The sequence below is a fragment of the Rattus norvegicus genome, chromosome 5 (genome assembly GCF_036323735.1).
Source record: "Rattus norvegicus strain BN/NHsdMcwi chromosome 5, GRCr8, whole genome shotgun sequence".
In the NCBI taxonomy this organism is placed as follows: domain Eukaryota; kingdom Metazoa; phylum Chordata; class Mammalia; order Rodentia; family Muridae; genus Rattus; species Rattus norvegicus.
The window spans coordinates 134,852,346-135,139,796 of record NC_086023.1 but is presented as its reverse complement, the minus strand read 5'-3'; the positions used below and the strand labels follow the sequence as shown (position 1 = coordinate 135,139,796).

The 287,451-nt window shown below is 42.8% G+C and overlaps 6 protein-coding genes, 1 long non-coding RNA gene and 2 other non-coding genes across 27 annotated transcripts in view; 6 read left to right on the top strand and 3 right to left on the bottom strand.

Moving 5' to 3' along the window:
• The window catches only part of Mast2 (microtubule associated serine/threonine kinase 2), a 139,190-nt gene extending 12,399 nt beyond the window's left edge, over positions 1-126,791 (top strand). Inside the window, exons 2-30 of one of the 11 annotated variants that reach the window (XM_006238674.5) lie at positions 10,741-10,888; positions 19,348-19,490; positions 42,034-42,065; positions 81,471-81,562; positions 95,774-95,849; positions 99,358-99,378; positions 102,530-102,608; positions 105,564-105,718; positions 107,252-107,327; positions 109,953-110,162; positions 112,327-112,428; positions 115,440-115,572; positions 116,295-116,356; positions 116,796-116,881; positions 117,313-117,521; positions 118,320-118,458; positions 119,594-119,726; positions 120,441-120,606; positions 121,059-121,160; positions 121,398-121,520; positions 121,653-121,762; positions 122,073-122,227; positions 122,446-122,717; positions 122,814-123,008; positions 123,564-123,790; positions 123,984-124,106; positions 124,526-124,662; positions 124,747-124,940; positions 125,231-126,791. In XM_006238674.5, the coding sequence (XP_006238736.2) occupies positions 10,741-10,888; positions 19,348-19,490; positions 42,034-42,065; positions 81,471-81,562; positions 95,774-95,849; positions 99,358-99,378; positions 102,530-102,608; positions 105,564-105,718; positions 107,252-107,327; positions 109,953-110,162; positions 112,327-112,428; positions 115,440-115,572; positions 116,295-116,356; positions 116,796-116,881; positions 117,313-117,521; positions 118,320-118,458; positions 119,594-119,726; positions 120,441-120,606; positions 121,059-121,160; positions 121,398-121,520; positions 121,653-121,762; positions 122,073-122,227; positions 122,446-122,717; positions 122,814-123,008; positions 123,564-123,790; positions 123,984-124,106; positions 124,526-124,662; positions 124,747-124,940; positions 125,231-126,738 (5,208 nt within the window). In that variant the 3' untranslated portion in view covers positions 126,739-126,791. Of the gene's footprint in view, positions 1-10,740; positions 10,889-19,347; positions 19,491-35,339; positions 36,175-42,033; positions 42,066-58,874; positions 59,247-61,864; positions 62,060-81,470; positions 81,563-91,084; positions 91,234-95,773; positions 95,850-99,357; positions 99,379-102,529; positions 102,609-105,563; positions 105,719-107,251; positions 107,328-109,952; positions 110,163-112,326; positions 112,429-115,439; positions 115,573-116,294; positions 116,357-116,795; positions 116,882-117,312; positions 117,522-118,319; positions 118,459-119,593; positions 119,727-120,440; positions 120,607-121,058; positions 121,161-121,397; positions 121,521-121,652; positions 121,763-122,072; positions 122,228-122,445; positions 122,718-122,813; positions 123,009-123,563; positions 123,791-123,983; positions 124,107-124,525; positions 124,663-124,746; positions 124,941-125,227 lie in introns of those variants that run through there. The other 10 variants (XM_017593439.3, XM_006238675.5, NM_001108005.3 and 7 more) reach the window with 10 other exon arrangements.
• On the top strand, positions 70,637-70,743 carry LOC120103379 (U6 spliceosomal RNA). Its single transcript, XR_005505422.1, has one exon. It is a non-coding gene; the product is annotated as a U6 spliceosomal RNA (small nuclear RNA).
• A 3,702-nt stretch (positions 126,792-130,493) lies between the features above and the next one.
• Positions 130,494-203,007, bottom strand: Pik3r3 (phosphoinositide-3-kinase regulatory subunit 3). Of its 4 annotated transcripts, none has more exons than XM_039110699.2 (11): positions 202,141-203,007; positions 201,082-201,191; positions 170,698-170,806; positions 167,606-167,704; positions 156,080-156,260; positions 154,470-154,595; positions 144,699-144,841; positions 143,774-143,950; positions 140,659-140,733; positions 140,139-140,309; positions 130,494-134,034 (listed from the first exon to the last, which is right to left on the bottom strand). In XM_039110699.2, the coding sequence occupies exons 2-11, from the start codon at positions 201,185-201,187 to the stop codon at positions 133,836-133,838; spliced, it is 1,386 nt and encodes a 461-aa protein (XP_038966627.1). In that variant the 5' UTR covers positions 201,188-201,191; positions 202,141-203,007; the 3' UTR covers positions 130,494-133,835. The 4 variants fall into 4 exon arrangements, with proteins under 4 accessions (XP_038966627.1, XP_006238776.1, XP_038966626.1 ...); XM_006238714.4 differs by lacking the exon at positions 202,141-203,007 and adding an exon at positions 202,004-202,074; XM_039110698.2 differs by lacking the exon at positions 202,141-203,007 and adding an exon at positions 201,425-201,998.
• On the top strand, positions 201,998-213,236 carry LOC120103122 (uncharacterized). Its single transcript, XR_005505199.2, has 3 exons — positions 201,998-202,345; positions 205,594-205,702; positions 211,767-213,236. It is a non-coding gene; the product is annotated as an uncharacterized LOC120103122 (long non-coding RNA).
• On the top strand, positions 212,446-212,520 carry Trnap-agg7 (transfer RNA proline (anticodon AGG) 7). The gene has a single exon. It is a non-coding gene; the product is annotated as a tRNA-Pro (tRNA).
• Positions 213,237-229,855: 16,619 nt separating the features above from the next.
• On the bottom strand, positions 229,856-246,794 carry P3r3urf (PIK3R3 upstream open reading frame). Of its 2 annotated transcripts, none has more exons than XM_008763983.4 (2): positions 245,968-246,794; positions 229,856-230,319 (listed from the first exon to the last, which is right to left on the bottom strand). In XM_008763983.4, exons 1-2 carry the CDS (start codon positions 246,344-246,346, stop codon positions 230,297-230,299), a joined length of 402 nt encoding a protein of 133 aa, XP_008762205.1. In that variant the 5' UTR covers positions 246,347-246,794; the 3' UTR covers positions 229,856-230,296. The 2 variants fall into 2 exon arrangements, with proteins under 2 accessions (XP_008762205.1, NP_001386284.1); NM_001399355.1 differs by lacking the exon at positions 229,856-230,319 and adding an exon at positions 245,257-245,393 and having other exon boundaries at positions 245,968-246,226.
• Positions 243,714-256,093, top strand: Tspan1 (tetraspanin 1). 3 transcript variants are annotated; one of them, XM_017593274.3, is made up of 10 exons: positions 243,714-243,843; positions 248,459-248,610; positions 250,245-250,319; positions 251,701-251,765; positions 254,187-254,393; positions 254,577-254,651; positions 254,768-254,866; positions 254,949-255,104; positions 255,362-255,445; positions 255,667-256,093. In XM_017593274.3, the coding sequence occupies exons 4-10, from the start codon at positions 251,709-251,711 to the stop codon at positions 255,712-255,714; spliced, it is 726 nt and encodes a 241-aa protein (XP_017448763.1). In that variant the 5' UTR covers positions 243,714-243,843; positions 248,459-248,610; positions 250,245-250,319; positions 251,701-251,708; the 3' UTR covers positions 255,715-256,093. The 3 variants fall into 3 exon arrangements, with proteins under 3 accessions (XP_017448763.1, XP_006238701.1, NP_001004236.1); XM_006238639.4 differs by lacking the exon at positions 243,714-243,843 and adding an exon at positions 246,916-247,191; NM_001004236.1 differs by lacking the exons at positions 243,714-243,843; positions 248,459-248,610; positions 250,245-250,319 and adding an exon at positions 251,067-251,186.
• Positions 256,094-258,932: 2,839 nt separating this feature from the next.
• On the bottom strand, positions 258,933-268,826 carry Pomgnt1 (protein O-linked mannose N-acetylglucosaminyltransferase 1 (beta 1,2-)). 3 transcript variants are annotated; one of them, XM_063287979.1, is made up of 22 exons: positions 268,716-268,826; positions 268,092-268,261; positions 267,398-267,512; positions 267,151-267,269; positions 266,560-266,625; positions 266,357-266,470; positions 265,362-265,479; positions 265,089-265,187; positions 264,812-264,939; positions 264,436-264,506; positions 264,137-264,212; positions 263,896-263,979; positions 263,773-263,814; positions 263,523-263,581; positions 263,180-263,252; positions 262,968-263,096; positions 262,765-262,890; positions 260,798-260,862; positions 260,559-260,603; positions 260,199-260,334; positions 259,685-259,794; positions 258,933-259,597 (listed from the first exon to the last, which is right to left on the bottom strand). In XM_063287979.1, the coding sequence occupies exons 2-22, from the start codon at positions 268,209-268,211 to the stop codon at positions 259,510-259,512; spliced, it is 1,983 nt and encodes a 660-aa protein (XP_063144049.1). In that variant the 5' UTR covers positions 268,212-268,261; positions 268,716-268,826; the 3' UTR covers positions 258,933-259,509. The 3 variants fall into 3 exon arrangements, with proteins under 3 accessions (XP_063144049.1, NP_001007748.1, XP_006238745.1); NM_001007747.1 differs by having other exon boundaries at positions 268,092-268,270; positions 268,716-268,808; XM_006238683.5 differs by lacking the exons at positions 268,092-268,261; positions 268,716-268,826 and adding an exon at positions 267,705-267,976.
• Positions 268,827-274,430: 5,604 nt separating this feature from the next.
• On the top strand, positions 274,431-284,154 carry Lurap1 (leucine rich adaptor protein 1). The gene is made up of 2 exons (NM_001109263.1): positions 274,431-274,734; positions 283,051-284,154. Exons 1-2 carry the CDS (start codon positions 274,537-274,539, stop codon positions 283,570-283,572), a joined length of 720 nt encoding a protein of 239 aa, NP_001102733.1. The 5' UTR covers positions 274,431-274,536; the 3' UTR covers positions 283,573-284,154.
• Positions 284,155-287,451: the final 3,297 nt, after the last annotated feature.

The window sequence follows — 287,451 nt, the reverse complement described above, 5'->3', positions numbered from 1 at the left end:
ATTATGTAGATGCTTAGGAAGGGGATCATGTTTTCTCAGCTTGTACCTCAAACCTCAGGATCGTTGGGAGAATTTTTAGTTTTCTTTTCTTTCTTTCAGAGCCCACAGAATTTTGAGTTGCCACCATTTTGGATTTAAGGAAATCTGAAAAAACTTGTTTCTCTTTGCTTACCCTATACCCATGAGGCATTGATTATAATCTAGTGTTGGATTGTGATAGTAACTGTGCAGATAAATTAGCTTATGGGGTGGGATGCAGCTTAGTGTACAGGGGGCTTGCCTAGCATATCTTGAAGCCCTGGGCTTAATCACAGCACTGTAAAGCAGATGTGATGGTGTATTAACTCATGAGGCAGACACAGCATCAGAAGTTCAGTCGTCCTTTGCTGTATAGAGAGATTGAGGCCAGCCTGGGAAAACCTGAGACCTTGTCTCCAAAAAAAAAAAAAAAAAAAACCAAAAAACAAAAAAAAACCCCTAAATGATCCAGTAAGCTACATAGTGCCCCTAAAGTTGGAATTTCATGTAATTTGTAATATTTTCATATTGATAATATTTCATGAAGTATTTGTTTTCCTACTTTCAAAACATAAAAAATAGGGCTAGAGAGATTGAGTTAGCTGTTACGAGCACTGACTGCTCCTCCAGAGGTCCTAAGTTCAATTCCCACACATGGTGGCTCACAACCATCTGTAATGGGATCTGATGCCCTCTTCTCATGTATCTGAAGACAGCTACAGTGTACTCATAAAAATAAAATAGATAAATCTTAAAAAAACTTTAAAAATACTTCTAGCTGCCTATCTGGGTCTGGCAGATATATAGGATTTGGTTTGCCAGTCTTGATCTATGTTATTATATTCAAATCAGTTTGTTTAATCTGTAGTAGTATTTTGATTTATTCATTCTACCTTTTTCCTTTTTTTCGAGACCATCTATATACACCTGGTATAATCTAACCTAGAATTCTCTGTATAGATCAGGCTTGCCTCGTAACATACAGAGATCTGTCTGTCAAGTGCTGGGTATATTGTGACTAAATATCAATTTATTCCTTAGGTTATTTCCATCCTCTTTATTGTAGTGCTGCAGTAAATAATCTTAAGCCTTTTTTATCTTTTTTGCACATGTTCAAGAGTTTCTCTTCTTGGATGTTATTTTCAAAGTGTTTTTGATGTGACTATACCAAATATGCATATGTTCATATTTATGTGTATTTATTTTGAGATAGTCCTGGCTGGCCAGGATGGAATATGTAGGCCAGGTTGGCCTTGAGCTCACAGAGATCCACCTTTCTCTCTGGTCCCTGAGTACTGTATCCCCCTGGAGCTGAAGTACAGGCTGTTATAAACAGCCCATATAGCATGGGTGCTGGGAGTGGACCTTGTGTCCTTTGCAAGAGCAGTAGAGGTTCTTAACCTGCTTCATCCCAGTGTTTTAAAAACATTTTTTCTGTTTTTTGTTTGTTTTTTTTCTAATTGATTGCTTGCAATTCTTCATATCATTTAGATATATTATGGAGAAAAAGCAGGCTTTGAAGTTAGATTTGAATTCTTTGTAGTATAATAGGGTTGAATTTGAAATAAAAATGACTGTCTTAGGACTGAAGAAATGGTTAAGGATTGGAGAGATGGCACTGTGGTTAAGAACACTAGCTCCTCTTTCCCAAGAACTGGGTTCAATTCCCAGTACCCACCTGGTGGATTATAACTTTTATTCCAGGGGATACAATGCTTTTCTTTGATATCTGGGGACACTAGGCATGCATGCATGTGGTACACATGGCAAAACACTCAAGCATATAAAATAACAACAAATCGTAAAAGAGTGAATTAGAAAATGATGGTCACCCTGAGCTGCTCCAAGGAGCCTGAGAGGCTCACAGAGGCTTTGATGGGGAGCTGCAGCAGTAGAGGACGAGGTTACAGAGTGTGCAGTATCTCCAGAACAAGTGAAACAAGTTCTTATGGGGAGATGCTTTTAAAAGTGCCTCCCACCCCTCATATGTGGACAGAGGGATATATACTGCACGTGGTTGATCAGGTTCTGCACCTGAACTTGCTGCCCAATCACACAACTTCCTTGGTTCTAAGTAACAAGGTATTTAAGACAAAGACTGAATGGTTCATTTTCTGGATCAAGCCTCCTCAGAAGATCTCCGTGCTGATGTCTTTGTTCTATGCTGCTGCCTGAGACCATGCTGATGTCTATGACAGGGCTATCGCAGAGACTATGATGTCGATGTCTGTTTTGAGTGCTGCCACCCGAGGTCATGTAGATGTCAATGATTCTGTGCTGCTGCCTGAGGTCACGTTGATGTCCGTGGTCCTTGCTGCTACCCGAAACCATGTGGGAAGCTCATGATCTGTGCTGCCGCAGGCTGTATGGCAAGGAGGCTTCTTTTGCAGTGTATGGACAGCTGCAGGCTCATAACTGAAAGAGAGACATTGAAGGCTGCTGTGACAACCCTCCTTGTCCCCTTAAAGAAACAGTCCAGACAGGAAGCTATCGAAGAGAGTCCATAAAAGTTGTGATAAAGATGCTGAAGTGTAGCTCTCCACAGTTGTGGCTTCTAGTGGGGGCTGGGGGTGAGGGTGAGAAAGGATCCATTTATCTTTAAGGGGCTGGCTTGGGAGTGTGACCATGCTCCAGTGAGAATAAGGGCAACACAGATTGGACTTGGTCTTGTTTTTTTGTGTCAGGGAGACCTCAAGGGTATGTGGGGGGTGGGCCTTGGAGGATTGTAAAGCAAGTGTGATCAGGGTGCATTGTATGAAATTCCTAAATAGTTTATAAAAATATTATGTGGTGATAAAAAGAGTGAGTTCACCCACAAAACTTAAAATGTAAAAAAAAATTAAAAAGTTTTCCATTATATAGGAAAGAAAATCTCATAAGGCTTTGTCTGTTTTATTAATTCTTTCATATTACTTAATTTCTTAGATTGTATTTTTCTCTGTTTTTCTTGAGCTTTCTTATCCTATAGTTCTGATTTGTGTTCTATATCATAAATATATTTAAATTTTTCATTTGGGGTATATTTGTTGTGTTGTGTTTGTATGGTTTATGTGCTGGTTAGTGTATTAATATGTACTGGGGGGTTGGGGATTTGGCTCAGTGGTAGAGCGCTTGCCTAGCAAGCGCAAGGCCCTGGGTTCGGTCCCCAGCTCCGAAAAATAGAAAAGAAAAAAAAAATATGTACTGGTAGGTGTATTGTGAGGTCAGAGATAGATGTTTGCTGCCTCTTCTCAGTGTTGGCCTTTATATTTTGAGACACTCATTGAACCCTAAGCTTGATTTGACCGAGTAGTAGATGGCCAGTGAACCTCCTGCCTCTCTGTCCCTGTCCATTCCTACCTAACTAATGTTGGGGTTGCAGTCTTGGAGCCTGGCTTTTTATTTGTTTGGTTTTTCAAGACAGTGTTTGTTTCTCTGTGTTGTCTTGGCTGTCCTGGAGCTTGCTTCATAGACCAGGCTGGTCTCTAACTCAGAAATTGACCTGTTTCTGCCTCCTGAGTGCTGGGAATACAGGCGTTCTACATATACCTGCCTGAAGCCTGGCTTTTTATATAGGTTTTGGGAATTGGAACTCTTTTTTTTTTTTCTTTTTTTTTCCGGAGCTGGGGACCGAACCCAGGGCCTTGTGTATGCTAGGCAATGGCTCTACTGCTGAGCTAAATCCCCAACCCCGGGAATTGGAACTCTTAACATTATGCTTGTGTAGCAGCACTTTGCCAATTAAGCCAGCTTTCCAGGCCATTTTAAAATAACCTTTAAAACCATAGATTACAGAAGAAATGGCTGATGTATTTATTTATCTACAGAATCTTTTTTTTCTGATTTTGTTGCGTTTTTTTTTTTCTTGGTTTCCCTTTTGTGCAGAGAAATTCCCTTAGTCATTCTACTAGACTAGGTATGCTATCAACAGATTCTGTTAGTTACCTTTTTTTTTTTTTTCTTTTTTTTTCGGAGCTGGGGACCGAACCCAGGGCCTTTGAGCTAAATCCCCAACCCCTAGTTACCTTTTTTTTTTTTTTTTTTTTTTTGGTTCTTTTTTTTTCGGAGCTGGGGACCGAACCCAGGGCCTTGCGCTTCTTAGGTAAGCGCTCTACCACTGAGCTAAATCCCCAGCCCCCCTAGTTACCTTTTTAAAGGATATTTTTATATCCATTGCTTCAGGGCTGACTTGTTTCTCTTCAACATTTGTAAGTGTACTACTTTTTCTGGACTAGTTTTTAAGATTTTGTTTATTTCATGTATATGAATACACTGTAGCTGTCTTCAGACACACCAGAAGAGGGCATCGGATCCCTGTTACAGATGGTTGTGAGCCACCATGTGGTTGCTGGGATTTGAACTCAGGACCTCTGGAAGAGCAGTCAGTGCTCTTAACCACTGAGCCATCTCTCCAGCCCCTGGACTAGTTTTTAATGAGAAATTTTTCTTTCAGATGATTTCTCCCTAGAGTGAGTTTCTCCCAACTGCTTCATACTTTTCTCTTTGTTTATGCTTTTTCAGAATTTGTATTTTTTAATGTATTTCTTTGAGTCTATCTGGTTGAAGTTTCCTTACCTCCTTGGACTGTAGGTTTATGGGTCTTTGGTACATTTGGAAAAAGTAACTGCTTACTCTAGCGCCATGTCTGCTCGTCTTGTTCTTTATGAAATGGGTACTGTGGACTTTACATCTTTTTGTTATAATAATTCTACAGGTTCTTGAGTCTCTTTTACAGTTTTCAATCTTATTTCTCTTGATTGATTATATTGAATGTTTTCTATTCTGTGTTCTAATTCAGTTTCTTTCCCTTTTTTCAGTTCTAAAAATCTCTATCCCTCATCTTCCATGGTCTCATTATGTTCTTTGTCTGTCTCGGAAGTCACTATGTCAGAGGTTCTCACCCTGTGGTTGAATGACCCATTCACAGATTGTCTAAGACCAACAGAAAACCTGTGTTTTTATACTACAATCTGCAACAGTACATTTACAAAGTAGCAATTGAAGTAATTTTATGGTTGAGGGTGACCACAACATGAAGAGCTAGCTGGGTTAGGAAGGTTGAGAATCTCTGCATGTATGTAGACCAGGCTGGCCTCAAATTCATTGCCTCTGCCTCCTGCCTGCCAGGATTAAAGGCATGTGCTGCTATACCTGGTTCCTTTTGATTTTTAAAAGATATTTCTATTTTTCTTTGCTGAGGGCTTAACATTTTTGTTTTAAGAATATTTGTAATTGTACATAAAAGTATTTTATCAAGTGTATTTAAAAGTTGCTTGTTTGTTTTGAGACAGAATCTCACAATCTGGCAGGCTTGGAACACACTGTGTAGACTAACTAGCCTAGCCTGAAACTCTCAGGGACCTGTCTGCTTCTGCTTCCTGAGCACTGGGATTAAAGGTCTATCATATTATGCCCTACCTTAAGACATTTTTTTCCCTTTGACTTTTTCTTTTGTGGTCTGATGATTAAAAAATATAATTTTGAGGTTTTATTTGTTTTTATTTTATGTGTAGGGGTGTTTTACCTGCTTGTATGCATTTGCACCATGTCCATACAATGCCTGCAGAAGGGCATTGGATCCTTCTGGAGCAGTTGTGATTCGCCATGTGGATGATAGATTTGAACCCAGGTCCTCTGGAAGATCAGCTAGAACTCTTAACCACTGAGCCATCATTCTTTTGCCCCTCCTTGCTGTTTTTGGAACGGATAGACTGGACTTTGTAGCTGAAGATAATTTTGAACTTCTAATTATCCTTTTACTTCCCTAATACTAAAAGTGTGTGCTACCACTACTCCCAGTTTATGAATCGTTGGGGTTAGAAGGCAGGGGTTTGTGCACGGCAGACAAGCATTTTATCAATTGAGCTAGATCCTTAGTACCCTGTTAGTTGATCGATTGATTGATTGAGAACTATTTGATTATTTTCTCATTTGCTTTTTATGTCATTTATTTTTAAGTTATTGTTTTTCTGGTCACTGTGGAGAATACACACACACACACACACACACACACACACACACACACGACCTAAATTTATTTGTTTTTATTTTTTACTGTGCTAGGGATCAAACCATGATCTTAGATATGCTAGGTAAATAAATACTCTACCACTGACCTAACATCCTCTAACCGTTAAATTTCTTACTAAGTTGAATTGTATCAATTTAACTTTAATTGGATGCAAAACTTTTCTTTCTTTCCTCCTCTTCCTCCTCCTTCCCTCTTCTTCTTCCTCCTCTTCTTTTTCTTCTCCCCTCCACCCCCCCCCCCCCCCATAACATTCCTCTGTGTAACAGCTCTGGCAGTCCAGGAAGCTTGCTGTGCCACCAGGTTGGCCTCAAACTGAGAGACCCACCTTCCTCTGATTCCTGACTGCTAAGATTAAAGGTGGACACCACCCCTGTGCAGCTACCTTCCCTCCCTCCCTCCCTCCCTCCCTCCCTCCCTCCTTCCCTCCCTCCCTCCTTCCCTACCTCCCTTCCTTCCTTCCTTCCCTTTCTTTTCGCTTTTTGAGATGGGGTTTCTGTGTGTAATAACTTTGGCTGTCCTGGGGCTCTGGCCTCCTGGTGTTTAAGGTACATCCCACCACGCCTGGCTTCAAAGCTTTTATTTGTATATAACTCCTTTACCCATGTATGTCGTTCTTTTTTTTTCTTCCAAATTACATTTTTATACATTGTTTATCCAGTAATATAAATTTTTAATCTTTGAGATGCTGTGGTCCTTTAAATCTTGTAGGTTAAAAACAGTTGTCTGGTGCAGTAAGTTTCATCTGGGGCTGAGGCAGGAAGATACTAAGTTTGAGATTAGTGTGGGCAATATAAGAAACCTTGTCTCATAAAGTAAAACAAAGTGGAGAGAGGGAGGGAGGGAGGGAGTGAGGGAGGGGGGAGGGAGAGGGAGAGAGAGGTGAGGGAGGGTAGGTAGGTATAGGTGTGATTATAAACCAGAAATACAGAAATATTGGCTTTCATATTTGCCCATGCAAGTTGTCTTCATTGAGTTTTTTGTTTATTTGCTTTTAAAGGAGAGCTAAGTTTCTGTTTACTGTCTTTATTTTAACATGAGGACCTGAATGTGGTGGCAGCAGATGATTGTACATAGTAGGAAGGCAGAGGCAGGGGGATCTCTAGGTTCAAGGCCAGCCTGGTCTACAGAACAAATTCCAGGATAGTTAAGGAGAAAAGAAAACTAATTTTAGCAGGAATAATTTTTATCTCGCATTTCTGACAGGGTGGGTGCAGTGGTGGCTTCTTCAGCTTTTGTTCACCTGAGCGTGTCTTCGTTTCCCTTATTTTTAAGGATAGGGTCTTTTTTTTTTTAAAGGTTTGTTTATTTATTTTATGTATATGAGTCTTCATGCACACCAGAAAAGGGAATCAGATCTCATTACAGATGGTTGCTGGGAATTGAACTTTGGACTTGGGGAAGAGCAGTCAGTGCTTTTAACTGCTGAGCCATCTCTCCAGCCCTTCAAGGATAGCTTTGATAGACTTATTTGATAGACTTATAAAATATTTAAAAAATATTTTAAAGTTACATTTATTGATGTATTTGTGAGTATGTGTGCCATGGCATTGCGTGTGAGTGCCAGGAGGTCAGAAGACAGTGAGGGAACTGAATGAAATGCACTGGAATTCTTTGTCCACAGCATGTCTCATGTCAACCTGTAAGCATGCTGAGTAAGTAGGAATAACTTCATTTAAAAATGACCATTTTAAAATCCCTTTTAGTACTGGAATTGGCTAAGATAAGAACTTTGAAAAAGGTTTTTTCTTTTTGTTTGTTTGCTTTTTGAGATAGGGCTTCTCTGTATAGTACTGACTGTTCTGGAACGCAGAGATCTGCCTGCTTCTGTCTCCCTCCCAGGTGCTGGGATTAATGGTGTGTGACACCACCGCTCAGTGCAAAGCTTTGTCTTTCTAGAGAGGCAGTAGCAGTTAAAAATCCTAAAATGGAAAAAAAAAATCCTAAAATGTGTGTATCCCCCCTCCCTCAGCTGTGTTTATTTTATGAAACAAGGTTACACACACACACACACACACACACACACACACCTCTCTTAAATTAATAAGGCATATCTAGAATGGGAATTCTAATATACAATAAGATGTTTTAAATTATGTTTAATTTTATATATGTGCATATGTGTATATACGTGTGAAAGCCAGCGGCATTGGATCTCTCTGGAGCTAGTTACAGGCAATTGAGAGTTATCTGATGGTGGTGCTGTGAACAAAGTTTAGGTCCCCTGCAAAAACTGTATAACTAACTTCTGAGTCATCTCTTTAGCTTTGTCCTAGAACTTGTGCTGTAGACCAGGCTTGCCTTAAACTCAGATTCATCTGCCTGAGAGAGAAAGGGCAGTGCTGGAATCATTATGTCTTGCTTCAGCCCTGTTAAGTTTTAAAACAGTGTAAAAGTATAATGACCATAGATTGCCTTACTTAGTTATTTTCAGGAAATTTGGTAGTAGATTAAATTTTGCCCTCATTGTTTTTAATTAATTAACTTTTATTTAAGGGTCAGTCATGGTCGGGGCAAACCTTTAATCTCAGCACTGGTAGGCAGAAACAGGCAGATCTCTGAATTCAAGGCTAGCCTGGACTACAGATGATGGAGTTCCAGGACAGCCAGTGCTATACAGAGAAACCCTGTCTTAATAAAATACAAAATAAATAAATGGGTATTTTGCCTGCCTGCATGTCTGTGCACCATGTGTGTGCCTTGTGCTCACAGAGGCCAGAAGAGGGCATCTGATGTCCTGGAACTGGAGTGACTGACGGTTGTAAATCACCATGTGAGTTCCTGGAATTTAACCCAGGTTCTCTGGAAGAACAGCCAGTGTTTTTACCTGCTGAGTTATCTAGACAGGCAGTCTGCTATTGACTTATCTTTCTAGTCTCTGCCCATGCTAATTTAGACTCACAAAGATACATTAAAAAAAAAAAAGCCAAAACTTCAAATACAAGAAAACAATGACATGAAATACGTGACAGGATTATATTAAATCAGTATTCAGTAAAAACAAAGTAGAAAGTTTTATCTCCTTTTGAGATGTGAGGAAGGGCCAGTAAAAGTGAGAGACAAACTGTATGTAGCATGTTATTCTGGCTTCAGTCTGTCCCAGTTATAGAACTACTTAGAAAAAGATGCTTTTACACTTGGACATTTTTTTTATTGGTTATTTTATTCATTTATATTTCATAAGTAATCCCCCTTCCAGATTTCCTCTCTGGAAACTCTCTATTCCACACTTCTAACTGCTGCCAAAGAGGTTCCTTCCATTCCTTGAACAGTGGGGTAGTTTTGTTGATTTTTGGGGTGAGGCAGTTATACCTTATGAAGGTGCTCCCCTACTTTCACACTGTTGTGATGAAGAGGGAAATGTCTCCTCAGCATCTTTATGATCAAGCACTCAAAATTTAAACTAAGAAACATTGTAGCAAGCAGAAGTCACAGGCAAAGCACAAAAGTAGATGCTGGAGCAGAGCAGAAGACAAAGACAGCCAATGACCAAACCAACAGTTCTGAAAGAAAACAGAAATAAACCAAATGCTGGGAAAACAAGACAACTGGAGTGGTTTATTTTAAAGCCAGCAGCCATGCTTGGGCTGACTCCGAGACTAAAGGTATTTGTCGCCAAGCCTGATGGCCTGGTTTTGGTTCCTGGAGCTCACATGGTAGAAGACTGCCTCTTCCACGTTTTCCTGTGACTTCATGTTCATCGGTGTGAGTGGGAGGGCCTCCATGTGAGTACTGGGAACTGAACGGCAGTCCTCTGCAAGAGCACAGCTGTTCCTCAAACAAAATACCGCAAAACAGTCAGTTTACGTATTTTTTGTATTTTTTAACAGTTCTCGAGACCAAGGCCAGGATGTCTGAGCTCAGAGTGTTGGCAGATTTGGAGTCTTCTGAGGACACTTCTTGCTGTGTTCTCAAGTGATAGAAGTGATGATGAGAGAGAGAGAGAGGGAGGGAGGGAGGGATGGAGAGAAGGAGAGAGAGAGAGAGAGAGAGAGAGAGAGAGAGAATTGCACTCATTATGAGTAAGTGTATTATATTGAAATGTACTAAGTCGTGGGCCAATCCTTTCAGTTTTCCTTTGGCGTTTGTTTCATGGTGACAGTTCATGTCCTTCAGTAGTATACTAAGCAGTATTTAGGAAACATGTTTCTGATCCAGGTTTATCACTCTTGGGTGTTTACTCAAAAGACTTGAAGTTCAACTATCAGAAGTATTTGTACAGCAGTGTTTTCTGCAGTGCTTTTTGGGTCAGTAAGATGGGTCTGCAGGTAAAGGACTTGCTGTCAATGCACGGAATGGGAAGAGAATGGATTCCTGAGTTGTGTTCTGACCCCTACACTTGTACTGTGCATTTGCTTACCCCCTCCAATGAATGAATGTTTTAAAAAGATTGGTACTTTAAACATTTATGTTTACTTTATGTTACGGGTATTTTGTTTGCATGTATGTCAAGTGCATGCAGTTCCTGTGGAGACCAGAAGAGGGCATTGGATCCTCTGGGACTGCAGTGAACAGATGTTCTGAGCTGCCATTTGAATGCTGGGAATTGAACCCTGGCTTTCTGGAATTGGAGCTAATGTTCTTAACTGCTGAGTCATCTCTGTATCTAGTTCTAATGATACCTTTTAATTGCAATGACTGTTGTATGGATGTTTAATATAAAGTTTGTTAGAAAAGTTACTAAAGATTCATGTTTCACCTCTTTTTCATTGAAGGATATGGTTTCTGGACTTAGTCCCCTGCTCTTCAGAAAGCTTAGTAATCCTGACATATTTTCACCTACTGGAAAAGCTAAACTCCAGCGACAACTTAGTCAGGATGACTGTAAGTTACGGAGAGGAAGCCTGGCCAGTTCTCTGTCAGGTAAATATCGGACTTGTTTTTTTTTTTTTTTTTAAAATGGAATGTGGGAAATGGACACAATGTGCTTAGCATGCATACAACCTGGGTTCAACCTCCAGAACCAAAGTGGGGGGATGGGGATAATTGTGGGGCTGTGTCATTAATATATAGAGATATATCAATTAACTTGTCATCTTGATAGCCTCCTCTTTGATATGTTCCCACAGAATACTGTAGGAAAACCTGTTTTCTTTCCACTACTTATTCATAGATTCTCTGAATGCTTGCCGTCTGAGCAGCATAGATAGCTGCTAGCGGACTAGTACTCCTGGCTACTCCAGGACTAATTCTGTCCTTTTACAGCTTTGTAGATGTCACATCCTTTTCTTATCACCCCACCTCCCCACTCCCCACCTCCACTCCTACTCCCACCCCCTCTTTTCATGACGGAAAAACCCAGGATCTTGTATATGCTAGCCATGTGCTCTGCTACTGTGCAGAATCCCATAACTTCCTGACTCCTGTAAAGAAGAGACAGTTATAAAATCTGATAGACAAAGTTAGAAAAGAAGTCTTAGTCCAGGTCAAAAACAGTTGAGCTAGAGTAATTTTAATCCATTAATAGCCTGGAGTGTGGCCATAGAGAAGAGAGCAGAGAAAAGAACTCCTGCTGTGCTGCTTCCCCAGTAGTGCCCAGTTCTCATTTCTTTTCTTTCAGTTCCTTCTTGGTCATATTCTTCTTGGCTTTGTCTTTATCTGGTGTGCTGTCATTTTCATTTTGCTATTTCTGCTCTTATTATTTTTTTTTATAGAATTCTGTTCATCTTTTAGGAACAGGATCATCTGTTGATTATCCATGACAAATTGAACTTTACAAAAAGTCCTGATTTGTGTAAATGTATGGGTGTGGGTGTATACCATGGTGTGTGTGCATGTGGGGACCAGAGGACAATTTTTAGGAGTTGCTTCTCTCTATCATGCTGATCTGGGGGGATCATTGAAATTATCAGGCTTGGCTACAAGTACCTTTACCCATGAGCCATTGCAGTAGTCCTGTAAATAGAGTTTTGAATTAAGGATTAAAAGGAAAAAACTAGCAGTGTGGTGGGGAGGCAGAGGCAAGCAGATCTTTGAGTTTGAGGCTAGTCTTGTCTGCAGAGCAAGTTCCAACATAGCCAGAGCCACACAGAGAAATTTTGTCTCAAAAAACCAAAAATATACAAAGAAAGAAACAAAGAAATATAAAACGAAAAACAAAAGGAAATAAATCTGGTGTTGTGTAGACAGTGTAGCAGTTAAGAGCACTTGTTCTTGCTTCTATTTGATTGCTAGCAAGCTGCCTGGTGACCATCTGTATCTCCAGTTTGAGGGGAACCTGACTCTTCAGACTTTTGCAGGCACCAGGCATGCATACACACACACACATTTAGGCTAAACATACATATAAATTTTAAAATATTAAAAAAAAAACTGTAGGTGCTGGAATGATAATTTAGTTGGTTAGGCCATGTGTGGTAGAATCACTTAGAATCCCAGTGCTGTGGAAGTTTCTGGAATTTACTGAACTGTCAGGCACACAGCCCAGCCTACTTGGTGAATTCCAGGTCACTGAGAAACCTTGTCTTTGTCACTCACAGAAACAAGTGGATGGTACCTGAGAAAGGACATCCAGTGTTGTCCTCTGGTTTCCACATGTGTGTACCTTCATACACACATGCATTTGTGCACACATAGAATTTTTAGATCAGGCTGGCCTCAAACTCACAGATCCTCCCCTTCTGGATGCTAAGTTTAAAGGTATGTGTGTGCTACCGTGCCTTGGCTTTTAATTTTATTTTTACAGTTAGGTGGTTAAATTTCCCACCCCAAGGGAATCAAATTCTGGTCCTTTGGAAGGGCAGCAAGTAGTCTTAGCCACTGAGAAATCTCTCCAACCTCTTTTATTTTGCTTTTATTTTTTGCGTCAGGGTCTCTATGCAGTCCTGGCCAGCCTGGAACCAGCTATGTAGACCAGGCAGCAGACTCACCTTCTTTGTTCCTCAAGTGCTAGGATTAAAGGTGTTCACCACCACACTGAGAGTTTTTTCCTCTTTAGATTAAAATTTTTATTTTATATGTATGGATATTTCCCTTGTTTGTGATGGGGGTTGGGTCCCCGAGAACTGAACTTAGTTGTGAGCAAGCGCCCTGAACTGTTGAGCCATCTCTTTAACTTTTTCTGTTAGTTACCTAGCACCATTAGCCCCTGTGCGATGCTTTGCGATGCTAAATCTGTTCTATTCTGTGTGGAAGTTTTAGTGTTCTAAATTGTGGAAATTAAATGTTTGACTATCTGTATTTCCACTTGACTTCAGCCTTTTATCTTTTTTTTTTAAACAAATTACTTAATTTTTTTTTTTTTTTTAATGTTTGAGTGTTTTGACTGTGTGTATGTCTGTCCACCAGAATTGGAACTGGATTTCAGACATTAGTCACCATGTGAGTTCTGGGACTCAAACCATGTTCTGAACCATTTCCCCATTGCCCCAGCTTTGTATCTTGCTTCATGCCTTAGGTGTTTTAATTTTTTTTTTTTTTCTTTTTGTTCCTTTTTGAGAGAGGTTCTTACTGAGTATCCCTGGCTAGCTTGGAACTTGCTCTGTAGGCCAGGATTATCTCCTCAGCAGTCATGGAGATAGATCAGTCTGCATCTGCCTTCCAAGTGTTGAATAAAATTCGTGTCCCCATGCCCAGCAGCTGTTTTCATTAGTCAGTACTGCACCTATCTTAGATTTTTTCTGGGAAAACTGATTTTTGCTTAACTTGATTTCAGGTAGATTTCTTTATTCTTGTATAGCTTGTACCTTTCTTTTCCTGGTTTTGTTAGTTATGTTCTACCTGTCTGCTTTCAATATTTCTCCCTCTCTATCTCTCTATCTATCTATTTTGTTGTTTAGTTTTATATTTATTTTTTCTTTTTAAATATAATTTAAAACAAATTATGTGCATTGTTGTTTTGCCTGCATGTATGTCTGTGTGAGGGGGTCTGTACAGCCCTGGGACTGTAGTTATAGACAGCTGTGAGCTGCCATGTGGGTGCTGGAAATTGAACCTTGGTCAGTGCTCTTTTTTTTTTTTTTTTTTGATCCAAGATATAATTGCCCACTTAAACATACAAAGTCTGGTACTAGCCGTCCCTTGAGAACATTAATAACAACCTGTAAATACACAGAGCAGAATTTTAACATCACCTGCCATCTTGTCCTGCCACGGCTTCTCCCCTCTCTCTCCCTCCTCTTCCTTTCTCCTCGCCTCCTCCTCTTCCTTTCTCCTCGCCTCCTCCTCTTCCTTCAAACTTCTCTCCCGCCCATCCTTCCTTCTCCTCCAATGACAGACCTCCTTCTATCTTGTACCTGCCCCTCACCTGTACTTTACAAATTCAATGGGGAGAAGTTTCTGGTGAAGTCACCTGATTCCTGAGTATGTGACTAGGCAGCTGTCCTTGGGGCAGTGGAATTAGCATCAAAATACAGATAACTCCAGGGCAAACCACAACATTTCCCCCTTTTTGTCCAGTTAAAAAGCCTTTTCACTTATATATAAATTGAGTACAATTATTACCATTCTACAATTTATAAAGCATATGATATTCTCAATACCCAGTCCATCACTATATCAGTTAAACAGAACATTTAGTTATCCATTCCAGCTTAAGAAAGGCTTAAAATCTATATTATATCTTGGCTAGCTTGTATAACTATCTGATAACTATCCAATAAAATATGTATATTCAAAGTTAAAGAGCCAGATAAGCTCTGAGACTATAATCAGTCTTCAACCCCGTCAGAAATCTGGGAATGACCAAATATCTATACACAAAGGAAGCCTAACACGGCTTCCAGAACTGAGAGGTTGTAGAGACAAATCTCCACTATCACAGTCCCCAGTTAGCAATATGTGAGTGCAAGTCTTCAGCCTTCTGGCCCAAAATCAACTGACAGACTCTTGAAATGCAGATTTTGAAGGGCTGATCACCCTGTCTTGGCAGAGTTTATCAGTCAACTATTCTGCATAGTTTGTCCTTTTCTGGACAGTACTAGTCTGCAGATGAAACAGGCGGTTTTGTCCAGTGGCTGCCTAGTCACACAGTATTGCCTCACCTGGAGGTAGAGATGTTCACATTCTTCATTAACTCCACCAAAGGGGAACTGTTAGGAGCAGATATGTCTCAACAAAAGATAAATAACTTTAAATCTCAAATTTTGTGGATTTCTGATGTTTTTGAAAACCATCTACCTATAAAGACAATCTTGTCTTTATATCTTAATATCTTGAAAGCACTCTCACAAACTCAGAGCCATGACTTTGCTATTTGGCCCTTAACTCACATGTGTAATCAACTCAGAAGTTTGTAATGACATCAATAGAAGGACTGGCTCTAAACCTTGTACTTTTAATCTCTTTTAACAAATAAATTCTATATCAAAACAAAGATATGAATTTAGCTTAGTTAACAAATAAGATTATGACTGTATAACTCAATCTACCTAATTCCTCCCCGTTAAATTACAACCAATTTTAAATTCCTCATAAAAACAACTTTAGAATAATCGCTTTCAGCCCCCCAAAGTCCAGGGAATTGGGGCGACGACTCCTCTATAACTTCTTCAAGCTGTACATGGGCGTTGAGATATCCTTAGGGGTAGGGGGTAGGAAGAATGAAGCAAATGCTGTAGCTGATGTGTCCTGACTGGACCCAGCTGAAAGTCCTTGAGACCAGGATTCCAAGTAGGCACACTCTGTAAAATACAACTCTCAAGACAAAAGTTTAGAATCGAGATATCTTTTTGTTTGATTCTCCTGAATAAATTTTTCAGGTGGTCTACCTCTATCAAATCTGATCAGTATGACTCTGTGAGGTTTCCAGAGCCTAATCACACTTTTTAAAAACACAAAGACAAAATCTTTCTCCCAAAATACTGTGTTCCTTAGTCTGAAACTAGAAAAGCTTATATCTTGCACTCTCTCCCAGAGTAATAATATAACCATAAAACTCATAGTCACACCCATCATGAAGACTAAACAATTTTTTTAAAAAGGAAGTAAGCTAAACAATGAGCCTGATAGGCTTTTGTACTCTATGATATCAGGAAATTAACCCAAAATTCCCGTGGAGCCCACATTAAGAGAATTTGAGCTTCCTATTGTGGTAAATATAAAAAGTAACCACAAACCCTTGCTAGCTGGCATCAACGAGCCATATGACCTTTAGCGGGGTAATTCATAAAACAAACCAAATACCTTTTATCAATTCCAGTATCAGTAAGCAACATATCAAACCAGGACTTTAGCCCAAAATATCTCAATCTGTCAAACTCTCTACCCGGAGCCACAGATTTTTATTTAACCTTAATAACTTCTATAATATATGCCTGCATTCACTCTCACTGGTGTTACAGGCATTTATCACAACTCTCTACTTGGAGTTAGTGACCAATTTTTCCCTATCTAAGTTCCGAACCATAGATGAAAATCCCCAAATGATTCCACCACGTGATTTGGGTAATCTCTGTACTCTCCTTAAAACAAACTTAAACACCTTCTATCAATTCTAAAACCAACAAACAACTTAAAACTCAGGACTTTAGCCCCAAATATATCCATCTGTTAAGCTCTCTACCCGGAGCCACAGATTTTTCTTTAACCTTAATAACTTCTACAATATATGCCTGCAATCACTCTCCCAGGTGTTACAGACATTTCATCACAACTCTCTTACTTGGAGTTAGTGACTAATTTTTCTCTATCTAAGTTCTGAACTGTGGATGAAAATCCCCACCTGATTCAGGTAATCTCTTTACTCTCTTCTTTCTTTCTTTTCCTTTCTTTCCTTCTTTTCCTTCCTTCCTTCCTTCCTTCCTTCCTTCCTTCCTTCCTTCCTTCCTTCCTCTCTCTCTCTCTCTCTCTCTCTCTCTTTCTTTCTTTCTTATTTATTTATTTATTTTCGAAGCTGGGGACTGAATCCAGGGCCTTGTGCTTGCTAGGCAAGCGCTCTACCACTGAGCTAAATCCCCAACCCCTACTCTCTTCTTTCTAAAAACAAACTTAATCACTTTTTAATAATACCTATAATAAAGAAGTATCTTGTGTAACTAGGATTTCAACCCAAAATTCCTGTGGAGCCCACGTTAAAAAGAATATGAGTATCCTGAAAGACTTTCTAAACAACTTTCTTTAAAAAGCAGCTTTTAATCTCTAACTCTCTGATCTGCCATTGCTTCTCACACAGCAGGGGACCTACAGCCTGCCAGCCCAGTTGGCTTCCCCATTTCTTTGTTTGAATTCCCGCACTTAAGATATCACATGACTTAACATGGTGCTGGCCTCCTCTTACTTAGAAAATAAAAACTTTCTCTCAACTCTCAGGATTACTAGTGATTCTTGCCCATCACCTTAGCTTGCCATCTGTTGTTGTAAAAATATAAAAATAAAAAGTATTGTTGGTCTTTTACCCTGCTGGGTCTACACCATGGTGCCCCAAGATATCTGCTAGATATCATGGTGGAAACACATCCCAGCCGCACACTTTCCTACACTCAAACCGTCACATAAAAGAACACATAACACAATAATCTTGGATCCAATTGGTAAGATATAATTGCCCACATACAAAGCCCGGTACTGTCCATCCCTTGAGAACATTAATAACAACCTGTAAATACACAGAGCAGAATCTAACATCACCTGCCATCTTGTTCTGCCGCGGCTTCTCCCCTCTCTCTCTGGTCAGCGCTCTTAACTACTGAGCCATCTCTCAAGTCCCCAGAGTCATTCTTTTTTTTTTTTTTTTTTTTTTTTGGTTCTTTTTTTCGGAGCTGGGGACCAAACCCAGGGCCTTGTGCTTCCTAGGTAAGCGCTCTACCACTGAGCTAGATCCCCAGCCCCCCCAGAGTCATTCTTATTAAATTGTGTTGTTGTTTTGTTTGTGATGCTACAAGCAGCACAACTTGGTTGTAGGCCTTGGCGTGTAGCTTCTGTTGTCCTCAGAATGGGTGTGAAGCCTAAGCTCGGACAGCTCTGCCTTCTCATTCCGACTGTTGGGATTACATGTTGTTAGCATGCCAAGCAGATTGTAGCCATTCTCAATCTTTATTTTCTCCTCAATTTTAATTTTGTTTGGTTTTATGAGGTTGTTGTCCAAATGAATTGGATCTTATTTTGTTTGCAACAATAACAAGAAAACTCTCAATAATGAAGGTTTTGTCATGTACAGGAAGAGTTTTCAAGTGAACCGAGTCGTCAGGATAACGCCAGTGGGAAGTCTAGGGCACAACAGTGAAGTTGAGTGGGAGAATGTGAAGAGGAGGAGATGAAGCTACACAGATACTCTGAAGTTGGCCATATTCTTTAAAGAATTATTTGTTTTATTTGTATGACTACACTGTTGCTCTCTTCAGACACCAGGAGAGGGCATCAGATCCCATTACAGATGGTACCTCTAGAGGAATGGTCAGTGCTCTTGACCACTGAGCCATCTCTTCGGCCCAGAATTCTCTTTAGAATGATAAAAGGTTTGACTTAATTCCTTATAAACATTGGGAAAGCCCTCAGATGTCTCTCAAAGGAAATAGATGTCACAGTCACATTCATTTTGGTTAGTAGTAGTATGAAGGATGTGAAAAAATGGGGGGAATGGGACTGGTACATCCCTTGCAAAAACCACTGCAACTCTAGGCACTTAGTGTTCACAGGTGACTTTCATATAGTTCCCCTTCCCACCCCTGAGGGAGATAGGGTCTTACTGTATTATCCTGACTGCCTTGGTACATGCTATGTGGCCCAAGCTGGCCTTGAACTCTTGTTTGTACCCCTTTGTCTAACTTGACTTTCACTTATATTTCCGTGCAATAAAAGTAGTTGGTGAACCTGGACTGAACACATTGAATCTGGTGAAAACAATGCAGCTTCAGTGTTTGTCTGTGAAACCACAAGGCTCACACTTGTTTCGAATAATATTTCTCCACTTAGGTAGGCCTTAGAAAACTTTTAAAAAATTTTATTTTATGTATATGAGAACACTGTAGCTGTCTTCAGACACCAGGAGAGGGCATCAGATCCCATTACAGATGGTTGTGAGCCACCACGTGGTTGCTGGGAACTGAACTTTGGAAGAGCAGCCCATGCTCTTAACTACTGAGCCATCTGTTCAGCCCCTAGAAAACTCTTAAGACTGCAGTTTATGTGTTATGGTGAGAATTGAGCGCGGCTGTGAATGTTACTGAGACTGAATATCCTCAACTCTCCCTAGCGTCCCACGTGCAGGTCTCATCATCACGACATTTAATTTGGCCCCGTCACACATATTCTTAGTGGGTGGATGTGACATGCTCTTGCTTTGTGTCAGTATTATTTTGCCACCTGAGAGCATTGCGTTTGTATTTTTCTTTTCATCCACTTGTCAACATATAAGCACATGAGTGTTTTCTGCCTTTTCTTTGAAGGTAAGCAGCTGCTCCCTTTGTCCAGCAGTGTACACAGCAGTGTGGGACAGGTAACTTGGCAGTCTACAGGAGAAGCATCAAACTTGGTTCGAATGAGAAACCAATCTCTTGGACAGTCTGCACCTTCCCTTACTGCTGGCTTGGTAAGTGTAAAGAATTGGGGTTGCCATAGAAAACTTTGATCCTTATTTATCATTGATGTTTGTTCTATAATCATTTTTAAAATTTTAGTAATTCTTACAAGATTGAAATTTTAATTACATAGGTTCTGATCTCTTTATAACATTTTATAACTTGTATAACTGATTAATGATTATCAAGAGAATAACTGATTATGTTTTTTTTTTTGTTTTTGTTGTTGTTTATGTTTTTGTTTTTGTTTTTGGTTCTTTTTTTCGGAGCTGGGGACCGAACCCAGGGCCTTGCGCTTCCTAGGCAAGCACTCTACCGCTGAGCTAAATCCCCAACCCCTGTTTTTGTTTTTTGTTTTTGAAGACAGGGTTTCTGTGTGTATCCCTGGCTGTCTTAGAACTCACTTCGTAGACCAGGCTGACCTCTGCCTCCTAGAGCCAGTATAAAGTTGTATTGCTTCTGTGTACTGCTCTGGCAAATACTGGACATCTGAATATGTAGTAAAGGAAAGAATGGGCTCTGACCTTTCTAAATTTTACTTATTTCTGTGTGTGGGACTGGGGTACAGTGGAAGTCAGAGAGGGTGTCAGATGCCGTGAATCTGGGGTTAGAGGTGGTGGTGAGCTGCTGCAGTGGGTGCCAAGAACTGAATTCAGGTTCCCTGGGAAACAGTAACCGATCTTAACCACTGAGTCCTTTCCCCATCCTGCCTGCTCTTTATCTAGTCTTTGTATGATATGCAGGCCTTGATAAAGGTTAAGAATTTTACTCTCTGCCCTATTACCTCCCATGGCTTTGCCTGGACCAGAGATAACCATTGATACCCCACTAATCTCATAGTATTCTGTCTGTCCTTTAAGACAACTCATAGTCGTAATTTTGAAGATAGAATAACAGAAAACTTGCTCCTTCTAAATGTAATTCTATTCATCTATATCTTGGCATTAAGCCTTTTGGGTCGAGAAGCATTGAGTAGAAAGCTCGCTACATTGCTCGCCCCTGGGAAGTGTGGGCAGATGGAAGAAGAGTTCCTGTAGCAGGTAGAAAGACAACCTGTGTACCAAAGGATTTCCTGGTACCACTTGAGTTTTTCCTGGTATCGCTATGAATTCAGAACTCATAGAATTGGAGTGATGGCTATGTTTCTGAATTACGGTTTTTAAAAGTAGAATACATTTATACATCATTTACACTATACTGCTCATCCGTCTAAAGTATATTTCGTGACACGCTTGGCTACCACTGTATCCAGTGTTAGGACATTGTTATTGCTTTAGAAAGAACCACCTGCAGCCTCCTTATGTCACCTCTGTACATGCTGATTCCCTAGTTCTGGGCAGCCACAGATGTATTTTCTACCAACACAGGTTTGCCTATTCTGTGATTCAGTTTATGGTTTTGATTCTTCTCATATAAATTTAATCACATCATATGTGGTCTTTAGGATTGGCTTCAAATGTTTTTTAAGGTTCATTCAAGTTGGATGTGTCAGTATTTTTGCTTCTAAGTAATATTCTTTTATATAGACATATTTTCATATTTATTATTTGCTAGGTACTTGTTCTGCTTCCACCTTTTGACAATTATGAGTAATGTTTCTATGAAATAGATATATAGAGTTCTATGAGAACATGTTTATTTGTCTTGCATATGTGTATGTGTGTGTTTACACATGTATAAATATGGAATTACCCTTAATATGGTAACTACCTTTAATTATTTGAAGAATTTTGGTTTCTTTATATGTTTTGTCATTTTTAGCTATCATTTTGACTTTAGTCATCCAGATAAGAGTAAAGTAGTATGTTGTTACTTTGCTCATCTCCGTAATAACTAACAATGTTGATCATCTTTTCATGTGCTTATTGGACAATTTATATCTTCTTTGAAGAAATGTCTGCACTTTTTGTTCATTTTAAAACTGAGTACTCTTTATTTATTTTATATTGACTTGATTCTTGTTATAGGTGGCTTTCAAAATTCATGAATTCTGTATCCTGCCAATTGAATTTAGGAGAAAAAATATTTTAGAATATTCCAGTATAACAGGATGAGTTTCTTGGCACAGAAACCTTTTATTAATTATGAAAGCTTGGCTTTATCATAGGCTTGTTCCCAACTAGCTCTTATGCTTAAATTAACTGATTTATACTAATCTATGTCCAAATATCCATTCTCCTCAACACCTTCGTCTCTGCATGTCTAGCTGGTGAGTTCCTCAGCCTCTGACTGTTTCCCAGAGTTCCTATCTCTGCTGGAAGTCCTGCCTAGTCTCTCCTTTGCTACGGGCCATCAGCTTTTTATGAAACCAATCAGAAGGTGAAGGACGTGTATTTTATAAAATAAGATGCAGGAGCTGAGCAATTAGAATAACAAAAACAAAACAAAACAAAACAAAAAACCAAACCAAAATCTGGCCAGTAATCAGGTACAAAAATGAGCATTTGAATAATACAGGGACCATCTTTACACAGGGCACCACACAGGATCACCCCAGACTTTCAGGGTTTTACATTTTAAGTTGTTAAGCTTGAATTTCCTGCATACTAAGCACTACCCTAAACTCTATAAAGTCACTTGGATAAAGTGATTATTAGTTCTGGGTATACCTTGCTCTTATCTATTTGTATTATTGGCTTTGATTTTGTCTCTGCTTCACAGTGTAGACTTTTTTTTTTTTTTGTTTTGCTTTCATTCTACAAACAATACAATAATAAACGGTTATATAGCATTGATATTATTGTAGGTATAAGTGTTTGAGAGCTTATTTGAAGTATATGGTGGGATGTGGTTGGGTATATGTATATGGTATCTAAGAGTTTTTTTTTTCTTTTAGTTTTCTAAACTAGGTTTCTCTATGTAGCCCTGGCTGTCCTGGAACTCACTCTGTAGATGAGGCTGGCCTCGAACTTAGAGATCCACCTGTCTCTGCCTCCCAGTGCTGGGACCTAGGATTAAAGGTTGCACTACCATGCCAGGCTTTCTTTAGGTATTTTTATTTTATGTGTATAACGGTTTGCCTTTATCTATGTCTATGTCTATGTATAACCTATATATGAATGATACCAGATGTGTGCCTGGTACTTGGAGAGGTCAGAATAGAATTTTTGATGTCTTGGAGCTGGTGTTAGAGATGGTTGTGAACCACTATGTGAGTGCTGGGAATTGAACCCAGGTCCTCTGCAAACGCAACAAGTGCTGAGCCATCTCTTCAGCCCAGAATGTGGCATGTTACAGAAAGAAACTTAAGAAGCCTCTGATTGGTCCCTGGGAGATCTGTAATCAGTCCAGGCAGATGCCTCAAGGGAAAAGTGAATTTTCTCGGGTTCTCTCCTTAGTTGGTTACTTCTCCAGTACTTCAAGTTTTCCAGTTGGACATTTATGTTTGGTAGTACATCTGCTGGTTTGTATTAGGCTTCTTTCTGCTTTCCTATTGCATATTGAAATTTATTTCAATATTCCTCCTGCTCTGGCTCTTATACCTGAAAAAAAATCTAAGTGGGAATTTGTTAGAGTCATTATATATAGAACCCAGCTTCTAGATACCATTTAGGTTATAACTCTATATAGAGTAAACATCTAATTTCAAAGTAATACAATGTAACATTTATAGAATTATATGTTGATTATGAATTTAAAAGTGACTAAAAGATGGCTAGGGATCTAACTTGGTTAGTGGAGTCCTGGGGATCTAACTTGGTTAGTGGAGTCCTGGGGATCTAACTTGGTTAGTGGAGTCCTGGGGATCTAACTTGGTTAGTGGAGTCCTGGGGATCTAACTTGGTTAGTGGAGTCCTGGGGATCTAACTTGGTTAGTGGAGTCCTGGGGATCTAACTTGGTTAGTGGAGAACTAAGGATCTAACTTGGTTAGTGGAGTCCTGATCTTGTGGTAAATATTGTTTGGGAGGTTTCTACTTCACCTTAGATCATTTAGTTTCCAAATAAAAGACACAAAACCTTTAGATTTCTAATAAGCTTTAGAAGCATCAGAGCTGGGCAGAACCAGCCCTCTCTGCTATTTCATTTACTTCCCTGTCAGTAACCCCGAGATATCACTTGTCTTGTTCTACCTGGGCTGCTCCTATTCCAACAGCCTGGCTCTCATGGTCATGTGCTCAAGATCCACTTACCCAAGGGCTCCTTCCTTCCTTTGACTCCCCCTCCCCCCTTCCCTGCCTCTGCCCCTGCCTCTGCCTCAGACCACAAGCCCAGGACCCCCACCTATCTCTTTTCTTCCCAGCTATGGGCTGTAGGCATCTTTATTCAGCCAACAGTCCTAAATTAAGGAGCAAGGTTTGCATAACAAAAGCTCGCATCTGTGAAAATTCACTTTCTTGGGGCCAGTAGACCTTGGCGTATAGAATTTAGCATTACAATATATAGCAATAGACCAAACCTCAACATAATCTAGCGTGCACAAAGCCCTGTGTAGTCTCCTACATTACCATGATGTACTAGAACAGGTTTGTATCCTCCACTCAGGAGATGAAGGCAGAACCAGAACTTCAGGGTCATCCTCAGCCTTATTGTTTGAGGCCAGGCTGGGATGCATAGAACTTTGTTTCAAAACAAAATTACTGGGGTTGGGGATATAGCTCAGTGGTAGAGCGCTTGCCTAGGAAGTGCAAGGCCCTGGGTTCGGTCCCCAGCTCCGAAAAAAAGAACCAAAAAAAAACCAAAACAAAATTATTAGACTTAAAAAGTACCTAAAAGCAATTAAGAGTTGTTCTGGCTGTAATTATCTGGACAGTAACTTGTCAAAGGTTAGACTTATTTAGAGTCTAGAAAACAAGTAAGCAGAAGCCTTTAATGAAACAATACTTTAATTTTTAGGCAATCTATAATACAGTGGTTCTCAAGCTTTGGGTCTTAACCCCTTTGTGCGGGTCACATATAAGATATCCTGCTTTTTAGATATAAATATTTACATTATATTCATAACAGTAGCAGGGTCACAGTTACATATGAAGTAACAATAATTTTATGGTTGGAGGTTACTATAACATACGGAACTGTATTAAAGGGTTGAAGCATTAGGAGAGTTTAGAACCACTGACACAATGCGTTTGTGAAAGCATGCTTGGACTTCTCTCTCATCTACTATTTTAAGCATATACTGGAAGGGACTTGTTGAGGGTGTGTGTGCATCCGTGCATGTGTGTGAAATTTAGACCCTGTTTGGAAAAAAACAAACCAAACCAAAAAACATAGCGTTAGAATGTAGTATTAAAGATGCCCAGTAGGCAGGTCAGTTACTCTCTGGGAATCCAGTTCAGCTAGGGCTACAGAGTAGAATTATAATACGAAGACCTCTAGATGAGAAGTTAGAAGACAGAGTTTCTGTCTGAAACTGCTTTTTTGAATTGGAGTGAAGACTAAACTTATTTGAGCCTTTTTTTTTTTTTTTTGGTTCTTTTTTTTTTTTTTTTTTCGGAGCTGGGGACCGAACCCAGGGCCTTGTGCTTCCTAGGTAAGCGCTCTACCACTGAGCTAAATCCCCAGCCCCGAGCCTTCAATTTCTTAACTGTAAAATAAGGCTAATTTTTTTTTTTCTGTTTCTTCAAATACTGTATGAAAGCTAGTCCTCAGGACTGAGGCTACCACTTTAGTTCCAGTCTGACTCCTCCAGGGGCCACAGTTGTTAGTGGTGTCTTCAGCAGTACAATCTTACCTGTAAGTTCTGGGAAGCAGCCAAGGGCAAAGGCAGTAGCCTGTATTATTTTGTGGTCTCTTAGACTCTTATGACCAACAATTCTAAGGGAAGTTTTTCATGCCTGGCACTGGGTTTTTTTTTTTTTAAGCTTATGGCTTTGGGGTGAGGTGGGGAGTATTATTATTATTATTTTTTTTTTTTTTTTTCCGGAGCTGGGGACTGAACCCAGGGCCTTGCGGTTGCTAAGCAAGCGCTCTACCACTGAGCTAAATCCCCAACCCCAGTGGGGAGTATTATTACTCTGTCTGGTGTAAGCCAATTTAAACACATTCTCTCTCAATTCCACCCCTTTTTGTGTGAGGATACACACACACACACACACACACACACACACACACACACACACACACCTTCATCTGAAGGCTGTTAGCAGATAGCTAGGATGAGGGTCTTATAGCTGACACCCACAGTGACACACCTACTCCAAAAGGGCCACCTCCTAATAGTGCCATTCCCTGGGCTAAGCATATGTAAACCATCACAGCTACCTCTGCCACAGGACTGTTCTTTGTTGAGTTGCTTTGTGTCTCTATCAAAAAATGGATTCTCAGCCTATTTTTATATAACATTATTCTGTTTCTATTGATGATAGTATGAAATTATATATTGGAGCACTTAAGTCTGGATATTACATAGTATAAGAGATCTCACTTTGTTCTTTTGTTTTTTTTGTTTTTGTTTTTTTTTTGTTTTTGTTTTTTTTTTTTTTTTTTTTTGGTTCTTTTTTTTTCCCGGAGCTGGGGACCGAACCCAGGGCCTTGCGCTTCCTAGGCACTTTGTTCTTTTGAAAGTTGGTTTGGTTGTTCTGTTTCCTTTGTTTTCATGTGATTTTTACTTTTTTTGTTTTTCCCCCCTAGAATCTCATTTAGCTCAGGCTAGTGCCAGATTTGCTATGTAGCTGAGGATGACCCTGAACTCAGTAATACTACCTCCTCCTAAATACTTGTATTACATACAGATGTGTACCAGCATGTCTATTTTCACATTAATTTTCTAGTTAATTTGCTAATTTCTACCAGAATGAACCAAGTGAAGTCTGTGAGTTACCCCTGTTTTAGTGTGACAGTAAATACCATTCATGACAAAACATGAGTGGAGGAGAAGTTTATTTTGGCTCATGGATTCAGAGGAATTTGAGTCTGTCTTGGTGATTCTGAAGGCATGGCTGGAAGTGGCTCCGTCCTTGGTGGCAGAAGCTTGAGTTTGCCCCTTGTTTACGTAGTAGTGGACGGGGAGTCCAACTCCTCAGGTGGAACCAGTGGTTGATAGAACCTTAAAAGCTGCCCCTAGTCACCTACTTCTGCCATTCCAATCCTGGTAAGGCTTATTTTTAAGCCTGTGAGAGGGGCATTTTAGACCAAAACCCAAACAGGATCGCTGGGATTTGGTAGGGATTCCATTAAATCAACAAATCAATTAGGAGAAAAAGCACATTTTAGTAATGTTGAGTGTTATGATCCATGGTCTATAGCTGATATATGAATAATATATTTCTTACCAGATTCCTGTTTCATAAAAAACATAAGAATATGATTGATTTTTCCATCTGTGGTTGCTTGTAACTTTTGCTGATATTTTCAACAATTTACTCATTGTGTGTGACTACATATACATACATGGTGCACACTAGTGCATGTGCGTGTGCGTGCGTGTGTGTAGGTTGGAGGACTACTCTGTGGCATCGGTTCTCTCCTTTCATCTTTATATAGATTCTAGGGCTAAAAGTCAGGTAGGTAGCCAGGCTTGCAAGTTAATACCTTAGCCTACTGAGCAATTCCACTGGCTGAACAGTGTTTTAATGGCAGATTTTTTTTTTAGAATTGTATCACACTTTTTAAAAAAAAGATTTACTTATTTATTTATATTTCATCACACTTTTATTTTTTAATTTTTTCATTTGACTTTTCTTAATTTTCAGCCTCACTAAAAATGAACTACTTCAGCCAAGGACCTGAGATTGTTCTTGGTAACAGAATTAATGGATTTCCTTTCAAGAGGCTCAAAACTCAATAGTCTTTTAATGTTTTGATATCTTGAGAATAAAGTGCATTTCTAGGAAGACAATAAAACAAAAATTTAGTAATTTAGATTTCTTTGATTATTATTTTGTTTTATTTTATTTTTAAAGGTTTATTTATTTAATGTATTTGAGTACATTGTACATTGTAGCTGTCTTCAGACACCAGAAGAGGACATCAGATCTCATTACAGATGGTTGTGAGCCACCATGTGGTTGCTGGGAATTGAACTCAGGACCTCTGGAAGAGCAGTCAGTGCTCTTAACCACTGAGCTATCTCTCCAGCTCAACTTTTTATTTTAAATAATTACAGTTTCACAGGAAGTTGCAAAAATAGAATATTGAGAGACTGGAGAGCTGGCTCAGTAGTTAGAGCACTGGCTGCAGCAAAGGACCTGAACTCAGAACTCATTTTTAAAAAAAAAACCTATATAGATTTATAGTTTACATCTAAACCTTTGATCCAATTTGAAATAATTTGCATACAGTTCAAGAGATAGTCACTAGTCTATTTTTAGCCTATGGATATGTACTTGTGGCATAATTTATTGAGAAGTTGATATTGTAGTGAATACCATTTGTATGTTTGTAAAAAGTCGGTTTTTTGTGGTGGCCTATTTCTGGATTCTCTCTGTTCTGTTGTTATAATGGACTGTCCTGCCACTACCATACTTACTGCCTTCATTACTGATGTCAAATAGTAAATATTAATACTAGGTTGAGTAGTTCTTTATTTCTTTTCTTCTATTTCAAAAGTTTTTAGTATTCTAGTTCCTTTCCCATAGAAGTTTTAGGATGAGTATTTTTATATATAGAAAAGTTTTTAATGTAAATATATTGAAATTTATCAAGCAGATACAAAAATGCCTATAAACTGTCTTTTTCATACTCACCACAACATAGAACAGCTTTGGTACTTGATTTCAGGATTTTTTTTTCTACATACTAAGACACTCTCTAGCAGAAACTAGCTGAGTGAACTATAGTTCAGCTTCACCTCAAATGAAATATCACCTGAAGTTAGTCTTTGATCCCACAGGCTAACTCTTTATCTAATACTTCCCATTTTTCAAAAGCAAGTTTCAAGCCCCAGGTAAGCCTAGCTTTAATGGATGAGATGAGAGCTCCCAGGTTATTTTATGTGTGCGTCTGAGTCACTGGCTGTGGTTCTCCTGATCCCCTCTTTAGATTTGGTAATCTGCTAGCCTGACTCAGAGAACTCAGGGAAATATGTTAGCTCATCTATTATAAAAGAGTAGAGGTGGATAGAGATGCATAGACAAATACAGAGAGTGAGGGATGTGGGGATATGTCAGAAGTGCCTTTACAGTTTGCAATTTAAAGGCAAAGGGCACAGTGGTTATCTTTGCTAACTTCAGTTTGCCCCATTAATTTGTTCTCTTTGAATTCTTTCTCGTCTACAGCTTCCTGTAGGCAGTCATCTCATGCTTAGAATAGAAATGATTGTTTGTCAGGTAGTGGAGCAGAACACTGTAAAAGCAGACGTGCCCCAGAACCATGGTCTTACTCAGATCACTATGCATATGCATACTTTCTGGTTCACTGCTGCTGTCCTTTCCTGTAAAATCCTAAAGCCACTATCCTAATGGGCAAGATGCTATAGATGGCTGCCTTTCAGTCTAACCAAACCCAAAATAGAATCCTTTTCTGTCACGACTCTCAGAGCCAAGCCTCTTTAACAGAAACAACATAGAGTTCTCTCTCATGCCTTTTGGGGACACATCAACCTTCATTCACTGCCATATGTTTACCCCTAAAAGCTCTCTGAATCCTTAGTTCAAGGATTTATATGAAAACATTTGTAAAAGCGTGATTGATTAGCAATACAGTTGTAACCTGGGAAGTGGGGTGCAATGTTCTCAGTTTCTGGTCTTTGCATAGTCTTCATGGCACTTAATTTTCATTCAGAGTCTCAGTAGGAGTCTCATTAGAACAAAAGCAATCTACCACTTAGGAAACTTCCAATGGAGTACAACCCCCCCCTTTTTTTAAATCAAGAATTGAGATTAAAAACTAAAGTAGATAGGGCCAGAGAAATGGCTCAACAATCAAGGCTGCTCTTTCTGGGAGCCAGACTTTATTCCCATCACCCTTATAGAGGAGGCTCACAATTATCTGTAACTCCAGCCAGGGACCTGACGCCCTTTTCCGGTCTCTTTGGCCAGCAGACATTATTTGCAGTAAAACATTCATAGACATTTCTTACTCTGATTCATAAAATGATAGAGAGTTCGGTGCAAATTGCGTTTTACCTGCAAGGGCAGTGCACGTTTTTATTTGTTTAGATCTTTGACTCTATGTAATCCTGACCTGGAACTCACTGTGTAGACCAGGCTGGCCTCCAATTCACAGAATTCTTCTTGTCTCTGCTTTCTGAGTGTCCTGAGATTAAAGGTGTGTGCCACCAAGCCCAGCAGATAACCAGTTTTTAAAGTGTGTGTGTGTGTGTGTGTGTGTGTGTGTGTGTGTGTGTGTGTGTGTGTGTGTATTTTGTTTGCATGTATATCTGTGTATCACTTGTATGCCTGGTACCTACTGAAGACAAAGAGGGCATTCGATCCCCTGGAACAAAAGTTGTGAGCTGCCAAATGGATGTTGGAAATCAAACCCAGCTGAGCCATTCTCCATCTCTACAATGATCATTTTTTTCTTCTGAGACTGAGTGTCTTGAGAGAATTAGGACCTGGTACATAGAAAGGTTCTAATAAATACCGAATAGTTAAATGACTAAATGGTTCTTCTTGTAGGGAGTCTTGGGAAACATTTCCTGACAAGAGGAGCTGTAACCCATGATGAATACGTGAAACACTGTGCTTGCATGTGCAGTGCACAAACATTTTATTTATATTTTACTTACATTTTGTGGGCTTTGTGGTTTTGTTGTTCTTCTTTCTCTGGATTTATGCTTGATGGAAAAATTCTTGGCCCATGTGACTTAGTTTCTTTTGCTTCTGGATTTGTGAAATAATATCTCATTGTGTAGCCGAAAAATAGCCTTGACTTTCTGGCCTTTTTGTCTCCATTTCCTGAGCTTTGTAGGATTACAAATGTCTATCATCATGCTTAGTTTTCCTCATTTAATTGTCTAAAATATGGTACTTCCCAGGCTTGCCAGCACCTCTGTACATACTTTTACCTTTCCCCTGACCTTTGATCTTCACTTCCCTGAAAGTGTAAAGTTCATACTTGATTAACTCATTATACATTATAATAAATCTTTACCCTCATATTTTGGTCATTATATCTTGTAAATTTTTCTGGCAACACTTTTACCTTTGTCTTACCAAGTTCTGTGAAAACCAGAGGAATAGATTGGTGGTCCTATACTTTTTTTTTTTTTGAGATTAAAGTATAATTATGTCATTTACCCTTTCCCTTCTTCCCTCCAGTCCTTCCCATGTTCTTACTCTCAAGTTTATGACCTCTGTTTCTTTGTTAGCCCTTCCCCCCCTCTCTTTGTATCCCTAAATATATAAACACAACTCGCTCAGTCTGAGTAATGTTGCTCATGTGATTTAGGGCTGACACTTGGTATTGGGTAGCCCATTGGGACCACTTCTTCACTCCCACTCTCAGTATTCCTTAGCTGCCTGTAATTCTTCGTCTCTATGGGTGGGACCTAGTGAGATTCCTCCTTATACATTAGTGTGTCTATTGGTGTCATTCTTGTTTAGGCAGCATTCTAGATAATACTTCATGGGTTTAGCTCTTTTAACATATATCTGGGAGACAAAAATCTCACAGCAAACTTTTCTATGACTCTTTTTACCTGCTCTTTAGCAATGGTTCCTGATCCTTAAATGTAGGAGTTACACTGCAGCTCTATTAGTTGGGGCCAAAAAATAGCCTGGGCACCACATAGTCACTTGTACTCTGCCCTTTGATCAGATTTGATTTTCTCTTATGGGCTCCCTCTGCCCTAAGGAGATCCTGTTTTGATGAAGGGTGTGTTTTATAAACTCTTAGGTTTCAGTGGCTTTTTGTTGTTGTTTCATTTTGCTTTTGTTTCTTTTCTTTGAAGTTACACCTGCTGGTAACTTCAAAGTTACCAGCTCTCATGCCCTCATGGATTGCCAGCCTGTTTGGTTCACAAGGGCAGAGAAGTTGAAGGGGTTTTGGAAGCCCTGTGATACATATGGTGGAGGACCACACCTGATCTGTTTGTCAGTAGGCAGATCAACTCAGGGTGATTGAAGGCTTATAAAATTTCGGGGGACTAAGGATAGGGACATCCAGGATGGGCAAAGGTCACTGGCTGGGGTCTTAAGGTACGTGGAATGCCTCATTAGCATGTGGAAGCATTTGAGGAATCTCAAGTGCTGCCTGAAGAGGTTTTGTCAGGAGAAAGGAAATTTATCCTATAAACTAATTGTGACTAAGTGACATTCTTTAGAGAAAGGTGTATGTGTGGGCTTAGAACTCCCTGACAAGATCGGAGAAGGAGAAACTGGTAATGAAGGATGTCTTCCATTATGCACTGAGCCCCAGAAGGGCTTTGGTCAATGATAGACTTTGACCTTAATTAGCAGAGTTGTCCCCACACCTGTTCTTTTCCTATGTAGCCCAGGCTGGCCCTAAACTTTTCATCTTCCTTTCTCCATCTGGGTTTTAGATAGGTGCTACTACATCAAACCTGAGTCGTCTTATTTATATTTTCACTTTCCAGTTTTCTTAGTTCTCTAATATTCTTCCTGTCAAATAATTTTCTTATTTCGTAGGAGAAATTATGATTTGGAATCTTAGGCTTCTTCTCCTGTGAGGTTAAACTTGTATTTAAGTATTTCTCTCTTGTCTCTGTTCATGCTTTGGATCTAATTTTTTCTACTGTACCCAGAATCGTTTGTCTGTGAAGGTAGGAAAGAGTTCAGTTTGAGAGGCTAGAGAGATGGCTTAGCACCTGTCTCCTTTTCTAGAGGGCCAGGGCTCTGTTACAGAATCGACGTGGTCTGTAGCTGTCTGTAGCTCCAGATTTAGCTCGTCAGACATTGACTTTCAGCCTTCGCTAGCAAATGTACATGTAGGCAAAGTACTTGTGCATGTACAACAATAAACAAGGTGGTTCAATCTGCAGACCACTGATTCTGGACTTTGGCTCCTAACACCAACCTACCCTTAAACTACCATCGCAAAGACACTGGTGGCTTTGAAAACTAAAGTCAAGGGATCACCTTTGGCAACGGGATTCTATGCAGCTCGCTTTTACTGTCGAGTGTGTTTCTCTTTCATAGCATTCAGTCTTGGGCTTTTTCCTACTTCTTTGATAACTCATCTTCCGTTTCCTGTGATATAGTCAGTAATTACAAATGTTATTTCAATACTAATTATTTATTAGAAGGTTGCAAAGTTTAAAAAAACCTTTAACAAAATGTTATATTGTAAACAATTCAGATTCTAAGAGGAAATTTTGGGCAGAGTGACACACTGTCCTGTCAGATACTCAAAATTTTAAGAAGTACCAGTGAGAAGGCTCAGTGAGTAGAGGTTCTTCCTGCTAAGCTTACAGTCGTCTGAGTTTAATGTCTACAACCGATGAGGTAGAAGGAGGTAACCTGTCCAGCAGCTCTGTGTGTATGGTATGTGGTGTATGGTCTATGTGTATTCTATGTGGTAGAAGGAGGTAACCTGTCCAGGCAGCTTTGTGTGTACCCCTCCCTCATATAAAATAACCAAATATTAAAATATTAGGAGCTGGAGAGATGGCTCATTGGTTAAAAGTGCTTAACTGCTCTTAATGAAGATTTGGATCCCATTACCTATGCGACAGCTTACAAACACCTTTGACTGTAATTATAGGGCATTTGGCAACTCTGGCCCCTGAGGACACCTGCCTAAACATGGCACATATAAACTCATACAGGCACACACATAAATAAAAGATAAATCTCAAAAAAGTACTTTCCTTAAAAAAAGCATTGATATTTATTATTTCAAGGGCCCTTTTAGAACAACTTTATAAAGTTATATTCCTGCTTAATTAGAAGGTATATGAGGGAGGATAGGTTTAGAAACAACATTCTTTCCTGATTAGAAGGCTGAACTACAGTAAGGGATGGAGATAAAGTCTACTCTTGTATTATGGGGGCTCTGAACCTAGGAAAAAAGATGATTTGGGGGGGGGTTAGGTAGTACTGAAACTAGGTTTCTTTTGTTTTTTAAAACAAAACTAAAACAGGTTCTTACTGTGTAGCCCTGATTTGCTTGTAACTCTGTAGACCCTGCTGTTCTCAAACTCAAAAGGTTCTACCTGCCTTCACCTTCTGAGAGCTGGGATTAAAGATGTATGCCACCACTTCAGTTAGAAGACTTTAAATTTTGCACACTCTTTTAGGTATAAAGTCCTGTTATAAACACTGGTGTTTCTGTAACATTAACCATTCAGTAACCGGATGATATTTTCCTTGGAAGACTTTTTGTAGTTTTCCCAGTGTAATGAACTAACTCTTTTTTTTTTTTTTTTTTTTTTCCTTTTTTGGTTCTTTTTTTTTTCGGAGCTGGAGACCGAACCCAGGGCCTTGTGCTTCCTAGGCAAGCGCTCTACCACTGAGCTAAATCCCCAACCCCGAACTAACTCTTCTTAATCACGTAGCACTTTGTTTTATACCAGATGTCTACAGAACTTGTGTTAGTTCATTAGTTCTCTTCGGCTTACACTATGGATTTGAGCATTTCTCAAAAGCTTGTTAGTAATTGGTTGTTACAGTCTTTTCCATCCCTGTCTCAGGATTTAGCATAATAAATGATTCCTTAATAAAATGAAGAGGAGTTTTGAATCTTTGACCTGAACAACTTATTACATTGTACTTTAAAATATTTCTATAAATTGAATTTGACTGAATTAGATATTATTTCTCCTTGACTTCTGCTCATATATGTGTGTTCTAGTTAGTAAAGTTAGCTTTATAAACTCTGTGCCTTTAAAGTCTGTGACTCTGAGGCAGTAATATACCATGTAGCATACCTTGTGCAATCGGCTGTCCGTTCAGGTCTTACTTGCTTTCTCCATAGGACATACTCCATCTAGTTGTTTAAAAGCAGCAGATGGAAGAGTGGGATCAGATTTATTAGCTTTCACAATGAATGACTACAGTGGTTGTGTTAAAGCACTTAAAATTTTTTTTTTTTTTTTTTGGTTCTTTTTTTCGGAGCTGGGGACCGAACCCAGGGCCTTGCGCTTCCTAGGTAAGCGCTCTACCACTGAGCTAAATCCCCAGCCCCCACTTAAAATTTTTGATGAATGAAAGAGAGCTGCATCTTGCTTTCTGTACTATTTTTAGCAGTGAGGCTAACTCTTGTTCCTCTTGTAGTCTGTTATAAGAGGATCAGAAAAAGATCTTTTAAATAGAACTTCCTTTAAGCCCAAGACTTGGTTGCAGCTGGCAGAGCTATAGAAGGGCAGCTTTTCCTCCTCATGGGATGCATACTGAATCTGCCCTATAGCTATTGGTATGTTTACTCCTTAGGAGATATAAAAGGTGATTCGGGTGTTGGTTTTTTTTTTTTGGTTCATTTTTTCGGAGCTGGGGACCGAACCCAGGGCCTTGCGCTTGCTGGGCAAGCGCTCTACCACTGAGCTAAATCCCCAACCCCGGGTGTTTTGTATATACTCTTTTCTGTCACAATAGGAAATTTGGGTTAATTTGTGGAATTCTTTGTGGGGTTAATAATTTTTGCAGTACGTCCTATAGTTTGAAGAACAATGGTTGTAAATTAGAAGATAATCTTAATAATGTAGTCCTACTTTCACTAATTTCCATGTGATTTGTTAGAACAATTACCAACTTGTTTCAATTTTCTATTTTTTCCTGTGATTTTAACAATTTTTACAATGCTAGAAAATTTAAACACCTATGAATGACAGAATCCTGTCATAAGAGATAACCTTTCTAGTCTTGAAATCTAAAAAATGTGTTTGTTCCATGAATTAAGGAGTAGAAATCTTTAAACTTGGCTGAAGTCCTACTTCAAGTATGGCAGGCAGTGACCAAAGAAACAATCCTGAGCTTATTCTAGCTTGGGGAAGCTATGCTTTTGCTTGCGGAGTCCTTATAGACATCTGGTGGAATAGGGAGCGTTTCCTGTGGCAGCACTGTCAGCGATGAATAGATGAATGAATTCATCCATGCTCAGAACTCACAGCACGTGTACTTTTATCCTCCCAAGGACATAAAAGAGCCGAGAGACCAACCTTAGCAATGGTCTAGGCTTCTGGGTGGAGGGTGGCGGGAGAGGCTTTGGGACTGTCCAAGGAGGGACGATCTGCATATCTAGCGATACAGAAACAAAAGAGCCTGTGACAGTATCGAAAGAATCTGACATTTGCTTTGTCTGTACAAAGGATGAAAGGAATTTTGCCGACTTAGCCAAAACAATAACTGGTTTTGTCAGTTTGAGCCTGAAAACAGGCAGCAGAATAATATGTTGGGTTTTTTGTTGTTGTTTTTATATTTTTGAAGCATATTTACCTTAAGAAATGGATGTGGAATGGTTTTCTTTTTGGAAAGGAAAACGTGACACCGATTTTATGAGCTTAGTAGCTGTAGGTGGAGACTCTTGTTTTGTTTGCCAAACCTTTTTAATAAGCAGTGAAGTCTGGATAGCAAAGACTGCAATCGCTTTTCCTAGGACCTTTGTTCTTTCCTTGGTACTTAAGATAATTCCAGACAAAGGAAGCTATATATGGAAAAGAAAAGCAAATTTCAAGTATTTTCTCTGTTTCTGTTTTGATTCTAGTGAGAGCTTTCTATATTTTAGTATTAGGCAATAATCGTGTCCTGGGTTAGCTGTCTGCTGGGGTCCGGGGCACAGCCTGCTGTTCTGAATGGACTGGTTACCTCTTTATTCAGCAGTAAGTAGGTGCTAGTAGTTGGTGTGTGGGGAGTGGCGTTTTTTGTCTGGTATTTGCTATGGATGATTCCAGTATTCTGAGGAGGAGAGGTTTACAGGTGAGTAAAACAAAGCCTCTTTGAATACTATCAGCACCTTTTGAAGATGTATCAGATTGTCACAATTTCGTTCAATGCATGGGGGAGGGGGTGTCACTAAGTTCTTTATTCTTCATGTATACTTATGACTAGAGAATTTTATTAAGGTCTTACTACTTTTTTTCTTTTAATTCCTTTTGTTTTATCTTGGAATGTTTGTTACTCAGGTTGATCTTCAACTCCTGGGCTCAAGGGAGCCTCCTTTCTCAAGCCTCCTGAGTAGCTGGAGGACAGGGAGTGTTACCACACCTTTCTTAGCTATGATTCCACTTTTGATAGAAAGGTTCTGCTTGAATTTACTTACTTTGAATTAAATGAGCAGATCAATTAAATCAAACCTATGTAGGATAGAAACCTAATTTTGAACATTAAATATGCAAACATTCTCTTTCTGACCATTATGCTTGTCTTCATTCCACAATAAAGTCGTGCGCGCGCGCGCGCGTGTGTGTGTGTGTGTGTGTGTGTGTGTGTGTGTGACATTTGATTCTGTGTAAACTATTAAGTTTTCTAAACCTTTGCTTTGCAATATATGCCATCCATTTATGTCTGTCTGTCTATCTCTGTCCATCCATCCTCCATCTTTCTCAGTTCTTAAATTTTAGTACATAAAGGAGCAAATAAGGTATTTAAGAATGAGAGGAAATACAGAGAGTGACAGACAACTTGAACTGAATTTTAATGAATACCTTTGGCATTAAAATAATTCATCAAATTTCTTCTCAAATTTGGTGATGTTTATCATACGCTGTGAATCAGATTATCTTGCTCTATTTTATTCCTAAACAACAAACTAGGTAGCTCATCTCATCAGAATGTTTCTGAGAACTGACACAATGAAAGTTCCAGTATAAATTCTAGCTAATCGACCAACTTATGAGGGTCTATCTATGCAAAATAGATAGATTACTTGTTTGACATTTGTAAACATATTCCCCACCCCCCAAAAAGTACTCTGGTTCTCCAATTCCCATGAATTAATTTTATTTTTACTTCTTTTGTGTTCAGAAAGAATATGTGTAAGGTAGGATTTGGTAAACTTAAAGCAGGTTGAAACATGGTATTTGTAGCTTTGATTATATTTCTTTTTATTCAGCATTTTGTGTGTGTGTGTGTTGTGTGTTGTGTGTTTGTGTATAAGTGCATGGTGGGGCCTGGCATCAGAGATCCCTTGGAACTAAGAGTTATAGGCATTTGTCATCCACCAGGTGGTGCCAAGATCCAAACTCCAGTCCTCTAACTGGAGCAGTAACTGAGCCATGTTTCCAAGCTCATGATTGTGCCTCTTATTACTGTTTTCACATTGCAAACATTCAAATACTCACTGAGGAATTCTTACTGAGTTCTTCAGCAGTTGTCTAGTGTGGCTTGGAGTTTAGAAGCTATCACAAGCCCCATTGGGTTGTATTGTCTCCTTCTACTGCAGTCGGTTTAGTGATTTGTCAGTTGCTATTTCAGGGAAATTCTGAAATACAGTTAGAGTATTCGGGATGCTTCTTAAGTAGTGGTGTATGTGAAAGCATAGCTGCTAATTAAGGACTGTAATTCCTCTGCTGACTGTTTCAGGATCTGCTACTTTGTTTATTGATGCCCTTTCTTTTGAATCTATTTTTGCTTAGTGAGAGTACCAAACTGTCAGATTACAAAGCTGGAGGGTGGTTTTGTTTTCTTTTGTTATAAATAGCTGTATGCTTTGGTTTTTTATTTTCTACCGTAAGGTTTATTTTCTAGAACACAGCACATACACATTCTGAAATAGAAGCCACGTGTGCAAAGCAGTAGTTTAGATTATTCACTTGTCAAAGCCAGTGCGGTGGTGGCACCTGCCTTTGATCCAAGCAGAAACAGTAGGCGGGTCTCTAAGTTAGTTTGAGGCTAGCCTGGCCTATAGAGCGAGTTCCAGGTCAGCCAAGGCTACCCAGGAAAACCCTGTCTTGAAAAAAAAATAAATCAAATCACCCCCCTCCCAAAGAACTTTGAAAGCAATTTTTAGGTTTGTATGCATAAACATACAGAAGTTGATTGTGTACAATAGACTACCTAAATGCTTTCCAGAAAATCAACCGCTACACATGTTGCTTTCATCTTACCCACTTGCCTTACCAGGTTTCTTGGAGGAAGCAACATAGTAAATAGTTGCCCAAGATAGGGGATCTTGTCTAATTAGTTTGCCATTCAATATACAGTCACGAGAACTGGCCAAGTAAAAAGCTACATGTATGAATAAACACAACGAAGTAAATAATATCTGCTCTTACTATTATTACTGGTTTTTTTTTTTTTTCCCTTTTCTTTTTTTTCGGAGCTGGGGACTGAACCCAGGGCCTTGCGCTTGCTAGACAAGTGCTCTACCACTGAGCTAAATCCCCAACCCCAAGTTTTTTTTTTTTTTTAAAAAGTGCTAGATGGCTGGGGGCTGGGGGTGGTGGTACAGGCCTTTAATCCCAGCACTTGGAAGACAGAGGCAGGCAGATTTGAGTAGCTTTGAGTCCAGCTTCTTTTTAGAGTGAGTTCCAGGACACCCAGGGCTCTACAGAGTTTTGGGGTCTGGGGGTGGGGATTTAGACAATTTAATAAGTGAAAAAGCAATGCATAAATACTGAGTAACAAGAAAAAATACTGATAGTTAGCATTGAGGTGTCCTTGCTGGAAATGTCAGAGGAGTTTAAATAAAGTTTGGTCTTGGCTAACTATAGAGCTCAGTTGGCAGAGTTCCTTCCAGGCATCCATGTGGCTTAGGTCTGATTCCTGGTACGTATAAGCTGGGCATGATTTCTGTGCCTGTAAACAGGAGGTGATGTCCAATGTCCAGGTTATCCAAGCTATACAGTGTGTTTGAGATCAGTCTGGGTTGCGTGAGTTTTTTTCTCAGAAGATGGAGAGCTTAGAACAGGCGTGGTGGCACATGTCTATAATGCCTGCACTGGGGCGCTGGAGGCAGGAAGATCAAAAGTTTATGGACAGCCTCAGCTATAGAGTGAATTGGAGTCAGGCCTGAACTACAGGAGACTGTTTTCATAACAAACAGCTGAGGGAGATTACCAGGCATAAGATGAACATATAATATTCTAATATACTAGCAGTAGCCAGTTAGAAAATATTGGAAAAGTCACCATTATTAACACAGACTTCTCCAAATAGGGAAATAACCTTTACAAAAAAAATCTATTATAAGGCAACTATTAAATGCTTTGAGATACATAAAAGGAAAAAAGTATTGTATAGAATGGTTAAGAGCAGTACTGTAAAGATGCCAATGTGCAGTTGACGAGAATGGCCTGATGTCGTGGTGTCACATACACCTTTGGTTCTTGCAGTAGGAATTTCTGTGAGTTTGAGGTCAGTCAGGGCTATATAATTGAGGTTTGTCTCAAAACAAACAAACAAATCAACTAAATAACTAAATGGTCCCAACGTATGACATAAAATTACAATAACTTTAAAGAAGACTGTTTTAAAAAGCCAAGCACAGCAGTGCGTGCCTTTAATCCCAGCACTTTGGAGGTTGAGGCAGGCACATCTCTCTGAGTTGGACACCGGCCTCTACATAGAACTAGTGCCAGGATAGCCAGAGCTGTCCTGATACCCTATATCAACAAAATAAACCAATCAATCAACCAAACAAAACCCCTGAAACTAAGTATAGAGTCTAGAGAGATATGACTCCTCAATTGGCAGTATATGGCTCTCGTAGAAGACCCCAGCTCAACTTTTAACGCCCCTATGAGATGGTTCATAACTGCCTTTAACTCTAGCTTCAGGGCCTTGGGCCTTCTTGGACTTTGGCACTCATTGTCACACACTAAACACAGATACACATAATTAAAAATAATAAGAAGGGGCTGGAGAGATGGCTCAGTGTTAAGAGCACTGACTGCTCTTTCAAAGGTCCTGAGTTCAATTCCCAGCAACCACATGGTGGCTCACAACCATCTGTAATGAGATGCTCTCTGCTGGTGTGTCTGAGGACAGCTACAGTGTACTCCTTCCCTGCCCCCCCCCAAAAAAAATTTAAAAATGTTTTGAAAATTAAACAATAACAAATCAACCAACCAACCAAACAAACAAAAAACCAACCAAGTCAAGTTTGAGTGAAGGTGGCCTTTACCAGATCAACTGCTTTGAAAATAAAAGAACTAAACTACTATAATTTTGGTATACCATAGTGCTAATGAATACTAAAATAAGAGTACACTGGTTTATTTAATGGTTTATGTGAAAGAAGGCACAAGTTGGAAAAAGCTTATTATTGTGTGTTGGGCTCATTCTCAGTCTGGAATTTGTTCCTGGAGAAAAAAGGGGATGAAACAGCCATCCCCCGCACACTCACATCTCTTACCAGTGAAAAGGTGCCTGAGATTGTATCTGAGCGTCTTTCCTAGAGAAGCCCCCATCATGATAAGAATTGACTGTTTTTGCCTGGAAAGAAATTCAGATTTAGATCTTATGGTAAAACTTGACTTTCATCCTTTTTTTTTCTTTTTTCTTTTTTTGACTTTTCACTGTGTAGCTCTGCCTGTCCTGGAAACTCACTCTGTAGCCTAGGCTGACCTCGAACTCACACAGACCTGTCTCTGCCTCCTGAGTGCTGGGATTGAAGGTGTCCACCACCACTGCCATGATGAGAATCTATTTTCAATAAAAGAAAAAATATTAAAAAAAATAGAATGCTTGATATTTCTGTGCCTCTCGGTTTGGTTTTTAAGGACTGAAAACTGAACTGCCCTTCATATGATATCAATAACTTATTAAGGTCATAATATCTAAAGAAAAATCCCAAGTAAATATTAGCAGCAATAGTGCCTTCTAGTATTCCTTAAGTGTTAACTAAATACTTCTGAACAATGGTACTTTAAAGACTCTTGATTTCTGAGTAACACAGGGCAGAAAATGGGGAGAGAGGTGACACAAGTTAGTTTTTACTTGAGAATGATATATCCTGATTATAATTTCCCTTCCGTTGACTTCTCTGTCCCTCCTCATTTCCCCTCCTCTTCAGGTTCACCCCCTTTCTGTCTCTCATAGAAAGGAATAGGCTTCTAAGAGATAACAACCAAACATGGCAAAATAAAATTATAACGTGAAGGAAAACCGTTATATTGAAGTTGAACACACAAAAATCAAAGAAAATTAGTAATAGTAATTACGACAAAATTAAGAATTGTGATTTTTTTTTCTTTTATTTTTTTCGGAGCTGGGGACCGAACCCAGGGCCTTGCGCTTCCTAGGCAAGCGCTCTACCACTGAGCTAAATCCCCAACCCCAGAATTGTGATGTTTTTAATAATGTAATGCATATGAAATGATTAATTAAAATGAAGAAAGCTAGGGTATTTTATCTAATAAAATTAGATTTTAAAAGTTGAATGAGTGCTTACAAAGCAACATATTTAAGTCAGCAATTCATTTGAAATAGAGAATCTTAGAAATCCTTAAGTTCCTGTTTCTGTTTTATGTTGTCATTTTATTGCTATATGCATCTTAGCAAAACAGTAAATTCTCTTCTGAATTGAAAACATGACTGGATATTGGTGTAATGGAGGGATATTTATGAAATACTATGAACATGTAAATGGTGAGAACCTTGTACATCTCTGGCTGTCCTGGAAGTAACTATAGATCAGGCCGGCTTGGTATTCAAAGGTGTGCATGTCTCTGTCTCTTCAGTACTGTGGTTGAAGGCTTGCACCACCATGCCTGCCTTTCATACAATTTTAGAGGCAAAAGAAGAGACTACGGCATAGAAACATTTACGTGTGTTAATTTCTTACAGGATTCAAATGGACCCTTATTTAACTTATTTATGTGTTTTGTTTTTCAGAAGGAATTGAGCCTTCCGAGGAGAGGCAGCTTGTAAGTAGATCGTCCTTACCATTATGATTTTATCTGATGATCTCTTGATTGGGAACTGTCTTAATATTGTTAATACTCATTATAGAAATCTCATTCAAGGGTCTTCTGGGTGGTGGAAAGATAGATTGGAAGCAGAGGACCTGTGTTCAATTCTCAGTACCTACATGGTGACTCCCTGTTCCAAAGGATCTGATGCCCTCTTCTGACCTCCACAGGCAACAGGCACGCTTGTGATACATAGACATACACTGACATAACATTCATATTCATTAAAAAACTGTTTCCTGTTTATGTTTCTCATTAGGTCAGAGACTTCTTCAGTAAGCTCATTGCCCCAGGTCCCCTTCTCTCATTAAGCTAAGTATGTTAGGGTATTAAATCTAAAGTTCTTTGTATCTGTATCCCACAGCATGGCTATGATGAAAAGAATGATTCTTCTGACAAGTTGGAGCAGGGGCAGCCACATTTAGGAAGTAGACTGAAGCAGGTCCCCATTCTCTCTATTTTATTCTGGATTGAGGGTTAGTGGAGATTAGAAAGTAATTTTTGTCCTTGGACTTTAATTTTAAGAAGTTAAAACAGCTTAAAAAATATCTTCTTTGGCTGTCTTTGTCCTAAGAATTCTTGGGGATTCATTGCTGATTTAACTAAGTAGACTCTGGAATGTATGTTTAAAAGCATATTGTTGTGTTAGAGAAGTAACTCAGTGGTAGCACAATATGTGCTTATCTTGGACGTACAAAGTTCCATCTCTGTCAGTACAGAGGAAGAAAAGATAGAGTGTAAATTTACTGAATTAAAGTTTCCATGCTAAGGCCCATCAATTTTTTTTTTTTCTTTTTCTTTTTTTTCGGAGCTGGGGACCAAACCCAGGGCCTTGCACTTGCTAGGCAAGCGCTCTACCACTGAGCTAAATCCCCAACCCCATCAATTGTTATTTGATTCACCTTTACCAAACTTACACTCATACCAACATCTTGGTTAACTAGGGTCAAAATTTGGAAAACTCAAGGCTGAGGATACCTCTGTGGACAGTGTGCTTGCTACACAAGCATGAGAACCTGAGTCAGATCCCTGTAAACCTACCTAGAGCTGAGCTCGGCCCCTTGTGTATGTAACCCGGCTTTCATGGGAGATGGGAGATGAAGGCAAGAGAGTCCCTAGGACCAGGGACTGGTGAGCCGAGCATGTACAGTGGTGAACAGTGAAGAGGCTCTGTCCACATATGTGTTGTGACATATGTCTTCACAGTTATACAAACATGCATGCCCATACAAACACACCTGTGAGAATACACACATGCACATATAAACAATTTTGGGAACTATTATAGAAACAGAACTGTGATTAAACAATGTTTTTGAAACTTTTTTATGAAATCCTGAACTATTTTCTGTGAAGTAGAAACAGTGTTGTTGTTTGTTCTTAAGTGTACTAAAGAGATTTACTTAGTGTACATTTGGATGGGTATACTTATGCCATGACGTGCAGATCAGAGGACAGCTGGCAGGAGCCCATTCTCTCCATCTTGTAGGTTTTGAGACTTGAACTCAGGTTCTCAGGGTTGATTGCAGGTGCCCTCACCTGTTGAACCATTTGCTAGTCCTTAAATGTCTATAAACATGAAGTATATCATATATATTTCTCACCCCCCCGTCTTACCCCCGCCTTTCAAATGAATTGGTTTAATTCAAGGTGATACAGAAGTCAGAATACAACAAAGATGAATCGGTAGGGTCTGACAGGATTCTATATTGGACTTGCTTTGAAATCTCAACTGAGGTAGGAGTTGCTGAATGAGAACTATAGACAATAGCTACCTTTTGATTTTTTTTTAAACAAGTGTTTATTAAAGTGTTCAACACACTCCTTACCAATACTTCATTCTACCTGAGTTGGTAAAATGTCTTAAAATAGAGGACCCAGGTGTTTAAATAGGAATGGAAAAGGGTCACTCTCACTAGGAACAGTTTTTTTTTTTTTTTTTTTTTTTGCAAGATTTCTTAATTCTACTTGTGGCTTGGCGGTCTTTCCCATGACTTTAGCTTTTAGCTTCTCAGATTCCCTCTGCTCCTCCTTCTCTGTCTACCTGAAAGCCTTCTCTTCCTAGCCCACCTTCTCGGGCTGTTTCATGGATGACGTGAACATGCTTGCATGTCCCTGATTACCCAACTGTCCCCCATTCACTTGTCTCCTGGTCCCCAAAGTGGTTCATACGTGTTTTTTGTTTTTTTTGTTTTTTATTAACTTGAGTATTTCTTATATACATTTCGAGTGTTATAACCTTTCCCAGTTTCCGGGCAAACATCCCCCTAATCCCTCCCCCTCCCCTTCTTTATGGGTGTTCCCCTCCCCATCCTCCCCCCATTGCCGCCCTCCCCCCAACAATCACGTTCACTGGGGGTTCAGTCTTAGCAGGATCAAGGGCTTCCCCTTCCACTGGTGATCTTACTAGAATATTCATTGCTACCTATGAGGTCAGAGTCCAGAGTCAGTCCATGTATAGTCCTTAGGTAGTGGCTTAGTCCCTGGAAGCTCTGGTTGCTTGGCATTGTTGTTCATATGGGGTCTTCATACGTGTTTTTTAATGTATGAAACAGGTAAGTCTGTTACTATTGTTTGAACAGTTTGCTTTATATTAAGACTCCAGTGATTAAATTGTTCCCTGAATTTTTTTTTTTTTTACTATTTTTATAAAGATCATTACAGTTTCATATAAAGGAACTCTGGCTGAGTCACAACTGGAATTCAGTCTTGACTCTATCACAGAATAGACTTTAAATTCACTTCATTTTAAATTCAGTTTTAGTTCCCTAATCTTTGAAATATAGATCATGACACCTGTTTTTCCTTTCTGTTAAAACTATTAGATGGCTCACTTAATAGTAAGTAATGTTGCTTCAGTAATTTTGGTTTGCTCTAAGATACATTATATTTTTAAAAGACTATTTTGTGTTTGTGTTTTCCCTGCATGTTTGTACACATACCGCATTATGAACAGCCCATGGAGGCCAGAAGAGGGTGTCAGATCCCCCTGAAAACTGGAAGTGGGTCCTCTGAAAGAACAGCCAGTACTTTTAACCATTGATCATCTCTCTTGCCCCTCTGATTCAGTTTTACAGTAGGTTTCATTTCTAGTTTCAAAGTGTCCAAAATCATCTGAAAGCTGGTCAAGGCAAGGGTCCCCAATGGAGTGCTGTCCTCAGTGAGTGCATGTTAATGGGTTTGGCGGGTTTTTCAGCTTTGTACTTAGCATGCATTTGTAATTGGTCGTTTTCTACTGTCTTCCACCCCATCCCACTCCCTTATTTTTTTTCTATTTGGAGACTGTCTGGGATTTTCTATTTAAGATTAAAGGAAACTGAGCTTGCAAGATGGCTCAGTAGGTAAAGGCTCTTATCTCCAAGCTTGGTGACCCAAACATGATCCCTAGGACCTACGTAGTGGAAGAATTACACTCCCTAATAGCTGTCTTATGACCTCCATAGGCATGAAAAGGCATGTATGCACCCATGTACACATAAAGAAAAATTTAAAAAGAAATGAAATAAAATTAAAACCCAAGGCAGAGGGGTTGGGGATTTGGCTCAGTGGTAGAGCGCTTGTAGCAAGTGCAAGGCCCTGGGTTCGGTCCCCAGCTCCGAAAAAAACAAAACAAAACAAAACAAAACCCCAAGGCAGGTAGCTTCTAATATATGCTTGCAGTGACTCAAGTTTTAGGGAAGGAAGGAACAGAGAGATATGTTTTTAATTTGGTACTGGAAGAATATTTTGGTCATACAAATTCTGAAGTAACCATAGAACCAACCAAAGTTAGTTCTAGCTGATCATGAAAATGCCTCTTCTAGCATTCAGGAAGCTAAAGCAAGAGGATTGTTGTGGTTTTGAAGTTAATTTTGCTCATGGGGAGAAAATTATCTTTATAACAAAAAATATTTTAAACATTAGTTAAGAAAGTTAAGCCTACTCCAGTCCTTAAAATTTTATGCTAATAATTATCACAAATAGTATTTTTGTCTCTTTTTCTTTCTCTTTCTGGTTTGTTTTGTTTGAGGCAGAGTTTCTCTGTGTAACCCTGGCTTTCCTGGAACTTGCTTTGCAGACCAGACTGGCTTTGAACTCAGAGATTCATCTGCCTCTGCCTCCCGAGTGCCAGATTAAAGGTGTGCACCATCATGCCTGGCTTTTTTTTTTTTTTTTTTAAATATAGTAACTGACATTGAAACAACTGATTATTCAGCAAATGTTCACTGATACTATGCTCTATGCTGGAAACAAACTGAAATTATCAGGTCAGAACTTTGAATTGGATACATTTTTTTTTCCTTTTTTCTTTTTTTTTTTCTTTTTTTCCGGAACCCAGGGCCTTGCGCTAGCTAGGCAAGCGCTCTACCACTGAGCTAAATCCCCAACCCCGGATACATTTTTTTTGAAGGGTTTACAAGGTTTACTAAGTCAGACGTTCTTCATTTCCTCACCGTAAACAATATATCATGTGTTTATCAACATGGACACATGTATGGGTGAGTATTTTTGTATGTGTGCAGATTTGTATGAGCAGTTTATGTGTGCAAGTTTTGTATGCATTTGGAGGCCAGCAGTCAACTTTGGGTATCATACAGACTTTTAGGATTCTCTGAAGAACTAGGATTACCAATTAGACAAGACTGTTTGCCAGTGAACCCCTTGAAATCTGCCCTTTCCCCTTGCTGTGTCAATATGTGCAGAATATCACACCTTGGAAACCACATTTCATAATTGGTATTGTAGGGGATAAACCATATTTAGGCTGTAGCAGACATAATAATCTAGGCTTTGGCAATTAACAAGTTCTCTGTTGCTTTAGATAGGAACTGTAATTTCTGCACTTTAATTGCCTTAAACTGAAGTGAACGGCTAACTGATCTCTGTTCCCAGTCATCTCCTCAGACATTTGAAGCTTCATGGAACCTTTTTATGTAGAACTAGATAAAGCCTTTTAGGCAGTGTATTGTCAGAGCAAAAGTGCTGCTTAGCGTTTTCAGTAAAAAGACAGAAAAGTAAGAACCTTAAGACATATACTCTGATTCAGTTGAATTAGTACTCACGAATTTATGACAAGTTTATAGAGACCACTGATGTTAATGAAATGAGTGATTTACAAATTGCTCATTGTTCTGTATTCTTATAGCCTCATAAGGACAGGTTTGAAAGGATTTTATTATCGTCCTCAAGATTTGTCAGAAGTGGTATACTTGTGTCCTTGACTCTTCCTTGTGTGGGCACTGCTGTCCCACTGTGTGAGGGAGCTGTCAGGCACTGCTGTCCCACTGTGTGAGGGAGCTGTCAGTCTGGATTCAGGCCCTCACCTTGCAGAGTAGTCACTTTACTTGCTGAGCCGTCCCTTCAGTCCCTCCTTCCCCCATGTATCCCTGGGTAGTTTTATATTTTTCCACATCTCAGCTTAAATATTTTATTGTATTATGAAAAGCTTTCTGACCGCATCACACTTAGACCATAGACAATTTAGACTAAGTTGGACTTCCTAGTATATATCTTTAATGGGTCCTTTTTTGTTCTTGTTTAAACAGGTTTTTCTGTGTAGCCCTGGAACTTGCTTTGTAGACCAAGCTGATCTGTCTGTCTCTGTCTGTCTGTCTGTCTGTCTGTCTGTCTGTCTGTCTCTCTCTCTCTCTCCTTTATGGCAAGCTCTTCCTAGCTGGTCTGGAACTCACTATATAGACCAAGCTGACCTCATATTTCTTAAGCCACATGCCAGAAGAAAATTATACTGCATTAGTCTGTGTGGCTAATAGTAACAAAATCTTATAATCTAGATGGCTTAAGTGATAATGTTAGATCATATTTTTGGAGGCTAGCAGTATAAGATTAAAGTACCATCAGGGAGGGCTTCTAGAGCTCTTTCTGACACCATAGGCTCACTTAGCCTTTTTAAAGTATAGCTGCTTGGGAGGGGGAGGGGGAGATCTTTTTCCTTTGTGTGATTAGATTTTAAGTAAAGCAGCTGGAGAAATAATTCAGCAATTAAAAGCACTGAGTTTCTAGCACTCTGAGGACAGCTCCTAACCACCTATAACTCCAGGCTCAAAGGACCCAACATTTTTGGGACTCTATTGTCTCTATCTATGGGACACCAAGCATGCATACTACACACATACATACATGCAGACACCTTTTTCCATATTAGCAGGCCATTTTTATTTCCCATTTACCTTTATATGAATATGATTTTTAATAAAATTGGATATTGTATTTATTTGCATTTCAGATGTAATCCCCTTTCCTTGTTTCCTCTCTACAAACCTCCTATACTGTTCCCCTTACCTTGCTTCTATAAGGGTGCTCCCCCACCTACCTACCCACTCCCTCCTTACTGCCCTAGCATTCCTCTACATTGGGGCATCAAGTCTACACAGGCCTCCCCTCCCATTAAAGCCAGATAAGGCCTCTTCAGCTCTTTCAGTCCTTCCCCTAACTCCTCTATTGGGGTCCCTGTGATCAGTCCATGGTTGGCTTTGAGTATCTGCATCTGTATTTGTCAGGATTTGGTAGAGCCTCTCAGAAGACAGCTGTATCAGGCTTCTGTCAGCAAGCATTTCTTGGCATCAGCAATAATGTCTGAGTTTGCTGACATGCAGACACTTTCATATAAAGATAAATAAATCTTTTTTTCCTTAAATAAAAAAATTTGGGGGGCTGGGGATTTAGCTCAGTGGTAGAGCGTTTACCTAGGAAGCACAAGGCCCTGGGTTCGGTCCCCAGCTCCGAAAAAAAGAACCAAAAAAAAAAAAAAAATTTGGGCTAGAGAGATGGCTCAGTGGCTAAGAGCACTGACTGCTCTTCCAGAGGTCCTGAGTTCAATTCCCAGCAACCACATGGTGGCTCACAACCATCTGTAATGGGTTCTGATGCCCTCTTCTGGTGAAGACAGGCACAGTGTACTCATAAAGTAAACAAATCTTTAAAAAAAATGTGTTTAAGACAAATATTGTATAAGGGAGTTTCTTGCTTGCATGTGTTATCTGTGCCGCACATGTGTCCCCGAGGCCAGTGTTAGAACCTGGGATTGGAGTTATAGATAGCTTTGTGCTGCCATGTGAATGTTGAAACTTGAACTGGGTCTTCTGATAGAGTAATTATTTGGGTATTTTTAATACATTGAAAACAGATTTTTTTCATACAATATATTTTGATCATGGCTTCTTCTTCCCCAACTCTTCCCAGCTCATACCCACCCACCCATACCCATAACTTTTCTTTCTCTTACTAGAAAACAAAAGGTATCTAAAAAATAAAATTAAAATAGCCCAAAACAGGACAAAACAAACAAACAAACAAAAAGTCCCAAAGGAAAAACACAAGAAACAATCACACCACACAGAAATTTCATTAAAAACACAAAATCAGAAACCATAATTGTCTTACTTAGGGTTTCTATTACTGTGAAGACCAAGACCATGGCATCTCTTAAAAAGGAAAACATTTAATTGAGGCTGGATCTGTTTTACAGAGGGATTACAATTTAGAGATTGCACAAGTTTCAGAAGAAACCTGATCTTTGGACTTTTCAACAGTGTTGAGACTGTTAGAGATGGTGCATTTCTGCGTTATAATATGGCCAGGGAGTGGGCTGTGGTGGTTTGAATAGGGATTTCCCCATAAGCTAATAGATTTGAATGGTTGGTCATCAAGAAGTGGCACAATTAGGGGTTGTGGCCTGTTGGAGGAAGTGAGTCACTGGGCTTTGAGTTTTCAGAAGCTCAAGCTAGACCCAATGGCTCACTGTCTCCTCCTCCAACCTGTGGATACAGATAGAGAACTCATGGCTCCTTCTCCAACACCACATCTACTCCAACAGCATGTCTGCCTGAATGCCACCATGCTCCCCACCATGATAATGATGGACTAAATCTCTGAAGCTGTAAGCCTGTCCCAATTAGATGTTCTCTTTTATAAGAGTAGCTGTGGTCATGATATCTCCTCACAGCAACCAAAACCCTAACCAGGACAGATTTGTCCCACGGTCTGTTATCTGCTCTCCTTGGTAGATACCCCACAGCTATGGCTTCTCCTCCACCTTTAGGTTTCCAAGGCAATCCAGGCAGGCTTCACTTTTACAGCTTCACCCAGTGGCCTCTCTGTTTCTGCTGCCACACACCTTGTCTCAGTGGCTTTCCTTAGTCATGGAGGGAGGTTTTATAACCCCCTTCTTATATCTTTGCCTCTAAATGCAGAGCCACACAATCTGCCAAGTTCCTTTGCTTCCTGGCTGGAACATGGCCCCCTCATTTCAATACATTTTTACCATCTTTATGTTTTCGATGGTTTCCTTCACTGCCTGAGCATGTGATGGCAAAAGAAAAAGAAAAACAAAAAACAAAACAAAACAAAAACCCTCAAGCTATACTACAGAGCAATAGTGATAAAAACCACATGGTATTAGTACAGAGAAGACGGAATTGAAGACCCTGAAATAAGCCCACACATTTAATCTTCAACAGAGAAGCCACAAACATCCAATAGAAAAAAGAAAGCATCTTCAATAAATGGTGCTGGTCCAACTGGCCGTCTGTATGTAGAAAAATGAAAATAGTCCATTTAATCACCTTGCACAAAGCTCAAGTTCAAGTGGATCAAGGACCTCAACATAAAACCAGATACACTGAATCTAATAGAAGAGAGAGTGGGATAGAGTCTTGAACTCATTGGTACAGGGGAAATTTCCTAAGAGAACTCTTAATAGCTCAGGCTCTAAGGTCAACAATCGATAAATGGGGCCTTATGAAACTGAAAAGCTTCTGTAAGGCAAACGTCACAGTCAAAAGGACAAAACAGCAATCTACAGAGTGGGGAAAAAACCTTCACTAACCCCACATCCAGTAGAGGGCTAATATACAAAATATATAGAGAACTCAAGGAGCTGGCCTTCAAAAGACCAAATAACCCAATTTAAAAATGAGGTACAGAGCTGAGCAAAGAGTCCTCAACTGGGGACTCTTGAATGGCTGAGAAGCACCTAAAGAAATGTTCAATATCCTTAGTCATCAGGAAAATGCAAATCAAAACGACCCTGAGAATTCTACTTATACTAATCAGAATTGCTAAGATCAAAAACTCAGGCGACAGTAGATACTGGCAAAGATGTGGAGAGAGAGGAGCACTCCTCCATTGCTGGTGGACTACAAGCTGGTGCAAGCACTCTGGAAATCAGTCTGGCATTTCCTCAGAAAACTGGAGATAGCTCTAGCTAAAGACCCACCTATGCCACTCCTGGGCATAACCCACAAGAAGCCCCGACAGATAACAAGGACATGTGCTCCACTGTGTTCATAGCAGCCTTATTTATAATAACCAGAAGCTGGAAACAACCCAGTTGTCCCTCAACAGAGGAGTGGATACAGAAAATGTGGTACATTTACACAATGGAATTTACTCAGCTATTAAAAATGATAATTTCACAAATTTTGCCAGCACATGGATGGAACAAGTGAGGGAACCCAGGCCCAAAAGGACATACCTGGAAAAGTAGGGCCAAAAAAAATGGAGCAGAGACTGAGGTAAAGGCCACCCAGAGACCACCCTACCTTGGGATCTATCTCATCCAAAGACTTCAAACCCTGACATTATTTCTAATGCCAAGAACTGCTTGCAGACAGGCGCAGTAGGTCTGATCTCTGAGAGGCTCGGCCAGCACCTACTAATACAGGTGTAAATACTCACAGGCAACCATTGCACTGAGCCCAGGGACCGCAATGGAAGACATAGGGAAGTACCAAAGGAGCTGAAGAGGGTGGCAACCCACAGGAAGAATAGTCTCAACTCCCCAGACGCCCCAGAGCTCCCAGGGACTAAACCACCCACTAAAGTGTATACTGGGTGGGTCAATGGCTCCAGCTACATATGTAGCAAAGGATTGCCTTATCTGGCCTCAGTAGGAAGGGAGGCACTTGGTCCTGTGGAGGCTTGTTGCCTGATCGAAGTGGGAGGATGCTAGAGGGGTGAGGTGGGAGTGGGTGGTTGGGTGGGTGTGTGAGTACCCTCTTAGAGGCATGGGGTGGGAGAGATGGGAGGGCAGGTTTGTGGAGGGGAGACTGGGAAAGGGGACAACATTTGAAATGTAAAATAAAATAATCAAAAAAAGAAAAAACAGCAAAGTCCAAACAAACAATGAAAGACAAAACCTTTCAAAAATACCACTAAATACATTTTGTGTTGGCCATCAACTGCTAAGGATGAGGCCTGTTCTTGAGTGTGATTGGTAGATCTTAAGTATGTTTAGTCCCTGGGAGCTCTGGGGCGTCTGGGGAGTTGAGACTATTCTTCCTGTGGGTTGCCACCCTCTTCAGCTCCTTTGGTACTCCCCTTTGTCTTCCACTGGGGTCCCCCGGCTCAGTCCAGTTGTTGGCTGAGAGTGTTGGAGGAAACAAATTTCTTCGTGAGAGGTTATCAGTCAGCCTTGGCTTCATGGTTAGGGATAGGGACTAGGGTCCATTTACCCTATCAGGGACCCCATCTTAGCCAGTATCTCCAGCTCCCATATAAATCTCTAAAAACAAAAAAGTTTTAAATTAATCTAATGGACTCTAAAGTACGATGGTCTATGTCTGTACCATGAGAAATATCTCAATTCTTTAAAGATCCAGCTATTTCCCCTTTCCCATAGAAAAATACAACTTTGTAAAAATCTTATAACACAGTAACAAACATAAATAAAATATATGTAGAAGTACTATTTTAAAAAGACATGTTATTTATTTTAACCTGCCAGTAAGGGAGACAGATGTAACACTTGAAAGAACTTAAGTATGATTTATATTGATTAAAGAAAGGTTAAAATAAGTATACAAGTGTTTACAAAATTCGCTTTTTCTATAATTTATATAATTACAGAATTTATTTGAATGTACAAAGACAAAATGCTTTTTATTGCCATCAGTTATAAGTAGCTTATGAGTTATAAAAAATAGCGTAAATGCAACAAAAGACTAGAATCAAATAAGGGAATGTTTTCTCAACAATATATAGCCTTCCTTTGGTGGAAATACCTAGTAATCTAATTTGATCTATTTCCTTTCCTCCCCTCCCTTCTTATGCTATTTATTTCCTCCTTTTACAAAATCTAAAGTTTTGATTCTTAAACACACACACACACACACACACACACACACACACCCCACACCCCACTAACATGAGTCTTGGTAAATTGTTGTAGGTTAGCAAGGGCATTAATTTACTATAGTCTTTATTTTAACTCAGAACAAATCTAAGATTGTTTAACTGAAGTGCTTAGTGATTAAGAGCAGTTGCTGCTCTGGCAGAAGACTTAAATTTCCAGCACCCACATCAGGTGGCTCACTGCCACCTGCAGCTAAACTTCGGAGGGTGAGACACCCTTCTAGCCTCCAGGGCCATGTGCATGCACCTGGTGCATAGATAGACAGGCACACATAAAATAAATAAAATTTTTATTTAAAAAAATTCATGAATATCTGAAAGCTTCTGCGTTTTATAATTTGAGGCCAGGAAACCACATCTAAGAAATTCTCCATCAGATTGGTGAATTGATTTTTTTCAGGGTGTCAGATATCTTACAAGCTCTGGCCATTCCAGGAAGAGAGCTTTCTTAGTTTATGTAAGATTTGACCCTATATGTCAAGTACTAGGTCAGTTTTACTGGGAGGATTTTATTTGAACTGGCCATACAAAATTGTTTGTAGTTCCTTAAAAGTGTCTTGTTAAACTAGAATGAATGAATAAGATTCTCAAATGTTACATTTGAGGCAAGTCCTTGGTTGCATAAGTGTTTTTTTTTATAGTTATATTCTAGTGTTCACACACACACACACACACACACACACACACACACACACACACACACACACACGGAGCGGGGGGGGGGGAGACTGACTGATTTTATTACGTCTTTTCGGATAACTACATTGCTTTGAAAAGTGAGGAGACTTAGTAAGCCTTTCTCAATTCTGGCTGGAGGTGGGCCAAAGAGAATGAGAAATGATTTGTCAGTGTTTCATTACACAAGAGTTGAGCCTACCAATTTAAGTGTTATAAATAGCCTAAGGAGGAAGATAATGGGCTTATTTTGCATATTAGAGATTAACTAGTAGAAGACTATCAAGTAACTATAGTCATTCCTTTTCAGTATTCAGCCCTGTATATTAATTTTCATTTTAGTAGTTCAGATGTTAGCAGTCTTCTTCTCTACTAAAAAGAGTTTTGGAAATTCTGACTCAGTCCACTGGAATGATCTGGAAGTTGTCCAATTGTCGTAGTGTTACCACCGGAAGCCTGTGCCCGAGAGTGTATTCTTTGACCTGTTAATAGTTCTAAATACTTGCCGACTTCTTTGCCTTGTAGCTCTGAGACAAGCTTTCTTTGCTAAAAACATAGACTCTGGCTACTAATTGATTGCATAGCTTTCAAACAAGCGTCAGTGTGAAAGAGGTTCTTTATAGCTAACAGAGATGTGAAATCATTATGGTTATTTTACTGATAATTTTTAAAAGTGAAAGTTCTGATTAAAAGCCATTAAGAGGATACAATCATCAGGTGAATTAAGTTGTTTAATACCATATAAGGACAAAGCAGCTGGGTGATGGTGGCACATGCACTAAATTCAGCACTAAGAAGGCAGAGGCAGGTGGACCTTTGAGTTCAAGGTCATCCTGACCTATAAAGTTCCAGGACAGACAGGATGGCACAAAGAAACATAAAGCCAACTCCAGACTTACAGAGTAGTTCTTTCAGAAGATGGTGAGTGATTATAAAACATAATGACTATAATTATAGAGGAAGCAAGCCTAATGTATGACATTATATATGTACTAACAGGAAGTAGAAGAATCATGAGAAAAGAGTCAGGGTGGAGTCTGGAGAGATGTCTCAGTGGTTCAGTGCGCTGACTCCTTTCAGAGGACCTGGGTTTGATCCCTGTTCACTACATCAGTCAGTTATTCTCAACCTTAGTAATGCTGCAGCCCTTTAATAATAGAGTTCGTCACATTGCAGTGATCCCCAACCATAAAATTATTTTTGTTGCTACTTTATAACTGTAATTTTGCTATTGTTAAGAATTGTAATGTAAACATCGGATAAACAGGATATCCAAGATGCGATCTTAATGAGCTTGAGACCCACTGTTTGAGAACCTCAGCCCTTCTTGATGAATAACAACCATTTGAAACTCCTGTTTCAAGATACCTGATATTTCTTCTTGGTCTCCAGGAGCACTGTATGCATGAGGTGCACAGACACACATGCAGGCAAAATACCTATATGCATGAAATAAAAAATCTTTAAAGAAGTGTTTGGAGAGTCTTATATAAATATTAGACGTCGGTATTTCTATAAGACATTGGTAACAAATTTTGATGCAGTGTCATTCATTACTGAGTATTGTAAACAACTGAGGTCATTATTGAAGATACTGTTCTGCTGTTTCCCAGTAAATAATGGTTAAGCACTTTCAGGATATTGGATGCCACTCATAACTATATTAATAGATAGGTAGGTAGGTAGGTAGATAGATAGATAGATAGATAGATAGATAGATAGATAGATAGATAGTTTTGTATGGCTGTTGACTTCATCATAGGCTGCCTGAACTGGTTTAATGAAGTAAGTTAAGTTTCTATGTTGGAAAAATTCTAGGTATGACAGTTAATGTAGATTGTAAAACTGACAGAATGTAGAATTTCCTAGGAGATAAGAAGCTTTTGGGCATTCCTGTGAGGGAATTTCTGGAATCCATTAGTCTAGGAAAATCCACTGTAAGTGTGGGTGGCACCATTTCCTGGGCTGAGTTAAAATGGGAGGAAGTAGGCGGAGCATTAGGATTCCTCTTTCTCTGATTGTGGATGCAACGTGACACATACTTCTCACTTCTGCTTTCCTAACTTCTCCGCCTTGCTGGACTGTACTCTTTCCTTCCTTAGTTTGCTCTTGTCTGGTGTTTGGTTATAACGATGAGCAACAGTAACTAATGCATAGACCAGGTAAAAAGGAGCTTAAGAGTGGCATCTTCTGGGCTATATAAGGGAAATATATATATATAGTTGATAGCTGGCAAATAGCTAGAATTGTCTTTTTTAAACCACAAAGAAATGAATTCAGTGACCTGAATTTAGAAGTGGGTTTTTTTTCTGAATCAAGAGTGCTTGAGAAAAAAAATAGCCAAGATAGCATGCTGAATTCAGGTTTTCGAAATACTACATGTAGAAAACCTAGTTAGGCTGCATTGGAATTTCTGATACAAAAACTGTGAGCTAATAAATATGTGCTGCTTTAAGTGGCCAAGTTAGTAGTTGTTGTTTCTTTTTAATGCAGTAGAAAAAAGGCATTGATTTTTATTCTTCCTTTCTTTATTCATATCTGTTTTTTTTTAAGTCCGTCTTTGAACTCTGTGTAATAGAGGATGGCTTAAACTTCTGATCATTTTGCCATCACCTTCTGAGTAGTTTTTGGCTTATAGGTGTGTGCTGATAAACCTGGCCAGCTTCAGCTTTTCTACTCCAATTGTCATTATTCTCAGTTCTCTTTCTGGAGTTTCCAGTTTTATAGTATTAATGGCATTCTGACAGTTTCCCCTCCGTAGCCTTTAAGGAGAAAAGAAAGATATAGTCATCTTCCTGGTTTCTCAACCGTAAGTTCTTGGGTGGAATTTTAGCATTCCATTTTGCCAGTATAGATGGCCAGGTCTTGTAACGGAGGCAACTCTGTTTCTTTAAGGAGCTTAGTTTTTGTTTGTAATGTTTACTGATCTCTAATGTGAGTGATGTACTCCACAGGCTCTTTCTCCCTTGTTCTGAGTAATAACATAGTCCACGAATGTTTCTGTGGATGAATAGGAAGAGCTGGATATCTCATTTTCCATACTACAATGTACTAAGCCCTGCTATTAATTCAGTAACGTGTTCGGCCTTCCCAGTGTTGGCAAAGGCACAGGGATATTGTATAGATTCCAGTGCTAGTAAACTTAGGGAAAGTACTCTGTCTGGAGATGTATAAACGCTGGAGGTAAAAGTACTATTCTTTTTTATGTTAGATAAAGGATATAAAATATTTTCTAAAGATCAAATATTTTCCATCTTCCGTATTATTGAAGAAATCCTCATGCTGTGTCAATTTTCCTGTGGTTGGTATTGTAAAGCAATCTAGAAAAAAATCAGTTTGCCATTGTCAGACACTTTTACTGAAAAGTATAGCTCAGAAGTTTCTAACATCGAGTCTAGAGACAAAGTGCTTTGGTTCAGTATTTTGGCTGAGGACAGTGATACTTTGAGCTAATAAAATTCATATGTAGGGTAATTAATATGAGGAGAGGTTGATTTTCAGCTTACCAATGTGGCTTATTGTTTTATTTTGTTTGGTTTTATATGGTTATTGTTTGAAATAATGGGAATAATAATAGCCTATATTGTATAGGGATCCTATGACTATAGGTATTGTGTGGGCAGTAACCTACTTAGTGCTTAATAAAATTCGATTTTTTTGTCCTTACTATACTTTATTAACCTTGGTTTCGATATTAAAGGACTGGAAAATATTGGGAAGAAACTTAAAGCCCTGTCATTTTAAGCTGGATCTAGGAGGGGTAGTCTGAGACTGCAGCTTTGGTGACACTGGGACCGACGTGGGCCAGGGCTTGCTGAGGTCTCTGAGAGCATTCAGTTCCCTTTAAGACCTGGAGAGAAAAGACTTGAAACAGGGAACAGTGAAGGCCAAGGAATTGAGAGTGGTGTTGGTATTTGAAGGACTCTAGCTTTAGCTCACTTCCTGTTGCATAGTAAGTCCTTCCGTATAGCAGGTAACAATCACTTCAGTTTGAATTTCATCGACAGGTGGTTCCTTTCTGAAACGCGCAGCAAGGGATGAGACGTCTTACTCCTGAGCTGCTGTGCAGCATTGGTTGCTTGGCTTTCTACATGGCAGGCTGTTTCCTCAGATGATTGCCTGTTACTCAGATGCATCTCCTTTTTAAAATAGAAAGAGAGATAATAGTGGCCGCCATTTCCATAGTGCGTTTCCTGCGCTGTGCATTTTTCTGTTTTGCATATTATTCATCTATATTGAGTGCCTTTATTCTCTTCATTTTACAGATGGGAAACTAAAGCATACTTAATTAGCTTACATTAAAATCATGTATGTCTTACATGTGAGTGCTTTCTGTAATAGTTATTGCATCAAATTACGTTAGTTTCTGGCTTGCAATCATTTATATTATGTTGAGAGGTTTTATGCATCTCAGGGTGGTCTCAATTTGCTAGGTAGGCAAAGATGACCTTGAGTCTGATCTTTTTGCCTCTACCTCCCAGGTCCAGATATTACTGTGCCTTGGTATTCTGGACTTATTTTCTTAGGTTTTCTCACCACAGGTTATTGGAGTGATAAGAGGTTAATAGAGAAAGAATAAAATTGATGCCAAAAATTTAAGGAATATAGATTAAATTGGTCAGTTTTAGAACTTGAATAATGACTGTGTTTGGAGTCTTAAATAAAATTAATGTCCTGTTATCTTCTACCAGGTCTGGGTTTGAGAATGAATAATGTTGCAGAAATACCTACTTATTCTTAGCTCATTAATTTACCAATTTGGGATCTGTAAGAGGCTTTCATCCAATCCCCTGCCTGCTGAACAGCTGTTTATATCCTGGCCCACAGCTCCTGGGCTAATAGTATTTCTGACACAGTGTGAGTTTTCAAGTTGGTATGTATAGTTTCTGCCAGAGCCTTTCCTGCTGCCAAGTCTGAGGGCGGGAGGGTACAGCTGATTTGTGGGGGAGGGTGCTTGTGACTAGAGGGAGCAAGGTGCACTCTGGGTTTCTGATTGGCTGTAGGCTGAGTGTGAATGATGTCAGGCAGATCAGAGGACAGCTCATTCAGTTAGCATCTGGAACTTTTTGCTCTCTTGGGCTTTTAGCTTTTGTGAGGGAATTCTGACTGCTGTAATCTGCTGTAATAGTCACTTTTTTTTTTTTTTTGAGAAAAATATCTTAATGTTACTCATGAGTTTTGGGAACCTTTCTAAGTTTTCACTGGCTGAAATGCCCCTTATGTGAAAGAAGTGTCTGCTGAGATTCCACTGTGAGAGGACAGATCTTGAGTAGTCAGGAGAATGATGAAACGGAGGAGAGAGAGACTGGGAGCACCGAGTCTACGGATTCAGTAAGGAGGCTGGGGTCTCTGACTGGAAACTGGCAGGTGTCAGAAAAGAACTAATGCCAAGTAACTCCTTCATTTGCTCGGATGAAGACTCTGCTTTGGAAATGTCTGTTAGGAAGAGGACAAAGCTAACTTTATTGATTCAAGGTCAAAGAGTGGTCTGTGGTAGGGACCTGTGGTGTTTCCAATTCTGGAAACTGAGAAGTAATTTTAAGGGTTCTCTGGGGCTTGTAAAAGCTTGGTTAACAATAAACATAGTTTTCCCCTTGCCTCGAAAGCAAGTTTTTAAAGTTATTGTCAGGGATGCAAATAAAAAAAGCCTCAAGAATATGAGGAAAAGAAAAATAAAAAGCATTCCTCCTTTGACTCTTGTTGTGGAGGATACATTTCTGCCCTTGGCCTGTCAGCTCCTAACCTCAGGTCTCCCTTGCAGATCCAAGTGGGTTCCTTTGCCTTTAATTCTGCTTCTCCTTTGGCTAAAACAAACTATTAGGTGAAGATTTCAAAGCTGGGAAATGGGAAAGAGGGTTCTATTTTCAGGGTGGTTTCCCAGGATCTACACAGATTTATTTAGTAAAGAAGTGTTAAGTAAATCACGAACAGTGGGAGAATCCTAGTGTCCGTGTCTCCTTAGTGTGCCTTGAGCTGTGCCTTGAATATCAGATCTGAGGGAGGGAGCACACTTTCTTCCTGGGTGTTCGTTCTCATGGTGGCTGTCTGTAGGTGGAGACCTTTAGCATGCTCATTGACTGTATATTATTCATCTGGAGTATAATTGACATATTGGGAAACTTAAAAAATGAAAAAAAAAAACTGAGACTAAAGTAAAAAGATCACAAAAGGAAACAGTCAACTGAAGTCGTATTGAAAGTAAATATGACCTAGCCAAGCATGAATTTTTAAATGGAGTTGGTAGACCTACAAAAATATAAATGGCCAACAAGTACTGTCCTTAAATATCGGTGTACTATATTGTGAGTCTTGTGTTTGTTTTAGAGATGAATTTGAAAAATAACCCAGATGGAGGAGCTAATAAGTAGTTTATTAATTTTTTTTCAGACAGAATTTTTTTGTGTGTAGCCTTGGCTATCCTGGAACTCATTCTGTAGACCAGGCTGGCCTCGAACTTAGAGAGTTCATTTGTTGGGATTAAATTAGGCACACCTGCCCTGCCACCTTCCTTTCTCTCTCTCTTTTTAAATCACACAGTCCCTTTTAGACCACAACTTACTGAATGAGTAAGTGTAGAGTAGTAATTAGGAGTAGCATGAAAATGAGATTAGTTGTCTTTTTCTTAAAGATTTTTATAGTCTTGATAACATAGTCATTCAAATGACCAAACCTCACATTTCGTGATAAGATTTAAGACTGCCAAGCATGCTGATGGTTGTTCATAATACTAGCTTTGTGGGAGGCTGAGGTAAGAACATAGTAAGTTAGATGGCTTGAGCAACTTAGTGAGATGCTGTCTCAGGAGAAAACATTTTAAAAATTAAGCATTATTTTACAGGATAACAAAAACAGAGTAGCTTACTGTAGATTCCAATGAATTCTAACTTATATATGCAAGGAAAAATGTGTTGCATTTGAGAAAATTTAGGTATACCTATAATTTACTTTTCTCTTTTGAGATAGAGCTTTGCTATGTAGACCAAGCTGGCTTTTAACTCATGATTTTTCTGTACCAGCCTCAGAAGTAATGAGATTATAGACATGAACCGTTTTGAGTCCCTCTTTGTCTTCCACTTTGTTATCCTACTGTATCTCCAAACTGTTTAGTTTATCCACCCAAGAAATCTATTGAATTCAGCTGGAGAGATAATGATAAGGAAAGTAAAAATTTCCTATATGCGTGTACATACATAAGTACATATATTTATATATATGTTGCATAATATAATATATTTAGATAGACTGTCAATGTACCTAAACAATAATAGTACAGAAAAGTGACATCTTGAAATAAGTTAGCTGCTTATATAATAGTTTTTAAACTTTAGAGTTAAAATACTATTCTTAGATAATGATATGTGTAAAGCCATGCTAATTATATAGCAAATTATAATATGATTTTAATATATAAAAAATAAAATATTTTACAAATATTTTAAGTTCTTTTCATCATCTTTTCTGTTTATGACACTGACAGCAAATTTGAAATCAGTATCACCTGTTTCAGACTTATTATCATCATAGCCTTTCAAAGCACCTAAGATACAAAATAGCTAGATTACTTTTAGGGAAAAAGGGAATGAGAAACTAAAGTCATTGTAGATGCTACAATTTGCAAACTTTTGAGGGCAATTTACCTTTTATTTATATACATATTTCTTTAGGAAGAAATATGTTTTTGTCATTAAATATAAAATATTTCCTGTTCCTTGCTGATGAGTAAATATTAGCAGAGAATACAGTGGTTTGTCTAAACCCAGTTCTAAATACTTTAAATAGACAAAGCTGACATATATACATTGTCTATGCTGTTTGCCCACAGTAGTACGGATGTAGAATATTTGAAAATGAATTTTGAGCACTTTTCTTAAGCCTCTTACTTAAACTGATTCACTGTGACTATGAAGAAGTTAACACTGACCCTGTTTTTTGCTATGATGCCTTGTCAGAATCTCTACTCTTTGCCGAGGAGCCGACCTAACTCAGCATATGTTCTCGCCCTCATCGGCTCCAGCCCTCTCCCTGGCTAGAGTCCCACTTAGTGCTGACTGTGTGCTGTCTACTTCTCCTCTTGTCTTTTTCTTGAACCCTCAAGCCCACAGCAGTCCCTGCAGTCCTTGTTCCAGCCGCACACTACAGTGGAGGTAAGGAAGCCTGCAATAAATCGATTTGTTATTGGCAATTGCTTCTAGTCTCATAGATAATAGTCTGTACGTTGCTCCTTAGTAATGGGAAAAATTGATAAGAGGCTGTGAAAGTGTCTCACAGATCTCTGTTATATTCAAATTTTCTGACGAAAGTAGGTAGTGTATTGGTACTAAGTTTTGTGGGCATCCTAACCCTGTAAGTGTGACAACCTCATAACACATCCATACTTTATGTAGCAGAAATATCTGAGTATTAGGTCTAGAGAGTTGGCTCAGCAGTTAAGAGCACTTGTTCTTTTGGGTGATCTGGCTTTGATTCTCAGCACCCACATAGTGGTTTGCAACTATCTGTAACCTTACTTCCAGGGGGTCAAGCAGGCATGTAGGCGAAAGATTCATATAGATAAGTAAATCAATCAATCAATCAATCTCTCTCTCTCTCTCTCTCTCTCTCTCTCTCTCTCTCACACACACACACACACACACACACACACACACACACACACACACACACACACACACACGTCTAAAAGCAGGCCTTTCAACTTGCCCCCAGAAGAAAACAAACAAAAATCCTCAACAACAACAACAAATACCTCATCCTGGAAGCTGCAGTGATGTCACAGTGTGTCATACCGTTTACCCTTTTGCCCAAACAGCTTTACTTGTAAATGTTTGTTGCGATGTCATTGATCTGGCTTGAGATGTTGGCTTCTTCTACACCATCAATACTGGACCCTCACTGGGATTCCTCTAGGAGATTCTGCATCTTTGGGTCTGTAGGACTAGCTTCTTCACATGCTTCAGCAGTTCATAGATGGGATAAATGTTGGGGTGGGCCAGCTCAAAGTCCTGGATCTGGTCTCTAAGCCACTGGGGCTAGCTCTCCCAAGTGCTGAGTGGGATAGTGTGCTGTCCTGGTTCATAACATCTGGGCCAGCTCTCCCACATTGCCCAGGAGAGGGCCAGGGGGGCTACCTCAGCTCAGCTTTCAAACATTAACAAGGCCCCGTGTAGTATCTGAGACCACAGATACCCTCATGGCCTTTGGTGGTAACATGGGCCATGACATCTACACAGGCCTGTCATGCCTCTAGGCCTTGGAGGCATTTTGTGCCTGGACATTGCCATGGCCTCAGATAGCACTGTAAGCTTCTCCTATCAGGCTTTTCCTGATTGACGTCACATCTCCAGTTCTGCCTCTCTTTATAGTATACAAACTATTCTGCTTCTCTTTCTTCTACCTTCTACCACATCCTTCTTCCACATGCATATGATAAGTAGGGCAGGCAGGTCTCTTGCTTGGGAATTTATTATTATTGTTATTGTTGTTTGTATTTGTGTAGTATACCTATGTATTTTTAAGAATCAATACACATGTGTGCAAATATATACGAATGAATCTGCATTTGCATGTGAAGGCCAGAGGTAGGTATTGGGTGTTTCCTTCAGTCATAGTCTATGCCTTAAGACATAAGCTTAAGCTCAAGCTCACAGATGCAGCTAAATAGTGACCAAGGGATATCCTGTTGTTACCCTGTATCATGGAGATCCTGCAGCTTTGGTTCTGCAGGACCGGCTCCTTCACATCCTGCAGTTCCAGGGATCTTCCTGCCTCCACTTTTACAGCATTGGGATTACAGGTACATGTAGCCACGCCTGGCCTTTGTATTGGTTGCTTGGAATCTGAACTCTGGTCCTCGTGCTCACATAGTAAGCACTTTACCCATTGAGCCCCAGCATGTTATTGGAAATATAGAATTGATGGAATTTGTTAAATGGAGTCAATATGGGGCTTGAGAAAAAGGTAAGTTAGGAATAGCTAAAAAGTTCAAATTCACTAGCCAGAAAATTGGAGTTAAGTAACAGATTGGACTATTGCAGGATAACTAATTGCATAGTTATAGAGAGAAGCACAATCTGGGGTACAGTTAATATTAGAAATTGAGAGCATATTAGTGATTTATGAAATTGTGAGTGTCTGTTGCTAGAAAACAAAAAAATGTCAAAGAACTGATTTGGCAAGCTGACTCTTACTGGGTAGTGAGATAAGAAGAACTAGCAGAATAAAGACAGGGAGTCACTTCTCAGAAAGAAGAACCACGAAGGTATCTTGGAAGCCAAATGGGGTAAAAGCTTGTAAAGAGAAGATCAAAATGTCTGTGCCAAACTTTCTATTAGAAAAACAGAAAACGGAGAGGTCAAAAGGTTAAGTAATTTTTACTTACAGGGTATTCAGATTTAAATGACATAATTTAATTTTGGAGATCAGAATGTGCAGGTCACTTGGGATAGTGTTAGATACTAGACAGTGTCAAGGGCTTGACCCTACTATCAGGTCAGTACAGCAAAGGTTTGGACAGTACATGCAGCCAAGTGTGGGTGTAGTCTTGGCACATGGCTTGGACTAGAAGCGCTCCTTAATTCTGTAGTTTTAGAACACACAGCCTTGAGTAACATCTTACACTGATAGGCATACAAATATAAAATTTGCTGTGTATTCTGATAAGCTTGCTTGCATGTTTGTTCACTATATGAGAAGATGGTTTTGTTTGTTTGCAGATCATTTTTTTTCTTTAGGCAGTCTTGAGATTCTAGGATATACTTATTAAACCATTGGATACTTTTGTGGATTACTTTTAATCTTTGTTTGGTGTGACCAGAACAGATTTTGGAACTCATTTCCCTTTTTTGGGGTAATATTTTTTTTGAATATTTGGCCTTATTTCTGTGCATTATGGGTTTTTGAAATCAAGCTGGTGGGAAAGTAGAGTGTTTTGGCCTTTGTGAGGTGGAGTAGCCACCCGCTTCATTTCTTGGGCAGCTTTCTTAGTCTCAGCCAGTAATTAGTATTCAGCTAAAATCCCAGGAGCTACCCAACTGTGCTCTGCAGATTTCCATAGTTCTTTCTGTAGTTCTCTTCCTTCTGGTACTCTGTCTTGAAATTTTTTAGCCAGCTTAGCCTCTCCAAATTCTGTCTCTTCAATACAGAGAAACTTTTGGGCTCAACAGATTCTTTTGTGTTTTATCATGCTTTACCAAAAAATTTGGGAAGCAGAACATAATGATGCATGCCTATAATTTCTAACATGTGGAAAGTTGGAGTTCAAGGCTAGCCTTAAGTAAATTCCAAGTTTAAAGTCAGTCCAGGCTATGTGATATATGAGTCCTTGTTACAAAAACAAATTTAAAAAGCAAGAAAAGGTTGAGAAACGATATTCCTAAAGAACATGAGTAGGCAGTATTTACTAAGATTTATTGTGTACTAAACCTTTTTTAGTGGTTTGTATGTATTGATTTAATTAATCCTTACTAGGGCAGATAACAGAAGTTGATATTAACAAAGCAGTAGTTATGTCTTTGCTTAGTCACCAGCCCAGCTAGTAATCTAAATAGGAGTTTGGTAATAGCAATTTTGTGGAACACAGTTTGTAGCTACTCTCTTTGGTTTGCAGCAAGAAATCTTCATGAGAGTGGTGTTGGTATTTGAAGGACTCTAGCTTTAGCTCACTTCCTGTTGCAGAGTAAGTCCTTCCGTATAGAAGGTAACACAATCGCTTCAGTTTGAATTTCATGAACAGGTAGTTCCTTTCTGAAACGCGCAGCTCTTGGTGCCATTTCAATCCACTGCTCTCTTCCTGTGTCACAGGTGAAAGAGACTTCCTGTAGACTTCAATGGCAAAAGGATAGGTGCTCTTGAGGCCCTCTTCCAATGAAACAATTTTTGAAGTCTTTGTTTTGATAATATCAAGATTATTTTCTGAAGTTATTCTTCAAAGAATTGGGGTATTACTTTGATACCCAAACTGAGTAAGAATACAAAAAAAAGAGCACAGACAAATTTCTTTAATGAACATAGATGCGAAAAATTGCAATAAAATTTTTTTTTTTTTTGTTTTTGAGACAGATTTTCACTATATAGCCTTGTCTGACCTGACACCAGAAGTCATATATAGACCAGGCTGGTCTCAACCTTATAGAGATTTGCCTGCCTCAGCCTCCTAAATATTGGATTGAAGATGTGTACCACCATTTTCAGCTCACAATAATTTTTTTGCAAATTAAATGCAAGATGAGGCACCATGACCCAACTACTTTGATCTCGGGAATTCAAGCTTGACTCAACATAGAAATTAACAAATGGAACACATATGTCAGGTCAAGGACTGAGAACACATGGCCATCTCAATAGAGGCAGAAAAAGGCCTTTAACAAAGTTTGATATTCCTTCATGATAAAATCCCTTAAGAGACTTTAAATAAACAGAACATAATGTCAACATTCTAAGGGCCACATGACGTACCAGTTGTTAGCATTATATTAAATTAGGAAAAACTGAAAGTGTTAACCTCTAATGAGTACAGCACAAGCATGTCCACGTTCTCTGATGTTAATGTACCATTTGAAGTTTTAGCTAGAGACAAGAGAACGGGATGACGGGATATATATAAAGAAGCACAGTTATCCTGGGTTACAGACATGATCCTGTTTTTCTTCACCATTCATTTGGGGGTGTCTCTCTCTCTCTCTCTCTCTCTCTCTCTCTCTCTCTCTCTCTCTGTGTGTGTGTGTGTTTGTGTGTGTGTGATATGTGCCGTTGCACATACATGTTTAAAACAAAACAAAATAAGGAACATGTAATGCAGACTATGTGAATAAGAAAATAATATAAAAAATATACAAGAGGAACTAGAGAGATGGATCAGAGTTAAGAGAACTGGCTTCTCTTTCAGAGGATCTGGGTTCAGTTCCCACCACCCATGTGACAGCTAAACCATTTATAAAACTACTTTCAGGGGATCCAGTGCCCTTTCCTGGCCTCACTGAGAACCAGGTATGCATATGGTATACACTCATACATATAAATTTAAGGTTTTAGTAAAAAAAAAAAAAAAAACTTATACAAGGAGTTCAAACTATCCCATGACCATAAAGTAACCTTGATTGTTGTTGTTGTTGTTAAGTTGGTAAAGGAAGTCTGGGTATGTGACCCAGTGATAAACTACTTGCTTAGCATGTGGGAAGTCCTAGGGTCACTCTCCAACATAAATGTATTGGTGAACCTAATTAAATAAGCTGAACAACATACTTGAGTAGATTTTTTTTTAACAGACATGGTCAATAGCTGTATTAAAAATGTTTTTTAAATGTTTAGAATCTCTATTAGAGAAATTCAAATAAAAACCACAATGAGCTCTTCTCTCACACTTGTTACATAGACTATGATCAAAAGGATGGAATTGTGGACAGATATGAAGACTAAGTGGTATCCACATTGCTAGCCCCCTCACCAGTCAGCTTAGTACCTAGGAGGAGTTCAGGATCTAATGTCTGCACTTTTAGCTTTGTGAGAAGTCTTATTAAAGACACTGGCTAGAAATGTCACGAAGAGGCTTACTGCATGAACTTGTGTGCATCTTCTGGGAATTCCACTGTTCTTGAAGTGTGATACAGAGGCAATTTTCTTGAACTATGGCAGAATTGTAGTTACTGTGTTCATAAGGCCTTGGCCTTCTTTAATGAGATAAATACCTCGGCTGATGGCCCAGGAAATAATGATAGAATGATTGCTAGGCAGTGTTAAATGATTATGTTTACTGAGGAACCGAAACTGGGAAGTGCTGTCCAGGAGAGATAGATGGTTCTCCATTTGACTTGACTCTGAATGGATTGTTAGGACGACAGGCTGTTCTGCTACCCAGCTCAGGTGTCTCCTTCTGTTTGCTCAGAGAGTGGTGCCCTTTAGACACCAGTGTACGCCGAGAAACCATGTGAAGGGCCAAGATAGCTTAATTTGTAAGTAGGGATCTTCCAAGTCTATAGGGTTTAAAGTAGATGACCTGTAGCCATTAAGAAGCTGACTCATAAAACTAAAAGTGGGAAAAAACCCTGGAAAACACTTGAAAAGAACTTACAAAGTAGATGGAGTGATAGCTCTGGGCTTAAGGACATTTGCTACTCTTGGAGAGGACCTGAATGGTGGCTCACAACTATCAGTAATTCCAGTCCCGGGTACTTGCTTTTTGACCTCCACAAGTTCCAGGCACATAGATGGTACACATTTACATATAGGAAAATACTTGCATGCACAAAGTCTAAATAAAATAAAATGCTTTTCAAAAGAACAAACAAGCCACAGTGTGAAGAGGGGTAGAGGAGCAGGGCAGCAGCTTCCTGGAGCAAGGTGTTGTTGCGATGGAGTCTGAGGCACATGCAGGTGACTGCTGAGGAGGTGATGGTGACAGTGTATGTCTACGATGGCCAGCTAGACATAACCAAGAACACGTAGAAGAGGCATAGGGAGTGGAGGGCAACTCTTAAACACAGAGAGAGTTTGGAAGTAGTGCCCCATTATTGTGGAGGCATTCCCTCCTCTCCCATAGTATCTTTATAGCCCATGCTATTCATTCTCCTTCTCCCTTGTCCTTCTTGTTTCTTGAGTTCTATTGTGCTGAGCTTGTCTCCTTGTTTATTCTTTTAAAAACTTCCCGTAAGTAGTTAAGTCTTACTCTGTAGTTTTGCATTTATTTTTTGATGACCTGTTATTACTTAACAATACAAAGATTTTTTACCTATTATAAAGCAATTTTATTTATTTAATTTACAATGCAGCCATTGTTCCCATCTCCAGTCCCCCCTTCCCACAGTTCCTCATCCTATCCTCTCTCACCCCTGTCCCTGAGAGGATGCTCCCCCACCACCAGAACTCCTCCCTCCCTGAGGCCTCCAGTTTCTCAAGGATTCAGCACACCTTCTCCTACTGAGGCCAGACCAGCTACTGTGTGCTGTCTGGTTGGTGGCTCAGTGTCTGGGTGCTCCCAGGGATCCCGGTTAGTTGAAACTGCTGGTCTTCCTATGGGGTTGCCCTCCTCTTCTGCTTCCTCTGTCCTTCCCTAATTCAATCACAGAAGTCCCTGACTTCAGTCCAATGGTTGGGTGTAAGTATCTGCATCTGTCTCAGTCAGCTCCTGGTTGGGCCTCTCAGAGGACAGCCATGCTAGGCTCCTGTCTGTAGGCACATCAGTAAGTGTCAGACCTTGGTGTCTCTCCATGAGGTGGATCCCAGTTTGGGCCGGTCACTGGACTACCTTTCCTTCATTCTCTACTCCATTTAAGACAGGAACACTTCTGGGTCAGAAATTTTAACTTTGGGTTGGTACATCTAAGGTCATTTAATTACCTACAAGATAATCTCTTGTCATGCAGAAAAAAGTTTTTTCCAATCATTTCAGTAGTTGCTTCCTTGGCTGCTAAGGCAGTCGCATTTAATTGTAGCTTAAAAGAGCAGCTCTGAGCGGTTAGAGCACTGACTATTTATTCTTCCAGAGGACCTGAGTTTGGTTCCAAGTAGTCACATGTTGGTTAATAACTGTCTGTTTTAAAGAAAATCAACAGCATATTTTTTTAGAGGAAAATGTTTGGTCCCTTAAGAAACTAATTAAAACGGGCTGGGGATTTAGCTCAGTGGTAGAGCGCTTACCTAGGAAGCGCAAGGCCCTGGGTTCGGTCCCCAGCTCCGAAAAAAAAAAAAGAACCAAAAAAAAAAAAAAAAAAAAGAAAGAAACTAATTAAAACAAACAAAACAAACCTATGAAAACTAAACATAGAGGCAAAGCTGTCATTTGGTACTAGCTAGTTGTCTGAGTTACCTTTTTTCTGCTGTGACAGAGAGTCATGACCAATGCAACTTGTAAAAGAAAGCATTTGTGGAGGTGGCTTACAGTTCCAGGTTGCTCCGAGTCCATGACCGTTAAGGTGGGGAGCATGGCAGCAGGTAGGACGGCACATCCCCAAGCAGGATACAGAGAGAGCGAGCTAACTGGGATGGCCTGAGCATTTTGAAATCTCAAAGCCCACCCTCAGCGATACACTTATTCCAAAAGGCACATCACCTAGTCTTTCCCAAACAGTTCCACTTACGGGGACCAAACATTCAGATGTATGAACCTTGATAGGCCAGTCTCATTAAAACATCTTGCTAGCATTGGACTGGGCTGCATAAAACAGGTATGGTGCAGGTCTGAAACTTACACAAGATATAGGCAAGGAGATCAGAAAAGAGTTTAAGGTCATCCTCTATTAGATAGCCAGTTTGATGTCAGGGCTACATGAGACCTTACCCCTCCTCCAATAAACAGTGGCATTATGAGGTTGGAGACTTAACCCAGTTTGGTGATAGAACAGTTGCCCAGCATGTATATAGGTTTTATTTTATCTCACTGTTTTATGCTTATATCAAAGTATCACATTGTACCCTAGACTGTGTGTACTGTGTTAAAAACCTGGTCCAGGAGCATGTGTTAGAGTTTATCATCTCTGTATTCCCTTACCTGGAGCAGTTTTGCTTTCTTGGTGTTGATGTCCTTGACACTCTAGAAAACCAACACCAGGCCAGACGGTGGTGCATGCTTTTGATTCAAGCATTTGGCAGTAGAGGCATGCAGGTATTTGTTATTCAAGACCAACCTGGTCTACAGAATGAGTTCCCCCTCAGCCAAGGCTACACACAGACACCCAGCCTCAAAAAAATCGAAAGGAAAGGGGGAAGGAGGAGAGAAAAGAAAAGAAAATCCTGTGCTCGCTTCGGCAGCACATATACTAAAATTGGAACGATACAGAGAAGATTAGCATGGCCCCTGCGCAAGGATGACACGCAAATTCGTGAAGCGTTCCATATTTTTTGAGCTAAACAAAGAATTCACAGCTGAGGAATGCCGAATGGCTGAGAAACACCTAAAGAAATGTTCAACATCTTTAGTCATAAGGGAAATGCAAATCAAAACAACCCTGAGATTTCACCTCACACCAGTGAGAATGGCTAAGATCAAAAACTCAGGTGACAGCGGATGCTGGCGAGGATGTGGAGAAAGAGGTACACTCCTCTATTGTTGGTGGGATTGCAGACTGGTACAACCATTCTGGAAATCAGTCTGGAGGATCCTCAGAAAATTGGACATTGAACTGCCTGAGGATCCAGCTATACCTCTCTTGGGCATATACCCAAAAGATGCCCCAACATATAAAAAAGACACGTGCTCCACTATGTTCATCGCAGCCTTATTTATAATAGCCAGAAGCTGGAAAGAACCCAGATGCCCTTCAACAGAGGAATGGATACAGAAAATGTGGTACATCTACACAATGGAATATTACTCAGCTATCAAAAACAACGAGTTTATGAAATTCGTAGGCAAATGGTTGGAACTGGAAAATATCATCCTGAGTGAGCTAACCCAATCACAGAAAGACATACATGGTATGCACTCATTGATAAGTGGCTATTAGCCCAAATGCTTGAATTACCCTAGATGCCTAGAACAAATGAAACTCAAGACGGATGATCAAAATGTGAATGCTTCACTCCTTCTTTAAAAGGGGAACAAGAATACCCTTGGCAGGGAAGAGAGAGGCAAAGATTAAAACAGAGACTGAGGGAACACCCATTCAGAGCCTGCCCCACATGTGGCCCATACATATACAGCCACCCAATTAGACAAGATGGATGAAGCAAAGAAGTGCAGACCGACAGGAGCCGGATGTAGATCGCTCCTGAGAGACACAGCCAGAATATAGCAAATACAGAGGCGAATGCCAGCAGCAAACCACTGAACTGAGAATAGGACCCCCGTTGAAGGAATCAGAGAAAGAACTGGAAGAGCTTGAAGGGGCTCGTGACCCCATATGTACAACACAACAATGCCAAGCAACCAGAGCTTCCAGGGACTAAGCCACTACCTAAAGACTATACATGGACTGACCCTGGACTCTGACCTCATAGGTAGCAATGAATATCCTAGTAAGAGCACCAGTGGAAGGGGAAGCCCTTGGTCCTGCTAAGACTGAACCCCCAGTGAACTAGACTGGTGGGGGGAGGGCGGCAATGGGGGGAGGGTTGGGAGGGGAACACCCATAAGGAAGGGGAGGGGGGAGGGGGATGTTTGCCCGGATACCGGGAAAGGGAATAACACTCGAAATGTATATAAGAAATACTCAAGTTAATAAAAAAAAAAAGTTTGCATAAAAAAAAAAAAGAAAATCCCGAACAGTTATTTGAAAGAACAATCAGGTAGCGCACACTTCATTTTTATGGCATTACTATGAAGCTAGCCTTGATTTGAATAAGGTGAAGGCAGTTTGTTTTCAGTGTAGTTATGTTTAAAAAGACTTTACATTTTTTTAAAAATTGCAGTTTATTTGTGTTGACCACTCATGCCACAACATATATGTGGAGTTCAGAGGTCAACTTGGAGAGGTTGGTTCTCGATTTCTTCGTCTTGCTGGTTCTAGAGATAAAATTCAGATCATTAGTCTGGGCAGCAAACCCCGTCCACAGAACTATCTTACCAGTGGTTTTAAATCTTTTCCTGGTTGACAAATATCTTGTGAGAATGTTTGTGCGAATCCCTATTCCTAATTAAATTTAAAAATTTTAAAATATCTTCATCAGGATTTGACACATTGTGTCACTCTGCAGACTGGCCTGCCGAGCGTGTTTGAGGTTCTGGGTTTGAGACCCAGAATCAGTGAAAGATAGATGATAGACAGACAGTCAGACAGACAAACAGACAGTTAGATAGATAGACATAGATAGTTATGTAGAATAAGAACTTTGCCCACTGATTTTTAGTATTCATTGATGATTGATGGCTTTAAATGTATTGATACACTACTTGGGTTGCTAAATATTTTTCCACTTTAGAAAAACTTTCCTTTTGTTAATTTTTTCACTTTCTGTATCACAGAAACATAATAGATTGCTACTTTACTTACTGTGGTATAATTTGTTCTTTAAAATACTTTTACATTTTATTTTACATCTATAGATTTCTTTGTCTGTATACCACATGAGTGCTGTAACCATAGAGGCCAGAAGAAAGTGTTAAATCCCCAGGAACTAGCTTTACAGACAGTTATTAACCACAATGTAGGGGCTGGAAATCTAACCTGAGTCCTGTTAGCTGCTAAACCATCTCTCAGCCCCATAACCTTTTATATCCTTATATGTGCTGGTGCTGAGTTATACTATTTGGTCCAGACACTTTCTTCATGTTGGCCTTTATGTTTTGTTTTTGTTTTTGTTTTTTTTTTTGATATATGATATATGTGTCATTCTTGTGAAAACTTTCTTTTTGGTCTCATAAAGTAGTTTGCGTGGCTTATCTTTTGACTTCCTGTCACTAGCCCTTGCTTTAGGCATTCTGTAGAATGCTTAGTTCCTATGAGTAGGGAATGTTACTTGTAATATGTGCAATCTTAAAACTCTTGGCTTACTTGATACCACTGCTTTTAATTCTAGTTCATTCCAATTTTATTTATTAGTGATTTCTGTTTTTGTGATTCCTTTTTTTTCTTTTGCTAATGAGAACTCTGCACCAATTGTCCTCAATATTGTTACTTAAATTCTTTTCAGTTTACAACTAATCTTTTGTACCCACCTGACCATGTGTGGCTACAAAACTTTCCTTATCTTGTTGGTTGCCCAGCACCTCAAGACACACCAACACTGTTTCCTCTAAGTAGATAACATCTCAACCTCTCTGTCAACTCATTCCAAGTACGACCTTCCCTCGTCCACACGGAGATCACAGTGTCTAATAGTCCTAAGCTGCATTGTTAAGGAAGGGAGGAGAGAGAATTCAGAAGTGCACTGAATGTATCACAAGTAAGTGAGAATGTGGCTTAGTGGTAGAAAGCTTGGGAAAATACGGCTTTTAAGATGTAATGCATGTTATAAAGCAGAACAATTATAAGTAACCTAGTAGTTTTTACTACATTTAGAAAAATACACACAATCAAAATGTAAGACATTTCCTTTTCTTGGGAAGTTCACTTTTACCCATTTGTATTTAATCTTTTATTGGATCTAGCCCTGGGCAACAGCTGGCCTGATTTTATTTTATTTTAAGACTGGATCACACTATGTAGTCTTGGCTGGCCTAGAGCTAGCTCACCCTGTAGACAAAGCTGGGCTTGAACCCATAGAGCTCTTTCTGCCTCTGGAATGCTGGATTGGAAGATCTGTACCACCACACTCAACTTGAACATTTCACATACATGTAATTGTTATAGTGCTTTGATTCAGGCTTCTTTCATTTGATGTAATGATTCCACAGTTTTATCATATTGAACATTATTCCCTTTTTGGGTAGATAGTATTGTGTTCAGTCATTAGTTGGTAGACATTTGGATTTTCAATTAGGAATATTACACATGATTACATATGTTCTTTCTGTGACTATCTGTATATACCCTTTTCTGTCTTCTCTTTGTCTAGTCTTTATAGACTAGATCCTACTTAAAAAAACCTTCTATCCTGTCATCATGTGTATTAGGGAGGGGCACTCAAGAGTGTGAGGATGCCAGCTGGGCAGATCCCCTAGAGCTGAAGACACCTGACATTGGTTCTGGAAACCAAACTGTTGTCCTCTTCAAGAGCAGCAAGTACTCCAATTGTTGAACCATTTTTTCCAGCCCCTTTCAGAAAGTGGATGAAGAGGCTGGTTTGTTAAGACAGGAATGCTTCCTAATAGGTAGCTCAATTCAAGGAGAGCTGCTACTAGCTTTGGAGAAAAGGAATTTGGGGCTTCCTTCTAGATTCTCTGATTGGTAGCCTGGAGAATGGAGAGGACTCTGGCTACCTGTTGCTATGGAAATACTTTAATTTGTTTTAAGATTAGAAAAATTGGCCATGCTGGAGCCACTATTTCTGAGTAACAGGGATATCTCTTGGGGGTTATTGTAGATGAAAAGAAATCGACATTATTCCTATCAAATTTGTTAGTATAATATGTCTGAAGAAGACAGTGCTCCTGGGAAGTAAAGATAAAGGAGAACAGGTCATATACAGAAATGGGAGGAGCATTTGAGTAGTTTTAAAGGAGTAAGGAGTTCTTACTACATAATGTTGAGAAAGGACATCCTAGATAAAGGGAAGATTCAGTACATTGTACCTACTAGCTACTTAGAATCAGTAGCCTTTGGAAGATTTTGAATGGCGGGAAGGTATTTAACTTAAAGAGGTCACTAGCAGGCTGCATGTGTTAGGAATAGAGAGGAAATAAGAAAAGAGGATAAATACGAGAGGGAGGAAGAAAGAATATTGAAATGATCTGTGTAAGAGAAACAGATGCACTGGTAGTGATTATTACTATATATGTTTAATAATACCTCCATTTATTGGCAAGAAGTGTTTTTTTTTTAACCCATGTTCCTATCTTGGTCTTAACAAGTACATCATCTTATTACTGCACTGTCTGAAACTGCTCCAGGTTCTCTATCTTGTTTACACTGACTGGAACAAAAGAGGTCTTTTCCCGACCATAAAGCTAAGTGCTCCAATAGGAAGTAGGCCACTGGGATTGGAAGTTCAGAGGTGCTTAAAATTGGAAGTTCAGTAGAGTGTGCTGTCCAAACTGTGTACTGCTTCATAATTTGGTGATGTTTCAGAGACTGTATGGGGTACCTGAGACCCTGTTCCTCTGTCCACTGAAGTAGTCATGGTGAAATGCATGTAAGCTGAAACGCTGGGCCTCACTCCTACTGACCAGATTTATGTAGTTAGCAGCAGAGCATCAGTTCAAAGAACTTTGAGGCTACTCGCCGTTGTCTGGGTTAGTATACCCACCTCTTGAGACACCAAGTCCTTTCTTCTCATTGAGATGAAAGGAAAAAGTCTTGATCCCCTCCTGATCATGGGGAAGTGGCTAGAGCCTGTTGAAGGGGAGAAGCCAGCCTTGTTTTGGATCTCAGCTGATCGTGGCATCTCTACCAGAGCATCTGACCTTTCTTCTCCCTCGGGGAGCTCACAGATTAGCCAAGTGAGATTATGTGTACCTCTGTTACGGGACATGTGGCCTAGAAATATGATCTTTAGTGTTCTATATTTTAAAGTTTAAAGAAACAAATATAGTTCAACTCAATTATTGATTCCTTAAGTTTCATAGGATTTTAACTTCAATAAAATAGTAAGTTTAGATATAATTTTATTTACATGTAACACAGGTAAACATTTATTGTCTTTATTTTAATTCTTATAGCAAATCATACAATATGCAGTGAGCAAAGCTAGCATGAAGTCACTGTCCTTGATGCTCAGTCTAATGAGAAAACAGACAGCAAGATGGATACGTAAAACATTTACTATTTAAAAACATTTACTATTTTCTGAATGCCCTTGCATATTTGTGCCTCAGCACACATGTGGAGGTCAAAGGACAACTTGTAAGAGTCAGTTCTTCCCTTTCACTATGAAACTCAGGCCATCCTGTCAGTCATAGCGGCAAGCACTGTCACCCTCTGAGTCACCTTGACAGCTCCCCTCTTCCTCTTCTTCCTCTTCCTCTACCACCTTTTCTTTTTGTAATATAATAATAATTCCTTTTAGAAATAGTCTTTTTTTATTGGATGTTTTAAATTTATATTTCAAATGTTATCCCCTTTCCTGGTTTCCCATCCACAAAACTCCCTCCCCTCCCCCCCCTTGCTTCTGTGAGGCTGTTCCCCCACATACCCACCCATTCCCACCTCCCCTCCCTGACATTCCCCTACACTAGGGGGTCCAGCTTTGGCAGGACCAAGGGCTTCTCCCATTGATGCCATCCTCTGCTACATATACAGCTGAAACTATTGGTCTGTCCATGTATACACTTTGGATGGTGGTTTAGTCCCTGGGAGCTCTGGTTCTGGTTCGTTGGTATTGTTGTTCTTATGGGGTTTCCAACCCCTTCAGCTGCTTCAGTCCTTTCTCTAGCTCCTCCAATGGGGACTCAGTTCAATGCTTGGCAGCAAGCATCCGTCTCTTTATTTGTCATCCTCTGGCAGAGCATCTTTGGAGATGGCTATATCAGGCTCCTGTCAGCATGCACTTCTTGGCATCAGCAATATTGACTGGGTTTGGTGGTTGTATATGGGCTGGATCTCCAAGTGGGGCAGGCTCTGGATGGCCTTTCCTTCATTCTCTGCTCCAAACTTTGTCTCTGTATTTCCTCCTATGAATATTTTTGTTCCCCCTTCTAAGAAGGACTGAAGCATCCCACTTTGGTCTTTCTTTATCTTGAGCTTCATGTGGTCTGTGGACTGTATCTTGGATAATCTGACCTTTTGGGCTAATATCCACTTATCAGTGAGTGCATACCATGTGTGGTGGGAGAGAGAGAGAGAGAGAGAGAGAGAGAGAGAGAGAGAGAGAGAGAGAGAGAGAGAGAGATTGGGTTACCTCACTCAGGATGATGTTTTCTAGTTCCATCCATTTACCTATGAATTTCATGAAGTCGTTGTTTTTAATAGCCGCGTAGTACTCCATTGTGTAAATGTACCACATTTGGTACATGTATTCTTTTTTCTATTGAGGGACATCTGGGTTCTTTCTAGCTTCTGGCTATTATAAATAAGGCTGCTATGAACATAGTGGAGCATGTGTCTTTGTTATATATTGGTGCTTTTGGATATATGCCCAGGAGTGATATGTTGCTCTATAATTATAAATAATAATGTCTTTTATCTCGCACTAGATCTGGCACTGTAGAGCCCCAAGATATCTGGTAGATATTTTCATCTCAGTTAGCAAAGCATCTCACCCGCTTTGCTCCAACCCATATCACACTGCCAATGGCTTCTCTCTGAGCCTGGCAACAATCTCTCTACCATCTAGTTCCCAAGGCAGGTTGCACCATGCCAGACATACACATCCCCATTCCTAGTGTCTCCAGCCACCACACACTCTCTTAAATTCAATTAAATCGCCACATGAAAGAACACAACACAGTAACCTCTGATCCAGTTGATAAGATATAATTGCCCACCTAGACATACAAAGCCCTGTACACATCCATCCCTTAAGAACATTCATAACAACCTGTGAATGTGCAGAGAGGAATCTTAACATCCGCCTCCGTGTTCACTCGGCTGCTTCTCTTCTTCGCTTCCTCCTCCTTTCTAAAACTTTTCTCCCACCCATCCTTCCTTCTAGTCCAATGACAAGCATTGTTCTATCTTGTACCTTCACCTGCATAATGCTATCATCCTGCAGTGGTATAGCTGGGTCCTCAGGTAGTGCAATGTCCAATTTTGTGAGGAACTTCCAGACTGATTTCCAGAAGGGTTGTACCAGTCTGCAATCCCACCAACAATGGAGGAGTGTTCCTCTTTCTCCACATCCTCGCCAGCATCTGCTATCACCTGATTTTTTTATCTTAGCCATTCTGACTGGTGTGAGGTGGAATCTCAGGGTTGTTTTAATTTGTATTTCCCTGATGACTAAGGATGTTGAACATTTCTTTAGGTGCTTCCCAGCCATTTGATTTTCCTCAGTTGAGAATTCTTTGTTTAGCTCTGTCCCCCGTTTTTTAATAGGGTTATTTGATTCTCTGGAGTCTTCTTGATTTCTTTGTATATTTTGGATATTAGCCCTCTATTGGATGTATGATTGGTAAAAATCTTTTCCCAACCTGTTGGTTACCATTTTGTCCTAATGACAGTGTCCTTTGCCTTACAGAAGCTTTGAAGTTTTATGACGTCCCATTTGTCAATTCTTGATCTTAGAGCTTAAACGTTCTATTCAGGAAATTTTCTCCAGTGCCCATGTGTTCAAGGCTCTTTCCTACTTTTTCTTCTATTAGTTTGAGTTTATCTAGTTTTATGTGGAGATCCTTGATCCACTTGGACTTGAGCTTTGTACAGGGTGATAAGCATGGATCGATCTGCATTCTTCTACATGCTGACTGCCAGTTGAACCAGCACCATTTGTTGAAAATGCTATCTTTCTTCCACTGGATGGTTTTAGCTCCTTTGTCAAGGATCAAGTGACCATAGGTTTGTAGATTCATTTCTGGGTCTTCAGTTCTATTCCATTGATCTACCTATCTCCATAACAATACCATACAGTTTTTATCACTATTGCTCTATAATACTGCTTGAGGTTAGGGTTGGTGATTCCCCTAGAAGTTCTTTTATTGTTGAGAATAGAATAATTCCTTTAAAAAATGTCCTTTTAGGGGCTGGGGATTTAGCTCAGTGGTAGAGCGCTTACCTAGGAAGCGCAAGGCCCTGGGTTCGGTCCCCAGCTCCGAAAAAAAGAACCAAAAATAAATAAATAAATAAAAAATGTCCTTTTAAAATATTCTAATAGTAACATGAGATTTGTATTTATAATCATGTGCATTTCTAGTGGTGTCTTTGTGTAGTCATCCGGATTTTCATCTGATATAACTTTCTTTTGGTCTAAGGGTCTTCATTTATATAATTCTGTATTTGGTTTATTTTTGAGAACGATTCCCCACACACAGATTTGCTTGTGTGTCTGTAATACCACAAGTGCACAGGTTCCTTCTCAGGCCTGACGAAGGCATTGGATTCCACTTGAAGCTGGGGTTGCAGGCAGTCATGAGTCACCTGATGTGGGTGCTGAGAACTGAACTCAGGACCTGCGGAAGGATAATGAAGTGCTTTTAACCACTTTCCCATCTCACCAGCCCAAGGAAGAGGCTTGTAATGCAGCTCAGGTTGCCTATAACTTGTGATCCTCCTACTTCTTCTGCCTGGTAGAAATTTTAGGTATTAAAGCAAAAGATCAGTCCACAAAAGCAAAAACAAAAAACAGGAGTCCACAAACCGAAGAGCTTCTGCACTGCAAAGCCAGTATTCAGGCATGCTGAGCTTTTCCACTAAGTCCACCATTTGTCCAATGAAAGTTAGGGTTGGCATTAAGTTGGTTTAAAGGCGATTGACTGTTTGAGCATAATATGTGAATTAGAATTTGGTTTTTCTTTAAGAGACATCTAGCAGTATTTAAGCAAAACACATATCTTCTTTTTCATACCTTTCCCATTCTCTGGGATCTTGTGTCTGTCATTGAGAACCCTGTTCTTCTCTCAGGACTTCAACCTTCCCTGGGGACAGCTGCTTCCACTCCCAGCAAAGACTCTTTCCTTTTTCTTTTTCTCCTCCTCACCACTTCTTCCCAATTTTTTTTTCTGTTTTTTTCTCTCTTTTTCCATAGCTCTGTTCATTCCAGTCACAGACGTTTTATTCCTTACTATGTTCCTGGCACCTGTTATAGGGCCTTAGCATGTCAGAGTTAGTCCATGCAGTGAACATAGATTTCTTTGAACAGCACACTTTCATAATGTCTTTTTTTATTAATTAGACAAACTCATTTGATCAGTAATGCCAACATCCTGCTCAGAAACTTTGCAGGCTTCAAACCTCACGAAGTCCAGCCCTTCTCTTGCTTCTCTATACTCATCAGCTTCTTCAGTCTCTCACTTTCTTTTTCTTTCTTTTTTTTTTTGGAGCTGGGGACCGAACCCAGGGCCTTGAGCTTGCTAGGCAAGTGCTCTACCACTGAGCTAAATCCCCAACCAGTCTCTCACTTTCTAGTATCTGCTGAGGTCTCCATGTGCAGTCTCTAACCTTTACTGGCACTTTGGGATCATCACCCAAAGTGACTCTTGTACAATCCCTACCTACTTGTAAATGACATAAATTTCACCATCTTCAGTTTTTATTTTATTTTTCAGTCTTTTTATCTTATTGTTTTGCCTCTTTTAATCTACTACTTTCTTGTTGACCAAGCTGGTCTTGATTGTGCTCTGCCTAACATGACGATCTTGTCAGTTATTGGGGGATTGTGAATATGGTGAGTGGTGGCAGAATATGGTGGGCTGGCTTGCCAGCAGGCTCGGCAGACTTCTTAATGCCTTTTTGCTTTGTTTTTCTTCAGAGTGTTTTAAATAAAAAATGAACTGGCTTTAAAATACATTTGTAAATGTTTTTAAATAAGAAATATGCCCTAAAATGCCTTTTCATCATGATTTAGTTTTCCTGATCATAGGAAAAATAAGTCCATTGTTAACCTGTAAGGAAATTCAGTTTTATTGAAACAACTCCAAAATAAAGATGTTAGATAATTTATCAATTAGTTATTTGTAAAAGTATCTTGACAGACTGTAAATTAGCTTCATTTTTTAAGAAAAAACATTGAATTTGTGAGATAAATGTGGGATCATTTTATGCATTTGCTTGTTTATTCATGTTCATAGTCAAACTCAAGGCCTTGTATGTGCTTGATGAATGCCCCATACCAGCCTAAATAAAACAATACTTTTACACATGCTAAGTTTCCACGTTAAGTTTACAATTTAGAACAAGATTGTTGGTCTAGATAGGTTCTTCGGTTTCTTCAGGAAGCAAACTTAGCTCTGGAAAAATGCAAGTCAAGACAAAAGTCAAGGCACTGGCAAAAGTTACTCCAAGGTAAAATGAGCTGAGTTACGAAGTCTTCAGTGGTTCGCACCGTAATTGGGGAACAGTGAGTTTAAAGTACTACATTGTTCAGTCAAGGAATCGTGCTACTCAGGTTCCTCTTCAGCCAACCTGGATGCCTGTAAGTGACATTTTGTCTTTATTGCAGCTGTCGGACGAGTAACCGCAAGAGCTTGATTGTAACCTCTAGCACATCACCCACACTACCAAGGCCACACTCGCCACTCCATGGCCACACGGGTAAGTGCTGCAGATTTTGAAAAGTTTAATAAAACATTTCCACAGGCACCAGGTTCTCTCCTACTTCTTACATTTTGAGTTTAATATTGTCTGACTAATGCCTGTTATTAAAATGGCAAACATTACCTTGGTTACCTTGACCAAGGAATGCCACAAAGTCACACCATGCAACAGTTCTATTGCAAGAGATTCATTGGGGAAGTGGGTGAAGGTGAAAGGCCATCTTGGATTGGGGACATGAGAGAGGGATAGAGACAGACAGACTGGGAAGAAAGAAGACAGAAAAGGGGGTAGAGGGAGAAAATGAGAGCTCATGCAGTGATGTCCAGAGGGGCCTTTAAAGGAGCGCTTGTGCTGCTAGCAGCTGAGCTGAAAGGCAGGCTGGAGGAACGCCAAGTTTACAACACAAAGAATTCATAGGCTCTTCCTGCGCGAGTATGTGTACATCCTTACGTATGTTACTTCTAGTCTTGTACATATTGTGAAGCCACTTGGTCGATGGCCCCTGTTCTAATGTTATCTATCACATATGGCTTGAGTTATCTTGGGTCATATGATAACCATCCACTAAAATTTTGTCCTACTGTGGACTGACGGGTCCTTGAGATACAACACACATGTCTATTCACTCCAGATAGGGATCCCATGATAGACCAAAGTACAGATACCACCAAAGTCCAACTTGGAGATGAGACAATGAGTTGTATTGGAGTTGCTTATAGAAACAGAAATGGCTCAAAGACAGGTGCATCTCCAAAGCCCACCCCAGCTCAAGTGACAGCTCACAAAAGCTGTAAACTCAGCACACATGGGACAGGCTGCAAGTAGCTCAACAGGTTGGAGAGTGTCCCTTCCAAGTAACCTAGTTAGTTTAAACCTCCTTTATACAGTGTCATTGGTTTTTTGTTTCTTTTAGGCAGCTGGTCAGGTCTCAGAGTTGTCCTTATAGCATGACTAGTTTGAGAGTCTTTTTATAGCTTTGTTTGATGAGGGGCTCTCAGTTTTTATTGTTTACTCTGGCAGGCAAGGCCCTAGTTAATCTGGTCAGTTTTAGGGACTTCCTGAAGGTATTTTGAGTTGTCCTGCTTAAGGAGCTTCCTTTAAGAATGGAATGTTTTTATCTTGGAGGAAACTGTTACACAAACACCTGCCATAAGGTCTCACAGAGGATTTTCCTATATTGTAAGACTTCCATTAATTTTTCCACTTGAGAAAACAAAATATAAGGGATATTTGCTTCATATTGACATTGATTTTTACCTATTATTTCTGTAGTCGGTCTCAGCTCTATATAGAACTTTATAGGTAGTGTAAGAGCTGATTTATTTGCTTCTGATTAAGGGAGATACATATTTGTAATGGAGTTTGCACTAACTCAGGCCTACACTACTTACTAGGAGAGGGACAGAGACCTTATTTAACTTAGCCAGGTGTTTTGTTCTAGACTTGTATCATGAGAGTCAGACTCACCTTTGCTGCAGGAATTGTTGTAGTATCCTGTTTAGAGCAGAACCTCTTAACATAGGGTTAATGATAATGGGCAGGTTGGAACAATAGGAAATTGTTCAAAGATTGCTTCCTAGATGTCTTAATTGCTGGGTACTATTAGCCTAAGCCTGACTTTTGTCTGTCTTTAATTAGTAAAAGGGGACATTAATTACTGAAACAAGTGGATATCATAGGCTTAAGCTTGGTCTAGTCTTGTGGACTTCTCTTTTTCTGATGGTTTACTGAGTCTTTGAGTAAATATCAATACTCTAAGAGGGATGCTAATTAAATTTCATCTTTGGAAAAGGGGATCATCTGAAAAACTTACTTTCGAAGACACTACCAACTGTAAAAGGAATTAAAAATATATTTGGCCTTTAAATAAAGCAAAGCTCTCTCTTTTTTCCTTACATAATTCCCTGGGGCTTTTTTGGTATGTTTGCTTGTGTGCATGCATGCATGCGTGTGTATTTAATGGGTTCTGGCTTCCCTTGAATTGCATTTCCACCCTAGAACTTTGTAAAGTTTCAGCATATGTCTGACCTAGATTTTCATTATATGGAAATAAATTTAACTCCTCTAGTTCCCATACAGAGCTGTAATGTAAGTACTTGGCTATAGTAATAACCAGTAAGTTATTTTCTGCTGGTGAAATGGGTCAATTCAAGCCAAATTACAGTCTATAAAGATAGGTTTATTGGGAAGCAAGTTCACTGGTCCCAAGGAACATGAGGCTGGGGGAAGTTGTTGCTGGGAGGAAGACAGAGGAGAGAGGCAAATGTCTGGTTTATATAGGAACGTGTATCTGGAGGATGGGAATCCCAGACCTTGGGCTCAAAAGTTCAGGGCAGAGGACAGAATATGCCCTGTAATGGGTAGGGACTAAGATGCTGGGATAACCTGGAGGCCAGATCCACCTTGTATGTAAAATGTGCACCTCAGCAGTTTGTCCTGGGTCTGAATCTCAACAATTCCTACTGGCTACTCCTCTCTGAGATGATTATCCCTAGATTTCTGACAGTTTAGGAATAAGGCTTCCTTACTCGAGTGATTCTGATACATGATCTTTTCTGCCTGCCTGGGTCTTTGAAATTTAACTCTATGAGTTAGTATTTATAACATGCCTTGTAATTCATAAATTTTTCATACTCACCTTTCAGCAAACCATGGCAGAAAATTCAGAGAGAATAGGCATGAAGCATATGCTTTGGTCGATTGTAGACTGTACTTAACCAGCTGTTCAGAAGCAGCACTGGTTGTTCTGTACAGATCACACTTGGTATCTACTAAGTTGTCAAACACTACACATCTGAAATTTCTAAGTCCTATTTGCTTTGCTAGTAAGACTTGAATCTCTTGAATAAAAAAGATCTGTTAATTTGAAAGTAACTAAATAAATTATGTACAGTTCAATTTAGTATTAAGTGTCTTTTTCATATTTAAGTTATTTATCTAAGTATGGGCATGGGTATGCAGGTGCACAGAGGGCCAGAGCTGTTGAGTCCCCGCTGTAGTTGGGTTTGCAGGTGCTCTCACCCAGAGTCTTCTGAAGTGAACTTAGGTTGTGGAAGAACAATACATGCTCTTAACTGCTCAGCCATGTCTCCAGCCTGGGGTGTTATATTTTCTATAAACAGGTACAGCTTAGTAAGACTAGTTCAGTAGGTACTTAGTTCTGTTTTTTTGGGGGGTTATTTATTTGATATCTTGGGGGGGGGAGAGCAGGTTAGGGATTTCATCCCAGGGGTCTCTGTAAACTAGTGTTTGGTTTTGTTTGTTTGTTTGGTTTTTTTTTTTTTTTTTTTTTTTGGTTCTTTTTTTCGGAGCTGGGGACCGAACCCAGGGCCTTGCGCTTCCTAGGTAAGCGCTCTACCACTGAGCTAAATCCCCAGCCCCTGGTTTTTTTTTTTTAATAATCCTTATTTTTACATTAGTTTTAGGCTAATAGCAAAACTCTACAAGATATATACTCTGTCCCTATACATGTAAAGGTTCTCTATTGTCAGAATGGAACGTTTGTTGCCCTTGGTAAACCTGCATTGATGGGTCATTATTACCCAAACAGCAGTTTTGTATTTGAATTTACTACGGATGATACATACTAGACATGGCTATGACGACACCTGCTGCCATTGTGGTTCCATACAGAGCATTTCTATTGCGGCACCTGTTCTGTTGATTGTCTTCAAATGTTGAGCTGGCTACATTCCTGAGACAAGCCCCACTTGGCCATGGCATGTAGTTCTTTTTAAGTAAACATTGCTAAATTCAACTTGCTAATAATGCATTGATAATCTTTGTATCTATTTATGGAAGGTAATAGTCTGTGGTTTTGTTTTTATGTTTGTCTGATTTGGGTAAGGTAAATGGTAGCTTGAGAATGAGCTGTGATTATTCCTTCCCCTTCTTTCCTTTGGAAGAACTTGTGTAGAATGGGGATCATTTTTTTTTTTTTTGAAATGTGCACTTGAAACTGGTGCTTTCTGCCTTGGAAGATTATTAATTATTGATTCAAGATCTGTGATAGATTGAGACCTGTCCATATTAACCTATTTTTAAATGAATAGTTTTATCAAATTGTATCTTTTATAAAATTAATCCATTCTAATTGCATTACGAAATTTGTGGGTATAGAATTATTCATAGTATTTCTTAACTAATGCTTTTAGTTCCTGAGACCCTTATGATACCCAGCACTTAATTTCTGTTATTAGTAATCTGTGTGTTGTTGACCCCTACTTTGACAAGAGGGTGATTGTTTTGTCTTTTCAAATAACCAGCTTTAGATCATATTGATTTTTCTCAATTTTCTTATTTCTAATTTTATTATATATCTACATTTTGTTTTCTTTTGCCTGAATAGTTAATAATTTAATTTGCTTTTTTCCTAGTTTGGAATGAGTTTAGATTATCTGTCCTGGTGTATGCATAATGCTCTCAGCTACTGACTGCTCTGCACTCACACATTTTGATAAATTGTGCTTTTGTCTTTATTTTGTTCAAAATATTTTCAAATGTTTTTGAGTATATAATATATTTGGAGATTTTTTCCATCTATCTTTCTTTTATTGATTTCTTTTTTTTTTTTCCTTTTCTTTTTTTCGGACCTGGGGACCGAACCCAGGGCCTTGTGCTTGCTAGGCAAGTGCTCTACCACTGAGCTAAATCCCCAACCCCTCTTTTATTGATTTCTAATTTCATTTTGCTCTAAGCAGATATGGAATGATTTCTGTTCTTTAACCTTGGTAAGATATATATTCTGGTCAAGACTGTAGTCTGTTTTGATGAATTTTTCATATGATATGGTATGGAGATGTAATAGTTGTATATCTGTTATATTCATATGATTGCTATGATAAACTTAACTACTCCTCTTTTCTGTCTTCTGGATATGCCATTCCTCTTTAAAGGACATTAAAAATTGTAACTATTATGTCATCTTCCCTCACCCCTGGTGGTGTTCATTTTTGCCTTATACATTTTGATGCTTAGTTATTTGGCAAATTCACTTTAAGACTTGGTACACTGAAGCTGGAGAGATGGCTTGGGGTTCAGAGCACTTGCTGTTCTAGCTGAGAATCCATATTTGGTTCCTAGCTATCTCTGGTTCTCGGAGATCTAGCATCCTCTTCTGGCTTCATTAAGTACTAGGCATTTATGTAGAACACATACATGCTTGCAGGCAAGCAGGTAAAAACACTTGTACACAAAATTTTTTATGAAATAATAATTGCCTGCAATGTGTTGTTTTTTTCAACAAGCAATGGGAATAGAACCACATGCTAAGCCAAATGCTTTTTTTAATGTAGAATTCGGTTTCTTACCTATATAATTTTTCTTTACGAACTGCTTTTTAACTATTTCTTTGAAGATAGATTTGCTGGTATTAAATTGCTAATATTTTTGAAAAGGTATCTTTCTACTTTTGAGGACTATTTTCATAGGTATAGAATTCTAAGATTATGCTTTTTCTCTCTTACCTCCCTCCCCTTACACTATTTCACCCTACTGTCACTTTTGTCTGTGAGGGTGTAATCTTGTCTGTGTTCTTTTGTGGGGAAGGCATGACTTCTTGCCTTCTTCCAAGACTTCAAAAAAAAAACTCTTTGTGATTTCTATAATGTGTACACAGTATACCTAAATAGAGTTTGGAGGGGCGGGGGTTATCCTGCATGTGTCTTCTGACCTTTCTTGCTCTATAGCTTTTATAAGACATTGGGGTTTTTAAGCATCTTTTCTATTTATTATTTATGTTTGTTAGTGGTTTGACTGCATCTGTGTTTGTGTGGTGGTGTTCAGACCCCCTCACCCAGTTGTGAGCTGCCATGTGGGTGCTGAGCTTGAACTTGGGTCCTCTGCAAGAACAGTCAGTGCTTCTAACCCCTAAGCTATGTCTGCAGCCCGCAGGGTTTTCATTCCTTACTGTTCCAAATGTTCTTCTGTTTCTGCTCTGTTCCTTCTCTTACTGGACTGCAGGTCTGCTACAGCTTTTGCTGATTGTCTCAGCTCCGGAATGCTTTCCTCCTTTCACCTCTCCTCCTCCCCATTTCTCCTTTGCTCTTCAGTTTTTGAAATGTGTTGACATCTCCTCAAGTTAGTGATGCTTCCCTGAGATGTCCTGTCTGTCAATATGGTATTCTTGACTTCCAGTGCAGTGTTTTTGGTCTTTAGCTTTCCCTTTGCTTCTTTAACACACATCTGCTATGTAATTTCCCATGTGCGCTTGAGTGAACATTTGGATATTTGTCTCCTCTTCCATCCAAGCATTTATCATAGGGAGATTTTCCCTTCCTCTTTTGCCTTTTAATATGCCTTATAGCTTGTTTTGTTTTGTTCTGAGACAAGGACTTAGCTATGCTACCCTGGATGCCTGGAACTCCCTACATGGGCCAGCCTGGCCCGAGGTCTGCCTGGTTCTACTGGAACTAAAGGTTGCACCACCACACCTAGTTCATATAATTATTTTTTTGTTGATAGATGGCTATAATGTACTACATAAATTAACCACAGTAAATTCGGGAGACGTATTCTCTAGTTGTATAATTGAGTCTACGTCTTTGGATGGTCTATGCTGCTGGGCTATAAATTAGTGTATCTTAGTTTAATTCTCCCGGCTTATGTGGGCAGGAGATTGTAAGAAGCAGGAGTTAAGTACTTCCAATAGATGAAGTACATTGTAGTAGTTTCTTCAGAAGTTGGGCCTAGTTAAGAACAGAGTGCCCTGACTTTTTCATAATGGTCCTTCTTCCTCTGCTTCTTCTGGAATCAAATGAAGTTTTTCACTGTGAGAATCTGGTCACTGTCCTGTGGATAAAATTTACCAGGCTGGAGATGGCTCAGCGGTTAGAAGCACCGACTGCTCTTCCAGAGGTCATGAGTTCAATTCCCAGCAACCACATGGTGGCTCACAACCATCTGTAAAGAGATCCAGTGCCCTCTTCTGGTGTGTCTGAAGACAACTACAGTGTACTCATATATAATAAATGAATAAATCTTTAAAAAAAAATGTACCGATACTTAGAGAGACGGTTAGAGAGATGATTCAGTGGTCCAGAGCGCTGGCTGCTCTGACAGAGGACCTAGCTTTGGTTCTCAGCACCCACATAGCGGCTCACAGTAACCAGTTCCAGAAGATCCTGTGTCCTCAGTCACCAGGAGCACACATGGTACATAGACATTTATGCACCCAAAACATACATGCATATTGAATAAAAAAAATACATTATCCAGTAATTCTTAACTCTTAGCCTAGCCCATACTGAGCCTTGGACAAGTCATCCATTGCAGTCAGGCCTTCTTACTCTTCCTACTTCTTCTACTGGTTCCCATGGAGGTTTTTGTTTATGAAAGTACAGTCTGTAAATTCAGATTTTCTGCATCTACGTCTTTATCGTCACTTTGGGAAGTAGTGTTTGTCCTGTAACTTCAACTTATCTGGCAACCTGAGATTGTCTTATTTTGTAAAACCAGGCAGTACTTAACTTTCTGTATTCTCTTCAGTTCTACTCCTTGTTACGGTTGTTTTGAAATACTCATAATTTTGAGCTGGAAAGTTTTGTGCCATTCAGATTTTTTTCTTCTTTCTTTCTTTCTTTCTTTCTTTCTTTCTTTCTTTCTTTCTTTCATTCATTCATTTATTTATTGCAGTCTGGGTCCTTTATTTCCTTTTGTCCATTAGGCTGTGGAATGGGCTCCAGCAGCTCAGGCCTCTTCCCGCTAGTCCTCACAAAGTGGGCTTCTCTGGGTGGCGCAGGCTGGCGCTTCAGCTGAACCCAGATGCCCTTCTCTTTGGCTTCCTTTTTTTTCTGATCATTCTCTTTCACCCGCTTCAGGAAGCTGTCTCTGCTCTTCACATTGATCCTCTTGGCCAGGATCTTGCCTTTAACTTGCTTGTTTACAATGATGCCCGCAGCATGCTGGGTGACATTGTAGACTCTTCCGGTTTTGGTGACACTTACGGGGCATTCCTTTTTGAACAGTGTCCATTCCCTTGATGTCTACAACGTCATCCCTTTTGTAGATTCTCATGTGTGTGGCCATGTTTCCTAACAGGTCTAGAGAACATATACCGAGTACCTTTCCTCTTTTCTTTTGTGTTCATCATTTTGGCGAGTTACTGGAAGATGGCTGCCTCAGCCGAAAGCCAGATTTTTTTTTCTACTTCTAACTTTGCAGTGAGTTACCCTTCTCTTGTCTCTAAGATTTGTTTCAACCTTTTCTCCATAGTTTCCGTTTTCTCCCTTGTGCTTTGTAGACACTACCTCTAATCATGCTACTTCTGTCTTCCTTAAACTCCACCTCTGATCCCAGCATCTCCGCATAGTGAGATGTCGTCTGTGCATTTATGTGAGCAATCGAGTATGTTTGTCTTGATTGCATGGAATAAGTGTGGAAGACATAAACATTGCCGATAAGAAGATTAAAAACCTGCGTGTGTAGATGAGCTTTAGGAGTAATGAGCAGAAACTGAAAGGCTAAGGTACATGACTACTAAGCTGAGGAACATTCTAGTTCTTAGATTAGAGGAGGGAGAGCACAAAAGGTAGAAGAGGAAGAATTCTGAGAAACACGAGTGTCTTGGAGCCAACAGCAATAAGAACAAGTTCAAGTGAAGCTATTAGTGACATCACTGCCATTTGGATGTAGCAGTGTGGAGTCAGTGTTGATGTTTGGTAGCTGTTTATTATGGAATATTAGTAGCCACAGCCTGATTGGACAGTCAAAAAGAAAGAAAAAGAAAACAGTAATAAGTGTAGAAGTATTACTATAAAAAGTAAGAAGCAATACAACTCAGAGGTATAAATCCCTGGCCTGGGGTGAACAAGACCCTAGGTTAGTTCCCATGCACAAGAGGAGAAAAAGTTAGAAATGAAATGTATTATGTGCTAATGGAAGTCATTCCATGTAGTAAAAACAATTGGCCATTCGTGAAAAAGGGTAATGTCTACCACAGTCTGTGTGGCTGAGATGGAATGAGATCCAGTGCCTAAGCAGAAGGTTGGCCTTAACCAGGAGCTCGTACAGTTACGTGTAGGGAGGGTGGCAATATAGCACAGCTATGTGAAGGCACAGTACGGAGAGCTTATTAGGGTGTTTTCTGATTACTTCTGCTCGATCTGTAAAGTGAGGTAATTCTCTGAGAACCTGAGGACAGAGAGTAAACTATAAAATAGTGTTAAACCAGTGTGAGAGTAAACAATGAAACTGTGGTCTGGTTTTTATGCAGAGTCAGTGGGATCAGTGGATCACAGGGTACTACTCCGCCTCATTGTGTGGCATTCTCTAGAAACTTCTCAAGGCTGAGATGTTGAAAGATTATGAAGACAGTGAGATCACTCTTGTCAAAAGTCATGATAAAGAGAATGTTGGGAATTCAGGAATAACAATTTTTACAGTGAAGGGTATGGAAAGGTAGGTATAGTATGTTTTGATAACTTTAGAAAGGAGTAGGTTCTGATGACATGATTTCAGACTTGGGTATTTCTATGTCAAAGGAGAGAGAATGCCTGAAAGAGAAGATGGAAAGCTAGCAAGGGATGCGGTCCCCACCCCACCCCCGGCCTTGTCAGAAGGAGTAATGAGGGGAGAATAGCAGAGGAAGCTGCCACAAGTGACAGCCATGCTCCAACTTGAAATCATAAGGACTGCATTAAACCCATGCTCATTTAATATGCTATCAGAAAGTAAGTTTATGCCTTCTACAATATTTGGATAATAAGCAAGGTGTTTTCAGAGATAAGTTCAAGCAGAGGCTACATGTCTATAAGTGTGGAATAGAATGTTACAGTTAGGAAATAAAAATGCAAGCCTTCACTGGTGTATGTTTCCAGATTATAAATTGAATTGCTAATTTGGTTAAGAGGGTAGACTAAGTTGTGGGACGGCTCTACGTTTTATAAAGAGTTAAGATATTAGTATCTTGTGTCATTCTTTTACCTCAGATCTGTGGACTGTAGATGTTCTTATGACGTTGTAAGTCTCCTAAGCTTGTATTGCCAGTTTTACACTCATACCTGTGTTCATTTTCCTGGAAGAAGAGTTTAAGAAATTTTCCAAAGTTGTTTCTTAATCTACAAAGTAGGTGTTCTTTAAGTGTTTTCAATCACAAAGTTGAAAGTTTACAATATAGAAAAAAAGGTTTAATAGGAATGCAAACAAAAGTCTAGAAAATCTAGAACTACGTAATCCTAAAAGTGAGCACTTAGCACATTAGCACAGAGATAAAGGAAACACTGTCGGGGCTTGGAGAGATGGGTTATACTAATTAAGAGCCATTGCAGTTCCATCCATAGACAGCACTGGAGTTCAGCTCCCACCACTCACAGTCACAAAGGAGTTGTTTTCAGTTGCAAAGGATCTAGTGCCCCCTTGTGGCCTCTGTAGTTGTACACACATGTACACATAAACTATTTTTAAAAAAAGAAAAAAAAATTGTCATGTCTTTAAAGCTTTCTACCTTTTTGCCACAAGTATATATTTACCTGATGAAAAATACCAGTTACTAAAAGGACTGCCACAGCTGGCAGTTGGAAGGTCAGTTAAAAGACCATTGCCGTTATCCAGGTATAAGAAGTTATTAGAAGTGGAGAAATACGTGAACACAAGAAAAACAGGAGTGACTAAAGCAACCAGAGTGCAGTGCCTCATTTCCTGCTTGTGCAGTAAGTGGGTAAGGGTGCCATTAATTGAGACAAGGACTACTAATAAGAACAATAGATTTCGGACTCCTCTTTCAGAGTCCACATGGACACTTAGAACAAAAGTCACTTGTAAAGCAATAAACACAAAGATCGTTTTCATTAAGCAGCATTGGGACAGTTGAATATCCGCATCAATAAACATTAAAACTCAGAACTGGGGAGATGGTTCACTCCCCAGTTGATAAGCCACTTGCCAGGCAAGCTTCCGGGTCTCCAGAACCCACATGAGCCCAGCAGGCATGGCCGCCTCCCTGTAGTCCCTGCACGCCCAGCCTCCTGAGAACCTGGCTAGCATAGTGTGCCTATGAGTGCCAGGCTCAGCAAGAGATCCTACTTGAGTAAGTGAACGAACTGGGAAGCAATTAAGGAAGACATGCACATCCACGTTGAGCCTACGTATACGATCAAGAGGCCCAGAGGAGGACCAAGAGAGTGTGTGGCCAAAATGACTATATTATGTAGGAACCAGAAGCTCAGCCCCTGTGCTGAAGAAGTTTAGGATAGGACCCAGGGTGAGAGGCTGGAGGAAGTCACAGGCACTGAGTGAGACTTGTCCCACCTTTCTTTGGGACCTGAATATAAAAAAGATTAATAATTTGACTACTTGAAAATTAAGAATTTTTAGTTATAAAAAGATACTCCAAAGACAGTCAAAAGGCAATGAAATAGAAGGTAATTGTGACGAATGTGACAAAGGGCTCTAGATTCAGAACACTTAAGGAACACTTGTAAATAATAATATGATTGAAAAATAGCTAAAGGCATGTGTAAAAAGATACAGTTTCGTACAACAATGCCAAGCAACCAGAGCTTCCAGGGACTAAGCCACTACCTAAAGACTATACATGGACTGACCCTGGACTCTGACCTCATAGGTAGCAATGAATATCCTAGTAAGAGCACCAGTGGAAGGGGAAGCCCTGGGTCCTGCTAAGACTGAACCCCCAGTGAACTAGACTGTTGGAGGGAGGGCGGCAATGGGGGGAGGGTGGGGAGGGGAACACCCATAAGGAAGGGGAGGGGGGAGGGGGATGTTTGCCCGGAAACCGGGAAAGGGAATAACACTTGAAATGTATATAAGAAATACTCAAGTTAATAATAAAAAAAAAAAGATACAGTTTCATTAGTAATTGCAAAATTAAAGTCACAAAAATATTCTCTTCTTTGACTACTAATGATGACTTGCTGTGGGGGGAGGGGACAGTGGCCCTGATGGTGAGAGTATAAGTTGGTAGAACCGTTTTGCAAAAAGATTGGCATTTGTTTTACATAAAGTTGCAAAATGGACTAACTTAAAACACAAAGGCTGTTCCTGCAATTCCACTTTTATGACCTGTCTAGGATAGGCATTCTGTAGGGACAGAAAGCCTAAGGTTGCCAGAGGTGAAGAGGGGATTAAAGAATGTCTACCATAAGCAGGCAGATTGTATTTTTTTTTAAAGATTTTTCTATTTATTTTCTATGAGCACACTGTAGCTGTCACAGAAGAGGGCATCAGATCTCATTACAGATGGTTGTGAGCCACCATGTGGTTGCTGGGATTTGAACTCAGGCCCTCTAGAAGAGCAGTCAGTGCTCTTTACCACTGAGCCATCTCTCCAGCCCAGCTGGTAAAAGAGTGACTTTTATAATAAGATGATTAGAATGCACTTTGGGGGGGGGGGGCAGGGTTGCTCTTTTGTTGTCCTGACTTGCTAGAACTTACTCTGTAGATGAGTGTTTAGTAAAGCTAATGTAAGGAATTATTTAAAATCAGGATAATGTTGACTTTTAGTGAGGAGAGAAAGGGAATTTATTGGGAATGAATACGTAGATGGCTAGGGAAGTAATATTGTTACTCTTGCTACTTCCTACACGGGTGCTTGGTACATAATTGTGTTCTTTTATAACCGAACTGTAAGGGAAGGAGCTGATTCAAGTTCAACTAAGTGCTTCTGTTTTGTATATGATATTCATTTGACTATAACTTCTTACAGTGAATTGTCTTTGAACCCTCTTCCCCCCCTTCTCTCTCTCTCTCTCTCTCTCTCTCTCTCTCTCTCTCTCTCTCTCTTTCTCTCTCTCTTTTTTCCGGAGCTGGGGACCCAACCCAGGGCCTTGTGCTTACTAGGCAAGCGCTCTACCACTGAGCTAATCCCTAGCCCCTGAACCCTCTCCATCCACTAAATTGCTTGGTAAAGTCCAAAAAGCCTGTTCTGTGTGGTGCTACATTTTCTTTTTTTCTTTAAAACATTAGTGTTCTGACATGTTAATCTTCCCCAAATAAGTTTAGATTATTAATGTATTTATTCTGTTGTAAACTTCAAAATATTGACCACCTTTGCATTGACCATCGAAAGGAAGTGCCCTCATTTGATTCCTGTTCTGTGACAGACCCCATCAGTGCTGTTTTGTTTCTGTTTACGCTTTCGGTTATTTGCAACTTCCTTGCCTTCTAACACTATGAAATGCTCCCTGCTCATCTGTATTTCTAATATCAGTCTTAGAGTCAGTCGTTTCTTCAAGAAGCTTGAAGGGTGTATTTGAGGGGAGGGTAGTGTTAGAAACCAAGGCCTGAGTAACAGCTTTGCTATTGGAGAGCCATCTTTCTTTGTTCCTTAGTCTTACAGTTGCCATTTCTAAAGTTTCTAATGTCAGCAGTCCTTCCTCCACTCCTTCAGTGGCATTGCTTCATGTGTGTATAATGTGCTTGGATTCTCTTGTCGGGCTGCATTATTTCTCAGGATCCTCTGACATGGGTACATTATTTGTTTGAAATTTGCATATCTCACCTGACTAGGTAACAACCCATAGTCCCAGCTACTTGGAAGGCTATGACAGGAGGAGCTCCAGGGTTTTAGGCCACCTCAGACATGTTCGTAAGACACACACTTCATTTCAAAAATCAAAGCATTAGGTTATGAGTGAATCCCAGTGTGAGGCAAGAGTAAGATTTCAAAAACAGCCTGGGCTTCTGTCTTAAAATACCAGTGACTAGCATACATGAAAACTAATTTAGAAAATGGTAATTGAGGAGGTTGACCCTGCTTTATAGACCCCAGAGTTTGTTAGATAAGCATCTTATGGTGTGCTTCTATCCTGAATCTCTCTGCCGAAGAACATTATCCTTAAAGTATGAACATTTCTGTTTAGCCCCTTGGATGCAGTGTGTGAAGACACTTGTACAAGTAACTTTTAGACTAGGTATTCTATTGTCTTTGGGAAAAATCTTTAAGTCTTTGAAATACTGTAATTCGTTATGTTCCTGAGGGGGCAGGAAGCATGTGAATCACTGCTATATCTAGAATGGGTGTCCATGAGGTATAGGTTGTCTCGGGTACCTTGAGAGCAAAAGAGAAAATTTTTGGGTTTGTCAAGCTTTTATAAAGACTCATAAACTGAGGGCTGGCCTGAGAAAATAATCAAATATACTAGATTAATGAGGAGAAAGGTTTCTTACCAGAAAGCCACAAGTTAACCCCACCCTCACCCCTCATTCCCAAAGCAAACCTCAAAGAGGGTTCTTTTCCTTTTTCCATCACAGGTAACAGTCCCTTGGACAGCCCTCGGAATTTCTCTCCAAATGCTCCTGCTCACTTTTCCTTTGTTCCTGCCCGTAGGTAAGTTGCTCGAGAGCCTCCTTTGTGCTGTTTTGTCTTGTCTTGTCTTGATTTGTTTCTCTATGTAGCCCTGGATGTCCTGGAACTCACTCTGTAGACAGGGCTGGTATTGAACTCAGAGGACAGAGAACTCAGTGCTGAGATTAAATGTGTGCAGCACTGCAGCCTAGCTGATCCGTGTGCTTGGTAGATGTCTGAGTTCTCCTTTCAAGTCATGTGGATTGGGTTGCCTTGGACTACCAGTTGTTAAAATGCATTCCTTTCTGTCCTCTCCCAGATTATACCTCTTGTTCAAGTTTTCCTTTGTAAGTGACTGTGCATATGCAGATGAACAGAAAGATAGAAGTAGATTCATTCTTTTAAAAATATAATCCTAAACACAAGACATTGGTGCCCTAAGAATATATTCCACAGCACTATGCGGTAACTGAGAATTATCCTCGGGTCATAGAAGGGACAGTGTTCCAGAAAGGATCCAGAGTAACACTCTTACCTTGTATCCCAAGTATTTCCAAGAAGCTTCCAAGACATAACTTTCTTCTCAGCTTTTGTTGGAGTTTTTTTTATGCTTGTTGTTTTTTCTTTTGTTTGTTTTTAAACAGGGTCTCATGTAGCCCTGGCTATGTAGGCTATACAGGCTGCCCTACATTAGTGTCTTTTTAATGTGTTTCTTGCAGTTTTCTGCTTCACCCAGCTAGCTCCCAAATTGAGACTGGACTGTACTATTTACAAGCTTTAAGGACACAACAACTGAGCAGTATTGCTCTATATTAATCCTCTAATCTGGCAGCCTCCCAGTCAGAATCCCAAAGATACTTCATTTTTTCTCTGGGCTCCAGGCCTTTTCTCATGGTATCTCCAAGGACTCTCTTCCTGCTGCAATTGCTACTTCTTCTCTCTTCTTCTTTCCCTCCCCTGGCGGAGAGGAAGTCCAGCCCTATTCTCTCTGTTGCTTAGTCATTGACTGATCATCTCTTTATTGACCAATCAGGGAATTAAGTAGCAATGTTCACACAACATTGAGACAGCCCTATTCAGAGATTCCTCCTTGGCTCCACCTCCCAAATGCTAGGAATACAAATTTCAGCTTTCAGCTGGGCATCCCAGGTATGAGTACAGAAAGACTATAGGATCTTCGCTTATAGTTAACTGAGCCTGGAAGGATTTGTTAAGTCCCATTTCTCTTGAGTCTGAACTTGATAGTGTTGTTTTTGTCCTCTCCTAGCGGACCTGACAATTCCACCCATGCCAGAGCATATTAGGAGGCCTCTGAAAAGTCCATTCTGACAGTGTCTTCAAACCTTTTGCTAAGGCTCCCTACACATAGTGGCTTCTTTTTACAACTCCAGAACGCTCTCTTAGCCAAACTCCAGAACTCTCTCTTAGCCAAAGTTCAAGCTTGTGGAGCTTTTGTTTTAATTTAGGGGGTTATTTGCTTGTTGTTTAGTTTTGAGGTAGAATTGTCTTTAGTTCTAAATGGGAAAGTTCATTTAAAATAATAGTAATAAGGTTCCAGCTTTGTAACTGTCAATGGCTAGAGGATATAATATATCTTGGAGTAAGAGCAATTCTGATATTAAGATACTTTCTTTGCTAAGTGATGGTGGTGTGCACGCCTTTAATCAATCCCAGCACTCAGGAGGCAGAGGCAGGTGGATCTCTTCAGTTTGAGGCCAGCCTGGTCTACAGAGCCAGCTCCAGGACCACCAGAGCTACACAGAGAAGGCCTGTCTAGGGGGTGAAAAGTGAAGGTGTTGGTTGGGAGGACTACTTTTTCGCAAGGTAGCAGAGGGCTAGGTCTGTAGTTCCGTCGGTAGAGGACTTGTCTAACATGCACAAAATACCAGATAAATGAGGTGTAATGACTCACACCTGTGATCCCAGTAAGGGGGGGGGGGAGCAAGAGGAGAAGAAGTTGAAGATCATCCTCTGCTACTTACTGAATTTGAAGTAACCTGTGCTAGCTACATGGGATTCTGTCTTAAAACAATTAAGATAAAATAATAATAAAAAACCAAAGCAGAAAGCGAAAGAGATTGCTGAAACAAGTGCTTACTATTTCCATTTCAATTGAGAAAAGACACATCCCATTCTTCCCTAGAGTTCTGTATGACTGAGAAGGAAAGGTGAGGAAGGGTTGATGGCTGACATTGGTGCTTCTCCTCACTTAGTAGGTGCCTTACTCTGAAGAAATCTCATATGGGTTTGTTCTGTGAACTCACATAAACTCATATAACTTCCATCTGGTTAATCAAGTGTTTTGGTAGGATCATATTGTAAGTTTGTGTTGACTTGATAATTGTGGCCTGTATGTGAGCTTAATATCAAAGTAAGTATGAGCTGGAACAATAAGATCTGTTATCAGCTCCACAGAGGTGGCATTGGGCCATTTCTTCATTTAATAAATATTTACTGAGAAATTTTGAGTCAGGCTCTTTGAGTGCTAAGTTATTCCATGGTAACACAGTGGAAATACACTGAACGTTCAGTCTTACTAAAGTCTTATGCACTTGTCCTGGAATAAGGAAATTGTCCTGCAGACTTTAACTCTGTGGACACATTCTATCTCATAGTAAATGTTACGACCTTTTCTAATCACATAGTCTGAACATTCTTCATCAGGACATCCCACTCCACCTGTCGCTACTCTCCAGGGTGTGGTGTTTGCTTTCGTGTTTTCTGTCTTGCCTGAACTAGAATCAAATCACGCTTTAATTAGAGATACCTTAAATGTGTTGAGAGCAGCAGCCTGGTAAATAATAAGCCCCCAGTGCTTATTAGTCCAATAAGTGGTTCGAGTAAGACAGTAAACGAAGGCACAAAGGAATCCATTGTTATAAACTGGAGGCTGGAAGTTTAGCTCAGTGAAGGACCTGGTTGCATCCTCAACTCTGAAAAAGAGGGCCAGGAAGACAAAGTTATAAACTAATAAATATGTTAAAGGGAAGGAACATGATTTTGTTTGGAAGAAAAGAATAGAAACAGGCTTCCCACTGGGTAGATGCCTTTGAAGACTGAGATGTAGCTATTGCATTGAACCCGTGGGTGAAAACATAGAGACTATTTTAAGCAGAGAATGACGGGCATTATTCTAATGGAATGGCAGGCATTGCTGATGCCCTTGTAATTGCTTCATTTATACTTGTAATAGGGATAGCCAAAGGGCTTTGAAGCTTGGTATTGACCAATGTGACCCAAACATGTCTGAACTATGGACTGACATTGAGTTGTAGTTGTGGAATGAGAGCCCTAGGCCATCCTTCTGCAGAACATATAGGGAAATGGCCAGGTGTGGAGTAAGGAGCCCTTCAGGATGAGATTTGTGTCATATCACAGAAAGGACATAACTGAATGGAGAGGGCAGACCATCTGTCATATAATTCTGCCTCAAACTGCCACACATTCTTGAACTAAAGGTTTGTCTCTGCCAAGCTACACACAGTACTGGGGGTGGAATTGCTCACATTGATTCACTTTGTTTCTCATGATATGTGTCTTTTCACTGCAGCCATGGCCACAGAGCAGACAGGTAATAACGGGTGTGATGGGGAGATGGGCTGGGCTACTGCTTTGCATGGTTCGTCAGTTTAGCATGTGATCTTTGTGTTTGGTGGAAGAACTGGTTGTTTTGACTTCTTTTCTGGATGTGGTTTTGAGAATTGAGCCTTTCTGATAAAGAGGGCACATGGGATCTCAATACGCCCCGTTAGAACGGAGACTCAGGGGGCTGGGGATTTAGCTCAGTGGTAGAGCGCTTACCTAGGAAGCGCAAGGCCCTGGGTTCGGTCCCCAGCTCCGAAAAAAAGAACAAAAAAAAAAAAAAAAAGAACGGAGACTCAGGGCTCATATGTTGGAGGCAGTATTTGCTGAGTAATTTCCAAGCTTTCAAGCCTAGGGACTTTAGTCTCTGCTTTTCAGTATATACCACGAAGTAGCTATCATACAAGTGGTTTCTTTTTTCATCTATATCAGTGGTTCTCAACTCTAATGCTGTGACCCTTTAATATACTTCCTCAGATTGTGGTAACCTCAAGCTATAAAATTATTATCATTGCTTCTTTATAACTGTAATTTTGCTGCTTTTATGAATACTGAAGTAAATATCACTGGTTTCCAGTGGGCTTAAATGAGCCTCCTGTGAAAACATCATTCAACCCTGAAAAGGGTCATAGCCCCACAGGTTGAGGATCACTGATCTAAAGATTGAAAATTACCCGTGAAAATACAGATTTGACAAGGTCATAGGAAATCCATCCCTGAGTTATACTTGACTAATCTTTGCCCAGCTTTTTTCCTGGACTTGAGTGGCTTTCTTGTAGATCACCCAGGACCCATCAAAGAGGTAAGGAAGAACATTATATTTTAGCATCCTTCTGGACACTGTTTTGCCTCAGAGACTGAGTTTCAGCAAAGCTCAACTGTCCATGAGCTGGCTGGCTGAGTAGCATGAAGTTGCATGTGGCATGGAACCTCCTGCTCTTTCCTTTACGAATCATGGTAGGAAAATGAAATAATATTGGTGAGAAGGGGAAGATGACTTGAAAATGAAGAGTCCTGCCAAGACTTCTTGTTGTTTTCTCTTTTTTATAATCTATCCCCTGCTATTAGTAAGACCTTGAACGAATAGGCAAATCTATGCAACTATAATTGGAACTTAACTTATAAAAATCCTCCACCGTTCATATTTTGAGATTCTTAAGTCAGGACTAGAGATCTGGCCTAGTGATCAGTAGCACTGGCTGCCCTTCTGGAAAAACAGGATTCAATTCCCAGCACCTATATGGCTTCTCTCAGTATCAGTGACTCCAGTCCCAGGAAAGCTGAGGTCCTCTTCTGACCTTCATGGGCGCTGCCCTCATAGGGTGCACAGACATGTGTGGGCAAAACACCCATACACATAAAAGTAAATTAAAAATCTAAAAAGTATTTCCATGAATAGTAGCAAATATGTTTTGATTCAAATTCCAATCAAAAAGGATATGCCACCAAGCTTCAAAGAAAGAATTCTTTAGGGCCAGCAGAATGGCTCAGAAAGTTATGGCACTTGCTGCCAAACCTGACAGCATGAGTTCAGTCTCCAGAACCCATGTGGCAGGAGGAGAGAACCAACTCCCACAAGACATTTTTTGATTTCCATATGTCATATGTACATCCTTATAAAGGCTCTTCCCCAGGCCAGTGGACTGACAAAGAAGGAGACACTGAGTCTGAAGTGAACATCAGTCGATAATCAATAGTAACAGGCTCCTTGGGATTTATTAGGACACATAAGTTGGCTTCAAGAATATTTGCCAGTGAACAGCAGTAACCTTGTGAAAGACTAGTGAACTAACTTGTCTGTTTATGACTTTGGAGAAGGCTTTCTGCTGTTTGCAAATATATTCTCCTAAAGCACAACAGAGAACCACAGTTCTTTGCTTTTCTGACCTAGAGAAAGTTTAAGCAGGTTTTTGAGCTGAAGCTTTTAGAACACGGACTTGTAATTATTTGTCTGGATGATGGGATGTGGCATAAAGTATTCTTTTTTATGTTGTTTACATTTATCTATCGGTGTATGTGTGTGTACATACACATGTTACAACATAAATGGAGGTCAGAGAACAGTCCAGAAGCCCATTCTCACAGAGCAGGCCCCACACAGTTAGCTGTCTCCTATCATATGAGTCCCTGGAATCAAACTCAGGTCATCAAGCTTGGTGACAATTACCTTTACCTGATGAGTCCTCTCACGAACCATAGAACATATGTTCCTTTAAAAAATTTTGTTGTTGAGCTGGTGAGATGGCTCAGTGGTTAAGAGAACTGACTGCTCTTCCAGAGGTCCTGAGTTCAAATCCCAGCAACCACATGGTGGCTCACAACCATCTGTAATGGGATCTGATGCCCTCTTCTGGTGTGTCTGAAGACAGCTACAGTGTACGCATATAAATAAAATAAATATTTAAAAAAAATTTGTTGTTGAAACAGGGCTTACTTTATAGCCCAGGTTGGCATGGAACTTGCTTTGTAGATGATGCTGTCTTCTGACTCACAGAAATCTTCCTACCTCTGCCTCCAAAGTGCTAGCATTAAAAGTGTGTACCACCATGCCCAGTTTTTGAAATAAAAAAGAATTTTTATGGGCTGTCAAGATGGTTCAGCATAGGTGCTTATTGCACACCCACCTGATGCCCTAAGTTTGATCTGAGTCCTACAGGATAGGAAGAGAAAACCTATTTGTGCACATTTCTCGTGTGTGTGTGTGTGTGTGTGTGTGTGTGTGTGTGTGTGTGTGTGTGTGTGTGCGCGCGTGTGTGCGCGCAACTGTGATGGTCAGAGGGCAACTTTAATAGGATCTTCTTCCAGTATTTGGGTACTTGGTTCAAACTTGGATTTTAGACTTTGTGGCAAGTACTTCTACCCACTGAGTCATCTGACTTATCCATAACCATTGCTCTTATTCAAGAGCATAGACTCTGCGGTGTTGGTAGCTATGTCTGAAATAAAAATCACACAGTAGGCCCCACACAGTAGATAGGTGTGAGAACTCATGCTAGATAGACAATGTCTTGTGTTGTGAGACAGTGAATCAACTGTCTACAAATATTAGTGGACATAAGCAGGCAGGCCCTGAAGCTCAGAGTGTGACCCTATAGGAATTTCATAATATTCTCTCTCTCTCTCTCTCTCTTTTAATGTAGGACTGATGGACGGCGCTGGTCTTTGGCCTCATTGCCTTCTTCAGGCTATGGAACCAACACTCCTAGCTCTACAGTCTCTGTAAGTAGCCAGAGTTGTAACCATAAGTGGTGCTTTGAATAGGGAGTGGCACTAGTAGGAGGTGTAGCCTTGTTGAAGTACCTGTGACCTTGCTGGAAGAAGTGTCACTAGGGGGTAGGCTTTGTGGTCTCAGTAGCTCAAGCTGGGTCTAGTGGCTCAGTCTTCCTTCTGTTGCCTGAGGATCAAGTTGTACAACTCTAAGCTTCTTCTCCAGTACCATGTGTAACTGCCATGCTTCCTGCCAGGATAACAATGGACTTAACCTTTGAACTGTAAGCCAGCGCCAGTTAAATGTTTTCCTTTATCAGAGTTGTCCTGGTTATGGTATCTCCTCACAGCACTAGAAACCCCAACTAAGACACCATATTTTCCTCACTTCGGAAGTATTTTCTTACAGATAATTGTTCTCTATCCTGTCCTGCATTTTCTTCCAAACTCAATGAGTTTTCTTGAGGTTAAGAGAGGTGTTTTTGTTTTTTTGGTTTTTTGTTTGTTTGTTTGTTTGTTTGTTTGTTTGTTTGTTTTTTGGGTGGGGAGGGGAAGAGGCTTGGTAACTTTAAATTCTTTTTTTTTTTTTTTTGAGCTGAGGACCGAACCCAGGGCCTTGTGCTGGCTTGGTAACTTTAACAGCCATAATTATAAGGCCTTCAGAAGGATTAGCCGGTTCTCCCCTTAGTTCCTCCCTGTGAATTCGGAAAAGGGCTTTCTCTGCCAGTGAGATCCGATGTGGGAGCTCCTAGCATGGCTCCTGCCTCCTTCAACTTTATTTCTAGGACTGCAATAAAGACTTTATCACTGTTTCCATGTTCCAAAGGCTGGGTAGCCTTCCTCACTGTTAAAAATCTGCCAAAAAGGAAGAGTAGTTATTTGCTGCTTGTTATGTCAACAAAAGGGTGGGCCTTTCTCTGAAACTTGTGTCTTAGGGAGAGTTTCAGTTTTTGGACAGTAGATCCATCTGATAAGCTTATTGTGAGTTTGTATAATTAATTCTGAAAGGCATCATCCAATGGGAGCAGCTATTCATCAAAGCTGGGATGATAAAGCTGACAGACATTTTTGGCAAAGAACGGAGTAACACATTTGTAAAGCATAAACTTGATGAGCCATCCCTGTTTCTTCTGTCACTCTTCAGGTCTTCTCTTCTCTATAGTCATGAATCACAAGCAAGAAAAAGTACTCTAGTTCCTCCATTGGCCTATAAGTCACTATTAGTCTAGAGGTCTTATTGGTCTTTGGCAGTTAAGCTTAAGGTTTTTCCCTAATAAACATACCCTTTCCCATAATCCTTTACTCACACAATCTCTAATGGAGAGTCGTATGTATGTGTCTTTCTGTGTCTATGTATATAACATGTAAGTATTACTGTACAGTTAATCTTAATAGACTCATCCTACATACTCTCCCCACCCACACTTTGAGACAGCTCACCATGTATTATTCTAGGCTGGCCTGAAAAGTTTTTAGCCTCCTAAGTACAACAATTGCCAACATACCACTACACCCAGCTATTAAAATACTGTAAAATAGCAGTTTTGCATGGTGTGACTTACATTGCCCACTAGTTTCATATTAGCTTCAGTTGAGTGAATATTCTATTTGCAACTTAGATACAAATAAATAAGAAGCCTATGAAAACCACACCAGCTGTTTTCAACTCCATTCATTAGGGGCTGGAGAGATGGCCAGGCATTGAGCACTCACTACTCTTGCAGAGGATCTGAATTCAGTTTTCAGAGCCCACATGGCAGTGCACAACTGCCTGGAATTCCAATTTCCAGGGGATCCAACACCCTCTTCTGACCTCTATTAACTCATGAACACATGTGGTGCGTGTACACACACACACACACACACACAAAATAAATTTTTTTTTTCGGAGCTGGGGACCGAACCCAGGGCTTTGCAGTTGCTAGGCAAGCGCTCTACCACTGAGCTAAATCCCCAATCCCCACAAAATAATTTTTTTAAGCTCCGTGCATTATAACATTCTATAAGATAGGCTTGTACTATTGGGCCAGACAGGGCTTCATTTCTCCCTGGAGGATCCTCCCACAGTGGTTTCCTCTGTTGGTACTTAGCTTTAGTGCTAAATAGATTTTAGTGAAAGTTGGGCCAGTGGTGTCAGACTTCCCTACTCTCTGGGGCAATCTTGCCAACTGAAGGAAGAACTTTGGAGTCCTGGGGTTTCGTGGTTTGCCACAGAGTGACTACATCTGTGAGATCTTCACCGTAGCGCCAGCTTGCTCCCTCGTATTGTCTGCTGTGGTGGTCCCTTGTCAGAAATTCTTGAGCCCTGTTGAGACGTTCAGATTGCTTTTTGAATCAGGCCTGACCTTTACATCCAGATCTCAAATCAGTTGCCTTTCCTCCTGGACCTTCTTGTCTTATCCATGGCATCCCACCATAGTCTTCCTGACCACAGCAAGACAGTCTCTTCTCTGCAAAACAAACTGAAAGAACACATTGCTGTGCTACCCCAGTGTAGTGCTCTCAGGGTTATAAAACTGAAAACAAGGGGCTGCACCTGATCATACCTGGAATAGTTATGAAACCAGAAAACATGGTTGATTGCTAGTCTAAGTAGCTAGAAACTTTATTAAGAAAAAGCAAAGAGTTTGTGTAGAAGAATCTGCTTTTTACTCATCCAGCTTGCTATATGGTTGCTGAGATTTGAACTCTGAACATTATGATGGTGTCACATCTGGTTTTTATGTGACACTAGCTGTCTTGAGACACACCAGAAGAGGGCACCAGATCCCATTACAGATGGCTGGGAACCACCATGTGGTTGCTGGGAATTGAACTCAGGACCTCTGGGAGAGCAGTCAGCGCTCTTAACCACTGAGCCATCTCTCCAGTCCCTGTAACAAGCACTCCTAACCACCAAACTGTTTCTCCATGTGTTTCTTTGCATGTATCTTTATTGCTGGTGGGTTTTGTTTGTTTATTTTCTAGTCATCGTGTTCCTCACAAGAAAAGCTTCATCAGTTACCTTTCCAGCCGACAGCTGATGAACTACACTTTCTGACGAAGCATTTTAGCACAGAGAATGTACCAGATGAGGAGGGACGTCAGTCCCCAGCCATGCGGCCCCGTTCCCGCAGCCTCAGGTAAGGAATACTCCTACCTACTGTCCTAGAACCTGTGGGCCCTAGCTTATTTGCATGGCTCAGGGCTCAGTACGTACATACGTCCTGCAAAGAGCCAAGGTGCCAAATGCTTTAGGTTGTACAGTCAACTCATTTCTGTCACAACTGTGTCACTTTACTGTTTCAGTACAGTTGACTTCCTTGGGAAACCTCCTTACAATCTTTCTTCTCACAAACAATCCACAAACTATAATTTGCTGACTCCTGGTCAAAAGAGGGGAAAAAAAAAAAAAAGAAAAAAAAAACAACCCAAAGCTTGAGCACAATAACACTCAACCGTTTTGGCTTCAAGTGCAAAGTAGCTGGCTCTTTTTTCCCTCCAGACCCCACTCAGTAAAAGAGAATCATGGTATTCTCAGTTCTGAAAACGTGTGGCTTTAATGACTAAGCCAGCTTTCCTGCCAGGAAGAACCCCTCCTGGTAATGTTGGCACTGGAGTGTCATTGCCCAGGTCTCAAAGACAGGATTCAGACTCACAGATGGCTGGAACTGTAACTGGGGTTTCAAAGTGAAGGATCAAAAATGCAGTGGGAGGGGTTGGGGATTTAGCTCAGTGGTAGAGCGCTTGCCCTGGGTTCGGTCCTCAGCTCCGGGGGTGGGGGGGTGGGGGGGTTGGGGGGGGGGAGAAGAATGCAGTGGGAGTACGGATCCCAGGCAGTTTCTTGATTTCATAAAGGAACACTCAACCGTGATGGTCTCACAGTTCTTGTGGACCATGGGTACCTTTTAAGCCAGTTGAAATTGTGAGGATTGTAGTAACATTGAGGGAAGTCCCTAAACAAAGACCCGAGTGCAGTGCTAAGCCTAACCTCGCTGACAGATGAGGTCTTGTGTCAGGTACTAAACTGGGCATTTAGCTGTTTGACTCAAGATTTCAAATGTTTAAGGAGATATGATCATGGTGTTCTAGATGAAAAGATATAGTTTACTATGAAAAATAATAAAAAAGACTGAAAAATAACTATTCAGTCTTCAGTTAAAACCTAGATTTAGAACTCATTATGGCTTTTGTATCCTCTAGGTGACAGTCAAGGTAGCCAATTGACTGTGACTTGTTGTAGAAATGAAAATAGGTATACAGTCTTTCTTTGGTTCCTTGTTTGATTTGATTCCTAGGACATGTTGGGGTAGACTGTCTTTCACTAACCAGAGCTATCAGGGCAAGGAATCATTTCCTGGGAGAAGTTATCCTAGGGAAGCCAGCCATACATTGACTGGCAAGTAGAATCCCCTCTTCTCAGCCAGGGCAGAAAGCTGTGGGAAGCTACACTTTTTGCAGGAAGGTAGCTTAGTTTAACATTGCACCATTGTAAAACTATAAACAAATATGCTTGGACCTCTAAGATTAAAGAAAGCCTGGAACCTGACTCCCATGAACGTAGGAATGTGTGAGATACTGAAGACAGTTGGGCTCAGGAGCTCTTAAGGATGGCCATATTTCTCCTTGAATTTTCCATGGTACTAAAATAACATGATTATTTCTTTCTTATTCAGTCCTGGACGGTCCCCAGTTTCCTTTGACAGTGAAATAATAATGATGAATCATGTGTACAAAGAAAGATTCCCCAAGGTAAGGATTTGTTGTAAAGGAGAAAATAATATCCCATAGCCAGGCCAGTCTGAAGACTCCAGAGTGAGGGAGTCAAGTGCAGAGGTAACCAGAAAGATCACCAGTTTTAAAAGCATCTAGGGATCTAGGGGGGCAGGACGACAGCAGCACAGGTCTGTGCGTGCAGAGCTTCTGTTCTCCACCCAAGATCAAGAGGTGAGTGGAAGACAATATATCACATCCTGAAGAAGAAGACAGGAGCTGGAGGGCTGGATTCTTACTGTGCACATTGCGTTCGCATTCAAGGTTGTCTCCAGCCTCTCACTCTTCCCTTTGACTGGATTTGTGCTCTGGTCACACCTTCTTCAGTACAGGTTTCTTAAGAAGCTCCCAGAGCATGCACAGCCTGAGGGACGCTCAGCTGGTAGAAGCCACCAAGAGAAAAAGTCCAGAGGCAGGAGTCCTAGAGCCACTTGCTAACATTTGTTTTCCTTTGCAAACTGTGAAGGGAGATCGGTGCTATCCCAAGATAGCTGGGAAATAGCATTCACACTTCTGCTATGAACCTCTTTGTCTCTGACGTCAGCACATCCCTTTGCCTGTCTCCCCCTGCCCTTGACCTCTCCTCCTTTATTTTTTGAAATTTGCTCGTTTGTGTTTCTTGTTGTTGAGGTTTTTGTTTGTCTGTTTTGTCTTTTGAGTCAGTCTTGATCCTGTCCCAGTCTTGTGAATGCTGAGATTATACACCCACAGCCAGGGGCGTGAATTTGCAGTTCTTACCAAGAGCAGTCCACTGTGCCCTCATGCTTGCTCTTCGGAGGATAGATTGTTCCTACAGAAAGCAGTCAGGGTTCTCTAGAGTAACAGAACTGACAGGATGAGTTCTCTGTGTAGCAATGGTATTTGTTAGAATGACTTACAAGGCTGTGGTCCTGCTAATCCAGTAATGGCTGCCTAGGATCAGCACGTCCAAAATGTGAGTAGTTGTTCAGTCTGTGAAGCTGGATGTTTCACCTAGTCTTCAGTATACACCCGAATCCCAAAGGAGGAGGATCTAGTGCCAGTGAAGGGATAGATTTGCTATCAAGGACAAGAACAAAGGAGATGGCTTTTATTTAGTATTCCAGTAGAAGGTATGGCCCAGATTAGAGGTAGGTCTTCACACCTCAAAAGATCTGGATTAAAGATGTCTTCCTACCTCAGAGGTCTAGTTTAGAAGTAGGTCTTCCCACTGCAAATGATTTAATTAAGCAAAAATTCCTCATAGGTGTGCCCAGCCATTTTGGGGATTTTAATTCATTGTAGATGTAGTCAAGATGACAACTGAAATAACGATGACAAGTCCTGAGAGACAACTGTGCACTCTTCTTGCAGACACATGACAGCTAAGGAAAATGACAAATGCTTGTGCTTTTCTTTCTTGGCATATACCAGTGACATATGCCTTGTAACAAGGACCTAGAATGCCTGCATCCATCTCTGCCCCCCTTCTCAGATGTACGATTCTGGACAAAGTATTTGACTTCCTGGAGCTTCATTTGCCTCATAGACAACTCATGGTTTTTTAAAAGTGCTCTGGACATGAGAAGCACAAGTAACTATTAGCTATTAATTTGTTTAATCTTTTTCTCTGTTGCACATTGTAGCCTTGATGTAGACACAATAATAAGAGCAAAGAAAGGGCAGGAAAACAGCTAGGAAGTCATGTTTTACTTTATAATGAAGTTCCATGGTGTGCAGTGTTGAGAAATATATCTTGCTTGGCTCATTCTCTATATGCAGAGATGTGTATTAACATCTAGCACTGTGTTGGTATTTATACATATTTCTGTGTCCTTCATCCTTAGATAGCTTTAGAGAATGTGTTACCTAGTGACAGAAGTCAAAGTCTGAGAGAGGCAGTTGTTAACTAGTTCATTTGTGTATGTTTGTCCATTTTCACATGGTTGTGCAATTAGAGGCCAAGAGAACCCTGAACCAGATCTCCATTCTGCTCTTCTGGGGATCTGGGCGGGGTCATGTTGCAATCCAAAGCCCTCCATTCCAACTTAGCTTCCAAAACCAGGCAAGTTCACACCTTTGATAAATGTTCTCTGAGTACGTCTTATATTCAGTGTGAACTTACATTAAATATGAGAACCCTGTGGTAATGAAACCTTCTGACTTGCCAGAATTTCTTGCACATAGAACGGTTCAGAAACCAATGTTATCTATGCACTGGCTTGTCCAGTCAGGAAACCAAGTCAGACCCCAGAGGAAAGAGAACCTTTGTTTCCAGGAAGCAAGAGACTTGCCTGGGCATTCATGACACTTAGGTGAGAGGAAGAGCAACAGGAGCTTGTAAGGAAGGCCACCCCTAGAGAATGTGTGACAGAAACATGGAATGTCCAGTCAGAGACCAGCCAGCCCTGTATGCCTCCAGAACCAAAATCTTACTGCATGGGCTATGGCAGCAAAAAGGTGACAGAAGGCCTTGAATCTGGTCCTGGGGCTGTCTGACCTTCCTGACGAGATCCCTTCTGCCTTCAGTCATTAGATTTCCCAGTGCAAGATGAGGAAGTTAGGCACACAGAGAGCTCATCCTTTGGAATTTGCTGCAGCTAAGCTGGGACTGAAAGGGAGTTAATAACTTTTCTTTACTCCCAGGCCACTGCACAAATGGAAGAGCGACTAGCTGAGTTCATTTCCTGTAACACCCCAGATAGTGTGCTGCCCTTGGCAGATGGAGCACTAAGTTTTATTCATCATCAAGTAATTGAGATGGCCCGAGACTGCCTGGATAAATCTCGGAGTGGCCTCATTACATCGCACTATTTCTATGAACTTCAAGAGAATTTGGAAAAGCTTCTACAAGATGTAAGTGTTTTGATGAGGAGACTAATGAAACTTCCACAAGGTAATCTCAGGAATTAGCAGTGAACTCACTCTTCCCAGCTGCTGGCCACGACCAGATCTCCTTGCCTGTGTAGGAGTTTCCGTATTTGATACTGATGAGCTGATATCCTTCCCACGGCCTCTCCATCACTGAGAAGCATGCTTGGTTTCAGAACAACTCAGTTTTGTGAATGGTTTTCTAAAGCCAAAGCTGAATTACTCTGTCTGAAACTCCAGCAGGTGTAGTGTTTAAGTCCAGCATTGGTACTATGAATGAATATTTGACTTTTTACCAAAAGCAAAAAGTCGGGCAGAGGTTCACCTGACATGATGACCCATACCTTGAATCCTAGTTCCTGGGCAGGTGAGACAGATCCCAGTGAACTAAACTAGTCTGTTCTATATAGCGAGCACCAAGCCATTTGTAGTGAGACCCTATTTCAAGACAACAACAACAACAACAACAACAACAACAACAATAATAATAATAATAATAATAATAATAATAATACAAAATACAGTAGTGGGTATATGAACTATCTTTACTGAAAGTCATTTATTTAAACACAGCTTCCTAACTGTCCCCTACCCAGATGAAGCAGGGCTAGACTTACCCTATGAGCATGTCCATTAACTGATATCTCATTAACACAGTGATACACTTGAAAATGTGATTCTCATGAAAAGTATGAAAAGTCTGGGAGGAAATGATGGCTCAGCTGCTTTTCCAGAGGACCCAGGTTCAATCCCTAGCACCTACATGGTGGCTAAATAATGATGTATAATGATCTCTGAGAAGGCTGGAGAGATTATTTGCTGATTAAGAGCATGTACTGCTTTTGCAGAGGACTTGTTTGGTTCCCAGTAACCACAACTGCCTATGACTCCATCTCCAGCTTGTCTGACACCCTCTTCTGAACTCTGCAGGCACCTACGTTCATGTCCACACACACACAGGCCAGTACACAGAAATAAAGAGAAAGAAAAAAACCAAGTCTCTGAGAAACAAAAGACAGAGTAATCTAGAGATACACCCAAGCATTCACTGAGTTCTGAAGCACTGCCTTCCTCAGTCTCGCTTTCACTTTGCTGTCTGTCAGTTCAGGTGAGCAGATGCTTCTCATTCAGCTGACACCATTGGCACATCTGAGAAAAGAGCACCTGATGCTGCTTAGCATAAAGTGGTCAAGCACCCCGTCTTCTCCAGACCCTCTCAGGAGTAGCAGTAATGGGACCGAGGGTTCAGAGCTAGTGCTCAAACAAGGGCTTTGGTGTGAGTCTAGAATTTCGAGACAGATGATTCAAACTGACCATGATTATTGCTTTCAAATAATAAAAGACTGGCAGCTCAGTCTCTGTACCCGTGAAGATACAACTCAGTAAGCAGCAGCTACAGTGAGAAAGGTTTTTACAGTTACATGGTAATTCTATCTGTACAAATTCTTCCTGTGATTTCAAAATGGATACTTAATCATAAATGCTCTATAAGGGCAACTGGAGAATGTCAAACTCATGCAAAGCAGCTTTTCATGACGTTCTGGAGTTGGCAAGATGAACCCATCAGGTAAAGGTACTTGCAACCAAGCCTGATGACGTATGTTTGATCCCCTCACTTACACAATAGAGAGAGAACCTTCACATGCATACCATTAATATTAGGGGGTGGTGGAGATTTCTAACCAAGAAATAAAACATGACTGGATATGGTGGCACATACCTAATAGTCCCAGAACTCAGGAGACTGAGGCCTGCTAAGCTACATAGTAAAACTCTTAAAAGAAGAGAAAATGTCAAGGGACTAAGGCGATGAGCCAGTCAATAAAGTGACTGCCACATATGCATGAAGACCTGAGTTTGGATCCCCAGTTCCTATAAACCAGATGTGGCAACATGTTTCTATAACCCTTTAGGGTAAGGAGGGGACCCCTGGAGGTCACTGGCTAGTCTCTCTAGCCAATCCGTGAATGACAGATGTAGTGAGTGAAGCTGTCATTCTCCGGAATGGGCACCGGAGAGCTGTTCCTGGGCTCTTGACTCTTCAACATAGACTTCCAAGTTCCTTTCTATAGTCAGCTCTGTACAGTATGGTCCTGTTTAACCAACCGCATTAGGATAGTTCTTTAAGCAACTTTCCTCTTCTGTGTAGGCTCATGAACGCTCAGAAAGCTCAGACGTAGCCTTTGTGATTCAGCTGGTGAAAAAGCTGATGATCATCATTGCCCGCCCAGCTCGTCTCCTGGAATGCCTGGTGAGTCAACATGGACGGTTGGGTGTGCAGGTGGGAGTTAGGGGATGTAGAGGAAGTAGCTTGCCATAAACTGGCAGTACAATTAACATTTCTATTGATAAGTTGTTTATTTGAATATGATTTGCAAACCCTTGGGGTACTAGTCGTAATAAATATTAGTCTAGCCTAGCCCCATGCTAAATCAGCCCCTGTCATGAGAATCCTGAGGGTTAAAGAACGTTTAAGAGAAGCCTGAGCCAATTGAGTTTGTATGAGTCCTTCCTCTAGTCTTTCAGTTATACATCATGTCCTATCTCATGTTGGACACTCAGGGCCCTAATCTTAAATCTTCCTGTGCCATAACCAAATACAGGGCATTCAGATGTGTGAATGGGGATTATATTATGATAAGGGTCACACAGCTATTTAGTACAGGGTGTAGTGGGAACCTGGTGAAGGGAACTTTTCCATTTTTGCAATGAACATAAGTGAAAGGTCCTTGGGAAACATGGAGTTTATTCAGTGACTTGGAGGTTAAGTGCAAATTGGCCAGTGGAGGGCCATGAACGCAGTAGTGTATTGGAAAAAGTAATGAGTAAAGCTGCACGGAGAACATTAGGCCATTTGGAGCTGCCAAGAAAAGGCTAGAACGTTAACACTGTCAGATGTATTTTGTTATTTGAAACAAGATCTTAGGTAACACCAGCGGACATCAGACTCCGTATGTAGCTGAGACTGGCTTTGAACTCATGATCTACCTTTCTCTAGCTTCCAAGTACTAGGATTATAAGCATGTTTCCACGCACAGCTTCTTAATTAATTGACAAAATTCACCATCCATTGAGTTTTAATAAATATTAAAATCCAGCTGTATAATCACTGCCATGGTTAATGTTTCTCTCAGAAAGGTCTTTGTGTCCCTTTGGTACAGTCCTCTCCTCTTCTTTCCCAGACATCGCTTCCCTGCTTTTGCTATTGCTGCGTTTCCCTTTCTACTGATGCAGTATTCTGCCTTCTTTCACCCCATAGAGTTTTGGGTTTTAGATTTATACATCAGTGCATTTATTTCTTAGGAAATACACCATCAGACTTATGCTTGCCTAGCAAGTACGAGGCCCTAAAGTAATTTAATTCCTACCACTGCAAAAAGAAAGGGGGGAAGGGGAAGAGGAGAAGGAAGAAAGGAAGCAGGAAGAGAAGGAGGAAGAGAAGACAGCGAGGAGAAGGAAGAGGAAAAGAAAAGGAAGGAAGGAAGGAAACTCCTTTGGTTCAGTGGGTGTTGAACTGAACAAGAGTGCAGGATGAACCAGGAGAATCAGTCAGCACAGGGATCTTAAAGCATTTCTAAGAAGGGCAGGCAGTGCCAGGCCGTAGTAGGAACAAAGACAGGTTAGAGAAGTGTTTATGAGGTGAGTGTTCTAGTAGCTGGAGACTGAGGAGGAAGAGGAAGTGTGATGGACTCTGGGTCTTAAGTTTATCCTGGTTGTTAATAGTGCAGTCCTCAGATACAGAGACCAGAGAGAATGGAGATGGATATAAAGCAAAGGCTGCAGATCTAATCCTCCTTTGTCAAGAGTATGACGTCTGATCAGGCAAGGTGGTATATACCTTTAATCTCAGCACTCAGGCGTAACCATGGGTTTTTCTGTACCTGCCACAGTCCCCAAGTATTGATGGGAGACCGCTTGTTATAGGCTTTGGTCTTAGAGCGAGGCATTATTTCCCACCAGCTCAGAACTCAGTTATCGGCCACATGCCTTGTTAGTTACCTTCTTTCCTTCCCTGCCTGTTTCTTCCTCCTTGTCCAACTGCACCTTTCTTTCCCAGAGTTCCTCTCTCAGTCTGAAGTCCTACCTTACAATTCTGCCTTTTGCTATAGGCCATAGGCTTTTTACTTTAACCAATCAGAAGCTGCCTTAGGCAGGCAAGTAAGGATAGAGACACATCTTCATACAGTATAGAAAAACATCACTCAGGAGGCAGAGGCAAAGGCAAGAGGATACCTTAGAGTTCAAGACAGGCCTGGGCTGGAGAGATGGCTCAGTGGTTAAGAGCACTAACTGCTCTTCCAGAAGTTCTGAGTTCAATTCCCAGCATGGTGGCTCACAACCATCTGTAATGGGATCTGATACCCTCTTCTGGTCTGAAGACAGCAACAGTGTACTTATATATAATAAATAAATCTTAAAAAAAAAAAAGTTGGGGATTTAGCTCAGTGGTAGAGCGCTTGCCTAGTATGCGCAAGGCCCTGGGTTCGGTCCCCAGCTGGAAGAAAAAAAAAAAAAAAAAAAAAGACAGGCCTGGACTACATAGTGGATTCCAGGACATCCAGGGCTATGTAGAAAGACCCTATCTTTAAAGAAGAGAAAAGAAAAGAAAAAGAATATGAAGTCTATAATAAGGTACAGAATTGTAGCCAGGAGGTTTGCATGTTGTTCTTCTTCCTACCTGTGGTCCTGAGGATCAGCATATCCCCGCACACTGTCATTTCCTCTGCAGTCAGAGAATCGATAGTGTAGCCCAGAGTGTGAGAAAGGGCAGGCACCCAGCAGTGAGTACCTGTTGTCATGGGTAAACCACGCTTTATCAACACTGGCACTCTAGGCCTTGCACATACAAAGTGTTCAGTAATATCTGAAGGTGTGCGCTCTGCTGAGGCGGGCCAAAGCACTGTGAACTGTGATTGCGTATGCACCAGCAGTGCTCAAGACTGATCACCTGAGCGTGCCTGACGATGCCACCTGCTAAAAGAGTCTGCAGTGGAAACAGGTGAATAGGCTAAAGCTCGTGAAGTCAAAAACTCTTCTGCTTATTACCAGGAGGTCTGTGCTATGTGTAGGAAGTCGTCTGGAGGCGAGCTACAGACCAGCTCTGTTCCGTGCTCTGGACATCCTGTTCTAGGTGTTTAGGGAACAGGGTATCATCACAACGAAGTTTGGTTTCTTTCCCTCTGGTATGTGCTTGAATGTCAAGAAAGGCAACAGCACTTGCTTATATCTCTCCCCACTGACCACCTCTTTTCTCTGGCACAGGAGTTTGACCCTGAAGAATTTTACCACCTCTTAGAAGCAGCTGAGGGTCATGCCAAAGAGGGACATGGAATTAAATGTGACATTCCCCGCTACATCGTTAGCCAGCTGGGCCTCACACGGGATCCCCTAGAGGGTGAGTGAACATGATGTCTAGTAGCTTTAAGGAAGGACATGACCTAACCTCAGAGTCTCAAGACCACAGCCAACACCCTGTGGTCTCCACTGTTTCATAGCCTCTTCTTCTGAATCAGTGTTCTCCACATTCATCTGCTCTGTCCTAGCCAGGCTTGCCTGGTCCCAGGTAGATTGGACTTAGAGCCTCAGATCAAACCAGGTCAGTAAGGAAAATGATCCCTCTTCTACATACTTCCCTCTCCTATTAGCCCCTTACAAGTCTTCCTGTTTGGGGTTTGTCCAGTTCTGCTGTAGAGTTTAGCTTTATTCTTCTGGAGTTCATGTTAGCCCCCACATGAATAGCGGGCTTACTTGTCTTGCTCTGTAGTTGTTCTCCTCCTGTCTGTTTGCTTCCCTGACCCAGTAAGTAGCATAGTCTTCGTCTGAAGGATGAGTACTGGAAGCCTCCAGAGCCCTGTTATCCAGGAAATACTGCAAGTCTGAGAGAAGCTTGTCTAGACTATGCTAGGACTTCAACTTGTACTGAGCTTGTAGACATACTAAAGTCCAAGCACGTGGTTCGTTTCCATGTGTGAGACCTGTGCCTTGCTAAGGACAGAGCCACAGGACTGGGTTTACTTGCAGGCTGACACGGGAAGTACCTGCTATATCATATGAGAATATGGCCAAAATGCCAACCACTGCTGTGAGGTTTTCTTTGATATCCTTGCATGTTTCTAGAAATGGTCCAGTTGAGCAGCTATGACAGCCCTGATACTCCGGAGACAGACGATTCAGTTGAGGTAAAGATCCTGAGTTCCTGCCTCAGTCTTGGAGATTGAGCTCTGGGAAGCCTTTAAGTTTGCTTTGAAAGAATATTTGGGGGCTAGAGAGAGAGCTTGGTGGTCAAGAGTATTGCTGTTCTTCCAGAGGACCTGGGTTCCATTTCTAGTACCCACACCAGTGACTCAAAACTACCTGTAGCTCTAGTTCCAAGACATCCAGCGCCCTCCTCTCAGCTCCATGGGCACCAGTCACACATGCATACATGTGGTACACATACATACATATGGGCAAATACTCATACACATTAAATAGCAGTAAATGTCTTGGGAGGGGAGCATCTAAAGGCAGTAAGAAGTGTGGCTCCTGGGAAAGCATGGGCAGACCTGGTGCTGTGGCCGCACAACTTCCCCAAGCTCTGAAAACCTACCTACTTCCTTCCTTCCCTTTGTCTTCCAGGGGCGTGGGGCATCTCAGCCATCTAAAAAGACCCCCTCTGAAGAGGACTTTGAGACCATTAAGCTCATCAGCAATGGCGCCTATGGGTAAAGGCATGGGGTCAGATTGGGGCCAGGAATAGAGCTGACTCAGCCCTTGGTCTCTTCCTTCTGAGAGTGTATGATTCCCAGTCCCCTGGGCAAAAAATACCCTAAGGTGGACCTGCTCCCTTCTTGAATTTCTCCTGGAGTGTCAAGAGGTCAGTTTCCTCTGGCATCTAAACATTGATTCTTTGCCCAGGCAAGATTCCCACCTGTCTTGGTAGTGCTCCCTGAGTTCTGGAAATACTGAGCTGGCTCCTCACAATCTGGTCTGCCAGGAAATTAAAAGAGTTAATTGGCACAGTAGCAGGCACACCCCAAGATCTTCACTGTTCTGTGTACATACATGGGATGAAGAGGCAGCTTGGGGTTATGGAATGTACAATTGAGGTGCTGAGAGCCCTTGGGGGCTGGGCTGGGCTGGCTGTCTTTCCCAGGGCTGTCTTTCTGGTGCGGCACAAGTCCACTCGGCAGCGCTTTGCTATGAAGAAGATTAATAAGCAAAACCTAATCCTACGGAACCAGATCCAGCAGGCATTTGTGGAACGCGACATACTGACTTTTGCTGAAAACCCCTTTGTAGTCAGCATGTTCTGCTCCTTTGAGACCAAGCGTCACTTATGCATGGTGATGGAATACGTTGAAGGTACTGGGGCAAAGGTTGCTGAGGGGAAGGAAGTCACAATGCAGTCTGAGACGTAAGCCTGAAAAGGGACCAATGTCTTTGTACTGAAGTTTCAGGCTGCAGCTTTCAAGACCATTTGGAGACTGATACGGCAACCCAGCATCTATAATATTCCCCAGAATCTGAGGCTCCCTCAGACAGGAGCAAAGCTTTTAGTTTAGTAACCACAAAGGCCCAATGTGGGGCTCTGAGAAGATTGCATCTGGCTGATGACTTGTGAAGGGGCCACCCCTAAACCAGACAAATACTCTAGGACTAGACTAGAAGAGCAGCAAGGGCAGAGCTCTGCAGGGGGCAGCCACTGTGCAGCACCCCCCCCCCACACACACACACACACACTCTATGTACAGCTCCAAACGTATTTTCCCTAAGACTTAAAGTTGAGCCTCAATGAAGCTGTGCTTTCCCTTTATTGGGCATTCATTACTGGAAAAAAGGAAGTGGAATAAACAAGTATTTTAGCATATGGAATCTTTGAATACAGTATTCCCATCCCAAAAACTTAGTCTTATCCTAGCAAGTCATGATGAATGTATAAAGGCCTGCATTCCTTCCTTCAGTCTTCTAAATGAGAGTCTTGAAAGCCACTGGCTAATTGATTTCCTGCTTCCTATTATCTGTCTCCCACCCTGGAATCCCGGGCTCAGTACCAAGCTGCTCTGTGAGGCTATTACCTTGGGTTCTATAAAGCCTAAGAACTGGCTAGAGCAGGGCTGGATCATGATAACTTTTTCTCATGGTAGCCTGGGCTCTTTATAGGGGGAGACTGTGCCACTCTGCTCAAGAACATCGGGGCCCTACCTGTGGACATGGTTCGTCTGTACTTCGCGGAAACGGTGCTGGCCTTGGAATACTTACACAACTACGGCATCGTACACCGTGACCTCAAGCCTGACAAGTATGCCCACGGTCTCTCCCTATTGTTAGGACTTCCTCAAGTCTTTTGATAAGTGGGAGAAATACTTGTTTAGATCATTGGATCATCTTAGAATGGCTACTAGGAAACAAAAGAAACCAAGCAGAATGAAAAAAAATCAGCACATCTAATAGTGACTACAGAAAATTAGCTTTGAAATGCAAACCTATGTTCAGATGGCCACTTACGCTTGTTAATTCTGAGTCAGTCTTTTAATTAAAGTTTTGAGCCTCAAATTCCTCCCTTCTGAAATGAAAACAGTGCATTTGCTCTGCTGAGCATTCTAGAAATAACTCCTCCCTTCCTTCCTGGGTGCTGTTAATCAAGAGCAAGGGCTTGTGCATGCTAGGGAAGTGCTCTACCTCTGAACTGCATCCTCAGTTCCAGAAGAGTTTGGAGATAATCACAGGACTTAGTAGATCACAGCACTTGTTTCTTGCTCAGATGATGAACCAGGTAGGAAACCTGACTTTGGGATAGTTTGAGTGCATGGCCAGGGCAGCTGGACAGACAGAGCCCATTAAGGAAATCAGGACCAGAGATAGAAATTTGGGAATCGGGGTTGGGGATTTAGCTCTTGCTAAAGCGCTTGCCTAGCAAGCACAAGGCCCTGAGTTCGGTCCCCAGCTCCGAAAAAAAAGAAAAAAGAAAAAAAGAAATTTGGGAATCACTAGAATAGAGGCCAGGCAGGTGAAGCCCTTAGCATCGAATAGAATGGCCCAGGCAGATAAAGAAGTCTCTGATTTCTAGTTTCTCCCTCCAAAGATATCCAAGGGCATGGAAAAAGATGTTACCAATTTCCCTTCTCTTTGAGATGGATATTTTTAAGTCCCTCCCTCAGCTTAGAGGAGGGATTGTTAGTGATCATGGCAGCTGCTCTAGGATGATTGATCTCTACCCTGGAGCAGTCTCCTCCTCTTCAGGTATGGACTGAAAGTGGACATCAAAGAGATGGAGTTGCAAGGGGGGCTGAAGTGTACTTACCGAGCCAGGGCTGCTACTTTAGAGCTGCACTCCCCATTTGTGTCCCTTGGTACCATGCAGAAACTAATACTAAATCAGTACTACGGGACAGCTGAGGGAGTACTCCATGATTTTATTTCTGTGGTCTCAACAGCCTTCTAATTACATCCATGGGGCACATCAAACTCACTGACTTTGGACTTTCTAAAATTGGCCTCATGAGTTTGACAACCAACTTGTATGAGGGCCATATTGAAAAGGATGCCCGGGAGTTCCTAGACAAGCAGGTAAGTAAGCCTGGGGAAAACCTTGGGGGTTGATTGCAGGCCTCAGAATAAGGCCTTGAAGTTACTTGCTTAATCTGCGCCTGAGTATTAGCATGGCAACTTCATGCTTTGCTTTTAGCTCCAGGGAAGCACTGAAACAGGTAGCACGTGTGGAGAGCAGATGATCCCTGAGACAGAGGGGATAAAAGGTTCCCTGGGGCTGGATGAAGTAGGCATTGAACTGCTGATCCCTGGGGTTGGATGAAGGAGGCATTGAACTGCTGATAGTTTCATGTGAGAGCAGCCTGAGGTACAGCTCTCCTGTGCCCTTCCCTATTGGAGCACAGCTCCACATTTACATCGGATGCTTTGCCATTTTCTGGAGAGCAGCCCCCTGATGCTCTCTGACTTGATATTTCAGGTTGGGATGTCCATAGGTGACTACTAAGTTCACCTCTGGGAGGAGGAGCCAGTTCTAAAACCAGATCCAGAAGAGAGTGAGAGCAGTGGGTTTGGGCTAGAATTCGACATTTTAGTTAGTTAGGAAATACAGAGACCCTCCTCACCAAGAGCTTTAACTCTAGTTCCCTGGGGTTGATGTTGTTGTTACTCATTAGTAAGGTAAGCTGCCTCTTCATTCAGAGACTTCTCTACTCCAGCAGTAGGAGCATCCCCTACTGCCGTGCCAGCAGGTCGCCTCAGGATTCTGAGGCAGCCTGGCTTCTCTGTACTCAGGTATGCGGGACCCCGGAATACATAGCACCTGAGGTGATCCTGCGTCAGGGATATGGGAAGCCAGTGGACTGGTGGGCCATGGGCATAATCCTGTATGAGTTCCTGGTGGGTTGCGTCCCTTTCTTTGGAGACACTCCGGAGGAGCTCTTTGGGCAAGTGATCAGCGGTAGGTACTTCCCTCTACATCACTGTGGAGTCGGGCTGTCCGCTAGAGCTCTCTTTTCTAATAAGTGGATGTTTCTGGTAGGCTTGCTTCTTTGGATGCATGTGTGTGTTTCTGCACACATACATGTGCACATGTCATGTCCTAGAGCTTTCTGTGTCGCTCTTGTGTCGATATGAGACATAAGTGAATGAGTTCTGTGTTTAGAGTAAAGTGGCAGGTGAGAGCTTCAGGAGCAGGAAGTCCCTGTTCCCAGTGCCCACACTGGATCAAGAAGCAGGCAGTGGAGGGACTATGACTCTTCCCTGGGAGTGGGGGAACCTATGGGACTTCAGGAACTGGGGTCCCAGACAAAGACTCTGAGGAGCTCCCAGCCAGGCTCTCCCTACCTATACTAACATCTTTTGCATCTCCACATTCTACAAGTTTTTTCTTTCTCACCCATGATACTTCAGATGAGATTGTGTGGCCTGAGGGTGATGATGCACTTCCCCCAGATGCCCAAGACCTCACTTCCAAACTGCTTCACCAGAACCCACTAGAAAGACTGGGCACAAGTAAGTTGGGCCTTTCTCCTGTCCTCACCTCAGGGGGGTAGAGAAGCTACATCTGTGGACCCTAAAGCGCAATGGCAACCACTCTTGATCCCGAAACTCCCCTGTCCCTTTAGGCAAAGAAGGAAGAGTACTTGAACTGAGACTTCCCCAGCCTGCCTTCTTGTAACCAGCTTCTCACATGACTGATGTCCCACAGTCCATGCAGCCAATCTTGTCCCCCGTCCACTGTGTCTGCAGGTAGTGCCTATGAAGTGAAGCAGCACCCGTTCTTCATGGGTCTGGACTGGACAGGACTTCTTCGCCAGAAGGCTGAATTCATACCTCAACTGGAGTCAGAGGATGATACCAGCTACTTTGATAGTAAGACCACTGGTGGGGTAAAGGGGAGCGTGAACTGTGAATGTCCAAAACTGCTATGGGGTCCTGCTGCTGCCACCAGGATGGCACCAACAATGACACTGAAGCTAACTGAACTAACTGTATTTGGTCCAGCCCGTTCAGAACGATACCACCATGTGGACTCCGAGGATGAGGAGGAAGTGAGTGAGGATGGCTGCCTTGAGATCCGCCAGTTTTCTTCCTGCTCTCCAAGGTTCAGCAAGGTGTGACTGAGGAAGCCCAGGCTGATGGGAGTTGAGAGAAGAGACCCTGTCAAGGGACATGCCTAGGACAGGCTCAAGAAGTTTTGATAGGACCTTTTCCAGAAAGGAGATCAAAAGGCTAGGGTTACATACAACAGGAGCTTCTAGAATCACCCATCCCTACCAGGGATGGCTCAGCAGAGCAGCTTCTGGAGCTATGTAGCTTGAATGGAGTGGGGCCAGAGGAGGGGTTGCCTCAAAGCCTTGACCGTCAGACCCCAAGAAGACCCTTTGCTCTCAGGGCCATGTCATGTGACTCCTGTGTCCATAGGTTTACAGTAGCATGGAGAGGCTTTCCCTGCTTGAGGGACACCGGACACCACCCCCAACCAAGCGCAGCCTGAGTGAGGAGAAGGAAGATCACTCAGATGGCTTGGCAGGACTGAAGGGCCGAGACCGCAGCTGGGTGATTGGGTCCCCTGAGATGTAAGCACCCGGGGCTCACCAGGCTCAGTTGTCACATTGTGGGGTGAATCCAGATGCTGGAGGAGGAGGGTGTTGCTAGTTAAATAACATTTGCCAGGGAAGTCTGGTAAAATGTCTGAAAAGGTCTGTGACTAAGTGTGCCTCTAAGGTAACCTCAGCAGAGGCAGCAAAGGGAGACCACCTGGGCCACCTCACCCCACCTGGGCCCTCTGTTTCAGATTGCGGAAGCGGTTATCTGTGTCTGAGTCATCCCACACAGAGAGTGATTCCAGCCCTCCAATGACAGTGCGGCACCGCTCAGGCCTCCCAGATGTGCCTCGTTGTGCTGAGGAGACCAGTAGCACCCCTCGGAAGCAACAACAGGAAGGTATTTGGGTCCTCACGCCCCCATCTGGAGAGGGGTCATCTAGGCCTGTTCCTGAACGACCACTGGAGAGGCAGCTGAAGCTGGACGAGGAGCCTCCTGGCCAAAGCAGTCGGTCTTGTCCAGGTGTGGCCCCGAGGACGGTGGGAGGCCTGGGCGGGAGTACAGTACAGGGAGAGGATGAGCTGAATCACAGGTCTCTTTGTTGACTTGGACCCACAGCCATGGAGACACGAGGCCGTGGGACCCCACAATTAGCTGAGGAAGCTACAGCCAAAGCCATCAGTGACCTAGCTGTGCGCAGGGCCCGGCACCGGCTGCTCTCTGGGGACTCTATAGAGAAGCGCACCACTCGCCCTGTCAACAAAGTGATTAAGTCAGCCTCAGCCACAGCCCTGTCCCTCCTCATTCCTTCAGGTAAGGCCAGCAGGGAACTAAGATAAAATCCGTAGGAAGGACATGGTCTGCCGGTGCATGTGTGTAAAGCAGGTAAGTATTTGAGAGACGCCTCCTTCCCATGCAGATAGAGGTCCCTGAAGATGGGTGTTGATATCTACAGTGTACATGTAAGGGGATCAGAGGGCAGGGCTGTAGATGCAGAAGTGCAGGCTTTGGAGCAGAGAGCTAATAATGTTCAAGTCAACAATGCTGAAAGGCTCTTCACCGTGACCACATTGTCCTGAGACTGTACATGGATGTGTTCATGTACAATCATGTAGAAGAATCGTAACTGGCTGTATATAATGAGTGCACAGGACGACTGCTGCGTGAATGCTCGTGGCTTTCAGAGTCTGTTACACATGTGCGTGCTGTCCCACCCAGCTCTTCCCATCCCCTGCATTCCAACCTAGAGCCCCTCAGCCCCAGCTCCGTCCATGACGGGGAGCTGGTTGGGATCAACAGCTTGGGCCATCCGGGATCATGGCCGTGTCAAGACCTCTGATCACTAAATCTTGGTTTCTGCTTCTCCAGAACACCATGCCTGTTCACCATTGGCCAGCCCCATGTCCCCACATTCTCAGTCATCCAACCCATCATCCAGGGACTCTTCTCCAAGCAGGGACTTCTTGCCTGCCCTCGGCAGCCTGAGGCCTCCCATCATCATCCACCGAGCTGGCAAGAAGTATGGCTTCACCCTGCGGGCCATTCGTGTCTACATGGGTGACTCAGATGTCTACACTGTACACCATATGGTGTGGGTATGTCTGGCCAGGAAGGGGTGTTGTCCTCTAGCTTTATATATATATTTTTTTTTTTCCCCACTTCCCCTTACCAGAGCCTGTTTGCCCTTCTCATAACTCACAGAAACTAGAGGGGGTGGGAGTGTGGAGGTCAAGGGTCACAGGAGCATAACCAGGCTCAGAATTGAAGACTCTTCTCTTCCTGAGGCAGCATGTGGAGGACGGTGGTCCAGCCAGTGAAGCGGGGCTTCGTCAGGGTGACCTCATCACCCACGTCAATGGTGAGCCCGTGCACGGGCTGGTCCATACAGAAGTGGTAGAGCTGGTTCTGAAGGTTAGTGTCTGTGGTGTCTGACTGGGCTCGCCATGAGGGGAGTGGGAGGTTGGGCACACGTACATGTTGCATTAAGGGTAGATATAAGGACATGCAGAATTTGAATGTGCAAACAGGAGATTTTTCTCCATGTGCTAATTAACCTTTGCTGGCCAAACCTCAAACCCTTCTAAACTGCAAGTAAGACTGATGGGACAGGACAGGAGAGGTACTGCTGTCTTCCCATTCCTAAACTACTCTGTAGTGCCCCTTGGAACCATTTTCTGTCCTGTGAGGGGAAATGGTGCTTGTTTACATGTGGGTGTGGAAGAACAAAGACTGACCTGTGGTTCAGGAAGAATACGGTTAAATGGAGAAAAGGAGAAAACAGCCACCGGCCCAGCCAAAGTTGCCTACCTTTTTTCTGCTTGGCGCCCTAGAGTGGAAACAAGGTATCAATTTCAACAACTCCCTTGGAGAACACATCCATCAAAGTGGGGCCGGCTAGGAAAGGCAGCTCTAAGGCCAAGATGGCCCGAAGGAGCAAAAGGAGCCGGGGCAAGGACGGGCAGGAAAGGTGAGACAGACTTGGTCCAGAGGTCTACCCCAGGATGCCCACGTTTGATCAGGCCTAGAGTATGATGTCCCCTTATCTCTACAGCCGAAAAAGAAACTCCCTATTCCGGAAAATCACAAAGCAGGCCTCCTTGCTACACACCAGCCGCAGCCTTTCTTCCCTTAACCGCTCTTTGTCATCGGGGGAGAGTGGGCCCTGCTCTCCCACACACAGCCACAGCCTCTCTCCCCGATCTCCTCCTCAGGGCTACCGGGTAGCCCCAGATACTGTGCACTCAGGTACAGGGGTTCCCCTGCAGATCAGAAACCATCCCTTGGGCAATTATGGTGAACGTTAGCCATCTGCTTCCCATGCGCCCAACTCTAAATCCAGGTGTCTTGGGGGGAATTGGTGGATAAGGCGGTGAGGGGTTGAGTAAATGGACTGTAGTCCACCAGTTAGTGTAATGGGAGCAACAGTCCTGGGCATTCCAAAGCGAAGTTCTGCCTTGCCATCCATCACTTCTAACAACTAACACTGATGTGTTGTTTTCTGTTTGTCCATCCACCCATGCAACTATCCAAAGTAGGAGGGAATTCATCACAGAGCAGCTCTCCCAGCTCCAGTGTGCCCAGCTCTCCTGCTGGCTCCGGACATACACGGCCCAGCTCCCTTCATGGATTGGCACCCAAGCTCCAACGCCAGTACCGCTCGCCAAGGCGCAAGTCAGCAGGCAGCATCCCACTGTCACCATTGGCCCATACCCCTTCTCCACCAGCAGCAGCAGCTTCCCCTCAGCGTTCCCCATCACCCTTGTCTGGCCATGGGTCTCAGTCCTTTCCTACCAAGCTTCACTTGTCTCCTCCACTAGGTAGGCAGCTCTCACGGCCCAAGAGTGCAGAGCCACCCCGCTCTCCGCTACTTAAGAGGGTGCAGTCTGCTGAGAAGCTTGCGGCTGCACTGGCAGCTGCTGAGAAGAAGTTAGCGCCTTCCCGAAAGCATAGTCTTGACCTGCCCCACGGAGAGCTGAAGAAGGAACTGACACCCAGGGAAGCCAACCCTCTGGAGGTAGTTGGAACCAGAAGTGTGCTTTCTGGGAAAGGACCACTTCCAGGAAAGGGGGTGCTGCAGCCTGCTCCTTCACGGGCCCTTGGGACCCTACGGCAGGACCGAGCTGAACGCCGAGAGTCATTGCAAAAACAAGAAGCTATCCGGGAAGTAGACTCCTCAGAAGATGACACTGATGAGGAGCCCGAGAACAGCCAGGCCACCCAGGAGCCAAGATTGTCCCCCCACCCAGAAGCAAGCCAGAATCTACTCCCTAAAGGTTCGGGAGAGGGTAGGGAAGAGGACACTTTCTTGCATAGGGATCTAAAGAACCGGGGTCCTGTACTCTCGGGCCTGTTGACAGGGAATAGAATAGAAGTTCCTGGGCTCTCCCAGAGGAAGCTTTGGAGGCCACAAGCCTTTGAGGAAGCTACCAACTCCTTACAGGCCCCTAGCCTGAGCAGGTCTGGACCCACAAGCCCCACCCCCTCTGAAGGCTGCTGGGAGGCGCGGCAGCTCCACACACAGGCACTAGCTACACTTCATCCCAGCTCTTCAGAACTCACCCCTACCAGTTGTTCTGCTGCCACCTCCACCTCTGGAAAGCCAGGGACATGGTCCTGGAAATTCCTTATTGAGGGTCCAGACCGAGCATCCACAAACAAGAAGATAACAAGGACAGGTGAACCAGCTAACTCCCAAGATTTGGAAACCACAGTTCCAACTCAGGTTCCTAAGAACCTGTCTCCTGAGGAAGAGAAGCCACAGCCACCAAGTGTCCGTGGGCTGACCCATCCGCTTCTTGAGGTCCCCAGCCAGAACTGGTTATGGGAGTCTGGATGTGAGCAAATGGAGAAAGAGGACCCATCCCTGAGCATCACCGAAGTGCCTGGTTCCTCAGGCAACAGGAGGCAGGACATTCCATGCAGAGCCCACCATCTGAGCCCAGAAACCCGGCCCAGTCTGCTCTGGAGAAGCCAAGAACTTGGGGGCCAGCAAGAGCATCAGGACTTAGCACTGACATCAGATGAGCTTTTAAAGCAAACATAGCAGTTGTTTGCTCTCCTTGCACTCACCTGTGTAATACACCCTCCTGGAAACCACTTGGCCTTTGTTTGCTTCTTTCCATTGGTCATATAGACAAGTCTCTCGGTCTGGGGCCTTTTGCTACAGGATTGTAATGACTGTGTTTCCACTCTTAGGAAAGGAGCCTAACCCAGCTGGATTTACTCAGATAGTGAAGTCTCTGAACTCAGGCATAAATGGGTGCCGGACAGTAAGCTTTCTGGGTATAAGCGTAGGGAGTAGCTCAGGAAAGAATGGCCATAAACCTTCTATGTTCAGAGGAACTAGGTCTGGCAGTTTGAGGGCAGAGTGTGGCTTACCATCCTTCTGCATAGCTCTAAGAGTACAAAAGGAGCAAGCAGGGGCCAGCCCAGAGACTATATGTAATGGAGCACGAAGTGAGGGCTTGTGGCCATTAATATTCCTGCTTGGTAGATTAAGGACATGAGCTTTCCTGCCCAAGCCAATGCAGTTTGGACAGAGCTGGGATTAGAACTTGGACCTCTGACTCTAGAACTTTTAGTTACCTAACTTTGTGTCTTAGCCAGTAAAACATACAAGGAAGTGACGAGTTTAACTTCAGGTGTATTTAGGAGATATATATGGGGTATCCAGAAGGTAATAAAATATATGGAAATGAGAGCTACGTTTTATCAACAATGACACCCCTGGGCACAACATTAAAGGCAAGGGGTTGGGAGGTATAGCGCAGTGGTAGAATTATCTAGCATGAAAAAGGCCCACACAGTAATACACACTCTAGAGCACAAGATCCAAGAGAGGAACGTTAGAGTGGCAAGAGGGCCAGATGAGAGGAAAATGGAATTGCCTACTTATTTAGTGACAGACTGTTCCTGGGATGTTATAGGTTGAGATTTCTTCTGCTAAATATTACAATGAGCAACCCTGAGTGATTAGAACTATATGTGTTGGTAGTGTTTGAGAGGGAAACTTACAGGGGACCCGCGGGTAGGTAAGAGGAGGTAACATCATGGCAGGAACCTGGAAGATTCTGTGTAGTAAAGTAAGGCCAGACTTGTAAATTCCTGAACTGATAGTTATGCTACCTGCCCCATAATCTAATGCCTGCCTCTGAGAAAGATACAGGGAGCCCTAGAAACAAAAGCCACTACTTCTGGGCTTCTGCAGCTTTGTCATTCTGTGTGGGGAAGGCAGTAACCTGCAAAAATTAGATTGACAGTAACAGGTCCCTGTGCAACATGAACTGGAGCTTTGCTGCATAAAAGCCATGGCTGACAGCTAGGGCTGTGTACGGTGTACTTCTGTTTTGGAACATTGGGTGCTATGATCAGAGTTAGCATCACAGGACAGGGAACCAAGCATTTCAAAGCTAGACTTGCTGGGTCCGAGAGCTCTGCTCCATCGGGAACACCTGCCTTACTCATTTCTGATAGTTCTGTAACTTCTTGTTTTGTATTTGCTGCAGTAGGTCCTGAAAACAGACCACAGGTTATTGCCTGGAATATCACAGGATGACTAAGGAGGCAGTGATTTTCTCACGTCGGGATCTGCTCAGAAGCACCAGAGCCTAGGTGAAGGGGGCAGATGGGAGGAAGGAAGCACTTGCAGTTCACTGGAAACAGTTCTAGGAGGTTGGAAGTGGGTACAACCTCTAAACATCTCCTAATGGAACTACAGAAATACTTGGGCATCAACCCAAGTTCAGCTCAACACTGATGGGTCTGAGCAGGTTCTCAAAGGCGGCTTTGAGCAAGTGGCACCAGGTTTTGCTTTAGATTGTCTCTTCTTTGCCTGTAGTACAGACAGGCTTTAGTAGTAGTTCACATAAGCCTGTGAATAGTGCACCAATCTGTCAACAATGAGAGACTATCAGAAGATAGACGGAAATTAAACCTGCATAAGATAAGGACCACACAGGGACCATACAGAATGAAGTGAGAAAGGAAAAAAGGAAAAATGAAGTAGGGAGTGAGATCCTCGATCAGAAAGAAGCTAGACCTGCCAGGGGTGGCCCACACTTGATCCTGGCACTTGGGTAGAGGAAGGAGAACTGCCAACCTGTTTACATAGTGAGCTCTTGGGCTGCCGGAGCTGCCAGGGCTGCATCAACCCTGTCTTAAAAGAAAAAAACATTTGGCCAGGGCAACTTCAAGTGTTTAATTGGGTTTATGGTTTCAGAAGGTTAAAGTCCATGGTGGTGGAGCAGTAAGAGTTAAGAGCTCACATGTTGGTCCTCAAGCAGGAGTCAGAAGGAATATCAGATATGGCAGGGCCGTGGAGCCTCAAAGCCCACCTCTATTGACACATCTCCAACAAGGACACACACACACACACACACACACCAACCACTGTACTTACCAAACAGTCCCAACACACACACACACACACACACACACACACACACACACACACACACCACTGTACTTACCAAACAGTCCCAACACACACACACACACACACACACACACACCACTGTACTTACCAAACAGTCCCAACAACTGGGGCCATTCTCATTCAGAGCACCACACTCTGCCTCCTGAATATGAGAGATCTTACAATAGAGATCTGCGCAAAAGAAATGGATTGCCCTACTCACAGGTGAATTTGGTGATAGAGGCAAAAGTTAGGTAAAGAGGCCCAAGGTGAGAAGACTAGAAAAGTCAGAAATGAAACCTGTCAGAAGAAAACTAGGTGGTGTGTGGAGAAGAGTGGTTGGTTTAATGAGGGAACAGAAGCAATGACTGCTTAGCATTTCAGAGGGTACAATTGCAAGCAATAGCGGGAAATTTCAGGTGAGGAAATTGACATTGATGTGGCCCCTGCTGTGGAAAAAAGGGATAAGGGGGTGGATACAGATGGAGTTCAAGAGTAGAATGAGGATGCCTGAATTTGCGAGAAGTACGGATATGGGTGTTTTGCTTGCGTGTATATCTGCACCACATGCATGCAGTGCCACAGACAAAGGCCAGAGAGTGGGTCAGAGCCTCTGGAATTGGGATTATAGATGTTGTGACCTGCCATGAGGGTGTGAACTGAACTTGGGTTCTCTAGAAAAGCAGCTATCTCTGTTAGAACTGTACAATAAAATGTGGATGATCAAACTGAGTGGAAAAAAGATTCCAGAGAGGAAATAGAATCCAAAATATATAAGGGATGTGGTGTGTGTGTTGGTTGGGGTACCTATTGTGATTTAACAGAAAAGAGGTGGGTTATATGGCTCTAGGCAGGTTTGAGGGTCTGGCGATAGGACACTCAGGGAGCCAGTTGATAGTCCACTTTTTCTCTAGTCCAGAATGCCTGTGGGATGCTGTCTGAGTAGAGATTTCCAAAGAGATAAATTTGTCTGTTTTGGGATTAAATCTCATTCACAATTCACGTTTTGTACTTACGACACAGCAGGGAATAAAGGTGTAACACAAGGTAAATACACAGGTATTCCTTGACCATGCATGTGGGTAAAGTGCCCTGAAGAGGGACAAGAGGATAAACTATAAAACTAAGTCCATTTCTCCTAGTCCCAGAGGAGAAAGAGAAAATGATTATTTCTGACCATGAGAACCAATAAAATGCATTTACGCAAATAGGAGTTAAAGGGAGGAAATGGCTTTCATTTAATTGGGGGCGGGGTAGATAGGTTTGTTGATATCCTCTGACAGGAGGGAGAATCTCTCCAGTATGGCCCCCAAGACTGCAGAACCTCTTACCTTCCTCCCGAACCTGCCTTAAGCCCACTGCCCTCTGCCAAGAAAACAAAGAGCTTCACTGCATTGTCTTTATTGCATCCGGAGCAAGTTGGCCAGACCATTCCACATTTGGAGAAGGTTTAAAAAAAAAGCCCAACAATCTTCTCATCTTACCTTCCCCCCCCCACCCCTTCCCCACAACTGCACAGCAATGTCTGAACACATTTGGTGACAAGAACAATTTGCAAAAGTGGTCTAGAAATTACATTATGAATTGTTCCAACACAAGACACAGTTGGCTTCCTTCTGAGTCAGTTATTTTTACATAAACTACATGGATTTTTTTTATTACATCAAAGACAACAGAATAGATTCTTCACAAGAAACAACAGGAGTACCAAGGTTACATGCGAGGATTTGTAAGGAAACAAGGGTGGTTGTCACAAATGGCTAGAGCTAAGTCAAGAGTGAGCAGTTGGCAGCAAAGGACCAAGAATGGACCCCCGGTCTATGATGCCATGGAAACCTCACAAAGATCTACCTGGCAGTAGAGATCATCCTAGAAATCAGAGCCTGCTCAGATACATTTCTTTTTAAGTTGAAGAGAATGGGTGGAGCTGGTACCTTGCAGAGAAGGCACACAAGGGAGACCCCACACTGGCTTAAGGAGTCTCAAGTGAATGTGGAGATTGTATGTCTTAGGAGTGGAGCTACAGGATGTCTTCTATCCTGGAGCAGCAATGAGAACGTAAATACCTACCTATGCTTGAACTGTGTCGGGTGCAAACAGCCTTGTTTTGTTTTTATTTTTTAAAAAAAAAAAATGTATCTCACCAAGCCCAAGCTGCTTCCCTGCTGGGGAGCTGGCTGGCGTGCCCTACGGTTTGCTCTGTCTCTACCCTCTGCTTTAGTCAGTGAGACTACAGCTAGGATGCCAAAGGAGACAGTCCCAGGACCTGGATCATGGGACAAAACTTTGAGCTCTGGGAAGAAGACCAAGATGTGCTTCCGAGCCATGATGGCTCCCTCAGACACCAAGGCCACGGTTAGGAAACTGGTCTTTATGCCACTTCCACAGCTCAGGGTCAGATAAATCATGAAGCAACTTGTCAGAAAAGGATAGCTTCCAATTAATTAAATGATCCCTAGTCTCAGATCTCAAAAAGCGTTCAAAGGAAAGGAATGTAGGACTGAAAAACAGCCGTTCTCCACAGTCCAGTCTGGGTATGGAGCTAAGATGCTTTCTCCTGAACGTCTTCCACGTCTGCCTGCAAAGTAAGGACATTGTTCAACACTAAAGCTGTGTATTCTTCCATTCTGACTTACTTGGAAGAGATTTAAAAAAAAAAAAAAACAGCATCAGGACATACTAAAATTTTAGTGCTGGACCAGAGGGATTCCTCCCACCTAATTTTGAGCATATAACCGCTTCAGCAAGTCCAACGTCAGTACAGCGCCACATAGGTATACCAATCAACAAGTAGCCTGGCATTACTTGGTAAACTGAGCAAGATTTCAAGCTGGCTATTTTGAAAAATACTGGGCCTTAAACAGCAGCTGAGGGTGGTCGATTTCCTCTCATTTCTTTTTTTTTTTTTTTCTTTTTTTTTTTTTTTCCGGAGCTGGGGACCGAACCCAGGGCCTTGCGCTTCCTAGGCAAGCGCTCTACCACTGAGCTAAATCCCCAACCCCCGATTTCCTCTCATTTCATACTGGAGCATGAACAAGAAAAGCAATAGCATACCCTACCCTCACCTGTGACAACCATTACCCAAAGCTTTTGACCTATCTCTATACGGTTGTTCATTCTAGACACTGTCACCAAAGGAAGTGCTCAGGGAAAGTCATATTCGTCTTTATTTTGGCCCCCAAACTCCAACTTCCCTGATTGTAAGCCTTATGAGCCAAGACCCAGGTACAGGCTGCATATCTAGAGTGCCTGACTGCAAATCTCTGGGCTCAAGCAACTGAGTCATACTGAGCCTGTTATGGCTCCAGGATTGACTCTGGCGCAGCTGGACTCTTAAATGACTATGAAGCCAGAAACAGATGCCTGCCCTCTCCTCTGTCTAACTTCACTTAGCTGGAAGGCTTAAACCACATGGAGCAGACTCATGGCCTAAAATCCCAGCCATGGAAGCCTGAGGGCAGGCTGGGCAGGCTATGCACACTGCCTTAACCGCAGGCTCACAAAAAGGGCAAATAGGAAAGCTTGTGGATTATTTTCCCAGATAGTCTGAACTCCACGCTAAGCGATCCCTTCTTCTGGCAAAAGCTTCACCCACAGTATGGAATAACATGTAATGTGACGGGCCCATGTGATTTACTGAGGTCTCTGACCACAAACGTGAGTCCTCCTTTAGCTAACTATAGCTCCCTAAACCCTATCCAGAGAAGGAAGGGAAATGAAGGCAAATTAACCCTTGAATAGTTTGGCAAGGCTTTAAACTTGAGGACGCACGCAACAATGCTGTTCTCGATCATTATTTGGTATATCAAGCCATCTAAAAGCACTGGATTGCACCTTTTCTTGACTCATAAAACAACTTACGAGGGTTTCAAACATCTTTAGTCTAAAGAAACACCACACGAGCACCAACTTTTCATGACTCACAGCTTACTATCTCCACAAAATATTCTATTCCTCATCTGAGAGAGGAGGCCAGGGCAGAGGGAAACACACTGACCAATTGTAGTGTTTGTTCAAACTCACATTTCTAGTTTCTTTCAAGTTTTGGTACAGTGTCCATTCAGCTACTACTGTCCTCCCATAGCCTTGGTCTGCAGTGCTGCCTTGTTGGCTTATAAACACAGTGCTTTAGAGGGAGGAGCTGGTTAAGATGCTGAAGCCTAAATTACGTTGGTGAAATTGAAGTAACATCAACTGAAGGGGTCTTTTGCCTCCTTGGTTTAGATTCTGTAAATGTAATCCCACACCTCCCTATTTTCCTTTGGTTGTTTTCCCTCCCAAACCAAATCCCATTTTACCACAGAGCCAAATCGGCTCCTTATTCGGGGGAAGGGGAGAGACTGTGGAAGCGAAACAACTGCCAGCAGAACTACAATCTGCTGCGTTCTCCAAGTTGAGGACAAGGAGACACGGACTCTTCAGAGGCTTCCACATAAACCCCACGCCGACCCACAAGTCTAACTTCTTTCAAAGGTGCCTGACAACAAAACCGAACCCCATGAAACCAATAACTGCTTCCAGCTTAGTCCATCAGTGCAGCAGCACGCCGAGGCCAGAGACCCGGGCCTCATTTCTCCCCAAATCCAAGCTACTGCTTGGCCTCTCCACTTCACATTCACAGAATCACTTGTGCAAAACAGGCAGTCTACGTCGAAAGAGTGCCCTCATCGTAGTCTAATAAAAACCATAGGAAAGAACTGCTGGAGAGCATGTCTCTTCCACTCTGCTTATCTGCAGAGAGAGGGCATCTGTGCGTGGACAGGGTAGGCGAGCGTGACGTTGAGGGAGTCGTTGTGCTGGACCAGGGATGTCTGCTGGTAGTGGAGCACCAGCTCCTTCAGCGAGCCGTACAGGTTGTAGGGTTCTGCAAAGCCATATCCTCGAGCAGTGCTGTAGATGACACAGTGCTTCACCTCCCCGTCTGCACTGAAAGACAACACAGGGAAATGCTTATGGCTGGTAAACAGGAAGTCCAGAACAAATGTTACACAGAGGACCCCATGAAGAAACACCCGTTAATCAAACACAACTGTGCCTCTCAAAGGCTTGACCTCAAATACTTACAACCACAACCACCACTCCACATGCAAGTCTGCTCTCTGTCAACTGCTGTAGCTTATACAGGTGGTAGCACTGTAATTTACTTTCTTCAGATTGTTTGCGTTATTTTGGGTCCCTTGCATTTCATAGGAATTTTAGAAAATTTTTTTTTCTTTCTGCAAATATTCAGCAAGGGCTGTTGATTTTGTTAGGATTGTGGTAACTATGTAGATCAACTTTATGAAAATATTCGGTAGAAAGAAAATCAAGTTCATTACATTTCAAGGAGCTGAGGAGGTGTGACAGTGACAGGAAAACTGCCTCTACATGAGCAGTTCTCAACCTGTGGGCCACAACCCCTTTGGGAGTCAAATGACCCTTTCACAGGGGTGTCACTTAAGACCACTGGAAAATACAGATATATATATTTATATTTACATATATAATATATATATGTATAAAATTACTGTTATAAAGTAGCAATGAAAATAATTTTATGTTTGGAGGTCACTACGACACGAACTGTAAAGGTCAAAGCACTTGGAGAGAGCACAACCACTGCTCCAGATATAAAATGTGGCTATCTTCACTGACTAAACTCTTAGCTACTTTTATTCGCATTTCTCAGATAATCACTATAGAACTCCTATTTGTTTAGTTCCTAGGCAATTCCTAGTTGTAAATGGCCATGTCAGCTCCCTTTTGGGTTACTCATCGCTAGACACAGAAACACTGCTGTGTAAATGGGGCACGGCAGCCCCCAACAGTAGGGAAGAAGAAGCCTGAGTGTCAGCAACACAACACTTCTGAGGCCTACCTGGGTACATGGAACCCTGTCCAAAGATACATACATAATGAGTAATTATATCTATGGAGATGTGTGTATCTATGTGTATATATATACACATTCATATTTTCACATGTGCACATATGTATAATACACACACATGCACACATGCACACAAACATACAGAGAAAGAGAGTGACGTAATCTGCAACCTCTGTAAACCCATTTTAACTCTTCCTTTCCAATTACGATGTCTTTTTATTTTTAAAACAAAGTGTCAACAGTAGGCAGGCCTGATACTCCCTACATAGACCAGGCTGGCCTGAACCTCAGAGATCCACTGCCTCTACTGCTGAGCGCTGGGAGGGATTAGAGGCGAGCACCCCACTCCTGGCCTAGTCACGATGCCTTTCAGAGTGGACGTACTGCTCTTAGAGGAAGACATTCAAATTTCTATAAGTATGAAACCTTTTATCCAGTAGTAGAAATTCCTCCATATTCCTAGTTTATCTTATTCTTTAAGAAATGAAAGCGCTGGGTTTGCAAATACTTTCTGTGACTATATTGGGAAATCACGCACTCTTTGGCTCCTCTCCTAGTGTTATCACATTACTTGACTCTTTCTGTTAAAGCGCCCTTGCTTTTCTGAAATGACGCCTATTTAGTCATGATGCATAATGCTTTTTCTGAGGTCGCCTTCTTGGCGTTTTGTTGAATTTTTGTTTTCCTTTTATTGAAAATAGAATTTTTTTTCTCACATAATATATGCTACTTACAGTTTCCCCTCCCTCTACTCCTTCCAGTTCCTTCCCATCTCCCCTCCATGTGGGTCCAATCCCTTTCTGTCTCTCATAATAAATGGGATTCTAAGGGATAATAATAAAACAAAACTAACACATTGGGATTGGAAAAAAACAAACAGAAGGAAAAGAGCCCAAGAGATGGCACAAGAAAAAGAGATCTAGTTTTTCACACACTCAGAAATCCCCTGCTGCCTCAGTTCCTCTGAGCTTTGATCAGGTTGACGAAGTGGGCTCTGTGTTCTAGAGTCCTCGTCCCCTCAGGCTCTTACACTCTCTGCCTCCTCTCTCCCGCATCCTGGGAGAGATCTGATGGAGGCCTCAGTGTTCCAGGGCCTCTCATTCTCTGAATCTGAATGGCGTCTGGATGTGGGTCTTTGTATTTGTTCCCATCTACTACAGAAGAAAGGTGTTTGTTGTTATTTTGTTTGGTTTTGGTTGGTTAGTTATGGTTTTGGTTTGGTTTAGTTTAGTTTAGTTTTTCCAGTCAAGGTTTTTCTTTGTAGCCTTGGATGTCCTGGAACTCACTTTATAGACCAGGCTAGCCTTAAACTCTGCTCGTCTCTGCTTCCGAATGCTGGGATTAAAGGCATGCACAGTATTAAAAACTAAAGCCAGGAAGATTCTTTATAATGGCTAAGCAAGGCACTTACGTGTAGGGCAGAATGTCTTTTTATTTCGCTCGCGCGCGCTCTCTCTCTCTCTCTCTCTCTCTCTCTCTCTCTCTCTCTCCCTCTCTCTCTCTCTCTCTGAACAGTAGTAGTTGGTTTTTACCCTAGATCCTCTGGTCCTTGGTTACCCAAGCAGTATTGGGTACAGTTCCATCTCATGGAGTGGCCTTCAGCCAAGTCACACACTGGTTGATCAGTTCTGTACGCTTTGTGCCACCACTGTCAATCCCACGCTGTGGCTGGGTTGGTGTTTACATTTCATTTAGTAGCACACAGAGGAAATGACTTGTGTGGGTGTTGTCTTCAGCCATAGCGCCTTGCTGTCAGTTGCTGGATTGCGCCTACAGTCTTGGCAACAGCCTGGGGTGTTTGGAGGTCCCCAGGGCGTCCCTTTGGTCAATAACTCAATTAGCATGAGCCAATATTGTGACTGGAAGCTCCATTTGGTAACAAGAGATGGCCAGTTGGGCTCTGTCTTCCCAATTATTTGGCAATTTCCATTACATCTCCTCTTATATATGTATGCACTTTAGGACGCGTCTACTGTGTTAGGGTTCCATATGACTCCTCAAATGACCATTAATTTAAGTTGTCTCTCTCCGTATTTCCTCCCTTGTCCCCGTCTCTCCTCTTGGTCCTCCTGTTCCCTCCTGTTCCAGCCCCACCATCCATCCATAACTATTGTATTCCCTTTCCTAATGAGACCTCTCTGTGCCACTGCGCCCCCCGCCCCCTACTCTACCCTACCCTCTGTGCTCCTATGGAATGCAGCTTGGCTATCACTGACCTAACAGCCAATGTCCACACACAAGTGAAAACATGCCATATTGTTCTTTCCAAGTCTGAGTTAGCTCATTCTGTATGATTTTTTAAAATTCCATTTACCTGCAACTTTTATTGTTTCATTTCCTTATCAGCTAAGAAATATTCCATCGTGTAAATGTACCACATTTTCTTTATCCATTTTCCTATTGAGGAACATCTAAGCTGTTCCCAATTTCTGGCTATTATAAAAAAAAAAAACCAAAAAACAAGGGGGCTGGAGAGATGGCTCAGGGGTTAAGAGCACTGACTGCTCCTCCAGAGGTCCTGAGTTCAAATCCCAGCAACCACATGGTGGCTCACAACCATCTGTAATGGGATCCGATGTCTTCTCTGGTCTGAAGACAGTGACAGTGTAGTAATATACATAAAATAAATAAATCTTTAAAAAACAAACAAACAAACAGCAAAGAACATGGTTGAGCAAGTGTCTCTATGTTAGGATGAATCTATGGACCTTTGGATCTATGCCCAAGAGTGGCTTACAGCTAGATCTTGAGAAAGATCAATTCCCATCTTACTGATTTCATGGTGGTTGTACAAATCTGCACCAACACCAGCATTGGACCAGTGTCCCCTTACTGCACTTCCTCACCAGTGCGAGCTGTCACTTGTGCTACTGACCTTAGCATTCGCACAGGTGTGAGACAACATCTTAACGTGGTTTGGATTTATATGTCCCTGATGACTACACTCGGGTTGTTGAACATCTGTTTGTTTCTTAGCCACTTGAGTTTTCTCTTTAGAGAGTTCTTATTTAGATCTATATCCCATTTTTAAATTGGGTTGTTTTCTGGATATCTAGTTTTTTGAGTTCTTTATATGCTTTGGCTATTAGCCTTCTACAGGATGTGGAGTTGATAAAATCTTTTTCCCATTCTCTAGGCTGTTGGTTTGTCCAAATGATGGTGTCCTTTGCCATGTAGAAACGTCTCGGTTTCATAAGGTCCCATTCATTAATTGCTAATCTTGGTGCCTGTGCTAGCAGTGTTCTGGTCAGAAGTCCTTTCCCGTGCTGATGACCTTCAATCCCATCGGCTTCAGTGTGTTATTGCTTTTACGTTGAGGCCTTTGATCCATTTGGAGGTGAATTTGGGGCAGGGCACAAAGTTGAATTTATTTGTATTCCTCTACATGCAACCATGCAGTTTGACTAGCATATTTGCTAAAGACAATTTTTTGTATTGTCTTTCTGGATTTTTTATTTTAAACTTCAGGGGTTTACATATCGGTCTTCAATTCAATTCCAATGATGGACATGTCTGCGTTTATGCCAATGTCATGCGATTTTTACTACTACAGCCTTTTATATGGCACAGCTTTAAACCAGGCAGGTGGTACTGCAGGAATAGGCTTACTGCTCTGCCTCATTTCAGCTTCCCTGGGCATCTCATGTTTCCACATGAAACTAAAACTGTCCTTTCAGGCTTTGTGAAGAACTGTGTGGAATCTTGACGGGAATCTCTCTAGGTTGCTTTTGGTAGAATGACTATTTATGGATCTTACTGATTCACAGTATGGGAGATCTTCTGATATCTTCTTCAATCTCTTTTTTAAATGACTTGAATGAAACTTTTATTATACAAGTCTCTCACTTGCTTGGCTAGGGCTACCCAAGTATTTTATATTGTTTGAGGCTCTGGTGAAAGTTGCCTCCCGGATTTCTCGGTCCACTTGTCTGTCGTTTGTGGAGAGCTACTGATTTTTGTGAGTTCATATTGTATCCAGCCACTTTGCTGAAAGTGTTTATCAGCTCTAGGAGACATGCTCCTGCCTCCTTTGCTTGTTCTTCTAAGATGTGAAACCTAGGGCGCACTGTCCCATCTGTCACTTCACTCTCACAACTTACGCAGAGTAAATCAAACAAAAGTGGGATGCTGTGTGTCACCCTCCTGTAGATGGCCGCAATACAGCAAAACATTGTACTTCTCAGCTCTGCCTTCATTTCCTTCCATTGATGGCATTCAGGCCTTAGGATCCAGTTCTAAGACCTCTTCCATAAACCTCTAACTCTTTTTCTATGAGCATTGCCACACTGGAAAAGCCTACCCCTGAGAGCTACTTCACAGTGCCTCTAATTATCTTACATACTGTAGGAATGAAGCCTAGGAGCTAAGGGTGAGAACTTCTGCCTCTGAGTGTAATCTCGTGGCTCTCTGCGTCCCTTTCCATGTGGCCCTCCTTTTTTTTTTTTTTTAAGGTACAATACAAAGTAACAGGTTTTCATGTGACACTTTAAAGGTTCTTAAATTACATTTAATTCTTTATGTTGAGACACACATATTATGTGTGCATGGTGTGCATGTGAAAACAACTTGAAGGGGTTGGTTTTCTCCTCTGCCATGTGAGTCTTCCGGTCATCAAGCTGGGTAGCAAGTACCTTTACCTGCTGAGCTACCTCGGGGCCCCAGGGTGACTTCTGAGGCGTATCTGTCATCGTACCGCAATCATATTATATTCCCCTGGCTACCATCTCTTCCTCTTGCTTCTCCCCAGTAGTGACAGGGTTTCACTATATAGCCTTGGCTGTCCATCTTCTTGCTTTTATGTTGTTTCTATTTACACTTATATTCTGTGTGAGAGAGAGAACAGCCATAATTGTCTGAGGCAACTGTGTGACAGCATCACTTGGTCATCTTTCTTTACTTCCTAAGAACTTTAGTAGGGACACTTTCCTCAGAGCAAGTATTAGACAAGGGACAGGTAAGTAATGTACCTATGTTACACAGCAAGTAAGCAGCAAGGCCATACATACCACACCCATTCCACCCTAAAACCATCTGATAAATTATATAACTTAATGATGACCCATACTTTATCACCATACTCCAATCCCATCTCGATTTTATGACAATGACTTTCATTAATTAATGCAGATTTGAAAAGGTCGTGTCCCCAGAGAAGACTTACACCACAGAACAAGCGTAACATCCTTTCTTGCTACTCTCACGAATTAAGAATGCACCGTCTGGCTTCCCATAAAGCAGGTCCTCTGCCTGTACTCGGTTCACATCCTCCACAAACCAGGTCTTCTCATCATAATGCGGCAGGCTCTCATCGTCCTCATTGATAAAATAGCCTCTAAAAGTTAAATATTCGAAAAGTTATTCTAGCAATCAGTTTTCTTATATCTAAAAGCTAATAAAATGTTGTTTTCGATCTTTATAAAATTAGGTGAATGTTCAGTTTTAAACAACTTTCCTATTTACTATGGTACGAAACCTATAGAACTCGTTCAGTAAGCTAGGACATTTGAATGGCACTGTATGCATCCGGGTTTCACGTGGGTCATTTCTACACTCAAGTGTGTACACTGCATTCTTCAGGCTACTAGTTCAAAAGAGGTGCAAAGGCCTCGATTCTGCTAGAGAGCCTGAGAGCCCACTTCCCTCCCACATGCACAATGGGAGGACCTCCCTGAGGGACTTACCCATCTGTGTCCTCACTCTTGATCCCCAGCCAGGCGTTCAGGCGCCTCTGCCTCACTCCCCTGTGATTGAGCCATCTGCGGAGAGGGAAGACCCATCAGAACTGAAATGCCGGGGCAAAGTCAGTATACTGAAACCAGCTAAGCTTTAACAGACCAGGAACCTCTGACTTCTAGTCTCTAGAAGAGTGGCCAGAGTTTCCCCTAAATTAGTCTCTCAATTACTTTTCCCTCAACTAATACCACAATTTCCCTGCAAAAAAAAAAAAAAAAGAAACAGAAGAGTTCTTGAAATTGGGTGTGTAATCTTATTTTCTTTCTTTTCTTTTCTTGAGGCACACGCATGCTTGCTTCCGCACACAGTGGAAACCCGTGGTCTGAAACAGGGATATGAGAGTGGGGTATAAAACACTTCCTGGGGCTGGAGAGACAGCTTAGTGCTTGAGAGCATACACTGCTCTCTTAGTTCAGTTCCCAGCACCCAAATGGTGGCTCACACTTACAACCCATCTCCAGGGGGATCCACTCTGGCCTCCACGTCCACCTGAAGTCATCTGCATTCATATATATGATTTTAAAATAATAAAAATAAATCTTTTTAAAAATACACTTGCTTACCAGCAGCCCAGGCTTCTTTCTTTAATACTCACTAGTATTGGAAACATCACCTCAAACATCTCTGCCCAAACTGCTTCAACTAAAGCCTGCTCTTTCCCATTTCACCATCTTCAGAACCCCTGGAGAAGTTCATTATTTTATACTTTTACTGTTTGTGCTTGCCCCACACCCACTAAACTATATTGAAGAGATTTCTCTTTTGCTTATGGCCATATTGCCAATGTCTTAAACAGTGCCAGCATATAGATAATCATTGCACAGTAAATATTTGCTGTTAAGAAAATCTTTACAACCCTGGGTTCATCCTAATGTCTGTCACTAACCCCGAGGACATTACATGGCCTGGCATCACCTCTGGCTGTTTAAAGAGACTGATCTGTGAGGACTCTCCCTTCAGTTAACATGGGTTTTGTTTCTGACAATTAGTGAAACTGGAAAAGAGATAGAATGTGACTTAGTCATGATCATCCCAACTGTAGAATTTGTTTTTAGTCTCTAGTGGACTGTATTTACTGTGTGTTTATAAATGTAACTGAGAAGCTGGTTCTTTCTTTCCACCATATGGGTCCTGGGGGTCAGACTCCGGTTACCATGCTCAGAAGTGGGTGCCTTTGTCCATTAAGCATCTCTTTTAACCTCCCCCCCCCTTTTAAGATAGGGTCTCAGCTTGTCCATGCTAGTGACTGGAGCAGGGCTTAGACTGCTGGATGTTCCTATCTCTACCTCTAAAGTGTTGGGATCACAAATATATGTCACCATGTCAGCAATGATCTAAATTCTACTCAAGGGCTGGAGAGATGGCTCAGCAGTTAAGAGCACTGACTGCTCTTCCAAAGGTCCTGAGTTCAATTCCCAGCAACCACATGGTGGCTCACAATCATCTATAATGAGATCTGGGGTTATCTTCTGGCCTGCAGGCACACATGCAGACAGAAAGCTGTATGATGTATACATAATAAATAAATATTTAAAAAAAGAAACTTAAATTCTACTCAAACTATAAACAGAATTCTCAAGGTTCGATGTCTGGACCATGCTACATCATAAATGGTCTGTATCCTCCTAAAGTTTACATGTTGAAATCTTAATCCCAATATATCACTATTAAAAAAGAGGCAGGATAGAGCCCTCGTTACCAGGACTACTGTCCAAGAGCACCACAATGCTCTTGGTGTACAACACAAATGCAGGCAAAACTCACGCACAGAATGAATAAATCTTTTAAAAAGGGAGAAAAAGAATCGGTTAGGGAACTGCAGAGAGAGCAGCTCAAAGCACAGGCTGCCCAGGTTCCATTCCAGCACCCATACCATGAAGACAAAATACATACACATGAAAACAAGGAAAAAATGTCAAACCATTGTTTTTCACTACTCAAAGGATCTCGAGTACCTACTAAACACACAATTTTTTATTTAAACACAAAATTTCATTTTTTGTAGGCATACATTTTTACATTTGGGAGAAGAGGCATGGCCCTAAATAAAGGTCAGAGTAGTGGGTTGGTGTGATATTGCTTGTATTATAATGCTAAACACTGGCTCTCAAGACCCGGTTACACCAGTGAACAGATCCTTCATGTACACCAAGTGATGCTATGGAAACCTTGCTTCCCAGTTTAACTGTCGCTAGACAGCGAGAGCCTGTGATTGGGCAGTAGAGAGAGAAAGGTGGGGTTTGAGGATCGAGTGGAAGGTTGCAGGTAGAAAGAAGGGAAAAAGAAGAAATGACACCAAGAACGGAGGAGGCCACCATGAGAGGAGATGGACCATAAGCACATGGCCAGGACAAACAGCAAGTAACAAGGGACAATGGCTAGGAGATAAATTACAATAGCTCTAAACTGCCCAATCCAGGATTATGGCTTATAAATAAAATACCCACACTGTGTGTCCTTTACAAAGGCTAAATAGAATGATTAATTCCACTTACAAGTCAAAGAACAATTTACAGAGGTTGGTTTTTTCTACCATGTAGGTTGCCTGAAGTCAGGTTATCAAGCTTGGTGGTCTTTACTTGCTGAACCATCTTGCCAGCACCCCCCCCCCGTCTCTCTCTCTCTCTGTCTCTGTCTCTGTCTCTCTCTGTCTCTGTCTCTCTCTCTCTCTCTCTCTCTCTGTCTCTCTGTCTCTGTCTCTGTCTCTCTCTCTCTCTCTGTCTCTCTCTCTCTCTCCCTCTCTCTCTCTCCATCTCTTTAAAACAGTGTTTTGTGTAGTCCAGGCTGGCCTCAAACTTGCTATGTAGTTGAAGCTGGCCTTGAACTCCTCCTGGGCACTGGGACCACAGACATGTATCATTTCTTAAGCATGAAACTCCGTTAAGGAACTGCCTGTTCTATTTATGCCATTCTGGGTTCTCTAACTACTAAAGGGCCCATTCCTAAATCCTTACATATTACCTTCTAGTTTCCAAATTCTCCTCCCATTGATGATATTTCTAGTCCCAGTAATGAACTATTACTGGTGTGTCCTCCCTCAGCATTCAGCCCCAGACTACTCACACGAGGTGCTGGTCTCGGATCTTACGCAGCTGGATCAGGTCAGGCTTGATGCTATTCATTTTTTTATCTATTTCCCGGTTGTCCAAAGCTTGTTTCTTCAAGTCCTGCTCAAGACGCACTTTGCTATCGTGAATCTCACCCAGACGGGATTTCAATTTATCGTAATTCATCATAATCCTGTGAAAATACATGACACATTAAGTCTAAAACATCGACAGAGGCAGGAAGATCATAAAGCACAGACAGGTCCTAACACCTTGTGGGGCTTGTTTGTTTGTGACTGCTTTACACAGGCCTCACTGTGCTATACAGGCTGGTCTTGAATTCTGCGGCTCAAGCAATCCTCTTGCCTCAGCCTCTAGAACAGCTGAGACTATACAGATGGATGCATGCCATTATTCCCAGCCAGGACTGTAGGAGCATGATTACGGTAGTCCAAGTCCTGGGGCTGTATCAGGGGAAAATAAGCCATGTGTCTCTGAGTGAGTTTGCAATTCAGTGGGCATGTTATATTGGGATCAGGACCAAACACTGTGGGAACACTGACAAACACTGCTAAGCAGTATGAAGTATTGAGGAAGACTTCCCATAAAAGGTTATGTCTAACCTAAGGCCTACAGATGGGTGAGAATTAAGACTTTACAGAAATAAAACACATAGACGAGATGGCATTTGGTACCATTAGTATGAATAGCCAGCAGTTCCATATAACATTTGCAACTTGACGGGGTAAAAACAAACAAGACAGAAATGTGTTAATAAAGAACAGTCTAGGGGCTGGGGATTTAGCTCAGTGGTAGAGCACTTACCTAGGAAGCGCAAGGCCCTGGGTTCGGTCCCCAGCTCCGAAAAAAAAAAACAAAAAAAAAAAAAAAAAAAAAGAACAGTCTATTTCAGTATTGTCTGAGGTATTAAGTACACTCACCGCTCAATCTCCTTCTCATTCCCCTCTCTGCGAAACCGCTCAATATAGTCTTTACTGTGTTGTTCTTGGGTATGACACTGCTCCTCAAATATTTTAATCGTTTCATTAAAGGCTTCAATGGCAGTTCTCTTCATTTGTATTTCCTACAGGAGAAAGAAGAAACAATATACAAATTTAAGGGCCTAACTCTGGTTCAGTGTACTTCTCAGAAAAGTAATGATTGTGTAAAAACTTCCAGAGGGAATAGTGCCAATTCCCATGGGCCAAGCATAATCAAACCACCACAGATGGCGATCCTGAGTACTTACAGTTCTAGGAATTTTCACTGGTAGGGTAGTTTTTCTATGTCTCATATTTACTAATTTCAATGAATGGTTATTAAGAACACACTACACTGGGAGTACTACCTGATAGATGATAAGAGAATTTATGAAACTGAGGCCTCTCACCCAGAACATGGATGACTCTGAATACCTGATCCTCCTGCCTCTGTCTTCCAAATACTGAGATACAGGCATTTATCACTATGCCTGGCCAATACATTCAACTTTTTAAACAAAGATGCCAACCAGGCCTTACTGAGATGATGGCATCTGTCTGGGCAGAGTAGGAGGAAGTAAGAGGCTTAGTCAGGTTCTTAAAAAGTTTTTGAGGCAAACAGAAAGCCAATGACGTAAACACTGCAAGGTGGAAAGCAGGTGTAGTAAATTCAAGAACCATAAAGCTAGGGGAGATGCAGTACAGTGAACTGTTCTAAGAAGTAACGTCAGACTGAGGAGACGGCTCAGTGAGAAGGAGCATCTGACACCAAGCTTGATGGCCTGAGTTTGGTCCCAGGACTCACATGATAAAAGAAGAGAACCAAGTCCTGAACGCTGTCCTCTGACTCCACAAACGCTGTGGTACACACACACACGCACTCACACACACACAAACGAAGAAATAAAAATGTAATAAAAAAACATTAAGCTGGGTGGTGGTGGCGCACACCTAGATCCCAGTGCTAGAGAGGCAGAGGCAGGTGGATCTCTAAGTTTGAGGCCAGCCTGGTCTACAGAGTGAATTCCAGGACAGCCAGAGATATACAGAGAGACCCAATCTTGGGAAAAAAGTTATTAATGAAATAAGGTTAGAGCTAGGCATAGTAACACATTTATAATATAATGGATGAGATGGAGGCAGGAGGATGAGGAATTCAGGCTTGCCTCAAGTACATAATGAGTTCAAGTATATAATGAGCCTAGGTTACAGTGGACTGTCTTTTAAAAAGAAGGGGCATATATGTAACCAAACTCCTTTTTTTTTCCATTTAGAGAATCCTGACTAATAATAGAGTTTGGGGAATGGTTTTTCTGTTTTGTTTTTTTTTTTTTTTTCTTTTTCGGAGCTGGGGACCAAACCCAGGGCCTTGCGCTTGCTAGGCAAGCGCTCTACCACGTTTTATTTGTTTTTTAATGCTACTTTTTTTTTTTTTTTGGTTCTTTTTTTTTTCGGAGCTGGGGACCGAACCCAGGGCCTTGTGCTTCCTAGGTAAGCGCTCTACCACTGAGCTAAATCCCCAGCCCCTTTTAATGCTACTTTTAAACAAAGGAGTAAGTCTGTGGCAATAGCTTGGTCAGTAAAGTACTCGACACACAGGCTGAAGACCTGAATTTGTTTCCCAGAATCCACAAATAAAAGACAGGCATAGGGTGGTGGAGGGATGCTTAGAAGTTAAGAGCACTGGCTGCTCTTCCAGAGGTCCTGAGTTCAATACTCAGCAACCACACGGTGGCTCACAACCATCTGTAAGAATCTGGTGCCCTCTTCTGGCCTTCAGCCATATATGCAGGCAGAATGCTGTATACATAATAAATCCATCTTAAAAAAAGAGACAGGCAGTGATGTGCTTGTGATCCTACTGCTGGAGAAGTAGAGACAAATGAACTCCTAAGGCTCACATGCCAGCCAGCCTTGTCGACTGGACCAACCTCACAACAAAGAGGACAGTGCCAGGTGACCAACACCAGAGGCTGACCTCTGTACGCCATTCACTCACTGAAATATAGACACAAAAAACCTGTGTTTTACAACCCTGGCTGATAAGTTGAAAGCTGGTTTAGGAGAGGAGAATGTGGAGGATACGGGTAAGAATATCAGTTAGGAGGCTTCCGCAGTGTTTAAGGCTTTATGGACAACTTCCTAGAAGGCACTGCTGGGAGGAGGTGAAATCTTTAGGAAGGAGAACCCACTGGAAGGAAGGAAGTTAGGTCACTGGAAGCATGCTGTTGAAGGAGTTATGGAAACCCTGGCCCTCTCCCGCTCTGATACTACCCTGAAACACCTAAAACTGTGAGCCAAAGGAGACGTCTCCTCCTCAAGGCTGATCCTCTCAAGCGTTTTGTGCTGTCTGTGTGATATGTCTCACTATGGAGCCCGAGATGGCCCTGGACTGGCAGGCCTGAAATTCAGACGTGCCTGTCCCAGCCTCCCTAGCGATGGGACTAAAGGTGTGCACACCACACCCAGCCGTCAAGTATTTTGTCACAGCAACATAAAAATCAAAAACACCAGACAAGAAAGTAGGCTAGCTTTAGACCAAGGTGTTAGTAGTAAAAGTAGTGAGAAACATGTAGATTCTGCACATACACTGAGATAAAATGAACAGGATTTATTTAACTGGTCACGAGCTGTAAGAGTCTACTATAACACTAAGGCTTTATCTGAGTAAGGAGAAAGATGTGACTTTTCTGAACTAATATAGGAAAGCCTACAGGTGAAACCTAACTTAAAATAATACCTGATTTCTGACTGAAAAAATATAGAACTCTAATGGCCAAAATGCTGTGCTGGTCCATTTTTTTATGTGAAAAATCTGATTCCATTTTATCTCTTTTAATTATTAAGAATGATTTTGATTTTTTTTTTTTTTTGCTACTTGATTGTTGTGTCAGGAGGTGATTGTTAACCCCAAAAGACCACCAAGGAGCTGATTCTGATGTAATCCCATTAGGGCTTCTTTATTTGAACTTGACCTTGGGTCCTCACACCGTCTCTGATGGTGGAATGGGAAGGGCCAGCCTGAGCCTGTTTCAGGCTCTTATAGAGGCAAGAAGGGTTGTCTATCTTGGCACACATCTGACTGGGGACCGTTATGGCCTTTAACATAATTGGCTGGTGCTGGGGGTCAAACCATAAACTTCTGTTTTCCTCCTGATGGTGGTTGTTAGGACGTGGAGTGCCAGGGGGAGGCTTGTAACCTGGAGGTGCAGATTTGTTGGGGAGTAACCTGGAAACTGGTGTTAGGTGCCAGTTTCTTAGTTAACTCAAGTTCAACCTTAAGTCAAGTTCTCTAAAATGAAGTCTGAACCCAAAAGATCTGGTCTCTCAGGTATTTGTGCTGCTCTGTCTTGTATGCCTTTATGCATATGTGTATTTAATATTAATGGGTTTCTCATACATTACATCCTATTCTCTGGTGGGATGAGACAAGTGAGATTTACCCTAAGTACTGCTTTTTAGATTCCATTTTGATCATAAAGTGAAATTAAGTTCAAGTTCCCAGGCTCTCAGGGAGTGGGGAACTTTCCAGATTAGTCAACTTCCTTCTCATTCTTCTTCTGTCCCCCAAAACATAATGATTGTTCTTAACCAGGACAAGAACAAATGATTCTGGTTGATGAAAAGTTGTAACTGTACCTTGGCATAGATACTGTCTTAGATCGGGTTTCAAATATGTGTAGAGACACCGTGACCAAGGCAACTCTTATAAAGGCAAACATTTAATTGGGGCTGGTTTAGTTTCAAAGGTTTAGTCCATTAGCACCATGTCAGAAAACATGGCACCGTGCAGGCAGACTTGGTGCTGGAGGAGCCAAGAGTTCCACACCTGACCCCAAGGAAGGCAGGAGGAGATTGTCTTCTGGACTGGACAGAACCCTGAGCATACATAGGAAGCCTTAGGGCCCATCACAGGGACACGGTTCCTCCAACAAGATCACACCTTCTAATAGTGCCACTCCCTATGACCTAGCATTCAAACACATCAATTTATGGTGGCCGGACATATTCCAACTACCACAGATGCCTATTGGACTTCATTATTTTTCTGCTTTACTAAGGTGAATGTTCAAAGACATAGTCAGCTCTCAAGTCTGTGCTGTTGTCCCTGGCTGGTCAGTTTTGCTGCCTAATTCAAATAAAGATCTTGCTTTCCTAGACTCTTGTGACTGGTTGGATTGTTTTGGATTTTTGGACCCCAATCCCTCCACTCTTCTAAGTTCCTCCCTCATATCTCCCCTCTCTCCAAGATCTTCTCCTCAGTTTCCCTTCAAAAAAGAGCAGGCCTCCTAGGGATATCAACTGGACATGGCATAACTTACAACAGGACAAGGCCTAAATGAAGCATAGTTTTTATACACTGTGTAAAGTTTACACTTGTGTTGTTCAAATGCTGAGTTCTCTGCCCTCGTATAGCTAGGCTCAACTCTGACTAGACTCATAACTTAAGATAACCCATTTATTTTAATCTACATTCTGCCATGTGGCTGGTTACCTGGTTACCTGTACTCAGGTGCCATGAGTCCATCTCCTCATCTGTCCCCTGGGCTCTCTCCCAGAATCCTTCCTCTCTCCCAATTATCTCACCTCTATGTTCAGCCTAAGACATAAGCCATAGGCTTTTTAATTGGCAGGTGATACAACCATACAATATAGAAGATATTCTCTCTATACCAAAACCCTCATATTAAGGCTGGACAAGACAACACAGTAGGAGGAAAAGGATCCCAAAAGCAGGCAAATGAGTCTACTCCCAACCTTTAGGAGTCCCACCGAATGCCAAGCTGTATAACCATAATGTATATGCAAAGGGCCTAGTTCAGAGCCATACATGATCCGTGTTACTGTTACTTCAGTCTCTATAACCCCTATGAGGCCTGCGTAGTTGATCTGTGATCTGTGTTCTCATGGTGTCTTCAACCCCTCTGGCACCTATGAGAGTGATCCTAGCAAAGACTCCTCCTAGTCGTGGGGGTACAGAGACTGAACTTGCCATCTTTAATTACCAAGCAAGGCTTCTAGCAGTGGGACTGGGACATCAACCCCGCTACAAAACTTTCAACCTGCAATTTGTCCAGCCTATAAGATGTACTGGGGTAATGGTGACACAGGTCTTGTGGGAATGCCCAACCAATCACTGGTCCAACTTGAGGCACACACCATGCGAGGGAGCCCATGCCTGATACTGCCCAGACAGCCAGGAACTAGAGATTGGACAGCCTAGAGACTCAGGATAGAACCAATCACACACTGGAAAAAAGTGTCAATGAAATGATTCCTAATAATATTCTGCTATCCTCACAGATTGGTGCCTAGCCCAACTGTCATCAGAGAGGCTTCATCCAGCAACTGAAAGGAGCAGATGCAAAGACCCACAGCCAAACACTAGGTGGAGCAAGGGGAACCCCACAGAAGAGGGGGAGGAAGGACTAAAGGAGCATTAAGGACGTGTTTCTTTTTATGTGTGTGCTTAGTGTCTAGACCTTTACTTCAAGTTTCAGTGTCTTCTGAAACCAGTGTCACTTTCAGATGACTAGACCTTTACTTCAAGTTTCAGTGTCTTCTGAAACCAGTGTCACTTTCAGATGAAATGGCTATGATGAGGTACTGAGAGATTTACAGACCGACTCCATTAAAGTGGTCAATATCACATGGACAGTGAAGTGGTCATTCATAATATAAGGCTTTATAATTAGTAAATTAGGGGATTTTTCTTCCAGGGCTTGAGATCAAAACCAGGAAGCAACAAATGCTGAACAAGGCTTCTATCGGCGAGCTAGACCTGCTCTTTTATTTTCTATGATGTGAAAGGAAAATGAAGAGAAGAGGCATTATAGGCATTAAACATAAGTAAATGTAATCTTGGACAATATATAACGAAACATAGGGTTAGGGCATGTTGGCATACACTTTTAGTATTATTAGCCCTTGCTAGAGGTAGAGACATATAGATCTCCATGAGTTCAAGGTTAGTCTGGTCTACACAGTGAGTTCTAGATATTCAGGGCTATATGATAGCCTGTCTCAAAAAGGAAGGGGGCAGGTTGGGACAGAGATGCATAGTAGTAGTGTTTATGTAATATTACAAATATTACAAAGATTTTAGCTGTAAATTAACCCAATTACATACCTAATAGACATAATAAGGAAAGGAACACTCCACACAGCAAGAATAGAATAAAGGTAATTCTTTTTTTTTTTTTCTTTTCTTTTTTTCGGAGCTGGGGACCGAACCCAGGGCCTTGCACTTGCTAGGCAAGCGCTCTACCACTGAGCCAAATCCCCAACCCCATAAAGGTAATTCTTAAATAAAACTATAATATTCCAAATATTATATCCAAAATATATCACATTAAGCCACAAAACAAGTTTTTTTAAAGTTTTAACTTAATGGAGTACTACTCAGCTATCAAAAACAATGACTTCATGAAATTCATAGGCAAATGGATGGAACTAGAAAATATCATCCTGAGCGAGGTAACCCAATCACAGAAAGACACACATGGTATGCACTCACTGATAAGTGGATATTAGTCCAAAACCTACAATTACCCAAGATACAATCCACAGAACACAGGAAGCTCAAGGAGAAGGATGACCAAAATGCGGATGCTTCCCTCCTTCTTAAAAGGGGGAACAAAAATATCCATAGCAGGGGATAGGGAGGCAAAGTGTGGAGCAGAGACTTCAGGAACAGCCACTCAGAGCCTGCCCCACATGTGGCCCGTACATACACAGCCACCAAACTAGATAGATGGACGAAGCTAAGAAGTGCAGGCTGACAGGAACTGGATATAGCTGTCTCCTGAGAGACACAGTCAGAGCATGTCAATACAGAGGCGAATGCTAGCAGCAAAACACTGAACTGAGAACGGGGTCCCCGCTGGAGGAATTAGAAAAAGGTCTGAAAGAGCTGAAGGGACTTGCAACCCCAGAAGAACAACAATGCCAACAACCAGAGTTTCCAGGGACTAAACCACTACCCAAAGACTATATGAGTGTTTGGCACACATGTACACACATGCACCACATTTGTGCCCAGTGCCAAACGCTCTAGCTCAGGAGAGGACATCAGACTCCCTGGCAGTATAGTGAAAAATGTTGTGAACCACCACTGAGCATTGGGAACCAAACCCAAATATTTTGCAAGAACCAGTATCCTTACCTGGCTGCAGTGGTGTATGCCTTTAATCCCAGCACTCTGGAGGCAGAGGCAGGCTAGCCTGATCTACAGAGCAACCTCCAGGACAGTCAGGGCTACATAGAGAAAAATGGTCTCAAAACAAAACAGAACAACAAAAACAAGTGCTCTTAAAAAATGCTGGGCCACCTCTCTTTATTAAAACCTCAGGTTTTCATAAAATGTAAGACTACAATCATACAGAGGACCTTCTCTGACCCACAAGGAAAAGAAAGTAGAAATCACAGAAGAAAAGTCAGAGGCACACAGTAATTAAATAGCACGCTCTGAAATAACTAACGGTTCAAAAGTGTTGAAGGCCAGGCATGATGGTGTATGTATCCCTTATCTCAGAAGCCTTGTGAATTAGCGGTACACAGATCTCTGTGAGCTCCAGGCTACCCTCATCACAGTGAGGTTCTGGGCTAGGGCTACCTAGTGATGTTCACCTCATAGAATAAGAATAATGTAAAATAAATAAAGAAATCACAGGCAAAATTAGAAAACGTGTTGAGAGACATGAGACCTAAGCACTGCATGAGAACACTCACTACAGGACATGACAAAAGCAAATGTTTACAGAGTGAGGCCCAGGACAAACGATGCTACACAGAGAAACCCTATCTCTAAAAATCAAAATCAAAAACAAAACAGAAGGTTGGTAGGGAGGGACAGTAGTGCAAAGGTTCACTGGGTGTGCTGGTGGGTTCTGTTATCGAGACACGGGTTAGGCGTTCTCAGAGGAGAAAACCTCGTTGAGAACAGCCTGCATCAGGCTGGCCTGTAGGAAGGTCTATGGGACATTTTTAGATTAATAGCTGATATGGGAGGGCCCAGCCCACTGTGAGAAGTACCACCTCAGAGCATGTGTTCCTGGCTAAGAAAGCAGGCTGAGCAAGCCACGGGGAACACGCCAGCAAGCTGCATCCTCCATGGTGTCTGCTTCACTTCCTGCTCTGACTTCCCCTCCTGATGGAATACATCTCTAAGATAAAAATGACCCAAAGAGGGTTGGGGATTTAGCTAGGCAAGCACAAGGCCCTGGGTTCGGTCCTCAGCTCCGGAAAAAAAGAAAAAAAAAAAAAATGACCCAAAGAAGGGTCTTTCCCATGTTGCTTTTGGTCATGTTCTTTTTCACACCAACAAGAAGTAAGCTGACAGTAGTACGGTAAAAAGGCCCTGGGCCTCAGAACTCAAGACTCCACAAAGCTGTCCTCTGACCTGCAGAAGTGTCCTCATACATACTAATAATCTGTGCTCTCGAATCAACTATATAATTGGATAACATAAGGAACTAAGAAAAAAGTAAAAAACAAACAAAATGCAAAGCTAGCAGGAGGAAGGAAGCAATAACGATGAGAGGAGAAAATCAACAGACAAAGGGGAGACCGCACACCTGTAGTAACAGCACCCAAGGTACAAGTAGAAGTCACAAAGAAACAACAACAAAAACACAAAGAAACAACAACAAAAGAAAGGAAAGAAGGAAGGAGGGACGAAAGGAAGGAAGGAGGGAAGAAGGAAAGGGAAGAAGAGTAAGAAAACGAGATAGAAGGGAGGGGAAATCAAGGAAAGTTTAGTTTAAAGTAAGTATTGTTAAAAGACCCAGAGGGGACTTTACCACCAACTTTATAAAACTAAATGGAAGCCGCTTTAAAGCAGAAGCCTCAGGCTACAAAGATGGCTCTGTGGGTAGAGCATTTATTGTTCTTGCAGATGACCTACTCGATGGCTCACAACCATCTGAACTCCAGTTCTGATGGCCTCTTCCAGCCTCATGAGCACCAGGCATGCATGGTATACCGACATGCACTCAAACACTCAAACACATTCAATAAATAAATAAATGCTTTTTATCTTAAAAAATCACAGAACCAGCTGGGTGAGGTGGCACATGCCTTTAATCCCAGCACTTGGGAGGTAGAGGCAGGCAGATTGCTGAGTTTAAGGCTAGCCTGGTCTACAGAGCAAGTTCCAGGATAGCCAGGGCTACACAGAGAAAGCCTGAGGGTAGGAGGGCTTCCTTTTCCCTTCCTATTCTTCCTTTCTTACTAGAAATATGGTGGTGATGGCTCATGTTTGATGAGGAGAGCACGGGACAGGAAAACCTGAGAATCATGCTGACAGTGGAGCTGCGGAAACAGCCCTGTACTGCCCCTATGGACAAAAATTAATTTCTATCTCAAGATTTTGTCATTTTACTAATTTTATCATTTATAATATTACCTAATTTTAAAAAAAGTTTTTTGGAGACAGATTCCCATGTATCCCAGATGAGCTTCCAACTAGCTACATAGCTGAGGATGACCCTGAATTTCTGATCCTCCTGCTTCCCAGTGGCAGGGATTAAAGACTTGCACCACCACACCCAGTTTTACCTGATGCAATGATAAACCTAGGGCTCTGTGAATGGCAGGAAACAACCCGCACTCCACCAGTCAAGCCACAGTCCTGACCCCATGGGCTAATGCTGACAGACAGCAGAAGATCCAGCCACTACTCAGAATCTAGCAGCACAATACTGCACCAAGACCACTGAACAACAGCCCCACCTGTGACGTCCTGGTGTACTCTTCATACAGCCTATCGTACTCTTTACTCTTCTCCTGGTACTGAGAGTGGAATTCTTGCAGGTTTTTACCTACCGCATCAATGTTATCTTCTTTTACCAACTGATCCTGCAAAGGCAGAAGAAAATAAAGTGAAGCAATGCTACAGACTATGACATGTTTCCCAGGTCTGTTTACACTTAAATTATATTAAACTTTAGAAGTCCTGTTTGATAGAAAGCACCAAAAAATGCTTTGAGTTTATAAAGATTTTGTTTTGTTTTGTTTCCTGAGCCAGGGTCTTAGAAGGTACACGAGGCTGCCCTGGAACTCATAGTGATCCTCTGCCTCTCTAGTGCGGGGACTGAAGGCATGTGCCATCCACCCGGCAGGAAAACACTTTTTAGTTAACGCTAAGATCAGATTTTTAAGTCAGATAAAAATAATATTATAAAAATTAAGAAATATGGGGCTAGAAGAGATGGCTCAGTGCTTAAGGGCACTGGCTGCTCTTCCAGAGGCCCTAGGTTTGATTTCCAGCACCCATGGGATAGTTAACAACCATCTGTAAATCCAATGCCCTCTTCTGGCCTCAATGGGCACCAGGCACATATATACATGCACAGACAGACACACCAGGCAGGCAAAACATTCATACACATTAAGTAAAATATAAAAAAACTTTAAAAAAGAGAAAGAAATGGGGCTGGAGGGGCTGGAGAGATGGCCCAGTGGTTGGGAGTCCTTGCTGCTCTATAAAAGGACTCGAGTTCATTCCCAGCACCCAGAGGCAGCAGTTCACAGCTGCCGGTAACTCCAGCGCCACCAAATGCCATGTCATGATATCTGACCTTTCAGACACTGCACATGCACATGCTGGAACACATACATACAACTTTAAATTTAAAAAGAAAAGAAGAGAGAGAAATAGGGCTGGAGAGAGAGCTCAGTCTTAAGCACTTGTTACATAAACGTGAAGATCTGAATCTGATCCTCAGCACCTAAGTATGAAGTGAGGTTTGGTGGCACATGCTTGAATTCCACTGCTAGGCAGGCAGAAATGGGTGAGCCCCTGGGTCATCCAGCCTAGGCTAATCAGTAAACCCAGGTTCCAATGAGAGACTAATTCAAAACACAAAAGTGAATTGTTCCGGAGGACTAAACACCTGAGGATGACCTCTGGGCTCACATATACCCTGACCCCCAACACCGCCCCCAAAAGGAGAGGTGTGATAACAAAAACCTAGAATCCCAAAACTCAGGAGACTGGGGCAGGAAGATCATAATTTCAAGGCCACTGTCAGCTATACAGTGATTTCAATGCCAGCCCACCTACATGAAACCCTGTTTCAAAAAACAAAAACAACAAACCTAAAGTAATACAGTTAAAATGTTATTTAAGAAATGTATCGTATTCTTTTCTCTTCCTTTCCCTTTGAGACAGGGTCTCACATAGCCCTGGCTAGCCTGAAACTCAGAGACCTACCTGCATCTGCTGGGATTAAAGGCATGCCCCACCACACTCAGGATTAACTAGGAAAATAAATATAAACCACTAAGCCTAGTAGAATAAAATTATATGAATAACCCTATGAGCAGTACTATGGTCATACCTGTTGGTATCTGGACACTGGGTACATCAGCTTCACATCAAGTTTGGGATTGTACTGAGCGAGAGATTCATGGTGATAGTGGTTAATGAGCTCCACCACAGAATTAAACGTCAGGGGCTCAGAAAAGCCATATTTACCATCCCGATGATAGATCTTTATTAATTTATTATTTCCTCCCTTCCTGTGAACAACAAAACAATAATTGCAGCATTTTCTCCAAAATTCTATTAAAACACTAATTTCATATGGAGATATAAAAACTTAGTTTACATCAAATAAATGTGTTATTTTGCTAACAGGCCAGAGGTGGTAAAACAGCATATATGATTATGTGTTTAAAACTATATATTATTTTCTTACCTTTCTTCCCTTTATTTTTTTTGTTTTGTTTTGTGTTTTTACAACAAGGTCTCTGCACAGCCGTGACTGCCCTAGAACTTGCTCTGTGGATCAGACTGGTCTTAAACAGCGGAGGGCCTGCCTCTGCCTCCAAGCATAAGGCCGTCACACCTGCCCTCCTTCTTTCTTTTGTTTTTTCTTCTCCTAATTATTTTGTCCATAAAAATGCCTTAGTTATTAAAAATCAGCACCCCTGAGATGGGTCTGACATGGGTGTGGTGGTGAACATCTTCATTCTCAGGCAGAGGCCTCTGTGTGCTCGAGGCTACCCTGGTCTCCACTGAGAGTTCCAGAAAAGCCAGGGCTACATAGAGAGAGACCTTGTCTCAAAACAAAACAAAATACCCAAATCGATATAACATTCAATATCGAGAAGCTTAGCTCAAAATATTATTTAAAAATAACTAAAACGTAAGTAACTTAATTATTTTTGATTATTTTATGATTTTTTTAATTTGTCATGGAGAATAGAGGCAATTTCTGTCTTTGAGCAGAAGCACAAGCCATCTCTATATAAAAGGAATTATAAACATTTGTTTCAGTATCACCAATACACTCAAGGTTCACATAACGGATATAATTCGATACTTCAGTACCTCAGATCACCTTTATTTACTGAGTCAAGTCCAGATAATCCCTTAAAGATCACTTATAGGACAAGTATGGTAGTACGTGCCTGTAAACCTGGTTCTCTGAAAGAGAATCAAGGCTGTGAGACCAGTGTATCTGGACTACAAGGCCCTTCCCCAGAAAAAAAAATCAAAGAGAAGAAAAGAGGGGGAAATAAGGAAGAAGAAACAAGGAATTTATAGCTAAAATCAAAATGGCAATATAAAGCATAATCTAAACCCACACCAGGTTGACTTATCATATAACAGCAAAATACAGTGCTATTCCAATTCAGTTTTTCTAATGGCACCCTGCTATGTGGAAAGGTTATATGCTTTATGCTATGCACTTATAATACATAACAAATGATCCATTGGGACTTGTGAAAGACTACATAAGATTGGTCTGATTTATAGACTGGTTAAAATTCAAATTATACAAGGCTTGGGCCGGTATCTACATGGATGATGAACTATTCCTATAAAATACACATTATAAGGATCAACTAATGGTATGTGTTTAGTATAGGTGTATACACACACATATATATATAGAGAGAAAGAAAACAAATCCAAGATGGTCTCAATTAAAACTCATTCAAATTACTGTGCTGAACATCTATAGAGGGCATGAAGTCCTTGTGCTCATAGATAAGCACTAGGAAAGTCAGGAAAGGAGAGGGGGTGTATATACCTGTTTTATACCCAGAAGGCTGGGAATGACCACAGTTAATAACCTGATGGTGGTTTGAACAAGAATGGTCCCCATAGAAAGGCTCATAAATTTGAATGCTTGGTCACCAGGGAGTGGCGCTATTTGAAAGGATTCAGAGATATGGCCTTGTTGGAGGAAGTGTTTCACTGTGGGCTGACTTTTGAGGTTTCAGACACCCATGCCAAGCCCAGCCTCTCTTCATGCTGCCTTCAGATCTAGATGTACTTCAACACCGTTTCTGCGAGCATGTTGCCATGCTCCCTGCCATGACGACAGTGGACTAAACCTCTGAACCTGTACGCCAGCTCCAATTAAATGTTTCCTTTATAAGAGTTGCCTTGATCATGGTGTCTCTTTACAGCAGTACAACACTGATGATCTCTGCTATCTGTAGGGCCAGTCTTTTTTTAAAAGATTTATTTACTTATGTATACGAGTGCTCTGTCTGCATGCTCTTCTGCACACCGTAAGAGAATCAAATTCCATCACAGAGGGTTGTGAGTCATTGTGTGGTTCCAGGACCTCTGGAAGAGTAGTCAGTGCTCTTAACCGCTGAGCCTTCTCAGTGAGCCCCCTGTAGGTCAGGGCATCTCTGTTTATCCCAGACTCTCCCTCCCTAGATCTTGAGCACTGCTTCTCAGTCAATAAACCCATCCTTATGGGAGACATCAGGTGTAGTATACAAAAGCCTGACTAACGTCCATGTTACCTTGGGGTCAGGCCAACCGTGTCTCCCACAGGCTATTATATTTACCTCAGTCATTCTCCCAAACCCTTACTTTGAGAATTGTTTCTGAGTCAACAGAACCCATCTTTATGGAAGAGGTCACACTTTATAAAGAGTGTCAATGTAAACATGTCTTAAACTTGGTTGTACATATAGAATTAATTTTCATCAAGAAACTTTTTCCCAAAATTGTGCTGTACTTAAATATGACTAAAATAAACTACCCAAGGTCAGATTCCACAAGTTTGAACCAACATTAGCTAAGTCCTGCCTCACTCAGGGTGTTACTCCTATGAACACAATGACAGACAGAAGCAGCCAGATACAGCCCATGCTCTCACAGAACTTAAGACAGCAAATGTGCATGCCACAGGTCTGAGTGTGGGGAGGGTGGAAGGGGTCTGCATTCTGATTTTTGGGTTGGGTTTTGACTTTTTGAGACAAGGTTTACACTATAGCCAAAGTTGGCCTGAAACTTGCTGTGTAGATCAAACTGGCCTCAAACTTGTCGCAATCTTCTTTAAAAAAAAAAAAAAAGAAGGAGAAGAAGATGTATTTATTATATATAAGCACACTATAGCTGCCTTCATGCACACCAGAAGAGGGTATCAGATCCCATTACAGATAGTTGTGAGCCACCATGTCTTTGCTGGGATTTGAACTTAGGACCTCTGGAAGAGCAGTCAGTGCCCTTAACTACTGAGCCATTTCTCCAGCCCTGTGGCAATCTTCTTGCCTCAGGCTAAAAATGGAAAATTAAAGAAGGGCCATAGAGATGGCTCCTCAGGTAAGAGCCCTTGCCACCAATCCTGACAATGTTTGCTCAATCCACAGAATACTCTCAGTGCCTGAAAAGGAAAAAAACAGTGCCTGTAAGTTGCTCTCTGACCTCCACAAACACACGATGACACACATGCAGACAAAGTAAATAAAGTAAAAATAAAACCAATAAAGGATAATGAGTGGTGGTGTACACCTTTAACCCCAGCATTCAGGAGGTAAAAACAGGCAGATTTTTGTGAGTTCAAGGCCAGCCTCTTCTACATAGAGAGTTCTAGGCCAGCCAGGGTTACAGAGTAACACCATCTTTTAAAAATTAAATTAAACCCAGCAAGGAGGTCAGTGATTTAAGGGCTGAATGACCAAAAGAGAGAACAGTCAGTGCTGTAAGAGGAAATACAAGATCACGAACACCTTGTAGACTATAGTAAGGTTTTCATTTTTTAAAAGACTTATTTTTAATTAAATATGTGTGTGCACTCACACTTACAGGTGTCTGATGAGGCCTCTGGAGCTCAACTTTTAGGAGATGCTGGCTTTAACTACTGAATCATCTCAGTTAAAACGCTGGCTACTACATGGGAAAGCATCTTCACCCCATTCTCTGCACTCTAGTTTTACGTTCATCTCTCCCATCCAAAAGCACCAGTAGTTTTATCAAAGCCAGGCTCTGTTCCTTTGGCCCAGTCCTTCCTTTTCTTCCTGCACTTTCTTTCTTTCTTTCTTTTTTTTTTTTTTTTTTTTTTTTTTTTGTGGGTTGTGGTGGCTGTGGTTTTGAGCTGGGCCTCAAGTGGCCAGGCTGCCAGTAAACTCTATTAGCCAAAGATAACCCTCAGCCTGCCCTGCTCCCACCTTCAGTTCTGGTCTTACATCGTTAACTGGTTTGTGTGGTTCTGGGGGGTTGGGGGCAATTAGAGATTTCTGTGTATAGGCAAGCACTTTACCATCTAGGCAGGAACACCAGCTTCTTTCTTCTTTAAAAAGAAAATGTATGGGGGCTGGAGAGATGGCTCAGCGGTTAAGAGCACCCGACTACTCTTCCAGAGGTTCTGAGTTCAATTCCCAGCAACCACATGGTGGCTCACAACCATCTGTAAAGAGATCCGATGCCCTCTTCTGGTGTGTCTGAAGTCAGCTACAGTGTACTTATATATAATAAATGAATAAAAAATATTAAAAAAAAAAAAGAAAATGTATGGGGGTTGGGGATTTAGCTCAGTGGTAGAGCGCTTACCTAGCAAGCACAAGGCCCTGGGTTCAGTCCCCAGCTCCCAAGGAAAGAGAGAGAGAGAGAGAGAGAGAGAGAGAGAGAGAGAGAGAGAGAGAGAAAGTTGTAAAAAAAAATGTATGGAGCTAGAGAGATGAGTCAGTGGTTAAGAGCACTGAGATTCAGAGTTCAATTCCCAGCAACCACATGGTGGCTCACAACCAACTGTAATGGGATCTGATGCCCTCTTCTGTATGTCTGAGGACAGCTACATTAAATACATAAATACATAAAATACTTAAATACATAAAATAATAAATAAATCTTTAGAAAGAAAAAAGAAAATGCAAAGGTGCTCATGTATTACACTGTTTATGGAGGTCAGGGACAACTTTCGGTTTATATCTTTCCTTCCATGATGGAGCCCAGGGCTGAACTCGGGTCATTAGGCTTGGCAGCAAACACCATCACCCCAGTGACCCATCTCCCCAGCCAGCTGCCCCCAGTACTCGTGATGCTGTTTCTCATTCTTTTTTTCAAGACACTGTCTCTCTGTGTAGCCCTAACTACCCTAAACTCACTATGTAGACCAGGCTGGTGTCTAACTCAGAAATGTGCCTGCTTCCCTCTGCCATCCAAGTGCTAGGACTGAAGGAGCGTGGACCACCAACTCCTGCTTCTGAACACACCGCTCCCCGCGCCTCCGATGCTCCCCGCGCCTCCGATGCTCCCCGCGCCTCCGATGGTGTTGCTCTTTGCTTCATTCCTCTCTTGTCTGTTTCCTGGCTATATAGTTACTCTCTTTAAAAAACTGTCTCAGCTTGTACCCTTGTCACTTTACACATTCTTTCATTGAAATTTTGTTGGCCACACCTAGTTCTATTTTTCGGGTGCTATATGGTCTCATAAGCATTAAACCACCATTTCTAGATATATTTTAAGATACATTTTTCCTAAAAGTTCTGGAGAGCTAAAAATCAATACTTATCTCAAAATAGGTTGCAGTAGATGGACTGAAGAAATGTCTCAGAGACTATTGTCAGGTGGTGGTTGCAAATGCCTTCAATCACAGCACTTGGGAGGCAGAGGCAGGCAGATCTTTGAGGCTATCCTGGTCTACAGAGCATGTTCCAGGACACTCAGGACTGTTACAGAGAAACCTTATCTAAGGGAGAAAAAAAAAGTGCCTACTTGCTATCTGTTCTTTCAGAGAACCTGAGTTCAGTTCCCAGAACCCACACTGGGAAGCTGCAGAGGATCTGATGGTCTGCTCTGATCTCCTCAGGCATACACACACACACACACACACACACACACACACACACACACACACCACACACACACACACACATACACACACATACACACATACCACACACACACACATACCATACCACACACACACACACACACCACACACACACACACATACACACACATACACACATACCACACACACACACACACATACCATACCACACACACACACACACACCACACACACACACATACACACACATACACACATACCACACACACACACATACCACACACACACACACATACCATACCACACACACACACACATACACACACATACACACACACATACACACATACCACACACACACACATACCACACACAGACACACCATACCACACACACACACACACACACACTACACACACACACATACACACACATACACACATACCACACACACACACATACCACACACACACACACACACACACACACATACCATACCACACACACACACACACATACCATACCACACACACACACACACACACACACACACACACACACACACACACACACACACACACCTGGGTGCTAAAGAGGTGGCTCAGTGGTTAAGAGCACTGGCTGTTTTTCCAGAAGACCCAGGTCCAATTACCACCACCCACATGGAGGCTCACAACTGTCTGTAACTCCAGTTCCAGAGGAGCCAACATCCTCACACACAGACATACATACAGGCAAAATACCAAGGCACATAAAATAAAAATTGTAATTAAAAATGAAAAAGAAAACAGCTGACCTGACTTCCCTATTCCTGCAAATGAAACACACCATCTTCAGCTCAGCAAGTTCAAACCATGATCACTTTCAACTTCTTCCAGGCCTGGTACCAAGCTCTTTTTGGTGTTAAGTCTCCATAACCTTTTATGTCACGTCTCTTCCCACGATTGCTGGAGTTTCTTAGCACAGTGTGCAATCATGACTGGATCATGTCATCCCTGCAAATAGTCATCTACCAATCTTTTTGCTCTTAGACATAAAATTCAAATTCCTTCTCAGGGCTCATTAAGTTTCTGCAAAGCTTGTTTCTATTCTATTTTGTTTTATTTTATTTATCTTTTTAAAGATCTATTTATTTTATACATTTGCTTTCATTTTAATTTCAACTTTTTCATATAATCTACTTGATAATTAATTCTTCCCCCGGAGTGCTTTTGTATTTTTTTGTTCTATCCCCTGGGTCTACCTTTCTGGCTGGAGATTTCTAATCAAACTTCCAGAGGTCACTGCCTCAGAAGCCCTTCCGAGCCTCCTTTCTACACTCCTGAGGGCACCGTGCTCCCTTGTGCAGCACTTCATGGGCTATGATGTTGTCCCAGCACCTCCCTGTCTTCATTCCTCCTCTCCCTACACAGGAGGTCTGTGCTCTGTCGTCCTTTTCTTTACTCAGAAGAGCATACACGCTCTTAGTATTCAGCAAATATTAAATGAGCAATAACTCTTAAATTCAATCATGACTACCTCTCACTGTGTAAAAGATTCCTAAGTATCTGTCTTTATTTCTTTAATTGTTTTGTTGTTTCAAGTCAGGGTCTCCTATGGCGCAGGTTGGCCTCATACTCATTATATTGCCAGGTATGACCTTGAATTTAGGATCCTCCTGGGATCCTGCTGAGATTGCAGGCATGCCTCAGCGCACCTGATCCAAGAATCAACTCAGGGTCTCTCAAATGCTAGGTAAGCACTCATCAACTGAACTGCATCTCCCACCCTGTTTTTCCTTTCTTTTAAGATATAGTCTGATCATAACCTCTCTACATGCACCTACAATATTAAATATAAACTCCACACTTTATAACTCAAACGTCTCACAGCCAGAATCCAAGCCAAATGGAACTGCATCACACAAGATGGCTCTGACTTCTCACTTCCACCTTCCTTGCCCCAGTGTTATCTCCCTTGGTAACGCAACCCCATCTCTACACATAAAATGTCATTTCTTCCATGAGGGTCAGCTTTCACTATACCCTTAAATATGTATCTCCTTAATTTCTATCATCCTCCAAAGCATATTTTTTTGAAACTCTATTATTTTAACCCCCTTGTTCAATATACCTTTCCTACTTCTTTTGATTTTATCTGCCTAAGTGGTTCTTTAGGCACATTTTTTTTCTTTTGTTGTATTGGCAGCACTGGAGATGGAACCAGGGTCCTTGCTCATGTTATACAAGCACTCGCCCACTAATCTGTGTGCCCTTCCTATTTTAACAGTTTCTAATGTGCATGGGTGTCTGCCTGTATGTACGTCTGTGCACCACGTGCTTCCCTGATACTCAAGGAGGTCAGAAGAGGACACTAGACACTCTGGAACTGCAGTTACAGATGGCTGTGAGTTGCCGTGTGGACAATGAGAACTGAACCTGGGCTCTCTAGAAAAACAGCCAGTGCTCTTAACTACTGAGACATCGCTCCAGACACTCCACCCTTCACTTCTTATTTTGAGATAATCTTAGTAAGTTACCCAGGTAAGCTTGAATTTACCAATCCTCCTGCCTCTGTCTCCTAAGTAGAGGTTATAGCAGACAAAGGTTTTAACTTGTTAAATGCCCTGTGTAATTAAATATTCCTGAGATTAACTGTTTATTAAACTGAATTAAGTCCATCGTTTATCTGCCTAGCAGAATCCAGGAAGGGACAGCTCACGTATCACTACCTCTGAGAAAGCTCTCTGTCCTTCTTTCATTTAATCTATGCTCCACTCAAATATTTACTGAAAATCAACTATTTGCAAATTTCATTTCTAGAAGGATGACAACCTTAAAGAATAGTTACAGACAATTCACACTCTAGAATCTAGGTTCACACAGAATGGTAAGTGGTAAGTGTATCAACAAAAGTAATACAATTTTTCCTTGCCAAAATCAATCGATGAATGGGAAACTAAAATATATTATATACGTGCAACAGAATATTATCTAGTCTCAAAGGAAATATAATTTGAGCCCAGGCTGTAACATATACTGGAGCTTAAAGATATTAAACTTAAGAATGATAAGCAAGGGGCTGGAGAGATGGCTCAGTAGTTATTACCAGCACGGGCTGCTCTTCCAGAGGTCCTGAGTTCAACCCCAGGGCAGCTCACAACCATCTGTAACGGGATCAGATACCCTCTTCTGGTGTCTGGAGACAGCTACACTGTGCTCACATATATAAAATAAATAAATAAATAAATAAATAAATAAATAAATAAATAAATAAAGATAAGGAAGACACAGAAGGATAAGTACTTGCATGATTCTATTTATATGAGGGTCCCAGAAAAATAAAATTCAAAGAGAGAAAGCAGAACAACAGTGACAACAGTTAAAGAGCAGGAGCTGAGTGAGGTGGCACACAGCTTTAGTTCTAGTACCTGAGAGGCAGAGCAGCAGGTCGCTGAGTTTGAAGCCAGCCTGGTTTACATAGCAAGTTCTAGGACAACCTGGGTGAGAAGGAGCAATTGAAAGAACTCTAATGAAACAATTAAGGTATTGGGTGGATTTGTTTCTCCTACTCCACTATCCACACTTGGATTATAAACTCCTCAGGGTAAAGCCATGTCTTAAGTATCTCAATATTCCCAATCCTAGGAATAATGCCTGATGTAAAGATAATCTTCTAAATCTATTACTATTCAACAATAAGATGGATTACCTCTGAAGGGAAGATCACGGGGTCCTTTATGGAGTACTGTTATTCAAGGAATTGACCCATGTAAACCAGTAAATATTGAAAATGTTTCTAAAAGCTATTTTATTATATGTGTACAAGTATTTTGTTTGCATATATGCATGTATTCCCTAAATATGACCTCTACCCACCAAGGTCAGAAGAGGGTGTCGGATCCCCAAGGACTGGGGTTGTAGATGGTTGGCTGTGAGCTGCCCATGCGGGTACTGAAAACTGAACCCAGTCCCCAGCAGACAGTGCCCTTAACCCTTGAGCCAACTCCCCACCCTAATTCCTTTCATCATCAACCCTAGGTGGTCCTAGACAAACACTGCTTGTCCTGGTTCCTGAAGAATATCACAACTTCAGCTAAGTTATATAACCTTAAAAACCTTTGCATTTATTTACTTATTTACTGTGCGAGCATGTGTGCGTGCATGTGTATGTGCACGTGTGCACACACACATGCTGAGTCTATGTGGAGGTGAGGGAACAATTTGTATCAATCAGTTCCCTCCTTCTACCATGTGTGTCCTGGAGATCAAACTCAAAATAGGAGGCATGGCAGCAACTGCCTACCTGCCGACCCATCAGCCTGCCCAGTTATATAACATTTACAGGCTTTCCTCTTGCACATAACATAAATAACTAATTTTTAGGAAGTTATACCTAAGAATTTGGGGATAAAATACCATCTCAGTGAGATTAAAAACATTTTCTAAGGGGTTGGGATTTGGCTCAGTGGTAGAGCACTTGCCTAGCAAGCGCAAGGCCCTGGGTTCGGTCCCCAGCTCCGAAAAAAAAGAAAAAAGAAAAAAACAAAACAAAACACTTTCTAGAGCCTGGCATGGTGGCACATGCCATTAAGTAAAGCATTCAGAAAGCAGAGGCAGGTGGATCTGAGTTGGAGGCCAGTCTGATCTACAGTGAGTTCAAGAATAGCCAGGACTACAGGGAGAAACTCTATCATGGAAAAAAAACTAGGGGTCCAGTGAGATGGCTTGGTGGATAAAGACATTTACTGCACAAGCCTGGTCACATGGTTTGCTTCACAGTACCCAATTAAAGGCAGAAAGAGAACTGAACCCACAAAGTTGTCCGATAATCTCCACATGTGTTCCATGGCTTATGTGCCCCCCCCCACACACACACACCTCATAGACATCCTTTCATTCCAGTACAAGGAGGCAGAGACGGGGGCAGGTGGGTGTATATCTCTTGAGGTCAAGGCCAGCCTGGTCTACGTAATGATTCTAGGTTAGCAAGAGTGAAACAGTAAGAACCTGTGTCAATAAATAACAGCTGGAGATGTGTTAGGAGAGTTCTTGCCCAGTACAATGAAGCTTTTAATGAATAAGTAAGTGAATGAACCAGTAATATTATAGAACCAAATCACAAAACTTTAGTACAACTAGGTGATTTTAATGATTTTATTTTATATTATGCATATATGATTATGAAGGTCAGAAGAGGGCATCAGATCTTCTGGAGCTGCAGATACAGGCCACCTGATGTTGCTTCAAAGAGCCACCAAAATCAGGTCCTCAAAGGCTCTACATATGCTCTTAAATACTGGGCCGTCTCTCCAGCCTGCCATTATACAATTCTAATGATTAAAATTAAATGTTCAAATAGCTAACGATATTGCTCTTGGCCTTTTTAAAATATATGTCCCATCCTTGTAAGTATCAAGTGTCACAGCTCTACCATTTATAAAATACCAATATGTCCTAATCTGTCAAAATAACGCTGAGCTCCACTTCCTAAAGCCCACATTAGGAAAAATAGAGCTTTTGGAGAATTAAGCTACACACAGAACTTACTTCATTAATGAAGGTAAGAGAATAAAATAATATATTCCTTATTCCCTAACATTTAGAAATTTTAGCCTTTTTATCTTATTGCTACATATATTTAAAATATAAAAATAAAATAGTCACCATTTTGTTTAAATATTTTATGTACAACAAACAGATTTTAAAGTTAAAATGTTAACAAAACTAAAAATTATATGCCTATATTAAATAAAAATGGAAAATACATAAAGATTTAAATAAAACACAGGACTCTTATATTCATGCTAGGAGGACACCAGGCAAGCAGAACAGCACTCACCTCAAAGTCAGTGTATAGTCTCCCTGCATTTTTGTTGAGGCATCTCGAACTAAGAAAGTACCGTCTGGCATGTCCCGCAATTTGTCATTTACCTCTTCCCTGAGAAGCAACATTAAAGGAAACATTTGAAAAAGAGAAAAATCTTAAACAGTGGTTGTCTTCACATATTACTATCCAGACCAGCTCAAGCCTCCAGCAGTCATGCAGGTCCTCCCCTTGGAAACAAAATTTGATTTTATTTCTGGTATTATGTAATCTAGGGAAAGACTACTTGATGTCTAACTCCTCCAGATTTCAATTGTCTGTGCAGATCATGTTTCTAATAAGCCATTAAGGGGCTCCCTTACGCAGGTCTGAACATGAAGAGCTTCAAGAAAACCCACAGCTGTTTAGGAAGAAGGTCACTGCTTTAAGTGGCAATGGTACTGTTCCTGAGAAGAGGGGAAAATTCACTGAAGTTCACAGACTATCAACACAGTGCTCTCTAATCTGAATTAATGTTAACAACAAATTCCTTCTGCAGCTTAGGAATTCCACAACATTATTCAGTGGAATCTAAAACATAAAAGATCCTTGAATTCCAATAAAACATGATTTTAAAGTATCGTTTAAATGGCTCTTAGATATTAAAAACACTCATTATATAATTGGCCTACTAAATTTAATATAAAATGTATCAAGTCATTTCCAAAAGTTAAACACAGAATTAACAAATCATCTAGCAATCCCACTTTTGGGGTAAATATCCAAAATCATCAAAAGCAAGAAGTCTAGCAGATATTTATTTATAAATAATATTTATAACAGCTTCATTCATATTGGCACAAAAGCTAAAAAGAAAAAATAACCCAAATGTCCACCAAATCCTCATTTTAGTTGAATAAACAAAATGTGATATTTACAAATATTAGGATATATTTAGCCTTAAAAAGAAATGAAATCCTGACACATGAAAGAACTATGAAGATGTCTGAAATACTTGAAAGGTCAGTCACAAATGTATAACATTATATAATCCCACTATGTACAGTATTTGGATTTATAAAGACAGAATATAGAAGCCTGGTCAGGAAGGAGACCTGTTTTAACAGGTAGAGTTTCAGTTAGAAAGATGAGCATGTTCTGAAGCCACATGGTAATTATGTATGTAACAGTATGAATGTACCCAATACCAGTGAAAAGATAGAATCGTGTGGGTAAAAGAAATGGGGTGGGCACCATTTGCAGGAGGGAAAGCTAAGGTTAAGAGAAGTACTGGTGGTGATACACCAAGGCACTACAGCATCAGCTGGAGCCGGCTTCCACAGAAACAGTTGGGGTTTCAAAAAAGAAAGAAAACACAGTGGAGAGCCAACCCAGTGGTGCAAGCCTGTAAACTGGCCAGTCAGGAGGCTAAGGCAGGGGGTTGAAGTCAAGGTCAATAGGTTCTACAGAACATGCTTCTAGCCAGACTGAACCATATACTGAAACTCTGTCTCAAAAAAGAAAACAACAAAACCATTAAAGACCCACTAAACTTTAATGAAAAAAATATAAATAAAAGATACAATATTTAAATTAGCAAACAATGTATGAGTAAACATATTTCCTCTTGGTGTTCAAAATTATCCAAATCTACATTTTACCCAAAAAACAGATCTCTCCTTGATGTCTATTTCTGATAATAAGCTATATAAAGAAATTACAAAAAAGAAGGCATGAATTTAAAAGAGAGCATGGAGGGAGGAAAGGGAAGGAGGAAATTATGTAGTCTTAAAAACTAAAGAAATGGGGTTGGGGATTTAGCTCAGTGGTAGAGCACTTGCCTAGCAAGCGCAAGGCCCTGGGTTCAGTCCCCAGCTCCGAAAAAAAAAAAACGAAAAAAAAAAAAAAAACTAAAGAAATTATGATATCAAACCAGGTGTAGTGTCGCACACCTCTAATCCCAGCACCTGGGAGGCAGAGGCAGGCAATCTCTGAGTTTGAGGCCAGCCTGGTCTACAGAGGTACTTCTAGGACAGCCAGGGCTACACAGAGAAGCCCTGTCTCAGAGAATGAAAACAGACCAACAGACCAGCAACAAAGTCACCTAGTAATGGACATGGTGAGCTTGTCTACAATCCTAGCACCAAAAAGGCTGAGGCACGAGATGTACAGTTTGAGATGGTGCAAGGTCAGTACTGAATACAAAGCAGAACCCTGCCTCAAAGGTTCTTGGGCTCCACCTCAGCTAACTCTTCTGCTTGCAAAGACCTTAGATCCACTGCCTTAGGGAGAAAAAGGCAAGGGAGCCACGCCAGGGTACAGGTCTGTAATCCCAGATACTTGGAAGGGTAAGAGAAGGATCCCAAACTCAAGACCTGACTGGGTTACAAAGAAAAGTAAAGGAAGGCCAGCAGGCATGGTGACAGATAAGAGGCAGGAGATTTCTGTTACATACTGAGTTTCAGGCTAGCCAAAACTGCAGCATGAGAGCCTATTTAGCCTATTTAAAAAACAAAACAAAACAAAACAAAAAAGGTAAAGGGAAACTCAGTTCCTTTATTCTAATCACAGATAAATATCTTAAATGTGTAAGGATTATATATTCAAAAGTTCATCCTTGACACAATATGGACAAGTACAATCACACTCATAACCCAAAGATCTTCCTGTGGTTTTGTCTTAAGAATGAAAGAATGATGCTTTTGTTTTAAACGAGGTTGTTGCTGCTGTTGTTGTACACAGGTGTTTTGCCTATATGTATGTCTATTCACCAAATGCATGCAGAGCTTGCAGAGACCAGAAAACGTTGGAATCTCTGGAACTGGAGCTGTACATAAAACCTCTGAGTGAGTGAGTGTGTGTGTGTGTGTGTGTGTGTGTGTGTGTGTGTGTGTGTGTGTGTGTGTGTGTTGACATGCCACAAGGCATGTGAGGTGGGTCATGGGACAACTGGGGATTGAACTCAGGTGATCAGACTTGGCACTTTAAACACTTTTGAAGGGTTCCCACACATACTTTTTAAAACGTAATCTTTAAAGAAAGCCAATAGAGCATTAAACTATTTAACTACTACTTCAAAATCAGTTAAAAACACTGCATTCAATCAATTATGGTAGCATTTTGGTTACCTGGAAATGTCTCCCCAGTACCACTCTGCATCTTGAAGAGAAACGAAACAGTCCTTCATTCCGTTTGTAACTGCTGACGTCACTGGCTTAGGTGGCTTTGGTGGAAGAGCTAGAAGAGAAATATATGTTATTTTGTATATGAAAATTATTCATTTTCTAATTCTTCACCCAGAAATAGCTCCTGTGTGAAGTAACTGATGTGAAATAGGAGTCAATCAAATCAGCTGTCAGGTTAGTGTTAGCCATGGGGACCCTTTTGAAATGTTACCAATAGGTGCCTGAAATATAAAGGATTTTCTCCTCAAAAAATACTTTCACTTCAGTAAAACTTCACATCTTTGAAACATAAGTAAAGTCTTAAACTGAGTGATTCATTCAAAAAACTATTAAGTGACTAATGCACAACAGGAAGAATCTAGCTGATAACTAATACTATATTGGATGTTGGAATGCACCACCATATTGGATTGAGATGGGCTCTCACTGTGTAATCCTGTTATGGAATGCACTATGTAGACCAGGTAGCCTGGTGTGTGACGAGCTAGCCTGGTGACCTAAATTCAAGTTGCTCCGGCCCGCAAAAAGATGGAGGGAACCATCTTTTGACTACCATATACACATTGTAGCTCACACATACACACACAATTTTTTTTAAAAAAGGATATATAAATGGCTAAAACAACAGGTATGGTGTCTCGCATCTTTAATCCCAGCACTTGGGAGGCAGAGGCAGATCTCTGTGAGTTGAACGCCAATCTGGTCAACAAATCAATCCAGGCCAGTCAGGACTAGTACATGGAGAAATCTTGTCTTGAAAAACAAACAAACAAACAAACAAAACAAAACACAGGCCAAATGGCTAAATCAAGCACATTAAAAGGTGCTCAACATCATAAGTCATCAAGGAAATGCAAAAATCAAAATCAGGGTATGATTGTGCATGTCTGTAATCCAAGCACACAGGAGGATGAAGAGAAGTTTGAGGTCAGCCTGGGATACATAGATATTACCAGGCTAGTTTGAAGTATACAGTTCTTAATAAACAAACTCCAAAAACGAAAACTGCCTAATGAGCCAATTGGTGGTGGTGCACACCTTTAAACTCTGGGGAGGCAGAGGCAGGCAGATCTCTAAGTTTGAAGCCAGCCTGGTGCACAGAGGAAGTTCCAGGACAACTAGAGCTATTTAGAGAAACTATCTTGAAAAACAAAAAACTTCCCTAATGAGACACTATTTTATACCCATTAAAGTAATTATAATTCCAAGGCAGAATAGCAAATGAGTAAAGAGGAAGGAAGACACTCCCTACACTAATGCTAGCAATTAAAAATTATGAACAGCCTGGTATCCTCAAAGGCGAACAGTCACCTGATAGCTCAACAATTTTACATATTCAAGAAAAATGAAATGCCCACAAAAAAACCTGCATATGATATTCATAGCTTAAAAACGTGTAATACCCCAAAGTGGGGTTTTTATAGGGAATACATAGCAGGAGATCAGACAAGTTGTGATTCATCTCTATGTAACACAATGTTATTCAACATTGAAAGTAATGAAGTACTGATACAGAGTAGAACATAAATGGGCTGAAAACATTATGATCAATCCCAAATGGCAATGAAACACACTTGAAGGTTTAAACAGGGCGAAGAGATTCAGAGGAGACAACAGAGAATAGCAACAAAATAATAAAGGGGAAAAAAGATAAAACTGAATTGATAGAGCCCCTAAAAGTAAACACGAGCCTAAGAAAGGAAATTCAGTCAAAAGCAAATAATTCATGTTATTGTAGCCTGCAGGAATTAAGAGGTACAATGTGGCTTTAAAGGAAAAATTCAAGAATGGGCCCCAAGAGCTAGAGAGTTAAGAGCACTGACTGCTCTTAAAGCTCGTTGAGTACAATTCCCAGGCTCACAACCATCTACAATGGAGTCAGATGCCCTCTTCTGACACGTAGGCATACATGTTGTGATGGATTGTATATGCTCAGCCCAAGGAATGGCACTATTAGAAGATGTGACCCTGTTGGAGTATGTGTGTCACTGTGGGTGTGGGCTAAAAGACCCTCATCCTAGCTGCCTGGAGGCCAGTATTCTGCTAGCAGCCTTCAGGTGAAGATGTGGAACTCTCAGCTCTGCCTGCGCCATTCCTGCCTGGATGCTGCCACGTTCCCACCTTGATGATAATGGACTGAACCGCTGAACCTGTAAGTCAGCCCCAACTAAATGTTGTCCTTATAAGAGTTGCCTTGGTCATGGTGTCTGTTCACAGCAGTAAAACCCTAACACATGTAGACAAACATAAACATAAAATGCATAAATAAATCTAAAACAGAATGTGCCCACAAACTCAAAAAAGTTAGACCTTCAGTTCTTTTCCCAGTTCTACCAAGTACCCAGGCAGTTACCTTCCTCTCTCCATATCCTACACAAGGTCTGTGGGATGGTTAGTGAGCTTTTGTTTAAGATTTATTTTATTGATGAAGCAGTGGAAGGAGGATCTCTGTGAGTTTGAGACCAACCGGGGAACTCTCTAAATAGAGAGTTCCAAAACAGCCAGGGCTACCTTTTGAGGAACCATGTCTCGAATTTTTTTTTTATTTTGTTTGTTAGTATATGTGTATTTGTATGTATGCAACACATGCACAGGGACCTCTGGAGGCCAGAATAATGGATGTAGGGAGACCCAGCTCAATGTGACTCCACTCCCTAGGCGGGGGTCCTGCACTGCACATGAACGGAGAAACCAAGCTGAGCAAAAGCAAGCAGCAGTGTGTGCACCCACTCGGTTCTTGCTCTCACTTGTGGATATACCATACTAACTGTCAAGCTCCTGTCTTGACTTCCAACAGTAATGAACTAGACCATGAAACTACCAAACTCTACCACAGTAAGCCTCTCTCTCCTAAGTGCTTTTTATCATCACAGCAATAGAAATGAAATAAGAGCAGACTGTCAATTCCCACTTCCAGGGAAAATAACTTAGAAGACTGTGGGCTCAGGGATGCCAAACACAGCTGAGAAAAGAAGTGAATCCTCTCCTGAAAACAGGCAGATGCCATGCTAAAGTTAAACCCATGAACTGGGTTCCAAGTGGGCGATCACAAGGCATACTTTGTTGAGACTATGGTTTATATGTAAATGACCACATAAGAAGCATTGCAAAAAGCATATCACATTAGGCTTTGATTCATCAATGTTACAGTAAGTTAAACTTATACTGTACTGTGCTGTGCCAAAAATACACTTCTGTATTTTAAAAAAAATACATCATTACTAAAAATGTTAATGATATCTAAGGCTTCTGCAAATCATAATCTCAGAAAAGAAGCTTGATGTTGATAGCCAATGACTGGTCAAAGCATTAGTATTGAGAGCTGGTTACAATTTCTTAAAATAGCAAAAGAGAAACATGAAAGTTTGCCATGCTGATTGACTCTCCCCTTCAGGGAAGATTCTCTGTAGCATGTGATGATGTTGAACTTTTTTAGAATAGAACTTTTACAAATGGAGCAAAAACCTGGCATGGTATTCCACGTCTGTAATCAAGGAAGTTAAAGCAGGAAGAAGAGCTATGCAGTGAGTGTGAGACAAGGCTGATTATGTAATATCCTAAATCCTTTGTATCACTTCATCAACATCACAGCATCTCTATGAACAAATTCCACCCCAGTAAACCAATTCTAATTCAGATTCTCTTGTCATTTCTACCACAGTTGCAGTTCTGAACCCCTCAATGCCATGTATGATTGAACCAAATCCCTCCCAGCTCTTGGTAATGTTGTTATTCTCATTCCCTTCCCTGACTAGCATTTCTGTTTCCTTTTTTAAGACAGGGTCTCATTAAGTAGCCCTGGCTGCCCTCAGATTTGCAATCTTCCTGTTTCAACCTCCTGTATGCTGGTATTATAGGGATGTTCCACTATGCCCAGCCACAATGTTTTGTTTTCTTTTTCTTCAGAGTATCTATAATAATAGATCCTTTCTGGAAGATTAATCATTTCCCTCACTCATTCATATCCATCAAAGGAATCACTATTTGTGGTTACTATAGCCATTAAAAATGAAATCACTGGATAAAGAGCTTACTGTACAAGCCTCGTGACCTGAGTGTAATCCACAGAACCTACGTAAAGGTGAAAGGAACAAAGAGATTCCACAAAAATAAATAAATAGATAGATAAACAAATAAATAAATGTAGTTACTTTTTGATCCATGAGCTATGAATGGATGTTACATTAGCAGGCAGGGATAAAAGCAATACTTATCTTGCTAGAAAATATCATCCTGAGTGAGATAATCCAATCATAAATGTTATGCACTCACTGATAAGTGGATATTAGCCCAAAAGCTTGAATTACCCAAGATACAATCCATAGACCACATGAAGCTCAAGAAGAAGGACGACCAAAGTGTGGGTGCTTCACTCCTTCTTAAAAAGAAGAACAAAAACATTCATAGGAGGAGATATGGACACAAAGTTTGGAGCAGAGATGAAGGAATGGCCATTCAGAGCCTGCCCACCTGGAGATCCAGCCCATTTACATACAGCCACCAAACCCAGACAACATTGCTGATGCCAAGAAGTGCATGCTGACAGGCACCTGATACAGCTGTCTCCTGAGAGGCTCTGCCAGAGCATGACAAATACAGAGGTGAATGCTAGCAGCCAACCATTGAACTGAGAACAGGGTCCCCATTGCAGGAGTTAGAGAAAGGACTGAAGGAGCTGAGGGGCTCAAAACCCCATAAGAACAACAATGCCAACCACCCAGAGCTACCAGGGACTAAACCACTACCCAAAGAGTACACATGGACAGACCCATGGCTCCAGCTGCATATGTAGCAGAAGATGGCCTTGTTAGGCACCAATGAAAGGAGCTCTTGGTCCTGCCAAGGCTAGACCACCCAGTGTAGGGGAATGTCAGAGTGGGGAGGCAGACACCCTCACAGAAGAAGGGGGAGGGAGTAGGATAGGGGGTTTATGGACAGGAAACTGGGAAAGGGGATTAACATTTGAAATGGAAATAAAAAAAATCCAATAAAAAAAGAAAATGTTAAAATTAAAAGAAAAGAAAATTTTCATTCAGTTCTCAACTGTATAGTACTGCAGTACTAAGGGTATTTAAATATAAACTAAAAGATTATCCAATCTAAATTTAATCAAAAGCAAATAAATTGTCAATAAAAGATCCACAACAAACCTGAAATACTTTGTCAAATGATAAATTCTAGTAGAAAGTTTTAGTCACAGTATTATAACTGACCATGTTAGTAGATCCATATCCTGAATTTCTGGAAAAATGATATAAATTTTACTAATCACTGTCCAGAAACAAACAAACAACAACAATAACAAAAAGCCCAGTGCATATATTTGTAAAGAACTAGGTATTATAAAAGGTTCAAAATATAAAACAAAATAAGCCTTTAAAATGCAGTCCCTAGACCAAAACTATTTTATTTTAAAGGCATAAGACAACGATTTACTGGGCTGGAGAGATGCGCAGTGGTTAAGAGCACTGACTGCTCTTCCAGAGGTCAACAACAAATCAGAAATGCTCAGAGCATTAGAACTGTTTATGGTCAAATATACTTAGAAAAATAACTGCTTAATCAAGCTACTCGGGGACATATTGAAGGAAAATGTGTTATTTTAATTAAATTTTCAACTTTTTGAAAGCCTTTTGTAGAAACAAAAGGAAGAAACAGAAACAGTCGTCTTTCTAAAATAAGGGGGGGAAAGGCTTTAATCAACTTTTTACAAAAGCAGTGATTAGACGCTATCTTCCTCAGCATCGTTGAGTTGCCACATTCAATCCAGACTTCACTGGATACTTGGCATGCAGCACTGAAGAACCGAACAATTTTGCTCATGCGTGGACAAATGAAGTCCTGCTCCCCACCTCCACAATGATGTTTGCTCCTTGGTAACATTAACCTTTTCCTACACCCCAACCACCAGTTGGTATGTCAAGTAAGTCCCAATCCCACATCAGATGTTGCTGGCAACACTCATCTCTGAATGAAAACATTAAAACAGCCAATTACCACACAAAATCTGTATATTAATTAGTGTCTTCAAGGAAGAAATCTGTAGTTTCCAGCAGGTAGTTTGGTCAAGCTTCTCGCTCAACAAAACTAAAGTACTATTTTATCATTGAGGACATATTTTTCTTTAAATTGTATTTTTTTTCTTTCTTTTCTCTTTAGACGCGGTCTCTTGTGTGTCCCAGACTGCCCTTGAGCATAGGTAACCAAGGATGATCTTTGTTTATGTTTCTTTTGTATACAGGGTCTCACTTTGTAATCCCAGCTAGCCTGGAATTTACTCTGTAGACGAGGATGGGTTTATACTCAGAGATCCAACTGCCTCTGCCTCCTGAGTGCTGAGATTAGGCAACAGGTGTCACCAAACACCCATATTTTTTTTCTTTCAAAATATGTCTTTTTTAAAGACTATTTTATGAGGCTGGAGAGGTGGTTAAGTAGTTTGGTACTTAAAAGTGCTTGATCCTGGCTGGCATGGTGGTGCATGCCTTTAATCCCAGCAGAGGCAGGAGCAGGGGCAGGTGGATCTCTGTAACCCTCAAAAAAAAAAAAAAAAAAACAAACAAACAAAAAACAAAACAAAACAAAACAAAAACCAGAGTACTCGCTTCTTTCACGTAAAACCCAGATTCAGTTCCCAGCACCCAAATGGTGGCTCAAAACAGCCTGCAACAAGTCCAGATTCAGGGGGATTCTATACCCTCTTCTGGCCTCCACAGGTTTGTATACACATGATGCACATAAACTCATGAAGGCACACACATACACATAAATAAACAAAATATTTAAATGTTTTAAAGACCACTTCACACTTAAAATGAGTGATTATTTAAACAGTTAGGAAGAAAATTTCAATTAGTTGAAAGTTTTAAAACAGGCTGGGAAATGTAGATCAAGAGAGGATCAGGCATGCTGGGGCCCTGGGTTGGGGAGAGTGCTTAGGCATGGAATTCTAATATTTAGGTTGAAGACAAACCCCACTCATGGTGTTTTGATCTGCATCTCCACGACTACTAGAAGTCTGAATACCTTTTCATATCTGCAGACACATGGTGCTTCCTGTTATGACTGTCCAGTCCCTTCCTGTTGTTATTATTAGCAGTCTATAATATGCTCCTCATATATGCTTATTAATAATCCCTTCCAATTCTGTGCTCTACAGATATCTTTGTATTTTGTCCCAAATGGTTCGGCATCTCTTCTGTTCCGTTGTCTTGCAATAACTGTGCATTTATTTATTTATTTATTTATTTATTTATTTATGCACTCATTCATTCATAGACAGGGTCTCACTCTGTAGCCCAGGCTGGCCTCAAATTTGCATCAATTCTCTGGCCACCGCCTCCTCAGTGCTAGGATTATAGGTATGGGTGTTTTGCCTGCAGAGACCAGAGAAGGATTCGATCACAGGAACCGATGTTATGAATGGTTGGGAGATACCATATGGGTACTGGGAATTGAACCCAAATCCTCTGGAAGAATAGCTAGTGCTCTTAACTACTAACTCATCTCTCCAGCCTATCATATATATTTATAATTTTTAAAATTTAATGACTTAGGCCAAGTGTAGTGCCCCACACCTCTAATCCCAGTACTCTAAAGGCAGAGATAGCTAGCTCTCTTAGTTCAAGACCAACCTGGTCTACATAATGAGTTCTAGGTTAGACGAGGATACTTAGCAAGACCCTGTCAAAAAAAATTTTTTTAATTAAAAAAATAAAACAATGACTCGGAAAGATGATCCAGCCAGTAAAGCATTTGCCGTTAAGCCTGGTGACCTAGGTTTGGTCAGCAAAACACACATAAAGGTAGAAGAAGAAAGCCAACTCCTGCAAGCTGCCTTCTAACCTGTATGCACATGCCACACTCACATACACATGGAAACAAATATAACTTTAAAAAGTAATTAGGGTGATTGAGAAGGTTCAGCATTTGCTGCTTGAGTTTAGTCACTAGAATCCATATGAAGTAACAAAAGAACCAACTCCTGCAAGTTTCCCTCTGACAAACACACACACACACACACACACACACACACACACACACACACACAAATAAATAATATTGATAAATTAGTTAATTCATTGTTTTATTAAATAATCAATTCATTATATTTAAATTTTTAATAGTTTTGATTGTGAGCATAACCTTTAACAGCTAAGCCATCTCTCCAGCCCTAAATTTTTTATTATTGTATTTATTTACATTTCAAATGTTCCACCCCTGCTTGGTCACTCCTCCCCTTCAACTCTAAGAGGGTACTCCCCACCCACCTACCCTCTCCCACCTTGTCCCTTCTAGCATCCCCTTCCTCTAGGGCATCAAATCTCCACAGGCCCAAGTGTATCCCTTCCCACTGAGAAGAGACAAGGCAGTTCTCTGCTACATATGTAGCGGGCCCATAGACTGGCTGCCCATGTATTCTCTTTGGTTGGTGGCTTAGTCCCTGGGAGCTCTGAGGGGTCTGGTTAGTTGATATTGTTGTTCTTCCTATTGGGTTGCAATCCCCTTCAGCTCCTTCAGTCCTTCCCCTGTCTCTTCCATTGGGGTCCCTGGGTCTAATGGTTGGCTGTAAGTATCTGCATCTGTCTCAGTTAAGTGCTGGCAGAGTCTCTCAGAGGACAGCCATGCCAGGTTTCTGTGTGCAAGCACATCTTGGCATCAGCAATAATGTCAGGGTTTGGTGTCTGTGCATGGGATGGATCCCCAGGTGGGGCAGTCTCTGGATGGCCCTTCCTTCAGTCTCTGCTCCATTTTTTGTCCCTGCATTTCCTCGCTCAGAACCCACATGAAATAACAAATGAACCAACTCCTACAAGTTTTCCACTGACTTGCACACATATAGGTAATAATAATATTAATAAATTAATAAACCAAAAGTTAAAGACCACACTGAGTGGACAGCATTGCATAAAACCTATAGTCATGGGCACCTGAAGGTATAGAATTGCTGGTCCAGCATAATGCTTTGATGAACATCACTGGCTATTATCAGAAAATCTCACCACTCCATCATATGACCAAGACATAACCAAGGTGTTACTGTCCTGTGCTGTCTTGAGGAATGCTGTCATATGCCAAGGCATAGAAGAAGGAAGGGTACCTGGGCATGATGCAGCTTGTCCTGTCTGTCCTGCATGTTCTCATTATAAATGGACAAAAGCTATAGTTTTAAAATGGTTTTAAAAGAAGAGGATTTTTTGATGAATCTTCTCAGAAACTGAGATGTTTGTGGCACTAAGGTTTGCAGAAACTGGTGCTAAGAGAACCACCAGTTTTGCTGTCAAAAGCCAACCACTGGGTAGGTCTGCCACAGCTCAGAACACCAGGAAGCCGTGAAGCCAGTCGTTTCAGATCCACTACTAAAAAGTTGGAGATTCTGATGATCATTTGAAAACATGCTTTTCATAAAGCCTCCCCTGACATACTACTATTTTTTTACATGTCAACAAGCATATTATGTGAACAAAATACTATCTCCTGATTCTGGCTTTATGGGGTGAATAGTTCTGGAAGTCTATAGCTCTTGCCTATGCTTCATTCAAATTACATTCTAAATCTGGTGGGGGGGGGTAACATCTGGATTAAGCCATATAAAATCTGTGGATTTTGACCAGGTGGTAGTGGTGCACACATCAATCCCAGCACTTGGGGAGGCAGAGGCTGGCAGATGAGTTGTGAGTTTGAGTCCAGCCTGGTCTACAGAACAAACACAAGGACTACACACAGAAAATCTAAGAAACAAACAACAACAACAACAACAACAAAATCTTGGGATTTTGGTTGTAATAGTTTTTTATTAATTTTATTTATTCTGACTCTTGGTTACTTTATGTTGCACCCTGGACGTCATGCCTGATCATGTTTGTGTCTCTTCCTTGCTGTGAACTCCTATACCTAAAAATGCCTTTGAGGGTTCTTGTCCATGTTCCATTCTCTTGCCTTGACCTCTCACTGTTTTTAACTTTTCCCTCTCAGCATTACTATTTCTGAATACTCTAAATGCTGAATTTTATGCAGTTGGTTTATGTAAGGCTTTTAACACAAGTTTTACTCCCTTCTATAGAAAGCTTGTAATTTTCATTTTTCCCTAATGGATCTAAACTTCACTCTTATTTACCATAAATCATCAAAATTATTTGTGCTTATAAAAAATTATATGGATCTGATTTACAAAACTCCATCAGCTAACTACTACCAAAAAGAAGAGAAAAAGGAAACCAACAAGTATATGAAAAAATATTCATTATCAATAATCATATGAAAATGCAAATCAAACCACAATGCAGTAACACTTAGAACAAGAAGAACGAACGGCTCAGTGGTTATGAACACGCACTGCTATTCTAGATGGCCTGAGTTTGGTTCCTAGCAGCCACATGGCAACCTCACATCTGTATGAATCTCTAGTTCCTTAGGATCTGACACCCTCTTCTGATTTCCTCAGGAATCAAACACATACATGAGGCATTTAGACACTCACTCGTACTCATAAAATAGATATAATGTTTTTTAAGATTAAGACCAGGAATCGTAGCTTACAGCTCTCTTTAGTCTCAGCACTTGAGAGGCAAAAATAGACAGATCTCTGAGACAACCAGGCCAGCCTGGTCTACATATCAAGCTCCAGGCCAGTCAAGGCTGCATGCTATTATAAAAAGACAAAACATAGGGATGAGATAGAGCCCAAAGCTACAACACTTGCCTAGTGTTTATTAAGCCTCAGGTCAATGGCCCACACCAAAGGTGGGCAAGCATTGACAAAGGGTAACAAGTGTTACAAGTGTTCCACGTGGCAACTAACAACTGTGTTACTCAATCCAGAGACTCCAACACCTCTTCTGGCCTCCATGAAAGCATGTGCAAAGCAAAGACAAATGTGTAAGCAAAGTACACACATAAAAGAAAAATCAATAAAGATAACAAATGTTTGCAAAGTTATGGTAGTTAAAAGAAAGAAAGACCATATGATCCAGCAGTCAAAAACCAAAGGTAGGGGCTGGAGAGATGGCTCAGCGGTTAGAAGCACCGACTGCTCTTCCAGAGGTCCTGAGTTCAATTCCCAGCAACCACATGGTGGCTCACAACCATCTGTAAAGAGATCCGATGCCCTCTTCTGGTATGTCTGAAGACAGCTACAGTGTACTTATATATAATAAATGAATAAACCTTTAAAAAAAAAAAACCAAAGGTATAGAATGATATAATCTAACAACTGAACTCTATTTTCATGAAATCAAATGTTAAGAAGAATACTGTACGCTTGTGTTTCTCATAACACTTATTCATAAGAAATACAATCTAAATATAAATCAGTTCACAAATAGATAAGGCATGGTATGTATGCACAATAAAATACTGTTTGGCCATTAAAAGGGGGTGGACACCAGGCATGGTAGTACATGCCTTTAATCCCAGCTTTAAGGAGACAGAGGTAGTCAGATCCCTCTAAGTTTGTTGCTAGACTGGCCTACAGAGTGAGTTGCAGGATGGTAAGATAGTGAGGGAGACACAGTGAGACCCTGTTTCAAATAAAAGTTGTGGGGGGAGATGGGGGAATAGGCCTGCAGTTGAGAGTGATGGTGCTCTTACAGAGGACTTGGTTCTCAATAACCACATCAGGTACCTCCAAGGTTATTTGGACATATACACACAACCATACACTCACACACATACACACACACAAACACACAATTTAAAACAAAATGAATATCTTGCTTTTAAGAGTTGGAGAGATGTTTCTAGCAGTTAAGAATACTTGCAACTCTTTCAGAGGACTCGGCACCCAGTTCAGTTCCCAGCACCCACATGGTGGCTCGTCACCATCTGTAACTCCAGCTGCAGAGAATGTAGTGCTCTCTCTAGCTACTCAGAGCACAAGGCAAAATACCATACACAGAAAACAGAAAAAATAAATCTAAACAAGTTTGTAATCTTTAAAATTGTGTAAAGGGTGCTGGCAGTGGTGGTACGCACCTTTAATCCCAGCACTCAGGAGGGAGAGGCAGGCAATCCCTGTGAGTTCAAAGTCAACCTGGTCTACAGAGCAAGTTCCAAGACCAAAGCTACACAGAGAAACATTGTCTGCTATTTGTGGCATGAAAATAGAAAAATGTGAAATAAGCAAGATGCAAAAAGACAAATGCAGCACGATTTTACGCACATGTAAAATATTAAGATGCTGATCTACAGTCTTTCCACTTGAGAGGCAAAGAAGCAGGATCTCAAATGCGAGGTCAGCCTGAGCTATGTAGACATTCTTTCTACAAAAAAATAAGTAAATAAAAAGCAGGGGATGGGGGATGGAGATGAAGCTCAATGTAGAGTACTTGCCTACCATGCTCAAGGTCGTGGGCTGGAAAAGGTATTAGCACTTCCATATCAATAACCAACTATTTACAACAGCTGAATGGAAGCAAACCAAGTGGTCTATACTTTGGCTGGACACGGTAGTGCACATCTTTAACCCAGAACTCTGGAGGCAGAGGCAACCTGATATATGAGTCTGAGGCCAGCTGGTTTACATAGTCAGTTTCCACGCCAGCTAGTACTACATAGTGAGACAGTGCCTGTGTGTTCAAATGTGGGTACATGTGAGTATACATACATACGTGTGTACGTATTTGGATGAAGGCTAACAGAGTTTGCTCCGATACTTTGTTTATTTATTTTGTTTTTGAGGCAGGGTTTCTCTGTGTAGCCCTGGCCATCCTGGAACTAGATCTGTACACCAGGCTGGCCTGGAACTCACTAGCAAGCTCCTTGTTCTTTGGTCATTCCACTGCAGGAAAATCCCAAAACCCTGTTTCTATGCCACCACTTCTGAATTCTCCTGAAGGAAATTACAACAGCTTGGAAATTCATGCAACTTCCAATTTACAGTTTCGAATGGTAACTGAGATTATCATTGTAATTTATCCAAATGCCTCTACACCTTTCCATCCCATAGAGTGACCAATGGTCACTCTAATCTGACCCATGGAGGACATACTCCAAGATCTCAAATGGATACCTAAAACCATAGATATACCTGACTCTAAAAGATGCTGTCTTCTCCTGCACATATATACCTATGACAAACTTAAAAGCTAAATGTAAGAGATTAAGAAAATATAAAAATTATAGAAAATTATAGAAAAAAATAGAAAGGGTTTTATGAATGTGGTTTCCCTTGAACTATCTTCCTCCAATGCTCTGAGATGGCAGCTCAATGCCTACATGTTGGGATACAGTGAGGTAACCGAGGAAGGCATTGCATTGCAGTGTTAAGCTATGATACAAGGGTTAACCGAACACAAGCCCTGAAATACTCCAACAGTAAATCTAACAATGAAAATGGCTACTAAGTGACTGACAGGGCCTGTGTGTGACAGAGGAGAAGATTCGTGTCCTATGCATGATGTAATGGGTCAGCAGGAGATTTCATCACACTACTCAAGACAATGTGCAGTCTAACCTTTATCAACTGTTTCTAGAATTTTTCATTTAATATTACCAGACTGCAGTTGACCACAAGCACCTAAAACCCTGAAAAGCAAAACCACAAGTGAGAACTGTTTCCCATGTCTCCCTTTTTGTGGCCTTTACCAGAAAAAGTCTGCTGCCATCCAACTGTATCATCCAACCTGCATTCTTCTTGAAACTCTGGTTCAGACTTCTACATGCTGGACAAAGGTGTCTCTCTTCCTTTGCTCAGCTAATAATCCCTTCCTATCTTCAAATCATCACTTTCCTGTCCATCTAATCACACAGACCCATTATTTTGAATTTTACCTATATAAAGCCCGAAAATATGAAACAAGTTCAACTCTAGTATTCTTTGCTTTAAATTTTTTTTCTTTTTCTTTTTTTTTTTTTTTCCAGAGCTGGGGACTGAACCCAGGGCCTTGCACTTGCTAGGCAGGCGCTCTACCACTGAGCTAAATCCCCAAACCCAACTCTAGTATTCTTAAATCTGTTTCTTGGGACAGGAATGTGGCTCAGATAGTAGAGTGCTTGCCTAGAATGTATGCATCCCTGGGTGTGAACGCCAGCCTCACAAACACCAGGCATGGTGGCACATGCTTATAATCCCAACAGGCAGGAGTTGGAGGCAGGAGAATCCTAAATTCAAGGTCATCATGACAACATAACAAGACCAAGGCTAGCCTGAGCTACCTAAACTGTTCTTCCTTCTCTTTAATTTTCATGTCTGCTTCATAAGTTTTCTAAAGGTGATATATATTTCCTGTTCTTTTCCTCACCTCATAGTTACTCTTAAATCTATTACTTTGATGTCTATTCCACTTCCTAAGTATGTCTTATTAAGCCCTCCCTACAGAAAAGTACAGTAGAATCTACCTTTATCTCACATAACCATCTTGGGTTTAATCCTGGTAGGAATTTATTTCCTTTTTGAAAATATATCCCTGGTTCTTTTCTTACCTTCATTGCTTCTTCTGAGTCTCAAAACTAACCACCCTAGTTTATCAAATCGTGTCAAGAGTTAGCTACTACACACAGGTTAACATCTGAACTCAACACAGCATAGATGGCCCTCCACAGCCTTTCTCTCTGACCACCCTCCCAGGCTCACCTTCCCAGTGCTTTCCCACAGGCACTCTTCATCCTAAATACAAGATGCCCATAGCTCTTCCAACACACAGCTCACTCACAGGACCGTCCTTACCTTCCCTCTTTTCAACTCAGTCCCACTCCCTCTTCAAAATACAGGTTTGCTTGTTTTGTCTCAAGACAAGGCTTCTCTGTGTAGCCCGGGCTGTCCTGGCAGTCACTCTGTAGACCAGGCTGGCCTCAAACTCAAGAGATCTGCCTGCCTCTGCCTCCGAAATACTGGGATTAAACACATGTATTACCAAGTCCAGTTTTGACTGGCAATATTTTATCTTCTTCAAATTTAGAGTTACTGACAGAATAACTACTCTCATAAAAAATGTCCATATGTCATCCTCTGAATATGTTACATCACTTGAGTAAGAGAGATCTGCAGAGGTGATTAAAATTACTAAGTTGAAGACTAGATATATTAACACGGCACATACTTTCAGTACTCAGGAAGCTGAGGAGGAAGATCACAAGTTTGAGAGCAGTCTTGACTTCATAGTAAGAAACCATCTCAAAAACCGAAGAAAAATTATTTAAAATGAGAAAATTATTTTCGATCCATGTAGACTAAGGTTATGACAAGAAGTCTTATAAAAAGGAAAATAGGGGCTGGGGATTTAGCTCAGTGGTAGAGAGCTTGCCTAGCAAGCAAATCATGAAGCACAAGGCCCTGGGTTCGGTCCCCAGCTCCGAAAAAAAGAAAAAAAAAGAAGAAGAAAAAAAGGAAAATAAAAGAATGGCAGTGGTGGTGCATGCCTTTAATCCCAGAAGGCAGAGGCAGAGGCAGATGGATCTCTGAGTTAGAGGCTAACCTGATCTACATAGGGAGTTCCAGGTTGGCCAAGGATACAGAGTGAGCACTTGGCTAAGAAAAAAGTAAAAATGAACTAATAAACAGCAAATACCTTATACTAACAAAAAAGAAACCACCATTACATGAAAACAGTATAGATAATACTGGATGAAAAGAAAAGAAAATACATTCTTCAAAATTCCATGTATAACAAACTCAAAAACAGACAGAAATAGTATGTATCATGTAGGGACATAACTATAAAGAAAAAAAGCAACTGCTATAAAAGTCAACTTAATAATTAAATGCCTGTTGAGATAAACAGTATAATTGGAACAGGAGTGCCTGGGGCTTCTGAGAGGCTGGCCATCTTCGTCTTTATGCACGTGGTTATAGGCTGGTTCACTTTACATCAACTCGTAAATTACACATTTATATTTTAGACATGTCTGTATATATTTTACACAGTTAAGTTAAGGTTAAGTCACTATGTTAGTGAGGCCTTCTCTGACTACTCAAAGTAAAAGAGCAGTTCCTTCTCTGCCCCCCACCCCACTAGCAACTTCAGTTTCCACACTACTTATCCCTGTCTAACCAACCATGTTCACTTATTTGCATCCTATTTTATCTCCACCCATACACCAACACAGAGATTGCTTTGTCTACCTGCTACATCCCACCAAATGAGTACATGAAAAACACTTTCATACCTTTCTTTATATTTATATGACCCTAAACAAAAAATACAGTTTGTATTTTATTTTAAATATTTCTTTATTATGTTTACAGTGTTGTCCCTGCATGTCTGCCTGCAGGCCAGAAGAGGGCACCAGATCCCATTACAGATGGTTGTGAGCCACCATGTGGTTGCTGGGAATTGAACTCAGGACCTCTGGAAGAGCAGTCAGTGCTCTTAACCTCTGAGCCATCTCTACAGCCCTGCATTTTATTTTAAAATGGGATCTTTCTGGTTCACCTTCTGTGGTAGAACCAACACCAAGATGCAGATTTCTGTAAAAACCCTCAAGGTTAGAACTGTCAGACACAGACTACACTACAGACACACACTACAGACACAGACATACACACAAATAAATAAAATGTAATTTAAAGGGTAATAAAATACTCAAAATGAAAGTGTGCATTCGATGACCACCAGATGAAAATGAAGGGTTACACAGAGAAGTACTGCACATATTTAACAATGTGGGGGGGTCTCCTTGATCATAGTCTCAGCTCTGTGGAGATAAGGCTTATGTCATTTTCAGATATCAGTGAGGAGGGTAAATAGAATGTTCCCTGACTGCACTACAAAGATCGCCGCCCTATTCACTAGTGGGATAATCACTCGGCAACAACCCTTATTGATCAGCAGTGGACCATAAGCCCACCTGTAGACCATGAATCAGGCTATCTCCATCTTACCACATTGATTGCAAGAGGTATAGAAATTTTTTTTAAGAAAAATCAAGAAGCTAAATAAATGGGGAAAAAGTGAATATCTAAAAAAAACAGCATCTTCTTTCTTCTTTTGACTGGACACAGTTATCATTTCCCTAAATTACCTCGCTCCTTTCCAACACTGGTAAGAAATTTAGATGGGACCTATACCTCAGATCCAGGAATAGGCCTTGATTTGTCATAGCAGTGACTCTAAAAGTGTGGTTTGTGACTAGCAAAGCCAGTCTCACCCTTGTTACAAATTCCTAGAACTCATACTCATGGGGACCTACTCAATCAGAAACCAAGAAGGTTAGGCCAAGCGATACGTGTTTTGGCAAACCCTTGAAGTAGTTCTAATAGCTATTGTCTAGATGAAACGCTACCCAGATGTTGAAGCAGTGATCATTTGGAACATAGGGTGCTTTAATACATTCAAGATCAAGCTCCTTGTGTTGTGCTTATGTAACATAATCTTTATTGTCTATAAACGAGAGTACTTGTAATTCCCGGAGCCAAAGGCAGTAGCCACCTTTTTCACCAGGAAAGTCAACTTGGATTTGTAATTCCAAAAGAACTGGAGAAAGATAATATCAAAGCTTAACAGCACTGGTCACACCAAGCTGATCCCTTACTCTTTGTTCTTTTCAGTTACATAAGTTATAGATCCTTTATTTTAGTGAATTCTCTTGAATTTTCTATTCAGATATCTACTGCATCAACTTACACATCCCTGTACAGAAAATGTACTAGAAGATGTTGTCCAGTTAACGGCCCTTCCCTAAATTAGGATTGCCAGATTTAATAAATACAAATATAAAACACCCAGCTAAATTCAAATTTTAAACAATACTTTTTAGTATAATATGTTCCAAATATTGTGTGAGACACAAAGCATGCATTTTCTGACAACCCTAAAGTTCCATTACTAAACCACAGAAACCAAAGAGCAGCTCAGATCCGTCCCAGTCCAATATATGACAGCTACTCTTATAGTTAGTGATTATTTGGAGAAAAACTAACCCCCAAGTTCTCAATTAATATCCCACAAGTCTAAATCACCTAGTGATACTTTTTAATTTAAGCAGATAGCTTTCTAAAGGAAAACATGGCTGCTAAGTGGAACAAAAAGGAAAGTGTTGCTGTACTCACAGATGCATACATGTGGATCTGTGGGTTGAGCTCAGGTCATTAGGCTGTGGAGCAAGTACCTTTACCTGTGAGCCATTTTTCTGGACCATTTTTAAAAATTATTTATGTTTATTAGTGGTAGTTTAGCTTCTTTAATCCTTATTAGGCTATTAATTCCATTACAATAGGAACTGAATCAATAATTTCTCAGTCTTCAAAACCTAGCTCTGTTAGTAATTAGTGGTTGACTAAATGTTTGAATCATAAAAATATTTAAGCAGAGGAGGAATGTATTACTGGTGCGATCATAGAGAATTAACAGCTTAGCATATGTGTGGATTAATGTACCTTAAGTTTTGTTGAAACCTTTGTAAGGTGGGAATTGTGTTCGATGTATCTGATAGGCAAATAAGGTCCAAACCATGAAAGGCCTGAATTGGGGTTCAACTGCTGATCTGACCAGCAGCTGTGTAGCACTAGTTAACTCATTGCCAAAATGAAAAATAGATGGATTAAAGAGAAATTGGGTGGGGGGGGGGGGTGTGCTGGAGAGATGGCTCAGTGGTTAAGAGCACTGATTGCTCTTCAGAGGTCCTGAGTTCAATTCTCAGCAACCACACGGTGGCTCACAACTATCTTTAATTGGACCTGATGCCCTCTTCTGGTGTGTCTGAAGATAGCAATAGTGTATTAATATAATGAAAATAAATAAATCTTTAAAAAAGAGAGGGGGAGAGGGAGAGGGAGGGAAAAACTGGGCTTTCTCGTCCCATCCCAGGCACTGCGGGAGTTACAGCTTACCATGCAGAGGGAGTCGCTGGTTATCGGGCAGTCATAGCCAAGTCCAAGAGCCACACCACACACAACCAGTCCCACAAATGGCACAGAAATGGCATCGAGAAACCCTGGTCACAAAGATATGAATCTCTTAAGGAGACTGACTGGTGTTGACCCCAAGTTTCTGAGGAACATGCACTTTACCAACAAGAAGGATCTGAAGATGATACAAGCCAACAAATGCAAAGGCAGTGAGTGCACTCACAGAGGCCATCAAGGCCCTTGTGAAGTCTCAGGCCATCAAACCCTAGATGCCAAAGGGCCCCAGCCACAAATTCAGCCATCTGGCTTTCATCACTCACCCCAAGCTTGGAAACTGGATTCAAAGAAAGCTACATGGCCAAGGTTTAAACCAAGGCAGAGGCCAAAGCTCCAGCTACGGCCCAGTCTCCAGTTCCAGCTCAGGCTTCTAAAAGTGCCCAGGCTCCTGTGAAGGCCCCATGGAAAAGGATTCTATCTGCAAATGTGAAGACAGATGGACTGCTGACACACCTACCTACACACTATTTGCAAATGACCATTGTCCTATGCTATTTTTACAAATAAACTTGAGGCAAGAAGAGAGAGAAAAAGAGAAAGAAACTGGGCCTGGCATAATAGTGAACTCTTTTAATGCTAGCACTTGGGAGGCGATAAAGGTAGAGCCCATGAGCTTGAGGCTAGCCTGTGATACTTAGCTAGTCCCTGGCCATCCAGGGATATAAAGCGAGACTACCTCAAAAACAAAAGTCAGTAAGGAAGTTTTCTTAGTATAGATGAATAGGTTATGGAAGCTTAAAGGTTAACAGCAGTCAGAACAGACAGCAACTTTGTACAAAAAGAATTGAGAGGAAAAAGAAGGAAGGTTTGAGTCATGTGGCCTGCTGAAGAAAATGACACTGAAATGCCCTTTTCTTCTTTTGAAAAGGATTTTCTCTTCTCATCATCTCTCCTTCCTTTCTTCCTTTATCCCCTGTCTCCATTTGTTTGAAACTGGGCCTCACAGTGTTACCTAGGCTGGTCTCAAACTTGCCTAGCCTCTGAGGACACACACACACACACACACACACACACACACACACACACACACACACGCAATTAACTTTCACGATAACCCTACCAAAGGATCAGAACCACTCCCATTTTTTTCTGTGTGTATGTGCATGTGTGTAAAAGTACAGGAAAGCAGGCTGAGATAATAAGCATGTACCACCATGCTGAGTTTTTTGGATGATTCTAGGAGACAGAACTCAGGTCTTTATGTCTGTCAATGCACTTCACTAATGGAATTATCACCCTAGACTCACCTCCATTGTTTTAAATAAGGAAAATATAACGTGTGCAAATTACCTAGAGATACATGCTAACAAGTAGCAGAGACACAATATCAAGTCAGGCAATTTATTCCAAAGCTACCTCTCTTAAATATCCTATGATATAGACTCTAGTTTCCAATATAGTGGGAATGGAGAACACAACCAACTTTTAGGTATATCGTGTAAGTTAATTAAAAGATATAATCTATAGATTACTTTATAGTGGTGTCCTAATTTTTAAGGCTAGTACTCAAATCATAACCCATTCCAAGTTTATTTCATTTACTTTAGACTTTAAAGTTTATAGGCCTGTGAGTTGGTTAATGGGTAAAGGAACTTACTGACCCTATGGGGGTAGAGAGAACCAACTCCTACAACTCCTACAAGTTGTCCTCTAACCTCCATATGTACATATGTGCATATACACACATACACACTGAGATATACACACACACTAAATTAAAATGTAAAAAGTTGATAGTTATTCAATATTCTCTCCTATTTTTAGTTGCTATGAAAATAAACTTTATTCCAGACCTAATATTCCTCAACCGAGAAAAGTACCAACCAGAGAGGTTACCTTCTTCTTGCAATAAGGAACTGACAAAACAGGAAAAAGGTCAATTTACAGTTTGCTTTCTTTTTCTCCTTCTTCAAGACACAGGTCTTACAATAAAGTTTAGGCTGGCTTCAAGCTCCTGCCTCAGCCTCCAAAGTACAGTGCTGGAATTAAAGGCCTGTATGTTCTTTTTAACTCAATGATGCAGTGAGTTTATTGGGCTGTCTATGCTGTGTAAGTAAAAGCAATCAAAGCACAGCACTTGTATAGAGGCCAGAGGACAACTTAATGAAGTCAGTTCTCTCCTTCCACCTCTCCGTGGGTCCTGAGGACCAAACTCAGTTCAGCAGGCCCTGCAGAGCAATTTTATGCACTGAGCGATCTCACAGCACCCTTCCTTTCTGTTCATTAATCCATTTATTTGTGTGTTCTCAAGCAACAGCACAAGTGTGGAAGTTGGAGCCAACTCTCTCTACCATGTGCATCCCAGAAATCAAACTCAGGTCATCAAAATTGGTAGCAAATGCCCTTATTCGCTGATCCATCTCACTGTCCTTTTTTTTTTTTTTAAGATTTATTTATTTATTATATACACTGTCACTGTCTTCATCAGTGGGCATCAGATCTCATTAAAGATGGTTGTGAGCTGCCATGTGGTTGCTGGGAATTGAACTCAGGACCTCTGAAGAGCAGTCAGTGCTCTTAACCACTGAGCCATCTCTCCAGCCCCCTCACTGTCCTTTTATGTAACTTTTAATATATACTATCTGGCCTTGTGAACTCCAAGTTAGAAAGTGAAAATGGGTTTCCCATCACTAAATTTCAGTTCTAAAAGGGGAGAACAAATAACTTCCTAATACTTTTTATGTACAAACACAGAATAATCTTGAGAAGGACCATAAGGAGGAGGGCTGCAACTGAAATAAAGTGAGTAAATAAATTAATGAAAAAGAAAAAGATAATCTTGAAGAAAGCTAGGGTTTTCCAAATCATAGCCACTGTCGACTGCTCACCTAGCATCCATTTCCTCCCTTTCTCCCTACAGCGTCTGTCTGTCTCTCCAGTTACCGTATGCCTTAGGGGAAAACAACACCATTCCACTTTCAGAGACACAATTAGTGTAAGGGTAATCGACAGTGATTGGTTCAAAACTAGCATATGACCTGACTCTGGGCAAAAAGACATGAAAGAAGTCTGGAAAAGGTTTCTTGAGTCTCCTCCCTGAAAACTGAGGCACAGAAGCAGATGTCTCTGGCCTTTAGAAGCTGCGTTAAGTTTGTCTGGAATCACTGCGACCATTTTACTACTAGACTGATGACTAAGCCTGTCTCAAGCATGGGACATTTTAGCAGTACATGGTTGACAAAAACAGGAGTTCAACAAACCCTGAAGCCTGCTACACAGATAAAATGTTGATTCTTAAGCCATTTTGAATAAGCTCTGCAACTTGTCCCTAAAAACAGTAACTATTTTATGAAACATAAATTATACCATACTGAGTGCCCTTACTACAAAACTGAAATTCAAAAAAATCTAATAATACAAACTGGCCATGGTGGTTGCATGCCTTTATGCTAGCATTCAGGAGGCAGCAGCAGGCAAATCTTAAGTGAGTTTGAGGCCAGCCTAGCCTTTGCAACAAGTTCTAGGACAACTAGGACTGCATAGTAGAACCCCATCTTAAAAAAAAAAATCAAATACATATTAAGAACAAACTCTATGAGCAATTGAAACCCTAACTAGGACATCACGTCTCAAAAGACAAAGAACAGAGTTGAGACAGGGTTTCTCCAAGTAGCCCCAGCAGTCCTGGAACACAGAGCTCGACTTGCCTCTGCCTCCTGAATGCTGGGATTAGAGGCATGAGCCCCTAAAACCACCTGTCCTCTTCATTAGAATTCTCTCATATCTGTAGAACTTTCCATAGGCTATTGTATATGGTATTTCAATGAACCAAGGGCAAGAGCAATTATTCAAATACCTGGCTATAAAGCTACATATTAAAAGCATGCAAAAACATAGAACAAATATCATTTTCTCACTAATTTTTACTTTGTTTCTTAGAAAAGTTTTTTTCATTTTAAAATGCTAATATGTCATGCTCTATTATTTTAAAAAGAATGTTTTTCTTTTTCTGTTTTTGAGATAGGGTCTCATGTAGCCCAGGATGCCCTCAAATTCCCTTTGTAGCTGAGAATACACTTAAATTCCTGATCTTCCTGCTTCCACCACTGAAGTATTGAGATTACAGACATGTGCCACCACACTTGACTTGAATTAAATATTTTCTGCATTTCTTAGTTTTATTCCAAAACAGTAAATAGAATTCATTTAAAGCAGTGGTTCTCAACCTTCCTAATGCTGCATCCCTTTAATATAGTCTTCATGCTGTGGTAACTCCTCCAACCACATAAGATCATAATGAGATTATCTTATTGCTACTTTATAACTAATTTTGCTACTGTTATAAATCATATTACAATCTGATATGCAGAATATCTCATATGTGTACCCCAAAAGGGTCACAACCCACAGGTTGAGAACTGCTGATTTAAAGAAATGATGGTACATTCCTTCAATCCCAGCGTGGAGGAGACTAAGATTGCCATGAGTTTAAAGTCAGCCCGGGGTACGTACTTTAGCCTATGATACACTCTTTTTTTTTTTTTTTTTTTTTAATTCGGAGCTGGGGACCAAATCCAGGGCCTTGCACTTCCTAGGCAAGCGCTCTACCACTGAGCTAAATCCCCAACCCCCTTATGATACACTCTTAAACAACAAAAAGTGACCCACTTAGATAGAAATTCTTTGGGGTCCTCAATAATTTTTAAGAATCAGAATACCAAGACAGGAGAATACTGAGACAAAGGACGAGGAGAACTTTGGGAGGCAGGAACTGGGGAATTGAGTGCAAAGCTTCACACATGCTAGGTAAGTGTTCTGCCTCTGAGCCACAGCTCCAGCAAGCAGGAACCACCTTTCTAAACATTACCATATCTGTATCTTGCCAAACAATTAAAAATATTACTTTTCAGTCAGTGAAATGGCTTGGTGATTAAGGCACACGCCACTGTGTCTGACCACCTGGGTTTAACCTTTGAGACCCAAACGGGTAAAAGGGGTGAAACAACTCCTAGAATTGATTCCTCTGCTCCTGACATGAGCACACTTGTGTGTGTGTGTGTGTGTGTGTGTGTGAGATCTACTGAGGAAATGTTGCTGCCTAAATTTTAAAAATTTATCTTGGTGAGACCCAAAATGTTCTAGAATCTTAGGAGTTCTGTCATTTAACTTTTTTTTTCTTTTTTCTTTTTTTTTTTTTTTCAGAGCTGGGGACCGAACCCAGGGCCTTCAGCTTGCTAGGCAAGTGCTCTACCACTGAGCTAAATCCCCAACCCCTATTTAACTTTTAAAAAGGATCATTTATTACATTTTTCTACCATCAAAACAACTACGTGTGGAACGGGAGAGATGCCTCAGCAGTTAGGAACGATGACTGCTCCTTCAGAAGACCTGGGTTCGATTTCTAGCACCTCCAGAAGGGCTTGGAACCATCTGACTCCTGAGCTTCAGAAGATCTAATGCACTTTTCTGGCCTCTTTAGGCATTTGGCATGCATGTGGTGCAGACATACATGTAGGCCAAAATCATACACATAAAACGAACTTTTTAAAATGTAATGTCAAAGGGGAGCATCCTCATAGAAGCAGAGGGACAGGAGAAGGGAGAACCAAGAAAGGGGACAACATTTGAAATATACAAAAAATATCCAATAAAAGAAAACACTTAATGTAAAATTCAAGTGTTGACTTAGTGGACCATTATCACATAGACTGTTATTCTTTTTCTTCCTAAGAGGGCTAGATGAGTAACCCAAGATGAATTCTGGATCCTCCTGACAATGTATGAGCCACCAATCTCTGACTTTGTCTGAGTTCTTTAAATGTGAATGATTCTAGGATCAGCCGTGTACAGTTAAACTGTACAGTAGTTCTTATATCAAAGACGAGGTTCTCTGAGAGCCTCGTCAGCAACTGCTTGTCTAGTAACTCCAATACACAAACCAACCTCAGAAGTAAGAGTTATTGGCAATCTCAATGCAATATTTTGTCTGTTTATTCTGTGTGTGCTACAATCTTAATCCTTTCTCTCTTTTGTTTGTTTGTTTCTGTTTTTGAGACAGGGTCTTACTTTGTAGCCCAGACTGTCCTGGAATTCCTTATGCTGACCTTGAAACACAGAGATTCCCCCTCCTGTCTCCCAAATGCTGGGAGTAACTGCATGCATCACCACACCCAGCTTAACTCTTTTTTCCAAATTTATTTACTTGTTTATTTACTTATTTATCATTTAATTCGTGTGTCCCCACATTATGTGCACAGAGTGCACAGGTAGAAGTTTTCTTATGGAAATTTTCTCCTCCTGCCATGTGGATTCTGGGAAATCACCCTCAGGTTATGAGACAGGTACTGTTAGCAAAAACCTTTACCTATTGAGCCATCTTGCCAGCCCAGCATACAACCCTAACTCTTATTAGTAGCTTCTCTCTGGTTTTTTTTTTTGTTTTTTGTTTTGTTTTGTTTTGTTTTGTTTTTTTTTGAGATGGATCTCATATCCCAGGCTAATCTCAACTCACTACGTGGCTTGTGATCTTGATTCTTCTGCCTCTCATAGAATTACAAGCCTGTATCACCACACCCAATTTACCTCATGTTGGGGATCAAACCCAAAGTATCCTATATACTAGACAAACATTCTAACAACTGAATTACATTTCTACCCCAATCTTAACATTTCAAAGGTAGTTTTACATTTCATATAAACAGTATCTCTACAGTTGCCAGAAAACACAGGAACATTAAAATATGAAACCCAGGCCACAAAGACGGCTTGGTGAGTAAAGGTGCTTGCTGCCAACCCTGACAATCCGAGTTTGATCTCCAGGATTCACATAGTGAGAAAAGGAACCAACTCCTGTCATTTGTCATCTGATCACCACAGGCATACCATGGCACTCCTGCTCCCACATACAAATAGAAGATAGAAAGATAGAATGATATACAGACAGACAGACAGACAGACAGACAGACAGACAGAATTTTCCAAAAAGATATTAGTGCCTATTTGGGTTCAATTCAATTCAATTCGTTTTCTTCTCTTTGTTTCTTTCTTTCTTTCTTTCTTTCTCTCTGTTTCTTTCTTTCTTTCTTTCTTTCTTTCTTTCTTTCTTTCTTTCTTTTAAGGACAGGGACTCTTTATTATGTAGTAGCTCTTGACTAGTGAGCCATCTCTCCAGCTCCCACAGACATAATTTTTAAGACTAAAAAATCTAAGGGTTGGGGATTTAGCTCAGTGGTAGAGCGCTTGCCTAGCAAGCGCAAGGCCCTGGGTTCGGTCCCCAGCTCTGAAAAAAAAAAAAATTAAAAAAAAAAAAAAAAGACTAAAAAATCTAGCCAGGCAGTGGTGGTACATGTCTTTCATCCCAGGGGTTCTCTGAGTTAAGAGACCAGCCTGGTCTACCAAGTGAGTTCCAGGACAGCCAGGGCTACACAGAGAAACCATGTCTTGAAAAACTAAACCAAAAACAGAAAAAAAGAAATTGATGAAATGAATAATAGTTATTGAAAAGATAAGACAGGTTAGAGGGAAACATTGGAAGATGGTTGTTAAGGCAGTAACAGGTTTAAAAACTTACTATATCTATAGTTCAGACTAAATTTATCATATAAATAATACACAAAAATATTAATAATATTCCAATTAAGGGCCCAAGTAAATAAACTAACTCCAAAGGTAGGATACTGCAATAGCCAAGGAGTAAGGTGACCAAGGACCTTAAGCAAAAAACACCCAAACCTAGAAAGAAACAGGAACACTTAGTTACCAATAACATATATTGATTAAATTGCCTACCTCTTCCAAAACCCTAAACAGGCTAAGAAACTTCCGACCAAGCAGGAACACAATTCCACTGAACAAAATATGCATAAATAAACGCAATGGCCACTGTAAACACAAGAAGGGAATTCTATCTAAGAACTATTCTAAAGAAAGAAAAAGAAAAGGGAAAAACGTCTTCTAACAAAGGGTATGAGAGAATATATATTCTGGGGGGAAAATGCATCTGATGTGAGTTCAAAACATATATAACATTTTGACAAGTGACCATTAGAAGTGATTTAAAAAAACAAAACAAAACAAAAGCATACATTAAAGTAACAAGAAGAAAAAAAAAAAGCTTCCATAGAAGTTATGATAAACCCCAGGAGAAAAATGGTTGAGAAAATTAGGAAGAAAAAAAAAAAGATGGATTTCTATGCAAGGGTAACAAATGTGGGTCCCTTTGAAATAGGCAAAAGAAGCCAATGGGAATTTTTTTTCTTCTGAGGCAGGGTTTTTCTGTGTAGGTTTATCTATCTTATAACTCACTCTATAGATCAGGCTGGCCTAAAACTCCGATATCTGCATGCCTCTGCCTCCAGAGCACTGGGATTAAAGGCATGACCACTACCACCCAGCACGGTTGGAAGAGTTTTTTAAAAAATTAGAAGATTGTATCATTGTGTCATTGTAAGGTAAATCACCATAAAATATTGTAACAATAAAACTGTAGACTGGGGACTAGGGAGATGATGGCTCAGCAGTTGAGAGTCGTTTCTGCTTTTCCAGAGGACCAGGGAGCTCAATTCCCAGCACCCACATCACGGCTCATAACTGTAACTCCAGTTGGAGGAGAACCAATGCCCTCTTCTGGCCTCTGAGGGTCCCAGGCACGACATGTAGTGCACAGATAAACACCAGGCAAAACACCCACAAATAAGAACTTATAGACCTGACCACATGAAAAAGAAACGGGAAAACAATAAGCTCTCCCCAAGTCCAGGAAGGAAGAACTTTTTGTTAGGGTGGAAGGCTAGGAAAAAGATGGACACAAACACGCTGTCAATCAAAAGGGGGTTGGAACTCGGAAGAGTTGGTAAGGGGGTCTGAATATGGTCAAAAAATGTTGTATAAAACCGTCAAAGAAAAAATGTTAGTATCGTGGTATCTTGGTTTTGCCAAAAAAAAAAAAAAAAAAAAAAATTAGTCTTATTGAGTTGCTTTTGTTTCTTCATTAGTAATCGAAGAACTGCTCTGAAATAATTATTATGGTTTCTGATAACTTAAATATAATATAATTTGGCATTCAACAATTAAAATAAGAAAATATAATACACATATAAAAATGTGTACACACACATACACACACATATTCACTTTAGGCCAGGTGTGGTGGCTCACTCCTTTAATCTTAGCACTTGGGAAGCAGAGGCAAGTGGATCTCTCTGAGTTCAAGGCCAAACTAGTCTACATATAGTGAGTTCTACACTAGACAGGGCCAATCTAGTGCCTCAAAAACAAACAAAAACATAAAAAAAAAAAAAGGGAGGAAAGAAAATAAATTCAATTTATAGTCAGTGTTTCAGCATCTTTAAAAGCAGCTTCTTTTTAAAATACTATTAGGAACAACCATATTCTATAGTAAGGACATAAAGCATAATATAGTATAAATGTATTTTCAGTGTTCTGAATATTTAGTATACAGAATTTCATCTGTATAAACATCTTAAATTCAAAAGTTTATTTCAGTGAAAAAGAAAGTTTAGATCAGAATTTTCTAAACATGCATGTTAAAACCCACATTTTGCATAATTATAATAGCTTTCTGAAAAATTATTTTTAGGTCAAACATAGTGGTGCATGCCTGTAATCTTAGCACTTCAGAGGACGAGACAGGAGGAATGCAAGTTTGAGAGGCCAGCCTAGACCATAAAGAGCTACAGGCTAGCCTGAGCTATACTGTTTGATTTCGCCTCAAAAATAATCAAATAATATACATATTCAGCTCAACTTGGCCAATATTTTTCTATAAAATTAAAATATTTCAACCGTTAGTACCTTCTTTATTTTCTACCCTCCCCCCTAGTCAACTCCCCGCCCAATAAATTCCCTTTGTATGTCTGGAAGGCAAGGTAGTCTATGATCCAGCATGATCCTAAGGCAATGTGCATATATAATTCTGACAAATACAGATATAGAGCATTATTTACTCTTTCCCGGAGAGTGGCCAGTGATGTCCTGAATTTCTGAACACATGGATGACAAATGTATGTCACAGCGGCTATGCTTTACCATTGGGGGAAACAAAGGGGAAACACAGAAGAGACAGTGGCAAATCTCACAAACTTTATAGACACCAGAAAGCTTCCTCTGGATCACAACCACAATTACAAAAGTAAACCGAAGCAGTACTAAGACAAAGGGAAAGAGAAAAACTCTTAGTGGTCATTAAGAGTTTTCAGAAAGGGGTCATTTGATACTGTTATTACTTTTTAAGGCTTCTCTTAACACTATCACTAATTTTTAAAGAAGATAATTCACCACTCACAAGGATGCAAAAATAATTGCTACACAGCTTCTACAAGACATTTATACTCCATTATACTTGCATGGACTCCATCCCTCTCAAATGTTTCCTAAAATATATAGTCTTATAATAAGCAAGTTTCTCAATGAGAAACACTCTATTCTGTAGGTTTAACTATAACAGGGTTTAAAAAGGCAACGAATTTATCCTCAATTAAAAACAAAGAATCACAAAGGCCCTCTGCTTACTCAAAATCATTACATAAAGCACTGTCTATAAATGCAAAGAGGGTTTGACTATCTGACAGCTATAATAACCATAAAATGAGGCACACTTTAAAAGACAAAAAAAAAACAAACAAACTTTGTTTTCTTTCTTTTTCCTTCACTGTGAGAAACACAAAATATCTCTAGTGGCCTCAAAAAGTCCTCAAATAAAAATATATTAATACATACACTTCACATGTACATATATAGAAACCTATCACATGCATGTATCTATCCCATTCACAGGAAAGAGAAAGATTCTTTATTTTTAAGAGTCGAAATTATATCAATCCTATCTTCCAAATTAAGATAAATCACTATAAATTAATTAACGAGTAGTAAAATACTGCATGCAGACCTAAGAAACTATATGCATAGAAGGAAAAACGCTTCAGACTAAGGCCATGAATGAATAAGACCGCCCAATCCCTGAAAATCACTAACCGGCATTTGGTTTCTATGAGAGAAGCACGGAGTCTCAAAATGAATAATCACAAAGGCAACTCAGTTTCTAAAGTTAACCAAGGTAAAAGAACAACGAACCAAATCAGACAACTGCATTAAAGTATAAGCTTTAAGGAATCGCCACAAAGGGAAAGTCTGTCTTCAAGCATGGATTATAAAACATCCCTTGCCAATAGAATCTTGAATTATTAAAAAAAAAAAAAAAAGTGGAGGGCCGTCAAAAAAAAAAAAACAAAAAACAAAAAAAACAAAACCTGAATGACATGCAAAGGCCAAGCCAAAACGGGTCTTTTCCCCCACCCCCACTCCAGTCCCCCCACCCCCACCTTCTCAGGACAATGGGATCAGGGTCCTAACTGCAAACTTTAAAGGTGTAAGCCAGAGCAGTTTTACTGCAGCTATAACTGCAATCTTCCCCTCATCCCGAACCTGGCGCACCCAAGAATACTTCTGGCCTGAAAACGTCACCGGGGTTTTGTTAAGCACAAACCCATCCAAAAATTAAGAAAAATAAAAAGTTTGCTCTTAAATACCTGGAGGATCCATTTCAATATAAAATATCAGTTCTGTCGAATAGGGCATCATCACCTCCCTCCAGTCTGCGTCATCGCGGTCCATACTCCACACCGTATTGTACATCGCGCTGTCAGGGGCAGGTCGTCAGGAAATATATAGAAAGCATATATATATCTTTTATCTGATATTTAAAAATCTAAATATATATTTGCAAAAGTTCCACACGGAAATGTACTTGGGGGTTTCCAACGGCCAGTACAAGTCCAGCCAAACTACTGGGATGAGGACGAGGTCCTCCCCTTCTCTCCTCCTAAAGCACCCAACAAAAATCCCCGAACTTTCAAGGTACGGGGTTTTTACCTCAGAGGGTTACAGGGAAGCTCGGAAAGCAAAGAGCAGTTAAAAAGCAGCTTCCCGAAAATCCTTCCTACACAATCGCTCTCCAAAGGGAAAAGCTCCCACCGCCTCCTAATCTTTCAGCGGAAGCCACTTTTGTGTCCTTCGGAGAAGAGAGAATGGAGAGGAAGGGGGGAAAAAAAGAACGCGTTGGGAGAAAGCTGGGGAAGTGACAAAGGCTTGAAAAGGGGGGTTGCGTTCAAGTTTCGGGGTCCCACTGGTCTGCAGAGAGCGATTCCCTCAGGGACTGGGACTCGGGCTCTGTTCCCGTCAGGCTGGGAACCCAAGCTTCCGCAGCTTCGGGATGGCGACCCCTTGAAGAGTCCAGTCGGCTCGACTGTGCCCGAGTAGTAAAGGCAACCACGACAGCGCCGGCTCCCCTCACGCTCTGCCCTGGCTCCAACCACTAGAGTTTCATTTTAACTGCGCTGAGGGGACCTCCTCCCCCGCTCCCCCCTTGCCACCCCCGCTGAGGCGCCACTCAACCGTGCGGGACAGGAGGAGCAGCCCGTAGCTCGACTGTCCTTTCCACTCCTTTTTCACCTTAACGTGTAAAGATGGTCAAGTGCCTGAGAATAAGAGCTGTTACTATCCTCCGCTTCGACTTTTAACTCTCCCTGTCAGCCTGTGAGACTCGACACTTTAATCAGACTTTGCCATTACCCCCTAGCCTCGCTCACAATGGTACAGTCCGGGCGCTGGCCGCTCGCCAGGAGTCGGAGCCCGGCGCACGCGAGCTCCGCCAAGAGTGGGGGGCGGATGGCGATTGGCTGATCCCGGTTGCCGGAGCCGAGCCTGCGTCTTTTGTCTGCCCTGCTCCAGCTGAGGAGCGGAGACGGCTGCGCGCCCCAAGCGAGCCAATCAGAAGATAGCCGGCGCCGGCCGGTAAGGCGGCGATTGGTCGGACCTCAGTTACTAAGCGGGACAAAGGCAGAAGGGGAAAAGAAAAGAGGAGGAAGAGGAGGGGGTGTGGAGAAAGAAAGAAGGCGCAAACGGCGGTTACTGACAGGCTAGGCGAGCGCTCGGGGGCTCAAGCTGCCCGGAGACTGGGGGGGCTTCCCGCTGTGGCTCGGTCCTCCCGGACTAGTGACGAGGGGGAGGACGGGCTGGCGCGAGACTCTTCTGCCTGGAGACTAGCCGCGGGGGGAGGGGAGCGGCGGCAGCGGGGCGTGCTGTCACTTGGCGGGGCGCACACTCTTCTGCTCCATTGGAAGTCTCTGGGCAGAGTTACTCCTCACAAACCTCTTCACCTTGCTGCGTTCGCCCTCCCCTACCCGGTGTTAAATCATCAGATACAGCAAAGGTCGCCAAACCCACTTGCAGGACTCTTTCTGTCCAGACAAGGTGACCATCGTCCCCCACAACTCCCTGAGGGTGACTGAACCTTGAGTATTTCTTGGGGAGTCATTTTGCCGCGCTACTCTGCTTCGCACTGAAGGACTTTTGAACCCATAGTAACGCTCAAGTAAATAGTGAGGCATCTCATCAAGCCCTCCAGTTCTAGGACTCAAACCAGAAAAATTAAAATAAAATAGAATTTTATTTTTTGGAATTACAGTGTCTGCGTGATTTCTGAGATAAATCACAAGTGTTGGATTCTCTTGCCAAAAGGGTGCTATTCTGTTTCCCTGACAGACCCACTTCCTCACACACAGTTCCCAGTTCCCTCCCACCAAGCTTAAAGCTCTGAGACTTGCCTCAGTATAGAAATGCTGAACATTTCCATGCATTTCAGAAACAGCTAATTAACTTGCCGGGGAACCCTGAATAGCTAACCTGTGCCTAGAATTGCCATCCTGCTCTACAATACAGTCTGAGGAGGCCAAAACTGCTGTTTCCTCTTTACACTGGAGTAACAAAGCCCATTGTGTTTGAGTTGACAACCTGATTTAAGCCCTAGCAAAACCTATCCGGCACTGCTCTGCTTTTCTTAAAAGTGTCCTGAGTTAAGCCAGTCTCAGTGACTCATTCCTTTAGTCCCAGCACTCTAGAAACAGAGGCAAGAAGATCTCAGGAACAGAGTTCGAGGCCTAAGTTCGAGGCCAGCCTAGCCTACAGCGCTAGTTCCAAGATAGTCAGGTCTACACAGAGAAACCCTATCTGGAAAAAACCAAAAGGGGCGGGGAGTGAGGGTGTAGTGAGCTGAGACAGGCCCAGGAAACAGTCAAAATCAAAATGTCTACAAACTGGATACAAAGTAAAGCGACAGAAATCCAGGAAATACAGACGGGGTTAAGCATTAAGAAAGCAAATTCGAAAGCACCTCAGAGTTCTTTTAGAATCCAGGGGATGCTTTCTTTTGTCTCTTCCGTTGAAATGTATTTCAAAAGCTAAGCAGCTCTGGGGCAGGGCTCATTAATTTTAATCTCCTGAACTGCTCCTTCAGGTAGAAGATGTTGGAAGAACAACTCTAATTTGTGGCTGGCTTCCCAGCAGTCTCTACTTCACCATATCTGAGTGCCAAAAGTATTCACATTAGATAACTCAAAAGGCTGAACAGTCAGTCAAGGGCAAGTTGGTATACACAGGTGTCTCTCCCTGTGCATTCCCAAAGAAAACGAAACCAAAGAGACAAAAGTGTGGAGAAGATAATGGCCTTCATATTTCCACAGCAGCTTTTGCCTAGACTGAGTTTGATCAGTTAGTGATGGGTTTCTGTTTCTCATATACAGAGTAATCACCCAGGCCTTACCCAGATCTAAGGTTTAGCAGGATGGAGTGAAAAAGTAATACAGTATAAGTCTAATGATCAAGGTTGATACGAGGCATTAAAACAATTGTGCTTGATAGTTTTATGTCAACTTGAAACAGCATCATCTAAGAGAGGAAAACTTCAACTAAGAAAATGTCTTTAAACCAAGCCACTGGTGGTCATACCTTTAAACCCAGCCCCCAGGAGGCAAAAACAGGCAGATCTCTGAGTTTGAGGCCAGCCTGGTGTACAAAGTGAGTTCCAGGAGAGCCAGGACCACATAGAGAAACTCTATCTCAGAAAAACAAAACAAAACAACAAAAGTTTTCATAAGATAGGCCTGTAGGCATGCCTGTAGGGGTTTTACTCATTTGTGATTGATGTAAAAGGGCCCAGCCCATTGTTGGTGAACCATCACTGGATTGGTGATCTTGGTTCTATAAAGAAGCAGGCTAAGCACCCCAGGGACAGCAAGGCAGTAATCATCACCCCTCCATGGCCCCTGTTTCAGCCTTGCCTGCAGGCTCCTGTCCTGCTTGAGTTCTTCTCCTCTCTGCTTTTGATGATGAGCTGTTCTGTGGAACTGGGAGGGAAATAAACCCTTTCCACCCCAAGTTGCTTTTCATAATGGTGTTACATCACAGCCATAGTAACCCTAAGACAGCAATAATTCAAACTTGCCACCAAAAAGTGTATGATTCAAATCTCCAAAATAAATAGACCTTTGAATAGGAGATTTCCAAGGGATGAGAGGCACAAGAGGCTGTGACGATGTCCAGACAGAGAACATCCCCTTTGAGATGGACTTAAATCAGCATCCTGTTATGGTGGGAAGTGCCTATCACACAATGTTGGGTGTTCTTTCAGTTAAGAAACAGAATCAAGGTTCTGATTGCGTGGCATTTAACTGCCTCTGGCTCTTTGGCAAAGGTAAAAAATGTTAGCTCTGGTGTTCTGGACCACTTCCATGCTGGAGGATTATATTTGGCCTGAGTGTGGATTAAATTCAGCTTTAAGAGCTCAAACTTCTGGGTCACAACCTGCTACTCTGGGAGGTGCTTTCCTCTTCCTCCTCTTCTTCCTCCTCTTCCTCCTCCTCCTCCTCTTCCTCTTCTTCTTCTTCCTCCTCTTCCTCCTCCTCCTCCTCCTCTTCTTCTTCCTCTTCTTCCTTTCTCCTTTCTTTACTTTAAACTAGTCTTAGGTAAGTCACAAAATCTATCTGCCTTTATTTATATATTTGAAATTGGAGATTGCCTTTGGATTTATGAAAGCTACTTTATTTTGAAGCTCTAAGAATTTTTTTAAAATGCCGCTTAATATTAGAATAGCACCTTTCTGAACTCCAAATAGATAGGATGCACTTCCTTTTATAATCCTGGTATTATTTTACTATAAAATTGTTCAAATATGCTCCATTCCCCCTCCCCTCTCTATATTTCAGAAATGGATGAAAATTTTCTTCTGTGCTCTGAATATAGTGTATGATCTCAGGGTTCTCTGTGCCAGCAGACTCTGTCTGGAACTCAGCCAAAAGTTCTTCATGATTAAAGGTACCATCTGAACACAAAATATTTTTTTTTAAAGCTTGGCTAAGTGAAAATGTACCTTTTCCTCTGGGGTCATCAGCTTGGACATCAGGACTAACTCTAGCCTTTCAGGAAGAATTCCACTGGCCTCAATCCCCCCACACCCCCATCACCTTCCCTGACCACTTATCTCCTCGCCCATGCAGCTAAAGAAATTCACTTAATAAATGGAAACCAAAGAAAGCACTAAAAATTATCAGTTGCCGCTTCTAGGGCCTCCCCAAGCAACATGCTTTTGGATGGAAAAGTTTCCCTTACCTTGTGAAAAGAGCAGTGTTAGTGGATCTTCTAGAACGTCATGTCACCTGGGGATTGATAGACATCTCTTGAGATAGCTGTGCCTAGCATTCTGAATAGCATTGCTCTTACGTGGCATTTGCCGTTTTTCATCTTTTTTTTTTTTAACACTTGAATAATCATGATAGAGTTAATCATATCAGCCTAAGGCCCTGAGCATTATGACAGTAGATGAATGAGAGGCTTTAGAGAAGTGGCATTTGTCCAAATGTTGATGAAGTCCTGGGCTTAGAGGGCTTAGGCCTATCAGCACATGATGGCGGTCTGCTCTGCCACACTCTGCCACCTTGGTTTCTCCTTCAGTTTTAAGGGATATAAAAGCCCATTTCTCGGTAGCCTGACGTGTTACTCTCTTTTAATATCTGCCCTTCTAGCAACACAAAGGCCACCTGGATAATATGCATGCCATTTCGACAAATGTCCCCTCCAACTCGGCAACAGATATCAGCTTGGCTCTCCCCGGGAGACAGAGCAAAGGAGATCCAAATGACAGGAACAATAGTCCAGGCTGTTTTGCTAGGGCAGGGCACAAACAGGGCAAGCAGCTGGTGAGCTCCGTTACCTCATGTAATCTCCATAACCCTGGGGAAGAGGGTTGTATTTTTAGTCTCATTTTACAGATGAGGAATTGAGCCCCAAAGCAGTGAAGGAACTTGTTAAAGTCATACAATCACTTAGGAACACAGCTGGCACTAGAGGCCAGGTCTCTGGCACAGGTCCATTTCCTTGTCTGTGACATCATAGTTTCACTTTTTTTTTTTTTTTTAAATATATAAGCGCTCTATCTGCATGTACATCTGCATACCACGAGAGGGCATCAGATCCCATTGTAGATGGTTGTGAGCCACCACGTGGTTGCTGGGAATTAAACTCTGGACCTCTGGTAGAGCAGTGCTCTTAACCGCTGACTGTCTCTCCAGCCCCTTGCCACTTCATGTATCTAACAAATGTTTTTCACCTGGAAATACAAAATGAGTAAGGAAGAATCTCTAACAGTGACTTCTCTAGACTCATAGAGGAGGGTCAACAAAGGAACAAACGGTGGCAGGCATGAAAAGTGAAACGGACAGAAAGCCATGGGAGCCCCCAAAGAAGTGATGTTCTAGACGCATGCGTGGGTAGGAGACGGGTCACAGGAGTTGGGATTCCTCGAACTTTTTAAATACCTGTGGTCTCTTTATTTCTATTTCTCCATTAACTTCAAGCCTGAAAAAGTTTCACCGAGGGACTAGAAAGATGGCTCAGCAGTAAAGAGCACTGGCTACTCTTTCAGAGATTCCCAACACCCTTATGGTGGCTCGCTATTGTCTGTCTCTCCAGTTCTAGGGGATCCGATGCCCTTTTCTGGCTTCAATAGACACCAGGTATGCATACAGCGCACAGACATACATATAGGCAAAGTATTCATGCACATAAAATGAAATAATTAAAAAATATATCTTAAGCCGGAGCGGTGGTGCATGCCTTTAGTCACAGTACTCAGGAGGCAAGCAAAAGCAGGCAAATTTCTGAGTTTAAGCCTAGTCTGGTCTGCAGAGCAAGATACACACACACACACGTTTATTTTATATATATATACACATATGTTTATTGTATATATTATATGTACATGTTTTTAAAATGTTTCATTGAAAAAGCTAACCCAAATTGCAGCTTGCCGGATCCCTTTTTTGTTTGTTTTGTCAATTTTATTTAGACAGGATAGGTTCTCATGTAGCCCAGTTGGCTTCCAATTCACTATATAACCAAGCACGAGCTTGAATTTCTGCTCTTCCAGCCTCCAGTCCTCAGTCCTAGTATGACAGGCATGTGCTACTATAACTGGTTGTATGCAGTGCTGGGGACTAAACCCAGGGCTTCATATATATGTGGCAAATGCCCTACCAGTAGACCTCTGTCCTCAGTCCCCAGAATCCCTCAATTTCTTGAATCACATTTGAACAAATTCTTCCTAATCTCTGTGCCTTCTTTAGTTCAAACACTACACAATAGTAACAGTAACAATAACAATAAAGAAAACCTGACAGGCAAGGCTCTGGGATCAGTCTAGAGCACTGGGAAGGAACAAAAACAAACCTATGTCATTCCTTTACTTTAAACTCAGGTGGTTTCTCTCGCCCTCTGGAAAAGGGTTTGTCCTCTTAGCCTGGCATTCAGGCCTTTGATGCTCTGGTTCCTGCTCAACCCTCTAGTCCCTTCTCACATAGTTCTTCCCATCTCCTAAGAACTGTCAACAACAGGCCTCCTGTAAAAATGAATTCCTCCAGGGTGGAGTACAAGGACATTCTCAGCTACAAAGTGAGTTCAAGGTCAGGCTGGACTGTGTGAGACCATGTCCTCCAAATACAATAAGAATTGGCTGGGGGTTGGGGATTTAGCTCAGCGGTAGAGCGCTTGCCTAGCGAGCGCAAGGTCCTGGGTTCGGTCCCCAGCTCCGAAAAAAAGAAAAAAAAAAAAAAAGAATTGGCTGTAGTTACGTATTTACAGAGCAGTAAAAATTGACCCTCCATGTGGCACACTACAGTATAAATCGGCAAACTCCTTTCTCTGCAGTTGTTCTTGAAGACTGCTCCGCTCAGCCCGTCTGAACAGCATGGGCTAGATGCTAAAGCCTCTGTTGTTAGATATAGCTCTCCAACAGTCCTTAAAAGTTCCTGGGGCTAGAGAGATGGCCCAGCATTTGAGAGCATTGGTCACTCTTTCAGAGGCCCCAGATTTGATTCTTCGCACCCACATAAGAGGCTCACAACTGACTGTAACTCTAATTCCAAGGGATCCCTTGCCCTCTTCTGGCCTTTGTGAATGAACACCAGGCATGTGGTATATGGACATACATGCAGGAAAAACACCCATACACATAAAATAATATTTTAAGTTTTCTTAAAAAACAAAATTAAAAAACAAAACAAAACTAGCTGGGCAGTGCTGGTGCACACCTTTAATCCCAGCACTCAGGAGGCAGAGGCAGAGGCAGAGGTAGAGGCAGACAGATCTCTGAGTTTGAGGGCAGCCTGGTCTACAGATCTTGTTTGAGGACAGCCAAGGCTACACAGAGAAACTCTATCTTGGGGACAACAAAAAGAATTTCTTGTGGGTGGAGAGCAGGTCCTTGAGTCATCCTTGCCCAGCCTAGGGTGTGTGGTATGCGTTGAGTGGTCAGTAAATGTTACAAGTGGATTTTCCAAAGAAGTTCTACAGCATTCTAAATTCAGATTACCCTAGTAATTCTTTCTGAGGCTCTTCAACTGATTCCTGATTCCTGGTTTATTTAAAAGGACAAAAAGAAAACCAAAAGAAAGCAGTTCTTCAGTTACAGGAACCCTGAGAGACAGACAGTGACCTTCTCCCACTGGCTCCCTCCAGGGTCCTCACCACAGACATTCAGTTCCAACACCCTTCTATTTTATCAGCTGTGAATTGTTTGAAAAATTCCAAGCAGTTTGTAGGAAATTCAGGGAAGCTCAGCAGCTAGGAAAGGAATGGGTTTTGTTTTTCAGCCCAGCTCATTTCTGAAATGTCACTCCATATAGGGCTTTAAAAACGTGCTCACTTCCTGAGGTCATTCCTCCAGTGGTTCTGAGCAGTTTGTTGTTTAATGCTACCTTTCTGGAGTATGTCTAATTGTAATGCAATGCCACAGGTCTCAAATGCAAAATACATTTCCTATGTGTCATTGTTTGAGGATAAAACCAGCCCAGTTTTCTTACTAGGCAATCCCAGTTTAAGAGTGGAGATAGCAGTTTCCTTTGTAAGCAGCAGGAAACTCTCCATGGTTTATGTAATACGTGTGTGTAAACAACAGGCCTTCTGCAACCTCCATATCACTTTCTACAGGAGTGTCATCCTGGAGACCTGACAAAATGAGGAAGCTTCCAGGGCTGGATCAATGGTTTCTAGCACTTGTTACTCTTGAAGATTCCTAGTACCCGTGATGGCTCACAACCATCTTTGGCTCCAGTTCCAGGGTATCTAGCACCTTCTTCTGACCAAGGATGTACAGAGTGAACATACATACATGCAGTCAAAACATTCAAACACGTAGAACAAAATAAATAAATCTAAATAAATAAGTAAATTCTTTAAAAAAAAAAAAAAAGAATCTCTGAGTAAAGAAAGTACAAGCGTGAAATACAAAAGACCTGGTCAGCTCACCTTTAACCCAACACTGGAGAACAGAGCGGGAGGATCTCTGAGTTTGAGGCCAGCTTGGTCTACACAGAGGAAACCTGTCTCCAAAAACAAAAAACAAAAACAACAAAAGGGGGCTGGGGATTTAGCTCAGTGGTAGAGCGCTTACGTAGGAAGCACAAGGCCCTGGGTTCGGTCCCCAGCTCCGAAAAAAAGAACCAAAAAAAAAAAAAAACAACAACAACAAAAGGTTTGATCATTTGATTTAAAAAAAAAAAAAAATCAGACACTCAAAAAGATTTCTTTAAAAAGAATCTGGGCATCATAGCACAGGTAATCCCAGCACATGAGAGACAGAGACAGAAAGAGTGCTTCAAGTTGGAAGCTAGCCTAGGCTAACTTCTGGTTCTCCCACCTCCATCTCCTGAGATATAGGATTACTAATGTGCACCACCATGTCAGATTTTTCTTATCTCAAGGAGAAGAGGAGGGGAGAAGGAGTGGAGGAGGAGGAAGAGAAGGAGGATATTACAATCACTTTGCACATGAGACAGCACTTAGTAAAGATTGCTATTATTCACAAAACTTCACTTAAGATCTTATTTCTCTCTTTTGAATGCCAGTGTATAAAATTCTAAATTCTATCATTTTCAGAACTAAGGCTTCTAAGGTATTGAAAAATACGTATTGAAAAGCAGTGTATACGGCTGGCCGGTGCAATGCATAAGGCACACACCTGGTCACTTGTACTTGCAGTGACAAGCTAATCTCTGCATTCGAAGCCAGCCTGGTCTACAGAGTGAGTTCCAGGACAGTCAGGGCTACCCAGAGAAGAAACCCTGTCTTGGAAAACAAATTAACAAAAGAGAAAGAAAGAAACAAGAAAAGACAGAGAGAGAAAGAAAGTAAGAAAAAGAAAGAAAGAAAAAAAAAGAAAACCCAAGGGGCTGGAGAGATGGCTGGGATAATCTACTGTGCAAGCATGAGGACCTGAGTTCAAATCCCACCACATTAAAAACTAGGCATAGTGGTAGCCCAGGCTACATAGAGATTTCTGTATCAGCATGGGCTACACAGTACAAGTGAGCTACACAGTGACAACTTGTCTCAGAACACAAACACACACACACACACACACACAGAGACAAAGAGAGAGGCAGAGAGAGAGAGACAGAGACAGAGAGAGAGACAGAAACAGAGAGACAGAGACAGAGAGAGAGAATGGTCCAAAATGACAAGCTTTCATTTTCAAGTTCAATTAAGCCTCTCCTCTGAACCAACTTTGTGCTGAGCACTCTGGAAGATACCACTTATCCTAAATGAGCCCACCATATCATAAGGGACTGTTATAAGAACAAGCAACGAGGGGTTGGGGATTTAGCTCAATGGTAGAGCGCTTGCCTAGCAAGTGCAAGGCCTGGGTCCCCAGCTCCGGGGGGTGGGGGGGTGGGGGGGGAGAACAAGCAACGATTTCCATGACCTCTGTGCTTTCAAACTAACTCGTTCTCCCTGGGGCCCTAAAACCAGGACCAGACAGCACCCTTTCTGGACCCTCTTGATATTTGTTTTTTGTTTTGTTTTGTTTGTTTTCCCTCTCCAACAGCCTAGCTCTCCCAGCCTCTCCCTGGCTTCTGACTGCTGGGTCTCAACCTCATGATTATGTTCTTGTGGAATTCACTGCAGGCTTTATTCCCCAACCACAACTGAAACGCATCCCTTGGATTAAGTCTTCTTTTCCAAGACAATAGAGGAATTGAGCCCAGAATCCTAGCTCGATATGGGGCTTTGCGGTTGCTGTTTCTGCAGTGTTCGCCTAGGACCCTGAAAATAAGAACCAGGCTGTGCCCATCTCACCCGTGAATTGCTTCGTCTCTGAAATGTTTAACTCAATAATGGACCACTAAGACGTGTCTGTTTTGTTGAGGTTTTTTTTTTTTTTCTCTGACCAAGTTATATATTGGGAAAAATGATTATACCCTAGTACCACTTCAGCCAGTTCTATCTGACAATCTGTATGTGCCTTAAGCCCAGAAGCTCTAAATATGGCCTTATTTGAAAATGAAGTCTTCAAAGGTGGAAGAAAAGATCTGCAAAGAGATTATCACAGATTTAAGGTGGGTTCTCCATCCAGTAACAAAGGTCATTATAAGAAATGAAGAAGTGGGGGTTGGGGATTTGGCTCAGTGGTAGAGCACTTGCCTAGGAAGCACAAGGTCCTGGGTTCGATCCCCAGCCCCGAAAAAAAAGAAAAAAGAAAAAAAAAAAAAAGAAGAAGAAGTGGGGTTGGGGATTTAGCTCAGTGGTAGAGCGCGTGCCTAGGAAGCACAAGGTCCTGGGTTCGATCCCCAGCCCCGAAAAAAAGAACCAAAAAAAAAAAAAAAAGAAAGAAAGAAAGAAATGAAGAAGTATATCTGAGACACAGCCATAGATGAGAGGCTGTTGGAAGACAATAGCAGGGATTGGAGAAATAGCTCTACAAGCCAGAAATCACTAAGTTACTAAGTACATGCAACCCCCAGAATTTAGGAGAAGGCATGGACTCTCTCTCAGAGTCTCCAGAAAGTGCTAATCCTGCCTACATCTTGGCTTTGAATCTTTGGATTCCAGTTATGAGGAACTTATAAAAGAATAAATTTCTATTGTTTTAAGCCAGCCAGTTGTGGTAAGACACTATTGCAATCCTAGGAGAGTAAGACCACAAATGCCAGGCCTTCTTCCTCCTCTTTTTTTTTTTTTATGTTTTGAGACAAGCTCTAACTCTGGAGCCCAAGCTGGCTGTCCCTAGGATGCTAGACTCACTGTAATCTTCATATGTCATTCTTCCAAGTGCCGGGATTACAAGGATCAACCATCACACTCGGTTCCATAATTTTTAAATATTTCCCATTTAATTCATTTGTTTATTTTAAATGGTTTCATGCTTTGGGAATGCTAGTGTTACACCTTTAATCGCCTTACTGGGGAGTCAGGAGCAGGTGGATCTCTGTGAGATCAGATTCTACACAGTGAGATCCTTCAGGGCAAGAGGGGTGCACTTTTATAATATTTTATAAGAAAATAAACGAGGATGTTTTCATTTATTTAGTTCTGTGTATGTGAATGATTCCTTCACTTCAAGGATCCTTCAGGCTAGGTCAGGTAGCCCAAAGAGTTTTGCTTATGTACTATGGCCTGATCCTGAGTGAAGATCGTTGTCCTAGGTGGGTGAGTCAAATATCCCATCGTAGTGAATACCTTCTAATACTATGGATGGTGACTTCAGCGTGAAATCTCCCTCCTCAACTTGCACAGGACTTTGCTCCTGGCCATAAGTGACCCCCCCACCCAGACCAAGTTATTTAGTGTTCCTTTCATAAATATTTGGATGAAGTATCCCCCCAAATTACAGAGTGAATTCAGGGCCAGCCTTGTCCAGTGAGAGCCTGTCTCAAAATAGAAAAGTAAAAAGAAGTCTACCAGGCAAGATCTTTAGGAGTTTAGGATCATCCTTGTCTACATAGAGAGTTCCAGACCAGCCAGGATATATAGCAAGACCCTGTCTCAAAAAGAAAGGGCAGAAGGGTGTGAAGATCTGAAGATATGTAGAGGAATTTTCATCCAGCAACTTGGCTATTCTGATCATATCCAAAGACCTAGGTCTGTGTGATCTGGTTGGAATGCAGACATGCCTTTAATACATACCCTTAATCCCAAACAATGAAGGTAAAGTTAGTTTGTAGAAGGAAGCACCCATGTTTGAAAGTGATGTCTAATTGAGTGGTAGACAAAATGACAGATCAGAGAAAGATTTGACAGAATTAGTATATGCCCAACTCTCAGGAAAACACAGAGAAAAGAGAAGCTGCTTAGCAGTGCAGAGAGAGGGAGGAGAAAGGGCAGTCTTACTGGGACAGTTTGTACAGAGACAGGTTAAGGGAGAACAAGCTAGACACAGGTGAAGACAGAATGAACCAGAGAATGAGAAGTAGGCAGAAGATTAAAGCAGACGCTAGAGTTAGTCTGAGGCCAAGCAGAGCTAAGAGAAGCCAGATTGAATCAATCATCTTGGAGAGGAGTTGGAGCCAGAACAGCTGAGTTAAATCAGCCATCAGAAAGAATAAGAAAGGGTGAGCTTATTCAACAGCAAGTCTCAGAGGCTGAAAACATGCTAAGCCAAAATTTAGGTCGTCTGGAGGCTTGCAGGACTAAGCCTAGGCTAGCAGACAGAGGCAGTGAAGCTTCTGACATGACAATTTCGTCAGGTAAGTAAGTAGAAGATACTTTTACAGGGATAGAGTTCTATGACAGAGTACTTATCTAGCTTGTCTAAGGCATTCAACCCCAATGCTGAAAATGGAAGGAAGTCATACAAATGGAATAGCGTTAAAGGACTGAATAAATAAAGGGAGTAACCAGTTCCACAAGTTGCTTTGATTCAAATATGGCTGTCTCTTCAAAGTTCTCCTGCTGGAACCCATATTTATGGTGAAACTATTCTCAATAGCCAAATTGTGCAATCAGCCTAGATTAGCTATGATCGTATCAATAGTCAGTGTACCTCCAGTTCCAGGGGTTCCATGCTCTCTTCTGGTGTTTGCAGGTGCTGCCTACTGGCTAAACAGAATCACACACATAATCATGCACATAGAATAAAAATAAATCCAGAAATTTTAAATTGTGAGACAGGGTCTCATTATGTAGCCCCAGCTGGCCTCAGAGATGTGCCTGCCTCTGTCACCCTAGGGCTGGTCTTAAGACATATACCACCATATTCAATCTCCTAAAAAATTAATTTTTTAAAGAAATGGATGGAAATTGCTATTATATTGTGAAAGAACCCAGAATGGGACAGGAAACTATGAGGCTTTCCCTCTCTCATTTATGTAACCTAGAGTTTTACAAAAAGTCATGAAAGTTAAAAGGGAGTTAACAGGGGAGAAAAGGGAAAGAGAGTAATGGAGAGATGGATATGATCAAGTTTAGTATATACTTGTATGAAAATATCATAACAAAACAAGCTCATGTGCTGGAAATTTGATCTACAATGTAATTGAGAGGTGATGTAACCTTTAAGAGTAAGGTCCAGGGGCTGGGGATTTAGCTCAGTGGTAGAGCGCTTACCTAGGAAGCGCAAGGCCCTGGGTTCGGTCCCCAGCTCCGGAAAAAAAAAGAACCAAAAAAAAAAAAAAAGAAAAAAGAGTAAGGTCCAGTGGAAGGGAATTGGGTCATGAGGCACAACTCTGAGAGACAAATTAAGGCTCATCTCCAGAGCGTCCATTAGATCTCCAGAGACTGGATTGATTACCTTGTGTATGAATTGATACATTGTGAGTTCAGCTTCCTTTGTTTCTCTCCCTCTCTCTCTCTTCTCTCTCTCTCTCTCTCTCTCTCTCTCTCTCTCTCTCTCTCTCTCTCTCTCTCTCAGAAGCTTACTGCTCTCACCTCCACCACATGACTTCCTCTGTTGTGTTATATGCTCTAAAGATCTTAGCAGACCAATAATGCTGTCAGCTTTGGTCAGAGAAGCTTCTGTTTTAGTGGGCAACAGTTATCACAGAGAGTCTGAACTAGTTACAATTCTGAAACTAAGTGACTGTTGACTGTTCAGTCCAAACTGGAACACCTGCATCACACCAAGGCCCAGGGAATATCACAGAAGTGCTTCTAACAGACTGGAGAGCCTGAGGAGTGGGAAAGGGGTGGAGTGTTGCAGAGTACTGTCTGCTGGGCATGACACGGCCTTGCACTCTTGAACTCCTGGTAAGTTGTGACTCCAAGAATAAGACATTCAAAAGCTTTGGCTGGTCAACATTCTGACACGAAGATGGGAGGGGCTCTTGAGGCCCCACCCCTCTTTAAAGATTTATAGGCTGCTAACTACTATTTGTAAGGAGTGACTCATGGGGCCTCACCCCTCCTGGAGGATCTATAGGCAATTAGTGTTGCTGTGGTGGGAGAGACATTTTCTTCAGTGATGTGGCCACTGGTCAATTGCCCATGCTCCTATAAATAACTCTTCATCCTGCACAAAACCCTAATGTGCACGCAGAGACATAAGCAGAAAGGGAAAGAGTTGAGGAGACTGGTGAGCAAGTAAGAGGGAGAAGAGGATAATGAGAGGTGACGATGATCCAAGTGCATCATATACGTTCATGAAAATGACACAGTGAAGCCCATTATTATGTATAATTAAAATATGCTAATTAAAAACTTTCAAAAATAGATCTTTATCAGATGTGACTGCCTGAGCTTGAACCTTTCAGCCTTCAAATTCACCAGGCAAGGGAAATCTTTTTTATAAAGCACCCACCCTTGGGTATTTTGTTATAGCAATATGACATTGTGGCATCAGTTTAGAGTTCCCTGACACCAGACTGAGTTCAGATATTAACACTGGTAGGGCCTGGGGCAAGAGTATTAATGGAGACCCACATGCTACTTGCCAAAATTCTTAAAGGTTCTAAGTCAAATACATACCATTAAACTTAAAAAAGGAAAAAGAAAAATGAAGCACCCTTATATCAAATGCATCTTCATGAAAACCCAAAAGACTAAATTCAAGATCCTCGGAGTTCTGACATATACAAAACATGGAGGAGATAGAGAGATGACCCTTGTCGTCTTATCCCTGGCTTCATCCTGTTCTGTTAGGGAGTGGCTCTTGTTTAAGTACCCAAGCTATTTCCACCCATCCCTTGCCAACAGCTGTCCCTCCAACACCTTTGAGTCTAAAGGTGCTGACACTATGCTTTCTGTTCTCAGGAAAACACATCCAGCCAGGAGGTGGTGGTGCATGCCCTTCAATCCCAGCACTTGGGAGGCAGAAGCAAGTGGCACTCTGTGAATCCAAGGCTAGCCTGGTCTACGGAGTGCGTTTCCAGGATAGCTAGGGCTATGCAGAGAAACCCTGTCTGAAGAAAACAAGAGAGAAGGGAGGTGGGGAGAGAGATACAGAGAAAGACAGAGACATATGCAGAGAGGGAGAGACAGAGATACAAAGAAAGATGAGATGGAGAAAGAGAGAGGCAAAGTAGAGACATGGATAAAGACAGAGGCAGATGGAGGAGAAAGGGAGAACAGACAGAGAAACACATCCAGGGGAAGAGCCCACGTAGTTCTTGGAAGCAAACAGAGGCTTTGGGTGTAGGAAATTCCAGATACTGAGGATGGGCCAGAAGTGAGAGGCAGGGACTTTGGGTAAATAATTAATTCTCTTTGCCCCCGTGGATTTCTTATCCTAAAAGAGAAGCTGGCACAGAAAAGGGCACAAGCAAGCACGACCCTTTAGACACAGGGTCCAAACCAGAGCTGCTTCTTTTTCACCTCTAATAGAAACTGTTTATATAAATATTTATATAAATTATGGTCCAACTAGATTCTGTTACTTGCAACTCAAGAATCTCGAAGGCCCCTGCCAGTTTTATTGTCTGTTGCCTCATGGGCCACAGTAGTGTCTGGTACAAGCCCTTATGCCTACCAAATGTGCCAGAAGCAAAGAGGTAGCTTTTGCTGTAAGTTCTGCCACCTGTGGAAAATTAGTTTAGATCACTCATCATGACCTTACTCTCCCAACAACGTATAGTATATATATACTTTATCCCCAATTTGAGATTTTGAGCTTAATAGCCCAAATCCTATATTACCTTATTTCTGAAACTATATCAATATATATGCTATATCAATATCATATCATCTGGCTTGGCATTACTCCAAATGAAAACAATGTTCAGATATTAGGTATCAAAGAGTGTGAGGTGTCCTCTGTAAGCTCATCAATCAGGCCTCGGAGCTGTCTCCCTCGGAGGAGACTCTGGTCTTCTTCCTTGGGCAGCCTTCATTGTTTTCTCTGGGATGCTGGACAGACACTTGCTGTGAGTCCTGCCTATCACTCCTCCACCCACCTTTGCATGCATAGATTGCGTAACAGCAATCTGTTCTGGACCATACAGTCAAAGGCCACCATGAGCACGATAGCTAAGGCAGACGGGAACTTCCTGCTAGGCCTGCCTGACAACCTGACTCTTAGGAGCCTGTGAGTGTGTGCAGTGATACATCCCTGTGCTCACAAAACAACGGAGCGCCATGGCGCAGGTCTGGGCCCCCAGCTGCTCTGCAACAAGAAGTAGGGAGATCAATAACCTGATGGTCAACGCAGTGGCATCTGCCTCTTTAAGAGAGGTAAAGAGGCAAGTGGATCTCTGAGTGTGAGGCCAGCCTGTCTAGAGCGCTGTTCCAGGCCAGCCAGGACTACTCAAAGAAACCCGGTCTCCAAAACACAAAACAACAAAAATTGCTTGGATGAACACCACCCCCACCCTCACCCTCCAAGCTGAGGACCAAACCCAGGGGCCTTGTGCTTGCTAGGCAAGTGCTCTACCACTGAGCACTTCTGATTTGGTTCCTTGGATTGGCCCTGACGATGTCAAATACAGAGTTAGAACACTAAGGATGTTCAGGAACCTGGAAGAGTTCCTCATTAACATTGTGATTGTTTTTGATTTCCTGGGGTTCATAAGTGGGAGCAATTATCTGGGGATCTTCTGGGCCTAAGGGTGTAGCTCAGTCATAGACAGCGTACTTATCATGCCTGAGGCTGTGGGTTCAATCCCCAAAACTAATAATACTAACAACAACATTTTAGATGTTTCAATAGCCTGTGTTTATGTCCTGTCATCAACTTTTATGAAGATTAAGCAAAATTGTTGAAGTGATAAAAGGACACCTTCAATCTTGAGTTTTTCATAGGGCACAGTACCACCACTGTCATAATATGACTCAAACCCAGCTTAAGCCAAATAAATCGAAAGGTTCATGTCAGGAACAGAGGGCAGAGGTGCTATAACCATGTATGATAGCTAACCTTGGCTGTCAACATAACTGGGAAGAGAGAGCCTCAGTTGAAGAATTTCCCAATTACATCAGTCTGTGGATATGTCTGTGAGGCATTGTCTTGATTGGGAATTGATGAAGAAGGACCCAGCCCAATACGGGTAGTACTGTCCCTAGGCAAGGAGGCATAGGTTATGTAAGAAAGGTAGCTGAAGTTTTTGAGCAAGCCAGTAAGCAACATTCCTCCATGGTTTCTGCTTCAGTTCCTGCTTCAGCTTCTCACCCTGGCTTCCCTGTGTGATTGACTGTAACCTGTAAAAATGAAATAAATCCTTCCCCCCCCTTTGGTCTGGGTGTTTATCACAGCTGCAGGAAAGTAACTGGAACACAGTGTTATCAAGAATCTGACTCGCTCTCAGTTCCCTTCCCCTCAGATGCTTTCCCCAGGATGGATCCAGCAGATCAGGTTTATACTCCACCCAAAAGCAAGCCCATTCCAGCAGAATATAAGTTGTCATATGGTAACAGAGAAATTCTTGGGGACAGGCTTGTTCCATTGTCACACGGTTACCCTGGAACTAATCACTGAGTCTAGTCAAAGAAAATGTTTTATTTGGTTTGGTTTTGGTTTTCTGAGATAGGATTTCTCTGTGTAGCCCTGGCTATCCTGGAACTCACTTTGTAGACCAGGCTGGCCTAGAACTCAGAGATCCACCTGCCTCTGCCTCCTGTTAAAGGCATGAGTCACCAGTGGCTTCCTTTCTTTAGAATACAACCATTTTCTTTTTCTTTAAATTCATTTATTTTGATGATGATGATGACGACGATGATGATGATATGGGGGCTGGTGAGGTGACTCAGCTCATAAAGACACCTGCTATGAAGCCTGACAATCTGAGTTCAATCTCAGAACCCCCATGACAGAAGACCAGAAACAACTCAAGTTGTCCTCTATGATGTCTGAAACAGCACCATAGCATGTAATCATATACAGTAAATGTATATAGTCATTTTTTAAAAGGGACTGTAAGGGCCTGGAGCGATGGCTCGGCACTTAGAGAACACTTGCTGCTAATACAGAGGACCCCAGTTCACATCCCAGAACCCATGTAGTGACTCACGACTATCCTTAAATACAGTGTGTGTGTGTGTGTGTGTGTGTGTGTGTGTGTGTGTGTGTGTGCAGGAGGTGTGTGTACTGAGGCTCTCCTGCCCTCTGCAGGCACCAGGCATACATACATACATGTAGGCAAAACATACACATAAACTAAAAATAAAATAGAACCTATGGTGTAGAATGTAGAAACAATAAAGTTTATCAATGGGTCTTTAAGGTGATTTCAAAATTCATTCCTCTCAGTTAATACAGACTCCCTGGGTTATTTCCTAGTGTCTGAGTTTTCTTTTCTTTTTTTCTTTTTTTTTTAAAGATTTATTTACTTTATGTATATAAGTACACTGTAGCTGTCTTCAGACACACCAGAAGAGGGCATCAGATTTCATTACAGATGGTTGGGAGCCACCATGTGGCTGCTGGGATTTCAACTCAGGACCTCTAGAAGAGCCGTGTTCTTAACCTCCTTTGGTGTGCTTGTTTGTTTTTGTTTTTTAAGGATATTCTTTTTAAAAATACATTTATTTTATTTATATAAGTACACTGTAGCTGACTTCAGAAGAAGGCATCTGACCCCATTACAGATGGTTGTGAGCCACTGTGTGGTTGCTGAGAATTGAGCTCAAGACCTCTGGAAGAGCAGTCAGTGCTCTAACCACTGAACCATCTCTCTCCAGCTCCGCTGTTGTCTTTTAAAGGTAAGGTCTCAGGCATCCTAGGCTACCCTGGAACCTGCTATGCAGCCCAAGATGACATTTCACCTCTGAAGTACTGGGATAAAGGCATGTGTGCCCCACACCTAATGTTGATGTTAGTATGTGTGTATGTGTGCATATTTGTATATGTTCTATACATGTACATACACATGCCAGTGGAGGCCAGACATTGACATCTGATGTGTCCTGCATTGCTCTCCACCTTGTTTTTTGAGACAGTGTCTCTACCTGAACCTAGAGCTCACCAGTTCAGCTCAACTGTCCCGCCAGTGAGCTCTAAGACCACACCTGTCTCTAGCCACCTCCTTCCAGCACTGAGGTTATAGACTAAGCTATGGCACTCAGCTTTCACGTGGGTACTGGAGTCTTCCTGTATGCATGGCAAGCATTTTATCAATGAAGCCATCGTTATTCCCCATGCTTGGTTTTTTGTTTTTTGTTTTTTGTTTTTTTTTTTTCTTTTTTTTCTTTTTTTCTTTTTTTTTTCGGAGCTGGGGACCGAACCCAGGGCCTTGTGCTTGCTAGGCAAGTGCTCTACCACTGAGCTAAATCCCCAACCCCCCATGCTTGGTTTTATACAGTACTGGAGACAGAGCTCATGGCTTCCTGCATAGTAATAAGCAGTCTGCCATCTAAGCTACAGTACTGCCAGCCCCTGAGTTCTGTCTTTTAGTTTCTAGTCTCCTGCTTCTCTCCCCAGAACTTAGCCACCACTAGGGGCTAAAGAGATAGCTCATTGGTTAAGTATTCATTGCCCCATTGGAGGACCACAATTCAGATTCTAACATTTCACAAATGTCTATAACTCTAGACTGAAGGGATCTGATGTCTTCTGCTGGGCTCTGCGGGCAGCTGCACACATACGAATGCCCACGTGCATGCAGACACACACCTAAATAAGACAAATGTTTGAAAAGGCCCACCGTTAGAAATCTCTCCTGTCTCATCCTCACACATAAAGTTGTGAATCGCCGGAATCCTTGATGGACATCTACAGTCTCTTCTGTTGAATGATTTTTACTTGTTTTTTAAGAGCTGGTGCCTTATACTTTGTTGACCAGCCTGATCCTAAACTCCTGAGTTCAAGAGACCCTATGGCCTCCGCCACCTGAGGAGCTGGGACTGAGGGCCCATGGCGAGGACTGCGTTCTCTTTATTTGGTGATCTGACCAGTCTTCCCTTCTTTCCTTGTATTATTTTCAGCAATCCTGGCAGCTGGAATTTCTCCCAAAACTTTATCCAGGAAGAGATCTAATACTCTGTGGTCTACACAGGATCTGTCGATTGGAGATTGGACCTCTGATTACTGGACCTCTGCCTTCTGTGGAAATTTCTCCAGGCCGATTCATAAGTGTCTCCTCCACCATGCTTCATATCTGCTACTCAACACTGTTAGCAGTTCAGTGGAGAGCTCTGAGCAAGGAATCTCTTTAACTCTGAGCGACTTTCCCCCCAAACACCATCAACTTTCAGGTCCTCCCAAGTCGCTAGATTAACGGAATGTCCTTTCCTCTCACCTGCCCTCAGCAATAGTAATGAGACCAATGACTTTTGTCTGGGGCTACTATGTGTTTTTGGCAAACTGAATGAATTCAAAAGTATATCTCATGAGCCAGGCAGTGATGATGCACACCTTTAATCCCAGCACTCAGGAGGCAGAGACAGGTAGATCTCTGAGTTTGAGGCCAGCCTGGTTTACAGAGGGAGTTCCAGAAACCCTGTCTTGAAAAATGAAGAGGGGTTGGGGATTTAGCTCAGTGGTAGAGCGCTTGCCTAGGAAGCGCAAGGCCCTGGGTTTGGTCCCCAGCTCTGAAAACAAGAACCAAAAAAAAAAAAAAAAAAGAAAAGAAAAAGAAAAAGAAAAATGAAGAAGGACAATGAGGATAAGGAAGAGGAGGGGGAGGAGGAAGAGAAGGAGGAAGAGTGGGAGGGGGAGGGGAGGAGGAGGAAGAGACAACCAAGATGTCTTATCTTACACTAGTCCTATCAGAGACCTGATGAGATAGCTTAGTAGTTGCCCTTCCAGTTGACCTAAATTCCATCTCTAGCACCCACATAACAGCTGACAACTGTCTGTTACTGCAGCCCCAGGGAGATCCAACGCCCTCTTCTGGCCTCTGTAAGCACTGTACAAACCTGCATTTAGGCAAAATACCAATCAATACACACAAAATAAAGATTTTAAACCTTTTTTTGAAAAAAAAATATTTACTTATCTATTTTATGGATGTGAGTACACTGTCGCTCTCTTCAGACACACCAGAAAAAGGGCATCAGATCCCATTACAGATGGTCGTGAGCCACCATGTGGTTGCTGGGAATTGAACTCAGGACCTCTGGAAGAGCACTCAGCGTTCTTAACCGCTGAGCCATCTCTCCAGCCCCCAAACCTTTTTAAAAGTGTTGTTTTATTGCTTGCTAAAGGCTGCCGGTCAGCATCTGTCCGTGCGCTCCTGAACGTGGCTTCCCGACCACCCGGCCTTCACACAGGTATCCTGACCCCAGACCCTCCAAGAGTTCACAGCTTTTGACCCCAGACCCAGCACAGTTTTGTTTTCTTGAATCACTGACAACAAGAAACTAACGTTTTGTGTTTTATAATAAACCCTTAATTTAATATTCAAAAAAATAATGATTTTGTTGTTGTTGTTGATTTTGAGACAGTGTTTCCCTGCCCCTGCCTCCTGAGTATTGGGGTTAAAGGTGCGTGCTACTGCTGCCTGGCTAGAGGAGGGTATACATATTTAAAACATAAAACTCAGGTTTTGGTAGAAATCTTATATTGAAGTTGTAAAGTGCCAGTCTGACAACTTCAAAGAGTGGAAGGTGTCTAATGAAAGGAAACAGAGAACGTCATCTTCACCAACAGGAGATGCTACAGTCTCACCCAACATTGGTATCTTTGTTCCCTGAGCCACTTCTGGAATGCAGACTAGCTAGCATGCTTAGTAAACTGGAGGGAGGCTACAGTGTCTTTCCTCCTAAAGACCTTGCTAAGTCCTCTATCTGTACAGATACAGCCCACATTTTCCACACTGTCTTTCATTTCTTACAGTTCTCTTGAATCTTCTAATTCATAAAGGCTACCAGATGTCCCCATCTACATGTGCAAATCATTCCATATTTTCTTAGTTGTTATACTCAGTATTGATATAGGCTTGCTTGCTTGCTTTGTCTTTTTTTGAAACAGAGTTTCTCTATGTGGTTGCCCTGGAACTCACTCTGTAGACCAGGTTGGCCTCTTTTTTTTTTTTTTTTTTTTTTTTTTTTTTGGTTCTTTTTTTTCGGAGCTGGGGACCGAACCCAGGGCCTTGCGCTTCCTAGGTAAGCGCTCTACCACTGAGCTAAATCCCCAGCCCCCAGGTTGGCCTCTTAACTCCAGAGATCTGCCTGCCTCTGTCTCCCAAGTGCTGGGATTAAAGGCATGCACTACCAGCCTGGTGACAATGTGCTTCCTCTCTAGAGGTAGTAAGGAATACATGGACCAAATATAATCTTCAGCAATCTTCTGATAACCCCAGGTAAGCTGGAGAGATGGCTCAGACCTTAACAATATGTACAAACAGCTCAAAATGGCCATAACTCCAGTTCCAGAAGATCTGCACGCTCCTCTGGCCCCTACAGGCACCTGTGCTCATGTGCACATAGTCTAACACATAATTAACATAAAATAAAGGGTTTTTTTAAACCTCCAGATAGATAGAATGTATAACCTATATATCCGTGGGCCATTTCTCTGTAACTACTCAGACTGTTTAACAACTATTTTGTTAATTAAAGGTACTCCAAAATGAACAAAACCTTCCCTTCTTGTAGGAATCAACTGTCCAGTGACTCTCAAGGCAACAATAAGTCCTTCTGTGCTTGGTCATCTTGCAACTCCACCACTTTTCATTTTCTGCAGCAGATGCGCCAACGAGCTTGCCCCATTTCCGGTAGTGATCGCGTGCACCGGTAGTGATCGCGTGCACCGGTAGTGATCGCGTGCAGCAAGTGATGTTGGCCTCTGGGAGCAATAATTCCTTCTGTCTGGTGAGTCTGGAAAGTGCCTCTTCAGGTGAGGCTGCCATCACCGCTGTCCTGCCGCTGTGCAACTTCCTCTTTCCCGCTGTGTTAGTTTCTCGAGATCCGGGTACCTGGGTTATTCAGACTTCTCCAACTCTTGTCAGTTTCACGGGAGTTGAGAAGGAGGAAAGAATCAAGAATGTCTGTGCTAACCCCCAGCTCTCTTCTCACAGATAACATATCGGGACCACTATGCAATTATTTCACCCCATGTCTCTCTCTCCTTTTTTTTTTTTTTTTTTTCTTTTTTTCGGAGCTGGGGACCGAACCCAGGGCCTTGCACTTGCTAGGCAAACCCTCTACCACTGAGCTAAATCCCCAGCCCTCCATGTCTCTCTTTCTATGTAGACTACAAACTCCTCATTCACCACAGCGTGTGACATTTTATTAGCCTCCTCGTCAATGCTCATTGAAGGGGGCTACTAGGCTAGCTTACAAAGTACAGTAAAGGCATAGAAATGGTTATTTTCCAGAGACATTTGAGTAAGAATCAAGTGAAAGGGAGAAACTCCCCTTAGACAGCATAGAAAAAGTGGTTCTTAGAGCTTGGTCTTCACAGATAAAAATAAGAATTCACAAGGCAAGCCAAATATGACTGTACCTCTATGATCAGGAGCTGAGCGATTAGAACTCAAGTCCAACCTGGGATGCAGAGTAAGACCCTGTCTGGAAAAGAAAAGAAAAGAAAAGAAAGAAGTGAAGGAAATAAAGAACTTACCAGGCAAAAGAAAAAATAGGGGCCAAGCCATTAAAAGAAATCCAAGCTAAGCAGAGTGGTACACACTTGTAATCGTTCAAGAGATGCAGGCAAGAGAATCATGAGCCTGATGTCAACCTGAGATACACAGAAAGACCAAGCCTAAAAACAGACAGACAGGGCAGATGGCTCAGTGGTTAAGAGCACTGGCTGCTCTTCCAAAGGTCCCGAGTTCAATTCCCAGCAACCCCATGGTGGCTCACAACCATCTGTAATGGGATCCGATGCCCTTTTCTAGCACACAGATGTGCATGCAGATAGAGCACTCATATAGAATAAATAAAAAAAGAACAGACAGAGAACAGTGTATCAAACAAAGCAGAAACTTCTTTTTCCTTTCATATAGAAGCCCAGAAGTAGGCTATCCAGATCAGATAGAAGATCCCTCTATATGCCATGCCAAGATTCTTATTTTGTTTTGTTTTATTTTATTTTATCTTATTTTATTTGAGACAGGGTCTTGGTAACCATGGCTATCCTGGAACTCTCTATGTATACCAGGCTAGCCCCAAACTCATAGAGATGTGCCTCTGGAGTACTAGGATCAAAGGTGTACACCAGCACACCTAACTATAAAATTCTATTACCAAAAAGAAGGAGAGAATGGTTACAGCCATGAATCCCAGCTGGAGGGAACACTCTAAACAAAACTCTTTCGGGGCTGGGGATTTAGCTCAGTGGTAGAGCGCTTACCTAGGAAGCGCAAGGCCCTGGGTTCGGTCCCCAGCTCCGAAAAAAAGAACAAAAAACAAAAAAAAAAAAACTCTTTCACATAAGAAGAGAACAGCCTATGTGAAGAACCAAAAATGTTCACGTTTGCCTAAAATGTGGAGTGTAAGCCCCTGAACGTGCCAGGAAGCAGGGCGAGTAGGCAGAGTCCTGATCATAAGTCTCTGTGTCTTGTTTCACACACAAGCACCCTTCCACCTCCACCTCGGCCCTTGATCAGAGAACCGGACCAGAGAGGCCTCAGATCTATCCTCTACCTGGGATGTTCCTTCTCCCACATCTTTACTTATTACCTTCCTTTCCTTTGAGTCTCAGTTCAGATTTCATGTCTTCAAAATCAATCATCTTCCCTCACATCGCCAGCCAGAGGGCTGTGCTCCACATCAGCTTTTACTGTGAGATTCTTTGCTTTGTTTCAGTTTTGGGTTTTTGAGGCAGGGTCTCTGGGTGTAGCCTTGGCTATTCTGGAACTCACTCTGTAGACCAGGCTGACCTCCAACTCAGAGATCCGCCTGCCTTTGTCTCCTGAGTGATGGGATTAAAGGCATGTGCCCCACCCCCCCACCCCACCGCTGGGTCAGGATCTTCTCTTTTATTTTTGATAAGGTTATTCTTATTTACGTATATGAATGTTTCTCCTGCATGTATGTCCAGAAGAGAGTACTGGATCCCCTGGAACTGGAGTTACAGGCGGTTATGAGCCATCTGCCACATAAGATCTGGGAACTGAATCCAGGTCCTCCATAAGAGCAGCAAGTGCTTTTAATCACTGAGGCATTTCACCAACTGTGGGGTAGCCTACTTTAATTTGTGTATTATGTGTTTATGGTATGTCCATGTATAACTGTTCCTTATGTAGAGATGTGTGTGCATACTCATGTCTGTGGAGGCCAAAGGTCAACGTCAAGTGTCTCCTCCTTTTGCTCTCTATCTTTTTTAGTGAAAAAGTTTTTAACTTTATTATTATTATTATTATTATTATTATTATTATTATTATTATTATGAGTGTGTGGTGTGTGTGTATATGTGAGTGTTTGCCTACATCTATGTGTGTGCACCAGTTGCCTGCCTAGTGTCCTTGGAATCCATAAGATGGTGTCTGGTACTCTGCAACTGAAGTTATGAAACACTGTGGGTCACCATGTGGGTGTTGGGAATCAAAACTTTGGTTCTTTGCATGAACGCCCATCGAGTCATTTCTAAAACTGCTTTCTCCCAAACCCGTCTTTCTTTGAGGCAAGATTTCTCACTGAACCTGGAGCTCATCAACCAGGCTGGCTGGCCGAGGGGTTCCAGGGATCCATCTTTTTTAACCCTTACCTGCTAACCCTCTATCCTTCCAAAGCCCAGTTACAGACACATTCATGGTACCCAGACCTCATGTAAGTGCTAGGAATCTGAACTCCTTGTGTCTGCACTGCAGCCATCATCCAGACCCTGGTACCATATTTTAATTTTTATAAGCATTTACCACTATCTAAAAAATAAATGCGGGGTTGGGGATTTAGCTCAGTGGTAGAGTGCTTGCCTAGCAAGCGCAAGGCCCTGGGTTCGGTCCCCAGCTCCGAAAAAAAGAAAAGAAAAAAAAAAAAGAAAAATAAATGCACTAAATAAATCCTTTAATTTGTTTAATTTTTAAAAATTTGTTGGTATTTGCATGTGTGTGAGGCTGAGTGTCACAGTAGGCCTGTAGAGGTCAGAGGGAAGCTCGGAGGGATGGGTTCTCTCCCTCTACCATATAGGCCCCAGGGATCCAGCTCAGGTCATCAGGCTTCAAGGCAAATGATTTTACCCAATGATCATCTCAATAAACAGTGTTTGTTTCTTTGAGACTGAATTTCATGTAGCCTAAACTGGCGTGGAGCTTAGTATGTGATCAAGGATGATTTTGAACTCCTGATCCTCCTGCCTCCACCTCTTAGGGTTAGTACATGTGAATACCACCATGCTGAGCTTTTTAAAAATTTTATTTGTTTTGGGGGTGTTTGGAGACAGTAGCTTGCCTTAAGCTCACATACTCCTGTCTTAGCTTTCTGAGCGTTGTAACACCATGCCAGACTCATTTTTAAACCACTCTGAAAGAAAGCAAAGTATATCCTCTTCCAAGTTGTATCTGTTCTATTTCACCCTTTAATCTCAGCACTTGAGAGGCTGAGGCAGGGCTACACAGAGAAAAACCTGTCTCAAAAAAAAAAAAAAAAAAAGCATGTTATCTACTTCCTAACACTTCGGAAGCTGAGGTAGGCAGATCATAACTTCAAGGCTAGCTTGGCTGCAGAACAAGCTTGAGGATCCTGCCTCAAAAATAACCAAGCAAAACCAGAGCTGATATGGCTGAGGAGTACAGTCTGCTGTCTGAGGTCAGTATCCTTTCAGCACCTCACTCTTTTGATTATGTATACAGTGTTCTGCCTGCATATATACCTGAAGGCCAGAAGAGAGCATCGGATCCCATTACAGATGGTTGTGAGCCACCATGTGGTTGCTGGGAATTGAACTCAGGACCTCTGGAAGAACAGTCGGGTGCTCTTAACCTCTGAGCCGTCTCTCCAGCCCAGCACCTCCCTCTTGAGTCATCCATTTTATCCTTCAACATTGATACACAGTTTTTATCAACACTTGAGTTTAGGGTTTTAAACACTTGCCATTGTTTTGTTTTGTTTTAATTTCACTCCTTTCTTTTGTGGGGTAAGAATGCTGCAGTGCATTGTTCAAGTTAAAAGAAACCTAGAGTTGGTTTTCTCCTTCCATCATGTGGGTCTACAGGACCAAGCTCAGGTCCACCTTGGCAGCTAGTGCCTCTCCTGAACCATCCCATCAGCCTCCACAGTCTTTTTGTTTTCCTTAAATGATTGGGAGGGACCAGTGTGTGCACATGTTACACACACACAGAAAAGGAACTTTTAAAAAATATTTATTTTGGGCTGAAGAGATGGCTCAGTGGTTAAGAACACTCGACTACTCTTCCAGAGGACCTGAGTTCAGTTCCCAGCAACCACATGGTGGCTCACAACCATCTGTAAAGAGATCCGATGCCCTCTTCTGGTGTCTGAAGACAGCGACAGTGTACTTATATAAATAAAATAAATATTTTTTTTATTTATTCATTTATTATATATAAGTACACTGTCGCTGTCTTCAGACATACTAGAAGAGGGCATCAGATCCCATTACAGATGGTTGTGAGCCACCATGTGGTTGCTGGGAACTGAACTCAGGTCCTCTGGAAGAGCAGCCTGTGCTCTCAACCACTGAGTCATTTTTCCAGCCCAAAAAGAAACTTTTTTTAGTGGTTGGATTCTAAAGAAAGGAAGCCAAGATTTTGTTTTGTTTTGTTTTGTTTTGTTTTGTTTTGTTTTGTTTTGTTTTCTGAGACAGGGTTTCTCTGTGTAGCCCTGGTTGCCCTGGAACTTACTCAGTAGATCAGGGAGGCCTTGAACTCTGCCTGCTTTTGTCTCTAGAGTTTTGGCATTAAAGACATGTACCACCAAGCCCAGCTAAGATATTTTTAAGTTTTACTTATTTTTATTTTCAGTAAATATTTTGCTTCATTTAAGCAGAGTTACTTCTTTATTTGTGTGTGTGTGTGTGTGTGTGTGTGTGTGTGTGTGTGTGTTTATTTATGTGTAGGCCCTGTCCATAGATCCCCTCTAGTGATGGTTGGTTCTGAACCACCATGTGGGTGTTGGGAGTCAAACTCTGGTCTTGTGCAAAAACAGATGCTCTTAACCACTATGCAGTCTCTCCAGTCCCTGTTTTTCATTTTGTTTCGAGGCAAGGTCCCATTCTGTAGCCCAGGATGACTTGAGGCTCACTGACTTCAAATTTCTGGCAATCCTCCTGTCTCCGTCTTCAAAGTGCTGGGATTATAAACCATCGTGCATGCTGTCTTCTTACATTTTTATTTAAAAAAAAAAAACAGTAGGAAGAATTCACTGCTTGCTCTATCTCGGTGTGAAGATTTCCTCTGTGGAAAAAGGAATCGTATGTGACACTTCTGACCATGAAGAGTCAATTCTGCCTCCTGGAATCAAGAGTGCTCTCCAGAGAAGACATCTGTGCTGCAGCAGCCATTACCCCATGTGCTTGTCATCAGATCGGCAGCAGGGACTGCCTGGGTGTCTCTGGGCTGTCACGGACCCTGAACTGAATGGGGCATTTATCACCCAGTTATAGATAGATCAGCTGACCATCACGCACAGGCCCCAAGAGCCTATCAATTAGCCCCTGTTGTTTGCTAGCCCTTGTCCAAGCACACAGATACTCTGGCTCTGGTACTGAAGTCCCATCATCAGTCTCCTCCAGCCTCTGAAGAGTGATAAGGCATAGCTTGCTGTCCTCTACCATCCCTCATCTCCACTTGGATAAAGTGTCGGTTAATTAGCTAATGTGAGTAAAAATGTCTGACGCCAATTAAAAAAAAAAAAAAAGGTTCAGCTAAGCCATTGTACTTGGCCCCCTACCCGAAACTCTTCCCATTCCTAAGTCTGCCCACAAGACTCGCCCTTCAGTCTCTCAGTCCGAAATCTACACAAGGGACCGGTGAGGTGGCTCAACAAGTAAACCAGGCTTGACCACCCAGTTAGATGCCCAGGACCCACACGGTGGATAGAGAAAGCCAACTTTTGCAGTTGTCATCTGTCCTCCACACGGTGCTGTGACACATGTGCTAATACACAAACACAGACAATAAATAATATAATAAAGAAAAAGAGGAAATCAACTTAATAGCTGCACAGCACGCCACCACATTAATCAAATTTTGGGTGATCTTTGATTTCTTTTTGGAGGTAAACAGACCATTGACGGTGTCAACCACCTTCTTGTAAACAATTGTGCAGAAATCATCCCCTTTCTGTGCACATTTGCAGACATCCCCAGCACTCAACTCAGTCCACTGTGTCTCCATCCAAGTTCTGAAAGCTCTAAGAAATCTCTGTTAAGAAAGCTGATTCCCACAGGGAGTCAGAATGACAGAAATACCCCTAAAATACCCAAACCTACAAAAAATTCCCTGCAGTTTGTCCAATGTCAAAACGGGAAGGTGCCCAAGACAAATGCGCGTCCCTGCCACCTACCTCCCCTCTCTTATAAGGTATATCCGTGGGATACAACTGGAAATAGCTGACCTCTATCTTAGCGCCCAATTTCCTTGGGCCAAGTTTGGGCGATTCCTCTATGTTCTCTGAGGGTCTTTAGAGAGGAGCTGCAGCGTCCTTGCCCCTGCATCCTATTATCCATTTGTATTCCTATGGCTCCATCAGCAACAGTCCCTCTGTCAGTTCTTCCAGGTTCCCCGATTGTCCCACTGCAATCCTCCCCCTCCCCCAACCCAGCCGCAGCCCGTGGGATCACTTGAAGACATAATTATGACTCTGTTGCTTCCTGCCCAAAAGTGTTTGATGGCACAGTGTAAATCCACACATATGGGCACACAAATTTTCATCATCACATTAATTTTTTCCATGTATTTGTGTGAGTGTGCGTGCGTGCGTGCATGTGTGTACATGCGTGTGTGTGCACGTGTGTGAGTGTGGTGTGTGTGTGTGTGTGTGTGTGTGTGTGTGTGTGTGTGATAATCCATGTGTGAGAGTTAAGAAGCTTTGTAGAAATATTTCTTTCATTGCACCCTGTGGGTTCTGGAGCTTGAACACAAATGCCAGTGTCAGACAAACTATGTTACCTGATGAGCACCTCTGCAGCCACCATTGTAACCGTTCTGTTAATGTAAGCTTTGTTAGTGTTTTATGTCTTGTTTGGTGTTGGTGTTTGGAACTGGGTTGTTAGGCTTTTGCTTGTTTATTTTAAGACAGGTCTTTTGTGTAGCCTAGGCTGGCCTGGAACGCACTATATATACAGTAGGCTAGCCTCCAATTCATGTGGCTCTGCCTGCCTTTGCTTCCTCAGGGCTGGGTTTAAAAGGGTGCTACCATGTCCCCCTGTGCATGAGAGTTTTGCCTACATGTAAGTGGATCACGCAGCAATGCTCGAGTGCTACAGAGACCAGAAGAGAGGGAGAGGTCGTTTCCTCTGGATATGGCATATGCTTTTGTTCTGTTCTGTTCCGCTTTGCTTTGCTTAGGTTCCAGGGATCAAACTTGCAATCTCACCAGTCTGAACTTGTTTTTCTAAAATGAGATGTCACTTCAACTACCTAAAGATCGGAACTACAGCCATGTATCACCACGGTTAGCCTTTCGTTATGGCCTCTTCTGTCTGTCTTATTTGTTCATTCGTTTTTATTATTGTTTGTTTTGGTTTTGTAAACAGTCTCACTGAATATCCCAGTCTGGCCTGGAACTAGCTATGTAGTTGAAGAACAGACCTATTCGGTGTACTAGACTTAGATTAGGGGTGTGTGTGTGTGTGTGTGTGTGTGTGTGTGTGTGTGTGCATGTGTGTTACAACTCCTATTCCAAGGGATCCAATAATCTCATCTGGCCTCTGCAGACCTATGAGCAGGCAAGTTACACAGGCTCAAAAAAGAAATAGTTTATTTTTTTTATTTTAATTTTTGAGACAGTCTATCATGTAGCCCTAGATATCCTTGAACTCGCTGTGTAGACCAGACTAGATTTGAACTCTCAGGGATCTACTTTCCTCTCCCTCCTGAGTACTGGGATTAAATGTGCGTGCCATAGCCCTCAGCCTGCATATATATTTGTTTTGTTTTTACTTTTTGGTTTTTCAAGACAGGTTTCTCTGCATAGCAGCGCTGGCTGTCCTGGACTCACTTTGTGGACCAGGCTGTCATGGAACTCACAGAGATCCAAACCTCTCCCTCTCAAGTGCTGGGATTAAAGCCATGTGCCACCTCGTCCGGCTGATAAATATATATGTTTTTTCCACGTATAAAGGTTTAATGAGAGAAGAAGAGTAGAAGGGGGGATAAGTAAGGCCAGCCATGAGCACATGGAGGGAAATGGGGGATGGGGAGAGAAGGGAGAGGGACAAAGGAGGACAAGAGAGCAGAGAAGAGTAAGGACAAGAGACATATATATATGTGTGTGTATATATGTATATATATATATGTATATATATATTTTTTAAAGACTTTGAGATTACTGATTTGGCTATGCTGATTAGTCAGTGAGCCCCAGAGATCCTCCCTCTGCCTCTGCCTCTGCCTCTGCCTCTGCCTCTGCCTCTGCCTCTGCCTCTGCCTCTGCCTCTGCCTCTGCCTCTGCCTCTCTGCCTCTCTGCCTCTGCCTCTGCCTCTGCCTCTGCCTCTGCCTCTGCCTCTGCCTCTGCCTCTCCATTGTTTGGGTTACCTTACACTCACTCAGCTTTACTATGGGTGCTGGGGATTGAACCTCAAGTACTCACGATTGAGCAGTCATCCTTCCTACTAAGTTAACCCCAAGCAACACTTTATATCTTTAAAAACTTCTTCCCAAAGCTGGGGAAATGGGTTCATAAGCATGGTGACCTCAGTTCAAAAACCTCAGAACCTACATAAACAGCCAGGTATGGTTGTTCGCTCACCTGTAACCCCAACACTGTGGGGAAGGGGGAGCAGAGGTAGCTGTATCACTGGGTCTGAATGATAGACTGAGGAACCAGTGTCCTCCTCTGGCTTCTGATGCACACAGGCACGCACAGCCCATCCTTTGTCTTTATAGTCTCACTAGGTTTGGCTTGGAAGTAGCTCAGGCTGGCCGCGAACAGAGATCCAACTGCCTCTGCCCCCAAGTGTTAGGTGCGTGCCACCAAGCCCAGAGTGCCAGTCTTTCTTTCTTAGACAGACTCTGTCACTTCATCACATGATGCCTTTTTTAAAACATTCATTTGTTTGTCTTCTAGTGGGGGAGAGGTTGCTCAAGTACTAAGGCATACAAATGGAAGTCAGAGATAGGTAGACTTAACACAAGGTGGTTCTCTCTTTCCACTACTACAGTTCCTGGGATCAGACTCCGAGTGTCCCTACCTGCTAAGTCATCTTGTTGTCACACCCCACACACACCTTTTAAAGTAAAATAAAACATAGGAAATGAACACAATCTTGTGCTGAACCCTGATATGAAGATGAACAGGTACCAGCGTCCAACGGATAGTGTTGCAGCCACATAACCGAATCCCGAGATGATCGAAGCTAAAAACTGTGGCCTGTGGCCCGTCTGAAGGAAGCCCGCCTGCCCTTGTGGAGGTCTGTGGGCACATTCTGCCTACGTGCCCCTGATGACTGGATATGCCTTGCTGTAGGCAGTGGCTGTTTGCCAATGATCGCTGGCCAGGAGTTCAGAATGAGACTGTTTTAGGTTATACAAATGGCATCACCTGCAGGAAACTTTGTTTCCTTCTCTGGTCTTCAGCAACCTTCCCCGGCTACATTGCTCCACACAGGAACCTTGGTCCTAGTATTTTCCCCATCCTCTTAGAGCAAATGTCAGTTACTACCTCGAGAGTACCTTATACACAGACCCTTATCCGCACCTCAGCTCCATACTTAAGCGTGAGCCTCAGTTTTTCTCAGCTATGAGGTGGCGTAGAGTATCATCACCCTCTCTCAACAACCCAATCCCTGTGCTGACATAATATGACCGCAGCCAAAGAAACAGCCTGGCACTCAAACACAATACGGGGAGACACACCTATCTGGCCCTGCTTCATGGTAACATCAGCCTCACCCCAGACAATATTCCCTTTTCAGCCCAAGCCAAGGAACAGCCAATCAGCAATAGGTACTCGTACTCCATCCCATCTCAGGATATAGTAATTGCCAGGTGAGATTAAAAGACCCCGATTATTAAGGGTTTGTCTACTGGTATAGCCACTGGCATGTTCAAAACTCAGTTCAGCTGCTCAACAATATGTTACTCTTCCTTCTTCCTACTCCGAAAATAGCACCACTGAAGACCCAAGCTGGAAATCAGCACAATGTTCTCATGAGTTTGGGGTCTTCAAGGCTCATGTGTTGAAGGCTTGGTCCTCAGCCTCTGGCTGGAATGAAGGGACATCCCTGAAGGCATGCTCTTAAGGGAGGTATTAGGTCCTCAGTCCCCAGTCCCATTCTCAGGCTTGCTTCTGGCAGCCTTTAGGTAAACAATCTTCTAGGATACACTGAGCAACCACAGGTGCAAAGTATCAGAATCAAACCCCATGCACCCAAAACTTTAAAACCGTGATCCAGATCTTTCTTCCTTTTAAGGTTATTGCCCTGGGTATTTTGTCACAGCAACAGAAAGCTGACTAACATGTCTTCTCGCGTCTTCCATTCAGTCCACCACTAAGAGCTGCCACTCCTATCTCTCTCAGAACCATTCCTTTCTTTTCATCCAGAGGCCACCACTGGAGTCCGTTCTGTCAGTCCCCTTCCCTGTGACACTGCCACCCCATCCTCCTTTACAGCTCTCCCTGCCCTCACGCCATTGTCGCTGGGAACCCAGCTCCTGCTTTTACTGAAAAACCCTCAGGGGCTGCCAGGATGAAAACAGGTCTTGGCAATTTCAAGACCCCATCATACCATCCCTGCTTGGCTGTCTAACTTCATCTCTCATGCCAGACCTCACGTGTTGTGGTGTCCTCTTTCTCGACAATGCTATTCCCTGTCACTAACATCCTTCTTTTCCTCCCGATTTCCCAGACTAGCATTTAGTCACATATTTAGGCTTAGCTGGGACTTCTACCCCGCCAGGGCTTGGCTCTACCGTTCTTCCGAAGGAGGCTAAAGGTTCTCATTACTACTTTGGAAGAATGGTTCTAAATACTGTTCTTAAACTCCCTTCTCCCTCACAACAAACCTTGTCTCTACTTATTCCTATTCCTATTTTAGGATAAGACAAGTGGGATTTGATAAAGTTGAAGAAATGTGCAAAACGGTAAATGGCTAGAGCAGACCTGAACTTCAGTTTATGTGTTTGTTAATGAAATGTATTGTCTTGAATTTGTTTTATTTTCTGTGTATGAATGTTTTGCTTTCATGTATGTCTGTCCACCAGACATTAAGGGACAGAAGAGGTCATTGGATCCCCTGGAACTGGAATTACAGATGCTTGTGTGGTGCTGGGAATTGAACAGTCAGTGCTCTTAACAGCTTAGCTGTCTCTCCAACCCTGTCTTTCTTTTCTTGTCTCTTGTTTGCTTGCAAAGGAGTTTCCTAGGTTGTCCCAGGCTGGCCCTTAAACTCCTGGGCTCAAATAATTGGTCCTTAGCCTCTGACTCCAGAGTAGCTGTGAGTAGGGTGAACACCACTGCTCACCTGATGTGTCCTTGGCTACAAAGCTTGCTTTGCTCTGGCATGCTGTAGTCAACGCATGTGTTCCCATGTTTATCCATAGAAGCACGTTTCACCACAGACCGTCACACAGTTCTACAGCTCTGTTTCCTGAAATTGGAGCTCCATGCATTCCCTTCTTCCTGCTCCTAGCTGGTCCCCTGCAAGCAATGAGGAAGTCCGCAGGACAAGGGTGGGTGGGATTAGTCCTTTCTAGCCAAACTTGTATTTGGGGCAGCTCCTCAGTGGTTTGAAGATTCCAGAATCCTCGATCCCACCAATTTTGCTCACTAATCGGAACCTTCAAAATTTTCCCTTCCAAAACATGTCACAGACCTCTAGACCAGTGTCCTGCCTGCTCGTTGCCACTCCTCTCGGACTCTGAGTCCGGAGGGTTTACTGGAGATCAGTTTTCTTCTCCCAGTGCAGCCCACATTAATTATCCTGCCAAGGAATTCCCAACTTCTCTCCTACCCTCAAAAGCCTGGATGGAACCAAGGGATTCCTAACCAGGAGGGAATTCCCATCTCAGGTCCCACTGCCTTTAGGTCAGAGCCGACAAGGAGCCTTACTTCCAGCCCGACCCTGGCGCCTGTGCGCCTCCTTCGTCTCCTTCACGGAAAGAATGCCTTTACTAAATCCGGAACGGATTTGCATCACTGCAGCAAGGGAAGGGCTCAAGGATCTCACAAAGCTGTAAAGTTGAGCTGAGGGTGCGTCCATCCCACCCCAACCCCAGAACTGCTGAAGCTGCTAAAAGGCAGTGAGATGTGCACACTGCCCCTGAAACCTGGATTGTGGTGGTTGCTAGTCACCTCTGCCTGTGTTTGAGCCAGACCTCAAGTTGTGCTTTGGGGAGAAGAGAAAAGAAAGATGAGATGAGAGAGAGGAGTGTGCGGGAGGGTAGGAGGGGTAGGGGGGAGCCCTAGTCCAGCACTCCCCACACACACAATTAAGAATTTTTTTAAAGAGTTGGGGATTTGGCTCAGTGGTAGAGCGCTTGCCTAGCAACCACAAGGCCCTGGGTTCGGTCCCCAGCTCCGAAAAAAAAAAAAAAAAAGAAAAAAAAGAAAAAAAAAGAAAAAAGAATTTTTTTAAAGACAGCCATGCCTGGTGGTACATGCCTTTATATTTTTTTAAAATGTCTTTTTTAAATTTGAATTTTACTTTTATTTATTTGTTACTTATATGAGTACACTGTAGCTGTCTTCAGACACACCAGAAGAGGGCATTGGATTCCATTACAGAGGGTGGTAAGCCACCATGTGGTTGCTGGGAATTGAACTCAGGACCTCTGGAAGAGCAGACAGTGCTCTTAACCGCTGAGCCATCTCTCCAGCCCAAGAATCTTCTAGTGAGTAGTGGAGCACAGCTTTAATTCCAGCCCTTGGGAGGCAGAGGCAGGCAAATTTCCAAGTTTCAGGCCAGCCTGTTCTATAGAATAAGTTTAGGACAGCTAGGACTACACAGGGAAACCCTGTTTCCCAAAACCCAATAATGATAAAAGAAAAGAAAGAAAAAAGGAAAGAAAGACAAGAAAACTGAGCACTAAATGTAGGGTCTTCTCAGGTCCTCCTAGCAGCTACCTCTAGACCCTTGGGGTGGGGGTGGGGGTGCATCTCAGTGGCTGCTACTGTGCTCACAGAGTACAGAAGGTTCAGACTCTCAGTATCAACCTTGTCTCTCCTCATGCCTGTCTCAGAATTCCACGCCACTCAAGCTGTTTCTTAGAAAAGTCTTTCCCATGCTGCCTCAGCTAAGCTTTTGCCAGTTCTTTAAGCCCATCCTAAAAGACGCCTCTGCCCTGGGCTTGGTGGCACACACCTGTAATTCTAACACTCGGGAGATCGAGGAAGGAGGATTTGCATTCAAGACCAACCTAGCAAGTTCTGGGCCAGACGTGACTATGCAGGGAGACCTAGTCTCCAAGGGAGGAAAAAAAAAAAAGATCTGAATCAAGACCAGAATCCACTCCTGTGGAGTACCTGGAAGGTGATGGGAAGAGAGATAGTGACTGTTGTGTGACGTCATATTCCCTCTGTAGATCTTGGACTCCTCTCTCACTCTTAGATGGATCTGGGTGAGATGACCTTCAGGGCTGCCTCCAACTCCAACCCTATAAAACTAGTGATTTCTTGGATCTCTCAGCATCTACAACAGGATACTATCCCAGTGGTAAAGTCTTTAACGCCCCAGGCTACTGAGAACCAGACTCACTGAGAAAGCCTGGAAGCCTCGTTTACAGCCTCCTTTCAACACGTACACACTGTCTTATGAACACCAAAGGACCAACTCAGGGTCAGTTGGCTACTACTCCAGTCTCCAGCCATCTCCAACAAGGTTCATTCCTCTTCCCCCAAACTCAGTACCTATCACATACCCTGACTGAAGCTCTTCAACCCTTCAGGCTGGCCATTTGGACCACTGTTCCCTAAGTCTCCCATCCATGGGCTCTCATTACCTACTGAAGCCACACAGAATTAATGCTAATCTGAAGCCACGGCCCTCAGATTCAGATAGAATCTGACTTGCCATTCCAGTTCTGTTACAGCCTAGGCAGGTAATCTTACATGCTATTTACCCTCCTTGAGCCTCAGTCCATTAATCTATTAACAGAGCAATGAGAGCTTGAGCGGGGAGGAGCATTTTCCTGTAAAGTGCTCCCTTAGCGTAGTCAAGAGGCCCTGGGTTCAGTCTGTAGAACAAAACTAAACACCAGAGTGACAGTTGTGGACATTTTATAAGATTTATGAAAACACGCATCAATGCAAGAATGTCAAGTCGTAAGCATTATTTGTTTGCTGTTTGCCTTCGTTCTCTCAGGAAACTATTTAATGGGTTCTTTGGAAGCTAGATATAGAGATATCTAAGGCAGGGTTTCTCTAACCACAACCAGGGACTAAATAATTTTAAATGCAGCCAGGTATGGTGGCTCATACCTTTGATCCTAACACTCAGGAGGCAGAGGCAGACAGATCTCTGTGAGTTCAAGGCCAGCCTGATCTACATAGTGAGTTCTAGGACAGCCAAAACTACACAGTAAAATCCAGTGTGTGTGTGTGTGTGTGTGTGTGTGTGTGTGTGTGTGTGTATAAATGTTATCCTAAGAACCCAATTATAAACTTCAATTAAAGAAGGTTTGAGGCCCAGAGAGGTGACATGCTTTGCCAAAGGTCACACAGCAGGTCTAAATATGTAGAATGGCAGGTAAGGAAGGGCAGGGTATGAGATAGGAGTGTGAGTGGAGGTCAGAGTAAAGACATTGAACTAAATCCACAAACAGGTGACTGAATATGACCTTCAGCTGACATTGCCCTGTTTCCGTGCCCAGTAGGGCTTGGAATCTGGCTGTCTTTGGAACTGCTCCTGCAGGGAGTTTGCAGTAGCTTCCCAGAAACACCAGTAAATATGTCTATTGTTAACTAGTAACCAGCCCCAGAGCTCTGCAAGGGTCCCCATACAACTTCTCCCTCAAGATTAACAATGTGGCAACGCATGCCTTTAACCTAGCATTTGGGAGGCAGAGGCAGAGAGAGGCAGGACGATGCCTGTGAGTGTTAGCTTACAGGTGACTCTGTTAGGCTCCTCCCAGGAACCTAGCAAAGGTTACAGCATCATCTGCTGCCATTACCAGCCACCCCCAGATGCAGGCAGCATATAATAAAGCTGCTCATCACCCCAGTTCTCTCTGTGTTCCCATGTGTACCTGGCTGGTCTCTCCCCTTTTCTGACCTCTACCCTCATGGCTCTGCTCCCATCTGTCTGCCTTTACCCCATCTCCAGCCCCTCACTCCCATCCCTTCTCCCAAATAACCCCCTTTATTCCGGATCTGTTGCATAGTGTGATTTCTTAGGGGACACCTTATCATGGGTCTGCCAGGTACCCCTCACCTCATTTTGTTTCATAATAGTGATTCTGAGGCCAGCCTGATCTACACATCGAGTTCCAGGCTGATCGGGGCTACATAGTGAGAATTTGTCTCAGAAACCAAACACATAAACGTCTCCTTTCTCGTTTACCATCGGTTTATTTTATTATTTTTGTGGTTTTGAGGGACAGCCATTGAACCACGTGAGCTGTATACATTGCAAGGCTCAGGTTAGCTGGCTCCTTTGGATATCCAGCTCCTTCGAGAACCACCTCAGATAGATGCCCTCAACAAGATTCTCTCTCATGACCTTACTGTGGGACTCTGAACCCCATTGTACCCCTAGGGCACAGTCTGCACCTAAGAGAGACCCTAAGAAAAGCCCAAAGTATGTTTTGTTTCGTATCTTTTCAAAGAAGGTAGTCTGACATAGGTTGTTGACCTGCAATGTAGTCAGGGGCCTCCACTAACCTTAGGGAATGTTTTGGGTTTTGTTTTTTTTTTTTTTTTTTTGGGGTTTTTTTTTTTGTTTTGTTTTGTTTTTTAATTGTTTTGATTTTGATGGATTTATTTTGAGACCGGGATCTCACTGTGTAGTCCTGGCAGACTTGGAACTTGCTACATAGACTGGAGGAGCGTGCTACCACACCAGGCTTGTTTTGTTTTGAGACAGGGTCTCCTATAGCCCAAGCTGGCCTCAAATTCACTATATAACTGACTCTGGCCTTGAGCTCCTGATTCAGTGCACTGAGCTAACCTCCAGCAATGTCCTTGGCTGAGGTTAACCCAACCACGGGGAAGCCGAAAACACCAGGGACCGTGTCAAGTAGTGACCAGGAGGGTGTCACTACTTGACATCCCCACACCTTTTTTCCATTTTTCATTTTCTCTTTTTGAGATGAGCGTCTTGCTACGTAGTTCAGGCTGGCGTTAGACTCATGATCTCAAGTGATTTTCCCATCCAGCCTCCTGAGTCCTGCGACTCCAGCCGTGTGCCACCACACCCAAGTGTGATTCTTTCTTTAGGCCGTGCCATTGTTTTTATAGTTCCACTCTGTCTCCACCTGCAACTCTTCCCCTGTCTTCATGGACAAAGTCTATCTCTGTCCAGTTTATTGCAGGGTTATCACTTCAGCCTAACCTCAGGCACCCAGGACTGTTTGCCTGTCCCCCTGAGCACACCCAGGAGCTGCTTCTTGTCTCTATGGCAGAAAATGTGGCCTGGGCATCCACCTGACTGTGGGACTTCACTGACACCTTAAACTTCTAATTTAAGCACAGTCTAACGTGTGGGGGTTGGGCATGGGGTCTGAGATTCAGTAGATTGTCTAGCCTCTACCATTTTATCCATTTTATAGTAAAACTCTGTGAACTTTATGAATCCAGAATTACACGACCGTCTGTGTGTTTAATGAGTGTTGTTTGCTGATGTGGTAACGACAACCAGTGCCCACTTGGCCTTGGTTTTTGTGTTTATTTCCTACAAGTTGCAAGTCTCAACTCTGGGCTGTCTTTTGTGGGTTCTACTAAAAGCAGGAGGAGGAGACAGCTAAGGGAACAGAGATTTCCACTCGTCCGGGGTCTACAGGCAACCCACTGCTAACCCCCAGCACTCAGTCTACCCTCCAGAACCTGAAGGCAGCAGCAGAAGTCAGCTCTTTCCCAGTTCTTTCTTCCTACTTGCCTCAGAATCCAGTGGAAGAGAGTTGAGTGGGAGACTGGTGTTGCTGAATGGGTAACTGGAGAGGGAGGGTTAAGGACAGGGCGAGGAGCCAGGGGAGGGAACACAGCCATTCCCCAGGGAGTTCTGTAGCCTTCCCCAGAGATCAGGAAGGAACAGAGGCCGGAAGTGGGGGTGTGGGTAAGAGCACTGGTAAGGGTGGGGTGACCAGTATTGCATTGTGGGCCTGGAGCTGGTTTTCCGGTGATTGACCATTAGTGACAAGGGAACTCCAGCCTCCTGCCCCAGGGACTGTCTGGTTCAGCCAGACCCTATCCTTTGACTGTTTGTCCTCCAGCCTGAGTCAGACTCCCAGAAAAAACTGATTTCAAAAAGCCCCTTCCTGTGAGGGGTCTCTGGCCCAGAAAGGAAGGAACCAGGACTGTTAAAGCATCGTGCTAGGGTTTAGGGTAAAACAAGGGTGCCCCCAGTCCAGATCTCAGAATGTTCCCTGAACTTCATCATCCCTGAAGAGGATGACGTGCCCCGGGCCACCTCCCAGGAGCAATCTGGACCCCCTCCTCCAGCCCTTCCGGCAGCACAGTTCTGCACAGGTAGGGCTGAAGCTGCCAAACCCGATTTTCCGGTGGCTGCCCAAGGCTGGCTAGAGCAGGAAGCCCTCCTCCTGGCATGGACCCCTCAGGCTACCGTTCTCCTCCCCCTCACCTGATTCCCTGCCTGGGCTGTGCCTTCTGCACCTGTGCCAGCTGTCCCAGTGTGCCACCACTTCCTCCTCCACCTGCTTTCCATCTCCCCTGGGCTGCTTCCCGAGGCACCATAAGGTGTGGGCCAGTGCTAACCCCCTCTAGGATCCAATCTTCTCAATCTCCAGATGGAGAACAGTGGCCTTCCCACAGAGCAGACTCAGGGGAGGGGTCTAAAAGTGGAAGTGAATAGCAGAGGGCCCTGCTGGGTGGGTCGGTGCGGTGTTGGGAGCACAGCTAGGGAGTGAGAAGGAAGCGTTGCTTCTGGAAATCTCTAGGTAGAATATCTGAAGTGAAGGGGGGTGCTCCCTCCGGATTCCTTATGTTATCTAACCTTTGGGAGAAGGAAGAAAAGAGGGAGAGACAGACGCCATCCTTGAAGCTGCCAGATTCCCAGTGTTCTGTCTCCCATTGAGGGAGGCCTCTCATTTTGTCTTCACCTGTCTTACCTCCAACATTAACACCTCCCTTAAACACAGCAAGCACTGACGATACAGACTGAGAAGCCCAGGCCCCCGGGAGAGGCAGACCAGACAGGTCCACTCATCTAACCCAGGCCCCACAGCTCAAACCCCCTCTCCCAGGCTGGGGATCAGCCCTGTCCTCAGCCTCCAAAGAACTCTGGTTGGATGAGAGCCGCTGAATTGCACCCAATCATCCGGCAGACCACCTAAACTGAAGGAGTGGGTACTCTCTGGCTGTTGCTATCTCTGAGAGCCTGGAGGGGGAGGAGAATTGGGAACCTGGAGGAGGAGGGGTAATGGAGGAGAAGTCATTGCAGATGGAGCTAAAAATAGCTAGAAGAGATGATGTCATCGAGTTCCCTCTGCTTATCAACCCCCTCATACACACATAGAAACACACACACACTCAAAGACACAGATACACAGAGACAGAAGGAAAGGCATGTATATGCACACACTGCACACAATAATATTGGGGAGGGAGACATCTGGGCCTCAGAGCTGAAAGGCAGGGAAGTCTGGTGAGTGTGTCTATGTGTGTCTGGGTTTGCACGAGTATGATTGCATGTGTCATGTCTGTATACTTGTTAACTTGTGTACTTATGTGTGGGTGTATGTATGTTTATGTCTGTGTAGGGGCATGTTTCCTGCCAAGGGGCGGCTGGGTATCTATCGAATTCTTGCTAGTGCTGACCTCTGCTTATAGATCATGTGCCTGGATACATACATTTGCTTCTTATGTTGTAGACCCGTGAGTTCCTTATATTTACATGTCAATTTTTGTTTGTGGACTATGTCATGTGTTTGTATGTACAGAACCCCTTATGGACCTTGGACAGCAGTCCAGCCACCTTCTAACTGATAGTAATGTCCAGTCGCTTGTTTTCTTCACAAGGAGCTCAGCACACCCAAGAACCAGTGTAGCTGCAAATTGTCTGCCCCAGCCCTCAGCCTTCCCCTCAGGATCCCACACTCTGGCAAGCTTAGAGTAAATGTACGTAACTCAGTTTTCCTCTCCTAAGAGACAAATGATTTTAGTTAGACTTCTAAAACCCGGAGGATAGGCCACCAAAGGTCTTAGGGATTACCCCCAGCCCCCAACTCTCACACTAGCCCATGAACATACAAATCAACACATCAGAGACAGAGACCCTCATAATGTTCCTTCCACTAGACACAACCTCATGGAAACCTATTTAAACCCGATGACACATGGGCACGCATTCAGAAATCCAAATGGAAAATCCCCAGGCCAGACAGAGTGCAACACCCTCCCCTTTTCCTGGGCTCAAACTCAGTCTTGCCCCACCCCCAAGTGCCCCAGCTCAGCAGGCAGTCCTGGAAAACGCTGACCTCAGAGGATGGCTGGGGGGGCTGAAGGTGACATGTCCTTCTCCTACACTAGCCATTCTGAACACCCCTTTTCCTGCAGGCTGCCCCCTCCCCCTCCTGACCTTCATTCTCAGCTGAGCCAATGCCATTATGGTTTGTCTCTGCCCTCTCAGAACGCTCCTCAGGCTCCCACAGCTGACAGCTGAAGCACATTCAGTCATAAAGGCATACTGGCCACATGTGGCATAATGTTCCCGTTCTGTCACAGCTAGCAATCACACCTACACCCTGACCAGCACCGGTGTACCTCATTCTAGATCACTCGTGGGGTTCTGTCTTTCATCCAGTCTCCTTTCTGTGCCTTCTTGTCCTCTCCAAGATGCCTTGTGCCCATGGGAGTGTGAGGCAGGAGAGCCCCTTATCACAGGGCAGATCAAAACACTGAGGACAAAGATGGGTTTGTCTGGCTGACCTTGTCCCGTTCCTCTACTTTGCTGTGGTCCACAGTGATCCTTGCTGCTGTCTCTTAAGTTTATCCCTAAGCGGATCCACCCCCAACCCTGCCCTCATGGCCTGCATAGTTGAAACACTTCAGAATGGGGTAAGACGCTTAAGCAGAATGACTGTATTTGTTGTCCACCACCAACAGCCCTCTGGAGCAGCAGGTCAAGTGCAGGCCAAGCTTCTGGGTGTTTCTAGAGGATCAGAAAGCCCCTAGGTTGACAGAGGTGTCTGAGAACTGGAGACAGGAAAAAAGGAGGGAAAGTATTATTTAAAAAAAAAAAAGGCATATCTGGAGGGTGGGAGATGATGTGGTAAAGTGTTAGTCTTTAAAGGACCTGAAGTTAATCTAGAATCCAGATGAAAAAGCTGAGCACGGTGGTCCACGCTGATCAATGCCAGCACTGTGGAAGCAGAGACTCATGGACCCCTCCTGTCTCTTAGCCATTCTAACCTACTTGACAAACTCTAGGCTAATGTCTCCAAAAAAGGTGGATGTCCTTTGGCCTGCACATGCGTGCATGTGCCTATATGCATGTGTACATGCACACCGAAGAAAAATAGGCATTCGTGAAAACCCCACTGGTCCTTGGACTCACCCATTCCCCCATGCCCTCTAACGCAGTCGCAGTCCTGACATAGTCCACTAAAGCGCTCATTATCTGATGATGCGTGCCTTTAAAACCCAGCTGTGTTCTTGGGTGGAGTTTCCCAGGTTGTCCTTAGAGTACATTAAGCAGGACAGAATGCTTCTGTTCTTCAAATCCCCACCCTAAGTCACAGATTCCCCAGCTCCGTACTTCCCCACTAACCTTGAGGTGAGAGGATCCACACACTGGTGGTAGTGTCCGTGTCACTGATGTTTGTGGCCACAGAAGACGGATCAGTGGCAGTTGGGCCTCGGGGTTTCTGCCGGTATGTCCTGCGGCTACACTTGAACATCTTGGGACACCGGCGCCTGGGTCCACCCATACCTGGCCTTCGGTAGGGAGAGCTCATGCCCCGAGGCCTAGGGGCTCGAACAAGCTGAGAAGGCCCCATGACTGCAGAGAGCTCCAGAGGGGCTCTGCTGGCCAAGATAACTGAGATCTCTATGACATACGAAGCCTGCCTAAGGGTGGTGCTCTTTGTTACAGGTTTGTCCCATCCCCCACCCAGACACAGCTCAGACTTCCTCACAATCCTCTTCATGAACTCTAGCCCAAGAGCCCAGCAACCACAGAGTGCTCCCTTGGTGAAAGGGGCTTTGAGAAGCAGAAACAAATCACTTGTTTTGTTATAAATTTATCCACATTAATAATACTAAGAATGCTTATCAAGCACCTACTGTGTGCCAGACACTAAGCTGAGTATGTCTTCATTAAATTCCCACCACAGACCTATGCAGAGGTTCTAATATTACTCTTACTCCTAGAAGTCAATTTTCAGTCTTCCCAGCAGCTGGAAGTTTACAGAATCACCCTAAGCATTGAGTTGACAAATACTAAAGCAGGGTATAGTAGCACAGGCCTTAATCCCAACACTTGGGAGGTGGAGGCAGTTGGATCTCTGAGTTCGAGGCGAGCCTGGTCTACAGAGTAAAGTGCCAGGACAGCCAAGGCTACACAGAGAATCCCTCTCTCAATAAAAGAAAAGAAAAGAAAAGAGAAGGGAGGACAGGACACCAAGGGAAATCGAGGTATTTAACACAAACATTTCCTCTAAAATATATCACAGCTTTCTTATATAATAATAATATAATATAATATAATATAATATAATATAATATAATAATAATCAGCACAGCTGGGACTATTTGGGCCAGGAACTCTACCACCACCTGATATCATCACCACCACCACCAACAACAACAACACAAACAAAACAAAATCTCTAAAAAACTCGAATGCAAAATATTGATTGTAATCAGACTGCTGGGAAAACATCGGTTTATAAGAGCTAGAACATGTTTCTGAGGACAGAAAGTCCTACTCAACAGACCTCCGCTGGAAATGTACGGCAGGCACTCAGAACCTTCACTTCTGTGGACATCCTCTGTGAGTAATTGCAGAAGTGACACAAGAACTGGTCTCGTGGTCACAAATGAATGTAGCGACTAGGTGAATCCAGGGCTATGGAATCTGAGTAATGGAGTTTGACAGTGAAAGGAAACCAGCTTGGTGAGGTGTAGTCACAGAACTAGAGGCAGCCGAGGGGCCGAAGCCCAGAGCGTTCGTGTTCATCTTTCGCTGTTCTGCACTCATTTATTTATTTATTCAGGTCATTTGTTAATGACCAGGAACATGGGAGAATGTGGACACCCAGGGCTCTTCCTGAAATGAAAGAGAAAGCCCTTATGGATAAAGGGGAAGAAGTTCTAACTCCGGCTTCCCCAGGCTTGTAGGAAGCAGACAGGAACGGCAGTGTCTACCCTGCCCTCTGAGAAGCTGAGGAACTTAGGATTTGCCCATTTTCCCACACCTCTGTCTCTTTTCTGTCAATCTCTCTGCACCTTGGAGCCTCGCCATCCCTTGCTTTGACCTCGTTAACTTTTAGCCCTATACCTGTGAACCTCTGTCCTTATTCAGGCTCTGGGCCCAAGTCTCCTCCCTGGTTCTCCATGGATGTCACTCTCCTGCCTCCTTAGAGACTCTGTTAGTGTTTAAGGTAGACTGACAGGTTGAGTTCTGCCGCTACCACTCACAAGTTATCTGGCCCTAACAAGTCCTTCAGCTTTCTGGGCTTCTGTGTTTTCCCCACATTTAAAATTCGGATTAAAAAGAAAGTTTAAAAGGGTGTGGCAGCATACCCCTATATACCTAAAACCCACCGGGAGGTGGGAGGCCAGCAGCATCAGGAGTTCGAGGTCATCTTTAGCTTCATAGAGTCAGTTGCCATGATGGCCAACTTGAGACCTACAACAGCAAAAACGGAACCCGGCCAAATAAACAGACAAAACCAACTAAGAGCGGACAAGCAGTCCATTTTATAGGTTTGTTGTGCAGAAAAACAAAACAAAAAATCCAAAGCACGTTGCTCATTTAAGGCATTCTTTAGCGTATAGTCTGGAACGTCTCTAGCTGGCCTGGAACTCGGAGACCCACATGCCTTTGCCTCCGGAGTGCTGGGATACGGGGCACTGACCACCAAGATCAGCCCATTTGTTTCCATTTCAATGGGATCTCACTTCCTCTTGGCCAGAGGGTTTTAAACTTATAGGATCAAACGATCTTCTTGCCTCAGCCTCCAGAGTAGCTGCTAATGTAGGCATGTCCCACTGGCTTATCACCTGTAATATTATCTGCTTTCTCCCTGTCTCTACAGCTGCCTCCTTCCACTCAAAAATAACAAACTAAACAAAAATCCACTTCCGGGCTGGAGAGATGGCTCAACAGTTAGGAATGCTTACTGCTCTTGAAGAAGACACCCAGCGCCCTCATTGGCTGGATCCCAATCATCTGTGACTCCAGCTCCAGGTGATCTGACTCCACTTTCTTTTGACCTCTGTAGGCACTTGTGAACACACACACACACAAAAACCCACTTCCTTGGGTGTCGTGGCACAAGACAGAACTCCCCCCCAGTTCGTGAGGTGGAAGTAGAAGGAAGATCACTGCAAGTTCAAGGACAGCTGAGGCTACATAGTGAGTCCTACACAAGCCAGGATTACATAGTGACACTGTTTCTCAAGAAAACAAAAGTCAAGTCATAAAAGTCAATCCACTTCCTCAAGTGACAGAGCGTTTGTCTCTGGTATGCAAAGCCTTGGGTCCAGTCCCCAGCAGCGCACACACACACATGCTCTCTCCCATCATCATCCCTCCCCTAAATCCATCCCATAATCACTCTAGTACTGCTCTCCGTTCTGACCTCTTAGTGCTCCTTGCTGAGTCAACTATTATCTCACACAGACCAGGAAACAAAGACCAAAAAACAAATCTTGGCCGAGTCTCGGGGTGGGATGGTGCATACCTGGAACTCTAGCGTTAGGGAGGCTGAGGTAGGATGAGCAATAATTCCAGTTAGCTGGGTGTGGTGTTTCACACCTGCAATCCTAGCGCCTAACACAGTCCTTCTACTTCAGTTGTCTGAGTTTGAAGCTAATCTGATCTACAGAGTGAGACCCCTTCTCAAAAGAAAGAAAGCCAGATTGGTGACTCACACCTATGGTCCCAGCACTCTGGAGGCAGAATCAGGCAGGTTTCTAAGTTCAAGGCCAGCCTGGTTCTCTCTCTCTCTCTCTCTCTCTCTCTCTCTCTCTCACACACACACACACACACACACACACACACACACACACACACAAAGGAAAAATAAATAAACAGGGTTGGAGACCAGATGGCCCAACCATTAAGAGCACTAGCTGTTCTCACAGTGGACCCAGTTTGATTCCCAATACTCACATGGGGATTCCTGTCTGTAACTCCAGTTCTATGGGATCTCCTCTCTTCTAGCCTCTGGACTGGGTACACAGACATACATCACACAAAACATTCATACATATTAGATAGAATTTCAATTTAAAAATAAATAAAATAGTCAGACACAGTGACATATGACTTTATTCCCAGCATTTGGGAGTCAGAGGCAGGCAGATCTCTATAGGTTTGAGCTGGCCTGGTGTACATAGTTCCAGGACAGATGGCCAGAGGTAGCTAGTGAGACCCTGTCTTGGAAAACAAACAAACAAACAAACAAAACAACAAAATCCAAATAAATAAACAAATAAAAATTCCCAGGGCCCATACAATTAAGAAATTACAGAACCAGAATTTGAGCCTCTGGTCTGAATGGGTGGGGAACAAGGATTGTGAAGAACCTTTCAGCCAGGAGGAGTGGAGTGAGAAAACAAAGGGGGAGCCCCAGAAAGGACGGGTTGGAACCGTGGGACCAGTGTCTCCTTTGTAGGCCCACAGTGCCACCTGCTGGTAGAAGGACCAGGGCCATACACTGGATTCCAGAACACGGAGATGGGGAAAAAAGAAGAAAAGGGGCATGGCAAAGGATGAAGTGAGGGGGCTGGAGAGATGGCTTAGTGGTTGAGGTTGCAAAGGACCCTGGTTTGATTTCCAGCACCAACATGGTGGCTCACAACTTCTTATAATTTCAGTTCCAGGGCTCCAGGGGATCTGATGTCCTGTCCTGAACTCCATAAGAACCAGGCTCACACATCAGAGCTATGCAGGTAAAAGAATATAAAAAAAGGAGGAGGAGGAGGAAGAGGAAGAGGAGGAGGACCTCAAGGTCTTGTAGGTTTTGTGAAGGAAAGAGAAAAATAACCATTTCCTGTTCTGAGGTGAGAACAGAGGACCATGATCATTTCCTTGAATGTGTGTGTGTGTGTGTGTGTGTGTGTGTGTGTGTGTGTGTGTTCATGTGTATGAGCATGTGTGTTCTCATAAGTGTGCACATGAGTGTGCATTTGTCTGCATGTGCATATGTGTGTGTGCATGAGGGTATGTGCTCAAAAGTGTGTGCATACACTGATGTGTGTGTGCACACGCAGATGAGTGTGAGACGTGTCCATGCACATTCAGGAGTACCACTCTATGTTATATATGTGACTGTGAGTTTTGTGTGTAAACATATGGATGGATGGCAGCTTGAGCAGATGTGAACACACGGATTCGAGGTAAGAATCATATCACACATGCTATTGTGAGCAGGGCACCCCGAAGTTCTGGGAAGCTACTTGTCCGACTCCTGACACTGCTGCCCCGCATATCCCTTTCTAGTAGAGGCAGAGCCTATGGTGACCTTTCCAGGGGGAGATTTGCTTATTGGTTTTAGTGTTGGGAACTTATCTCCAGGCAGTAGGGGGCAGCAGGGGCAAAGAAGGTTAATCAGCCTTGGGTGGGGCCAGAGGGCGGGCGAGCGGGCAGGAGGCTTTTTAAAGCACCTGCCCCACCTGTAGGCGAGCAGTGTTGTGTGAGGACTTGCGGTTCCTTCAGCATTCTGCCCGCGCACTGAGTGGCTGTTTCCTGGAGCTACTGTGTTCCTTCGGGAGTGCAGCAGATCCCGTTCAGAACCTATTACCAAGAGCCCCGAGCAGGTGATGGCACAGGCCAGGGATTAACCTATGAAGAGATACCAGTCTGGAAACAGGTTTGGGGTGCTAGAAAAAGCCATCGGGTGGGTACTGAAGAATCTGAGATTGGTTTAGAAAGAGGACTAGGAAAGACAGGTGTCCGGAAAGGGCGTTGAGTGGTCTGCAGTGTGGGATCAGGCTTGTAATATCTGGGTAGGGATCTGGAGATAGTAAGATCTGAGAACTAGTATAGGTGGGCATATGTGTCAGCATAAAAACTGGAAAAAGTTCTGAGATATTAAGAGTTAAGATGCGGGGTTGGGGATTTAGCTCAGTGGTAGAGCGCTTGCTAGGCCCTGGGTTCGGTCCCCAGCTCCAAAAAAAAAGAAAAAAGAAAAAAAAAAAAAGAGTTAAGATGCAAGGGAAATTTGGTGAGAAACAACAGGATGTTGGACTCTGGTAGGCCAGAGTCCAGAAGCAAAGCCAGCCTAGGGCAAGTGGGAGGTAAGGCCCTAATTTGTTCATGTCCGTTTCCCAGGACCCACCATGCAGTGCTTCAAATTCATTAAGGTCATGATGATCCTCTTCAATCTACTCATCTTTGTAAGTATGGAGGTTGTGGGTTTCTTACAAAAGCAAGTCACAGTCTGAACAGAACGCAGGCTGGAGAATGGGGAACTATGTACCCAGACTCTGCTCTGTAAATTTTCCTATTCGAGAAGGAAGCAGAGGGTCTTTCCCAATGCTGACTCCTGATCCCACTAGCTACCTGGCTGCGGCACAGAAGTTTGGGTGAAGATGGGGGAGGTTAGTGGTAGAGAAGCTTAAGTTTCTCACCTCCCTTCCAGGAAGGATCATTCTGGGGCAGGGTAGGCTAGCAGGAATGACCCTCCCCCTTTTAAAATAGGCATTTTCAGAGAGGAAAGGGGATCTGCTTAAGTTTATAGTGTAAAAGGTAATTCAATGACCCCTGTACATTGAAAAGTTGAGAGTCCATGCCTCTTAGGGTTGACTCTAAGTACGCATTGACTGGGCTGGCACTTAAGGGACTGGAATTGTTATTCAGTGGTAGAGCATTTGTTTAGCATGCGTAAGTCCAGAAACAAAAAGGAAAACATATTCATTGACTAAGACTCAATGCTATGTGCTAGGGTAGAGCCAGGCCATTCGCTGCCCTTGAGAATCTCAGGTCCAGTAAATGAGATAGGCTGCTAATTGTCAAATAGGCTGGTAATTGCTATAGACACTGATAATTGCAAAGTGGTACTTTTATTTAGACTTACCATCCAGGCTAAGGGAGGCCCTGGAGGGGTTTGGATCCAGTCTAGTAGGAAAGTGCTTCCTGGAGGAAGTAGTTGGAGTTGGACATTTGCTTTGGGTGGGGGAGCCGTAAAGTGCGTAGGAAGGCCCAAAGGTAATGAAATTTGATATTGTTTAGAAAACCAGGAACAGATTATATAGGGCTTGTTTGAGAAGCTGAGCCATGAGGCCCAAACCCTGGAGATAGTGACAGAGATAAGGAGCAATGGACACAGTAAACAAAGGTGGCAGAGGAGTGGTAAGACAAAGACGTGTTAGAAAGGGTTTGAGCAATGTAGGGGGAAAGAAGAGGTCATCCGACACACTCACGTGTACCCAATGGAGGGGCATGGATATATGAAAGTCTTGTGCCTGTGAGCAGCCAATGAAGTCATCGGGGTGGGGGTGGGACTCTGGCAACAGTAAGGGAAAGTCTGCCTTTCATCCTTCGTGTAGCCCTGTGTGGTCTCAAAGTCAGTTCTTGGAAACTGGTAGTTTTAGAGATGAACTGAAAAATAGCCACCATGAAGGGGGTGAGGGACAGTAGGAAGGGAGGGAGGAAAAGAAGGGGTGTCTGAAAACAGTGGTCAGGGGCCGATGTCACTGGAGAATAATGAGTGGGAGGGGAGAGAATAGAGACATGACGTGTGTGCCAGTTTAGAGAAACTGGACAAAATGGTAGGTAGTCTCTTTGACTCCAATGTGGTCTGTACCTTGGGCTTCCCTTGGCTGCCAAGAACTAGGTTTCATTCAGATAACTGAAGGAAACGCTAGGGTTTCAGTAATTGGGAAAGCCAGGGCTCTGGTCTGATAGGGTTAATGGCAAATCCAGTTTGGTTTCTGTTGCCTAGGCCTTGCCAGACCGGGCAGAACAAAGTAGGAAAGGCAGGCTCCTTGAAATTTGACCCTGGAGGCTAGCAGCCCAGCTCTTTTGTCATTAAGCAAACATCCTGGGGTATAGCCACAATATATATCTTTTTATGCCCATGCCAGACTGGTCTCTTTAGCTTAGTGGGAGCTGGGCACAAGTTGGTGTCAGGCTGATTCATCCCCCAAAGACCTCAGCTCAGCAAAGGTTTGCTAGGAGCTGTGGTACCAGAACCTCCATCAGAACCCCCCTCAGAGCTTCCAGATCACCTCTGAAACCTTAGGTTGAGCCCATGTCTTGAAGAGAAGCTGTAGTTGTGTTCTACCTGTTTCTCCATGTCAGGCAGTGGTCTGGGTGAAAGGAGACTGACAGCTGATTCCACCCTGAAGGGGGATCGAATAGGGCCTCTGGGTGAATGAACCTCTCAAGCTCAGCCCTGTTTCAAGGTTGCAAGCAGGTGTAAGCCTCACCCTGCTGTTGCTATAGTGACTACTGAGCCTGCTCAACACTACCACTGACTGCTTCCATGTTCAGGACAGTCATTCTAGACACTCACAGGCCAAGAATGAGAGACTGGACCCATTTTCAGCCCTGCCTATGTGGCAGGACCCTGACAACACTAAAAGGAAGGTGCTGTACCTCCTCCCAGTCTGTGGATATTTCTAGAACCCCAGGTGAGCAGACTGGTGAATTCGTTCTAAGTGTCCAGCTTCATCTTTCTGGCACTGGTTAATGTTCCCCTCCATGCACAGTAGGCTCAGTAGGTTGTTAGGTCCCAAAGTCGAGGAAAGGTAAGGTTTCCTGATCTGATGGTGCCATTTGTTAGCAATGTTTCCAAGCCTGACTTCTGTCCTCAGCTCTGTGGTGCAGCCCTGTTGGCTGTGGGAATCTGGGTGTCCGTCGACGGGACATCTTTCCTGAAGGCCTTCGGATCACTATCATCGAGTGCCATGCAGTTTGTCAACGTGGGCTACTTCCTCATCGCCGCTGGTGCTGTACTCTTTATTCTTGGTTTCCTGGGCTGCTATGGTGCTCACTCCGAGAACAAGTGTGTGCTCATGATGGTGTGTTGGACCCAGCTCCCCAGGCCCACAACCAAGGGTTCCCCCTTCATCCCTGACACCAGCCTCTGGGATCCCAAAACCCTACTCTGGATTCTGGAAGCCTCGCTGTGGGGACCCCCTGCCTCTTATGGGAGTGTGCAGGAAGGTGTGTATCCCTAAAACGTGTTTCCTTTCTCCACTCAGTTCTTTTCCATTCTCCTCATCATCTTCATTGCGGAGATTGCAGGGGCCGTGGTTGCTTTGGTGTACACCACAATGGTGAGGCACGGGATGGGGCATGGGAGGAAAACTGGAGCAAAGCTCTGAGAGTTGGTGGTGGCCTGTGAATGGCTACTTCCCCTACCAGTCTATTAATACTGGCCTGACCCGTCCAGGCTGAACAATTCCTGACATTTCTGGTGGTGCCTGCTATCGAAAAGGACTATGGTTACCAGACTGAATTCACCCAAGTGTGGAACTCTACGATGGAGGGGGTAAGGTGGGCCGGGAGGATTTGGGAATGGAGAGGGGAAAAAATCAAGGCACCATCAGTTACCAACCCCATTTTGTCTGCAGCTGCATTGCTGTGGCTTCAACAATTACACAGATTTTAACTCCTCACGTTTCGTCAAAGAGAACAAAGTCTTTCCTCCGTTCTGTTGCGCCAACAACACTGACAGTCATACAGTTGAACCATGCACCGAGGACAAGGCCAAAAGTATGAATGTACAGGTATGTGCTGGTGTGGAATTAGCTTTTTCGTTTGTGATCCGGTTTCTCTGTGTAGCTGTGGATGTCCTGGAACTCGATATGTAGACCAGGCTGGGCTTGAACAGAGATCGACCTGCCTCTGCCTCCTGAGTGCTGGGGTTAAAGGCCACCATCACCACCCAGCGCCAGTGTAATTGCTTTAATGGCTTTACAGTAAGGAGTAAAGGGGTTGGAGGTAGGGCACTGCCAGCTATAAATACTTTCTTCTCTCTCCCAAGGGTTGTTTCAAACAGATTCTGCAGAAAATCAGAACCAATGCAGTTACCGTGGGTGGTGTGGCAGTTGGAGTTGCGGCCCTAGAGGTAAGCCAGTACAAAGACCGGAACTGGGGTATCTATGTTTCTACCAGACCTGTATAGATGAGCCCATCTCTAAGGCTTCTCTAGAGGAAGAAGAATTCTAGTGTTTTCATTTCTGGCACTGAGGAAAACAGTGCTCTGTGTAGGCCGTTCAGGTAGGCAAGAAATCAATCCTTGAGGACCTCAACCATGTCCTTTCATGTCTCCCTGTCCCTCCCTGTCAGCTGGCTGCCATGGTGGTATCCATGTATCTATACTGCAATCTGAAGTAAGACTGCTTCTTCCTCCTGACTTGTCGTCACATGGAAACCAGGAAGAGGCACTTGGCACAGCTAAGCAGCAGCAATGGGTGGAGATGAAACGTCATTTGGGCTGGAGTGGATCTGCCTTTGCTGCTCTGGACTTCGGGCTAATTAGGGACCACCGCTCGGGCTGTGTCTGTCTTGTTCTTCCACTACTGGGGCGAGGGGGGCATTGGTCCCAGTCTCTGAGGTAGCCATGTCTGCCCATCTCCTGAGATTCTTGATGATCCCAGCACTCCACTGGTGGATGAAGGCACTTATAGCCTGGGCATATTCTAGCACTGCAAAGTCATAGAAGGAATGTACAGAAGGTGTTTTGGAACTTATAAACCAATGAAAATACTTCTAATTGGCCTGTGTATGCTTGGAGAGATGGGTCCCGATTGCCTAAATTGCACTGATTTCTGTGAAGCTGGAGACTCAGCAGGGTGGAAGGGAAGTGAGGTAGGTATTTGGGTTCCAGGCCTGGGAGGAAGAGCAAAAACAATGTCCAAGAGTCCATGGAGAAAGTGGGATCTGCAATGGTCTGCCTTTATGTACCATGGGAGGACTTTTGTGGTGAAAGTTCTCCCTCCTGGTGAAAGGCACTGGACCAGAAAGCTATGAAAATAACAAGCTCAAGTCAAGGAGGGGAGAACAGAATTACTGTCAGGGCTGTGCAGAGGGAGTCACTCTTTGGAGCCCTCCAGGAACTTAGATAAGTAGGTCTAAGCTATGTACCCTACTTTAGGAATCTCAAATCATTTATCCTTTGGTGGTGGCCTATCCATTGCTCTAAAGACCTATATACTTCCGGGAGGGGGGAGTATACATTCTATTGGGGGCAACATAGGAGGGGGCCTCTCCCATTAATCAGAGTATTCACAAGTTCTTTAGCAATTCCAGATTTGTGCCCTATGGGTGGCTGGACACATTGGTTATGTTCCCATCATCTTCAACAGGAACTGGTGTGGTTTGGTTAATCATGCTGGTGGCCTTAGTGTAGGCGCTGAGAGCCCCATTATAGCAGAGCAGCCACCACTGGCACTGGCTCCTTCACCCAAGCATTCTTTTCCCTTTTTTCTGAAAGACGGTCTCTCAGTGTGGTCCTGGTCATTCTAGAACCTGCTTAGTAGGCCAGCAAGGCCTTCAACTCAAAGATCTGCCTCACGGGCCTCTGCCTCTGCCTCCTGAATGCTGGGATTAAAGTTGTGTACCATCATACCTGGCCAAGATCTCACTTTTTTGTTGGTTTTGCTTTGAGATGGAGGGGTCTCAGGTAGCCCAGACTGCCTTTCAACTCTCTATATAGTTGCGAATGGTATAGTTCCTGCCTCGGCCTCCTAGGTGCTGGGTTTACAGGTATTTATCCATCACCACACTTCGTTTTAGGAGGTATTGGGGATCACATCTGACTTCATGTGGGCTAGGCAAGCACCCACTATACATTATAGTCTTTCCTTAGTCCTCAACTGCCAGAGCCCTTCAGCTTTTCAATCAAAAAGCTGAGGCTGAGACTCCCGGATGGGCTCCTGTAACTGGTGGACCTTGCTTGACACAGTAACACTCCAACCTGAAAAACCTGACCAGAATGTGCCTGAAAAAAAAGGCAAAACTGAATCTCTTTTAAAAAAAAAATGCAAGGGGCTGGGGATTTAGCTCAGTGGTAGAGCGCTTACCTAGGAAGCGCAAGGCCCTGGGTTCGGACCCCAGCTCCGAAAAAAAGAACCAAAAAAAAAAAAAAAAAAAAATGCAGGATGTTGATGGCGTACACCTTTAACCCCAGCACCTGCGAGGCAGAAGTGGGCTGATCTCTGAGTTTGAGGCCAGCCTGGTTGGTCTACATAGTAAGTTTCAAGACAGCCAAGGCCACACAGAGAAACCCTGTCTCAGAAATAATTTTTTTTGAATGCCTCTGAACTTCAAGTGACAACAGGACAGTGGCTGCCACCAAGCAAAGCCGTTTGATTATCTTCCCTCCTCCCTTCCCTTTGACACCCCCACCCCCCATCTGTCTCTACGGGCTTTTCCAGAGCAGCCCACAGCTCTCACCCACCCACTTGTTGGGCTCAAAAAAGAACAGAGACTTGGCCAGAGCCACACATCTTCTTCAGTCAGTGAAGCCTGACCAAGAACCTGCTAGGATTCTAGGTAGAGAACTGGTTGGCCCTTTTCCAGCACACTGTATCACACACAACTCTATTTCTCCCGCAGGCGCCTGTGGGAGCAAGAGGTGGAGGGGGGCTTGTTTGCCCAGGGAGGGCTGCCACTTCATCATGTCTAATTGCTTCTCCTGTGTCTACTTTGCCACCTGAAACACGATCTCTAGCTCTAGCAAACACTGAAGGGGTCAGGGTGATGACCAACATCAAAGCCGACCAGTAAGCCGGTCCCAGTAAGGAGCACCAGGACAGCAGAAGATAAAGAGCAGGCGTTCCAGTAAGTTCCCGACTCCTTGGAACAGTCATACCCTTCCTTACAGTGTGATCTACTCAGATCCCAATCTTAATCCTTCAGAGCCTTAAAGGTCACGTTCCCCTGCCTTGGGCTATCTGACTCCCAATGGACTATACAGTCTGTTTTTTGGTGATTAACTCAGATTTCCTAGGCTCCTTTGAGTTACAAGCCTCTTGAGAATCTGATGAAAGCCACGGCCCTTTTATACAGAGAAACATCCCTATATGGAATTCTGCGCACCACCAATCCAGGCCACAGAAACCCTTGCTCCTGTATCTGCCTGCCAGTATCTCCCCTCAAAATCATCTCCCACACACCTGTGGCTGCCACTGTCTCTGGCCCAGTCACTTCCTGTCTCCATAATGGCTGCCTCTGGAGCATTTCCCCTATCACCCCACTTGTCCTTTTTGGTCTCTCCTACCTACTCTGTTTCTGGGGACAAGAACTAGCCGGATAGTAAGACAGTGAGGAAGGGGTGTGAGATGGCAGCTTGGAGCTGAGGACCAAATAGGAAAAGGATGTAAAGTCAGCTGGCACCAGGGTGGAACCCTTCTAAACCAAAAAGAAAAGACTTAAAGCTTGAGACTTGGGCATCCCCTGGTGGCCAAATGGCTTCACACAGAAGATAAAACTATGGCAGACAGGTTAAAAAAACAAAAAACAAAAAACAAACACCTCACCATTCATTCCAGTGATTCTCTCCCTCACCGCCACACCATACTCCCCAACAAAACTACTACAAAATACGCCCCCAGGTTTTCTCCTTTTTTAATCAATGATCATCTTTGTCCAGCTTTGGAAATCTGGACAAAGAGAAGGCTAAGAGGAGGCCTGGTCCAGTGTCTAAAGGTCTCTGAGTGAGTCTGTCAGCACATGGACCCTGAACGGGCCTGTCCATCAGCTGGGCACAGCAGTTTTCCTGAGTATGAGCCAGTCCCACCCTCAGGGCAGCATCCTGGTCCAGAGAGGAATAAAGGCCCCAGGTTGGGCCTATTCCCAAGGCCCTCGGGACAGTCAATAAATAGGTTCTGAGCCAGGCCTGGGAGGACGGGGTGTAAAGAGTGGATCAGCTACCCAGGGATCCCAAAGAGGGCCTGGGAACCCTCCTGCTCTTCTTCAACAAGGAAGTAAATAAATAGACCTTAAACTCAGGAATAGGGGTGTTGGAGCAGGGGATCCTTCCCCTTAGAGTTAGTAATTAAATCCCATGTTAAAAACAAACCAGCCCTAACCCCTACCGGCATCTACAAAAATCCTACAGGATAGGGCAATGGGCTAGCCTGTCTGGGGGTACACAGTACCCAGCCCTGCAGGGTCCTGGAGGAGACTTCATGTTTGTTCAGCAGCCCCTGGGGCTCCTTCTTCCTTTGGGGGTGGCTCCAGGAAAATAGGGGTGACTGAGGGTGGCTTCTTCACTCTGAAACACAACAGATGAATGGTACAGAGGCGAGGCCATGCTTCAGTGCCAGGAGGCCATTTCCTAGGGCACAACAGGGTGACTCACGAGTAAGGGGAGGCTGGGACCCCCACCACCAAAAAGTGGTTCTTCTTCCGAAATAATCTCCACAGGCCCCGGTGGTTGCCACGAACGTCCAGATCCCAAATGTGGAGGCACTAGCAGGGACAGAGTAGGAGGAAGAGATGGTCAGGAAGCCGTGGAAATAACCCTCTGAAGGCCTGGCAGCTGCCTCACTCAAGAGGAAATACTATTTGGAGGACAGACTGGGCAAGGGGTTAAAAGAGAGGTTCTCTTCTTTGTTTTCTGAGACAGGATTTCTCTGTGTAGTCATGGGCTACCCTGGAACTCGCTCTGTAGACCAAGGCTGGCCTATGAGACCTGCCTGCCTCTGCCTCTCAAGGGCTGGCATTAAGGGCCTGCATCACTACCCCTGACCAGGAAGTGAGGCTCCTGAATGCACGAGAAGGTTACGAGGTTGGAAATTCTACAACAAAGACTTGCTAGCTGGGGCAGTGCCTGCGGACGAGGGTGCTACTAAGGGTGGTGCAGCCTGGGGCACCTTGGCAAGCTGAGTCCAGGTGGTGAAGTCATCATCTTTCTCCATCCGGATAAATGCCACATAGGTATGGCCCTCTGTGTCTGGCAGGAAGGAGTCTTCACAAGGGTCCTTGCTGTGGTCCAAAACCTCGGCCTCACTGCATTGGGGATAGAAAAGTTAAGGCCAAAACAGGGCACACTTCCTAGAAGGGCCTTGGGCTTGATTTCATGCTCTGCTGCTACCTTCTTGAAGTTCTTAATAATGTCTGTACTAAAGAACTCTGACTTTCATTTTCTATACTGCCCATAAATTGTGGCACCAAGAAAGCTAGTATTTGATTCCTTCCTCCCTGCCAGGCATCCCAATTGCCCTAGGCCATACCTGAGCAGCCTGTGAATTTCCACTTCATAAGCTTCTTTCTTCAGACTAAAGGGGAGGGAGAAACGAATCAAGAGAAGGAGAGGCTCTCAGGTCCATGGAAAGGAATGGGCAGGGCAAAGGGTCACATGGGGAAAAGGTACCAGAGACAAATACCCCAAGGCCCCAGACAGGAAAGAACCAGCAAGGACTGGCCATCGAGCCTTACACGTCCACCCCTTGAACCTGCTGCCAGTCTCTACCTGTCTACATTCCTGAGCTGGACACCTGGGACTGTGTTGAACTTGTGCTTCTTGAAGTAGGCCTCCTGAAACAGGAAAGAGGAGAGAAGGCAAGGCTTTCTTAGTCTGACTCACACTTGCTCACTGACCTATTAAAGATCCACAAGACCCAGGGCCCTCTGATTTGCCGTCTTTGGCAAGCTTTCACTAGCTTTAATTTAGTCTGGTCCCTTGGTTCAAGCTACTGACCCATGAACTAGTCCTTTTCCCCCTGGTTTTCGCCAGATTTGCTAGAGACTTAGAAGTAAAGAAATATGGAAGTATGAGAATCAAATGTTCAAGACCAGTTTCAGGATGAACTACAAGAGACCCTGCCTAAAATAAAACAACGGTGGGGGGATAGAGTGGGAACACACATGAGAGAAGAGAGGGGGAGGGAGAGGAGAGGGAGAAAGAGACACCCTTCCGTTGGATGTAGTCAATAGCAAAGATGAGTTAGAAGGAAGGAAAGTGCTGAATCAGGTTCTATGAATGGCCTGAGGAAGCACTTGTCCTTCCTTGGTACATAAGGCTTTTATTAGCTTTCTCTGGGGTCTTTCTGGCTTCTAGGAGGTTCCAAGTTAAATATATCCCTTTTAGCTGTATTGTTTCTTTCTTTTTTTTTTTTTTTTTTTTTTTTTTCCGGAGCTGGGGACCGAACCCAGGGCCTTGCACTTGCTAGGTAAGCGCTCTACCACTGAGCTAAATCTCCAACCCCTAGCTGTACTGTTTCAAATGCACTCTTTTCCCCACCCCCTTTCTCTCTTTTCAGTTTTTTTGAGACAGAGTTTCTGTATAGTCCTGACTGTCCTGGAACTCACTCTGTAAAAAACCAGGCTGGTTCAAACTCACAGAAATCCACCTGCCTCTGCCTCCCAAATACTGAGATTAAAGGCCCATGCCAGCACCGCCTGGCTTGCTGCCTTTATGGAGGTCTCAAGTTCAGTTCTCAGCACCCACATGGTGGCTCACAACCATCTGTAACTCCAGTTCCAAGACATGAAGTGCCCTCTTCTAGATTCCTTAGCCATCGGACACAAACACAATGCAAGTACACACATGCAGGCCAAAACACTCATATGTATAAAATAATTTTAAAACATATTCAGGGGAAGGAGAGCTCACTCAGTGGTTAAGATCACTTGATATTTTTACAGAAGATTGATCAGAGTTCCAGTACCCAGCACCCACATGGTGGCTCACGCTGTTCCGGCATCCACATCCACATGTCCCAGTCCCACAGCTGCGGCCACAGAACATTATGAAGGCTGTAAGTTTGGAATAGGGATTCCAGCCCATTCATCTGTAACTCCAGTTGCAGGGGCACTGATAGTGTCTTCTGACCTCCTCAGGCACCAGACACACACATAGTGCACTTACATACACACAAGAGAAATAGTCATAGATACAAAATAAAAAATAAATCTAAGTTTTTATTTCTTTGTATTTCAAGGCAAGTAGTCCAGGCTAGCCTTGAACTCTGCCACCTCTGCCTTCCAAGTGCTAGGAATAAAGGCATTTTACTCTTTATCACCACTACCCCTAAATATTTCTTTTAATTTCAGATCAATAATGAGAGAAGTAGTTCTTTCTGAGTTTTTGTTGTTATGTTTTTGTTTGTTAGTCTGTATCCTCAAACTCTCCTGGCTTGACTTCCAAAGGACTGGGATTAGATCCAGCTTGCTTTGCTGTTGCTGGTTTTGTTTTCTGAGACAGGGCCTCAGCCTAATGCTCTTCCTGCCTCAGCTTCTCAAGTGCTGGAATCACAAGGTTGTGATTTGGCCCTTGGCAGGCAGCATTTTTAATTCTCACCTTACAGATCGAGAGAGTGGCAGAAGTAGAACAGTAAGTGATGTGGATATTAAGGGCTGAGGCTAGGCTCCAGAGTCCACGTCCTTGACAACTAAGCCATGTAGTATCCTACTTCCTCAAACCCCAACCCCGCTTACATGAAAGTAGCCATTCATGTTGAGGCCCACGATGCCAAAGTGGTAGGATCGGGAAACATCCGGGATGATGCACTCACGGCCACGGCGCTGTTCCGGCATCCGCATCCACATGTCCCAGTCCCACAGCTGCGGCCACAGAACATTATGAAGGCTGTAAGTTTGGAATAGGGATTCCAGGCCATTCATCCTACCCTGCTGGGTACCTTTTCTGGTGTGGGCCACTTGGGCTCAAGCTCCTCCTTGTATAGAGATTTCCTGAGCACCCATCCCAACCCAGGCATGGTCTCCACACGGTACAGTAGTGCTGGATCCTCAGCTGTGTGTTCATACCCCTAGGGACAGCGGCAACACAGGAGGCATTAGCTCAGGCCTTGGCAGACTCCCATGCTGATTAAGCCCTGGACACCCAGCCTACCTGGTCATTCCAAGCAGAGATGCAGTACAGGCTGTCATCTTCCTCCAGCAGGTGGATGGACTGGCTCAGGAAACTGAGAAAGCCAGTGTTCAAGAGTTCAGAGAGGCAACCCCAGATACAACGTGATGCTGGTGGTGCAGGGTTGGTAGTCCCACTGGCTCTGTTCACCCTTTCCAAATTCTACACAAGCCCAGCGCCTTCCCCGTGAGCTATGCAAGCTCTACAACTTCTCAACTCACTCGGAGCTCTCGAGCCACCTCACCACATCCTTCCCTGAGACCTAGTCAAGTACAGAAGTCCCATGTAGCTTATAAGCACTTCAATTGTGGGTGACCCCTGTCACCTGAAAAAGTCCACAGCGATGTCCAGGTCCTCTTCCAGAACCACAGCAAACTTGGCCTCCTACAGAAAGGGGAGGGAGGGAACATCATGGTTCCGAGGAGGTTGCTCTCCTACCATGGATGTCTGTCTTCAGACCTAACGTTCAGGCACCACCCACCCTATCCTTCAGATCGGAAGAGCAAGGGTGGGTGAGGGAAGTTTTCATGACAGTTTCTCTCCAGAGACCCAAGAACTGTATCAGTGGTACTCACCGGAAACAGGTTGAAAGTGGCAGTGAGGCTGGCCTTGTAGTGCTGGGTGGGGAATTGGCAGGTAAGATTTGAGGCAGGAGGCGGGACCAGGGGTCTGCCCCTTCCACCCTTGCCAAGGAATACCTGAGACACACGGGCGTTCTTGATGCTGATGGGAGTGTGCTGGATGCCTCTCAGACCAAACAGTGCCACCACATCCATTGGCTCCTGGGGACACGGTCACCAGTCACTGTGTGTGTTACCTTCCCTACCTCTGCAGGCTCCAACATATCAAGCCTCTCATATTTCACAGCCCTCGCTGATCACTGCTTTTTAGCACCCGGTCTTGTGTCCTGCTCTGCCTGAGGCCCCCAGCCCCACTCACCTCATAGTAGCCATCAATGAAGACTGTTATCATCTGTGGAGATACCCCTTGGGCTGACAGCAGAGAGCGCAGCATCCTGAGGAGCCCGGGAAAGTAGATTAGGGCCCTTTCTCCTCTCAACTCAACTCCCGTGTTTATAAACGGCCCCATATGTTCTGTTTACCCATGTAGAACAGGCCTAGCATCTGCTGCCTTTCTGCCTCCTTTGAGAGTCCCTTGTACAAGAAGTCAAGCCAAAGCACTACCCACTTCCTGAGCACCCCCTGTCCTTGCTGAGTACAGCCCACTTCCAGACTCACCTGTACAGGTAATTGGGCCGGTTCCCTGCAATGACAGCCACAGGCACATTGAGGACTTTATTGTCTGGAAGCTGTGTGAGAAATAGCTTTTAGCTTCCCTTATTCCCCCTTCCAACTAGGATCTCCATTTAGGGAAGAATTCTCAGTGCAGTGAAGGGCCTCAAAGCAGACAGTGAAGGGCCTTGTTCTTGTCTTTCCCCACACACAGCCCTGGTAACACAGCCTGTCCCGCCTCCAACCTGTCCTCAGAGTCCGTATACACATACTCTCAGCCCCTACCAGATGACGATAGACAGAACCTGAGCTGGGAACTGCTCCTAAGGGCTTTTGCTAAGCTGGAAAGGAATGCAGACCTCACTGCTCTGGCCCCACTTACTGGGTCAGGGCTGAACTCAATAGGTGTTGGGTCCTTGCAGCTGCACACGCTCCCGTAGCCCTCGACTTTGCTGCAGAAGCGCCTGCGGCGGCGGTTCAACTCTGTATCTGCCCAGTGACACTCAGCCTCTAAGGGAGGGAGTTAACAGGATGAGGGGATCTTACCAGCTACATTGGGTAAGCCCCAAACACACAGTCAAGGAAAGAACAGCCTCATTGAGGATCCAAGCGTCCATTCTCTGCTCAAACACTGCCCGGGCCCCGCCCACCAATCCCACCTTCAGCTGAGCTGAGTGGCACATCTGTCTTCAGCAGGACTGGGTCACCCCAGGAGGAGAGGGCAGGAGATTTAGAATGCTTCTCGCCAAGAACAGGACCTGGCCAAAGGCAGCAATGAGGGATGATGAAGGCTCAGCTATGAGAATGGGGCTCCCTCCCAACTCCTTGCCTACTTTCACGGACTCCAATCTATTCCCTCCCCACACCACCCTCTCGCCTATCATCCCCCTCTTCCCTTGATACTACAAGGTGGACAGCCTTGGTCCCCACACCTCCTTTTCGTCCCACGAAGGCCCAGGTGTCCCTCCAGCCAAGGGCAGGGCCTGCCTGGCTTCCCAGGCTCCTCAGCAGAGCCTTTGCTGTGTCCTTGAGGTGGAAGGAGCCCTCATCCTGGAGGACCAAAACAGAGTCACCACGACTTGTGTGGGTCCAGAGACCTGGCTTCACTCAGTACTGGCTACATTTCAAGCACTACATATAAAACCTTTTACGTAAGTTGACTCACTGACTCCAAAAATACTATTTGGTTACTCTCTTTCACAGACAAAAAAGTATGAAGGGCTTAAGAGTCTGAGACTCACTCCAAATCACTTAGATACTAAAAGTAAGTCCCTTACCCACGTGACCAGCACCCGTGTCTTGCCACCTCTCCACACTCTTTTCCCAACACGCTTTTCTTGTCCAACTCCACTGGCATCCTATCCTTGCTGTCCCTCACGCTTGCCAGGTACTTCCCTACTTCAGGGCCTTTTGTGTTGATTGTTCCAGAAGTTTCTTCCTAGGATAATTCTTCTTCCAGACAACTGCCTAGCTTACTTCTCCCTTCCTCCAGTCTTCTGCTCATCTCCTATTTCCCCAAAGAGGTGTTCCTTCCCTAAAACGCAGTCACATCATTCTGCCTCTTAATTTTCCTCTTCACCTGTCATTTCCCGACACCGCTGGCTGAGTTGACTATTTTATTGCTATCACTGAGATGTGAGCTCAGGGATGTAGGAAATCTGTCTTGTATTTTATCTTCAGCATCCCGTGCAGTCCCTGACATATAGCAGATGCCCAGTAACTGCCGAACTGATTAAAAACAAGACAAAATGGGTTCGGTCCCCAGCTCCGAAAAAAAGAACCAAAAAAAAAAAAAAAAAAAAAAAAACAAGACAAAAACCCAAGCTCCGACTGGAACGTGAGCCACCTTCCTCTAGATGTTCTTTCCATTCCCTGAGCAAAGTCAGAGCTAGGGGCATGGAGAATAGAGCTAGGGAGACTCACTGACCTTAACTGTGCAGATCAGTACACGGCCGGGCGCCACCATGTTGAGGAATAGCACCATGGCCTCATCCTCATGAGGAGAGTACGTGTCAAACACACGCTTTGCCATCACGTGGCCCTGGCAGGAGCAAACCTCTCATGAGATGGGGTTGCTACCAGCAAGGAGAGACCAGCTTCAGCCCTCCGGTCTCCCATCCTTAAGCTCACCGTGGCCTGGTTGAGGACGATGACATGGATGCCTCGGCCCTGCTCCCGGGCCTCATCCTCTAGCACCTACGATAGCAACAGAAACAAAAGCCAGCTATTCGCCCTGGCGCTCACGGTGGCTCGGTCTTGTAAGCATGAAGCACACCAGCCTGGTGTATTATCGCTGTCTACAGTTCTAACTCAGACTGAAGGCTGACTCTCCCAGAAAGCCCCCATGGTACCTTCATCAGAAAAAGACTTCATCGCTTTACAATCCACCTTTTAACCCTTTTTTGGCACCAAGAGCGTTGGACCGTCTCTGCTTAGCTCTGCAGATCTCCTAATCCTCTACAGTGAGCCTCTCTAGGAAGGGCAAGTCCCATTACCTCTAGGACCCTAGTGCCTGGCCCGAGGCTAAAGCCAAGGGGCTTAGGAAGTGGTTACATAATAAGTAAATAAGGGAGTTAGCTGCCTGCCTCTGATCACTGCCAAGCCTTCACCACACAGACGTCACATAGACCTTTCACTTAATCCTCACAAGTCCAAGCCAACAGGCAGAGGGCTGCAGTCTCCACCGTGTTCTGAATGGGTTGAAGACGCTGGTCCACTCACCGTAGTGCCATCTACCGCCACATACACTTTGCTTCTACTGGAGTATACTTCCACATCCAGCACGCGTCGGGGACTGCTGCCTCTGTGCCGAGGGGACTCTAAGCGTCCTAGGGCCTCATCTGGAGAGGGGATTGTTGTAACAGGCATGGATAATGACTCACCAGCAAAGTCATACCCTGTGGGATCTGCATGCCATTCCTACCACGAGATCCCAGGCTCCCCCACCCCACCCTCAGCCGGCCCCCACCGTAGTCTTGCTCTGGTTCAGGGTCTTCATTGGCCTCGCTGATGGCTCTCCGAGTGTCTAGGATCAACTTGATGTTCACAATGACAGTCACCAGCAGGAAAAGCACAGCTCCTGTCTGAGTAGAAACATGGGCATGACCGAGGGACGCCCTCTCCAGATCACAGAGGCCTTCTGCAAGTATGACCTTGGCTGGAGAGGACACGGGGACCTGTCTCTCCTCTTTCTGGTTCTCAATCAGGACATGGCTTTGTGGCCATCTCCCAGAGAACGTCCCCTGACAGGTCTCCCTCCACCAGGCCCTTCCTACCGAGTGGTCTTGTACTCTCCCATTTGAGTCTTTGGCTTCTTTGCTCCCCTCCATAACTAGTTCTTTGAGATAGATTTAGGATCTGAGACCCACGGTGGATAATCGGAAGTCACAGAAGAATGTAGGCCACACTGCCTGACAGTTGGGTGTCAGGGGCAAAGCCAGCCTGACCAGACTTCCGGTTTGTGTTTGATGCTTAGGAGGTCAGAGTTGGGTTCTGATTCCAGAATCCTGGGTCTAAAACACTGACTGAGAAGGCCACAACACACAGAGGCTTCCCCTCCAGGAATTTGCTGCCTCTTCTTGGTAGCCAAGGTAGTTAGTTCATAGTCTATGTTAGGGTAAAGTTAGGAAGCCAGCTTTTGGGACACGTGGGACCTCATGTACCTGACAGAATCTTCGCAGGGCCCGCTGGTTTGTCAGTTTATACTTCCAGGTAAGATACCAGCTCCGTTTCTTCCTAGCCCCAAAGGGCTTGATGAGGGGACTAGGCTTCCAGTCATCCATACTGGATTAGGGAATCACCCCTGTCCCGGCCAGTCCATGACTTCAGGAATCTGAGGGGACTATAGTCGCATGGAGTAAGATGTTTGTCCCAAAGCCTAATGCCTTCTGAAATGTCTTCTCTCAGCAAACTGCTGAGCTGTGTGCCCTAGACAACGTGGCTCAACTTCTCTGGGTCTGGCCAGAAAATCTTTAGAGGAGTTGGATCACCTGAAAATTCCCTGGGGCTAGAGGAACTATGTCCAGGCTCAGGGCCTCAGAGACGGAGGCCAGTAACTCAATCAACTCTTAACAATTTATCAGTCCTTAAAAGATCCAAATCCCAGTCCTTCCCAGTCCTGGGGTGGAACAGTAACACGACCTCCCGCGCCCCAATCCTCCATCCTCGCCCCATCCCATCTGGCTCCTCTCCTCTCCTCTCCTCTCAGGGCTCAGGGACGCCGGAAGGTTCAGAAGACCCGCCCAACCCGCATCACTCCTCTGAGACCCGCACTGGGAGGCACTTACGGCTCAGGGGCCCCCGGCCCCGCTCGGGCCGCGCTCGGGCCCGTACAGCTCGGCCCCGCGCGCCGCGGTCTCCGCGGCCTCCGCCTCCTCCATGCCTCTCGCGCCCCGCCCCGCCCCGGCCGGCCCGCCCCGCCGCTTCCGCCGCCGCCGCCGCCGCCGCCGCGGGGTGAGAGGGCGGCGGGCGGTGCTTAGGGCGGCGGCTACGGCCGGGCGTCTGCAGCGTGAGGGGAGCCGGCGAGCTCTGCCTCTCCTGCAGGGTTGCAGCGGGCAATAGTGGACCTAGGGCAAGAGCACATCTCTGCACAGCGGAGCTGGGAGCAAGTGGCTTTCCGGGACCTCGGGCTCACTAGGCACTCCAGGACCAGAGGGCTGCAGCGCGAGGCCTGGCCCAGCCCTGCAAAGCTGTTTCCAGGCCGGGGAGGAGAGGATTAGAAACCTGCTCCGCTACTATTTTGAGCGCTTACGTTAACTCGATTTCATAAACCATGATTGATAGGTACCATGATTACCCCATTCTTTAAAGAAAACCAAAAATGCTCTGTAATTATGCGCATGTGTGTATGCGTGCATATGCAGGTAGTGTTGGTGCTCCTTGAGGAGACCAGAACTTTGGTCTGATTGATACTCCTGGAGCAGAAGTTAAAGGAAGTTGTGAACCTAACTGCTCCTCTGGAAGAACACCAGGTGTGCTATCCTGGAACTCCCTATGTAGACCCGGCTGAACTTGAACTCACAGAGAGATCCACCTGCCTCTGCCTCCTATGTGCTAGGATTAAAGGAATGCACAACATGCCCAGCAACACTTTATTTATTTACATTTGATTTTTTTTTTTTTTGAGGACTCCAAAAGTGTTGGCATCTTTCAATATGCTAACAGTGCTTGCCAGGTTTGGGAGTGGTATTGCATTCCTACAGAGGTGAGGGAAGAACCATCTATTTGAGGCAAGTCCGTTTTCATAGCACGATGCTAAGACAGACCCACGGTAGCTCACTTCTGGATTCCCAGCACTTAGGAGCTGAGGAAGGAGGATTGCCATAGATTCAAGGCCAACTTGGTCTACAACCTGAGTTCTAGGACAGCCAGGATTATAAAGTGTAACCTGCTCTCACAAACATACAAAAAAGTTTTATTTTTGCAAGTTCTTTATACTAATTTTTTCTTATTTAAAAATCAAATAAGCAGGGCTGGAGAGATGGCTCAGCGGTTAAGAGCACTGACTGCTCTTCCAGAAGACCTGAGTTCAAACCCCAGCAACAACATGGTGGCTCACAACCATCTGTAATGAGATCTGATGCCCTCTTCTGGTGTGTCTGAAGACAGCTACAGTGTACTTATATATAATAAATAAATAAATCTTTTTTAAAAAGCGGTTCTCACATTAGTCTCTGACCCTCTTCTCTCTCCACGAAGTTTACTCTCCACGAAGATCTTGTCTTCTTCTCATGATCCTTATTAATGTCCAGATTCTCAAACTTGCATGTACAGTCCTCCATTCTCTCCTGAGCTTCAGGCTCCCCCGTGTCTCCCTGCCTGCTGCGTCTCTCCACAGGACCCACAATTTCACAGCTATTGGCATCATCTCTACCTGCTCTCAGATCTCTTTCAGATTCCTTTTCTTGGGAAACTGTATCAGGCCATATAGCTGGGACTCCCTTTGCCTTTTTCCAGAGATGTTAGTTGAAATCAACTGTCATGATTATTTTTTTTTAATTTTTTTTTAATTTATTTTTTAAGATTTTATTTTATTGTATATCAGTACACTGTAGCTGCCTTCAGATGCACCAGAAGAGGGCATCAGATCTCATTACAGATGGTTGTGAGCCACCATGTGGTTGCTGGGATTTGAACTCAGGACCTCAGGAAGAGCAGTCCGTGCTCTTAACCACTGAGCCATCTCTCCAGCCCCAAAGGAAGGAATTCTTTTTTTTTTTTTTTTTTTGGTTCTTTTTTTTTCGGAGCTGGGGATCGAACCCAGGGCCTTGCGCTTCCTAGGTAAGCGCTCTACCACTGAGCTAAATCCCCAACCCAACTGTCATGATTATTGAAATCAATTGTCATGCTAGTTGAAATAATTTGCTTTTTTCCGAACAATATTGAATACCATTTGAAACAAATGAACTAATCCAGTTCTTTGATTTGTGCCTCAAATTCTCTCCAAGCAGCCATTCCAGGCACTTTTAGTTGTTTTTGGTTTTTAGTTAATCTCCTTGACTTGGAGTTTTGCTCTGCTTCTCCAATCTTCCTTGCTTCTTGAAAAGTCCAGAATAAGGCCACATGGTGGTGGTGCATATCTTTAACCTCAGCCCTTGGGAGGCAGAGGGAGGCAGATCTCTTAGTTGGAGGTTAGCCTGGTCACTGTAGAGAGAGTTCCAGGACAGCCAGAGCTACAGAGAGAAAATCTCAATCTCTCTCTCTCTCTCTCTCTCTCTCTCTCTCTCTCTAAAAAAAAAAAAAAGAAGAAAGAAAGAAAGAAAGAAAAAGAAAAAAGGAAAAATCCAGAGTAATTTTTTTTTTACATTTTATTTTTTTTTTAATTAACTTGAGTATTTCTTATATACATTTCGAGTGTTATTCCCTTTCCCAGTATCCGGGCAAACATCCCCCTCCCTCCTCCCCTTCCTTATGGGTGTTCCCCTCCCAACCCTCCCCCCATTGCCGCCCTCCCCCCACCAGTCTAGTTCACTGGGGGTTCAGTCTTAGCAGGACCCAGGGCTTCCCCTTCCACTGGTGCTCTTACTAGGATATTCATTGCTACCTATGAGGTCAGAGTCCAGGGTCAGTCCATGTATAGTCTTTAGGTAGTGGCTTAGTCCCTGGAAGCTCTGGTTGCTTGGCATTGTTGTACATATGGGGTCTCGAGCCCCTTCAAGCTCTTCCAGTTCTTTCTCTGATTCCTTCAATGGGGGTCCTACTCTCAGTTCAGTGGTTTGATGCTGGCATTCGCCCCAGAGTAAGTTTTAACAAAGGCAAATAATTTGTTAATCTCTGGTTAAAAACTTAGTTACTAACTTTTTAGGGGGGCTTCTTTGATCAGGATGTAAAGTGAGTAAATTAATTAACAGTTACTTCTCAGTTGCTCTGGCAAAACACCATGACCAAGGCAACTTATAAGGAAAAGTATTTAAAATTGAGGTTCATGGGTTTTAGAGGGTTAGAAGCCATGATCACCACAAGGGTCAGGATGGTATTGGATAGGCAGGCAGGCATTGTGCTGGACTGCTAGCTGAGAGCTCAAATCTCATCTCTATCCACAACACAAAGCAGAGGGAACTAACTGGGAAGGGCTTGGGCTTTTGAAACCCCAAGGCCCACCCCCAATGACACACCTCCTCCAATAAGGCCACACCTCTTAGTCCTTCCCAAACAGCTCCATTAACTGAGAACCAAGCATCCAAATACATGAATCTATGGAGACCATTCTCATTTAAATCAACATAAAACCATGGGTCAAATAGTGAGACAGAGAGCTAGGGTAAGATGGCATGCACTTGTGACCTCAACACTTGGAAAAAGGCAGAATCAGAAGTTCAAGGTCATGCTCAGCTACCCACCCTGAGCTATAGGAAAAGAAAGTGCGTATATTTGAGGCTGAGTCTGTGGCACAAACCTGTGATCCTAGCACTAGGGAGGCAGATGGATCTCTAAGTCAAGGCCATCAAGAAACTCTGCCTCAAAACAAATTATCCATATATTCACAGGAAGACAGTATATAATATTTAAATTTAGGAGTGGTATAAGATTGTTTAGAATTGGGGGGGCTTGGAAAGGTGCCTTAGCAGTCAAGAACACATACTCTTACAAGTAGGATGTGAGTTCAGTTCCCAACAGCTTTATCAGATGGTTCATACACAATTGTTAGTAGCTCCACTTCCAGGGGATCTGAGACCGATTCTGACCTCTGGAGACACTTTCACTCGTGCATATATTTACACACAGAGATGCATAGATACACATGAAGTAAATTAATAAAAATCTAGAATTATGAGTAATTAAACACACACACAAACAAACAAAATAAACTACAAACAACGACAAACTGAAAGTGGGTTGCCTTTGGGAAATAGGCCCAAAGCTGTGAAAGAGTAGAGGGAAGAGGTTTTGTTTTGTTTTTCATTATAAATCTTTTTGTAATGGTGGGTTAGAAATACTTGGATTAAAATCCCAAACAGAACAAAACAATTTTTTTCATGGTCCTTATTTACCTGTAGAATTAAGTCCAAACAGCGTAGAAACATACCTGTGTCACTTAGTGTGGTCCTCAGAGCAGTAGCATGGCCATCTCCTATAGGTCTTGGAAATGTAGGCTCTCATCAGGGCTGGGGCTAGAGATGGTTCAGCAGGTAAGAGCACATTGGGCTCTTAGAGAGGACCTGAGTTCAGCTCCTAGCACCCATGTTGCAAAGCTCACAACTGTAAGTCCAACTTCCAGGGATTTGATGCCCCTCTGTGGCCTCCTGACACCTGTACTCATGTGTACATATCCCCACATAAACATACTCAAAAAATACTTGTAACTAATCTTTAAAATTAATCTTTTAAAAGGATTTTATTTATTTTATTTTATTTATTATATATAAGCACACTGTGGCTGTCTTCAGACACACCAGAGGAGGGTATCAAATCTCATTACAGATGGTTGTGAGCCACCATGTGGTTGCTGGGGTTTGAACTCAGGACCTCTGGAAGACCAGTCAGTGCTCTTAACCTCTGAGCCATCTCTCCAAAAAGGATTTTAATTCCTATGCTGGTAAGGCAGTGGCAGGTGGCTATCTGTGAATTCAAAGACAGTCCACTCTACATAGCAAGTATCTAGGCTAGCCAGAATCACAGTGAGACCCTCTTTGTAAAGAAGGACGAGAAGAAAAAAAAAAAAAAAGAAGGATGAGGAGGAGGAGGAGAAGAAGGAAGAGGAGGAAGAAGAGGAAGAGGAAGAAGAGGAAGAAGAAGAGGAAGCAGCAGCAGCGGCCAGGCTATGGTGGCACCTGCCTATGGTGGCACCTGCCTATGGTGGCACCTGCCTATGGTGGCACCTGCCTATGGTGGCACATGCCTATGGTGGCACATGCCTTTAATCCTAGCAGAAGCAGGAGAATCTCTTAGTTCCAGGACAGCCTGGTCTACAGTGGGTTCTAGGGCTACAGAGAGAAACCTTATCTTCAAAAAACAAAACAAAACAAAAAACAAAGGCCCTAACTTGCCAGGGTTTTCAGACTACCCATACTTACAGTCAGTCTTAGGAAACACCTCTTTTGTAAGCCCATGTAAGATGAATATCAAGACGTGTGGATCCCTTCCATTTTAATGATGGTTGTTTCTCACTGACCAGGGGGATTGCCCTCTATTACTCTTTCAGCTGATTTATAGATGCTGGGAGGTGTCTGTGAACTGAGGGGCTATATTCTAGCCCCTGTGACAGACACAGCTCTTGAACAGAAAGCCTTCCAAAACCTCTGCAGTCGCGTTAGCTCTGATTAGGGCTACTTTTCATTCAGCAAACATTTATTAGCTTCCTTCTGTATGCCTAGCTGGTGCCAATGTAGGGAGAAGGCACTGAGCTCTCTTTGAGATCTTCAGTTCCAAATCCAGGATCACCTAGTCGCACGCCTCCAGGGCTAGAAGTTGTGTGCGCACCACTCGCTCCCCAACTGCGCGGCTTTTCTGAGCGTTACGGCGCCCTCCTCCTCCTGTTCCCCCCACCCCACCCCACCCCGCGCGGGGCGGGCGGGGATCCACGGGTTTCGCTCGGCGTTCGTAGCAGAGAAGAGAGGACCCTTGGGAACCCGACCCTGGTCGCCCAGTTCTGTTCTGGCTTGGGCCCACATGGAGGGGACCGCGGAGTCCCAGACGCCTGACTTACGAGACGTGGAGGGCAAGGTGGGCAGGAAGACCCCCGAAGGACTGCTCCGCGGGCTCCGAGGCGAGTGCGATCTGGGAACCTCTGGGGATGTGCTGCTCCCGGGGGCTTCCAGCACTGGCCACGGCCTAGGGGACAAGATCATGGCGCTGAGGATGGAGCTGGTGAGTGTAGGTGCTACAGGCCACGGGGACCGGGACGTTTGTAGGGGCAGGGGCAGGATCCCGGAGTTGGGCTGGAGAAGAGGGTCCTTCCCTGATCAATCCATCCGGAGTTGAAAGCAGAGTGAAGTGACGTCTCATTATTTGGTTCCCAAGGGTGAATGAAGGGTTGATAGGTCCTGAGAACTGGGAGTAAGAGGCACAGCTCTTGGAAGTTTTCCCTGCCCAATAATCGGGAGGAGAGAGGCGAGGAGAGTAGCACCGGGAAAAAAAAAAACAAAAAAACAAAAAAACAAAACAACTTAGTACAGCGCATCCGGGACCACCAATTTCCTCAAACCCCCTTCTCTAGCAAACAGGGGAAGAGGTTTTGTTCCTAAGGCCCCAGGGTGTTCATGTCAGGATTCAGCAAAAAAGAGGTTTGGTGAGGCAATACCTGCTGGAAACTGCTTGCACTGGGGTACAGTAAAAACCCGTCCTTTTCCTAAGCACTGCACCATCACTGTATTAGAGGGTCTAAGATCTTAATAGAGAGACATAGCTTCACAGTTCAAGTTGGTCCTTCTCCTGGGACTCAGTCTGGTTTACAGGCTCCCTTCTTCTTGGGGAAAGGGAGAGGAAACAGCCACACCTCCCCACCCCCTTCTCTGGAGCTGTTGGTCTAGATTCTGAGCCAAATGGGCAGCCGGGTCCCAGCGGGCTCCCCTGGGGCCCTGGTTCCGGTGAAAGAGATGAATTACACCTGCCACCACTTTGCAGCCAGTTCTGGAGAATTGAGGAATTGCCAGCTACTCATTGGCTCAGAACCAGGAGCCCACATTGACAAGTCAGTCAATAAGTCTTCCTGGGGTCCCACTGTGTGCACAACCTGTGTCAAGCAGATCTGGAAGGGTGGAAGGAAGGACATGGGACCTCGAAGGCCAGTCTAGGGCTCTCGTTCTATGGTAAGAGAGGCTGAGAGTCTCCTGGGCTGAGTGGTCAGAGAGGATCCCTGTGGGCAGGATATGAATGCCAAGTTTGTATTTGGCCTTGAAGGTTGTAGTTGAGTGCCAACTTCTGCAGAGCAGGGCTGTGGCTGTATTCACCTCTGAACGAGGTCTTGTTTGCCTCTTTGTACAAATTACTCAAGGCATAAAGAGAGTTTACCTAGTTTGTCCTTTGGAAACTAAGGTGTTTTGTTTTGTTTTCGAGACATGGGCTCACTGTGTAGCTCAGGCTGGCCCCAAACTCGTATTCCTCTCATCTCAGCCTCTTGAACTCTGAGATGATGGGCACGTGCTGCCATACCCAGCTGGAAATTAAATTATACGCAGAATATAAGCCATGTATTAACATCTGGGATCGTACAAGGTATTTTTCTTTTTAAAGGATTTTAAGAAACTGTATGTGTAGGAGTATTTTGCTGGTGTGCGTGTGTGTACCACATGCATGCCCGTTGCCCATGGACGTCAGAAAGGGCATCAAATCAACTGGAATTGGAGTTATGGATGGTTGTGAGCTGCTATGTGGGTGCTGGGAACCTAACCTGGGTCCGCTGCGAGAACAAGTGCTCTTGACTGCTGAGTCATCTCTAGCCATTCTTCTTCTCCTTGGAGGTGCTGAGATGGAACCTAGGGCCTTTCACAGGCTAGGGGAGTGCTCTGCAATCCAGCAGTACCACCACTCCTACAAGATGTCCCCTTTATGCTCGGCTCGATATGAGGTATTTCATAGAGGAAAGAATGAGGTACAGAAGGTTAAGCAGTCGCCCAAGGTCCCTCAAAAAAGTAAAGTGAAGATTTGAGCCCAGATCATCTGACCACATTCATCGTGAAGACATTCTTTGTGCCAGATAGGTTAAGCACACTTCATGTCTTTCAAATGAGAAAAGTTTCAAATGCCATGGGCTCGCTTCTCATACAGGGAATCCGGAGGCCAGCCTAACCTCTGACTCTCATTCTTAATACAGTTTCAGGGAGTACATTTAACTTCTGGTTTTCATGTCTTAACTTTTGGCCTATCAGGCCTGGGGTCTGAGGTTTCCCATGAGGGGAAAGATCTCCAGTCATGCTCCTTTCTCCTTCAGGCCGAGATAGCATTGATTTCTTGTTGTACTCTGCTCTACCCAAGAACAAGGGTAGGACAGGAGATTTGAAGGCAGGAAGGCAGAACTGACCAAGCCCTCGAATATCCTTCAGAAGTCCCTCAGCCTACTCTCCTTGTGTAGGAACAGAGGCTTGCCCATCAGGCTAAGGTCAACTCTGCTTTTGGCTTCCTACTCTTGCTTTGTTTCCCTGGTCAGAAGTTGAGTCAAGAGCCAGATTCTGAGATGTGTGGGAATGTGAAACAATGGCAGTCTCCCAGTCCACCCAAAGAGCTGTTGCTATGAGAAGCCACCTCCACAGAGCAGTTCGTGAAAACACACTAGGCAAGAAACGGAGGAACGGCACGGGTTCAAGTCTTGTCTCTGCCTCTGATGTGTTTTGTTGTCTTAAGGAGGGCCCTGCCCTGTCTCTTCCTTGCCTTTGGGGCTCTTCACCCTTTGGAGAAGGAAATAAGGGGGTAACCATGAAACCAGACACCTGTTAAGATCTTTTTTTTTTAATTTTTTTTAAAGATTTATTTATTTATTATATACACTGTAGCTGTCTTCAGACACACCAGAAGAGGGCATCAGACCCCATTACAGATGGTTGTGAGCCACCATGTGGTTGCTGGGATTTGAACTCAGGACCTCTGGAAGAGCAGTCAGTGCTCTTAACCACTGAGCCATCTCTCCAGCCCCTGTTAAGACCTTTTATTTTAATGATAATATTTAATGCCAACAGGCAGTTACCTTGGATCTAGAAATTGGTCTTCAGGCTTTTAACCTGAGGCCTGATTTGGGTTGAGCACAGAGGGAGCCAGAGTCCTGCTGGGGACACCTGGACTGAGCAGAGTCTGATCTACTTATGGGAAAGAGAAGGAGCCTCCAGGGAAAAGCACTGGGTGGCTTCTATTTATCTTCCGCTCTGTTTCCAAAGAGATGGCATGAAATGAGTGTTTCTTTTTCTATCGAGAAAGCCTTCTGCTTCTATTCTGGGAGGTGATGCTGTCGCAGTCAGGGAATCCCACTGTTGCAGGATTAAAGAATCTGGTGCTCAGATTGGTTTCCTAAGCAACGCAGTACAACTCAGCCTCTTGAGTCTTGGGGACCAACTGGGAGATCAGCTAAGAAAGGTGAGAGAATCACAGAATTGAACTAAAGGTACTCTGTGCAACCTTAGGCAGAGAACCACAAATGGGTGGGCAGGAACTGCTCTCAGGGAGCTTTGCCCTGAGTTAGGAAAGGAGGAGACAGACTGAGGCTTGTACAGGAAGAGGAATGCTGTTGGGGGCTAGGGATGTGCTCAGATGTTGAGCGCTTGCTTGCCTTTCTTAGGGAAAGCCCTGAGTTGAATCCTCTGTACTACATAAAACTGGGTGTGACGGGGCAGGCCTGTAATCCCAGTACTCTGGAGGTTAGGCAGCAGAATCAGAAGTTCAAGAAAAAAAATGCTGGAATGAGGGCCTGCCTCCCAGAAGAGCTGACCTGGAGTGATGTGATATCAGGTGTTGGCCATTTAGAATGGGAGGAGGGTGCATCCTTTGGTTGGATTGCTTCTCTCCACTGTCAGATCAAGTCCAGCCTAACCAGTCTTAGCTCAGTCTTCCCTCTAGGTTTGGGTTATGGCCCTCCAGGTAAGCACGGTTCTCTGTAGCAACTGTTTTCTCTACCATTTATCATGTGGAATTAAAAAAAAAACTATAGATATTTTTCTGTTTGTTTTGCCTGTTTATGTATGTATATGTGTGGACCACATATATGACTGGGGCCTGCAGAAGACATAAGAGGGTTTGTATCTCCTGGAACTGGAGTTAAGGACTGTTATGAGACACCATGTGGGGACTGGGAACTGAACCCAGGCCTTCAAGAACAGCAAGTGAAATCAGGCATTGTGGCATACACTTTTTTAAAAAAAATATTTATTTATTACATATAAAAAATAGGGGCTGGGGATTTAGCTCAGTGGTAGAGCGCTTACCTAGGAAGCACAAGGCCCTGGGTTCGATCCCCAGCTCCGAAAAAAAGAACCAAAAAAAAAAATAAATAAATAAATAAATACATATACGTATACTGTAGCTGTCTTCAGACACACCAGAAGAGGGCATCAGATCTCATTATAGATGATTGTGAGCCACCATGTGGTTGTTGGGATTTGAACTCAGGACTTCTGGAAGAGCAGTCAGTGCTCTTAACCACTGAGCCATCCCTCCAGCCCCGTAGCATACACTTTTAATCATGTGGGAGGCAAAGACAGGTGCCCTTACCAGCTAAGCCACCTTACTGGCCCTCCAAGTCCTTTTTAAAAATATCTTTCTATTTCGAAATAGTTGCCTAGGATGTCCTTGAATTTGCAATCTTGCCTCTTATCTCTTCAGTAACTGGGGTTACAAACTTGTGCTACCAGGGTCCATTTCTATATGAATCTGGTTACTTTGGTTAACAATTAAACTAAACTTAAAAGCAATAATGTGCCAGGTGGGCTGGTGCACTTCTTTAATCCTAGGACTCAGGAGACAAGGGCACCAGATCTCTATGAGTCTGAGGCCAGCCTGGCATATATAGTGAGTTCCAGGCCAGCCAGGGTTAGGCAGTGAGACCTGTCTCAAAAACAACAAGCCTGGCAAAAAGGGATGTTAGACTCAAGCTAGAGAGACAGACAAGGACCACAGTGTGATAGGCTTGGGAATGCGGCTGCTGGTGTGTCTGGACTTTGTTCTCAGAGAGCTGCAAAGCATCAGAGCAGCTTCAGACTGGTGCTCAAGAAAGGTTAGCTCAGTACACTTGAGAGCTGGAGGGATCCTGGAGATTACACTGTGAGCCATTCTTTAAAGATTTATTTATTTATTATGTAAGTACACTGTAGCTGTCTTCAGACACATCAGAAGAGGGCATTGGATCCCATTACAGATGGTTGTGAGCCACCATGTGGTTGCTGGGATTTGAACTCAGGACCTCTGGAAGAGCAGCCAGTGCTCTTAACCCCTGAGCCATTGCTCCAGTCCCACTGTGAGTTATTCTTACTTCCAGGAAACTAAATGGACACCAATGGCCCCACATCCTAAGCCTTGTTACCAGTCTTCAGGGAACAGAGAATCAAGCTAGAATCCTCAGCTCCCACTTCCTTTTGGCCCAGACTGCTTCCCATTTAACACCTTACCAGCTATCCTTTGGTTGTAAGTCATATTGGCCAGTCTGGATCGGTCTAATAGTTTACCTTGAATAGAAAGTTTGAAGCCCAGTGTCTTAGTTAGGGTTTCCTATTGCTGTGAGGAGACAGACACCATGGCCACAGCAATTCTTATAAAGTTTAGAGATTTAGTCCATCACATCATGGTAGGAAACACGGTGGCAGGCAGACAGACAAGATGCTGGAGCGGTAGCTGAGAATTCCACATCTTGATCCTCAGGAGACTGAGACACACTGGGTATAATGAGCATCTGAGACCTCAAAGCAACCCCCACTAGTGACACACTTCCTCCAACAAAGCCACACCTACTCCAACAAGGCCATCCTCCTAATAGTGCTACTCTCTATGGGCCAAACACTTAAACACATGAGTCTATGAGGGGCCATTCCTATTCCAACCACCACATCCAGTCAGGTTGGATTTGCGTGTGTGTGTGTGTGTGTGTGTGTGTGTGTGTGTGTGTGTGTGTGTGGTGTGTTTGTGTGTGTGTGTGTGTTCGTGTGTGTGTGGTGTTTGTGTGTGTGTGGTGTTTGTGTGTGTGTGGTGTGTGTGTGTTTGTGTGTGTGTGTGTGGTGTTTGTGTGTGTGTGTGGTGTGTGTGTTTGTGTGTGTACCTGCACATGTGTGCTGGGGTTTGGACATGCTGAGCAGGGACTCTGCATTAACTCTAACTCTGAATTTCTTTGGCCTTTTAAAAATTTTTTTTAAAGATTTATTCATTTATTATATATAAGTACACTGTCGCTGTCTTCAGACACACCAGAAGAGGGCATCAGATCTCTTTACAGATGATTGTGAGCCACCATGTGGTTGCTGGGATTTGAACTCAGGACCTCTGGAAGAGCAGTCAGTGCTCTTAACCGCTGAGCCATCTCTCCAGCCCAGCCTGTACTCTCAACTGCTAAACCATCCCTCTGGTCCCTGATTTTATTAATTTTTTTTTTTTTTTTTTTTTTTTGGAGCTGAGGACCGAACCCAGGGCCTTGCACTTGCTAGGTAAGCGCTCTACCACTGAACTAAATCCCCAACCCCTTATTAATTTTTTAAGAGGTCTCACACTAGCTTCGAACTCCTTTAAAGTTTTAATTTTTAAATTATTAAAAAAAATAAAAAATTTTTAAATTATTTTTATTTATATGTATGTGTGTTTGTGTATGTGTGTGTGCACGTGCCTGTCAAGATCATAAAAGGGGATTGGATTTTTTTTATGGAGCTGTAGTTATAGGAGGTTGTGAACCACACCATGTGGACACTGGAATTTGTTACTGGTGTTTTGCTACTTTGTGGATTTTTCTTTCTTCCACCCTTCTCCATCGTTTCCCACCCTTTCAACTCCCTAACACTAGATAGGGAAAAAAGGATAAAAAGGAAAGGGGACAACAATATGGTTCAACTATTTCTTCCTGATTAGGGACACTGAGTTCCTTGGGCCAAGTTTGGTCTTCCCTGGCCAGGATATCACATTTCTTCTTCTTTCTTCTTTGCACATAACTACTGAATAAGTGGTAACAACAACCAGCAATCTACCTACTGGGGCTCTAGCATTTATACACCCTCTGAAAAGTTCTGGATGTCACACAATCGCAACTGTCTGCAGCTGGCAAGATCACACCCCTGCTAGAGCACAAGGCAAATCACAGTCAGCTGCTGTAAGCAATCGTGTGAAGCAGCCCCATATAGCACACCTGGGACTAAAATAAAAACATTCCTAGTTCTGTTTTTTTTTCTTGTTGTTGTAGTTGTTTAGATTTATTTATTTATATGAGTCCACTGTAGCTGTCTTCAGACACACCAGAAGAGGGCATTGGATCCCATTACAGATGGTTGTGAGCCACCATGATGTGGTTGCTGGGATTTGAACTCGTGATCCCTAGAAAAGCAGTCTGTGCTCTTAACCGCTGAGCCATCTCTTTAGGCCCCTAGATCTGCTTTTTAAAGAAACCAAAATTCTCACGGCAGGAACCAAACTCCAGTCCTCATCAGGAGTATCAAACACTTAACTGATGAGCCATCTCCTAAGCCCCTGGCCTCAAACTCTTCACTCCTTCTCAGCCTCTTTTTCTGTTTGCTTGTTTGATTTCTAAGACAGTTATAGTCTTCCCTGACCTATAACTCACTTTGTAGACTAGGCTGGCCGGGAACTCACAGAAATCTTCTTGCCTCTGCCTTCCAAGTGTTTCTCCTCAGCTTTTTGAGTGCTGAAGTTATATGCATGAGCCATATTTTTTTTAAAAAAGCCCTCATTTTATTTTATTATTTTATTTCATTAATTTTGAAACAGGGTCTCATGAACCTCCGGCTGGTTTTGAACTGCCAGTGTAGCTGAGAATAGCCTTGAACTTCTGATCTCCTTCTTTCCAGTTGAGTGCCTGGATTACAAGTGTGCATCACTACATTAGTTTATCCAGTGCTAGGGATAGAACTCAGGGCTTAGTGAATGCTAGGCAAGTGTTCCTCCACTGAGCCACATCCCCCACCCTCATATTTTAATATTTAATGTCTACAAAGACCCTGCTGTAGAAAGTGCATACCTGATAGCATTTAAAATCCTTGTTCCCAGGCTACAAAGTGAATGATTTAGCCTTGTTTTTTAATCAAGGAAACTGAGGCTCAAAGAAAATATGATAGCTACTTAGAATCATGCAGCTAATCAATAGGGAAGTTGTTTTGTTGTTTTTTGGGGGGGGGTTGTTTGTTTTGTTTTGTTTTTGAGCTGTGACTTCTCTTAAGCTCTGTAGACCAGGCTGGCCCCAAACTCAGAGATCCACCTGCCTCTGCCTCCAAGTGCTGGGATTAAAGGCATGCGCCACCACTGCCTGGTTGGAAAGTTGTCTTTTTGTTTGGTGCAAGTCATGGAACCCAGGATTTCACACATGCTAAGGAGGCAAGTCGATCTCCACTGAGCTGTATCTCCAGCCTAGATCCATCTGAAAATTTAAACAGGGGTCTCTTTGCTCTAAAGCCTGTATCTCTTCCCGTGTTTTTTTAAAAGTGAAGTGTAGCCGCCTGGACCACCTGGGAAACTCATAGCCTGAAAGGGAACTAATGTCTTTTCTCACTTCCTCAGGCTTACCTGCGAGCCATCGATGTGAAGATTCTGCAGCAGCTGGTGACCTTGAATGAGGGAATTGAGGCAGTGCGCTGGCTGCTGGAGGAGCGGGGGACACTGACCAGCCATTGCAGCAGTCTCACCAGCAGTCAGTATAGTCTGACAGGGGGAAGCCCAGAACGCTCAAGGCGGGGCAGTTGGGACAGCCTGCCAGATACCAGTTCAACTGACCGGCTGGACAGTGTCTCTATTGGCAGCTTCTTGGACACGGTGGCCCCCAGAGAGCTGGATGAACAAGGACACCCTGGGCCTTCCTGTCCTGAGATTGACTGGGCAAAGGTTATACCCAGTGAGGACAGGGCCAGGACTGAGGTGGACATGACATCCACCAAGCTAGGGAGCCTAACAGCTACATGGAAACTTCCAGGGGACGGGCTCCAATGTGGACCACCTGAGCCATCAGAAGATGACAGTGCTAAGCAGGGCTTTGAGGCTCATTGGTACTGGGGACAGTGCCAGGATGATGTGACCTTCTTGTAAAAACTTTCCTACCCATTTGCACTTTGTGGCTCTTTCAAATTTTGGCCCAAGTCTCCCTCAATTTTCTCTCCACCTCCAACTAGACGGGGGCTGGAGGCTGTACTACAATCAGTTACCATGGAAGCCTGGCTTATCTCTCTGGTTCCTGGGGAGCCTCTGCATTTATCCCTCAATTATTAGGTCCCTAAGGCTATCTCCATAGAGATATTGACTCTAGAGGCCTAGCCTGTGGCTCCTGATGTAAGGCTATCTCCATTCCCCTCCCCAGTGAGGTGAGTTTTATGGAATGTAGGGCCTCTAGGAGATCACTGAGGAAGAGATCTCATCAAAGCTTAGGAGCCAGGAATGCCTCTTACCAAAAAAATGGAGAATTGACCCTGTTTCAAAATGCTCAAACCCCCAAGGATTGGTCCGCCTAGATACCTTTGGAGTTGGGAGACCAACCCTTTCATGCCTGCTGGGTGATGTCGTTTCTTGTCATGATACATGAAGAGTGCTTCCTCTATACCAGTCCTGGTGGGTTTGGCATTTAAAGTCCCTGCCACTGCCTCTTGTGAGAAGGAACATGTCGTTCTTCCTGGCAAATGTGTGTGCTGCTTTTCTCAAGTTCTTACTTTTCAAACATGGTGTTTTCATGTTGTTCTCAAGGCTTCCACTTACAGCCCAGGGCTGTAAGGATACTCTTGTCGAGTAAGAAACTCAGAGGCCTCCACCCTAGGCTCCCAAATCTCTTGGCTCACTTTACTGCAGACTTTTGTCTGGCTCTGGGCTGCCCCATCACTGATTCTTGCCTCCAGATCTGTCTGCCAGAGTTCAGCCGGAGTACCCTCACAGCGTCTCAGTTTCCTTTTTAGGTCTCTGTGGGGTTTTTTGTTTTGTTTTTTCGGTTTGTTGTTGTTGTTTTTTTGTTTTGTTTTGTTTTTGGAGACAGGGTTTTTCTGTGTATCCTTGGCTGTTCCGGAACTCAGTCTATAGATCAGGCTAGCCTTGACCTCAGATATCTGGCTACCTCAGCTTCCTGAGTGCTGGGGTTAAGTGTGTGCCACTGCTACCCAGCTGGCCCTCTTCATTTCTATGTGTGTCTTACCCCACTGTTGCTTGAATAGGAGAGTGAAGGTCTCAGGATTCTGGAGACACTCTTGGGTAGTGGGACAATCTTGTCATCTCTGGCTCTGTGATTACTTACCCTTCCCTCATTCTGGCCAGCCTTCCACAGTTTGGTCACAAGGATGCTTGCCTGAAGTTGAGACACAAGGAATCCCTTTGTCTGAACTACAATGTGGGAGTGTAGCAGGAAAACACAGAGGCCCTTTGGTCCCTGGGCCTCATCAAGAAGAGACTATGCAAAGCCCTTTTTTAGGGCAAGCCCCTGACTCCTAGACTTGATGGGTAATCAGGACCGGCTCTAGGGTTGGCTCCCAAGGCCCTAGCTAATTATACTAGAGAAGAAATCCAGGGAAATTGCTATTCTGGGGTTCAGGCCCAGAGAAAGGGGATGGGGCATGGGCAGGGTTGAGGACAAAGGATGTGGTTAAACTGGGACAAATAAGCAAGGTGTGTTAGAGCACGCATTGGATCCCAGCACTCAGGAGGCAGAGGTGGGTGGGTCTCCCTGAGGTCCAGGCTAGCCAAGGCTATACCACATAGTGAGACCCCGTCTCAAACAAAACAAAACAACAACAACAACAACAATCAAACCAGAATGACTTCTTGGCAATTAATGTTTTGAGTCCCAGGCAACTGCCCTGTCTTTCTAGGGCCCTGAATTTGGATTCCTGCAGGGGGAAAGGATGATCTTTGTTCAGTGGACCCTCCTGAGTTGAAGGAGTCTTCGTCAAATCCCAGAATAACAGCCATTTTCTGCTTTTCAGAAATCCCATGTTGGGGAAAGGGAGGTAGCCAAGTTGACTGTGTCTATTCTCCTGTCTCCAAGCTCCAATACCTCGATAGTCGTTTCACTTTTTTTTTTAAGATTTATTTATCTTATTAATAGATGGCTGTGAGCCACCATGTGGTTGCTGGGATTTGAACTCAGGACCTTTGGAAGAGCAGTCAGTGCTCTTAACCACTGAGCCATCTCTTCAGCCCTCGATAGTTGTTTCAAATCCTACAGCAGTACACCTCTGGCTCCTCTCCTCCCCTGCCTCAACGTGATCACATTTCTAAAGTGACTTCTGCTCTTCTCTGTTGTTGCCAGATCTCCTTCTTGTGCCTATAGCTCATACCTCTCCTTACCATGGCCATAGCTCTGGGGTTCAGACTCCACCTTCCTATGCCCATCCATAGCTGTGGGGTTTAACTTCTCCTTACTGCGCCCATAGCTCTGGGACTCCTGCTTTCTTGCCCTTAGACTGGAATTTTTATGTCTACAGCTCTCCCTTTCCTCTTGGAAGCACTCTATTGTATTCCTTTTTTTTTTTTTTTTTTGAGGCTTTAAACTGAGCTGAAGAGATTGCCTGCCTCCTGGTGGCCACTATGCAACATTGCTTGAGTTGCTGGGTGAAATCCCCAAGTTTAAATGTAATTCGGTCTAGCCTTTAAGTACAGAGAGGATTAGGCCTAGAGATGGCATAGATTTGCCCAGTTCTACCTGTTGTGAAGCTGTAGCAATAGCAATGTTACAGACCTTACTGTCTGCCCGCAAACCCACAGCTCCTTCCTGAGGCCCACTACCCAGTCAACACCCCAAAGCCCAAAGGATTTGAAAATTACAATCCTCATTGTAGGATTTGAGACCTATCTGGGTAATCCCAGGCACTTGACAGGACAGATCAGGAGTTCAAAGTCATCTTCAGCTACATAGCAGGTTAGTTCAAGGCCTATATGACTATATGAGACTCTCTCTGTCTCTCCCTCTGTCTGTCTCTGTCTCTCCCTCTGTCTGTCTCTGTCTTTCCCTCTGTCTGTCTCTGTCTCTCCCTCTGTCTCTCCCTATCTCTCTGTCTCTCTGTCTGTCTCTCTCTCTGTTTGTCTCTCTCTGTCTCTCTCTCTTTCTCTCTCTCTCTCTCTCTCTCTCTCACACACACACACACACACAAACACACACACACACACACACACACACACACACACACACACACACACACACACACCCTACCCCTAAAGAGTCAATTGAGTCTTTAGAGGACAGGGATTCCAACCTGACTAGGTAAAGGTCATGCTGATCTGGACATCAGATAGGAAAATCCATATCAGTATTTTTTTCTGAGAAAGAAAGGTGACATGGTTCATGGGGAGGAGTTGGAACTTAGAAGCTGAATTGGGTGAAATTAGGAAAACCGAGTTGATCTCACGTAGGGAAGGTGCTCCACAGTTCAGAAAAGATTCAAAAGTGTTGGGCAGGAGACATGTGTGAGTGATTTTTGAGATTCCAGTGTTTAACTTGTTTTGAGACAGGTTCTCTCTACATAGCACTGGTTGTCTTAGAACACAACATTGTAGGCCAAGCTGGTCTCAAACTCACAAAGATCTGCCTGCCTCTGCCTACCAAGTGCTGGGATTAAAGTGTGTATCCAGAGTTGCTATTGTCTTTGAAGTTGTTTTTTTCAAAGAGCATCTATGTTGTAGCCAATGTTGCTCTGACACTATGTAGCCCAGTCTTGGCTGGAACACATGGCAATACTCCTGCCTCAGCCTCCTGAGTGCTGGAATGAACGACACTTGGCTTTGGACTCAGTTTTGGACTTCATCATCTGAGGAGTCCATGAGCCACAGTAAGCATATCCCTACTTCATCCTACCTGCCGGTAGACAGCCTGGTTGGGACCTGGGCGTCCTTGTAGCATGAAGCTTTGGGAGTTATAGGTAGGAGCTGTCTGTGAGCTCAGCAAAGTGTAGAGAGGTTAGAGGTGCAGAGACGAGACGAAATCAGGACCAAGTC

What these genes read in the sequence shown, in the direction of transcription:
- Tspan1 (XM_017593274.3), top strand. Translation starts at nt 251,709, where the DNA reads ATGCAGTGCTTCAAATTCATTAAGGTCATGATGATCCTCTTCAATCTA. An exon ending in TCTTCAATCTACTCATCTTT is followed by an intron (nt 251,766 to 254,186) that starts GTAAGTATGGAG and finishes TTCTGTCCTCAG; the next exon opens with CTCTGTGGTGCAGCCCTGTT. An exon ending in CCAAAAGTATGAATGTACAG is followed by an intron (nt 255,105 to 255,361) that starts GTATGTGCTGGT and finishes CTCTCTCCCAAG; the next exon opens with GGTTGTTTCAAACAGATTCT.
- Lurap1 (NM_001109263.1), top strand. Translation starts at nt 274,537, where the DNA reads ATGGAGGGGACCGCGGAGTCCCAGACGCCTGACTTACGAGACGTGGAG. An exon ending in TGGCGCTGAGGATGGAGCTG is followed by an intron (nt 274,735 to 283,050) that starts GTGAGTGTAGGT and finishes TCACTTCCTCAG; the next exon opens with GCTTACCTGCGAGCCATCGA.
- P3r3urf (XM_008763983.4), bottom strand. Translation starts at nt 246,346, where the DNA reads ATGAAGAGGATTGTGAGGAAGTCTGAGCTGTGTCTGGGTGGGGGATGG. An exon ending in GTGGATCCTCTCACCTCAAG is followed by an intron (nt 230,320 to 245,967) that starts GTTAGTGGGGAA and finishes CTTTTTCCACAG; the next exon opens with AGGAAATCTTCACACCGAGA.
- Pik3r3 (XM_039110699.2), bottom strand. Translation starts at nt 201,187, where the DNA reads ATGTACAATACGGTGTGGAGTATGGACCGCGATGACGCAGACTGGAGG. An exon ending in TACTGGGGAGACATTTCCAG is followed by an intron (nt 167,705 to 170,697) that starts GTAACCAAAATG and finishes GTTGCTTCTCAG; the next exon opens with GGAAGAGGTAAATGACAAAT. An exon ending in AATGAGAAGGAGATTGAGCG is followed by an intron (nt 143,951 to 144,698) that starts GTGAGTGTACTT and finishes GTATTTTCACAG; the next exon opens with GATTATGATGAATTACGATA.
- Pomgnt1 (XM_063287979.1), bottom strand. Translation starts at nt 268,211, where the DNA reads ATGGATGACTGGAAGCCTAGTCCCCTCATCAAGCCCTTTGGGGCTAGG. An exon ending in ATCGCTGTGGACTTTTTCAG is followed by an intron (nt 263,253 to 263,522) that starts GTGACAGGGGTC and finishes TGGCTTTCTCAG; the next exon opens with TTTCCTGAGCCAGTCCATCC. An exon ending in GAAATTCACAGGCTGCTCAG is followed by an intron (nt 260,335 to 260,558) that starts GTATGGCCTAGG and finishes TCCCCAATGCAG; the next exon opens with TGAGGCCGAGGTTTTGGACC.